Raw genomic sequence first — 243,775 nt, 5'->3', positions numbered from 1 at the left:
TTGGTCTCAGGAGCCCTTTACACTCTTGAAAAGTACTGAGGACACCAAAGAGGTTTTTTGTGTGCTACGTCTATCAAAACTTTTTATATTAAAACTGAAATTTAATGGGGCACCTGAGTGGCTCAGTGAGTAAAGCCTCCCACTCTTGGTTTCAGCTCAGGTCATGATCTGAGGGTGGTAAGGTCAAGCCCCACCTTGGGCTCCACGCTCAGCCCTGAGTCTGCCTCTGCCTGAGATTCTTTCCCTCTCCCTCTTCTTCCCCCTCTATCCCTCCCTCCACTCCTGTGCATGCCTGCTCTCTCTTTTAAATAAATAAAATCTTTTTTAAAAAGAGAAATTTAAGAAATACTTATTCATTGTTTCACTTAAAAATAATACACTCTATTGTATGGTAACATGGAAAACACTTTATGAAAAATAAGTACCTATTCCAGAAAAAGGAAAATGGCATTATTTTACATTTGTGCTATTCTCGTTAATGTCAAAGGTAATAGAAGGCAGCTGGATTTTCATATCTGCTTCTGCATTTATACTGTTGCAATATCATGTATTATGTAGCCTCTAGGAAACTCCTCTAAACTTGTGACAGGAGAATGAAAAAGGCAAATAATGTTTTAAAATTAAAATAAAAAGAGTTTGGAGCTAACGAACCCCTTGAAAAGGTCTTGGGACTCCTAGGGTCCCCAGATTACACTTTGAGAGCTAGTATTGCAGATGAATATTGTTGGCATGGAAAGATATCCATGATATATCAACATTTTAAAGTAGTGTATATACTTTTAGAATGATTAATATTAAAAATTATGTATACAGTTATTTTCCCAGTGGGGAAAACTACTCTGTCTCCCAAGGGGCCAGCACTTGAGGGGCTGGGGATTCTGGTTTGGAACCCACAGTCCCATTCTCAACCTCTCTACTTGGCTGACTCAGCTAAATTAACCAATCTGGTTTTACAGATTTGAACTGAGCCACAGTTTATCAGCCTCCCAGCCTGCTTTTGTGGGAGGGAAGATCTGGGGATGGAAGGCCCACTTGAGGAGAAACCTCCTTTCTCCATCATTCTCTTCCCTTTTATCCTTCCTCCTTGTTCTGTTACGGATCTACTGCAAAGCTGTGTAAAGAATGAGGAAAGAAAATGGATTTCTTGGGTGCCTGGGTAGCTCACTGGGTTAAGCGTCGTTAAGCATCAGACTCTTGATTTTGGCTCAGGTCATGATCTCAGCGGTCATGAAATTGAGGCCCTCATCCAGCTCTGCCCTCAGCAGGGAGTGTGCCAGAGATTCTCTTCTCCCTCTGCCCTTCTCTCTGTTCATGCACATATGTGTGCGAGCGCGCTCTCTCTCTCAATAAATAAATAAATAAATAAATAAATAAATAAATAAATAAATAAAAATCTTTAAAAATAGAAATAAATAAATAAATAAAGTCCCTTGTCATTACCTCTGCTCTGAATGGTTGTTGATCCACCAGGTAAAAGTAACAGTATTCCTCTGCATGGGAGTGGGGAGTAGGGGGGTAGGAGTGGGGGAGCCCAGGGGTACAGGAGACCCAGCAGACCACTGGGAAAGCATGCAGGAGAAGTTTGGAGAAGATGCTATTTCAGCAGAGATTTGCAAAGGGCCATCAAGGGCTATTGAGATATTTACAAAGCATTCTCAAAAGCCCCTATGGCTTCCCAAAATTCCGTATTTATACATGGCTCATTGTTGCTTAACAAATTAGGTCCAAACTGTAGCTTATTTATTTAAAATATTTATTAATTTATTTTCATTTACCTTTTGTCCCCTTCTCATCTTGGCAGTAGTACATGCTTAGCTGGGGAAAAATTTTAAATTATGGAACTTCATAATGAGTGCCCCTTGCCATTTTAGCCCCCAGTGATTGCTCCTAGTTTTGTTTACATTTCTTCTTTTTTTAGTCACATACATTAACATGTTTGCAAAAAATGAAATTATGTTAAGAATACTTCATTACAACTTGCTTTTTTCCACTTAGCATATCTAGAACATCTTTTCATGCCAGTATGTAGATCTTTTTTGATGTCATACAAATTCCTCCATCAGCCAAGCTGGTCTATTTCCACAAACAGGTGGTCTATTTTGTATTTTTCCAATCTTGTATTTCTGCACATTCTTCTTTTTGCTCAGGACAGGGTTCTTACTTTTTTTTCTAGCTACATAAATCCTACCCACTCTTGAAAGCCTGTTCAAATATCACCCTATTCAAATATCAAAAATCATTTTCCATGACTCAACATAGTGCCTGGCACATAGGTGAATGAATTGATTTAAGGAATGACTTCTCTGGCTAAAGTCTCCAATAGCCTCTGAGCTCCTAAAGCATTCATTTGCACTGACATTTCCCTATTAATGTGTATATGTATATGTATGTTTTGTTTCCTCAATTAATTTAAGAAGCTTCTTTAGGGCAGGAATCATGTCATTAAGGTCTCATTTCGTTGTGTGCAGGGATTCTCAGGCTCTTGGAAGATCCACAAAAACTAGTACAGATGTTCTCACCTGTATTAGCCAAAATGACAACAGTAACGAAGATGTAAAAACAATTAGTGAAAAAGATAAGGATTCATAGAGTCAAGAGCTTATTGGTTACTTTAAGAAACAAGGAAAAGTAGGGGCACCTGGGTGGCTCAGTCAGTTAGGCGACTGATTCTAGGTTTTGGCTCAGGTCCTGATCTCATGGGTCGTGAGATTCAGTAGGCCCGTGACAGCAGGGAGTCTGCTTGAGCTTCTCTCCCTCTGCCTTTCCCCCCACTCCTGTATGTGCCTGCATGCTCTCGCTCTCTCTCAAATAAATAAATAAATAAATCTTTAAAAAAGAAAGGAAGGAAGGGGGGAAAGAGGGAAGGAAGGAAGGGAGAGAAAGAAAGAGCGGAAGGAAAGAAGGAAGAAAGGAAGGAAGGTAGGGAGGGAGGAAGGAAGGGAGGGAGGGAGGGAGGAAGGAAGGAAGGAAGGGAGGGAGGGAGGAAGGGAGGGAGGAAGAAAGGGAGGAAGGAAGAAAGAAAGAGAAAGCAAGCAAGAAAGAACTAAAAGCAGAGATCAGTGGTGCTTGGAATAATCAGAAAGACTTCCTGGAGGCTTATGCTTGGTGTGATGGGAAGTTCAGACTTGAAGGGGCAGAGAGGGGGACTTGGGGGTGGAGGTGAAGGGAGGTGAGTGACCAGAGGAGGGCTGGCTGGGAGGAGGAGTGTCCTAGCAGCAAACCACCCAGGACAGCCTCGGTCCCTCAGTTCTCAGAGCCGCACCACCTTGTAAAGAGGAGTACTAAGTACCCAGGAACTTAATGCTGTGTGTGTTAAAATTCATTTAAGATAAAATTTACCATTCTAACCATTAAAAGTATACAATTTGGTGGCATTTAGTATAGTCACAATGTTAAGCAACCATCACCACTATCGAATTCCAGGACAGTTCTCTCACCTCCAAAGGAAACCCAGTATCCACTAAGCAATGACACAGTCCCCACCCCACCTTGGCAATCACTAGTCTAGTTTCCGTCTCTATGGGTTTGTCTCTTCTGGATATTTCAGATAAATGGAGTCAGACAGTATGTGGCCTTTTTATCTGGCTTCTTCACTTAACATAACATTTTCTTTTCTTTTTCAAAAAATATTTTATTTATTTGAGAGAGAGAGAGAGAGCACGAGCAGGGGGAGGGGCAGAGGGAGAGGGAGAAGCCAACCCCCCACTGAGCGGGGAGCCCAACATGAGGCTTGATCCCAGGACCCCAACAAACATGACCTAAGTGGAAAGCAGATGCTTGACCGAGCCACCCAGGTGCTCAGCATACTATTTTCAAGGTTCATCCATGTTGTGGCATCTATCAAAACGTCATTCCTTTTTGTGGCTGAGTAATATTTCATTGTAAGATATGCCGCATTTGGTTTATCTAGCCATCAGCTGATGGACAATTGGGTTATGTCTACTTTTGGCCATTGCGAACAGTATTGCTATGAGCATTCATGTACAAATTTTTGTTTGAACACTTTTTTTTTCTTTTAGAGAGAGAGAGTGCACGCGCACACGAGTTGTGGGGTCGAGCGGAGCAGTGGGAGAGGGAGAGAGAATCTAAGCAGGCTCCAGTGTAGAGCCCAGCACAGGGTCCCATCTCATGAGCGTGAGGTCGTGACCTGAGCTGAAATCAAGAGTCAGACGCTTAACAGACTGAGCCACCCAGGCGCCCCTGAACACTTACTTTTAATTCCTTCATGTATATAACTGGGAGTGGAATGGGCCATATGGTAACTCTATGTTCGACTCGTTGAGAAACTGCGGCACTGCTTTTTCCGCAGCAGCAGTGCCATTTTACATTCTCACCAGCAAAGTATGAGAGCGCCAATTTCTCCACATCCTTGCCAGCATTCATATTTTTCATAATTTTGATTATAGGCATCCCAGTGGGTGCAAAATGGTACCTCACTGTAGTGTCTAATTATTTTTTTTCATATGTTTATGGCTTGCTTTTTCCAGGAAGGATTGGAAGAAGCTTAGAAAAATACAAATGATACAGGAAGGGTCAAATAACCATGTAGGGAATTTGAAAGGAAGGAAAATAAGGTCAAGAGAATAATGCTGGGCACAGAGTGGCACAAAAATGACTAATTGAGATGAAGGTAACAGATTGATTCTAAGCATTTTCATAGCAAATGCAAAGAAAGAAAACACAACTCATCACAACATCCACAGTATTTGTAGGATAAAAATGAACTAGAAGTGCTGCTTTTCCTCATACTCATGCTTGACAGAAAGTTCTCCCATGGGTGCCCATGAAAAACTGCATTGAATGATTCAACAGAAATACATATTGGACAAGTCATTTGAGGATCTATTGTGTGCCAAGCACTGAAGTTTAGGCATTGGCTATTGGCTATTTTAAAACTTTATCTCCCTTTCTTTCCTTCTTATGGTTACGTTTTCTTCTACTTTTCTGTACAAACACAGACTATAATAGTTGTATTAACATACTTATTTACTAGTTCCATCATTGCTTTTATTTCTCATTCAATTTCTATTTTTTTCTGGTTAAGGGTCATAATTTCCTGCATCTTTATTGCCTGATCATTTTTTCTTAAAGATTTTATTTGTTGATTTGAGAGAGAGAGAGATGGCAGAGGAGAGAGAGCACAAGCAGGGAGGAGAGGGAGAAGCAGGCTCCTGGCGGAGCAGGGAGCCCGACGCGGGGCTTGATCCCAGGACCCCAGGATTATGACCTGAGCCGAAGCCACCCAGGCGCCCATATGCCTGATCATTTTTTACTGGATCCAAACATTGCAACTTTTCCATCGTTGGTTACCGGATTTTGTTGTATTCCATTAGTGATGGATGAGGTGCAGTCATGCAATTGAGTTACCTGGAAAAAGTTTGATTTTTTAAAATATACTTTTTTAAGATTTTACTTTTAACTAATCTCTACACCCAACCTGAGGCTCAAACTTACAACCCCGAGATCAGGAGTCATGTGCTCTACTACAAATTGAATCAGCCAGGTGCCCCTGGTTTGATCTTTTTTCTTTTCTTTTCTTTTCAAGATTCGATTTATTTATTTGACGGAGAAAGGCAGCACAAGCAGGGGGAGCAGCAGGCAGAGGGAGAGGGAGCAGCAGACTCCCCACAGAGGCGGAGTAGGGAGCCCCATGTGGGACTCGATCCCAGGACCCTGAGATCATGACCTGACCTAAAGGCAGACACTTAACTGACGGATCCACCAGGCACCCCCGGTTTGATCTTTTTGAAGCTAATTTTTAGGATTGACCAGAGGGGATTCAGGGCTTATTTGGCCTCGCAAAGTCAATGCCCTCCTGAGGACTCTATTTGATGCCCTGTGTATTAGATCTTTCCTTCTTGGCTGATGGGAACACAAACTGTGCCCAACACTCTTGTGAGGTCATAGGATTGTTCTGCTGCTTCAGCATCAGTGGAAGTGAAAATGTGAAAAAATTATTTTTAGCATGTAAAAAGAATACATTTCTGTGCCTCTGTTGAAAGAGAATTATGTTTTAATGTAATTACTCTGGTATAGAGGTGACTAATAGGGAAAAGACTTTGGACTATAATACAAATGTACTTTCGAATTAAAAAGCATTAACAAGCTGCCACGAAAAATTGTAGCCTCTTTCCCCAAAATCAATAGGGAAAAATATTGGTGCCATCATGTAGTGTTGTTCAGAACAAATGTACAGAGGGAATAGCCTGTTTCAGTAAGTATTCTTACTCATGATTAGGAGCTCCAGGATTAGGGGAGTTGACTTTATCATAACCTACTGGAAAGCCTCTATATGGTAAAAGATTGCATAGATAGTATAAAAAGCCCCTGAAAAAATACTGAAGTAACCCTAAGAATTAGAAGAATCCTATCCTTAGCATCATGTATTTTGTAATATTAGGGCATCAGATTGATTGCTAGGCAGTCTTCCTACCAGAGTTCATATGTGAACCCTGTCTGATCTTCACGACAATGAAGAATTCTCATGGTGGAGAATTCGGGAAATTTTGCTACTCAGGATCTTACTTGTTGGCTAGAACAGTCCTGTGCGGGGGCGCCTGGGTGGCACAGCGGTTAAGCGTCTGCCTTCGGCTCAGGGCGTGATCCCGGCGGTTCTGGGATCGAGTCCCACATCAGGCTCCTCCGCTGTGAGCCTGCTTCTTCCTCTCCCACTCCCCCTGCTTATGTTCCCTCTCTCGCTGGCTGTCTCTATCTCTGTCGAATAAATAAATAAAATCTTAAAAAAAAAATCCGCAAAATACCTAAGTGTCTAAGACGAGGCTGGTTAAATAAATTATGGAATGTCCATATGATGTTTAATGAAATGGTAAATTATCTTGCTATTAAGTAAAAACATGATGATGTGAGATATATATATAATTTGATATATATATCACATGGTACTTTGGTCAAAGCCTGTCACTTTATTTTATTTTTTTAAAGATTTTATTTATTTGACAGAGAGCACAACAGGGGGTGCGGCAGGCACAGGCAGAGGGAGAAGCAGGCTCCCCACTGAGCAGAGAGCCCAATGTGGGGCTCAATCTCCGAACCCTGGGATCATGACCTGACCCAAAGGCAGACACTTAACCAACTGAGCCACCCAGACGGCTCAAAAGCCTGTCACTTTAAACAACTGACAGTGTTTGTTGCCAGTAACATTTGACCTTTCAAGTGAAAATTGGAATTTTGGAAAACTTGTAGTTGTTACTTACAGCTTCACAATCCTTAAAAGACATTTCGTTTTTTTTTTTTTTTTAAAGGTTTTATTTATTTATTTGACAGAGAGAGACAGCCAGCAAGAGAGGGAACACAAGCAGGGGGAGTGGGAGAGGAAGAAGCAGGCTCCCAGCGGAGGAGCCTGATGTGGGACTCGATCCTGGAACGCCGGGATCACGCCCTGAGCCGAAGGCAGCCGCCTAACGACTGCGCTACCCAGGCGCCCCTTAAAAGACATTTCTGATGAAATCAGTGGTGCTGTTAACAAGTGTGAATTTTTGGTATTACATAATGAGGTCTGTCAACATTTGGAAGACACACATAACAGTGAACCAATGTTTTCTAAATGATCAATACATGATGTTAAAAATCATTCATTGCTAAAAGATTCAAAGTGCAAGATAGAGTAATAGATTTAATGTAACAGAGTTAGCAAAAATTGATTACGTAAGTTTCAGATTCCACAAGGTGACTAACCTTCTAGAAACGATTTGTTCAGCTGGGTGGCTCAGTCGGGTAAGCGTCTGACTTCGGCTCAGGTCATGATCTCAGGGTCCTGGAATTGAGCCCCACATTGGGCACCCTGCTCAGCAGGGAGTCTGTTTGTCCCTCTGCCCGTACCCCTGCTTGTACTCTTTCTCTCTCATAAATGAATAGAATCTTCAAAAAAAAAATTAAACTATTTGTTGTGTTTTGATGTGGAATCAAAGAATGCTGCCCACATTTGTTTGAAAATCTATTAGATATTTAAAATATTAAAATATTCTCCCCCTTTTCCTACTATTTGTGTGAGGCCGTATTTTCTTCATACAAACCAAACCAAACCAAACCAAAAGCCAAACAAATAATAGAGTGCAGACAACACATAGAGTGCAGAAGCAGATAGGAAATTTCTAAGCTTTCTTCTATTTGGCCAGATATTAAGGAGATTTGCAAAATTTAAAATTACACATTTTTCTCACTAATTTTTAATTTTGGAAGTATATTTTTCATAAAAACATACATGAAATAGGTTTATTAATACATTTAAAACTTGTTTTTTGTTTTAACTTCTTCTTTGGTAAACATCAACTGATAAAACACAGAAACAAAGGCTCTCGAAGTACTTTTAGGACTCCAGAAACTAGTCATTAAGAAAAAATGGAAAGGCAGGCCACAGACTAGGTAAAAACCCTCAGAACAAACAAATGTGTCTGACCAAAGGACTTATATGCAGAATATATAAAAAAATTCCTACAAATGAGTAACGAAGACAACCCAATAAAAATGAGCAAAACACTTGAGGACATTTCACAAAATATGTACAAATGGTCAATATGCATATGAAAAGTAATGTTCAACCTCATTAGTCATCAGGTAAATGCAAATTAAAGGCACAAGATACCACTACACATCCTCCCAAATTGCTAAAACTGAAGACTGACAACCCCAAATATTGATGCAGATTCAAAGCAGCTGGGTCTCTCATAAGTAGGGGTATAAAATAGTACAACCACTATGGAGAACTGTCAGTTTCTAATAAAGTCAAACACACGATACTCTATGACGTACTACTCCAAGGTATGTACCCAAGAGTGAAAGAATATGTCCACGAAAAAAGACTTGCAGATTCACAGTTTTATTCACAACAGCCCCCAAATTGGAAACAATCCAAATGTCTACCAACAAGAGAATGAATAAACAAGTTTGTACAATATACTACTGCTCATTAATAGCATGGAACATATTACTGATATATGCAACATGGATTAATTTCAAAACTTTATGTTGAGAGAAGGCAGACACAAGAAAATAGTATATACTGTTTGATTCCATTCATATGAAGTTCAAGAACAGGTACAAGTAACATACAGTGATGGGAATCAGTGGTTGCTTCTGGGGTAGGGAGTACTGACTGCAAAGGGACACGGGGGAGCTTCGGTGGTGGAAATAATCGCGATTCTGGCAATGGTAACAGTGTATACATTTGGTAGGAGTGGCTTTTGTTTGTTTAAACTGGATTTAAACCAGTTTTAAAAAAAATGGAGAAGGTACTGATAATGAGCTCTTGAGTGACGGGCAGACAGGTCTTGTTCTTTAATCTGTGAACATATGCCACAAAAGCTTGCTTCATTCTGTGTATTAACAGCAAAATTCCCTTCAGAAGTGGGGAAAACAGTGGCTACCTAAAAGCTTTTTATCTGGACTACTCAGATATTTTGACATGGCATATAGCTTTTTTTTTTTTTTTAAAGCATTTAAAAAGTCATCAACAGAGTTAAATAAATGTGTTTCATAAATAATCTTAAATTCTGTGTAACTAATCCGTCCAGTAAAACTGAATCCTCATGCAAGTGAAGGTGTTTATCTTTAGGTGAACGATCTTACATGCGATTTTCTCTTACGGAGATATGCACGTGTATAAACAATTTACATTATTTGCAGATACTGTGTAGCATTTAACATTTAATCACCAGAAACAAGTCATTCTAGATTTATTTTTCACTGTTTTTATGCTAATACTTATAATTCTACATGCCTTTTTCACCATGTTGATTAAGGGAATTATTTAAACTTCATTTGCCACAATTTATTCTATGAACTCGTTTTACTGACTAGAAATACTCCGGGTAACTGCTACTGTGGAGGCTTAGTAACTCCATTTTAGGGACAAGGGAGACTACAGTGTCAAGAAAGGCACCAGGAAAATGAATTACAAGATATTTAATCCATTAAACTTCACACAAGCCTTTCCAAGGATTAGTGTCTTTTGTATCAATCTTTTTGCCCTACATGTTTGAAAGGGATTTTTAGAAAACTCATGAAAACACTCTCTTTAAAATACAAGAAGATAAGACTATCTCACGAGTTTTAAAGTCAATTTCCTCTATATAAAATTTTTGGGGTTTATGTATCAGGATACCAGAAATAGAATAAAAAATATTGCTAGCTTTCTGGATAACTAAGAAAAAAAAATACATATTTAGCACTGCACTCAATTTCTAGAATAAGTGCATAATTATTAAGTCAGTTAAAATAAGCCTCATGGGGTCTTTGCTTGAGATTTCTGTGGTTATGAAGTTTGCACCATGTCTAACATGTAAAATTCATTTCTGAGACCTCATTAATGAGTAGAGTTGAGCTATTCTTCAGAGGCTGTCCCCAAAATGAGTATTTCTGTAATTTTGCTACTGCCCAAGTAAACATTGGTGTTTGGCTTAGAGTCACGTGGGAGTGGAAAGTAAAAAACATTTAGCACACATTTCACTCTTATTTTTTTTCTATAAAAATATAACTCTTTATTAAATAACATGCACAAATATCAACTAGTCATTTATTAAACAGATATGATTTAGAACAAGATTTAAAGAAATACAAATCCTTAGGTACAATTTAGTATATCTTGTTCATGATATTTGAATAGTTAAAAAAAAAATCACTGATTAAACTAACCATCCTTTATTTCTCTTTCAGAATCCTAAATCTTTTCAGGTATATACCCCATTCCAAGTTTTTTCTTAGTATTTCAGAGCTTTAGAATATCTTTAATATCAAAAGCTCTTAACTACTTAAGTATAAGTTCCGAGAATGCATTCACTTTTCTTTTAAGCTATCTGATTAGCTGTGAGTCGCTTTACAAAGGAAATCTGCAGAAGGAGAATCATGGCAGAGAGGCTCCAGCAACTTGAGGTACCACTGAAGAGGGTGAGCACGAGGGTTAGTACTTAAGAAGCTGGGACAACTAAAATATGCCAGATTCCTGCTTCCGTGCTTGTTCTCTTCTGCAGCTTGTTCTGTTTGGCCAAACAGTAATTTCCCCGCCTTTTCCAGTTGGACCCTCAGAACAAAATGCTGTATAAATTTACCCCTCTCATATTTTCTATGACTTCAATGCTTAATAATCTGTTTTTTTATTTTTAGGCAAAAGTATAAACAAAATTTGCATTGAGTTTTTCCATATTAAAAAGTATTGCTTTTATAAATTAGCTTTTAATGTTCCCAGCCTTAATAAACTTAACTTCAACAAAACCAGTGCTTCAAAATCTACCCTGCCTTTCTTGGCCCCATTTATCCAATAAAAAAGGCCCAAATCTCTCATCTAAATTCCTAAAGAACACTACATCCAACCTTTATAATGAAGTCCTTGCACTGTGTATCTTTACACGTGCTGCTTTATTGCGCATGCCAGGTACAGTAGGAGTTAAAATATAAACTGACGTAAAAATTCAAAACTCCCTAAGCTTAATATATACCTTTGCACTCAAAACCTTCAATTTTTACATTCTCTCCCGTTAGCTGGGATTTCCAACTTGCTTGCTGAGTTTAAGTCACTTTAGTCCTCATATATTCTTTTTACTTTTCTCTATCAGAATAAAAAATATCCAGTATTATTTTATAATTCAAGAAAGTACTGTGGAAAGTTCTGTAACTTTTATCTCATATGCTTATGTTCAATTTTACATATAACCTAATTTTCCTTTCAAAAATGTTTAATAAGTTTAGCAGATTTCAGACCTGAAATATTCCTGAATATTTAATCTACTTCATGTTACAGGAGAAACTGGATTTTTTCTAAGTATATTGCTAATTATTTTATTAAAAACAGCATACCAAATCTTATTTTAATTATAAAATTCTGAAAATTATGTTTTGCATCTTGATACAAGGAAAAAATACAACATATTAATCAATTTTTCATAAATATTGAAGAGATTGATCAGAATATGCCTGTTTCTTGTACTTATTTTGATTACCGAATATCTCTTTTTTGAGTACTCAGTTTGTATTTTAAAAGTGCAAAGGTTATTAAGCTTAAAACATTATATTTAAGCAATGTAAAAAAGTTTTACAATGATTTAACATGACCAATAAAATTTATTAAACATATTTACATATATTCACAGATTCTTTCATACTTGAGTATTAAAATAGACATTTACAATTTCAGAATTTTCATTCAAAGGCATTTTGGGAGGGAGAATAGGTTCTACTGCGAGATGGAAAAAGAGCTATGTGTCCAGCATAGTGAGTCACAGGAACTACCCCAGGAGACTGGCATGAAACACCCTACACTACTTGAGGCATCGCTTATGGAGAGTTAAATTATAGGAAGCATGCAATACAACTAAGTCACAACCTTTACAATTCTGGTGATGACAACAAGCTAACTCAAACACATGCATGCCTATTTAGAAGTTTTGCTACCTGAACACATTACTACTACACTCCATACAAACTACAACTTTGGTCCAATAAAACATTAGACACAACAGCTTTACAATTATTTCTTTGTACATGTTTTGACTACCAATCCCTTTGTATACATTTTGACCATTAATTACAAGATTTACATCTGCACAATATGTATAAAATAAGTTATTAAAAAGGAAGACAATATTAAAACTTTTGAAAAGAAAACTGTACAATTAATTTACAGATAAAATAAACTGAAGAAATTTTGTGCCGAGTTTTTCTTCCACGTTAGAAACTATTTGGTAGGAATTGAACCTTTAAGTTTACCAATATATTCCAATAAAACTTGAAAGATTTGAATGCTAGTGGTTATCTTGTCACTTAAGACTGCTAACAACTTCCAGGGCTGTTAGCAGATTCTCAGCTTTTAAAATGTCTACCACAGTCTGCCAACATGCTCTAATGCAATAGTTACCTCTCACCAATATAAATAATAGATTTCAGTTAGAAACTGTTTGGATCTAGGATCCAAATAATTCTATTTTCATTTTTTTATAAAATGACAGTGTTTACTACATAACCAACTTTAGTCAAACTTTACTAACAACTGTAAAGGCATAATAGCAGTATTTTTCTCAAAAGGCAGTGTTCCACAGTTTAATACTCTTGAGCCACGTGAGTTTAAGATGAAAACACCGGAAGGAATGGCCGCTATATAGGAGTCAATTCAAAGTCATCATTAACGTCAACAAGGGGAACATAAAACTCCTGGATTTCATAAATGCTGATAGATTTATAGGTGGCAGGATCAAGTTCCTGGAGTTTGAGCTGCCATTCTAATCTCTGGACGGCATTTAAAGCTGCAGCTTCATGTTGTTGCCTCATTAAAAGACAGGTCTATTGAGAAGAAGAGAAGAGTTAATTGCTTTAAAAATTAATCTCCTCCATAGTTCCCTTAGTGATTAAGTTTTTGAGTTACACACCATTTCTGCTTCACCCTGTATCTATACGCCACTATTTCTGGGTCTGCAACTTCACCACTGTCTGACCTCACAGCCTTTAATTTGAAGCTGTTCTTTCAAATAATGAGATTTCAACTATCAAAAGAATCATGAACATCAGAGAAGTGACTTTTAAAACAATTTCAAATCTCAAACCAAATAATTTTCTTTATGAACTGTTTGCAGTGCATTTTCTTTGTTATTGCTCTCCCCCATTCTTTCATCTGTCAGAACTATCACCAGACTTGGACACATAAAGATCCCCATCAGAAACTTTTACTCTGATAGTTTCATCTTTCATACTACAGTGGCCTTGAAAAATGGACTTGTGCTCTTTATTTTCCTTTACTTTCCAAATGTAGCTGGCAGGAAGACGCAGGACTAATGGCTATCCCCTTTTCTAGTCACTCCTAACAAAGCTGCACTTTCTGCTTAAGAGGGAAGCATCCATTTGCATTGAACTTCTAAACATACATACCTTTAATTTGTCAAATTTATCATCCACATCTTGTAACCAAGACATGAACTGTCTTGCATTAAAGCGATCCCTCACAGAAGTTTTACTGTCATCAGACTGAAAGAGAACATCAAAAGTAGTTGAATACCATATGATTTAATAACCCAATTTAAAACTGATATGCCATCATTATCTTTTTATACCTAGGATATTAAAGTAAAATTGATTTCATATCTCATTTTAATTTTAATGTTAATGTTTACCATATACATAGGGAGAAAAAGTGGGCGGGCTATAGGACTTTGAAGCCAACAGTTTTTCCAGGACCAATATTTTGGAGTGATCATAAAGAAATTCTGTATAAACTCTTAAGAATACCAGTTTTGGAATCAAGTCAGGCTGTACTCAAATGCCAGCTTTGTGTCTTATTATGTAATCTTGAATTATGTACTTTCTCAATTTTCTACTCTGTAAAATGGGATGAATATCTCTTTGAATCTTGTTTTGAGAATTAAGTCTCTGAAGTCCTCATCAGAATGCTTGGGCACGGAGGCAGCACTCACTCCAATCAACGTCTGCTGTAATTACTACTACTACTACTACTACTACTACTACTACTACTACTACCCCAGTGGTACCAGAGTGACATCCAGGCATCATGTAGATGCTCACGTTTTAACTGTTATCACTTCTTCCTTGGTCCTCCATAAGATGTTCTGAGTACCTAGCATTTTATTATTGAATCTTTTTAATATTACAAGTTCATTTTGAAAAGTAAGAGGTCTGATGAGAAAGTAGGCTAATGGACGATCCAAGCCCTTAGCCAGGAAGGGTAGATTTATTTTCCTTTTCCTTAATTCCTTGGAGGCTATTCTCATAGGAGCTGCTACTCAGTTGGGAGACCATCTACTCTAAAGGCAGTAAAAGGATGGGTAAGAGTTCCACAGTTTTCCTCAGGAGAAGGATTAAGTTCTTCTGTCCTTTAATTATTAATCTGATCATGGCCTAATCTTCTTCTAGTCTCTGATCTGGGGATCATTCTAAGGGTTTACTGGGAAAACTCACTTATTTTTGATGTTCTCCTTATAAACCTATCTGGGGCAATAGATTCTCATTTATCAGAAATGTCATCACGTTGTGGCCCAGTGGCTTTCCATCTCGATTTTCAGTTCTGCTATGGGCTGGTATTTATTTTTACATGTCTTTTGTCATTTCAGTGCGTTTTGGAATTCCGGAAGAGAAAATAAAAAGGTATGTTTACCCAACCACTGTAAACCAGAAATCTTCAAGAGACTTTCCCTGTGGCTTGATTTATACTGTTCTAAAATTGATTTCATTACTCTATAATTGCACAAAACTTTAAAAGGTCTCAAGTTATTACACTGTCTAGTCCAGCCTTTAGTAACATAGTTAAAACTGTTCATTTCCATTATTAAAAAACATTCATTCGTCCCTTTAAATTCTTTAAAGCTGAGAATTATGTACATTCCCTCAGTGGCCTTTCCAGTGTTTACTTCCTTAGAGTCAAATAGTTCTTTCTTAAGATCTAATTAGTAGTAGTAGTATTTTTTTGAGAGAGCGTATACGTGCAAATGGGGGGGGGGAGCAAAGGGAGAGGGAGAGAGAGAATCTTAAGCAGGCTCCATGCCCACAGTGGAGTCCAATGCAGAGCTCGATCTCATGACCCTGAGATCATGACCTGAGCTGAAATCAAGAGTCAGATGCTCAACAGACTGAGCCATCCAGGCTCCCCACCCCAATTATTATTCTTAATAGCCTTTTCAAATATCTCTGAATACTTTCATTTGGATAAAACAGTTGGTAACTTAAGAAAGTTTGAAATCTACTGATCTAGTTTAATCTTTTAATCTTTAAACAGAGGAGAAAAGTAAAGCCCAGGGAGAATTAAATAATTTTCTCTGTAATATACCCTATATCCTTTGTTTCTATTCTGACTTAAAACAGCATTTCCTAGTATTTGTGTGTGATAATCCTTCATTATCCATGCTTATTATACTCTTTATTTTAATCATTATATTCTATGACCAATACATTTCATTCTGGTTTGTGAGGCATAAGAAATTCTGACAACTGATATGTTTGGTTCTGAATTCATATAATTTCTATGTGGCAGTAAACTTTATTCAAGACATAGCTACAGTTTTTTTTTTCACAACTATATTTATTTATTCCAGCAATATCCAAGATGAAAACAAAAGCCTGGCCCTGTTTTAGCACCGCCACAATCTAGAGCTTCAATCTGCCTGTAGTGTTTTCCAGTTTCCAGTTGCTTTCCAGTTGCTTGAAGGTACAAACTCCCACTTTATTTATTTATTTTTAAAGATTTTATTTATTTATTTGACAGACAGAGACATCCAGCGAGAGAGGGAACACAAGCAGGGGGAGTGGGAGAGGAAGAAGCAGGCTCCCAGTGGAGAAGCCTGATGTGGGGCTCGATCCCATAACGCTGGGATCACGCCCTGAGCCGAAGGCAGACGCTTAACGACTGCGCCACCCAGGCGCCCCCAAACTCCCACTTTAGAAACAAATTACAAATTATGTAAAAGGGCACTATCCTAAACACATATTGGTTTTGTAAATATCAATTTTTATAATATAAGTCTAATGTTTAGAGGATTTTAGAAAAAAGATCGAGTGATCTAGAAGTACTTTATTCTGCAAGAATTATTTTTCTCCTTTGAGTTTACTGATTGCTGAATTCAAGTTTCTTCTATGGAAATAGGTGAAAAAAGCACCCACGCTGTATTCAGGAACATTTAAGTGTATCAGTGGCACTTTACCTGAGCGTCCAGCGGCACACTGTACACTTCTGCGTCCAGTAACACAGTGCACGCGCTGAATGGCAGTGTTTGGTTTGCCAATGTTCTTGCAGCTCTGTAATGAACTCGTAGAACTTCCTGTTCATTGGATACAATGAGTTTTTCCTAGTTGAACCAAGAATGGAAAAAAAAAACACCATAATTCTTCAATCACCTGATTTTTCAAAAAAAATAAAATTACTTAAAATGTACTAAAGAACCTGAAGTTCAGAGAAGTTTTTTCTTTTGTAAAAGATTTTATTTATTTATTAGAGAGAGAATAAGCATGAGTGGGGGTAGGAGCAGAGGGAGAGGGACAAGCAGACTCCCTGCCAAGCAGGGAACCCAACATGGCGCTCTAACTCAGGACCCCGATATCATAACCTGAGCCGAAGGCAGACACTTAACTGACTGAGCCACCCAGGCGCCCCTCAGATAAGTTTTTTCTTCAAAGAAAGCTTGAGAGATTTGAGAACTCATAAAAGAATAAGTAACTGTTCTCTTTCCAAAAGTGGCAGGCTTTTTAAAAAAGTTATCAAGTGTACATGGTGGCTTTTAGTATAGTCACCAAGATGTTCAACCATCACCACTAATTTCAGAACATTTTCATCACCCCAAAAAGAAACTCCGTATCTATCACCAGTCATGCCCCATATACCTTCTCCTCCCCTGGAGCTCTACTCTTTGATCCTATGGATTTACCTATCTACTCTGAACCTTTTCTTACAAATGGATCCATGGAACATGTGGTATTTTGTAACTGGCTTCTTTCATGTCACATGTTTTCAAGGTTTATCTGTGTTGCAGCAAGTATCTGTACTTCATCCCTGTTTCTGGCTGATTAATATTCCACTGTATAAATACACCATACTTAATCCGTTCAACAGCTAATGGTCTTTTGGGTTGTTCCTAGCTTTGTGCTATCATGAATAATGCTTCTATGAACATTCATGCTCAAGTTTTTGTTTGGATGCATATTTTCTGTTTCTCTTAGGTAAATAACTAGGAGTGGATGTACTGGATCATATGGTAGTTCTATGTTTCACCTGGTGAGAAACTGCCAAGCTGTTAACAGCAGTTGTATCATTTTACATTTCCACCAGCAATGTATGAGGTTCCAATTTTTTCACATCCTTGCCAACACTTGTTAAGTATAGCCTTTCTAATGGTGTGAAGTGGTGTGCCATTGTGATGGTAGCTTCTGTTTTATAATGAGTATTTTCATAGAAACACACACTGTTCTTTGATGCTGATTTTAAACCTCTGACAATCACAGTACAATCCTGTCTTAAAATGTGTTAACTGGGGTGCAATACTTCCAATTATGTAATATGCAAACTCACCCTATCATTAAGTTAATGAAATGATCTAAGCATCCTCTGCATTTAGCAGACTAGGAATTCCTAGGGTGTAGTTACAGATTCCAACCCATTGTGATACTGGTTACAGACTTGTGCCATCTGGTGGTAACTGTCTTCTTTGGCTTAAACATCAGTGGGGACAACCCTGGGACCTGTGGCTGGTTAGAACTTCAAGGACATAGGTTTTGAGTCCAGGAATCCTTCCATTATAAGATGTTCATCATTTTGTTGGTTCTGTCTGGCAGGCTAGGCTGAGAAAATATTAAAGATGTGGCCGGTCTTCTTCCCACCACATTCCTTATTCTCTCTCGACAAGAACTTTATCCTTCCCCTGAGCACGGAGGCCTCATTATGTCCAAATGTGTATTACTGTAGAGTTTTACTGTATTTATAGTTTAGTGAAAACACAAAGAAACAGAGTCCTATTTAATCTCTTAAATTTTATGTGACAAATGATACTCAAAAGAGAAGAGGTAAGTCTAACACCTAGGATTTATTAAGTACAAGTTTAAGGTGGGACTTTGTGTGATAAAATATCCAAAAAAAATGATCAGATACTAAGAAAAAATAGCTAGAAGAGAAGTTTTCTTAAAAGTTTGGCCAAAGTCATATAGAGATTAAGAGCAATAACCCAAAATCCCTTAACATATATGAGAAAGAAATATATTATTTGAAGTCAGACTCCCTCCCCTAAAATATCTAACAAAGATAAGCTGCTTAAGTCACAGCCTAAATAGTCCACTTTAGGTTACCATTCTTAATGTTATGTCTTTGCATTCTAGAGAACGGCTCCTCAAACAATGTCTTCTGAGAATGGGTTATGCATGCCCCAAATACTGCCTCCTCTTAGTTCTTGGAGAGGCAGAGAAACTGGGCCAGGAGCTCTGGCTCTAAAATGTGTTTGTTCATTCAGTGGGGCATTCAAGTATTGTCATCATTTTCAATGGGAAAAATGACCCTAGAACAGAGGTTCTTGACTTGGGGTCCTAACGTTCCCAAGAAGCCCATGGATAGACTGAGGAGAGGGTTATCTGTGAAACTGGACGTGAAAAATTCTATCTTTATTTTTACTAACCTCCAACTGGCATTTCTTTCAATTATGAATGTAGGCCATAAAGCACAGAAATATCAGAAGTATACACAACTTCGCCATCCATAGAAATCACAAATATTTTCAATTCATATTATAATTGTTGCAGATACTGCCCCCAAATGGTATCCTTGTTTGCTGTCACATTGGTCAGGCATTTTAAATTGTTTGTTGGTCAGTATATGGAAGCATGTGAGTCATTTTTACTATTTGTTGAAGTTCCAAAAATTGCACAGTTCACATGAGAATTCTTAACTGTCTGTAAGGCAGCATAGCTTTTGTTACATGGATAGATGAATAGATGAAAATATGTTATCAGGTGGCTTCAAACATGCCTGATGGTTGAAATAGCTATTGACGTGTGTTATATGACCGAACTTATTGAGAACAAAACACTCACTGACATAGGTCATGCACAATGTTGTAAGTTCTGTATCAGTGCTTCTTTTATTTATTGTTCTCTTTGCAATGCTATAAATTTATTAATTTAAAAACATAACTCTGAGAAACGGTTTTATATTTACCAGATTGTTACAGGGGTCCTATGGCACAAAAAAGTTAAAAACCTCTGCCCTAGGGAATCAATTACGTACCAATCAAAGAAATTGCATACTTTTGTTTGTATGAGTATATACACAGCTCTGTGAAGAAGGATCAGAGCTCATATCAAATTTTGGAAGTCCCTGGCCCTCCCAAAAGATTAAGAAGGTGCTACATTTTTGTCAATCCAAGTGACATGACTTTTATGATTCTATAAATAGACAGGTTTTCTCATGTCATTCCATGCCAAGATTAACAACTAGAAACTAGCGTATGAAAGCAGACATATAAGCACCAATAAGCACAACTTTTCTAAGTATTCTGCACTAAAGCAGTTGGTACCAAGCAACAATTCCAAAACTCGGAAATCCAACTGTCTAACCAGGAATTCACCACTTTAGTTCCACAAAGTCAACAAATGGATAACAAGAAATTATTAGAGATTTTTATATATCAAAAATACACTCAACATGAACTGTAACACAGGGACAGCTACCCTAAAACAGGCTTAAAAATTCCCTAACTACACAGGTACAAGGTAACAAAATCAAACCATTTCTCAAAATGGTTCTAAATGAGGAAAATCCCCTAAGAGAGTTATATATGTATGTGTGTGTGTATATATACATATACACATAAAATATAATGTAGGTCATTATAATCTATTGTTAAAATACAGTTATTTTAGCATAAATTTAAACACTTCTTACCCTTTCAATACTGTGTTGCAAACGTAGTTTCATTCTTACAACTTCCTGTTGCCGAAAAAGCTCTTTAAGTGGATCTGACAGTGAAGGTGGTGGTGTAATCTAATTTTTAAAGAAAATACATTAGTTAAAAATACTAGGTTTTACTTCCAACAATGGGCTAGTCCTAATTTTTGAAAAAGTTTTATTTATTTAAGTAACCTTTACACCCAACATGGGGCTCAAAATCACAATCTTGAGATCAAGAGTCAGATGCTCTTCTGACTGAGCCAGCTGGGCGAATGGGCTATTCTTATAAAAACAAACCTTTTAGTGAATCACTTAATGAAATCATAAATTATGATGTTCTCTGAATTAGATAATACAGTAACAATTATACAACTGCTTGTTCTCAATTTTAACAGTCTGAAACACAGCAGAGCATACCGATGACCTTAGATGCTTTAATTCAGAGGCCACACAAAATTTCAAAGAGCAGATTAGAAGGGCTAAGGACTAAGGAGGTTCCTTATTACAGAGACACATTTTAGAGCATCAGTGAGTGACAGCTCAGATACAGGGAGGGAGGGTTCACAAAAACAGATACACATTAAGCAAACAGTCCTAAAGGTTACAGCAGTCTTGAGTCTTAGTTTAATAAACATAGTCTCTTTGTAGACAGGATACAAATCAAATGCTACAGTGCTGGGTTTTACATTTACTGAATTAAGTCTTTTATAAAAAGATGGAATTATACTCTAATAGATTTGTAGTTTTCAAACTTCTTTGTTACAGGTGATAACCCATTTTGTCTTTCCATACTCCAAAAATCTTACAGTTGGTTCATCTCTAATTTGATTATTACAGTGGGCTGCTTTCTGGTAGATGCTGGAGGTTAAGGAAACAGACGCCATCTATGCATTGGTCTACAGTGAATATAGAGACATCTGTGATCCCTTAATATTCTGCCTCTACCCCTTGGACTATCTATATTCCTCCCTCGACCCTCAACTATGTTCTAACGACTGTCAGCATTTGGGGCAAAGTAAGGTATCTCAGTATGTTTTGGCACCATAGAATAACTTAGTTGACTCTTCTGATTCTTCAAAAGGTGGGACAAGCAGATTCTATGTACTTCTTGATGTGGGGCTAAAGGAATTATACACCATATATGAAAAGCTCTAGACAAAGAATCAAACCTGGATCTAATCAGGACTCCGTACTTAAACAGTTTACAGGAATTATGGGGGACTGAAAAAAATGTTAAATACCATCACAAGGATTCACTCAGTTGAATCAAAGTGGAAAATTCTATAGGACAAGTAACTTATGGTGGTAGATTATTTTTCAGGCCTCTAACTGCAGTAATACAACTGTTTGATTTCTGTGCCTTATAGATGTCTTTAAATTTAATAAGTGTAACAGGCGAAGTTTAGTGCTGTTTTAAAGTTTTCCAAAATCATAAAGGTCCCCTTTATGCAGCCCAGAGGAAGAGTATCTACTCCTGTGAGACTGGAGTATCAGAGAAAGCTTCTTGGAGAGGGTAATGCCTGAGGCTACATCTTAAAGGAAGAGCCAGAATCACAAGTTAAGAGAAATGATTTGGGGGGGAGGGGGAGAAGGGAAAGAAGAGAGGGAGATAATTCCCAGAAGAAAGGACAGTGTTACCAAGTGCACAAAATGAAGAGAGTATGGTGCCTGGAGACAACTACAAGTTGAATTCCTGGGATATCAACTTTGAGGGAAAGAATGGTAGGACATGAAGATGGAGAGATCAGCAGAGGCAAAGTAATAAAGGTTGTAGTCATTCTGTAAACCAGCTTTTTTCTTCTTTCTTCTTTTTTCTTAAACTAGCTTTATTTTATTTTAATTTTTTAAAAGATTTTATTTATTTGATGGAGAGAGGGAGAGTGAGAGAGAAGAGAGCACAAGTAGGGGGCAAGGCAGGCAGAGGGAGAGGGAGAAGCAGGCTCCCCGCTGAGCAAGGAGCCCAATGCAGGGCTCTATCCCAGGACCCTGGGATCATGACCTGAGCTGAAGGCAGACACTTAACTGACTGAACCACTCAGGCATCCCTAGACTAGATTTTTAAAAGTGTGTTCCAAAGAACATTGGGCCCATAAAGCTGACGCGCAGGAAATGGTTCCAAGAATGAGTAAGTTTGGGAAACACTGTACAAATGTACTTACTTAGGAGTCTCACAATTAACAAATTAAACTTAATGGTCTGAGAAGTTCTGCAGTGAAGAAAGAAACTTATTTATTTTTAGATTAACGGTATTTCATTTCCCAAACGTGTTTGACCATGAGCCCTACCTACCTTGCCCCACCATCATCCCTATGTGTTTAATTACACGCTGTGGAACAGATATTATGCATAACATATTGGTAAATTTTGTATACGGTGGGAAACCATTGAGAGATCTTACAGCTCACTGCTGTGTCTGCAGAAATTAGGAGGATAAGACTACAGGCAAGAAATTAAGGAAGCAAATCACTGTGACCCTGGAATGAGGAGGAGGAGGGAATGGAAGGGAAGGGGTCTAAAAATAGGGTGATTAAGAATAAAAGAGAGGGGGCAGCTGAGGAGGACTTGTGGGTCCTTTAGCATGAGGACCAAATGGCTGGTAAGAGATAATCCAGGAGGGAAGAAGGGGCAGGAGAAAAGAGAAACAGGTTTTGGGTTAAGTTCAGTGCTGATATGTTAAGTTTGTGGAGCTGATAGACATTCAAGTGGAGCTATATCCATTTAGCAAAAAAAAAAAAAAAAAAAAAAACCCAAAAAACTGAGAGAGGTTTGGGCAGAATACATAAATTTAGAAATTTTCAACATCTATCAATGTACAGAAAAATGGTAAAAACACCAAAAAGGAATAGGTGGAGACTTTCTGAGGAAACTTTCCCTTTCCTGTTTTCCCCATCTATCTTTAAGTAAATCATGTTTGGAGATTTTGTCTTTTAAGATCTGTGAGTCCCAGGAGTCTCTAGAATATAAAATCTCTTGACAGCTTCCCTTGGATGCTCTTCCTTCCTGTCATCCACTCTTAGAATCCCCCTGTAGGGACTTTGTATGCTGGTACTCATGACCACAGTAGATACCAGGACGTGACAAGTCTTTTTCTTTTATCGCCCCCAGTTCATTTGCCTTTTGGGAACTTGATCTACAGTTTTATTTTTCTTCCTTTGACTTCCTCTGGAAAAACGGCAGCATTCTGTTTAAATTATAAGAAAAATATTTGCTAGAAGAACAAATACTTAAATTGACTCTGGAGATGTTTCACTACAGTTCTAACAGGTTCTATAAACAGATCACACAAATGTGGAGACACTAATTCAATAAAATGACAATTTGCTGACAGAGGAAACAAATGGATAAAATCATACTAGAAACTACTAAAAATAATGTAGGGTAAAAGTGATTTTTGTTATTCTGGTTTTTCATTACTTTTTGAAACGAAATGTTGAACAAATGAGTTTCAGTCCCATAAGCTCAAAAACACAGCCTTTTATGAGCAAAAGGTGGGGGGGGGTTGCATATTAGCTCTAATAAATATGAACCTTAAAGTTATTTTGAGCTGGATAAAATAATGATAACCTCTTAAATCTATATAATGTTTTAAAGTTTTTAATGGGTTATGGCATATACTATTTCAACCTGCTTTAAAGCAGGGCTGGTATTATTGTTTACGGATGTGAAAATTAAGAATCAGAGAAGGAATTATTTAAGATCACACAGCCGGTTTGTAGCAAAATCCAGACAAACTTATGTATACTACCTGGAAACTACTGCTCTTTCTACTATACTGTGCTGTGTGTTTCTTTGATAATTCTCATTAAAAACAAACAAAAAACCTTCTACTATACTCAGAAAAAATTCTTGGCTCTAGTTACAGCCTTTTCTGAAAAAATATTCGATATAACTAAATTCTGATTTAATCAAAGCTATATCTCCAGAATTGCTGCAAGGGAATTACACTTGCATTATATCCCCTGTGAAGGAATAAGAAAAGGTAATTATAAACACAAGCACACATAACATATATACAAGTATGTGCGTCATACTACATATACATATATATCTCTCAATAGGCAGGTAGTGCCAAAAAGGCAACCTAATATGGTTTATCAGAACTGTTTTTAGTGCAATAGCTTGTACAAAGTTTAACTTAAATGGGTTCTTCATAGTTTTACCTATATTTTTCAAGCCTATGATATAACACACTTCAGTTAAAATTTCTTACCCTTTAAAGGGAAACAAAGGAAACAAGAAAACTATTAGCTTTATATTCTTTAAGTTATTAACAAATTATTTTGCTGAAAGGATTTGAAAAAATGACAAATTTACTTATTTACAACTCTATTTTTTAAAAATCTACTATTATAGCTTATTAGTGGTAGAGTAATATCAAAATCTGCCTTTTAAGATTTAAAGGGCACTAGCATCAGATATATTCTGTGGATGTGGGACTAACGAACCATCTTTCCTCTGACTTTTTGATCTTCTCTGAACTAGGCTTTGAAAGAAGAACATATGCAAAGGCATGATGTGAAACAGTACAGAATAGCCTGGGGAAGCACCATATACAGTAATAGGGTAGTAACTACAGCCAAGCCCAGAGACGTATGGGAGGACCTGTAGACAATGATGGGGACTTCGGTCTATAGAAAACTGGGAGTCTCTAAAGATGTTTAGCCAGGTAGTCACAGACTCAGAGCTGACTTATATATAAGGCACCTAGACAGTAAGAAGGCTAGATTGATACAAGAGATTAGAGTAGAACTTATGGCAGCTACTCAGAATGTCTGTTTTGCTAGTTTCTGATACCCAGTTAGCACAATGCTTAGCACACGGTTATGAATTATTTGATTATGCAATACCGTGAATATTTGATTATGCAATATTCACATATGTGAATGAATAGTCTATGGAGCTAATGTGGTCCATACACAGCAGTGGTAAGAGAGAGAAGGGGAAAGGAAGTGAGATGAATGAACATGACTTAGTGACTGATAATGATGGGAAGGCAGAGGGGAAGAGGTGGAGGCTGAATTTTGGGTTCCTAGCCTGGGAAATCAGATAGCAGATAATGACAGTAACTAAATCAAAAATGGCCAAAAGAGCACTTTTGAGATAGGATAAATGTGCTTGGTATTGGACCTGATAATTATATGGATATTGTAGTACACTCAGGTGATATTCAGAAGCAACCAGAAACACAGTTATGGAAATCAGTCTTGTATTCAGAGCTGAAGATAAATTTGGGACTCATTCTTCAAGAGATAGTGTCCTAGCCCTTAATCAGATTATGGGCGGACATGTGAGCAGTTAACTATGATATCATAGTGAAGGTGTGAGGAAGACACAAACAATTCTGACAAGATTTTGCACAGAGGTGACAACACAGCTGGAACAAAGGCACGGAGGATAGAAAAGGAAAGCCTAGCAAGAACAGTATCTCAGGTAGAAGTAACAGGAACAGCACTGTCTTAAGTGCCAAAAGTAGTGAACAAGAGATTTCTGCCAAAGAGTGAGCTAAGTATGAAGGAATTATTGGGTGACTTTGGAAGTTGTGAGAAAATGAAGCTGGAGGGGTAGATTGGGGTCAGATTATAAAATGAATGGTTATGGTAAGATTAGATGTGGATTTTAAGCTGTAGGTAATGGGAAGCCAGCTAATCACAGCTAAGATATTTAAGTAGGGAAACAGTTTTTTACTGTTTTTTTTTTTTTTTAAGTTTTATTATTTAAGTAATCTCTAAACTCAAAGTGGGGCTCTAACTCACAACCCTGAGATCAAGCATTGCATGCTCTTCTGACTTGAGCCAGCCAGGCGCCCCTTTATTGTTTTAAAAAAGATATATATTTCGGGGCGCCTGGGTGGCACAGAGGTTAAAGCGTCTGCCTTCGGCTCAGGGCGTGATCCCGGCGTTATGGGATCGAGCCCCACATCAGGCTCCTCTCCTAGGAGCCTGCTTCTTTCTCTCCCACTCCCCCTGCTTGTGTTCCCTCTCTTGCTGGCTGTCTCTATCTCTGTCAAATAAATAAATAAATAAAATCTTTAAAAAAAATAAAAATAAAAAAGATATATATTTCACAACAAAAGAGAATGCTTCTGCAGAAAAAGATTAGGAAAAAAAAGAAGTGACAAGTTGCTGCAATGTTCTAAGTGAGAGATAACGAGGGCCCTAAAACAGGACAGTGGTAGAAGTTACAGTTAATGGAGAGATTCTAAGGTAGAATGTTTGCAATATGGTAACTGATAGGTTACTACTCTGGTGTCATCACTAATAAAGATTTGTTTCTGAGAGAGTGAGAGATAAATCATTTCTTTTGGTCTTTGGGAGTCTGAGGCTGGAGTGGATACTTGGTGCATGGTTAGACTCCTCTTTCAGGAATGAGGCACTCAACCCCCAGCTCCTAGGAGTATTGGAGGGTGAAAGCTCTCACTGGAGTTCCTCTCTAGGAACTGGCAATGGGAACACAGGAAGGGAAGATAGTTGGTATGCCCAAGGTCGTGTTCCCTCCCTGGAGGCAGGCTCCCTGTCAGAAAGGCCACCCCACTCCAGAGCTCCCATGGTTTCAGCTGAAATGAGTGCCGCAACTGCATTTCAGTTTGACTTCTCGCTCTGCTGAATTGTGGTTCCTTCACACAGTTACAAGTATTGTTCCTGACGGCACTCACCAATGAGTTTCTTGCACACAATCTCAGGGTCCACTTCCTGGGGAACTAAACCTATGACAGGTATCTGCAGATCATTTAGGTGATGCTGCCCAGGAGGCACCTACGTCTGATTCTGGAGGTCAACAGAGATGACATGGCTAGGTAAGAATTTTAGGGGACTAAACTGGGATATGGAAGAGTGCTAAAGGAACAGCCCAAGACCACAATGACAAAAAGCTGACTGAAGAATTGGTTCCTACAGAGTCATTAAAAGAGAGAGAAAAAGGTAAGTCATTGAGGGAGGCAAGGGAACCAGAAGAGAGTATCATCACAAAATCAAGGGGGGCAAATTTTATGAACAAGATGGTCACAATGTTCAATGTGCAAAGATCAAGTAAAAGGAAAAGAGGCCAACAAATCTGGCATTACAAGCTCACTGGTGATCTGTGCTGGTGCATATGGTTTAAGGGATGAACAGACAGTGAGTGATACAGAGAAAACATCAGGTACAGAATACTTTTCAAGAGTGCGGTAGTAAAGGAAAAACAGAGGGAGATCTTGACAAACTGGCACAGTCACGGGGTAACCTTTCCTCCCCAGGATGAAGGAGACCCAAGTATGTTCAGAGTGGGTGGACAAAGGCCAACAGAGAGAGAAAATTAAAAATATACCAGCAAGAAGTGGCTCAACAGAGGAAAGTTCCAGTGAAGACTGTTCCAGAAGCACATGTAAATGAGTTACCTTTCAAAGAAATAAAAGCATACCTCTTTTGGGATGAAAGGAAAAGCAGTTAAGGAACAAGAAAATACTGTAGACCAGTGCTGACCAATAAGGTAGCCACTTGCTACACATGGCTGTTGAACACTTACTGAAAATGTTAGCCACTGTTAGTCTGAACTGAGATGTACTACCATGCACACCAGATTTCTAATACTTAGTACAAAAAAAAGAATATAACATGTCTCATTCATAAATAATTTCTCTACATTGATATAGTTTGAAATAGTATTTTCAATATACTGGGTTAATAAAATGTTAAAATTAATTTTACCTTTTACTTTTTAAATTGTGGCTACTAGAAAAATTAAAACTATGAGAGTGAGTTGCATTCTACTTCTACTAGACAGCACTGCAGATGCGTATCAAGTGATGTTACTTACTGTGGGAATGCAAATCTTGCTTAAGGGGTTTCCATCCAGGAGATACGATCCATTAAATGTCACATATTCATCGTAATACTGAGGTGCTTGAGGAATAACACTACATAACAATTTGCGCTTTTCTTCAATTTTTTTCCGTATGTGCAAGTATTCGAAATACGGATTTGCTCTCTCTGAACTGTATGGCTGAATCTCATCTAGTTTCAGGGAATCTACAATGGCTGCGAGAGACTGCTGAGTTTTCTCTTTTGCTTGTAGTAAAGAGGGACTCACTTGCACAGGCTGAGGTACACGTGCCACTTTCCTTTTCCGTGGGTGGTGAATCTGAGGATCATCTTCTTCAGTCAATCTTATTCTTCCCCTAGGAGATGAAGACTCACTGTCTTTTTCTGGTAGCAGCGTACAGCTAGCAAGAATCTGTTTGCTTTGATTTGCCACTGTACTTGCTTTGTTTCTAGTCATCCTTTGAGGGACTTGGTTTTCAGTTTTATCATCTTCAGCATTTTCTTCTAATTCTACTTTACCTACTTGACCATATTTATGCATCTCTGGTTGAGATGACTGTTGTAAATGGTTTTCCAGACTTGATAAAGTGCTTTGTTGTGATTCTTCATCTTCAATGGAAAGCAAACACTTCTCCCCTTCAGGGCAATGTTTTGGATTATCTTGTTCATTTAGATTTCCTTTTGGCATCCCTGTACTCATTTCACATAAATCAGAATCACATTTATCACTCAAATGAGTTAAAACCAAACTCTCCAGTTTGTTTTCTTTTTCATGTGAAATAACCTGAATATCAGAAGTGCTATTTTCAACCTCATGGCCACTGGAAGACTTATATATTAGTTTGCTAAATGTGTAATGTGCATTTAGCTGGGAAGAGGCATCGCTTCCACTAAAGTCTTTTTCTGATGGTAATACAGGCAAAGTATTAGCCTTTTCAAAATTTGGTGACGCTACTTGAACAGTGCTTTCAGAGTACACTGGGACAAAGGCATCTGTCTTTTGAACATCTGATAGGACAAAAGTATTCTCCATCTCTTTCGCAGATTCATTATCAGTACCTAAAACAGAACTGATAATTTGAACTGCATTTTTCTGCTGTAAAATACCCGGCTCTTGATTGGCAACATATGACATAGACGTATGTTTAGAAATAGATTCAGCATCTGAAAGTGATTGGCTGAGGAAAGAGCAAGGTTGTTGTGAAGGCAGAAAGGACGCTGGGTCCTGAGCACAAGAGTTTCCTGGCAGTTCAGTCTGGTGCAGGGATAAAAAATCAGTGTTCTGTTCTTTCAATATTTTTTCAGAATTACAAAAACCCTGAACAGAAGAATCTTGATCAGGTGTACTAGAATTTGGGCAGATCAAGTCACTGGTGCTTAATGACTCCAGTCTGTCAACAGGTACCTCCCATGATTTATTTTGGATCACACCAACCTGATTAGATGGCTCTGAATGTACAGGACTGTCCATTAAAGCGCCCATTGGAGCAGTACTCTTGATAACATTTATATCAGCTGAAATATATTTGCTGCTTACAGATCTAGTTGGAGAGGCTGCAAAACTAGAATGTATGTTAGACACATTTGAAACTTCTCTTTCAGGCACATTTGAGGACACCTCAGATTTGGGAGAAGGACAAATATCTCTTGGCACAGCTAAGCCACCTTGACTGCTTTCTTCTGATATTGTTTGGAATTGTTTTGTATGTTCACAAATGACAGATGGCATGCTACATCTTCGAACTTCTACGGTTGGTCTCCCCTCATTTATAACTAGTTTAACATCTTCCACCGAAGATGATCGGAGATGGGATGTTGGAAGTCTGCTTGTATATGGTGGTTTAATCCTCTCTGGAAGTTCAGCCAAGCTATCTAATTCCCTTTCATGAAGTGCAGGAGATTTGGCAACTGGCAAAAAAGGTGACTGGGAAAAGGACATTTGGGAATCTGAACCCTCTAACATAAAGTCAGAGTCATACTCAACTGGAGGCCTGGGGGTTGTCACTGTAGTATGGCAGGAATCTTCTGAGCTAGCAACCGAAATCATGGATACAGATCTGGAGCTGAGACCTGGCTTTTCACTTTCTGATCTAGGAGATCTGTTTAAGCTATTATCTGAAACAAAAGATGACTTCCCTAAATTTGTTACATTTTTGGCATCAACAGATTGTGATCTGCCACTTATAGCATCTTTAGACTGCTTCTCCTTGGTATAAGCATCAGTCAACTCTGAACTCTTTGACCTAATAAGTTCTTTATTTTTGGACTCAGCTAGTACGTGCTTTGTTTTTTCTTTCTCTTTTACTTTAAGTTCTAAACAATTACGATTTCTCAACCGCTCCTTTTCTTTTTGCTTAATTTTTTCCTTATGTTTTTTGTGCCACTGCTCTATTTCTAGGTCTTTAAGGCTTAGCATTCGTTCAAAACTTGTCTGCATTAAATCATCGTTCACTAACCTCTTTTCTTTAGGTCGAGTATCTTTTAATGATGGTGATGACTTAAGTTTAGGCTTATCTGCTTCAGATTTTAGTTTGAGTAAACTATTTAGTTGAATTTTATCCTTATGCTTGTCTCGTTCTTTGTATCTGTCTATATCTTTATCTTTTTTATCTTTTTCTTTTCCATCTGGGGTTTTCAAAGGTTCATCTTTTGTTTTTTCTTTAAGGGATAAAGTTTTTTCATGTTGTGCTTTACTACTGTCTACTATACTTGACTTTTTCTCTTCCTGGAAGTGTTTGGAATTAGTTATATTTATGCCTTCCTTATCTCTAGATTTTTCCTTTTTATCTACCTCCCTGTCTTTTTCTTTATTTTTGCTTTTTTCTGATTTAGTATAATCACCATTGTCTGCTTGTTTGTTTTTTTTTTCTATCAAGTGCTTTTCTTTGTTTTCTGCTAGATGCCTCTCTTTTTCAGGTTTTTCTTTGTCATGTTTTCTATCCATTTTTTCTCTACTTTTCTCTCTATCATCAGTTTTTTTCACGGTGGTGGTATTTTTTATCTTCTCGCCTTCTTTATGGCACCTCTCGGTGTGATGTGAATACAGCCTGTCTTTTTCTTTTATTCTATCAATGCAGTCACTAAGATCTAACTTGTCTTTCTCTGACTTATGCTCATGTTTGGTTTTCTTTTCTTTTTCAGAATTTTTTCTTTCAGTCTTCTCAACATCCTTTTCTTTAGTTTGAAACCGCCTCTCAGATTTTTCCTTACTTTCTTTTATATGTTTTTCTTGTTTTTCCATCTCTGTTTCCTTTTCCATTGAGTGTAACCCCATAGATTCTTCACTGGCATTTGTTCCTAAAGAACCGCATTCTGTTTCTTTATCTATGGGTATGTTCTCTCTTTCTTCTTTCAAATCTTTTATTTTTTCTTCCCTGAAAGATTTCTCACTTTCCTTTTTAATCTTCTCTCGTTCTTCTTTAAAATTCCTCTCTTTTGAAACATGCTTTTCCTTGGTTGATTTATCATCCTTTATATTTTTTTCCAATTTTGATTTTTTTTCTGTTAAGGACTCATGTTCCATATTTAAAAACAGATCTTCAGTCTCATCACTTTTAAAAAAATTCTCTTTCCAAAATTCTCTATCAAATTCTACACTCCGCTGCAGCTCTTTAGCACTGTCTCTATTTTTGTATTTTTCCTTTTCACCTTCAATTTCTTTTTTATGCTTTTCTTTTTCTCTCTCTTTATGTTTCAATTTATGCTTTTTTAACGTTTTACCCTCTTTATCCATTTTTTTCAGTGTGCAATCTGAATTTTCGAATGTTGGACTATGATCTTCATCCTTTACTTTGGCATTTGACTTTTCACCAAATTCTAAGTGGAAATCTTTCTGATGTTTACTTTTTTCCTTATGCTTACAAGATTTTACACTTGAACTTTCTGGCAAGAATTCAGATTCCGTATTATCATACCGAACAAGATCAGGCTGTAATGACATTTCAGAACTTCCTGGTGATAAACATGTTTTAGTATGTTCTTGTTTTAGTGGTGTTGACTGCTTTTCACTAAGTCCACAAGAATGTTTAGGAGATTTACCTGTGGAGATATGAAATAAATGTAACGAAGTATCATCTTTTGGGCTAAAAGATTTTCTAAAATTCCCCTCCTCTCTGGTCTTTTCTGAGCAATCTAGTGCAGTATTAACTGTCAAATTTGTTACTCTGGTATTTTCTTTCCCCTCTTTTTCTTGCTTCAACTCTTGGTTCTCTTTATTTTTGTTCTGGTTCTTTAATTTTCTTTTAACTTTGCCTTTCTGTTTGTGTTCATTTGAAACTCCATATTCCTTTTTGGTTTGTGTATCAGAATTTGATGTTTCAGGGACAGAACATGGAGCAGAAACCTTTTTATTCTGAAGAATTTCTTCATCTGAACTTTCAGAACTTGAATACAAAACTCTAGATGGTTTTTGTTTTTTACTTTTAAATGATTTTGGATAGAAAGCTTTCTCCTGTTTTGTAAATAAACTATTCTTTTCTACTTCAGCTTCATTCTCTTTTCGTAGCTCTTTCCTAAGAATATGTCTGTCATCAATCATTTTATTTATTTCTTCATCATCATCATCTTTGAACTCATATTCATCAAGAGCAGATGGAAGAGGTGCTTTACTGGGAATTATCTGTTTACTTTCACAGATGAGAGAGTCTTTCTCTGTCTCAGAGTCAATATTTTCATCAACACTGGAAGGATTTACAGACCGAGCCTCTTCAGAATCTAGAGTAAGAAGAGAAAATCTGTTGTTGGTCAAGAGACAACTGCCAGAAAAATAAGGCTGAGAGAAAAATACAGCATATAAAGTAACTATTTCAATTCAGAAAGAAAACTTCAGAATTATATGTGAATAATGCAATAAAATATGTAAGAACTCTGCTACAGTATTGCAGAAAACCTTTATAAAGAATCTGCTTCATTATACGATCCCTTGACACTTCTAAAAGCACACAGTATAATGAATTCTGAATTCATGTATCAAAGATACATGACATAAAAATGTATAATATAAAGCAGAAAATCCAGAGGACTGGATTTAGGGGAAACACTGGTTATATAAAATTTTACATACATGTACATTTTTTTTTTCCTGGAGAAAGAATATTGAAGTAAGAGTCTCTGATGCAAAAAGGATTAAGAACCACTAACTTAAAGGGATTAATTAAGTAAATATCACATATGGTCTTATATGTTTTAGAATTTTTATGAATAAAATCACGAGGGATCAAGTGATTCTCATAAAGTATAATAACTTAAATAAAGGTGAATGGTTTTGCCTATACAAGACACATGATTATCTGGTTAAAAAAAATAAAGATATGTATCCCCCAATTACATAATCAAGATTATACCAAACTGAACTTATATGTAATTTGAAAAAGCTACGATGTTCTTTAGTTTTCTTATCTATAATTTAGACTTGACACTAATACACACTTTAGTACAATGGGGGGGAATAATGGGCTCAATTTCTACACATTTTTAAGTACATCAGTTTAATTGCATTCAAGTTGTATAAATGTAGCCAAAACTTTGCCAAGTTATATTTTATTATACATCTTTTTTAAAGATTTTATTTTTAAGTAATCTCTACATCCAATGTGGTGCTCAAATCACAACCCCAAGAGTCACATGCTCCACTGACTGAGCCAGCCAGGCGCCCCTTATATCACTTATTTAAAGAAAAGATTTTTTCTTTTTCCTAGGTGGGCATCTTTTTTTTAGCTGAAATGTATGTTGTATACATTGGGCCTCAATCTGAAAAAAAAAACCTAAGCTTCTAACTAAAGGTAAAGAAAATGGAGGCCTCTGACCAAGGAGGGAACACCAAACTCAGTATAAAAATGATAAATTTGCTAAGTATTTATTAAAATTGTAAATTTAATACATTAAGCTTCCTCTAAACTGATCTAGCCCCCAAATATTCTTCTCACATAAAAATGCGAATTCCAGAAGTATTTTGGGGTATCTGTAAGCTACTGGGCACTGTATAGGAGCCCTGGAGAGATCAGAATCTTATTTTTGGAGAAGAGGTATATTCTGATGAGTGATATGGTTATACTGACACATGGTACAAAAAAAGAACATTTTTGGAATTATAACTGCTTGTATAGATGTTGCAAATGCTCCCCATTCCTAGACATCAAATTTGCAATATATATATTATCAAACTACAGAACTTTATGTTGCAAAAAGGAACATCCATTTTGGAAGCAGTGTTTATTTTGGTCCCTGATTAAGTGACTCCAAGGATACGTACTTATACAATAGGTGTTATTTTCTATTGTTAATACTTTATTTATAATTTGCTCTTGAGAACTCATCTCTGTGTAGTATTCAAGGATTTAATTCATTATGATTTATATATAATTATTCTATTTATATTGTCTCTCATGAGATGATTACTTTTACTGGAAATTAGGAATGATTTTTTCCTTTGTAAACCCCCAAAACTTCAGTTCTACACTAAGAATCAGACTTCGATAAATATTTATTCTGTTCCACCAGGTACATAATGTTAGGTGCCAGGGGGAGACAAGATGAAACGACAGTCCTGCCTCTTTAACAGTTACACAACCTGCTAATAGCTAAAAAGGCAATAGATACTAGGTTGAAAAGGGTGCACTTGGGAAGCAGTCTGCTTGGGAAAACTAGAGAAGGAAAGAAGGATTCTCAAAGAAGTGGCACTGAAGCTGAGGCATGAAAGATGTACGGGGATTTCAGGGCATGGAAGTAACTATGACATAAACAAGCAGATCCAATTACAGCAAATATATCATTTTACATATGGCTTTTTTCCATTGAACAGATCACATTTTCTTCCGAAATTAAATCTTTTTCATTACTCTTATTAAAGGCTGCATATTACATTGAGTTAATCTGTAATCATTTAAACTGATCCTTTTACTGAAGGGACATTCAGGTTGTTCCCAATTATTTGGTATTATAGATACCTAATAATGTAGAAAAAAAATTTTTGTATATGTTACTTGAAAGTAGCAATGTATCAATTTGTGTATGAAAAAAGAAACGAGAAATGCATCAAAAGAGTATCTGTGCTAAACTTTTGCTGGAGGAATTATGGGTGATTTTTATTTTCTTCTTCACACTTTTCTCTATTTTCCAAATTCCTAGCATAGCCAGATGTATTATTTTTATCATCAGAAAAAAACCTTTTTCTTTTTTTAAAGGGCGCGTGGGTGACTCAGTCAATTAAGTGTCCAACTCTCAATCTCAGCTCAGGTCTTGATCTCAGGGTGATGAGTTCAAGCCCCATGTTGGGTTCCTTGCTGGGTGTGGAGCCTACTATATATAAAAAGTTCACTAATAGGTATAAAATACCATCACTATATTTTTGATTATTGGTGTGGCTCACTTTGTCATGTGTTTGTATTTCCTCCTGTGTAATGTCACTTTATAATTTCTTCAGCCTATTTTCTCCTGTTTTTTTTTTTTTGGGGGGGGGTCTATGCATATTAATATATTACTTAAATTATACCACACATATAATCTCATGTATGTTTTGCTTATATCATAATGCTTACCTTGAATATATACATTCAAGATTAAATGCATATTCTTTAAGGGAATTACACATATATGTGCACACTGAGAAATGTAAGGTTTGTCATTTGTGTTCCTGATTCATCAACTGAAGGTAATTAAACAATGCTCTCCAATCCAGATATACTTTTTTTCCTATGGTTCTTTTTCAAAGACATTTTCATTTATTTATTTATTTATTTATTTATAAAGATTACTTATTTATTTGACAGAGAGAGCCAGTGAGAGAGGGAACACAGGCAGGGGGAGTGGGAGAGGAAGAAGCAGGCTCCCAGCGGAGGAGCCTGATGTGGGGCTTGATCCCAGAATGCCAGGATCACGCCCTGAGCCGAAGGCAGATGCCCAACGACTGAGCCACCCAGGTGCCCCACAAAGACATTTTTAAAAGGGGAAAAAATGCAAGTTTTAAAGTGAAAAAATTAGCTTGACACTAATTAATGTCTCTGATGAGAGTGTGGCATTACTCCAGTGAAGGACTGTAACCTGGCTCTGGTCACTGAGTTGAACTGTAGTTCAACTACAGTTGAAGGACTGTAACCTGGCTCTGGTCACCACGTTCCCACTGGGCTCGCTCCACTGCAGGGTGGTTCTCAGCAGCTGGTGGCAATAATCCGGTGCTGCTCGCATGAAGCTGGGGAGTTTGATCTTAGCAAAGGTACTACACCTCCATGACATCATTTCACTTGCAGACCAGGCTGAAATCTCTTTTTTTCCCTAAGCGACCCTAAACCTTCTGATTTACTTTTAATAGGAACACAGGGTTGGTCTTGCAATTATAGTGTGGTAGTAATTTTTTTAAAAAAGGGATTGTTTTGCCTTTCTTAGGAGATGATCCTTATAGTGAGAAAATCACCTAGACTCTCCAAATCCTCAAATTCTTGTAGTCAAATGGCATGGCTATCATTATACTGTTATTTTCCATTTTGTTACAATCTTTTAGTCTTCAATTATCTAGTTAATCAATTTGAATTTGTATTTAAAACATATATCAAATTATTTCACACAAAAAGTTCCCTTAAAAAATGTTAATGTCTGGGGTGCCTGGGTGGTTCAGCTAACTAAGTGTCTGACTCTTGATTTTGGCTCAGGTGATGATCTCAGGGTTGTGAGAGCCAGCCCTGCGTTGGGCTCTGTGCTGAGCATGAAGCCTGCTTAAGATTTTCTCCCTCCTTCTCTCCGCCCCTCCCCCAATCGTACATACTTGCTCTTTCTCTATTTGAGAGAGGCAACACGAAGGGGGGGAGGGGCAGTGAGAGAGGGAGAAACAGACTCCCTGATGAGCAGGGAGCAGGAGGACATGGGGCTCAATCCCAGGACCCTGGGATCATGACTTTCGCTCTCTCTCTCTCTCTCAATAAATAAATAAATAAATAAATAAATAAAAATTAATGTTTAGCATCTCAAACAATTTTACTTGGGACACTAGGAAGGAAAATGAGAAATACAAAGGTTAAGCAATCACTCAAGCATTAAACTTTTCATTAAAGCATTTTTCTTCTTCATAAAAAATTGCTAAATAATAAAAGAAAGTTTAACTGTTAAAAACACTTAAATACATTTGAAATTTGCTCTTTTACTCCTCAAGGCACTTTTAGATATTTGCAACAAACACTAGTGACACTTACAGAATAGTTCAATGTTATTTGAGGTCACTATTATTCTTAGGCTTGACTTTTTTCCCTACTGAGGCTACCATACATTTCCATCTTTTCTTGTATGGTATCCAAAAAGGGGCAGCAAACAGAGCACATGTGACCAATGCAGAGAGATAATATAACATATAAAATAAATCCCTCTTTCAAAATCTCTCCAAAACTACCAGTGTGCATTTGACAAACCAATTACATCTCACAAGCCTAATAGTTCAGTAGAGGCTGGGCTTTTAAAATGGTTTGAATTATAATAGCTTTTAGGAAACACAGAATTATTCTAATGTCACATATTCTGGGAGTGGATGATGATGATTATACAAAACTAAATACACCATGACTCTAAAACTTGAACTTAGAGTGAAGTCCAGGCCTCTACTTTTCCTCAGAGCTTCAGATGCCTAACATGGATGTTCTTGGACTCCTTTCAACCATCCTAACTCAAAATTGAGGACATTCAACTCCTTACTTTCTCTTCCGAAGCTTTTTCTTCTCGCTGCTTGAAGTCACTATTTCCCACTTCTGTAGCATACCAACCTACTTTGTCCAACTGAAAATTTCTGAGCCATTTTTAACATTCTCAATTCCTCAATTTCCAAAATTAACTGTTCAAAGTTTCAATCTCTCGACTAACTCTTAAACCCATGTTCTATTCCCACTACCACTGCTCAGGTTCTCATGATTCCTTGCCTGGATCAGTTACCACCTTAATCACAATGTGGCCAGCATTACAGAACATATTACGTCTTCTCATCTGAGGGTTCCCTACTCTAGGATAAAATAAAAACTCCAAAGACGATGGTATGAGACTTTTGAAAATTAGTCTAAAATACTATTCTTCTACTACCATTTATTCATAACATCAATTATTATTCCTATTTAAGAGACATGTAAACAAAGTCTGAGCCAGGTTAAGCAGCTTGTCCAAGGTTACCTCACCCTTAGGAAATGTAGCCCAGAATGCTTCTGTCCAACTTCACAGTATTTTCTACACTGTCTCCCACCTCTCATTTCTTCTTGCTATTCGCATTACCCATACCAGTATACTACTCACTGCCCAAGTTTACATGTGTATTTATGTGGATTCTGATCAGTTGCTCTTTAGTATTTCCCAAATACTTGACTAGAAGATATTCTAGATTAGAAGTTAGGGGTAGGAGCACTTCAAGAATTTATATATAGGAAGGGCTTGGGGTAGTCACCTGTTGTGGGGAAGGTGCCGGGTAGGGGACTTGTCTTGAGGCTATGCTTGCATTGGTATTCATGTTTATTTGGAATGGTTTGGAAGGAGCTATATTTAACTTCTCATTTATCCTTTGGGAACATCACTTCCAAAAGTTGTGCTTTTTTAAATGTTATTCTTATCACCTGGGATATGGGAGGTTAAAGATTGTCTATTTCCCAAAAAAGGCAAAGGGCAAAGGGAAGGCTGTCTGGTCCACTATATCCTCAATGCATTCCACCTATTCTAGATCAGTGCTTAAATACACACACACACACACACACACACACACACACACACACACACGATTCAGCTTCCTACAAACCTATAATAATATAGTACTTTATTTTTAACAGCACCTGCCTAAAGCTATAGTATCCAGAAAACGAAAAACTTGTATTTTATATTTGTGGGATGGAGCATGGTAGGGATGGTAGTGTGCTTACTGGGGGAAAAAAAAAAAGGCCTATTTATGGAATTTGACTCCATTGTGGGAAGGTAACCTTCAGTGAGGTAGCTGTAATTTTCTCATTTTCCACATTATTCAACAGATTTTTAAACATAAGTCCATGACTTACACTTGGGGACTTTCATTATAACATATAGTAAGTGCTTAGAAAATATAGAATATGCAAATAGGGCATTTTAGAAACACAGTAAGAAATCAAGAAATCAAGTGGGGGTACATATGGTAGAACAGGAGGACCGTAGAAAGGGATATAAACATGAAATACAAATTTATCCACTCTACAAGTCTGTATAGTATCCAGGTGGCAAATGATGTTGCCACTGATACTATCTGGGTAATTCATTGCTGATGTGCCCTTTAAACTCAGCAATTTGAAGAGATGGCAAACATTTCATCCACATGCCCTTAGTTCCATATCAGCTGTCATGGGAACACAGCTCTCTTATTTGATTTGCTTTAAGCCACCTTGAATTTTCATATAGCTTGCACTTTCACACATTATGCACTAACATGCCTATCTTTCTATATTGACCTCATGCTCTTATGTATCAGCTGGTGAACTTTTTTAGCTAGCCAGAAATTTATTTTTAAGCAATGGCACCATTTTTATATAGTGTTTATACAGTTACTTGAATACATATGTATTTTGTTTGTATTTATCAGAAAAACTGCTGATACTGATAACACAATTAAGATAGAAAATGAACTGATGTAATAAAAGTAGCAAATCTTTAGCCTCCTTCAGAAGCTCAGTGAAGACTGTTCAATTGCGAAGAACAGGATAATTAGAGAACCCATATGAAATACTAGATGTATGTACAGTGTGTTGATATTCTGAAAAGTAGTCATGAAAATAAGGTTTTAAAATTATGGGCAAAATCAGCATGTAAAAAAATACATATATTTATTTATTTGACACAGAGAGAGAGAGCACAAGCAGGGGGAGTGGCAAGCAGAGGGAGAGGAGCAGGCTCCCTGCAGAGCAGGGGGAGCTCAATGTGGGACTCGATCCCAGGACCCCTCGATCATGACCTATGCCAAAGCAGTCGCTTAACCAAGTGAGCCACCCAGCTGCCCAGCATGTAAAATATTTTAATAATTTATACAAAGAGTTTATGCCAATACTGCCAGAAATTAGTTTCAAAAGAAGCCCAACGTTCACCTCAGTCTTGACAAAAACTAAGAAAATTGATCAGAACCATTAAAATAATCCGCTCAACCTCCAGCAAAATTTCTTTGTAATAACCGCAAGCAGCTTTTCCTTCTCAATGTTAAAGCCAGTTTACCATTAAACTCATCGTAGGTAAATTAAGAAAATTTGAAATTCAGGCAAGATAATACTTGGAAAAATAATTTTCCTTAAATGAAATCATGGGAGATACAATGAGCAAAATCCAGACTTTGGGAAAATTTACCAGCAAATGATCAGGGTATTTCAACCAATAATTGCAAGAACATAGAATGCAAGGGAGATAACTATAGATTAAAAGATACTTGGGACATATAACCCAATTTGCAATATATGGACTTTATTTGGATTCCAACTTTGAAAAAGTTAAAGAAAAAACCTTTTGATTTTATGAGGCAATCAGAACTTGGAACAATAACTGGATATTTAACAGTAATAACATTAGTTAGTTTAGGTATGATGATGGTATTGTGGTTATGTTTACAGTAAAAAAAGTTCCTTCTTTATAAATAGATACCCACGGAAACATTTTCCAGTGAAATGACTTCAAAATGATGTGGTATGAAAGAATGGAGAGAGGCAAAACAAATTAGCCAAAAGGTGGTAATTAGTAAAACTGGGTCATAAATACATATGGGTTCATAATACTGTTCTTTCTACTTCTGAATATATTTGAAAAATTTGATAATAAAGGTGAAATCATTAATTTGTTTACAATTACACTGTAATCTATTTAAAAATATTCTGAAAAATGATTATGTTATACAATATACAAAATAAAAAAAACCCCTAAACATATATACTATACTTAGGTTTTTTTTTTTTTTAAGATTTTATTTATTTGAGAGAGCGAGCATGTGACCGAGAGAGAGACAGAGAGAAAGAGATATCATGAGAGGGGGATGGGAGGGTAGAGGGAGAAGCAGACTCCCCGCTGAGCAGGGAGCCTGATGTGGGACTCGATCCCAGGACCCTGGGATCATGACCTGAATCGAAGGCAGATGCTTAACCGACTGAGCCACCCAGGTGCCCAGAGGTTTTTTATTTTTTTAAATAATTTTCTTAATTTTTTTGAGTACAGAATCAGGTAACATGTAAGCACATTTTCAGGAATGCTATATATATGAAAATATAAACTTTCATTAAGGATTTTAAATTAATGAATGGTAGACTCTATGGCAAAAACAAAAACGCCAGCTATTTTATTTCATTTTCAGAACCCTTTCTGGCTAACAGAAGAGAAGGTGCAACATTCAAACATAACGAACATGTGTCTGATCATGGCACGCTTTAAGACAGTTATTGTTAAGTCAAATAAATATACACTAAATCATATTGTGGTTTTATGCTGATATCAGGATCGTCAGACTTGGAACTTTTCACACCCAGCGATAATCAGCATGGTACAATGGAAAAGTACACAGGTTCTGTCATTAGCCCTAGGTTTGAATCTTTGCTCTGCCACTTAACAGTCAGGAATCTAATATTAGGGATTAACTCACAGGGCTATTGTATTAGATTAATTTACACAATGTGCCTGGTATATCCTGGTATATATCATACATTTGATAAATATTAACTCATTGCTTAGATAAAAAGAGAAAAATGTATCATTAAATTAAAAGCACTTAAAATGTACATTAACACGCCAAATTCAATAAAGCACAAGTTAACTTAAAAAGCCAAAACCGAATCCCATAACTTTTCGTATTTGTATCGGAAAATCGAAGACAAAAAGATTCAAGCTGACTCCAGGCACTTATTTCACTTACTACAGGGTTACAACGGAGGTAGGTCGTCCTTCAGAATGAGGGCAACCACCAGTCTTTCAAGTAAAACATGGACGTATGTAGATAAAGACTTTTCCTGGGGTAAGGAGGAGGGGCACGTGGAGGCAGTGAGGGGAAAGAAGAAATAGAGTGAACCAAGAAACAATTTTCTTATATTAGTGTCTGGTGGAATTTATATATATATATATATATTTTTATTATTCATTCATTCATTCATTCATTCATTCATTCATTCGACAGAGATAGAGACAGCCAGCGAGAGAGGGAACACAAGCAGGGGGAGTGAGAGAGGAAGAAGCAGGCTCCTACCGGAGGATCCCATAGAGCCGGGATCACGCCCTGAGCTGAAGGCAGACACTTAACCGCTGTGCCACCCAGGCGCCCCTGGAATTTATATTTTTTAAGCATAAAAGTACTAGCCATAAAAAGGCAACTACTTAGGTAAAAGATTTTTTTAGTATTCCTCAGAGAAGGAAGGGGAAATGGGAACGGGAATAGAGAATGGGAGACACAATTATTTAATTGTTTCATTTGCTAATTGATATGTAATGCCATTATAGAATGATTTATAACAAGTGCTTTTTCTAGAACTTAATAAGTAGGTGAGAACTTTTTGTTGAAAATAATCCATGGGGAAAGTTTAAAATACCATATTTATGCAAATCTATAAATTACCTCATTCATTTTTGTACCCACCTTATATGTCTAGGATACCACTACATTACACTATGTAATAATGTTAATAATAAATTTGTCCATGACCTTACAGTTAGTACATGTCAGAGCTAGGTCTTCAAACCCATTTTCTCTGACTCTAAAATTGGTACTCATAACCATCATGCTGTTTTTTCTGAGTACATAAAAACTCTAAATGTAGTCAAGATGAACTATACAAACACCCAGTAAAACCATGCCATAATCCATAAGCATTCATATGAATACCTTCTACTTCTATGTTTATTTCATGATCGAGTATATCAAGAAAATAACTGCCATGAAAACCTAAGCTCTACAATACAGCATTATATTAAATGAGATTTACTGTTAATCTAACATATAAAATATTTGAATTAAGTAACAAATAATGGTGTTAAACATACCCACCTGAGGTTAAAGTTGAATTTCAAATATGAACTCGCTATCTCTCTATTCTTTGTGTGATTATGAGATATTCACATCTGAGATATACAATATCTTGATTTATATATTCCATAAAAACATGAAGTAAGAGATTAAAAACACCTCACTCATAACTATTAATACAATTTATAAAGGAAAAAAAGTCAGAAATGGGGAAGACAGGTGAAGGTAGTTAAAGGGTACAAATTTCCAGTTATGAGTAAGTTGTGAGGATATAATGCACAGCATGATGACTATAGTTAACAACACTGTATTGTATTATTTGAAAGTTGCTAAAAGTAGACTTTAAAAGTTTTCACCACACACACGAAATTGTAGCTATGTGAGGCCATGGATGCGTTCCCTAACCTTACTGTGGTGGTTCCGTAGTATACACATATATCAAATTGTTACACTGTACACTGTACACTTACACAATGTTACAGGTCTATTACATCTCAATAAAGCTGCTAGAAATAAAAAAAATAAAGGAAAAACAGCCATGCTGTGACTACCTTAACTGACTACAAACCTGTGAACTTGATTAGATTTTCCATCTTTATAATAGTAAATACAAACAACATTTTTAATTTAAAGATTACAAAGCTACAGTATGATATAAGTATGGTTCTTAATATATCATTTAAAATAACTGGACATGTCTAAACGTGCTAACCTTATTTCAGATTTTCACTATTTTTAAAACTAATGTTTATAAAGTGTACTCTGTGCCAGCTGATAACTCTACATGTACTCATGTATTACTTCATTTAACCTTTGTTTACCACACCGCCATGAGCTTTGTACTGTAATCTCTATTTTAGATGTGGAACTTAGTACATACAGGTTAACTAACTTGCCCACAATTAGAGATCCAGGGATCAAATCTAGATAGTATGGAATACTAAGATCTGAGCTTTTATTATTGAACAGCTATTTCAAAAAGAGTAGGAAAAAATGCTTTATGACTTGATTTCCATTACCAAAATATCTACAATGTTGAAAGCTGTATATATATATATGTGTGTGTGTGTGTGTGTGTGTGTGTGTGTAATGTACTCAAACAGAACTAAGTATTCTTTTAACACAAGGAATATTACTTTAAAAAAAGAAAAAGCAAACTTTACATTTGGAATGATGTTTGCTTATATGTTATTTTTATTCAGAGATGGGCTAGTGCATAAAAAGTCCTAAGCTATACTTCTTTGGTAATCTTTATTTATTATAAAGATTGTTTTCATTTATTTTCAAGTAGCATTTACTCTTCTTTAATTATAAAAGTAAAACAGTTCATGATAGAAAACCGAGAAATAGAGAGATGGGTAAAGAAAAAATCTACCCATAAAATAATCCCACCACCCAAGAGAATCATTCTTCATAACTTAAAGTAACACATTTGATTTTACTTGAATTTAACTAACTTAGAAATAATAAAGGGAACAGAATTTCGGAACTTCAGAGCTGTTCTCTTGACTCTTCTAAATTACCTGACCAATAGACTAGCTCTTGCTGCCATTTCAGAAACGATGAATGTGCTCCATGAGCAGCCCAAAGTCATGTCACATTTTAGCCTGCTTTACAATTAGGCCATGAATTGTTCATATGTTTTATTGTCCCTGGGGTTTTCACTTTTTTTCTTGTTCAGCTCAGACAATATGCCTTCAGATCAATAATACCAGACACAGTGAACTCTCAGAATCTAATTTATACAATATGTGTATTGTTATCTACTATTTTCTTGGTAACATTCCTCATAAAGCTGACATTTTGTTCAAAAAGATGCCAGTTGCTCATTGCTGTCACTCTGGAATTTTTCACCAAAATTCTGAGTTAGTCTTTGTATCTTCCTTTTTAGACTTGTATTTTGTGTCACTGAGGAGTAATAGTTATATATGTGAATAATTTTTTCAGAAAACAAATAGAAAGCATGTTCAAGGAGGTTTTTCTTTAGTCTTTACACTTGAGCGATAGTTGGGTGGGAATGGAATTCTAGGTTCAAAACAATATTTCACAGAATGTTTAACTATAGCTCTACCTGTCTTCTAAAACATTTAAGAATGAGAAATCCGATGCCAATCTCTTTCCTTTGTAGGTAACATGTTTCCCTGTGATTCTGGGAGCTTATAGGATTAAAAAAAATCTTTATCCTTGAAGTTGCGATGTATCTAGGTGTGGGTTCCCCCCCCCCCGCTTTCTTCCTTCCTTTCTATTCTTTCACATTCCCCTTTGATCCACAAACATAAATCTTTCCTTAAAGGACATTTTCTTCAATTAAAAAATTTATTTTCTTCTTAGCATTTGCTCTTTTTGTAAGACGAATACTGTATTATCCTGGGCATGAGTTTTGTTTGTTTGTTTTAAATCATTTTTCTCATATTTCCAATGTCTTTTTAAAAATGTTTTATACATTGCTCTTCTCTTTGATCTCAAGATCTTCAGCAATGCCCAGCCTGTTCTTTAGTCCTGTACAGAATATCTATTTTCAGTAATGATAAATATTTTGAATTCCAAGGACTTTCCAGGTTTACTTTTTCACAGCAGCCTTTTGTTGTTATGGTTAGTTGACGGATTGCCCTCTAAAGATCTCCAAGAACACAAAGAATTTATCCTTCTGCTTTCTGTATTATTTATATTTTCCAAGATCAATTGTTCTGTTTGTTCATCTTGGCCCTTCTTATCTTTCATTCACTTGACTTTCCTTAAATCTCTGTATTTCCTTTTGTATTGATAAAGGGAAAAACTCATTTCTTCAGCAGTTTTGTGGTGAATCTCTACAAGAGGCCTCTCCTCCTCTGAGAAAACTTTGCAATGATCTGTGGCTCTCTCTAATCCCAGTCTTCTGCTGAGACTGTTGCCTGAAAAAACTGATTCTAAGTTTCAGAAATTCTCTGGGGCATCACTGGAGGAGTACTTCACAACTGTTGCAGGCCTCTCACATAGATTTTGGGTTGTTCCTTGCTCTGTATTAAATAGTTCACTAACCACAGCTAATATATTTAAGGACTAATTATATAAGTTATTTATATTATAGAGCCAAAGAAGTAACACTAAAAAAAAATACACCTGCATTTTAGGAAACAAATCATTACAGCTTTCATATCCCTAAACTGAGAAATATACTTTAGAGACTGGGAAATAAAACATCAGGTAATTTTATATAGTCTCTTGTAAATCTCAACATCTAAGCCACAATATTCCTAAGTAGTGTTTAGGTATTTTAAAGATTTTTATTGTTAAGTGATCTCTACACCCAACGTGGGGCCTGAACTTACAACCCCGAGATGAAGAGTTGCATGCTCTGACTGAGCCAGCTGGGTGCCCCAAAGTTTAGGTATTTTAATTCTGCTTTATAGAAGAGCAGTCATACATTTATTTGGAAATAAGTATGCCATATGAGGACATAGTTTCACTGTATTTCTATAGTAATAGATGTAGGTAAGAGAATTATAGTCAAGAGTTTAGGGGCGAGCTGGGGAAGGAAGAGAATATAATCAACAGTTGAAAATACTAAGTCTAAAAGCAAAATCTACATAGGAAATAAAATCAAGTACCACAACACTCTGTATACTCCCTCACTTAATTATAATTAGTTATACATTGCCTTTCTACTAAAATGTAACATAGAAACTAATTCTATAAAGTATAAATTAATCAAGATTTTTCTCCTAAAAATAAGACTAGTATCACTACAAAAATTTTGATGTCACTAAAGGAAACTGACAAAATCACCCAGTCTCAACTAATTCCATAACATACATATATATATATATATTACACTATTATACTATGTATGTGTGTGTATATATATATATATATATATATGTATAGATATATAGATAGATAGATAGATATATGTACATTACATGGAGGTCCTTTTAACCATGACTAGATAAAACTTTTTCTGCAGACAGGATGGATGATGCAGCTAAGGCTGAACTCATTCAAATGTATGTGTATATAATAACTATTTTTAAAAGTCAAAGATCTTTAAGGGTTCTGCCCAAATGTACCCTTTACAGAGCTTTAGTCTTAAATATTCAGCAATATCTCAACTACCATAATTATGTGACAGACTCACTTTAAGTTGCTAGACACTGGTGGAGATTCAGTTTGTAATGAAAACCATCAAGATAACATACTAGTAACAAAAAAAACCTATTAGTTTGGTAGTTATGATAAATAATTTTACTTACATATTTTGGGCAAATACACATGAAATATCTTGACTACTATATGTACGTGAACTTCTAAGAGGGATATTTAGCAGAATATTATTTAACATAAAATTTAAAGACTTATGAAATATTCATTTGCAGACATCCAAAAAACACCTCAGCTGCAACCACAATCCTCCACTTATTTTTCTGATATACGATCAAGTAAAAAATATAGAACTGTGTAATTTTTATAGACACTGCTTAAAAATGAGTATCTACAGTAAATGGTAATTTAGTTAATTTTGTTTCCTTTTTCTCCACTTAACAAACTTTGACATATATATTTTTAAAATACACTCCATGTAGAATTAAAAATTCTTAAGCTTTGAACTAGGTTGCTATAATTAATCCACATAAGACATATGATAAAATCTGTATTAATTTGAAAGTACTGATTTTCAAATAAGAGAAGTGTAGAGTTTTTTTTGTTTGTTTAGGATTCAGGAAGAAACAGCTGGTGATATTTAGAAGAAAGTTTGAAAAATTAAAATTCAGAACTCTGTGTGTAAAGTGTACCATGTATGTCACAAAGCAGAGGAGAAAAAGCAGAGCATGCGAAAACACTATGCAAAACACTATGGAATTTCTTCTGGTTGGTCATTAAAGAATATCTCATTGCCTATCATGCTGTATGCTCAGCCCTCTGTACATAATGGTTATCTAAGTGTCTTTCATTTCTTCTAAGCACTGGTACTAGAGGGATATGTGAAAAATAAAGGGTGCTAACCACCCAACACTGTGCTTGCTGCCACTCAACAATTTGAGAAACAGATTTAATCAAAGAGGTTGCTAACAGTCCTAACAAATTAAATAAGACTCTTGGGTTATAAATGGATTATAATTTTCCACACTTGACCTAACCCACTTCCTAACATTTATACTGGAAGTGATTTAAAAATGCCATTTGGAAAGCAAGAAGATAAAATATTCTTTACATCTTAAACAGAAGAATCCTTAATTTTAGATAGACTAACATGCAAACTCCTTTACCCTTTAAAATGCTCTATCAAGTCTCAATTCCTAATGATCAAGTATGTTGATATATATTTTAACTCTAAAAACATCTTATGTATTTTCTTCCTGTAGATATCTTCATACCTCTAAGGTTAAAAGGTTTGCTTTAAAACTTCCTAAGGTGATGCTTCTTCCTATGGTTAAACTGTTAACATCGCATATTCCATTTAATAAAAATTTCTGGTAATTTTTACTTAAATAATTGGGTTTTTTGATCTCTTGATTTATTAACTGTTATAATTCCATATATGCATGTATCAACCAGTCATATTTTCATAGCTTCTGAAATATAAAACTGAGGAAGTGAGTTTCACAAATTATGACAATATATTTAGAACAGTTAACAATTTACTATTTTAATATTAAGAAAATAAGGCTTCAAAATACTGGTCATTTTGTGTATTTTATGACACAGAAATGTACTCAGTAAACACCAGTGGGTAACAATATATCACTGTCTTTTTAAAAGTTTCTTAATCTGTTTTACAGCAGATGCTAAAATGTAGCTCATCTATTTACTATAACGGAGCATCTCCTTGCCTAAGCTGAAATATCCAAGTGAGCAAAGTTTATAGCAGCTGCTTAATAAACAAGGCCAGATTTCTGGTGGTCAACGTAAAAGAAAAAGGTGAATAACTTTTTTGACAATGACTGGCATTTTCAATTTTGTTCACTGGCCACTTTAAGTAATAAAGTCAATGTCTGCAAATTTGCAACAGAATCTCTACTTTGGCAATTAATGAATGTCGGAAAGTACTGGGGGGGGATCACTGTGTGACACAGAGTTACCCACTTCTCCATCACCATAATTATGTTTCATGAGCATGATATGGCTCTCTGAATATGACTGAGTCCTCAGCAGGGTAGCAAGAAGCAAATATTTGTAGCCAACACCATTTTTAGACAGAATTTCTGTGCAGGAAGATAATGTGGAATAAGACTAGAAAAAGGGCAGAAGCTGGCGGGGCGGGAGGCAGAGAGGAAAGTCTAAAGAATTATGCAAATTTAAAAGTGCCACACATTTGTATACAAATAAGCTGTACTAACTAGGACATGTATTCCTGCAACAATATCATAAATGTTTGATATGGATGACATAGGACAGCTACTCAGTGTCGTCCTTGAACTGAGGCCAGTCTGCAAATTGTTTATTACTAATCTGTGAAGAAATAAGGAGCCTGCACCAAAAATGGAAATCAATTATGTCACTAGAATATTGTTTAGTTCAGCTGATATTTACTCGCAGCCTTTTTTCCTCTTTGATAAAGGAAGGAATGCATTGATTTACATTCTTGCACAAGTTCCTTATCTTGAGGACCAGTAAAAGTTTGTGGAACAGCTACCTTGACCTGAGTAGCACTGTCATAAAGCACAATGCCTAATGGAATAAAACATACTTAAAATGTTACATACTTAACACCTTTATTTCCTCCAAATTTATTAATTTCTAAAATTCAATGTCTTGGTTATATTCTCTAACTTGGCAACACTTAAAGTGTATCTGTCACATGGATGATGTGATATACCAGATGGGTAATGATGCTATCGGGCCTTATACATACAAACATCTATGGGCAGTTAAATTAATTCTCGATTAAATAGTAAAACATTCTAAATTTAGATTGGATGAAGTTTGAAAAAGTTAAGTCTAACAAGGACCTCATGTAAATTAAGCAATAAATTGGGTATTTTCATCAGTGTTTTTCAGCAACTCCAAAATCTTCGTATGATACTTACTGATGATTTTTGCATCATTTCTTGAGGGACTTTGATCAAGCAATAATTCAGGCACATTCATCATGTGGAAAATAAATATTCTGAAAAATCAATACATAGTTGATGAACACATGAAACAGTCCAAATCACTGAAAATCAAAAAAGGTTCTAGAAGATGTGTTTCACACTAATTGAACATTTAAGTTCAAATAAGATACTTTCCCTTTTCCATGGGAAAAATTTGTTGTAGCATCTCTTTCTAATGGAAAGTTTTATAATAAAACCTTCTTTTTACAGCTACTGTTTTCTGAGGAGACTAGAATTATAGAGTTTGTAGCCATAATCGGAAAATTAACATATCATGTAAAAATTTTCAAATCTTATTTTCTTACTTTCTTATGAAAGCCAATGTAATTTCAGCTATTATGGTCTTGATTTCATATAGCACAAAGATATTCAAATGACTTGCAGCTTATAACTGGTAGATGGATTTACAAATATTTTAGAAGTAGAAACTGACAGGGGTAGGTGGATGATTATGTTAATATCTCTATTTTCTTAATCAGCTGTATCTCTAGTACTTAAATAATGCCTAACACATAATGAATGCTCCAAAATAGTTGCTGAATAACTGAACTGAAGGAAAAGGAGGAAGAAGAGTTAGGATGACTAACAAGTGACATATGTATAGCTGAATGATGCTATCATCAATTGAGACAGGAAAAACAAGAAAAGGAGTGTAAATGGAAGAAAAAGAAGTTCTATTCAGTGCTGCTGACTTCTGTGGAATTCAAGCGGTAATATCCAGAGGGCAGCTAAATATACAAGTTTGAGGCTTAAGACAAAGATAGAGCGATATCTGAAAGGCCTCACCACACTGATGATAATTAAAACTGTGAGTGTGGATGAAATTTATCTGTGAGAATATGTGTCATGAGAAAAGAGTCCAGAAAGTAAAATCTTTGGAAAAACCAACACAGGGCTGTATGGGAAAGAGGAAGAAATGAAGATGAGATTCTATAAGGAAACTGAGAAGAAACAGTTCAGGAAACTAGATGAAAGCCAGGAGAGAATTACATCCCAAAAACCAACACAGGAGAATTTTAGAAAGAACGTGGTCAACACTGTCAACATGTACAGAAAGACTGAAAAGACAGCTAAGGGATCTGGCAGTTAGAAGATCATGTGTGATGTTAGCAAACAGATTCAACAGAGCATATTTAGCTAGGTATATATCCTTTCAAATTCTGCTCCACGCTTATAAGATTTTACACAAATCACGTACATATACAAGCATACACAGAGGTTTTAAAACATTATTCATTTTACAGAAAAGAGATATTAAGATTATTTATCTTGATTTTTCTAACTCAAAAATATTTTATGAAAATCTCTCCAAGTAAGAGCAGTAAGAAATGCTATTTTACATGGTTGTATAATAAATAGTCCACTGTGTGGCTAGCTACCTCAATTTATGCAACCAATCCCTTATATCACTATATATTTTTTCTTTTGCCACTCAAAACAGTGCTGTAAATAAACATGAGATACTCCCAGAAGTGTCATTGCTAGATCAAGGAGCATATGTATTTTAAAAAACGTTTTTACCATGGTAAATTTTGAACTTACACAAAAGTAGACAATGTTATACTGAACAACCATATCAGGTACCCATCACTCAGCTCCAACAGCCATCAATGCTTGGCCAATCCATACCTCTATTCATCCTATCCCTATATCATTTTGAAGCACATCCCATACACTCTACCACTTCATCCAGAAATTATTCAGGACATATCTCTAAAAGATAAGGGCTCTTGTATTTTGTTAGCTGTTGTCAGACTGTTTTTCAAAAAAATTGTGACAATTCATATACCTCCCTTTTTATCCCTTCTCCTATTAAGTAACTTTTATAAGTTGTTGGCTTATTTTTCCAGTATTCCTTCTTTTAAAATACAAGAAAATACACATATTGATGCATCTTCTAAATGCTTAAATGTCTGCTATTATCTTTCTTTTACCCTGTCATGTGGAATAATACCTTGGTCACGTACAGAATTGTTATGGTGCAGTTCTTTTCTCTCAAGATTCTACCTTCCGCTGTTACAAGTTAGAAGTCCAATGCCAATGTGATAACTTGTTACATCCAGGAAACTGACCAATATATGTCTGGGGTATGTGTTTGCATTTTCATTAAACCATCCAGAACTCACTGACCTTTATCACTGATGGACTCAGGCTATCTTCAGCTCAGGAAAATTTTCTTCTATTTGTTTAATTGTGGACTATCCTTCACCGGTTTCTTTTTTCCCTTTTAAATTCCCATAAATATTATTCACATGTTAGATCTGTTAGGTCTCCTCGATCTATTTCCTAAGTCTATTATCTTTTCTTTCAGGATTCTTCCGTTTTGTATTTTTGCTGTACTGTGAGCATATATTTTACTTGATTTTTCCAGTCTCATAATTTAAGTCCTAACAATGACCACTCTTCACTGGAGTTCTGCTTACATAATTGTGATTTTTATTAGCTGTACCTACATTTCCTTCGGTGTTCACTTTTATCATTCAAGTTATCTGTCTCCTCTAGTAGCTTTATTTATTCTGTTGGTTCAGAATGATCCTTCTCTTGAATTTGTAGGCCTCTCTGAAGGGCTGCCTTTCTTTGTTAGCAACTGGAACCCTATGTTGCAGTGGTCAAAGCAGCAGCTTTTCTCTGAGTAGTGGAAGGTAAAGTGGCCTTCACCCTTGGGACTGCCAGTTAGCAGCTGAAGTACCAGGAGGAAGGCTCTCTGGTGTTTAATTATAGGTCTTTTCAAACTTTCCTAGTCTCAGTAATGGATGAACTCAGCCTACGGGTTCAGCTACTCCCTGGATTTGTGGAGGTTGAAGAAGAGTCCTGGCATAATCCCTAAGGGCCAATAACCCCTCCCCACCAAGTCAACAAATATTTACTGAGCAGCATTTATGTACCACTTAAGGAGTTTGTATCTATTGGATGGTGAAGAGATGAAAATAGATACTAAAAGGAATGTTGCCACCTTTACAATTTTGCCTATAGTTTTAGTTTCATTCATTAACATTACCACTACACCAAATACTGCTATCAACCCTTTAACCAACATTATATTTTTCTCTCCTTATTTACAACCCCCTACCACCCATCTCCTCTTCCTATGATCAGTCCCACTTTTGGATAGGTGATAGTTAAGTAACAGCGCTGATCATTTCCTAAGTGAAATAAAGGAACTATCACTATTGCTGCTCCCTCTCAAAACTACTACCTATTATCTTACATATCATCTTAAGAATTTCTTATTATTTAAGAAACCTAATATCCTGGATCTTCTATGTGCCATTTATTGTGACTGAGTTTTGCACAAAATTCCCCCCGGAAAAGTATAAATCACCTGGTAAATACATTTAATTTTTTAGTCTTTACTCCTTTTAAACATTTTAATTTTTTCCTATGGGTTATACTTTTTCATTTTCCTGCAATCTATCTCTTGAAGAACTGGAGCTGTTTGGGTTTCCCACAGTCTAGATTTTGCTGGACGCAGCTCAGCACATCTCTCTAACCTTTGTATTTCCTGCAAGTTGCAGCTGGACCCTGAGAACTGAGAACTGGTATTCTTTCACTGGGGGCACGCAATATTTTCTTTTTTTTTAATTTAATATTAGCAACTACTGATCCTCAATGCTTAGATATATTAAGTAATTGGGGGTCGCAAAACAGTTAATTTTTTTTCCTCATTCTTTTGGCTGGATTAATCTTAAAAGAAAATACTTCTCCTCACCTATAATGAGGTCATCCAATGATAAAGTTCATATAGGAAAGGCAAAATAAATCATTTTTTTTTCTAGTTCTGCCTCATTTTTAAGATAACAAATTAGTTCTCTGACGATGAGTTAATTAAAAAATTTACAACTATAGAATCATGCATTTAAACATAAATGATGGGTTTTAAATATTTGTAATTAATACCCTTATTGAAACTCAAACTATCCCATCTCTCGCCAGTGTGAACTGCTCCAAGTTGTCTCCTAAGGTTTTTTGACAAGGCTTTGACAGTTTCCTTTGAATCTGTAATGACAAGATGTTTCAAGCTTATCATATATTTCCTGTCCCAGACACAGAATCATCCATTTTTTCCAAAGAAGTCCTGGTTTTCTTTTAGTAGAAAATTAGGAATGATTATTGCTTACTGTCTTAATGTCATTACTTTTATATCTTTTCAATGGACAAAGCAAGGAAATTTTATGTATTAATATATATTCTGAATTTCATTTGGAATTAATTTCAAACTCACAAAAAGCTAGAAAGAATAAAATACTAAATATTACATATCCTTTACCCAGATTTGCCTATTATTGTTATACTCTCTTGTTTTGTAATTTGCATTCTCTCTATGCATGTATATATACATTTTTTCCTTTGAACTGCATGAAGGAAAATTATATACATCATGGCTCTTTACCCCTATACAGTGAATATTTCCTAAGAAATAAGTATTTCCTAAGACATAAGGATAGTCTTTGTCACCACAGTTTGGTGTCAACTTCATAAATTTACATTGATGCAACACATTTAATCTACTGTCCATTTTCCTTGTTAAATGTCCTCTATAGTCACTTGCCCCCTCCAGTATAGGATACAGCCAAGGAACAGGTACTGCCTTTAATTATTATCTCTTTACATAGTCTGGAACATTTCTATTGCTTTATGACACTGACATTTCTTAATCTTTCATGGCACTGGCTTTTAAAAAGGAAAAAAACAGAACATTCTTCATGGTTATGCATTCACAGCCAGAATGCTACAAAAGTAATGTTATATCCTTCTCACACTATCCCATCTGAAGGCACATGATGTGCATCCGTCCCTCCTTTGATGATGTTAATTTTAATCACACAGTTCAGGTGGTGCTAAATTTCTCTTCCCTATTATCACTGGTTCCCTGCACCCTCCTCTCTTGTAAATGTGAAAAAGACATGTAAATATCCTGCTCTTCATCAAAAAAATCCCCTCTAGATTATCAGCCGTTAGTGATTCTTGCCTAATCATTTTTACCATAAAAGGTGTAAATGAGCAGGCAGAGGTGGGAACTGACTACAAGAGGGCTTAAGGAACTTTCTGAAGTGACGGAGATAGCAGCTTGATAAGATTGGATTATACAGGTCTACACATTTCTCAAAACTCAGAGAATGTTTTATTAAAGAAAAGAATAATTAATTTCACAAGTATAAATAACAATTTATAAATTATTAAATAATAATACATAAACATTGAACTCTAGTTAATGAAATGCATGCTGAATGTTTGCAACTTATTTTGAAAGGGATCAAAAAAATAAGATGGACTGTGCGTAGATGGATAGGTATGTGATAATGTAATAAAGGAAATATAGTAAAAAGTTAATAACTAAAAAATGTTGTTGGTGGGTACAGGGTGTTCACTGTGTAATTCTTTGAGCTTTGCTGTATGTTTGAACATTTTCATAATAAAATACTGGGATTCTAACTTCTGTACAACAAAGGAAATCATAAACAAAATGAAAAGGCAACCTAGTGAATGGTAGAAAATATCTGGAAATTATAGCTCATAAAAATACCTAAAACATACAGAGAACTCATACAACTCAAAAGCAAACAATCCAATTAAAAAATCGGCAGAGGATATAAATAGACATTTTTCCAAATAAGACATACCTATGGCAACAGTATAGAAAAAGATGCTCAACATCACTAATTATCAGGGAAATGCAAACCACAATGAGATACCCCTTACACCTGTGAGAATGGCTATTATCAAAAAGACAAATAAAAAGCGTTAGCAAAGATGTGGAAAAGATGTAGAGAAAACAGAACCCTCGTGTACCGTTGGTGGGAATGTAAATTAGTGCAACCACTATGGAAAACAGTATGGAAGTTCCTCAAAAAATTAAAAATGGAATTACCATAAGATCCAGTAATTCCACTTCTGGGTATTTATCTGAAGAACAAAAAAACACTAACTCAAAAAGATATATGCACCCCCATGTTCACTACAGCATAATTTACAATAGCCAAGATATGGAAGCAACCTAAGTATCCATCTATGGATGAATGGCAAAAGATATGCATATGAATATAATAAAATGTTACTCAGTCATAAAAAAGAATGAAATCTTGCCATTTGCAGTAACATGGATGGACCTTGAGGTCATTATGCTAAGTGAGATAAGGCAGATAGAGAAAGACAAATACCATTATGCTCTCAATTATATGTGGAATCTAAAAACAAAACAAAAAACCAAGCTCCTTGATACAGAGAACGGATTATTGGTTGCCAGAAGCAGGCGCGAGGCAAAATGGGTCAAAAGGTACAAACTTTCAGTAATAAAATAAGTTAAGTCATGGAAATGTAATATATAGCATGGTGACTACAGTTAATAATACTGTACTGCATAGTTGTAAGTTGCTAGGACAGTCGATCTTAATATTCCTTATCATAAGAAAAAAAAAAGAAAAAATCCTGTAACTATGTAGGATGATGGATGTTAACGAGCCTTATTGTAGTGATCATTTTGCAATGTATACAAAGATCAAATCAAGTGGTACACCTGAAACTAATACAATGTTATGTGTCAACTATACCTCAAAAAAAAAAAAAAAAAAAAGGTAAAGGGTAGATCTTTCGGCCTCAAAACTATTACAGGTGTTGTTTCATTGCCTTCTGGCAATGGCTGAGATTAAATGAGTATTGTTTGATTTTTATTCCCTCGTGTATAAGAAGTAGTATTACCTAATTTCTTGTAGAAGGTCTTTAAAATTTTGTGAGAATATGGCCAGTTATGATTTTTCTTTTTTTTTTTTTTTTTAAGTAGGATCCACACCCAGTGTGGAGCCCAATGTGGAGCCCGAACTCACAACCCTGAGATCAAGACCCGAGCCAAGATCAAGAATCAAATGCTCAACTGACTGAGCCATCCAGGCACCCAGCCAATTATGATTCTGAATCAATTCTTTTTCATTGATTTTTGCCTGAAAACATTAACCCTTCCAATCTGCACACAAGACTTTCCTCAATGCAGGAAATTTTGTTACATTTTTAATTGTTTATGTTTAAAAGAAAATGGAGTATGCCAAAAGTTTTCTCAAATATTCTTTTAGATCTCTCCTTTTTAAAACTGTGTTTGTAAAACTGTGCCCTATGTTGCAACAACGACCACAGTTCAACCACCTAAATCAAAGAAGTAAAAATGCAAAGATGACTCATTAATGCCAGGAAAAACAGGAAGGGTTTGGTTAGTAGCTCTCTAATTTATAAAAGAATGAAAGAAGTCAGAGTAGCACTGCTGATAGCTGTTAATGGGGAAAGGTTCTGCAGTAGACTTGAATGTGATAGCAGTTTGCAGGGCAGGGGAGGGGGGTGTCATGAAAACAGGGCAAAGACATTATGTTTTCATTTACACAGGGGACATGTACCAAATACCTAGGTTACTAAATTCATCATTCTTAATAGCTAGCTAGCATTACTCTAAGGAACTCAAACATTTTATCTATTGTAAAGCAAAATCAGAACGTTCTACTAAAGACCATGTCAAACAGTTGAATATAGATTATCTGAAACGAACCTGTGTAACTTTCATCATCATCAGATAAAGGCACCTCTCTTTTTAGCAGCAATTCCAACTCCTCTGTCTCTGCTACATCCACTGGACGCTCCCCGTGTTTATTAGCTTGAAATGGATTTCCACCATGACGAAGTAACAGTTTCACTATCTGCAATATTAAACAGGAGGAAGATTAAGTCTCTTCAGAGATATGTATCATTTCAACCATTCTCTTGAGAACACAACATCCTTCTGCCTCATCTGCTCTGCCTCCCTTCCTCAGTGTCTATTCTAAATCACGATTGCTCTCTTCAAGTTCCATTTTCATTGCCATCTACCCTCCATCCGATGATCTTATCTACTATGAAAAATTTCCTCCTTAAAATTTAAGGTGGGCTCTTTGGGCATTATATCTCATCATTTTTCTTCCTGTTCCATCATATGTTCAACAAATATTTACTGAGGACCTAATTAATAAAAGCACTATTCCAAGTTTCACAGATAAATCAATGGACAAGAATAACATGCTTCTTGGCCTCTTATAATGTGTATTCTAGAGGGAGTCTCAAAAGAGGTATCATCCTTCTCTGTAAGGCTAATATCACTACCAATGCTCTTAATCTTCTGGAGATTTTAACTATCAGGAACTGACATGGATTTATTCAGAACTAATAAATCTTAAAGTTTAAGGCCGTCTCTTTCATGGTCCCCTTACAGTGCCCTGGATCTAATTTTGTATTCATTACTTTGACATTTTTCTTAAGCCCTTGTCTCCCCTACCACGTAAAGTAAGCTCTGGGCTCCACAAAACCGGGATGTGCCTGGTTAGTCATCATTTCATTTCTTTTGTCTGTTGTTTTTATCCTCTTCCTTCTATGTCTTTAAACCTCTTTGGCTCCCTTCTAGAACCCAGTCTTTCCAGCTCATGTCTCTCTCACCTTAAAAAAAATGGCAATGGGGGCGCCTGGGTGGCACAGCGGTTAAGCGTCTGCCTTCGGCTCAGGGCGTGATCCTGGCATTATGGGATCGAGCCCCATATCAGGCTCCTCCGCTATGAGCCTGCTTCTTCCTCTCCCACTCCCCCTGCTTGTGTTCCCTCTCTCGCTGGCTGTCTCTATCTCTGTCGAATAAATAAATAAAATCTTTATAAAAAAAAGCAATAAAGAAATGAAACAGATAAAATAAGAAATCTATCTTCCCCTCCTCTAGCTAAATCTGTCTTCTTTCCTTTACAGTCAAGCTTATGAAAATATACTCACCCTTGCAGCCTTGACTTTACTGGCTCTTCATTCTTTTACCTACAATTATGCTAACATCAGTCCTGTTGGGTCTCCCAAGATCTGTAAAGATCTAAGCCAATGACTGTTTTCCCTAGGGCTCTGCCCTTGATTCACTTCTCATGCTCCAGTCTACATCATCTATTTGGCGCTCTCACCCACTCTGTTTGAATGTGATTAACAATTATGCGATCCATTTATTTATTTTCATTCTCCTGCTTGCTCTTTCTCAGCCCTCTTTCTTGAGCTCAAAGCACAAACATTCTGGATATATCCAGATGAGTATATTTGCATTTCAATGCAACACCTGAAACCAATAGGTTCCAAACACAGTTCATTAAACGTGCACCTTATCCTTTATCTATTTCCATTCTCAGTGACCAGCACCAAAATATACTCAGTCACTGAAGCCAGAAGGCTGGGAGTCATCACTGATTCTTGTTTTTTTACTCATCCTCTACATCAAATAGGTGGCCAAATATTATTAATTCTGCTTCTTCACTGTCTCTTCTTGTTTTCACCTTCTATTTCCGTTGACATTAGTGTGTTCCATCACATGTAAATTTAACCTATAATTAACACATTTCTCCCCTTATTCTAGACCACAAACTTCATGAGTGATCAAGTATTTGTTCCCAACGCCAATTGTATGGTGTTTTCTGGTTTTTAGGAAATAAATCATGTCTTTTTAAAGAAACAATATTAAACAAAATATTGTAAATTAGGAATTTCTAACATGAAAAAATACTTAAGAATAATGGAGACTCATATTGAATAATGGAACATTTTTTCTGGACTATGAAAGAATAAACTATCAATGTAGAAAATCTGAAATATAAGAATGTATAAAGAAAATAAATTACTCATGACCCCAACAGTTAATATTTTATCTCTCTCTTTGTCCACTAATTTTTATCAAATTACATATGCTTGTGATTTTAAAAGATCAACTAGCTTTTCAAGGCCACTGGTAAAGAACAACTGTCTCCAAAACATCTCTCCATATACTTAAGTAACAGATTTGAGTTTGCTGCTTCCGTATTATTCAGTTTTAGGCATTGCCTACTGTCTTAAAATGTAAGATGTGGATTCAGCTGTCTTTCACCAACTCTCATCCCCTCTCCTTCCATACACATACACTCCCCTTCCTCCTAGCTTACTAATATAGTTATGTATTTCTTGTGCATTAGGACTATAATAAAAATGTTAAATCAAGCAGTGCACTATGACTAAATTTCCATTCTTACACTTTATTTTCCCCATGGAGTTAAATGTCTTGATTTTTCATTTGCTCAGTTTTTACATAATCATCTTTAATTCATCCCCCATTCTGCTGTAAGTACAGATCTCTTTGATTCAATACACCATCACTTTTTTTGTTGTAGAGACTCCTTTCTCCAAACCTTCTAATGTGCTCTAAAGTGGACTGGATGGCCTCTAGATTTGCTTTCCAGCTGTTACTTCCCTTCAATCCTATCATCCCAGAAATACCCTTCCCTCAATTTTCTGTTGGATTCTTTAAATCCTATCTTCTCTTCTGATTTACTCCCTCATTTTGCTGAATCACCAACTCCAGAAAATTCCTAAGTAAAGATTTTTTACATGTCAGGAAATGCCTTTATTCTATCTACACTCGATTAATACTTAGTCTAGATAAAGGACAATTTTCCCTCCAATTTTGAAGGCATCACTCCATTATCTTCTAGCTTCTAGTGCTGTTAATGAAAAGTCTAATGCCACTCTGATTTTTTTTATCTTATGTAACGATTTGCTTTTTCTTTCTGAAAACTTCAGGACATTCTTTGCCCCTACTCTTCTGAAATTCCAGGATTAATGTATCTTTTTTTTTTTTTAAGATATATTTATTTGAGAGAGAGAGCGTGAGCATGTGAGCAGGGGGAAGGACAGAGGGAGAGGGGAAGCAGACTCCCTGCTGAGTGGGGAGCCCGACAAAAGCCTCAATTCCAGGACCCTGAGATTATCACCTGAGAGGAAACCAAGAGTCGGACACTCAACAGACTGAGCCCCCCAGGATAAATGTATCTTGATCTTGGTCTTTTTTATATCCATGTGCTGAGCATTCCACTGCCTTCAATTTGAAGACCCATCTGCCTTTAGTTCCAGGAAAACTTCTAGTTTTTTTGGATAATCTCCTAAGTTTTCACTGTTCTGTCTTCAAAGAACTCTTACTAAGATACTAGATTCTCCTGAAGTAATCATCTTTTTCCTCATTTCCGCTCCTTCACCTTTATCTTTTTGCTTCCCGGTTTCTGGGAGACTTCCTCAACTTTATCTTTACTCCTCAACACAAATGACCCTTGAAAAATGTGGGCGGCGTTAGGAACACTGACCCCTGTGTAGTCGAAAATCCATGCACAACTTTTGACTCCCCAAGAGCTTAATTACTAACAGCCTACTACTGACTGGAAACCATGGCAATTACATCAACAGTCAGTTAACACATATTTTGCATGTTATTATGTATCATATGCTATATTCTTACAATAAAGCTAGAGGAAAGAGAATATTATTAAGAAAATGACAAGAGAAAATACATGTACAGTACTGTACTACACTTATCAAAAAAAATCTGCACGTAAGTGGCCCCGTGCAGTTGAAACCTGTGTTGTTCAAGGGTCAACTGTCATCTAGTTTTCATTTTTGCTACCATATTATTAATTTCCAAGGAGATTGTTCCTGCATTGACTGTTCCTCGTTTAATGCATTCAGGTCTTATTTCATACCTAAAATAAACTCTTATCTCTTTGGGGAAATTGGATTTTGGGGAAGTTCCTCATGGCATTATCCTGTCCTCCAAGTTCCTACTTTTCCATTTGCTTGTTTTGTATTTGTCCTCTATATTAGAGACTTTTTTCAAATGTAGGTGGATCACTGGCTGTCCACACATAAGAGTAAGGCACTAAAAGAATTACTGAAAATTTTGTTGGCATGGTTAGGACTTGCTAGATGAAGATGGACTTCATGCCAGTGTGGTATGACAGGACCATTTCATCAGACTCCCTTCTTGGCTAGTTCAATTTCCTGTGGAGAAATCTTCCAACTCATGCCTAAAACTGTAAGCCTTACTGTAAGCATTCTGGTTGCTGAAAGGAGGCTGGGGTTTTAACATTCAGTATGTTTCCCTTAATTAACTTACACTTAATTCTTACTCTTACCTATTTTTGTGGTATGTCAGTCCAGAATATATGGTTCATACTTGCCAGGAAATCAACCCCCCATTCATCTGCCAGGGTCAGAGAGGTACAGTCATCTGGCTATGTAAGGTTAGGAAGGGGATATAATGGTCAAAAAGACTTTGATCCATTTCTCTTGTCTTCAGTTCTATCTTAACGGGCACTTCCAGAAGTACCAATAGAAGGTGGTACACTTCCAGGCACCACCAATTCCTGAGCTTTAGTCTTTCTGGGATTCTGTGTTGGAATGGTTCTGGTTTCAATTTTCTGTGATTTTCTAAATCAGGAGTTGGCAAATTTGGTCTACCGACCAAATCCAGCCTGCTGATGAAGAATAGTTTTGATATTCTTTTAAAATACTTTAGGGGCACCTGGGTGGCTCAGTTGGTTAAGCTTCTGACTCTTGATTTTGGCTCAGGTCATGATCTCAGGGTTGTTGAGATGGAGCCCTGCGTCAGGCTCTGTGCAGAGTATGGAGCTTGCTTAAGATTCTTTCTCTCCCTCTCTCTCTGCTACTTTAAAAAGGATTCATAAAGGAGAATTAGTCCAGAGGAAGAGAGAGGAAGAAAAGAGGGAGGAGAAAGGAAGGGATGTTGGAGGCAGCACAGGACCAGCAAAATCTAAAATATTTACTATCTGGCCCTTTACAGAAAAATTTTGCCAAACCCTGTTCTAGAACAGTAACCAGTCATTCTTCTAGTTTCCATCTCCCAAAATACTGGTTTTCTTATTTCTTATGTTTTCGTCCTTGTGCACCTGTCATTTAGAGTCTCCTCTTACTGTCATTTTAGGAGTTTGAGAAAGTAACTGAAATAAAAACTTTTAGTTATTATAAATAATACTGTAGTGTACATCTTTATAAGTTGAAAATTTTACATTTTTAGGCTTATTTCCTTATGCTAGAGCCCTAGGATACGAAAATAGGATGTAGGATCTTGATATTGCTGAAAACTTTCAACAACCAACAGGAAATAATTGGCAAATATTTATTACATGTCTACGATGAGTCATGGACAGCTGGTTAATTCAAACATGTTACAAACCCCAACCTAGATAATCCTTTACAGATTATCCTCATATGCAAATAATTATTTATTCTAAAAAGGATTTATAAAGTAACTTAAAGTTGCTTAAAACGAAAGAGACAAATCTGAAATAGGTAAAAATGATGAAATCAGAGACAGGTATCTAAAACAGAACTAAGGGGGTGCCTGGGTGGCGCAGTCGTTAAGCGTCTGCCTTCAGCTCAGGACGTGATCCCAGAGTTCTGGGATCGAGCCCCACATCAGGCTACTCCACTGGGAGCCTGCTTCTTCCTCTCCCACTCCCCCTGCCTGTGTTTCCTCTCTCCCTGGCTGTCTCTCTCTCTGTCAAATAAATAAATAAAATCTTAAAAAAAAAAAAAAAAACCAGAACTAGGAACAAAGCATTACAAAAATATCATATACATATATATATATGTATATACATATATATCAAGTACCATATACACTTGCAAATGGTAAGCTAAAGATTAGGTTCTTAGTAAGCTACGTTAGTCCTTTTACGCTAAATAATTTAGAAAAGAACACAAAACTGCTATCTTTCTGCCTCTCCCACCTTAGAAATGTTTTATGGATGGCTGAAGTTCTCATAAGTATTACTGAGTGGAAGAAACCCAATTCTTAAAGATTCGTAATAAATGGTACAGATATATATACATGAGAGTTTGATAGCTCTCATTTCCCTCCTCCTCCTTAGGCATAAGTAAAAGAACAAGGAGAAAACAGCTCTCAATAGCTCTGAATTGTGACTCCTACTATCCTAGGCATGCTGGTAGGAGGAAAAGCAAAGGTCTCTTCAAAGTAGCATGCCAGTCTCCCTCTGAAAAGAGACTGGAAATAGTGTTTGAGTCTCTGTAAGTATAGGAGCTCAAAGGTCAGCCTCTGGAAATATTTGCAGCTCTGTGCACATTTAGAAACTTGAATTCATAGAAACATGTCCAACAAGGCATAATTCTTTAATATTATATTTAGAAATTAGGAAATGTTTATTACTTTAAAGAGAAAAAATTCATCTTTGCTAAACCATCAATAATGCCTTTAAAAAGAAGAGCAAAAAGTACAGTATTTAAAATATCACAGCTGGGGTGCCTGGGTGGCTCTGACGGTTAAATGAGACTGACTCTTGGTTTTGGCTCAGGTCATGATCTCAAGGTCTTGAGATCAAGCCCTACACTGGGCTCTGTGCTCAGCATGGAGTCTGCCTGAGATCCTCTCCCTTTCCATCCCTCCCCCTGCTCACACATGTGTGCTCGTTCTCTCCTTAAAAAAAAAAAAAAAAAAATCATACCCAGAAAATAAGTCACTTTCTGATAAATGCAGTGGAAAAGGAAATGTACCCTATATATACTATCAGGCCTTATAAATTAAGTCTTTGGTATTCTGCTTATCTTTGCTCACTTCTGTATTCATCCATCCATCCATCCACATACCTACACATGCACCCATGGGGAATTTATTATGATGTGTTTATTAAGTCTTAAACGTGACAAGAAGTTCCACGGGTCACTAACACAAATCAATACAAAAAAGCCTGTATGCATGGTACTCACAGTGCAGTGCAGGAAACATACAAGTATATCAGTAAAAAAAAAATGTTTTAAGTGCTATCATATAGGCATATACAAATTGCCAAGGGAGCAGAAAAGACTGGTTCAATGGTAAGCAAAAACCAGCTTAGGAAAAATAACATTTATAGGTTGTGTTTTTCTTCAAAATTAGAACTTTGAGAATCATGAAAAATACCTTAGGAAAAAAAGTAAAAGAAAAATAGCATTTTCAGTTTCCAAAATATTTGGGTATATTTGAAAAACAGTAATATAATATAATCTTTTACCTTTGACATTTTTCTCTTTTTTTTAAGATTTTATTTATTTATTTGACAGAGAGAAAAACAGCTAGCAAGAGACGGAACACAAGCAGGGGGGGTGGGAGAGGAAGAAGCAGGCTCCCAGCGGAGGAGCCTGATGTGGGGCTTGATCCCAGAACTCTGGGATCACGCCCTGAGCCGAAGGCAGACGCTTAACGACTGAGCCACCCAGGCAACCCAACCTCTGACATTTCTATACCATTTTAGATTTCAAGGTGTGCTTATAAGCACAGCCTTTTTTCCTTCAAATATCCCCTTTAGATAGGTATTATTTATTACATAATTTAAAAATGAGGAAATGGAGATTCAGAGGAGAAAAGTAACTTGTTCAAAATCACATAGTTGGTAAACTGGCCAGGCCACAACTGAATTCATATCTACTTTCACTTCAAATTCCATTTTTTTCTCAGCTAGAGTAAAATTGGCTTTTTAGACATGTAGCTTGACACTGAAATTTTTATTGCATGTCAAAAAAGAAAATAAGGCAGAGGATGATTGCTGCTAAAGAGAGAAAAAAAAGAGGATTTTTCAGCAGAAAGGAATGAGATGATATCAACATCCAAACTAGGACATTACAAAGCATGTACTATCTTTCTCACTAGAGAGTGGAGACTATTAAATAACAATTCTCCCAGGTTACTGAATCATCATCTCATTTTTTGTCTTAAAAAGACAGAGATTAAGGAGCGCCTGGGTGGTGCAGTTGGTTAAGCTTGGTTTCGGCTCAGGCAGTGATCCCAGGGTCCTGATATCGAGCCCCAAGAGTCAGGCTATGCCTTCAGTGCTGAATCTGCTTGAGATTCTCTCTCTCTTCCCATTCGTGCTCTCTCTCTCACATAAACAAATGAATCTTAAAAAAAAAAAAGACATTGAGATTTGTCCCTTTTAGTCCCTTAATCTGGAGTCATATTAATTTGATAAACATGGGAGTGTCTTAGGGGCGCCTGGGTGGCACAGCGGTTAAGCGTCTGCCTTCGGCTCAGGGCGTGATCCCGGCGTTATGGGATCGAGCCCCACATCAGGCTCCTCCGCTGTGAGCCTGCTTCTTCCTCTCCCACTCCCCCTGCTTGTGTTCCCTCTCTTGCTGGCTGTCTCTATCTCTGTTGAATAAATAAATAAAATCTTAAAAAAAAACCAAACAAACATGGGAGTGTCTTGGAAGAGTGGGACTTATGTCAATGCTCCTCCATGCTCATTGAAAGGCTGAGGGCACTGAAATGTAATAGGCCACACAGTCTTAAGACACACCGGAAGCTTATTTGCTTATTGTGATGACTGAAAGAATTAATACATATAAAACATTTAGAACACTTCTTGTCCCACAGTGAAAACACAAATACTGCCATGAGAAGTTAATGTAATGTAGTTCACAAAATAATAACACAAAATAAATGATCACAGAGGGAAAGTTACTCATATTTAGTTTCATACCCCAGTCATTTTATCATGTGAATACTGAGGACTTTTCTTACTGTAAAATCTAATTTTCATTTTTGTTACCCAGTTGGTTTTTCACATTATTTGACTTTGGGAAATATTCACTGAAGGCTATTGAGTCAAAGAAGACAAACAAATGCAACTACCTGAAAATGCAAAGTTACACGAACCTCAGCTGAATAATTTCTGTGACACTTCGTTACCAAGTCTTCCTTAGTATGAAAAATTTCAGTAGTTCCAAATGTTTTTCAGATCAATAAGCAATTATATCTTCATTTTTAATGAAACGGTGCCACTTACATGCAGACTGTTAAATATTCCTCAAAGAAAATGTTATTTATGGCACAGTTTCAAGCATAAAAAATTGCTGACTTCATGGAATTCAGAGTACAAGATATTAAACATGATGGTAGTGAAGACTAAGTGTTCGTCCAGCTTAAAAAGAAATGCTGCGTATAATGCCAGACTTGCTAAAAGATACGCAAATCCTCTCCTCCTCTTTTATCATTATCGCTGGTCTATTCAATAGGAAAACAATGTGTTTTTTTTTTAAATGATTTTTTATTATATTATGTTGTCACCATACAGTACATCCCCGGTTTCTGATATAAAGTTCAATGACTCATTAGTTGCGTATAACACCCAGTGCACCATGCAATACGTGCCCTCCTTACTACCCATCACCAGCCTATCCCATTCCCCCACCCCCCTCCCCTCTGAGGCTCTCAGTTTGTTTCTCATAGTCCATAGTCTCTCATGGGAAAACAATGTTTTAAAGGGAATTTCCTGACCTTATACTGGATGAGGTTCACATGGGATTAGGTCACCATGAAAATAAAGTTTTACTTGAGCGTCAGGAGTTTGGGTTCACATAGGCCAGTGTTTGCCTCTTGCCTAGAGAAACCTGAGAGTGAATGGCTGATGGGATTTGCTGCTGATAAGCAAGGAAGGAGGGCAGTCTCGGAAAACAGATCTGCATGCCCACTAGCGGTGGGAAACGGTTTGTATTTCTCTGGGCCCCACCTGTACTGCGGATTGGAGTGAAGGGGCAGCTGCATATGGATCAACAGGGCCAGGTAACAGTGCCAGGCAGAAGCTTCCATCTGAAGTTTATCGTGGATATTGTGCACTGCTCAGATATCCGCTTCTAGACCAAGATACTTATACCTCCAGATGCTGGGAGTATTGCTCACTAACAACTGCTAGCTAAGTTCCTCACCAGGAACTGCCATGGCCAAAGGGAGCAGCAGCACTTAAGGGGTGTGCCTCCTTGCCATCAGCAGCTTGCATCCCCCCCACGTGAGGGCACAAAGACCTAGCCCTTACCTCAAATCAGAGCATCTCAGAAGTGCATCCTAATATCAAGGACTCCCTGTGAGATTGGCTGAAGCTTTGGTGCAGCTGCATTGCAGTTCAGTTTCTCCCTTTGTTCTATCCTGCTCCTGTCACATCCTTACAGGTGTTGTTCCCGAGATCACACCCCTCTTTCCTCCCATCCTCTGCAATCATCTGCAAATTTCTGTCTCAGAGTCCCAGGGCACCCAACCTATGCTACAGGTGAGAGTGGTCCTAGGTGCAGATTCTAAAAACTCTAAAACAGGATTTCTGAACTGGGTTACATGCTGGCTGCCATGAGATGGACTACTGATAGTCCTGGCATATGGTGGTCATGTAACTGTTCAAACTTCCAGGCCTCTGAGAGGGAAGTACTAATTGTAATGACTGCTTCTCTTCTCTCCTCAAAACCAGGAGAATGTACCTACTCCATCCCTGAAGAAGAGATTTTACTCAAAATAAGAGTAAGTTTCTGGGTTTACATAGCACAGTGGAGAACAGTTTAATAGTATTTTACTGTAAGTCAGGAGGATTGAATACAAGTGTCTCTAAGACAAAATGGGTTTATAGTCTCTCCTCACTACTGCTGAACAAAAACTCCTCCTATGGTTGGCTTCTAAAATGCTAGAAAACATTCTTATGTCATCCAGACAGGAAAGTAGAATATTGCTTTCTGGAGAAACTATCTGCCTCAAGAGAAGGACCTACAAGTACTGACATTTAGGAGACTTCTGACAAAACAGCCATCTTGTCCACCAGACATACTACAGAGAAGCCCACCAGCCAACAAGCTCTGTATATTACACATCTTGTCAATCTGGCTTTTTAAGCTTCATTCAAATATGAATGAACAGAAGTTAACAGAAGATCTCTAATGTGAGAAATACACCCAGTCAGAGCAATAATGTGAAGGATTTGGGGGAAATCTGTGACCATGTAGGAAGTGGAGCAAACCATTTAATTAATATCCTCAGAGAGTTAAGATGGGCACCCAGGAACTGGAAATTTCATGGAGAGACTGAGAATCCCACATGGGATTAATGGTAAAGCTATATTCCAGGACAGCATCTATGCTACAGATATAGAGAGCAACTAGTCCCAATCAGGTCAGGATACAAGATATCTCATATACAGGGATTTGAGAAATCCCACAGGTATTTCTCAAAAACAGTAAGCTGATCAATGTGCTTTACCTTATTTAGAGGCATTTTAGAGTTATGTCAGAGAGAGTAAAGAAGAACAAAAATAGATGCACGGAAAACTAACAAAAAAAGAACAAAGCAATGTGTTAACCCAAGTAATAAAAAGTCCAAAAAAGAAAATACAATTATAGATAGTACAGTATGGACTAGTATAGACTAGACAGTATAGATTCTGTGAGTCTCTGGGCAGCAATAAAATCCTTTGCAGGAGGTCAATAAATAATAACTAATAATTAAAAAGCAAAGAGCTTCATCTTAGAAATATAGAGGTAACTACTAGAAGAAACACCCACAATAGTTGCTTTTGGTGAAAGATACTGGAAAATGGGGAAGAATGGGAGGGAGCCTACGGTTGTCTTTACAAGCTGAATACTACTTTTCAACTTTCTAAACTATGTCCAAATATTCTTTGACAAAAGTAAAAACTATGTAAAGAGGAAACCTATTTATTTGAAACACGAAAATCTGCTTTAGAATCATTGCTAATAGTGCCCCAGGTTCATGTGTTCTCGCTGCAAGCGGATTACTGTAATGCAATTAAGGATTAAACACACTTAAAACATGAGTTTCATTACAACAAAAATGGGTTTAGCTTTTTTATTTTAAGATGCGCTTAGCTTTGATATCAACATGTCAAAGACTGAAAATGCAATGGATTTAAAACCTACCATGGTTCATAAAATTACATCAAAACAAATTAAACATGATGTTCAAAGAAGCCATTAATTTGTAAGCATAAATAATCATGTTTGATTATGTTTTATTACTATACACATAAGTCATCTGAATATATTAAATAAATAATGTCTGCTAAAATTCAGGAATGAAGGTTGTATAGCAAGAGATCATTAAATATTAATAAGTCTAAAAAATATATATAGGCAGGGGGACTCAGTATAATTTTTATTTTAATTAAAATCTTCTTTAACCACTATTATCTAATTATCTAACAGAAGGCCTTGCAATAAAAATTCTGCCAACCTGCTAACTGTCAAGTTATACAGATTTTATGAAAAGATAATGCTAAATCTGACTATGCTAGGAATTAGCAATTAGAAGGCAGAAAAAAGGGAAAATAAAACATAGATGAGCTGACCAGGCATCGGGTGAAATAAGAAATGAGATGGTATGACTAAAAAGTGAACTAAATGACTCTCGGATGAATTAATATTTTGCAAATGTATATTGATTTTTCTATCATACTTACATCTCTGTGCCCACTGCTAGCAGAATCATGGAGTGGAGTGTCATCATCTAATCCTTGTGTGTTAACATCTGCTCCAGCTGCTATAAGTATCTTAGCAACATCGTAATATCCAACGTTGCAAGCTTCATGCAATGGTGTCCAGCCTAAAGTTAGAATATTAATTTAACAAATGGTTAATCTGTACTAATTCAGAATATGTGCTTTTTATATACAAAGCCGTGTGAGATATACTGATTCTAATTACAGAAGGAAAAAGGAACGATGAACAAGCTACTGGAAATACATACCTAAGAACACCACCAATTCTACAGAAGGTTCATTTATGTTAATATTATTTCCACTGGGGCTAAATTATTTTACCAAATATTAAACATTTAAGCTTATCCAATCAATATAAACTTGCTGTAACTTATAATAATCATCTGAACTATGGAAAAAGAACAGAAGGAGATAAAAATATTAATAAGCTTGTTAGGGGATTTCGACAAACAAAAACCCCTACATTTAAGGGTTTTCATCTTTTCCAGACTTAATACCTATTTTAACTAAAATAAATTTACCTTTGCAATAACTTTGGTGATTAAAAAAAGTTACATGCTCATGAAAGAAAAATTAGAAAACAAAAAATACAAAGCAGAAAAGAAGCATCACCTGTAATTCCACCACCCAGATATAATAATTTGAAGACTCTAGTTTAAATCCTAACTTCTCTCCCTCTTAGATTTATAATAATTTTTTTTTTTAAGGTAGGCTCCATGCTCAGTGTGGGCCCAACATAGGGCTTGAACTCATGATCCTGAGGACCAAGACCTGAGCTGAGATCGGGAGCTGGACACTTAACTGACTGAGCCACCTAGGCACCCCTAGATTTATAATTTTAAAATGAAACTGGGAAAGTTGTTTAACCCTCTTCTACTTACTGCAGTGGAAATAATTTCCTATGTCATTACAATTTTCTACAACACAGTATAACACTGATTGATATACCGTAATTTATTTAAGGAAGATCCTATTACTGGGCATTTAGATTATTTCTAATTTTTTTTCAAGATTTTATTTATTTATTTGAGAGACAGAGAGTGCATAAGCAGGGGGAACGGTGGGGTGAGGGGGAAGGGAGAAGCAGGCTCCCCATGGAGCAGGGAGCCTGATACGGCAATCAATGACCTGATCCATAGGCAGACACTTAACCAACTGAGCCACCCAGGCGCCCCAGGTTATGTCTAATTTTTAAAATATTAAAAACCATGCTGCAACAAATATCCTTACAACTAAATCTTTATGCACAGCCATTACTAGATATTTAAGGTAAGTCTTTAGAAGTGGAATTGTTAGATCAAAGTACTTTTTGGTTTCTATAATACCAAATTTTCTTCCAGAATGGATGCTATGCATTTTAAGTTTCATTCTTTAAAGTAGACCCTGTTCATTGTCTCTTTTCCACTCACAACAAATAGAGAAATAAATTTCAGGTGTATTCTAACAGAGTTCCATGTAAAAGCAAAACAAAAACAAAGTTTGGAAATGAGAAAATGGGTATGATTTTATAATACAGGAACAAAGAAGGCCTCCTTAAAAAAACATCATAGAACCCACAAACAAAAAGATTAACTGGTATTACATAAAAAATTAAAACTTTAGTATAATAAACATTGAAGTGAAAATTCAAACAAAGCCACAATGAAAACCTTTACATATCTGATAGAGAATTAAAACCTACACTAAACAAAGGGCTTTTACACATAATAATACTGCCATAAGACAAATGGGCAAAAGACTCCATCTGGCAAGTCACAATATACACATAAGTTTTAGTATTCACTAGAAAAAATATTCACTGTCACTATTAATTAAGAAAATCCAAATAAGGTCTTTTTTTCATTTGTCAGATTGTTAATAATTAAATTGATAATATCCAGTTTTAGTGAAGATGTGAGGAAAAGGGCTCTTTAACCTACTCTTGATGGTAGTGTAAACTGATAAAAGTTTCTTTTGGAGGGCCACTTGACTGTATTTACAAAAATTTTAAATATGCATTCCCTTAAAAGTTTCCATTCTAAAATTCTGAAATCCTTCTGTAACTATACACTTTTTTTTTTCTTAAGGATTTTATTTATTCATTTGAAGAGAGACAGCAGGAGTAGAGGGAGAGGCAGAAGGAGAAGCAAATAGACTCCCTGCTGAGCCAGGAGCCCAATGACGTGGGACTCGATCCCAGGACATGGAGATCATGACCTGAGTTGAAGGCAGACGCTTAACCATCTGAGCCATCCAGGTGCCCCTATACACTTCTTTCTATACAAATGTTCACTAAGTATTGTCCATGGAATGTATACTGTGGAATAGTATTCAGCTGCTAAAATGAATAAAACAGAACTACCTATACATTGTGACAGAAATATCTGTAAGGGATTAAGTAAAAAAGGCAGGTTGTAGAACTACAGACTGATAATATAGATGGGATGATTTAATTTTTCTAAAAAGCCGATATACGAATAAATGTTCATTTTATATATATTATAAAAATGCACAGAAAGGATAACTTCCAAACTGTTAGCAACGGTTCTGTGGCAAAAAAAGAAACTGTATTGTAGTATGTGCAACTAAAGGGAATCTCTATATTGTTCCCTGCATGCTTTTACTGTTTAATTCTTTATAGTAAGAATGTACTGGTATGGTATTTGAGTTATTAAAATGAAACACCACCATGCTCTCTTAAAGTCCTCATGCTCAAGTGAATAATGTTCTTGAAAGACTTATGAATGAATTAACACTTTGAAAACATTACATAACTCTAATTCATCTAGAATAGAACCTAAATGGGATAAAGAACTTTACAGTAATATGTCAACTGAAATAGAAGTTTAATATTTAAAAATTTGAGTAGTTCTTGACTTGGAATTGCAGCAGAGAATCAAGGTTTTATATACACAGTCTGAAAGAATTTTGTAATAAAGTACACTTTTAGAACACTTTTGTTTCAGCAAGAGGAATATAGGACTACAGATTATATTGTAACAAGAATCTGTCTAGATGATAAATTTTAGTTCCTGAGCATTAGTCTTTAATTACTAATCTTACCTGCAAAATCTTTCACATTCACATTTGCCCCTAAACTTATTAATTCTTTGACTTGTTTCACATCTCCTCGAATAGCTGCCATGTGTAAAGGAGTTTCACCACGTTCATTTCTTTTATTAACTTTATCTTTTTGTCGAGATGAGGAACTGGGAGTTTTCTTCTGGGCTGGTGTTGTTTGTGATGGATGATTTGGTGTGGAATCTGTAAGAAAAAAGGAAATTAACAAAAGTTCTAAGGCTAAATATTTTGTATGTTCATTGAAAGGTTTGTAATGTGCAATTTCCTGGAATGGGGGAATATCTTCTCACCCTAACACTCCAAAACTTGGTTTAGATGATATATTAATAATTTAACCAAATACATGGAGTAGGTCTTCCTTTAGGGTTATCAAATACTGCATAAGCAAATTCAGAAAAAATGCTTTATTCTGTCAATTCATAAAATTGGCTGAAAGTGATAACAAAGCATCAAGTATGTGCCCTAAAAGTGTTTGCTCAATGAATAATTTGATAAACTACAAAAAAGCCCACATATTTTTCATGGCATGTTATTCTATTAGTCCAACACCTAGACGAAATGACATCGAAGGCTAGAGTTCACACTTCTAACTCAGACAAAGTATTAGAGTTCTATGCTGATATTAAGTGCAAATTGAGGTCATGGATGATTTTAGCATAAAAATGAAGCTTAAGATGTATAAGAAATAAGGATAGTCTGGGAAGGCCTTTAAAAAGGGGGCTGATAAAAGAGAAAAAAATTTGCTTTGCTTTGATTCTCATCCTTTGATTTTCTGTTCCAGTTTCCATACCAAAAACAAAAAAATTGAACAAGATGATGCCCAAAGTTTTCCCGCTTGTCCCAATTTCAGAACTACTGGGGGCGGGGGGAACCAACCACAAAATAGGTTTCTTAATCTGTTAGGGATTCCAGACATATGTATAGTGTTAATAATTAATTCTGAAAATTTATAGCTATTTAAAGGAAGCAACTGTTCTACGAGAAAAAAAGTCTATGGAAAGTAAATTTCCAGCACCATATAATTTTCTTGCAAACTGACATGATTAGAGTACTAAAGTACTATCATTCCTTCCTCAATAAGAAAAAAGTTTAAAATTTACATTTTGGATTTTAAAGTACATTCCATCAGTAACAGTTTCCTATCTGTACTTCTATAAGGTACAACTCCATAGGAGCTAGGACAACTGTCTACCTTATTCATTACTGTTTCTCAATTGTTTAGAAGACTTCTTGGGACATGGTGGTACTCATGCATGAATAAATGAATTTTACTATCATCTTTTTTTTTTTTTAAAGATCTTATTTATTTATTTATTTGAGAGAGAGCACGAGAAGGGGGAGGGGCAGAGGGAGAACCAGGCTCCCTGCTGAGTGTGGAGACTGACACGGGGCTTGATCCCAGGACCTGAGATCATGACCTGAGCTGAAGTCACACAATTAACCGACTGAGCCACCCAGGCACCCCATGAATATTACTATGATCTTTATAGTCAAATTATTTATTAAGAAAATTAGCTGTTCAACTTCTTAAAAATGAAACATTTTATTTCATACAACTTGCAAGGAATTAATTCATGTAAAATTTTATTAGCCATTTCAATATTCTCATATATAAAATAATAGTATTATTCTCATACATAAAATAATAGTATTATCCATGATGGCAATCAGGGTAAACATAACATAAACATGCAAAATTAACTGTGTAATGGATAAAATAATGAACCCTAAACTGCAAGTATGTTTATATTTTAGCAAACAGCTCTGTATTTCAAAAAGCTTTCCACTCTAGTTCTACATATAATAAAATTGGCTAAAAATCCTTAAATGAAAAGAATCAATTGCATTATAGTGTGATCTTATCTGTATTTTAAACACAAACAACACAGGGGGCCTGCTGGCTCAATCAGTGGATCATGTGAGTCTTGATCTTGGGGTTGTGAGCTCAAGCCCCATGTTGGGGGTAGAGTTTATACCCAGTGCACCATGCAATATGTGCCCTCCTTAATACCCATCACCGGCCTATCCCAGTCCCCCACCTCCCCTCCCCTCTGAAGCCCTCAGTTTGTTTCCCAGAGTCCACAGTCTATAAGAAAATGAGTTTTTAAAAGTAAAAGTCTTCTCCGGGTGCCTGGGTGGCTCAGTTGGTTAAGAGTCTGACTCTGGATTTCAGCTCAGGTCATGATCTCAGGGTCATGAATCAAGCCTATCGCTGGGCATGGAACCTGCTTAAGATTCTCTCTTTTTCTCTCTGCCCGCTCCCCACCCCCAACCCCGGCTCACACATGCTTACCCTCTCAGAAGAATTAAGAAACTAAAAAAATAAAAGTCTTCTATTAAATCTGACACAAGGTCAACATTTTATAGAAACATTTAAAGTTTTAACAATGTATCTTTCATTTGGTTACAGTCTTTCAGAAATTGGGGGTGGAAAGGTAGGAGAATAACGCCAAATAACACGCTCTTACTTAAAAAAGCAGGAAGCCCTAAAATGTGTTTATTAGTAAAAGATATCAGACATACCATGATTTGATGGAAATATAATATAAGAGAAACTCAAAGAATTTTACCATGTTGTCACAGTTTTTTTTAAAAAAAGAGCCAATATAAGAAAACTTCAGTAGAGAAACTATCCTTTTCAACGCATTTCAACAGGGTCTATTACATTACCCAAAATCTTATATAAAGATGCCTTGAATTCAGAGTCAAAAGGATTTTTTTTCCCTTTAGATAAACTGATTTACTTTATCAGTAAATAAGAACTGTAAAACTTAAAATTTTTTTGTATTGTTGCCAGAATGCCTTCAATACTCAATAGTAATTACCATCTCAGCCCAGCTACCTGGATTTTATCTACATTTTTATAGCTCCTTTTAATTAATTAGCAGGTTGGGTGGTTTGTTCCGTTGTTGTTTTGGTTCTGCTGAAACCCGTCCATTATTTTTGGAGGGCACAGTATAGGAATAACTCCCCCCCAAACATGTAGTACACCACCTTAATTGGAAGGTGCAATAAAATACGAGATAAATTTACATAGTATGCTGCAGACATTTTTCCTTTTCAAATAATTTTGATCTCAAACAAAAAAACATGGATTACACTATTGCTTCTGAAAGTACTCATGTGATAAGATTACCAGTTTATCAGCAGCATGCTAGCAAACTTAAGCAGCTTTACAGAGACGGTGGGAAAAGATTCTTTAGTAAGGTGAAAGCACACAGTGCTACGATGAATTTCTCAAGGTGACTGACCATTTCTAAATTACCCATTTTAGTTGACAAATATTTACTGAATGTCCACTAAATGCAAAGATCCCTGCTCTTGTATAGATCTGGCGGAAGATACACAAGATAGACAATTACCATGCAAATAAATGTAAAATTACAAACATGTTATAAGAAATTTTTATTAAATCCAAGAAAAAAATTAAAATTAAGAGTTTAAAGTAGTTAACTGTTAAGATAAGGGTAGAGAGTCTGAGTAAAACTAAGAATACACATGTACTCAAAGATGGTGTCACCTGGACTGTTGTCTCTTGCTGTCATCTGCATAAGAAGTGCCATCTGCTTCCTCTCAGAGAGTGGATAACCAAAAAGAATGCTAACTGGTGTGGACTTCTTATTTCCAGCTTCCTTTTTTGTTTTCTTCTTTTCTGGACCTTCTTTCTCTGGAATTATTAATATGTAAGAATTTGAAACAAATGTAAGCACTGAAAAGCAAAACATAAGAAAACTTTAAAAAAAACCCAGATGCTATACACCTATATGAGAAACGTGTAATATACAGACTAGCAAAATGTTCACAAAAGAGCACTAGACTTTCAATGTATAAGCAATTTTCTTCCTGAATGCTTTGAAAAAAATATATTATTAATGCTACAGTTTTCTGAAAATTAAGAACATTTGGAAATTCATTCCTAGTAAAATTTGTATTTTAATGATTTGTTCTTTTAAATTTTAACTTCTTCAATAATATTTCAAACATTCCTTAGTCTTTTATCTTTAAAACTTTTCATTCATTATAATTTTATTCTTAATTATTACTAAGCCCTTATAGCAATGTTCCTTCAAATTATTTCCCTAATTCCACTGATGATTTGTACAATCTTCTAACAAGGTAGTTTTTAAGACAAGTCTTAACACATAAAGTAATTATTGTAAAAAAGCAAAGGGTCACTTTATTCCAGACACTGGATAGCTGAACATGGAATGTTATTAATCAAAGCTAAAACTGAGCAAATTAAAGATTCCGTGTGTGTGTAGGTAGGGGTCTTTAACAGAGATTCTGCAAAGATCCAAAATGTTTAAGGATTTTTTTCAAAGAGATTTGATACATCAAAAAGCCAGCTCCTAGGTTGAGCTATTTGGGAAATCTTTTGGCAATACAGCCAGCATTCCCCATCAAGTTCCAGGAATTTCAGATGGAACTGAATTCTGTAAATCAAAGAGATACGGGTATCTATCTTGTAGGACTTCTCTGGGAGATAATTCAGGTGAGAGCTAATGCAGAGGGTATGCTTGTTAACTGTCTAGGCATCTATTTCTTGGGAAATCCTATACAAATATCTGAGATTTACTGATCTGGGCTTGAGGGTCCCTGCAAAGACGGGCTACAAAGATAAATAAATAAATTTTAAAAATAAGTGTAAAACATAGCAAAAATGGAAGAAGGGAAGGCTTGGTAGTCAATACTGTGGTTTTTTAAGGCAGATGTGGCCAGCGAATAGACTACTCTAGGAGATAATAAGCATTTATTAATCTAGCAAGTTTCAAGAAACCAGTAATAGTTTGATATTATTTAAATATTATTATTTAAGGCGTAAGAACTTAAAGTAGTAATTCTTGCAGTGCACCACTTAATTAGGATATGATGGCTGGCATCCTAATGGCCTAGAAAAATTAAGAGATCAGAATATTTAAATTTTGCTGCCCACAAATCACACTCAAAACTTCCAAAGCTTCAAAATGTCCACTGTATTGATATTTTACATAACAAATACAAAAAACTTCAAGATTTACTTAAGTCAGCCTTTACTAGTTCAATATTTTATTTTCATATTTCTCATTTCATTATCATTAATGGCCTGATTTAGTATAAATCCAGTTTCAGCACAGTGTTTCACCTTACTAAATTTGTTAATTAAAAGTCCTTAACAGGTTTTTCAGAGAAGCCCATTTTTTTCCTGAAACATTTACTTTCTTCTAATAATGTTCTGTATGCTTTGGTTTTCTCATATTTAATAAGGAACTGAATTGTTTTAATGATTTTCCATCTAAATAACAAATCCTTAAGTATAATGAATGTACTTAACTCAAATTAAAATATTTAAATATAAAAATTTTATAAAAAGTAGAATTTTTTAAAAAAGAAGTAAAATCTAATAATCAGAGGAAACAAAATGAAGAAAATATACATAGAATCTACCCTTAAAATATTTTCTAAAATTTTGGGGAAAATTTTGTATTTGCAAAATAATGGATTTTCTGCTTTTCTAATGGCATTTCCATGCAATGTTTTAAAAAGAATATGCTCTAAAGTGATACATACTCAGTTGACAGGAAGAAGTGAGATACTTATAAATTCATTTTAGCATTCTAGCTGCCAAATGATCAAAGACACAATGATTATATTTTGGAAAAGAATATAATTGTACATATTCCAAATATTCAAGCAAAAAATTCAAATTAGATACTAGCATCTAATCTGAACTCTTTTTTTCTTTAAACTGAGTTACCTTAGTCATTTGGCTGAGTTCATGCTTTACATGAGATAGGAAAAGAAGGTAGAAAACAGATGCTGGTAGCTATGTTAAAGGTAACTATATACCATTCTTTGGAATTTTGTTAGATTAGTATGTTCCAAAGTATGCTTTTTCAAGTTTAAAGCATTCAACGAAACTTGGACTATCTGGGATCTATTTTGTGAAGAACTTGTTTCCTGACCTGTCATAAATAAAAAATGATCATATAAATTTGAAAAAGTCTCATGTTTCTCAAGTATAACTAAAATACTTTGTCCAAATAATGGGTCAGAATTTTAAAATTTAAACGTAGGAGTACGGACACATGTGCTCATTTAGTACAGTCTCCTATAGACTTGAAATTCCACTGAGCCACTCAAGAGATTTTTAAAGAAAAATCCAAGTGCTTTACTTAAGACTAAACAAAAACAGAGAAATGGATTTTCAGCAATCCAACATTCTTTATTTTCAAGGTTCAGAGGAACTTTAGAAATATAGAGATGTCTCAGTCTTGTAACTGTGAAAATTAATGCTTTCTTCTCAGGACTTGTTGGAATAAACAGAAAGGTCAACACTGTCACATCTCAATTAAGTGTAAAGTATATTAAGGAGAAGAGACAAAATTTTTTTCTTGGGGAACCGGTTCATAATCCAATCAGTGTCTCAGAAACTAAAGAATATGATACTTTCCCACAAAGCAGTCATTGTGGAAGGAACAGAGCAATGGAGCTATAACTCAATTGGAATGTGTATATTTCAATTCTGAGAAAAAATGCTGCCATTGCTCTCCAGTTCTAAAGCATCTACACATATCTCTAAAAGTTAGGTGCTTGTATTTTTTTATTTCCAACCCTGATACTCACATCATAGATGGTTTCATCCCCTATAGCTCTTTCGGGTACACCCGGGCTGTGGGGAGTACTGGTTTAGAAAAGTACACCTAATTCCACAGTAAGTGTAGGCCTTTTAAATTTAATGCTGATTGTAAACATGTCCTTCACCCCCAAATTTTGATAACCAAATACTACAAACTTATCAGCTCAATAAATAGCTTTCAGGATAATTTTAATAATAATAATTTGGCTCTATACCACCCTCGCCCAAACCCTACAAATTTATAAAGTAATAAAAAATATACCCAAAACAGAAGGTTTCTTTGAAGTTTTTATATCTAAATGTCATGCTGAAAGCTGAACACTTGGCTACCCGGGGACTAAATAATATTTTACATTACAACAAGATAAAAATGTAAACCTTTTTTTTTTTTAAAAGGATAATCAAAACACTTAACTAATTAGTTTTCAAATACTAGATAGAACTGATATAAATTCTTCTGTATTCTATCTGGAGCAATTAGAAGCATAATATGTGGAGCCATAGCCAAACAGAGCTGTTTCAACAGTTAATGGTAATGGCATTTCTCCAGGAAAGCTGGTGTTTTAATCCACTGTTAAATTCAACAAGGGCAGCAAAGTCAACAGACTAAAGATATTTCAACCAAAAATTTAAAAAAAAATTAAAAAAAATACTGTATGATTCAAGTGGAAGAGTACACGGTCTATGAAGACCAGTACACTTGGTATATCTTGTGAAGAGTATAGAGCAAAAGAGATCAAGGACCTGGGTATCTTCCCACAGGGGCTGCTGCACTGCCATGGGGCTGACTTTTATATTGTTTTCTATGTGAATGGTGGCCCCCACGTTGTGTTATACAACTACTAAGTGGCGGTACACAGTAGTCCTGCTTATAATGTTCATACACAGCATGTGTTGGTTACGATGCACTAGATACCTCAAACAAAAACTGGAAAATTCAGTGTCACTCGGTGTAAGTTCACTTATTTAACCAAAGATCTCTATATACTGGTTTGAAAGAAAGTTATTTATAGTACAATAATTACTTGTAAATCTGAAAGAAACCACTGGCTGAACAGATGCCCCTGATAATCTAATTACCTGAGTATGTCCTGTAAGAAGATATAAGTCTCTCCCCCCAATTTTCACTTGTATGTCCTGGATCTGAATCTACAGAATGAGAAGAGACAGGAGAAAAGAAAAAAAGCACACGAAGGGAAATGCAGAATTCAACAAACCAACATTTTTCAAAAGATCACTAGTCAATGATCTATTATTGTTTTTCCAAAAGATTATTTTTAAAGTAAAGCCAAAAGCACATTTAAAACACAGGTTTGGCTGAAGATTTCAGTCTGGCTAAGATTTCGGTTTCTTCAACTGGAACATTAAAGTTGAGAAAGTCAACCATGCAGTTTGCAATAACAGATATTACTGATGCTGCTTATTAATAGATATCTCCTTTGAGGCTATGTATTTTTTCAATCTCTGAGTATAATAAAAGAGGCAGTACTCTATTACTGTTTTTCTGTTTAGAATTTGTCTTTAGAAAATCTGAATAAAGGACTTGAATAACCCTTTTTGTTCTATGAATGCCAAACTACTCAGAAGACAATGAACACTTTGGACAGCAGTATCATTTTAGACCACAGACCTTTCTATAAATTATATACATTTTGAGTGGTATGAGTTACTGCAATAGCCACTATGTAAGACCTCTTAGAAAGAAAGCAGCCTAAAATCAGAACAAAGTTTATCAGCTAAGAATATGGAATTCTGCCTAACAATTTATGACAAATAAAAATATTTCCAATTGACTTTTGGCAGTATGGCAAAGCAGATATATTTACTTGTAAACAATATGCTGTTTTAACACAATATTATTTTGATCTTCATATACTCAACTTATTGACATACACTTTTCTTTCTGGGATCATTATTATAGATATTATTCATGAGTTCAGTTAGGTATAAAGAAACAAGTGTTGAAAAAAAAAAAGAAATCAATTTAGGAGAACAAATAAAACATAGTACTTGAAACTTTTAAAGATAAGCCTGAAAGTTTAGTGATGAGAAGGCTCACTCAACTGAAAGGGAAATAACTGATAAAATAATAACATTTAGGCCAATTCTAAACCAAGTGGGTAAATGGATTCAATGACAAGGCTTTCAATGAACACTTATATTTCAAAACTGAACACATTAAGTTAGCAACCAGAAAAATTCCATGATGAATATCTGACATTTCATTTAAAGACAAACAAAAATGGCCCCCAAATACTGCAAAGGAAAGAAAAAGCAGTAACCAATAAGTTGTGCCAACAAATCGAATGGATTACTGAAAGAAGATCATCTTATTGTGACATATTACAGCATAACTGTTAAACTGAACTTTAAATTACATTCATATTACATTAATATAAGGAAGTGGTATAACAGTTTATTCAAATCTTCGTTTGGTAGTAAATTAATCCACCCTGACTCCATATACCCTTTGGCTTTTACTCAAGTATGTTTATATTTGATGCATTTGAATGACTATTCTATTAAGATTTAATTCAGGAGCTGAATTAAAAGCTTCCATATCTGGTCCCTTGACTCGCCCACTTTTCCCTCTGTGCTATACTGAGGCCAGTGCTCCCTATAAGGTTTTTGTAAAACACTGAGTGCTAAGCAGAGCAATTCTCTCTCCCTGATATGTTCTCTGCAGAAGGCAAGACAAATAATATTTGTATTTTAAAAGCCATCTTTTTAATATTGTGTTTTAGGCTGCAAGAGAATAAGTGAAAAAAATCAAGAATGATTAAAAAGGTTTGCACTGTATGTTTGAAAATTTTTAAAGTAAAAGTTTTAAAGATGGGGGAGGAACAAGAGAAAATCTGTAATAAATAATCTCCATGAAAATCATCAAAAGGTGATCTTCCTTATTAAGCAAAGCACTGGTTTTATCTGCTACTTCAACGTAGTTACCAGAAAAATATTCGTTTTCTTTTTTAAAAAGTTCCTCTCTCCACAATTGTTTGAGTCCTATTAAACAGGGTAAATCCTTCAATGGCATCAGGAAACTAGAACTGCTAAGGCTGGATGGCAGAGAAGATTTAGTTTAACACATGTGAACATGCTCACAACTGCCACCATGGACTCTGGGAACAGATCACACTGTGCCTCTTTGGATTTTCTCATGCTGCATTATCTATACATGCCAAAAGAAAAAAAATTAGTAAATAAATAATGCTTACGAAGAGAAAACAAGTATTTTAAAAAGTGAAGGACACTGTATCTTTCTACTTATTTAAATAACATACAAACTAAAATGATGAAGTACCACTGGTTTACCTCTATAGAACATTAGATCTATCAAACCTAAAGAAAAACATGTGCCCCAATGTTATTTGAGGTTCAAGAACATTCATACACCGCTGGTGGCTTTGTACCTCTATATAATTATTTTGGAGAAACATCATAGACACATTGAACCCCTAATCATGTAACCCCATCCTGGGAATGAATAAGAAAGAATTCAGGGTATAATAAAAATACAATCGGCAAAGATGCTTGTGATGGCATTATTCATAAAAAAAATAATCACAAATTTAGTGTGAAGGCCAACAAGAGACTCTTGTGTACCCTCAAGAGAGTTGTTTGGTACTTTCCTATCAAGGGATTGTGGCTTTCCCTTGAATGCCATTAGACTAGAAAAGAAAAGTATGATTTTTTTGATTGACAATGCAGGAATAAAGATAACTTAGGTAAGAAACAATAATAGCTATTATAGATAAAAGCAATTTTCAGTTATTAATTACCGTACTAAAAACTACATACAGCGTCAGTATTGTAAGATGCCTACTCGATATTCATCCTCTCCTTGTTAGTAGAAATACTCCAATTTTGATTAGGGTGACAATAAGCCCAGCTAAACGTAGTTAACTTTCCAGACTCCCCTGCAACTAGGATAGCATAACCAATGACATGCAGGCAGAATAGTTCCTAGGGATGTTGTTTCATCAATAAAAAAGCAAAGTCTCACTGGAAGAAAGATACTTTTGTCGTTGGTCCTTCCTCTCCTACTTTCTGTCCAGGAGAAGGCAGAAGATATTGTGTGACTATAAAGCAACATATTAAGAACAAAGCTCATGTATGGGTTAAGGGTGAGAGAGCAGAATGATGAAAACCCAGTACCTGATGGCATTACTGAACTACTTATACCAACTCCGGACTGCTTATGCCTGGTCTTATTACATTAGATTAAAAAAATCCCAATCTATTTAAGCCAGTGTTAGTTTTCTGTTTTAATTAACATATCACAAACTAATTTTACACCTTATGTCACTTAAAGATCACAATTCTCTGAAGTTGGTATTACATGCACTTTTACAGATGAGAAAATCAGAGTTATAAAGGGCTCAAATTTTTTGGCCAGAGCTAATAGGGAGCTGAGCAGGGACTCAACAATGATCTGTCAGACTCCAAAGCCTCTGATAATAAATACTATGCTCTGATTTACCTCTATTTTAACTATAATTAGCTTATTCTGCCAGGATTCTAGACAAGGAAAGATTGGTAAAAGCTAAAAGTAAGTGATAAAACAAGCTGTAGTTATAAGGAATAATTTGTCTTCCAGATAAACAGTTGCTTCCACAGGTTCAATGAGTCACTCTATATATTGGCCCCTTAACATTTCATGGGAAAAAATTTATGGGAATTCTCTGATAGGATAGGACAACATGGGATAGATACTGAAATGATATATGCATATATATTAGAGATTTGCTGAAATAAATAGTATTATGATACAGCTGTAAGGATCCACTGGCATGACCTCAAATTATGCTGTAATCTCCCCCAAATTTTTGTCTAGTCAAGCAATTACTTTTTTACAGTGTTATCTTTTTTTTTTTTTTAAGTTCTATTTATTTATTTGAGGGGGAGGGTCAGAGGGAGAGGGAAAGAATCGCAAGCAGACTCCATGCTGAGTACAGAGCCCAATGTAGGGGCTCTATCTCATGACGCTGAGATCATGACCTGAGCTGAAATCAAGAGCTGGAGGCTTAACCAAATGAGCCACCCAGGTGCCCCTACAATGTTATCTTTTAAAAAATTAATAAATATTAAATAATTAAGAATTAAGAAGTTTAAGACATACTAGGGTATCTCAAAATAAAGACTAAGAATGACTCATCCAGTTGATGGCATTATTGCTAATTTTGGTGACCACTGAACCTCCCTTGAATAGTATGAGTATCTTTTTAGAAAAAATGTGTTTTACAGAAATAATTATGTTCGTTATTTTAAAAATTCAAGCCATACAAAAAACAGAGAAAGTAAAAAATGATCCCACATCCTGGAAGTAAAATGTTAACATCTTGTGAGCATCATTCCAAACATCTCTCTAATATATATAAAAAGAAAAGAACTGGCAGGGGTGGTGGGGGAGGGGATGACTAATTTACATACAAATAGAAAAATATAATATATGTGTACTATTTAAAAATAAAAAGCTGAAAGATTTTATTTTAATCCAATGTAAGAGAAAGTAGGGCACCCAGCTGGCTACTCTTGATCTCAGGGTCATGAATTCAAGCCCCACCTTGGGCACAGAGTTTACTTAACAAAAAAAAAAAGAAAGAAATAAAGAAATTAAAGGAATTGCTTCTTCTCTAAAAGAGGTACCATATACTAAAATATAAACATACATAAATGTAAATGTATATATGAAAGAATTTTAAATAAAGATTAAAATTTTTAAGTAATTATTTTTAAAATCTATGTATTTCAGTTGTAGACAACATCAGTTATTTCCTTGCTATGAGATATAAGCTGAGTAGCATTGTTAACATTTTCTCCTTATTCCCAACTCCCCACTCTTTTATTTAACCTAAATCAGGGTTTACAACATTTACATTTTTGTTCTGGGCTCATAATACACCCACTAGGTTTAGGCTTAGTTCTACAATGAAACAGTCTCTTATATTTAAACAATCTTATCTTTCAATATGTGTGTTAATATATGCCCTGTGTACACATACATACAAATATAAATATACAAAATATGACTTTTAATGCCATCAAACAGTACATATTATTTCATAACCTATTTTTAAATGCTGTATGCTATGAACATCTTTCCATTTCATGTATTCTTCTACAATGTTATTCTTAAGAGTAAAAATTGTATTTCTTCATTGGATTTACCATAATTGAACAAATTCTCTATTACTTGACACTATTTTCCTGGGTTTATTTTTGCTATTACAAAGGAAGTAGAGATAAACACATACAAAGATAATTTTCATTGTCATCAATTACTTATATACATTAAATCCCAAAAGAAAGATTAAATCAAATGTTAACAAACTATAGTTTTGGATAAATGTGTTCATATTTACTGCCAACAAAATATCCCTATTATTTAGACCAACTAAAGTAAGTTCCTATTTCTGGCCAGTGACCACCTGGTACGATTTAGGCCAACAATTTGTCAATTGTTATATATTGTATTTCTTTGATTACTGTTGATATATTTTTAAAATATATTTTTTGGGGCGCCTGGGTGGCACAGCGGTTGAGCGTCTGCCTTCGGCTCGGGGCGTGATCCCGGCGTTATGGGATCGAGCCCCACATCAGGCTCCTCCGCTATGAGCCTGCTTCTTCCTCTCCCACTCCCCCTGCTTGTGTTCCCTCTCTCGCTGGCTGTCTCTATCTCTGTCGAAAAAATAAATAAAACCTTTAAAAAAACAAAACAAAACAAAAATATATATATATTTCTTTGCCAAGAGCAATTCTATTTTAAACTACTTGCTTGTATCTTTTCTCCATTTTCTCATTTTTTTCTCTTCATATTTCAGAGACCTTTAAATACTAAATATATTAAGAAACAAGGATTGTCACATATGTTGTAAATATTTCCCCCTTTATATCTTTGTAATTTCAACTACTCATTTAAAATATAGCATACTTTAGGGGTGCCTGGGTGGCACAGCGGTTAAGCGTCTGCCTTCGGCTCAGGGTGTGATCCTGGCGTTATGGGATCGAGCCCCACATCGGGCTCCTCCGCTATGAGCCTGCTTCTTCCTCTCCCATTCCCCCTGCTTGTGTTCCCTCTCTCGCTGGCTGTCTCTATCTCTGTCAAATAAATAAAATCTTAAAAAAATAAAATATAGTATACTTTAAGAAAGATCAACGTAAGATGTGGGGCTTGGTGCTATAATTATCTTTCATATGGAAAATACCACTTGATGGTACTTTGGATTCTACATTATTTTTTTAAATTATGAAAATAAGACAGATGGATTGTAAATAAGACATTCTGCTTTGGGCCTGAGGAAATTCTTATTAATGCTCTGGGGTGTGTGTATTGTGTGTATGCGTGTACTTGTGTGCACACATGCATGCATATACAACGAAAACTAAAGCCTAGATCTACTTTTTACTAAAATTTATAAATTTAGCCTACCAAAAATATTTAAATCCATTAAAATCTTGTTTAGCATATAACCTTTCCAAAAGATATGTAAGAGTTTGTTACAAAACAATCTTAATGAGAGAGGCCTGCAACATTCTGCTACATTTAAGTAGTGGAAAAATTGTAGCAGGGAAAAAGTATATAATCTAGTTAATAAAATATGAATTAGATTATGTTTATTCAGTGTTTAAACTCTGTGTCTTCCTAAGTAACCTTTTCTCCTTTATCTTACAATAAATAAAAGACAAATAATCTAGCTGATCTGATAACAAGGTTCTCATGGGAAGATTATTTTGAAATCTTATCTGCTTCTAAAAATATATTAACATTCTTTGAATTTATCTAAATCCCTTCTTCAACTACTAGTAGAAATATCACTGTCACTGGAAAACAAAACCTGGTTAATGCAAGTACTTTAAAAATGACAAGCAAAAGGACTTCCACAGAGAAAAATATAAGAAAAGTTAAATCTTATCTAAAGGCACATAAGCACCTTCTCAGCTAAGTGATCAACTAATTGTTTGAGAATACTGCTTACGGACAAGGAGTCATTCTTTAGAAAAAAAGACTGAATCTCTAGAAATCAGTGTAACTTAAAATGAACAAAACACAAAATATCTCAACCACTGCAAAAAAGAACAATTTTCAAGGATTAAAAAATGTCATGTTTAAGAACAATTTCTAATTCAAGCTAAGAGAGACAGCAAAATACACAAAACAAGGCCTACCTACTAAAAGTGTCGGATAAAAGTTAAGTACTTTCTAAAGCTATGTTAGCACAGGGCGTTTCAAAAGTCTTTAGAGTATTTTCAGATTTTGGAGTCAAGATCATTTCCATATTGATGATTAAGATGGCTAGAAAAGTATAAATAGAATATAAACTCTCTATATAAACTCAGATTAGGACACTAACTTTCTATGAGTGAAGCTGAAACATTCTTAGAAACAGTTATTAGTATTTCATGCAAAGGATAAAACAATTATGATAAATACATAACAAACACTGAAGTTTATATTAGTTTCAAGAAATTACTAACTCAGGGCTACAACACCATCTAGTGATTTAGTAGATAGTGGTAATGAGATTCTAATCTATTGTGAACAACTGGGATTGACAGATGTCAAAGATCATTCCTGACATATGAGAGTTTCGAGGAAAAAAAGTACCATGAATTGGGCTTAGGTGGTAAATTTCAGTAATTTTTTTTTTTTTTCAGGGTAGGGGAGGGCATATATTGGATTCATTTCTGAATCTAAAATGCCTATAATGTTTTCTCTGGTGGGTTCAATACTGTGTCTACAAAAACTCAACAACTGTTACTCAACTCCAACATATCTTATGCTCCCTATCACAGTAAATTTTCATCACTAAAATGCTCCCCAAGAAATTAAGTTCTGAAAGTGGTAAGAGATTTGTAAAAAAACACTGAGAGTAAAGAAAGAAGGAAATTGTTGTTTTCTGATTAGAGATCATGTTTGGGTGAGAAATATAGGAATTTCTGCCCCAAAATGATAAATCTGAAATACTGAAATACAAATATTTCTCTATAAAATGGGGTGCAAGAGGAATGATATGAAGAAAATCATAGTAAAAGAATGAATTAGATTTTACCAGAGAACAACAAATTATTCTACCTGTGTCTGAATCTCGTTCTTCATTTCTTGATGGGCTAATGGTAAAAGGAAGTTTACGTTTCATGGATGATTTCTCTTTCATCTCCTTGCCCACATCACTTCGGTCAATTTTTGGAGTTTTACTATATGATGCAATCTTGTCTTTACTCTATTAAAAATCAAATATGAATAAAGTTGTAACAATATTAGCTAAACAATACAGTATCCAAAAAAACTTATGAAGAAAATTTTCAAATATATACAAGAGTAGAGAGGTATTATAAACCACTGTCTTCAATGTATTCAAGACCCAGTTTCAACAAATTTAACATTTTTTTAACTTGTCTCATATTTCCCTACTTTTACTTAATGAATTTTAAAATAATAAAACAAAATATCTTGAATATAATAAAACTGTATCTAAGTATAATATAGATGTTATCATCAACGAACAAATACACAAATCTGAAAAAGTGATTCTGGATATAATTAAACATACTGTGCTTTGTTAATATCCTGTGCCCACCCATTCAGGTGAGTATCTACCCTTACGAACTATAACCATCATCAAGTTCACATTTGCTCTCCAAATATCTGAATTGGTACTGCATATTAAACTGGGCTATAACAGCTCCTTTGTGAAAAACCTGCTAGATACTAAGAATTAAGCCATATCACCTTAGCAAGAGAGCTTAAAAGAATCGTGATATGAGGGAGTCTAGGTGGCTTAGTCAGTTAAGTGTCTGCCTTCGGCTCAGGTCATGATCCCAGGGGGCTGGGATCAAGTCCCATATCGGGCTCCCTGCATGGCAAGGAATCTGCTTCTCCCTCTATCCCTACCCCCTGCTTATTCTCTCTCTCTCTCTTTCAAATACATATTAAAAAAAGAATAGTGATACGATAATAAATGGCAGATATAATAATTTATAGAGACTCTCAGAAGCAAATTAGAAGTAGACTCAGATTGCAGCTCTCAAACCAAGACAGAAAATGAAGAGGGGGAAGAAGAGGCATAAAAAATTAAATAGTGCATTTTTTTAAAGCAGACTTTCTCAATTAAAATCAAACCCCCACAAGGGTTATTAAAAAGTTTAAAAAAATACTGTATTCATTTTTATACTACCAAAAATTTAAGAGCCCTAGAAAAATAGACTATTCTCTTGGAAAACACACACTACTAAAAACTGGCTCATGAAAGACATACAAAACCTGTATAGACCAATGATCATAGAAGACCATAAATCCATAGCTAAAGATTTTAAGTTTAAAAAAGGTACCTAGCCCAGAAGATTTTACAAGAGATTAAAAAAAATTCAAGGGACAGATATTTCACAAGTCATGTAAATAATACTACAGCATGAAGGTATGATAAGAAGTAACAATCCGGGGTGCCTGGGTAGCGCAGTGGTTAAGCATCTGCCTTCGGCTCAGGGCGTGATCCCAGCGTTCTGGGTTCGAGCCCCACATCAGGCTCCTCCACTAAGAGCCTGCTTCTTCCTCTCCCACTCCCCCTGCTGTGTTCCCTCTCTCGCTGGCTGTCTCTGTCAAATAAATGAATAAAATCTTAAAAAAATAATAAAAATAAGAAGTAACAATCCATCTTATAAGTCTAAAATAAAACTGATACCAAAAGGGAATACAAGACAGAAATCAAAAACTAAATTGCTTATGAAATAAACACAAAAATAAACTATCCTAAATTAAATGTCAAATCAGATTTAGTGTCTTAGAACTTAGAAAGATAATATCATAATCAAGCAGGGTTCACCCAAAGAATACAAGAATAGTTCATTATTAGAGAATCTCTTAAGACAATTCACTGTATCAGAATATTAAAGAAAAACTATACGATGATCTTAACAGGTGACAAAAATAACATTTTGACAGAGTCTACATTCATTTTTGATAAATCTATTAGCAAAATCAGGAAGAGAATGTGACTTCCTTGTATCTTAACTGGTAAAGATTACTGAAGAATAACAGCCTCATATTATTTATTTCTCAGTTACAAAGGTAAATCTTCTTGAGCTGTTTTTCCACTTCTGCCAATGATACCAAGCTTCACAGGCATGTATTTTCTTTATAAGGTTGTTTTAAAATGTAGGTTTTATTATTACTCAGGTATGGTGAAGCCAACAGATAAGGCTACCACTGCCACTGAAAAGACAGTTTGTTACTCACAGTTCTCAAGAAGAGGGGGCATGCCACATTACACAGGGCCACAAAGGGTAGTACTAAGGTGGGTTGGGAGGCAGAAGGAGAAAAGGGAAACGTGGGGAAAAGCTTTTACGTGGTTTCCTCAGGAAAGAAAAGGCAAGGCAGAGTAAGCAGGCTCAGGACTGGCTATTTTGAGTAACATCAGCAGTTTCTGGGCTATGGGCGCTTTTTCTCTTATTGGCTGGTACCCGGCTGTGATTTACTAGGGCAGGGGGACAGTGGCCCAGAGTGGGAAAGTTGGATACAGCTGGTGGCTGGGTTTGGACCCTGGATTGGTTAGTTTGCATATGAAATGTTGGCCATAGCGAGTTGTTTACTATCTTTGGGAATTAGCTAGCCCTGGAAGTGGCAGTCTCCCTGGTGTCAGCAGGCTCCAGATGTCAAAGCATCAGAAATAAAAAGGCATGATTAATACAAAGGTTAACCAACAAAATTCTAGAGACTTGCCTTAGAAATAGGAGTCTCTGTTATTAATAAAGGGAATCCAAGAAAAATGTGAACATGTCCTTCTTCCCTTGCACCTGTGTAAGTAAAGATACTGTTCTGTACTATAAAACAAGTTAAAAGAAACCAATTTAATAACATGTTAAGTGGAAAATGTTCACAAGAACATAAAGATCGCACTCTCCTCTGCGATATGGTGATTAGTGTGAATATTTGTAACTGCTACCAACCAGCTCTGTTCTCTGTAAAATAAAACTATCCTCGGAAGTATTACTTGAACAAAGGGTTTTTGTGAGATTCTTACACACTTCAAAAATTATTTTCAGATCTGGGGAAAGAAACTTTCAAAATAAACAGTTATGTCTGATTGTCTTGAAATTTCTGTATTACCAAATGGTATAAATACTCTATCAATTCAGGAGCCAATTGCTGGCACATTCTTCCATATCCATGACATAGAAAAGTCTAGGACTCTTAGATTATTTTAAAATATTTTAATTCTTTTTCATTTATATTAATGCTATTCTTTCAGTAACCTACAACAGCTACCATACACAGTAATGAAATCAATGTAAACATCTGGGGCCTACTATACGTTAATAAAAGAACAATGACAACAAAAATCAATGGCAAGTGAGAATGACCTTCTATCACTGTTACTGTTAGACAATATACGGGTAGCCTTTACCAACTCGGTAAGATGGAAAAAAGAAGAGATAAAAATTTACCAAGATATAAAAAAATAGAAAATAGAAAACTCTTGAAGGACACAACCCAAAATATGAAGAGCTATCTGTAGGTAATAGCATTACTGGTGTGTTGGGAGAGAATTCTAAATGGCTCTCCTGGATATCTGCACATCTTACAGAGGCACTATCTCCCTTTGTTCTGCACTATCTTTTCAAGAATATCTATATGGAGAACAGCCTTGGAAGGTAGTATCTTCCCCTGGAGCAAAGGGCAGATCTGTTTACTGTTCTGTATAATAAACAATTTCTCCCTTTAGTGGGAGTAAGTCAGGTAGACTTACTGCCCATTATAAAAGATTTGGGGTTCCTCTCTAGTACTGCATCCACCTTTATATGTAGTTGTCACCTGGCTCTCTTTGCATCCCATTGTGAGAAACAGAGCTCAGATTACAGACACAAATGCTGATAGATGGCTACTGCTATTGTTATGAGAAATTAACTTTCCTTTATATCCCACTCAGGAGTCTTGCATCTCCTGCCAGCATCCATGAAACTGATCAGCTTGCAAGTAGGATAGGGCATAATACAATCTCAGAAATGATGGTTTTTTACAAGGCAATTTCTATTTTCACTATTCTTCTTTTTCTAATTTTTCTATAACCAACATGTATTATATTACTTGAATAGTAAAATAAAAATTTCTCTATTATCACTTTGATGTAAAATAATGAAGGTCTGAATTATGTTGATGAAAAGGATAAGACAGCTACTTAGGAGATTAAATAATATCCACTCTCACACTTCATGAATTTAACCTAGGTTTTAGATTTTCATAGAAGGTTTTATCAAAGATGTTTTTTTCTACAAACCATAAATACTAACTTATAGCTGAAAACAGTACAAAATAATTTCTAAACTAAAATCAATGGAAAAAAATCCCACAGATTGCACTGAAAGGATAAAATATTTGAAGAATTGTGAGTAGATGTTTTTGATGAACTCCTATCGTAATATTTAATGAGGTAATGCAAGTACTTTATATTAAATGTATATTGCTACAGAGTGTGATTATTATTTAAAATTATGCTCTACTTAAATGCATTTATAAGAAATTAAATTTTGGTTCAGGTTATTTTATTAAGTTAGGATCTCATAACAGCAATAGTCTGTGTCATATTAAACTAAATAAGGTCTCTATCAGAACAACTGTATATTCATTTCTAAAACTGTAAGGAAGAAAAAGCTCAGAAGCAGCTTGAGGCTGGCTTCCAGGTCAATCACTCACTAAGTTAAATATCTACTTAAAACTCAAGAAAACCACTTCTAACAACAGTTTTCCATGTCAAGCTGCTCAGAAATCCTAAAGCATGGCCATGAGCACCATGCATATTGCTTCAGAAGAGCTTCTGACCCTTACCCAAACTAACAAATATGTGATCTTGAAAAAGCAGAGTGAGTGAACAGAGAATGAGAAGAGTTAAATATATCACTTTGTGTAAACCAAAAATTAACAAATGAAAAACCTAATAGTCTGTATTATCCTTCCCATTTATCGTATAAATCTAATGATTAATAAACATTCTTAACTTACCAAAGCCATGTTTTTAACAGAAGTATGTTAGTGAAAAGTGTTTGCTTTTTGCTAGTTGTTTCTACACTTTTATGAAGGCAATGCTTAGCCATTACTGTATATTTAGTGGCAGCTTTCAAAAGATATATACAAAGTACCTAGGAAGAATAAAAGCTTTATCAGCCATATAAATTCAACCCTGAAAATGGTATCAAGCAGCCCAGATATAATTTCACAAATGCAACCTTTCCTATATTCAAATATTTAGAAATAAAAGTTTTCATTGTCTCCTCAAATCTAGCACTGCATTCTGTCCCTACAACTCTACTGATGTAATACTTTTACCAAGCAAAATCATTTTAAGGTATCTCAACTGACAAAATCCAATGGTCTCACCCTTCCTGTTAACTTCTGTGGCATTTGGCATACAGACTCCCTTAGCTACTCTACTCTGTTTAGCCTCTCCTGGTTCTCTCTGACCGCATTTCCTGTCTCCCAGGGACTCTTAAAGTATTCGAATTCCTAAGTATACTCTCCTTCATTCTCACTCCACTCTCTTTGGGTGACATCTCCATAATGATAAAGTTATTTTTCCACTAATCCTCATATATTTATTTCCAATGAGCTGTTTTGAGCTCTGGATTTATATCTAACTGCTTATTAATACTTCCAGTTGGATGTTCCAATGGCCAACTCAACAAGTAAAAACCAAACATTCTTCTCAAAACAACCCATTCCATTTCTTGGATTCCTTCTCAGGGAATAGTAGTTCAATCAACCTCAGGGTGGACCCAGATTACTTTTTCTATGTACTCAAGTTTAATTCATTCAACATCTTTTAGATCTGCCAACTTCTTTCTATCTTCATAGCCACTGCCCACACTACCTTTTGCTTGGATTTTTAAAATAACACTCTAACTGCTCTCTACCATGGCCCTTCCCTTTTGACTCAATGGCTACAGGATAAATTTCAAGTTCCTTGGCAAGACACATAAGGCCATAATGAACCGACCCCTGTCTAATGCTCATCTTCTACCCTCCATCCTCCACAATGTTCATCCTAACTTTACATGTACTACTCTAATGTTAAGATTCATGTCTCTTTTACATCTTGGACTGTCCTCTGCTTCCACTTTCCTGCTGGCCACATACTCATTCATCCTTGAGAATTCAGATTAAGTATCTTTTCTACTGTGAAACTATCCCTGAACCGTGTACAGTCGACTGCTTCTCTCCTTTTTGTTCCATTATTGTACATTCAATACTTCCATTAATGTGCTTCTTACAATGGTAGAGCAATTCTCAAAGTATGGTACCTGAGACCATTTCAGAGGATCTGCAAGGTCAGAAATATGCTCACAATAACCCTAAGGTAATACTGTATCTTGCTCATTCTCTCAAGAATACATACTGAGTTTTCTAGAGACTACATGACAAGTGATATCCAAATACCCTGCACGCAGAAGCAGATGAGAATTTGGTAGTCTTCTGTTAAATCAGACATTAAAGATACGTGCAAAACCAAAGACACTCTTCTAATATTTTTTGTTTTGGAATATATAGTTCTTTTCCATAAAAATATATTATGTGTGTATTAAACCAGTTAATATACATTTAATTTTTTCTCAGTTCTAATTTCTGATATTGTAAATATCAACAGATATACCCACATTTAAAAAAGCTTTTGAGATATTTTTCTCCCCAAAGATTATATTTACTTATTTGAGAGAGCGAGAGAGCACATGCGTGCACATACACAAGCAGGGGGAGAGGCAGAGGGAGAAATAGAAGCAGACTCCCCGCTGGGCTGGGAGCCTGATGTGGGACTCAATCCCAGGACCTGGAGATCATGACCAAAGGCAGACGCTTAACCATCTGAGCCACCCAGGCGTCCCTTTTTTGGGATCTTTGATTATGTTGAAGGGGTCCTGAGAGCAAAACATTTCAGACAAACAGGAGGACTAATTGGTTAAGAGTCTTCATAAAGATTTAGATCATGCTTAACCACCTGTTGCTTTATTCTTAGTATCATAAAAGAGTACATAACACACTAGGAATCCCATATAAGGTTTGTTAGATAAACTAATAATGGAATCGTTCTGCTTAAGATTTGTCACATTTGGTACATTAAAATACATTTGGGGAAACTTGTCTATGGTGGAGTGAAGATATTGGCAACTTATCTCCCCAAGAAACAACTCTAAATCTAGACAATTGTCAAAAACAGCCACTTCAAGGCTCCAGAAATTGAAAAAAAACAAACAACAAACTGAGCAGCTTTTTTTTTTTTTTTTCAAGAAAAACTGCTTAACTATGGTAAGAACAGTGAGTATCTTTGGCATTCTTGCCTGGGGAATGCTTTCATTCCCTGGCTGATGCTTAGTTTGCATCTGGGGTGGGGTTGGCAATGAAAACTAGCATCTTTACTGCCAGAGAGTGTCAACTTGAATTGGTATAGAAGGCCAAAAGCCCACACCCAGCTGCACTGTTTACAAAAATAGCAAACAGAGTAGGAAACAACTGGAGGGGGCAAAACACATAGTCCTATTAGCCTAAGGTTGTGTTCCTGCTGCAGAAGAGAAGCAGCTGGTGAATAAGCCAGAAATATACCAGGGAGACTGCAGAAATGAGAGAGCCATAGGGTGTACCCGGTAAGACTTGCTTGCACATATCCTTGGCTGAGAGGGAAAGCTATGTCAATGTATGGGGAAGATCTGAGAAGGGCTAAGCTCTCCATATATCCTTCACTGACTGGGGGATTATGTGTGAGAGAGGAAATCTGGGAGGGTCCAAGCTCTCTACATATCCTTAGTTGACTGCACACAAGCAAAAGGAAGACCTGGGTGAGCCCAACAGAAAGTAAATGCCAGGGAAGATCTCAAAAATGCCTGAATGGGGGCACCTGGGTGGCTCAGGTCATGATCCCAGAGTCCTGGGATCAAGCCCTGCATTGGGCTCATTGCTCAGGAGGGAGCCTATTTCTCCCTCTCCCTTTCCCTCTGCCTGCTTCTGCTCTGTCAAATAAATAAATAAAATCTTAAAAAAACAAAACAAAACAAAAATGCCTGAATGTTGAATGCACTCCCCAACACACAGGCAAGTCTGTCAGTAGAAGGTGGAAGTCTTACTGGCTCCTGGTATTTGAGTACAACCTCTGATCAATCCATTGCTGCTGACTAATCTACACAGACACAGGGGTAACCCTGTGGAAGCAAGACTAAAAAAGAAAAAAAAAAATGGATACCAGTGGTTGAGAAAAATACTGAAGATAAATTCCTAACATTCTATTATAAATAAATTAAAAAACTTAGCAACAGTTCAAACTTTCAGGTGGGAAATAATGAGAACCCAGAACTGCAGAACTGCTACAGTACATATGACCCTAAATTGTCCAGTTTTCAATAAAAATTAAGACATACAAGAAAAAAGCAAGGAAAAAAGTATTCAATAGAAATTTCTCTGCGTAAGCCGAAATACTAGATTTGACAATTATAAACTAAAAAATTTAAGTATGACAATAATGCCTTATCAAATAGAAAATACTAATAAAGAAAAATTACAAAAAGAGCCAAATGGAAATACTGGATTTGAAAAGCAAGAGTAACTGAACATGCATGAGAAATGTTCAACAGCAGATGTGAGAGGGGAAAAAAAAAATAAACTAAATATTCCAAATTTCATGAAACCTTTAATCTACAGATCTAAGAAGCTCAAGAAACGCCAAATAGAATAAACAACAGGGAAATCCTAAGCACATGACAGTCAGAGAGAGAGAAGCAATAAAAAAAATTCATCTTGACAAGGGTACAAAACAGCTGACTTCTTATCAGAAACAGTTAAAGCAAGAAAGTAGAGTGACATTCAATCAAATTTTTTCTTTAAAAAAATCAGCTAAGAAATCTATACCCAACAAAACTGCCCTTTGAAAACAGTCACCAAAGACCACAATTCTATGTATAACTCGATTTGTATGAAACATCCAGAACAAGCAATTCTATAGAGACAGAAAGTAGATTAGTGACTGCTGAGGGCAGTGGGGGTTGGGGACAGAACGAGGAGTGAATGCTGATGGATACACAGGGTTTCTTTTTTGGGTGAAAATGCTCTAAAATCAATAGTGGAGATAACTGCACAACTCTGTAAATATACTAAAGACTACTGAATTGTACACTTTAAATAAGTGAATCATATGGTATGTGAATTATATCTCAATAAAGCTGTTTTTAAAATACAGCAAAACCAAGATATTCCTAGATCAATGAAGACTGAGAAATCTAATCATGGCTGAAGATCTGTCTTCCAGTAAATCCTGAAAAATTTTTTTTTTTTAAGATTTTATTTGTTTGACAGAGACAGTTAGAGAAGGAACACAAACAAGGGGAGAGGGAGAGGGAGAAGCAGGCTTCCTGCTGAGCAGGGAGCCCGATGCGGGGCTTGATCCCAGGACCCTGGGATCATGACCTGAGCTGAAGGCAGACACTTAACCAACTGAGCCACCCAGGCGCCCCTGAAATTCTTAAAGACTGTGAGGAAATAACAACCAGACAGTAACTTCAGTGTATAGGAAGAAGAAATTAAGAGTAGCAAAACTGGTAAATTTGTAGGTAAAAACTGTATGAATATGTATTTCTCCTTTCTTCTTTTATTTCTTTAAAAGACTGTATAAAACTAACAGTTTATTTTGGGGCTAATAACAAATGTTGATGAATCTATAGATAGATACACACAAAAAAAGGGAGGAAATGGAGCTATACAGGAACAAAGTTGCTATATTTTACTGGAATTAAGTCAATATTAATTTACAATAATTAGATGCATGTTATAATCCAGAGATCGATCTCTTAAGATTACAATTCAAGAAATCAGAAATTTAAGTTTAAGAAATCAGAAATTTAAATAGTACACTGAAAAATATTTAGAATAAAAAAAAGGCAGCACAGATGGGAGAAAAACAAAAATACATGAAACATATAAGAACACAGAGCAAAATGGCAGATATAAATCCAACCCTATGAATAATTATATTAAATGTAAATGGATTAATCATTTTAATCACAAGGCAGAGATTGCCAGTGCAATCAGGCGAGAAAAAAACAGAAGTATCTATATTGGAAATAAGTAAAAGTATATATGGAGAGGACATGATCCCATGTGTAGAAAATCCTAAGGAATCCACAAACTTTTAGAACCAATAAATGAGTTTAGTAAGGTCACAGAATACAAAATCACTATATAAAAATCAACTGTATTTCTAAAAACTAGCAATGAAAAATCCAAAATGAAATTAACTACAACAGCATCCAAAAGAATAAACCACTAATAATTCAGCAAAAGAAGTGCAAGATTTGTACACTAAAAACTATAAAGTGTTGCTCAGGGAAACTGAAGATCTAAATAAACAGAGATATTCAGTGATGATGGACTGGAAGACATACTGTTAAGATTTCAATACTACCCAAACTGATCTATTCAATAAAATCCCTATAGGTTTTTTGTAGAAACTGACAATTTGTCTGGAAACGTAAAGGACCCTGAATAGCCAAAACAGTTTTTGAAAACAACAAAAGTCTGAAAACTTAAAATTCCTGATTTTGAAAGCAGATTTGGGGTTGCCTAAGGGTTGGGTGGGAATAGGGACTGAATACAAAAGGGCATGAGGATCATTTAGCAATGATGGAAATGGTGTAAACTGGATTGTGATGATGGCTGCACAACTTAATAAGTTTACTATAAATCACTGAATAAATGAGTGAATTTTAAGAGTATATAAATTATATACCTCAATAAAGCGATTGTAAAAAAAAAAAAGATTTGTACACGAATGCTCATTACAGCTCTATTTGTATTTGCCAAAAACCAGAAACATTTCTGATGTCCTTCAATAAGAAAATGACTTAGGGGGAAGAAAAGACTTAAAAGGAAAACAGAAAAACAAAAAGGAAAATTCAAAGATAATGTGTAAAATTAACTAGATAAAGGAGAGTGAAACCAGTTAGGAGACAATTGTAGAAATCTAAATGAAGGTTTTGAGGGCTAAATTAAATAGGAATGAAGAAGGATAGATGTAAAAAGAATCACGGGTCACTGGCAATGACTAATAAACAACAAAAACTGTTAACATTTATTTAGCACGTATTATGTAACAAGCATTGCATTAGGCACGATATTTACGCCATTTCACTGTCACAACAATTCTCTAAAGTACTCTTGTCCTCCATTACAGAGAGAGACACTGAGGCTGGAATTATCCAAGGTTAAAGACATGGAAAATGCAACCACTACCGTGTATGTGTGTTTTGCCTGGGAGTCAGGAGGTGGAGAAAATAATGCCAAATGATTGTGAGGTCTTGGATTTTTTTTCCCACCCCCTCTCAATGATTATTTAAGTAAATATGCCATATTAGTAATTGTGTTATCTCAGGGAATGAAAAACAATCTTATTCCTAGGAATCCAATTTAATTCTAAAGGATTTAGATAAATGGTTTGGATTTATCTGGCATCCAACTGCTTTTTATTTTATGGGTAATTACTAAAAATATTAAATGGGGAGTTTTTCTCAATTCCAAAAGAGTCAACACATCTTTAGTATAATCATATACCTTTCTTCCATATGGTTTTTCTACCATATTGCTGTCACTGTCAGAATTTTCACTCTGAACTGGTTTTGTGAACCCAGATTTGGGCATCTTATAGCTGTTCAGCTAGCTTCTTCTTTTATCAGTCTTCTCATCCTGGATCTGTAAAGAATGGATATATAAGGGTTACTTGTATACATATGCAATGAAACCTATTTACAGGTATATATCACAATTAATGCAATTTGTTATTCTCTATGTCTCTGTAAGTCCTAGCCTAAATTAAGTTTTCACTTAAGAATTCGAGCTTCTAATTAAAGTCCACTCAGCTTGTCACTGAAAAGAAGAAAAGAGAACTACTTTTATATTTCTTCCCACCTTCTCTAGAGTCGTATCTAATATCCAGTTTTCCAAGGAACCACAAGGAGTAGAAGTGAAAGCAATAACAAAGGGTTTGTCATTTCAGCCTGTCTTTAGAGGTAGAAGGGCCTAGCAGATTCTCTGGTAGTTCTGCATTGGTCTGGAATTTACTTCTGAAGACCCAAACAAGAATCTGATAGGTCTGATTGCAATTTTACAATATCTGATTCCATTTTAAATTAATTTAAATTTATAAAACCATTCCTACTTAAAATTCCTGGAGTGTTTATTCTCCTTCACTCAACTCCCAGACATTCCCAGGCAGTTAGTCACTTTATCAACCTATTCATTTGCTTAATGTTTATCATACTGTAATTATCATGTCATATATCATTTTCTTTCTGATTTGTTCAGCCTTCTGTTTCCTGCTCTGCAATAAGTCAAGAAACATCTTACAAGTTTAGGCTTACATACAAGATTACATTTAAAATCCAAAAAAATTCCAAGGGAGTTTTACATATAAAAAGGGAAGCCATGAGACTAGCTAGACCAGTGTTGCTGTCTGATGACCTACTAGCTACATGGGGCTGTTGAAAGCTAAATTAACTAAAATTAAAGTAACTACTGTACAGTACAAATATATATTTCTATTATAACAGAGAGCTCTACTGTATAGCACTGGGCTAGACTGAAGTTGCTGGCCAACAGGAGCATGACTTGGACCACAACATTAAGCAGAATGACTGACAAGGCTAATTTTTAATTATTTCATACAATAAATTTCTAATAGATGGATATTACAAGTCTAAGTAAGCTACATTCTAGCATCTATGTGAATCATTAAAACCCAGACACCCTGAACAGAGGATTAATAAAATCTTCTATGTTCTTCAAATTGTTCTATTGGTACTTTAAACTGTTTGATTTCAATAGGTGAAACAAATCCTAAAATCCCTTAAATGAACTGACTTACTCACAGATTATCAAAACTAGATTCAATTAATCTGAACAGAGCCGAATTAAAATACATTCCACAGAAGAAAACTGCCAGAGTTCAAATAGTTCAAATCTTTCATTTATAGAGGAAATAAACCTGAATAAAGAAACTCTGATACTCCACACATGAGGCAGTTTACCCTGGGATCATTCAACTGTTTCAACTATTACCATATAAATAGAATATTTTTAAAAAAGCACTGCCCTCAAAACTAGCCTTGTGTAAAGCTTACAGAGTTATAGTTATGAGTCATATATAAAAAGAAAAATTCTGACTCAAAAGCAAAATGGATCTGCATAATATCAACAGGCATTAGTCTAGGTGAGACTATAAATATAAAGCACTATCTCCTTTGTAGATCAAGCAAAGCAAGTTACTAGTGAATGTAGGACTGTCATAAATATTTTTAAAGAAAATTATACATAGCAATAATATTCTATTAATAGACTATATGTGAGAAAAAGCTTACATTATCTTTCAATAACTTTATTTGGAAAATTTCAGAATAATAAAAATCAAAATTAGATTCTAAAAATATTACTTCCATCAATAAATACTAAGCATTTAAAATATAGTTAGGTTCTGAGCCCATGCTATATAATGTAACTGCTAGAGCCAACCAATATACAAACTATACACGGGATAATCAAAATCACATTAGGTAAACTAAAACAGAATATCTTAAAATGTACAAATAACCAAACAGAAGGCGGGAAAAGAAAAATTGAGGAATGAAAACAGAAGGAACAAACAAAACAATGATAGACCTAATCCAAAATACCAATACTGATATGAAATGCAAATGGACTAACCACACCAATTAGAAGAGATTGTCAGATTGTACACCTGAAACTACTGTAACACTGTATGTTAACTAAACTGGAATTAAATAGACAGTGGAACCAACAGAAAACTGAAAGGAAAAAAAAAAAAGGAGACTATCAGAAGGAAGGGGGAAAATGACCATACTATAAGCTAGTAACGAGAAATTTACTTCAAATGTATAATATAGGTAGGTTAAAAGTGAAAGAAAGGAAAAAAGATACGCCATGCAAGCACTCATCAGGAAAGCTAGAGTAAACCACAATATCAGACAAAACAGATCTCAGAGCAAAGGGGAACTTTACATATTACACACTGATAAAAGGATTAGTTCACTAAATGTGTATGCACTAACAATAGAGCTTCAAAATACAGGAAGCAAAAACTGACAAAACTGACAGGACAAATAGACAAATTCATTATTACAGGTGAAAGCTTCAACTACTCTCAATAAGACAGAAAATCAACAAGGATATAAAAGAACTGAAAAATGCCATCAATTCAAGTCAACTGGGTCTAACTCACATTTTGTACAAAAATCTGCCCAACAACAGGAAAATATTCATTCTTTTCAAGGGCACACAGAATATTCACCAAGATAGGCCATGTCATGGGTCAAAAACAAACACTAATAAATTTATAATAACTGGGGCGCCTGGGTGGCTCTGTTGGTTAACCACCTGACTCTTGATCTCAGCTCAGGTCTTGATCTTAGGATTCTGAGTTCAAGCCCTATGTTGGGCTCCACGATGGGTGTGGAACCTACTTAAAAACAAACTACAGATCAATATAATAGCTCATGATCATATACCAAAAAACCTTCAATAAAATATTAGGAAATTAAATTCAGCTATATATAAAAAGGACAATCCATCATGACAAGTGGGATTTATCCCAGTAATTGAAGGTCAGCTTAATGTGTGAAAATCAATCTATGCAATTCACTGTATTAACAGACTAAAAGCGAAAAAACAAATGACAGTCTGAACAGATACAGAAAAAGCAATTGATAAAAGTTAATACTCATTAATGGCAAACAACTCCCAGTAATAGAACAGAACTTGAATGCTTTCTTTGTCTCCTAAGATAAACAATGAGGCAAGAATGTACACTCTCATCACACTTCATCATCTCTCCCCCCCGGCTTTACTGAGGTATAACTGACAAACACTGTATATATCTAAGGTATACAATGTGGTAATTTGATATATATATTCCCTGTGAAATGATTACCACAATCAAGCTAAATAAAACATCCATCATGTCACATAATTAACATTTTATCTGTGTGTAGTAATAGCACTTAAGTCTATACTCGCCGAAAATTTCAAGTATATAATGCATTATTAACTATAGTCACCATGCTGTACATCTCCCCATTTCCCCCAATCCCCAGCAACCACCGCTCTACTCTTTGCTTCTGTGAGTCCATTTTTAGATGCCACACATAAGTGAGATCATACAGTATTTATTTTTCTGTCTCTGGCTTATTTCGCTTAACATAATGTCCTCCAAGTTCATCCATGTTGGCACAAATGGGAGGACTTCCCTTTTTTCAATGGCAGAATAATATTCCATTGTAAATACAAAGACCATATTTTCTTTATCCATTCATCCACCAACAGACTGATTCTATACTTGGCTATTGTGACTAATGCTGCAACACACGAGTAGAAATATTACTGTGAGGTATTGTTTTCATTTCCTTTAGATATATACCTAAAAGTGGGATTGCTGGGGCGCCTGGGTGGCACAGCGGTTAAGCGTCTGCCTTCGGCTCAGGGCGTGATCCCGGCGTTATGGGATCGAGCCCCACATCAGGCTCCTCCACTATGAGCCTGCTTCTTCCTCTCCCACTCCCCCTGCTGTGTTCCCTCTCTCACTGGCTGTCTCTATCTCTGTTAAATAAATAAATAAATAAATCTGTAAAAACAACAACAACAACAACAACAACAAAAAAAAAACAATGTTTAAAAAAAAAAAGTGGGATTGCTGGATCAGATAGCGGTTATATTTTTAATTTTTTGAGGAACCTCCATGTTCTTTTTCCATAGTGGCTGCACCAACTTACATTCCAACAAGAGTGTATAAGAGATCCTTCTCACCATACAGTCACCAACTCTTGCTATCTCTTGCCTTTTTGGTAACAGCCATCCTAATAGGTGTAAGGTGAGATCTCATCATGGTTTTGATTTGCATTTCCCTGATTATTAGTGATGTTGAGTTGAGCACCTTTTCATATACTTGGCCATTTGTGTGTCTTCTGGAGAAATGTTCAGGCCCTTTGCCCATTTTTAAATTGAGTTTGTTTGCTGTTGAGTTCTATATATTTTGGACATTAATCCCTTACCAGATATATGGCAGAGAGAGATGTACTTTCTCTCATTCCAAAGGCTGCCTTTCCATTGTTTCCTTTGCTGTGCAAAAGGTTTTTAGTCTAATGTAGTCCTACTTAATAAAAAATTCCTGGAGTGCTTGTTAAAATACACATTTAGTAAGTCTGAAACAGAACCAAGAATTTGTACTTTTAATAAGTATCCCAGTGGTTCTTATCATTAGGAAAATGTGAAAACAAATTAAATTATTGAGTATTTTTACTGATATTATAAAAGATCTCATTAGAAAAGGATTCATTTCATTAATTTTAGACAGGGGTTTTCTCTACTATATTAATACATATATATACACATCATGCATACATGTGAGTGGTGTGGGATATCATCTTAATTTAAAAAATAACTACATTAAGCAGACTGAAATTCTCATTAAAATTTTTCAACTGTCATTTCCTTTCTTCACAGGATAACTCTTTGTGAGAATACTTTAACTCACAAGATTGATCCTAAAGAGTATTCAAATACCGGTATCATACTTATTTTATTCTACTGATTGTTACTTATGCCATAAGTGCTCCATAGCTTTCTTCCTTAGACTGATCTGTTTCCATTTTTCTGGGAAGTATATGCAGCAACTATTAGTTTCTTTTCATTGCCTCTTAATTATCACCTTTAATACTGGCTTCTCTGGAAGTTTATTCTTCCCTCCACTCTAGACAGAAAATTTGTTGCTTACTCAATTACTGTCCTCTGTAGATTTTTAAGTTTAAAACAGTCTTAACAGAAGCTGACAAACCACAGGTTGTATATCTTTCTTTCAGATTATAAGTAAAAAAATGATTGAAGTTTTACACAATTCTTTACATTTAAATAGAACTTTTTTTGAAAAAGGTTTTATTTATTTGACCGAGAGAGAGAGACAACTAGCGAGAGAGGGAACACCAGCAGGGGGAGTGGAAGAGGAAGAAGCAGGCTCCCAGTGGAGGAGCCTGACGTGGGGCTCGATTCCAGAATGCCGGGATCACGCCCTGAGCCAAAGGCAGACGCTTAACGACTGAGCCACCCAGGCGCCCCTTAAATAGAACTTTCAACAGTTTTTTTCCAAACTGATTTTTCAAAGTCTCCTTGCTTGGGATCTCTAGAAACTGCTTTAGATGTGGGGTGGGGGTGAGGGATGGGAAGGAGAATCACATAACTGGAAGAAAACTACTGTATCTTAAATCTCTTGACCTATGTAAGGTGGTATCCATCTACCTTATCCAATCCTTTTTTTTCCAGTAGAAAAAATATATACTATAAGCACACTTTCTTGGATTACATATGCATTTGCTTTAGCAAAAGGAGTCTGATGGACTCATTTTTGGGACATTATATAATGCATGCATACCTAAAAAGTCCAATTATCAGAAATTTGCCAAAAACTATTGATAAAAATGCTTATCACTATCCACAATGTGAAGTTTAACCAAGCAAGTTAAACTAATTTAGCCAGTAGCAATGTCACTAAACTAATGCTGTTATAATTTAATAACAAGAAGAGCAGATTTGAACAACACAGCTAACTTGACAAGAATAATGATAGAGATAAGCATCCTTCTTGAAGACTGAAGTAACTGCAATGTCAAGTCTTTTTTTTTTTTTTTTTAAGATTTTATTTATTTATTTGACAGAGACAGCCAGTGAGAGGGGGACACAAGCAGGGGGAGTGGGAGAGGAAGAAGCAGGCTCATAGCGGAGGAGCCTGATGTGGGGCTCGATCCCATAACGCCAGGATCACGCCCTGAGCCGAAGGCAGACGCCCAACAGCTGTGCCACCCAGGCGCCCCTGCAATGTCAAGTCTTGCTTGAAAGTCAGACTTCTAAGTATAATAACAAAACGGATTCTTTAGGAAACATTAATAAGTTGATCTTTTTTGTTTATGACTTACTCTTTATCCTAAGGCTAACAATTTGGAGAAAACTTTATCTTCCTAGCAGAGAGTACAAATAATCAAGAAGGAAATAAGCCTTGGGAGAAGTCTGTAGGGAAAAGCTACCCAACATGACAAAACAAGTGAGGGTTAAAGGAAAAAATCCAAGAAGAGAGAAAAGACTGGTAGACTTTTGGCAAGATAGGGAGGAAAGAAAAAAAAAAACCTCTAGTTAGTAGTATGGCTAGAAGAGAACTTTGAAGAACAGAAGTAGATAATGGAATTTGTGAAGTTATATGCTATGGACATACAAGATTACATAAAGTAAGAGTGAAAATCTACACAAGTGTTCCTCTAAAGAAACTAAAGGAAATTCTGTATTTTGAGATCACTTTATAGTTTTATAGTATTCAGTGAGCACTGGACCCTCAGAACCGATGCCTTAAACATTATTTTTTTTGTTAGCTCTAGTACTCTATCTTCCAGTTGTAAGTCTAGTCACTCTGTTTTCCAACTATAACTTTGACTTCAAAATTCTTCATAGGGGTATCACACAATGCCAGAATTTGTCTTTAGCTTCTATCTACAAAATGAGAAGATACCAAACTCAAAGTTTGTCAGCAAGTCTTTCCCAATTATCAGATATGCTTAGCTTTACTACTACAGCTCCATACCTACTTGGCAATTAGTACTTATTCTGTAAGAGTACATTTTTACCAAGGTATTGGTGGCAGGAAGAGGGGAAGCTTTCCTCTAAGTAGGCTAAGACAGGCAGAAGTTTAAAACAAACAAACAAACAAGTCAGGGGAAAAAAAACACCCAAGAGAAAATAAGCAGAATAAAGTACTGAAACCAAAACTTAGTAATGGATTAATACAGACTACATGGATTAAAAGTTAACTGAAATCACAGACGCAACAAGCTGACATTTTATAAAATGGTTTCTTTCCTCACTTGAACCCTGCCTAAACCGACTTTTAAATTAAAGACAATCAAACTGCATTGGCATTTGTTTTTAGCTTTAATGAGATCCTCTTTGATTCACATTATTACTTCCAGAACATTTCAATTTACTCAAAATATGCTGTTCTTTTAGGCTTATGCCACCCGGTAATTCAAACTTGCCTGACTACCAGAAGCAAAGCAGAATGGTTTATTGTTGTTGTTGTTGTTGTTGTTGTTTTAAAGATACAGATGTCTAGCTTTATCTTTAGAACTACTGAATCAGAATATCTGGGAAGGCAGATAAACACCACTTTTTAAAAAGCTGCCTTTAGTGGCTGCCGGGGGCTGGGAGAAGAGGGAAACAGGTTTCTTTTGGGGTAACTAAAAATGTTCTAGAATTAGGTAATGGTGATGGTTGCACAACATTGTGAATATACCTAAAACCACTGAATTGTACACTTTAAAATGGTTAAAGTAGTGAATTATATGTGAATTTTATTTCAATTAAAAAAGATCCCTGGTGGTATAGCTTAACAATTCTGAAACTACTAGACAGTTGAACCCTGAGCAACATGGGTTTGAACTGCACAGGTCCATTTATATGTGGAATTTTTCAATGATTATACATTAGAAAAATTTTTGAGATTCGCAACAATCTGAAAACACAGAAGATCTATACAGCCCCAAAACAGTGAAAATAGAGCTAGGTATCCCATGTATGCATAAAATATGTAGAAACTAGTATCTTTTACCATTTACTACCACAAAATATACTGAAATCTGTAATAAAAAACTGTAATTTATCAAAATGTACACATGCAGAGACGGTACATGGTACCATTTGCAGTCAAGAGAAATGAAAACAAATGTAAAGATACAGTATTAAATAACTGCATAAAATTAACTGTAGCACACACATCTTGTACTACTGTAATAATTTCACAGCCACATCCTATTGCTACTGGTGGGTTCAGTATTGCCAAGTATCCACTTAAAATGTTGTGTCATGCTAATCATCTCTACATAAATTGCGCACTGCAGTAAGAAGTGATCTCTTGTGGTTCTCCCTATTAGTAAGGAGTTAAAAGTAGTTTTTAAGTAAGGACTTTTTAAGGAGTTAAAAGTTATATGTGGATTTTTGACTGTGTGGGGAGTCAGAACCCCTAACCTCTGCATGTTGTTCAAGGGTCAAGTGATCTTGTATTCTGGAAGTGAACACTTAAGTAAATGGATAATGATGGTAGGAGCTATGGTTCTCACTGCTTGAGTGGGAGATTGCAGAAAGGCAAGTTAGGAGAAGGCTAAAATGTGGTAATGAATTGTTTGAGAGAGTATGAACTCATATTTAGCTTAATGCACACACAGATGGTTTCATACAAAAGTATTTATAGATATGCATAGGTAGAATTTACACACACAGATTTCCCTCTTATGTCAGCTAGCAAGCCCAGGAGCAACAACAAACACCCCAGTAGCAAGAACACCTAACACCAAGATCTTGGTTACTAGTGCCTTTCTCCAAAGGAACCAGGGCTTAGAAAAATGGCTGATCCTAGGATTGAGACAGGAAATATACAAGGTGAGTCTGGAGACTCGTACTATAAAGTAAGGAAGTCCTCAACAATGTACATAACTATATAAACTCAACAATGGGAAGGTGTCACCTGAAAAAGGTCCCAACTGCTAAAGTTGGAACACTTTGAGCAAAAGAATACATAAGTAAAGCGGTACTGGGTTATAACCCAAGATATAAATAATCTATGTCCATCCTGATATAAATAATCTATGTCCATCCTGATATAAATGATGGAACAAATTTAAAAAATGGGAGAGAACAGACAAATTTTCCATGCAGAATTCCAGGTAGTTTATATAGATACTCTGCTCTCAAGGACGTGAAGCATTATTTCCCACTCTAAGTGTGGGTAGCACGGAGTGACTTCCTTCCAAAGAATACAGTTCGGAAAGAGGGAAAACGAAGAAACTTGAAAAACCTGACAAATAACTATCTCAGCAAAGTGAATAAAGTTAGCATCAACAGTGATAAGTAATGTTGATAGTGTGTACCCTTGATGTGATGAAAACGGCACTTTACCTAGCTGGTCTTCCTCCCTAACACACATAACCCTAGTCTAATTACAAGAAAAATAGAAGACAAATTCCAATAGTGGGGCACCCTACAAAAATACCTGACCCATACTCCTTAAAATGGTCAATACCATCAAAAACAAGGTAAATCTGAGAAACCATCACAGCCAAGAAGAGCACAGGAGACATGATGACTAAATGTAATGTGGCATCCTGGATGGGATTACTAGAATAGGAATATGACATTAGGTAAAAAAAAATTATAGAAATCTGAATAAAGTATGGACTTCAGTTAATAATAATGTATCAATTATGACAACTGTACCATGCTAATGTAAGATAGTAATAACAGAGAAAATTGGTGTGAGGTATATAGAAACTCTATGTTGTCTTTGTAATTTGTCTGTGAATCTAAAACTATTTTAAAGTAAAATGTTTACTTATAAAAAAGTTCCCCAGGTAATTTTAATGATTTGGGAACCATTAAATAACTTTTTCCTCTACCCTTCTTACTGCAAACATCTACATACCTCCCAGTTACTTTACCTCATACTGACTTTTATCTCTTAACAGCCTTTACTTCTACCTCAAATCCCTCTCCCATCATGGTTTTCTTCAAAGTTCATGTCTACATCCCATCTCACACTCTGATCCCTTAGGTTCTTGGAGTTCTCACTATCAAAAACCTTTTCACCCCACGTTAGCCACTACTCCATTTTTTCCTCTTCAGAATTTTGTTAGCATCCTTTGCCATTTTTCTACTGTGGTATTTATCATTTTTCTATTGTAAAGGCAGAAAAACGATGCTGTCATTTTTGTTGCGTGCACACACACAGAGGCATATCTCACAGATACTGTGGGTTTCATTCCAGATTACTGCAATAAAGTGAAAACTGCAATGAAATGAGTCAAATGAATTTTTTGGTTTTCCAGTACACATGAAAGTTAATGTTTTATACTATTCTGTAGTCTATTAAGTTAAAAAAATGGATATACCTTAATTAAAAAAATACTTTCTTGCTAAAAATGCTAACCATCATCTGAGTTTCGAGGTGTAATCACTGATCACAGATCACTATGACAAATAATGAAAAAGTTTGAGGTATTGCAAAAATTACCAGAATGTGATACAAAGATACAAAGTGAGCAAATGCTGTTGGAAAAATGGCAGACAGACCTGCTGGACACACGGTTGCCGTAACATCCAATTTGTAAAAAAACAAGCAGTGTCTGCAAAGCGCAATAAAGCAAAACACAATAGAACAAAGTATGCCTGTGTATACATGTAATTACATGTAATTTAAATTTAAATTATAATAATTTAAATTGTGGTTAAATTATAGTAATTACAACTATGCATATATAATTACATATAACTTAAATTTAAAATATATATAAAATTTAAATTGTGGTGAAATATACCTAATATAGAATTTACCACTTTATTTTTTATAGAGGTATAATTGACATGTAACATTAGTTTAAGCGTAAAACATAAAAATTCAATATTTGCATATATTGTGAAATGATCACAATAAGTCTAGTCAACATTTGTCACCATACAGTTGCAAATTATTTTTCTCGTAATGAGAACTTTAAAGATTTACTCTTAGCAACTTTCAAGTTTGCAATACAGTATTATCCATGCTGTATATTATACTGTCACCATGCTGTACATTACATCTTTATGACTTTTTATTTACTTTTTTTTTAATCTTTTGACCTCCTTTATCATTTATCCCTCCCCCCTCTAGCAACCACTGTTCTCTGTATCCATGAACTTGTTTTCTTGATCAATTGTTATTGCTGGTTTTTTTTTTCAGATCCCAAATTTAAGAGAGATCATACAGTGTTTGTCTTTTTGTCTGACTTATTTTACTTAGCACAGCTGTCCTCATGGGGCACCCATGTTGTCGCAAATAGCAAGATTTCTTTCTTTATTGCTGAATGATATTCCTCTGTGTGTGTGTGTGTGTGCGCGCGCGCGCGTGCGCCGCGCACACGTGTGTGTTGTAGGGGCCAAAGTAAGGCCACCCAAAATCTACCACAATGGCATATTGATTATTTTGAATTGCAGCTACTTGGGAAACAGTCAGTGCAAAGACACTTACTCTTTTGCCCCCCAAAGCAGGAAATATATCTCCCATATAAAAGGCACCTTCCCTGCACTAAATGAAAAGGCATCCTTATCATCAGAGATAGAGACTTCAAAAACAAAAAAGCTGTAGAAATCAATCTACTACCTCAGCCCAAATTTCACTTAGAATTCCTATTAAGTTCCCGAACATGTTTTCTTCATCCTCTCAATTCATCACAAATATATTCTTTGTCTAAAAAGCATAAAAACTGCCTACACCTTGCTCATTTCGTGGATCTCAATTCATTATTGGGCCTCTATGAGCACATAATAACACTTTGGGTTTTTTCTCCTGTTAATCTGTCTCACGTAAATTTAATTCTTTGTCCAGCTATAAATCCTTAAAAGTGTAAAGAAAGAATTTTTGCTTCTCTATTGTATATACCATAACTTCTTTATCCATTCATCCATCAGTGAACAAACAGGCTCTTTCTATATATTGGCTATTGTAATAATGCTGCAGTAAACATGGGGATCCATACGTATTTCCAAGTATTTTTGTTTTCTTTGCACAGATATCCAAAAGTGGGATTCTTAGATAATATGATAGTTCTATCTTTAATTTCTTGAGGAACCTTCATACTATTTTCCATAGTGGCTATACCAATTTATATTCCACCAACAGTGCATGAGGAGGGTTTTCTGTTCTCCATACCTGCATCAATACTTACTTCCTGTGTTTCTGGTAATAGCCATTCTAACAGGTGTGAGCAGATATCTTATTGTGGTGTTCATTTACATTTCCCTAATGATTAATGATGTTGAGCATCCTTTCATGTACCTGTTGGCAACCTGCAGGTCTTCTTTAGAAAAGTGTCTATTCAGATCTGCTTCTCATTTTTAAAATGGATTGTTTCCTTTTTTGCTAGAGCTGTAGGAGTTCTTTATATTTTCTAAATATTAGTCCCTATCAAATATATGATTTACGAATATTTTCTCCTATTCTGTAGGTTGCCTTTTCATTTTGTTGATGACTTCTGTTGCTGTGCAGAAGCTTTTTTTTTTTTTTTTAAAGATTTTATTTATTTATTCGACAGGATAGAGACAGCCAGCGAGAGAGGGAACACAAGCAGGGGGAGTGGGAGAGGAAGAAGCAGGCTCATAGCGGAGGAGCCTGATGTGGGGCTCGATCCCCTAACGCCGGGATCACGCCCTGAGCTGAAGGCAGACGCTTAACCACTGTGCCACCCAGGCGCCCCTGTGCAGAAGCTTTTTAATTTGATGTAGTCTCACTTGTTTATCTTTGCTTTTACTTTTGGTGTCAGATTCAAAATATCATTGCCAAGACCTATGTCAAGGTGCTCAACACCTGTTTCCTTCTAGGAATTTTATGGTTTCATGACTTACACTCTTTAACTTTGAGTGGATTTTTGTTTAGGGTACAAGATAGTAGTCCAGTTTTCCCAAGACCGTTTATTGGAGAGACTGCCCTTTCCCCATGTATATTCTTACCTCCTCTGTTGTACATTAACTGACCATGTATGTATAAGTTTATCTCTGAGTTCTCTACTCTGCTCCAGTGACCTCTGTGCCTCTTTTTATGCCAGTAACATACTGTTTTAATTACTACAGCTTTGTAATATAGCTTGAAATCAAGAAGCATGATGCCTTCAGCTTTGTTCTTTCTGAAGACTACTACTTTGGCTATCTGAGGTCTTTTGTGGTTCCATAGAAATTTGTTTGTTCTATTTCTGTGAAAAACGCCACTGGAATTTTGATAGGGATTGCACTGAATCTAGAGATTGCTTTGGCTAGTATGGACATTTTAACAATATTGATTCCTCCAATCCATCAGCACGGAATCTCTCTCCATTTGTGTCATCTTCAACTGCTTTCATTAACGTCTTCTGGTTTTCAATACACAGGGCCTCGCCTCTTCAGTTAAATTTATTCTTAGGTAATTTTTTCTTTTTGATGCAACTGTAAATGGGACTGTTTTCCTCATTTCTCTTTTTCACAGTTCATTATTAGTATACAGAAATGCAACAGATTTTGTATATGGATTTTATGTCCCAAAACTTTACTGAATTCGTTTACCAGATCTAATAGTTTTTTGGTAGAGTTTTCAATATATATAATCACGTCATCTGCAATGACAATTTTACTTCCTCCTTTCCAATTTAGATGTCTTTTATTTCTTTTTCTTGCCTAACTGCTGTGGCTAGGACTACCCGTACTGTGTTGAATAAAAATAGCAAGAATGGACATCCTTTGTCTTGTTCCTGATTGCAAATGAAGTGCTTTCAACCTTCCACTGTTGACTCTAACATTAGCTCTGAGCTTTGACCTTTATTAAGTCGAGGCACATATGACCTTTATTATGCTGAGGCATATAACATCTATACCTGGCTTTGTTGAATGTATTTTTTCTTCATAAATGGATGCTGAATTTTGTCAATTGCTTTTTCTGCGTGTATTGAGATATGATTTTTTTTTAAAGATTTTATTTATTTTTATTTGACAGAGATAGAGACAGCCAGCGAGAGAGGGAACACAAGCAGGGGGAGTGGGAGAGGAAGAAGCAGGCTCACAGCGGAGGAGCCCGATGTGGGGCTCGATCCCATAATGCTGGGATCATGCCCTGAGCTGAAGGCAGACGCTTAACCACTGTGCCACCCAGGCGCCGCGAGATCATATGATTTTTACCCTTTATTTTTCAATATGCTATATCACATTGACTGATCTGAGGATGTTGAACCATCCCCATATACCTGGAATAACTCCTATCTGATCATCATGTATGATCCTTTTGGCGTACTGCTGAATTTGGTTTGCTAATATTTGTTGAGAATTTTTGTATGTATATTCACATCATGGATAGCGGTGGCAATTTTTCTTCTCTTGTGATATCTTGTCTGGTTTTGGTATCAGGATAACGCTGGCCCCATAAAATTATTTTGGAAGAATTCCCCCCTGTTCTATTTTGTGGAAGAGTTTGAGAAGAACTGGCATTAATTTATTTGAATGCTTGGTAAAATTCACCACTGAAGCCATCTGTTTACAAGCCAACTTACCTTTCACCTATTTGCCTAAACCCCACTTACCACCTCTGGCAACCAGCAGTATGTTCTCTGTATCTATGAGCTTTGTGTTTTTGTTTTGTTTTAGATTTCACATGTGAGATCATATGATATTTGTCTTTCTCTGTCTGACTTATTTCACTGAGTGTAATGCCCTCAAGGTCCACCCATGTTGCTGCAAATGGCAAGACTTCATTCATTCTTTAATAATTAATTATTATTAATTCTAATAATATTTCATTGTACACATATACCACATCTTTATTCATTCATTTACCAATGGACACTTAGATTGTTTCTATTGCAAATAATGCTACAATGAACACGGAAGTGCATAAATCTTTTCGAGTTAGTGTTTTCATTTTCTTTGGAAAGATATCCAGAACTGGAACTGCTGAATTTTTTGAGGAATCTCCATGCTGTTTTCCATAATGATTGCACCAGTTTACATTCCCACCAACACTGCCCAAGGATTCCCTTTTCTCCACATCCTCACATTCACTTGTTATTTCTTGTAAGTGTATGATTCTGTGGCATTAAGTACATTCATGCTGTTGTGCAAGTGTCACCACATTCATCTCCAGAACTTTTTCATACCCCAACTGAAGCTCTATAGCTATTAAACAATAACTCCCCATTTCCACTTCTCCCAGCCACTGGTAACCACCATTTTACTTTCTGTCTCTATAAATTTAACTGTCTAGATACCATGTATATGTGAAATTTTATAATATTTGTCTTTTTATAACTGGTTTATTTCATTGAGCATGTCTTCAAAGTTCACCCATGTTGTAATGTGTCAGAATTTCCTTCCTTTCAAAGGCTAAATTAATACTCTCTCCATTGCATGTATATACCACAATTAGTTTATCCATTGATGGACACTGAGGTTGTTTCTACCTCTTGACCACTATGAATAATGCTATGAACACAGGTGTCCAATAGACTGTACAACATACTATCAAAAATACATTTTTATGCTTGTATTTTCCTCATGAGCCCTTCCTTTTCTTTTAGGCTTAAACTGTCTCTACTTCGAAATCAGAAAATATACTCATTCCTACTTCCTTTAACTTCTTTTGACATTTAACTCTACCCATCTATCTGTAATGCCAATGTTTAAGATCATTCTTATTCCTTTATATCCCCATATCTGTCTTCTAGTCTGGGTTTCTAGTCTGTTTCAGTACTTGGTCTTTCCATTCTTGTACCAGTACTCTACAGTTTTGTTCTTTTGCATTTGAGTATTTTATTTTTTATACTTTTCTGTATAGCTTTATAATAAATTTTAGTCCATCATTTTTTTCCATAATTGTCTTTCCAATTCTCACCAAATAAATTTTAGAATAATTTTGACAAGTTAAAAATGTTGACACCTGGGTCAAAGAAATAAACATAAAAATTAAGCCACAAAAATACGAGAAGGGTGCTTGGGTGGTGCAGTTAAGCCTCTGATTCCTGGTTTTGACTCAGATTGTGATCTTAGGGTCATGAGATGAGACCTGCATGGCGTTCCAGACTCAGTAGGGAGTCTGCTTGAGATTATCTCTCCCTCTCCTTCTGCCCCTCCCACTTGGGCTTGTGCTCGCTCTTCCTCTAATAAATAAATAAATCTTTAAAAAAATACTAGGAAAAATTCTTTAAGATAGGTAAGTTTTTCTAAAATGTGATATAAAAGCCGAAAGTCATTTTGTTAGAAATCCTAAATAAAAACTGTAAACTAGAAATGCAAATATCACAAACAGAAATCAGACAACAAATGAAAACATCTGCAATACAAATGGAAAGGACTAATAATCAAAGAGTTTTAAACAAATCACTAGAAAACAGACAACTTACCAAAAAAAAACAAAAAACCAGAAGATACGAAGAGGCAGTTTAAGGAACAAGAAAACACAGAGAAGTATTCAAATCCATTTCATAATTTTAAAACTATAAAACAATGAGTCACCTTTTCACTTAAAAGACTTAATAAAGATTAAGGCTGTGTTGGCAAGGGTTCAGGGAAACCTGAAGACTCTTAACATTGCTAATGGTGATGAAACTGGGATGACCTCTTTGGAAAGGAATTTGGTTGAGTCATTAAAATATAAATGCAGTCTTCTGTCTTAATAATTCAACTTTTAGTAATTTATCCTATATGTGTGCTACACAGATATGCAAAGATTATAAAGAAAGACATCCGGGGTATCTGGGTGGCTCAATCAGTTAAGCGTCCAACTCTTGATGTCAGGTCATGATCTTGGGGTTGTGAGATGGAGCCCAACAGCGGGCTCGGAGTCTGCTTCTCCCTCTCCCTCTGTTCCTCCCCTGCCACTCGAGTGCTCTCTCTCAAATAAATAAACAAAATCTTAAAAAAAAAAAAAAAAAAAAGACATCCACTAAAATGTTACTTGTATGCCCTAAATACTGGGAGAAAAAAATCTAAATATCCACTTATAAAAACCTGATTAAACAAAGTATAGTACATCTTTTATGCTGAAAATTGTGCAAATAATACAATGAGCCTTTAAAAAAAAAAAAAACCTATTTTTTTTCTTGACATTTCCTCTTCTGTAGAACCTGTAAATGTTGGGAGTGCCTCAGGACTGTATCCTAGACCCTTTTCTATTCTCACTCCCTAGATGACCTAATCCAGATTCATGGCTTTAAGTACCACTGAAATGCCAATGACATCTAACTCTGTACCTTTAAACCTTATCTAAAACTCTCTATTTATATATCCAACTGTCTATTTGCCATCTTCACATCAATGTCTAATAGGCATATGAAACCAAAAAGGACAATAGAGAATTCTTGATTTTCCCTGTCAAATTTTCTCCTCCACACCCCCATCCAACTTCTCCACTTCAAGAAATGGCACCACCATCCATCCATCACTTTAAGCCAAAAAATCCAGAAATGTTGACTCCATCTCTACTACATAACGCAAATTAAATCTATGTCCTTTCATCTTGATTGCTACCCATCCCGAGCTCCTATTATCATTTGAACAGGCTACTGCAAAAACTTCACAAATGTTTTCCATTGCTTCTACTCTTACCTCACTTCTTCCTTCCTCTTCCTCTCTCTCTCTCTCTCACCCCTATACACACCTTCTACAGGCGGCAGAGGGATCTTTTAAAACTACAAATTGGATGATACCACTGCCCTGCTTAATTTTTTTATTGACTTCCCACTGAACTTAGAATAAAATCTAAACTCAAACTATGTATACTATATGAAGAATTATGGAGCAATTTTTAAAGCATTCAAAATCCTCAAAGAGATAAGAGAAGATTGATAATATGCAGCAAGATTAAACAGAACCAAGAAGAAATACAGAGTAGAAAAGTATAATGGCTAAAATAAAGAACTTTATAAATCTGATAAATAATAAAATGGATAAGCCAAAGAATAAATTAATGAGCCAGAAGATCAGGTAGAGGATCGTTGCAGAAGGCATTAAAAGGGGATTAAAAAAACAAAAAAAGGGAAAATATTAAAAGTAAGAGATATAAAGAAGTTAGAAACAACAGAATCCATATAATAAAATTCTAAGAAAAAAATGGAGAAAACAAAATATTGGAAAAAATCAATAATTTTTCAGAATTGATGAAAAGAAGAAAGACCTCAGATTAAAGTTTCTAGAATACATCCCGGCACACAGTAGATTCTGAATAAGTATTGGCTGAATCAATGAATGAAATAAGCCAGGAAAGTAATTACACCCAGACACATTATAAATTGGAAAAGACAAAAATTTCAAAATCTTCTAGAGAAGAAGTACAGGTCACTCTGAAAGGAAAAGAAATCAAATGGATATCAGAACTTCCAAAACACAACACCAGTGGCAAAAGGATAATGCAATGATATTTTCAAAATACTAAAGGAAAAGAATTTCAAACCAAAAATCTGTAATTAAACTAATCTATTATTTAAAAGCGAGGGTTACCTAAAGATATTTTCAGGCATAAAAAGCCTTAGAATGTTTATGTACAAACACCCTGTTGAAACTGCTTTTATATAGGCACTCAAATAAGAATTGAAATAAATCTGTGAGGGCACTAGACATGATACATGCTAGTAAGAGTGAGTAAATAACCTAATAAAGTACATTTTATATAAAAGGTAAGAAAAAGGATGGATGGATGCTTGAAAACCCCTAACAATCCAGAACTAAAATTCAACAGAACATCAACATGGCTACTGGGAAACTGAGGGTGGAGGGTGGGGTGGAGCAGACGAGTGGACAGTGAGAAAGCAATTAAAGTACTTGTCTTGTTTGGAGGGAAGATATATATTTTATGTATATTACATATATACGTATATATACACACACACAAACACGCGCACACGTGTATATATTAAGAATAAAAAACTAGAAGGGGGGCGCCTGGGTGGCACAGCGGTTAAGCGTCTGCCTTCAGCTCAGGGCGTGATCCCGGCGTTATGGGATCGAGCCTCACATCAGGCTCCTCCGCTATGAGCCTGCTTCTTCCTCTCCCACTCCCCATGCTTGTGTTCCCTCTCTAGCTGGCTGTCTCTATCCTGTCGAATAAATAAATAAAATCTTTAAAAAATAAAAATAAAAAACTAGAAAATTAACTAGAAGTTTAGTAAACAGGATGTAAATAATTTCTAATGCATTATTATAATAAATGAAAATGGATTAAACTCATTAATCAAAAGATAAGAATCTCTGTGGCTGGATAAAAATAAGATTCAGCAACATACTTTGTAAAAGAAACTACAAAAGGATACTAAAAAGGTTGAAAATAAAAGAGAAAGAAGATGTACCAGGAAAAATAAACCCAGGCAGGTAGTTAGACTATGTTAGTTTGTTTGTTTACCCCATCATGAATAATTCAGACCTTTCCTGGTCTGGCCTCAACTCTCAGCCATTCCTGGGCCTGTGGATTCCACCACCGCATTAAAGCTCACAGGCTAAGGAGTATCTGTTTCCTTCATAGGAAAGGGCTTCATTTTCTGTTTTCTATTGTGATGATGAGTCCTTTTTCCATTTCAGGCACATGCAGATTCCTCTTTCTAGCTTTCAAACTCAGCTGTGTATTTTTTACATGTTTTATTTTTATCTAGTATTTCCACATATTTGAAAAAGAAGGCAACTTCCCCAGTCTACCATTTTGTCTAGAAGTCTCCAAAACGTCCACTTTAAATACAACTGAAAAACAAAGTTAAAGTTACTTAAATTCTTCATCTATATTACAAAGTGATAAAGCTCAACTAATAAAGACATGGAAAGTAATAAAATGATATCTTATCATAGTCCTTGGAACATATAAAATATTCAAACACTGCCCTCTAAATTCACTACTAATTTTACATTCTACAAAAAGAAAGTAAAGATAGAACCATAAGCATGGAATGAGAATTCCATTTTTCCTGTTTCAGCTTTCACTAGGTTGCAGCTGCTCTGGGGGTAAAAATGCTTCCTCCAAAATTGTTTAAAAAAAAAAAAGGCAACTAGTAAAGGATCAAATTATAGCAACAGAATTAATGATCCTTAAGAGTCATTCAGTCAGGGAAGTGACCATCACTTTCTTTATGATTTTATCTTGGAACCTGAAATCCAAGACTGTATTCTGAGACCTACCACTGACTTTTTGGTTGACCTTTATCACATCTCAATATTTCTATCTCTTCTTAAAAGTAATGTTAGGCTAGATGACAGTGCAGATCTCCTATCCTTCCAAAATTGTGATTCCAGAATAAGAGGCTTAGAATAATTTCACTCCAAATTCTATTTTTCTATGAATGCAAAAATGATAGCTTAAATTAAAAAATTATGACATCCTTATTTCCCCCCAAGCAAAAAAGTATAAACCATTACACACAAATACTAAGTATTCCCTACTTAAAGACCATACAGCTTAATTCCCTCACATTTTAAAAGTGGTTCTAAGGGACGCCTGGGTGGCTCAGTCCATTGAGCATCTGCCTTCAGCTCAAGTCATGATCCCAGGAGTCCCGCATCGGGCTCCTTGCTCAGCAGGGAGCCTGCTTTTCCCTCTGCGTGCCACTCTCCCTGCTTGTGTGCTCTCTCACTCACTCTCTCAACTTGACCAGAAACAAAAACAAAAATAATGGAAAAGGCCTCACAATAAATGGCGTGTTTCTGAGATATTAACCGGACTGTCCCCCCACTTAACTACTTAAACCATTCAAGGGAGAATTCAGTCTACGAAAGGGGATTGTGCATTCTTTATCACACCACTGGTTGACTTTCACTACAATATTTTCTGGCAACTATTCCATAACATTTTCCCACAAGAATACGATGGTTGTATTCCAGACCAAGAAATTGTATTCCAAACCAACAGCATGCAAAAGATGAAGACAAACATCCACATCCTTTAAAATAAACTGTCCTCAACAATGTACTTAAAAGTCCTTAAGGAAAGTCTATGGTCTATTTTATACAGTTTTATATTAATTTTTATAATGATCATGTATTACTTGTATAGTCTAAAAAATTGAAATTAAAAAAATAATAAAATAGGTCAACTTCCACTTGGTTTGCTCTGGAGACCTGTAATGTTCTACGGGAAAGTATAATGAGATGGCAGGTGAGAGACTGCCTCAGACATAGGTAGAAGAAAGTAAAAGGTACTTTTATGTGTTTTATGTTTTCTAACCCAGCCACCAGAATAGGAAAGGAAGGAAAAGATTCAGGACAGAAGCTCAACCCAGTAAATACAGTCTGCTTTTGGGTTGGTGCTGCTAAATACTGTATCTTTCAGGAATCTAACCATGGCAGGTAATTCAGAAGACTATTCAAAGTAAATACAAGATAAATGGTCAATTTGGTTTAGCTATATGTGTATTATTACTTTCAAAATTCCACAAAAGTAAACCTATGGTACGAAACAGAGTAATATTTAGATACTCCAATTGCCTGAAATATAAACAACCAGTATCTACTAATCCCAGCCAAGCCTAAGGCAAAACATATTAGGAGAAATTTAGCAAAATAAGTACTAGAAGACCTGAGTTCTTATGTAACTCTAAGTAACTCTTTGGGTCTCAGTTTTCTCATTTTAAAATTAGGTCCATTCCAGCTCTAAAATTCTACCATTCTTTATCTCCCCCCACTCTTTCCTCAATATAGACAGAGGGTGAAAGTATGTCCAATAAGCATTGGTCTAGAAGAACTGATTCTCCTTATAACTTCAAAAAATGAATATGTGATGCTGAACTATTTAACTATGGGTATTTCCTTTAGATATCATGCCCCACTTTGCTCAGGTAAATTTTTTAAAAAGATTTGACAGAGAGAGAGCATGAGCAGAGGGAGGGGCAGAGGGAAAAGGAGAAGCAGACGCCCTGCTGAGCAGGGAGCCCGATGTGGGGGTTGATCCCAGGACCCTGGGATAATGACCTGGGCGGAAGGCAGACGCTTAACTGACTGAGCCACCCAGGCGCCCCACTCATACAATTTTCTATCACTTAACATTTACTAAAGCATCTATATGCTAAGCAATGGAATTAAAGATAAACAAGACACGATTCCAGCCTAAAGGAAATTTACTGTTTTTAAGGGGCAAAAGACAAGTTAATTAGTGTATGGAACAATAAATGTTACAGAAATAAGGCAGCACTACCACAAAGAGATCACCCAACTCAGGTGCATATATATGGGGGTGTGGTTGGGGGATCTCAAGAAGAGATAACACTAGGATAGTCCACTACATCCAACACTAAGGATGACCAACAGGCAGGTAGATATGGACAGGGCTGTAGAGGGAGAAGGATAAGCATGTGCACAGATATGGACACATACTCCCACACAAGAAAGCAGGCCACACTGAAAGGATAGCAAAACTTGAAGCACAACGGGTAGAAAATGTATCTAAAGAAAGTAGGAAGGGATCACATCATGAAGCACCTTGTGATTGTGTTGTTTGATCTGAATGATTACAAAAACCACTTTAAGACTTTTAAAAAGGCAATGACATAATTCAAGTAGTGTTCAGAAAGGTGTTGCTGGTGAAACTTTGGAAGACAGATAAAGAGAAACAAGATGAGAGACAAGTAGACCACTTTAAGTATAATGATCAGATTGTGAGGTAGGAAGAATAGTAAACAAGAGCAAGGAGGTTAGAATGACACCCAAGTTTCTGGCTCTAGCAACAGGAAGTTGCTGAAAGTAATTTAAAATACAACAATTTAAGGGGCATCTGGGTGGCTCAGTCAGTTGGGCATCTTACTCTTGATTTGGACTCATGTCATGATCTTAGGGTCATGGGATCGAGCCCTGCATCTGGAAGCAGGGCAGTGTGCAACATGCTCAGTGAGAAGTCTGCCTGAGATTCTTTCCCTCTCCCTTTGCCCCTCCCCCAACACATATGTGCACGCTATCTCTCAAATAAATCTTAAAGAAAATAATTTAAAAGAAGCAATTAACATTTGTCTATTGTATTTATCTCCTAACCGTAGCAACTAAATAATACCTCAAATTTTTAAAAAGCAAAATTCTCATTCCTTTATTACACAATATTTACAAAAGAGATTAGTGGTAAAAAGATGTTTTTTGACACTGTCAAACACAGGACCATAAAGGACCACATTCTAACAATATATCTAAACTCTTAAAGTAATACAGGAAGTTGTGTTACAATGATCTCTCTGCCCTGGATATCTAATAAATCTACATATACATTTATTTCCACAACTGTTAAGGTGTATTATATAAAATACTTATCTGCAATTGAGAGAGGTGGCATAAATGACTTCTAAAGTGTGAAGATTCAATAAATAAGTTGCTGACTTACTGACTCTAGCCCTATAGGGTTCTAAATTGTGCAACTTCCATAGACCAGTAGAGGGCTGCAACAGCTCAGAGAAAATGGTTAGGCATAGCTTTCCTTGCATTGCTGGCACTGGGAGCTGAAAAAATTACCAATGGCTAAAGCAGAAATCTAATAGAATCTATGTATTCACTTCACTGTCAACAGATTCTAAAAGGGGTCAGGAATAATTCTCCAAATCCTGATAACTAGAAACACTCATTATTAAGCATTTTGTCACCAAATCCTTTCTCTTCTGTCAAAATGGTAAAGTGTTTGGAAGCCAAGTAAAATCTCACCAACGTACAGTAATTACGAGGAAAAAAAGTCAATCAAAATGAGTTAGCAAATCATCACTTCCTTTCAGACCCACTACTCCACACTGCTCCTATCAGACTAATCTTCCTAAAAACAATTACGTTGTTAGGTTATTCTTACGTCTACTTTATCAACTCTGTTCTGCACATAGTACAGTGTTGAAATCTAACTTTCCCTTGCCTAGATTTTAAGGTGGGTTTTTACCTCAGGTACACAACCTCATATTCAACTCCCCTTCTCAGACCACTCCTACTATTACGTACAATATGCAATAAAGTTAAAATGGAAAGAGGTCACTGAAGTGAACTTTGAAGAAACAAAATTACATAGGTCTAGAGAAAGGGAAATGCCACTGTTGGGAAGTTTGTACAAAGAAAAGGAGATAGGAATTCCCCTGTGGCAGCGAGGAAATGGCTCCAGGAAAAGTATATAGGGGGCTTCCACTGAATTTGTAATGTTTAATTCTTAAGCTGGTGATAGGTACCCAGGAAGTTCATTATGCTGTTTCCTGTACCTCTGATAGTATTTGAAATATTTCAAAATAAAAAGGTTTTGGTATTTTAACTTTGTCCCCTCTCCTGCCCCTCAAGAGACAAGCAACTGATCTTTGCAACATAAATCTGGTGCCATTCTAAATACTCCTCACAGTTTAATCCCAAGTAATGCCCTAACTCACTTTTACTGCTATCTCTTAAAATGACAGGGCACATATTTTACCTTCCAATGGAAGGATTTTTAATTGCTCAGATAATTTGGTGTACTTTTAACATTGGTACATAAAAATATAAGAGATTTAGGATAAAGGTCATGGCATTAAAAAAAAAAAAGAATACTTTACAAGAATCACTGCTTCTATAATTATAAACCTGTGATCCTGAAACTCATCTTATCTATGCCCAAACTCTTTATGCAGTTGAGAAACTTCTGAAATTAGTACCCTATGAGAGAGCAATGCTGGTGGAAGTATTAAATTATTTCTAATCTGCATACCACACTATTCCTACCCTGACCCAACTATAGCATGGATTGTAACACTGCTTCAAACTAGAGCCAAAATTTATAGCTTTCATATGACTTCACACCAGGGTTAAATTCTTTGGGCTTTATTTCAATACTTACCTCCTACCTCACTTTTTCTGCATCCTGCATATGGTCCAACATAACCAACTTACTATACTATCACAAGAATTCAGGATAAGTGCAGCTTTCAGGGCATTTAAAAGAAAACATGCTCTAAACTGGCTTATATGTAATATATATGTAATATATGTATCAATTACTGGTAGCTTTTTTAGGCCACAACAATTATAAACCGGTCCCTTACCAAAGTATTCTGAAGAGACTAATAAGGAGAAGTACGGTAATGGGGGAAACTGAACAGAGTAAATTCAATGCATTAAAATAACTGTAAGAAACTAAGAAGAAAAGGGTAGTATTGTGAAAACTCCAATCCCCACGGGAAAGAATACATGCATGTTTTGTTTTACTTTTAAAAGAAAACATTTCTGGATACATAACCACACAAATGTTATAAAGTGGAAAAAAAGGCAAATCTCACTGATAGTACCAATATTAAAACAGCTTTATCTATCAAAAGGAAATGAAATATACTATAAAAATAATGCCTAAAAACACAAGTTTAGGACTATTTAAGAATATAATAATTCCAGATTAAAACTGAACTTAAATTTTCAAGTCAGTAATTCTTAGTCTTAGTAATGTTTACAGAACCTCTCCCTAATTATGGATCCTTGCTTTAAGTAACTATCTCTTCCTGCTAGATTTTAAGCTCCATACAAGCAGAGAATGCTGTCTTCTTCAGGTATGTGCTTAGCGCAATGGGACTTAAAACCTAACAACCTTATCAATGATCTTCTTGTCTCTCATTGAATTCCATACAATTTCTATAATTGTTTTCTAAGGAAATCATTTCCCATCTTGAAAATTCATTTTTATTAATAAGTCCCTCATCCTAGTAATTTCATGTGCTACCTATCTTTTTTCCTTAGTCTTCTTATGCCAATCAAACCATTCTCCTGTCACTGGCATTGGGGTGATTCTCGGTCACTCAATAAATATACAGTGACTCTTTACAGTGTGATGAAATTCGGGTGTACAACACCAAACAAGACAGACACGATCTACGTCCTTGCAGGGCTTACCTCGTTCCTTTCTACACCAACCAGGAAAAAAATCAGATGTTTAAGAATAATACTGTCCTGGGGTGCCTGGGTGACTCCGTCAATTACAGGTCCAACTCTTGATTTCAGCTCAGATCAGGATCTCAGGGTCATAGGATCAAGTCCCGCATCCAGCTCTACGCTCAGTGTGGAGTCTGCTTGTCCGTCTCTCCCTGCTCCTCACCCGCTCATGCTCTCCACCCTCCTCAAATAAATAAAATCTTAAAAAAAAAAAAAAAAAAGGAACACTGTCCTATTTCACGTTTTGTTCATTGAGTGTAAACCCTTAAAAAAGACAGAGACCATAACACTGTCTTTGCATATATTTTCCCAAACACCTGGCCTCAACAATGATAAGTGCAATGCTGTTCATAAAAACATTTATTTAAAATTTGTAAACTATGAAATGTTTAAAATCTTCTTCATTATATCCGTAATATTTGTTCAACTTGAAGATTCAAAAGTAAAAAGATAAAAATTCTAGTTACTTTCAAATTCAATACCCAGAGATAAATTATCACACCGTCAGACTGGATCATTCAGCCCTTTCACCCTTTGTAAAAATCCATAATCCTAACACAAAATAATTACTTTTCCCTAAAAGGGTAAAAATGTATCTGTTATTTTATCCTTTTCTCTCGTAATAATACCACCAACTTCTCTGAAGGTGTACTTTTGTGAGGAAACAATACAGTCACAAATTTTAATCAAATCTCATCTCTAAAATCGGAATAAGATATGGAGTGCCTGGCTGTCTCAGTAGGTAGAGCATGTGACTCTTGATCTCTGGGTCTTGAGTTTAAACCCCACACTGAGCACAGAGATTACTTAAAAATAAAAAAAAAAAATGTGGGAATAAGATAAACTTCAGAAGGTCACTGTAAGGAGTTAATGAAAAGTTATGTGGAGAGCCTATTACCAATCACAGAACACTTGTAATTACACCTGTACCAGTCTTTGGCACTTCATAATGTACATGACTTAAATGTGAGACTCCAGTTTTCCCCTATGCTCAAAGGATTCTCACTGTTTTCTGCTACTTCTTCCCTAACATCTGAGTTCACAAAAATTATAGGCAGGAGAAACTCTTGGACTCAGGGTATGAAGGAATAATAAAAGAGCCCAAAGAGTTATCATCTCAATAAGGTAACAGTTTGGAGAGAGCCAGTTTCTTCTGGGGTTTGCCAAAAAGCTGTAAAATGTAAGTTCTGATTTAAATGATAAATTAGAAAAAATAATTAACACGTATAGAAGATTAACAATCTCTAATACACAAAGAATATCCAGAGGGGGAGGTTAACCCTTTTATTACACAGTTTTTTTATTTTAATAATAAGCATATATTATTTTTGTAATTTGAAAACACAATAAAAGTGTTTTTGAAATTCTATAAATTCTTGATTGCCACTCCTAGAAGTTTCCAATAAGACACAACGAAGAAGAGGGAAAAATGGCCAAAGGATATGTCAATGTCAATTCACAAAAGAGAAAATGCAAATGATCATTTCCTGATATATTAGCTAATGATCCAAATTCTTGTAGCTAAAATCAATATTCATACCATAATTAAAGTAAGAGCCTTGAAACGTAAGTGCTAATACTTTAATAACACAAATTTAAGTTGTCAACCAACAACAGATAGGTATAGATTTTTTTCAACTGGCTGCAAAAGCAAAGGAACACTAGCGTCTGAACTAGGAGGAGGAGCCAGGAAGGAGGAAAAAGGACAAAGGAAAGGAAGAATGAGTAAGCCAATTTGCTGTCAAACATTACTGTTTACTTTCAATGATAGGAGGACAAACAGAAATTCAGTAAGGAGATATTTTTTATTCTGTTCAATGCAACTTAAAGAGAACATTCATCTTTATTCTTGAGATGTTTTAATGAACACGGGAAGACAGGGATAATTTCTGAAGGCTGAATAACCACCAGTAGAAGATCCACCTCAACATAAATCTATAAATGAATTAAGCTGATCCCAAGAAAAATTTCTCTTAAAGTAACAAACTTACATTTATACAGCACTTATAAATTGCAAGTTAGTTCATGAGTACTAGTATCTAAAGTTGGAGATATTCCGGTGACACCTTTTTGAAGTATTTTCATAACTAGATATATAAGATACCTACTCCCATCATTGATTAAAATAACATATATGAAAGTATCTAACAGTATAAAAGCTCAAAGAAATTAAATTTGATCACCAAGTAACTTTCAAATACTCAAAATTAAACTCGGATAAAAAGAACTTACTTTAACTCAGAGGTTGCGAGACTTTAGTACCGAACAACAGAATGTAACAAGTCTTTCTTCTGCCTTATAATATTTTTTTGCAAATTAAGGTAAGAAACATTCCGTAAAATTTTAATTTTCTCCTGTCTTCAACGTCATTATGAATCACCACTAATTAGTAAAGTGGTATAAAGAATGTTTTTAGTATTAACTTCCACCCTGCTTGTTTAAGTTTCAGAAGAGGTATAACAAAATAGAAAGAAAGCTGTGTACAACGTGCCTTTGATAGAAAAAAACAGAATGAGTATGTGTGTTTTTTCTCTCTTCCTTTAGATTTGCTAATGCTTCTCTTCCTCAAGTGAATTACAAGAGCCAGAACTTTGCCAGAGAATTTTAACCTGGATGGTTCAACACCATCAGGTTAGCTGATATGTTGCTGATCTCAGACTAGTTGTGAAATTCAAGGGATCTGATGTAAAAAGTACTTTATGAACTAGGGTGTCTCGGTGGCTCAGTCAGTTAAGTATCTTGATTTTGGCTCTTGATTTCAGCTTAGGTCATGATCTCAGGGTCCTGGGATCCAGCCCCACATTGGGTTCCCCACTCAGCAGGAAGTCTTGCTTGAGGATTTTCTTTCCCCTTCCCCCTCTTTGTGCTTGTGCATGCTCTCTTAAATAAATAAATAAATTCTTCATGAGTTATATAGCACCATAATTCTTACATACTATTATCTTGTATACTGAGTCAATACAGCTATTTCTAGGAAGAGAGAACCACACAAGCATGGTTTTTGTTCTCTCTTAGAATTCAGGAGGCAGACAAAACTCCTATGTAGGAGGAAGAACAATCTAAGAAGCTACAAGATTCTCTCACACCTCTTTCAAGTAACAAAGAAGTTTAAAAATACGATTTTTGGGGGTGTCTGGTTGGTTCCACTGGTAGAGCATGTGACTCAATCTTGGCCTAAGTTCAAGGCCCACATTGGGTATAGACATTAAAAATAAAAAAAAATCTTTAAAAAAGTAGAGAAAATATGATATTTATCACTAATATTTGTGATACTTCCCCCAATTATGGCCCTAATACAAACCGAAAGCCAGAAAAGTAAACTACTATATATTTTTAAACAATTTTAGTGGAATATTAAGGGATTGGCCAAAGAAGAGACAATACTTAAGATGCCAAAGAAAAAGAAATTATTTCCACCTTATTACTTGCAGCTTCATGTTCACCTCTTCTACTTATCTCAATCTGGAAGCATTTCTGTGTTTAAACTTAATTTTCTAACAATTTCAGAATTTGAATTTCTTAGAATTTTGGAGGGTCTCATTAATTGGAAAATCTAGTCTTGGATGCTATTTTTCTAAACTGCACATATTTACTATAAAAGTAAATTACTAATAAAAGTCCTAAATGAGTTTGGTTAGTGATCTTTTCTTCTCCAGTCACAGACATTTCTTTAGAAAAATGGCACCAACGTGAAGGAAGAGTTTGTTAAAAATCACCTCTTGTAATGTTAACAACCGTAGTCCTTCTGTAGCTGGTGAGATTAATTTGCTTTTGACAACTAATATAAAAAAACCCAATAGTTTTCTCAACATCTCAGAAAAGACTTGCTGCCTACTTTTCTTTTTGTTTTTTTGACCAACACAGTAGAAGTCAGAATAGCTGGCCCCTAGACATTTTCACAAAATCTGAAATTTAAGAAACATTATCTTAAAACTTCAAAATCAGCTAACACTCTTAATTAGAGGCAGAGCACAGACAAATGGTTAAGAACGGGAACAATACAGTCTGTCACTTTTTTTTAGGTCTGTGAATATCTACACATCACATAACAGTTCAAAGCCTCATTTTCCTCAGCCATATGTTAGAATAATAATAGTCTCTGTTTAACAGGGTTATTTTGAAAATTATCTTAAATATTTTACTTAAAACTTTGAACACAGATACATTCATATTCTAAGTGCTCAATAAATGTTTATCATAACTTTTAGCTTCAAAATTACAGGTATTCTATGTAAAACTACAATAAACAATATTCACATATTTGTTTCCAGTATCATCAATTTAAAGCACTAGAAGAAAAGGTCTTTAAACATAACAGCGAAAGCCAACCAACAAAAACTGTCTGAACATTTCTATATATTTAGATGTACAAGATAACCTAACACAAACCATTCAAAGCTGAGTTTATAAAGGAAATTATCTCCTGTTATTGCCATATGTGGAAACTAGTAACAGACAAATTAACATTGCAACTAAGATACTTTCACTATTACTTTTTAAAAGCCACTGTTAAAGAAACAGATTATGCATGCATGAGTGTAAATGAGAATGTTTTCAAATGCTATATGGAGAAACTTCATATTCTCCAGAGGAAGTCAGGCTCTAACAACTGCAATATTTAAAATGTTCATAAGAGGCTTTACTAAGATTAGAACTAAGTAGGGATCAGAAAACGTATCTACAGGGAGTTAAAATCTGTAAAACCGCAGGTGTTGGAAACAATAAAGCTAAGGCTAAGCAAAAACCTAGGGATCTAGACAAGCTGTAACACGGTCAACTTGTATTTATTTTTTAAATATTGCCACTTTTGATATGTATAAAAGTTTACAGTATACCTCATGCTTTCCATATGTAATCACATTTGTTCCATCCAACAACCCTATAAATTATTTAGGAAAATTACTTTTTGTAGATTAAGAAGATGTTAATGTGATTTGTCAAGAACCAGAGTTCTTACTTCTAGGAAGTAATAAATCAAGATTTTTTTTTTAATCAAGAATTTAAACTGAGGCCTTCTCATTTATATTTCCATATTTTTTCCACTACTCCATAAAGCTACTTCTTAAAGAAAGACACATTAGCATTTTCACAGAAAGGAATCTCTAGGCCCAAACCAGACTTTTTAAATAGGCTGTACTGACTTAGGTAAGTCATTTCACCTTACCAGGACTTTATTTTCTCTTGAGGAAAACAGACTAGAAAATTTGAGGTCCCTTCCAGTTCTAAGGACAAATCACCAAGACTGAATCTTTTACACAGCACAGGCATTTTAGAAATAATGTTAATGTTAATTTTAGCAACAAGCTTGAAGTCACAAAGTAATGTGAACAACTCTTAAGCAAACTATTCCAATTATCAATTTTTTCATGCCGTTCTGATAGATACTTTTTCAGTATCATCAAGTTTATATACAGAAAGCAGTCTAAACCTCTTATGGACTATGATGGAAATAATCCATAGATCATTCCCTTTTCAGACTGTAATAATGCTCTTAAAACATGCGAATAAAATTAAACTACCTGTCAATTAATACCAACAAGTTGAATATTTTTCCTATTATTCTTCTTACTCCATAGAATAAAGACCTCTTTTCCAACAAAGCGTTTTCAAATATCCCACTGACTACCATTTTCTACAATCTACCTTAGAAGACTATCACATTTTCCAACAACTTCTTTGGAACAAAAAGGAATATATAAGCACCTGATAAAAGCATCTTTGTTTTAAATTCATTCCACTGAGTAGGCACTTGTCTCCAAACAAAATTCAAGCTTTTTTTCTTTTCTTCCTGATATTCAAGAACTAAAACCAGAGACTGAACAAAATATTTCACCTACTAAGTTCTTCTCTCATCGGAATATTTTAGTTCTCTCTATTCTTCCTCAAATACTCCTCATGGAATACTCACCCCTAGATTTTCACTTTCTCAGCTCTGCTTGCTCATAAAACCATAGTAACAACAACTATGGAAATCATAGAGATGAAGAACATTAAAGGCATCTGGTGTTTTTTGTTTTTTTACTTTTTTCCTTCCATGAATACCACTTAGCACTTAATTTAGTTCATTTTAACACCTTGCCTGCCCCTAAAATAGAACACATACCCTGAATAGTTAAGCTTGACTTTAGTCAAACCGACTGCAGACCTTCCTTTAAAAGAAATTTAATTAGTTCTTCGTGTCAACTATAAAAGATCTTTACATAGTAAAACCTTTCTCATCCTGCCTATAATCTCCTGGGGAAACATTTTTAGTCTTTAAATATTTTTTTTGCGTTTAGCCCAAATTAAAGACTTTTCCCAACAATATTAGTTAATATAATGACTTGATCTTATACAGTCAACACTATCTCATTTTGTTTTTAAGCCACTTGGCACCAATAGAGCATATGTTCTGCCAGTTCTGAGCTAATCTCCAGGAAAGCCTTTGTATAATGACTGAAGAAACTGAAACAGATCAGTGCCCGAGACTTTTAACAACCTACTTGAGCATATGTTTTTAATAAACAGTTGATTTATTTTAAAATAGCTATTTTACCAATTCGCCTTCCTTCATAATTTACGTAAACCGTTTTAAAATAAAGGAGTACACGACTAAGAACACAGGTTCATTTCAACTTCAGGATTACAGATAATTCCAAGGCTTTACACATCACTGAATCTGTAACCCATTTCACCCGCGTTCGCAGTTTAGCCGCGGGTGTCCGGTGGAAATTACAATGTCAACGACTACACTGCTTAAAATGTTTCTTACGTTTCAACTGGTGCAATAGTGTTAACTTCCCATCCCAAACTGTTTCGTACTGCTATTATTAAAACAGCTGTCAGCGAGGCTTCGGTAACCTCTTTGTACAACCGTTTATTCAACGCTTTGGGATCCTCGAGGATGCGTCACACCATATTACCCCTCAAAATGAGATCTAAGAGCCTGACGTGCTCCAAGTCTACCAACACCATTCGAATGAGCACTTGCAGAACCATGAAGAGAACCGATTGCCCAATGCGGCAAAGACAGATTACACTGGCATTTAAGACAGAGCTGCAGCGTGCCGCTGTCCTTTCCCCTGAGATTATTAAAGCGACAATTTCCCTTCTCCCTTTCATCCTCCTCTCCCCCGGACCCCGGTACCTCCGATGCTCCCTCCGGGAGGGGCCGCAGCGGTCTCCAGAGCCGCGCCCGCACCCCGGCTCCCGGCGGGCGGGCGGGCGCGCGCGGCGTGCTGGGCGCGCCCCCACCCCCGCCCCGCCCCGCCGGGTCCGGCCGCGGCACGCCGGCGGCGCCCTCTCGGGCCGCGCACACTCGCACGCACACGCTCCTCCCGGCCCCGCCATGTTCCGGGAGGCGGCGGCAGCCCAGCCCCGGGAGCGGCGGCAGGGGGTGCCCTGCCGAGTCCTCCCGCACCGCCCCCGCCCGGCTGGCAGCTCCTGGCCGCGCCGCGGCTCCTCGGGACTCCTGGAGGGGCGGCGGCGGGCGGGGCGGACCCGCGCCGGGGCCACTAACGGCCTGTCACTGTCAGGCCAGCGGCGCCGCGGGCCGCGCCTGGCCAGGCCGGGCGGCACGAGACAGGGTGGGCAGGGCGCGTCCCCTACCTTGCTCTGGAGAGGGGGGACGGGAGCAGCGCAGAACTGAGGGGTCTCCTCCCAAGCGCCGGGGACGGGGCTCGAAACCGCGCCCCTCCTTCCTCCTCGCCAGTCGCCACGCCCCCCTCACCCTCACGGACCCAAGGCACGATCGGCGTAGGAGGGTTTACCCCCTGAACGAGTGCCTCGGTGTTGCCGTCGCTATCGTTGTCTTCGTCGCCGCTGCAACCGCCACGAACGCCGCGGAGGCCGGGCTTGAAAACATCTCCGGTCTCCGTCCGTCTCTCACCACAGCCTCCTCGCTCCCAGGACAGCGCCGCCCGGCGATTGGCTGCAACGCAGGCACGTGACTCCGCGGGCACGGGACGGGCGGCCTGACCGCCCCGCCCCCAGCGCCCGCCCGCCCCTTCCGCCGGCCCCTCCCCGCTACCCCGCCGCTCTTTCAGTTCTACGGAGAAGCTTCCCGAGCCACGGGGTGGAGGAGTCGGAAGGTACCAAGTGAGAGGCGGCGGGGGTGCAGGCCGGAACTCCTCTCTAGTTGCTCGGCCCTCTTGCCACCCCACCCAGGTGTCGCCATCTCCCTCCACCGTCACCGGGCCGAAAACAGAGGGGGAACCTAGGGATGCGCAAGAAAGCAGCGCAGGCTCCGCTGACGCTGCGGGGCCGGAAGGCTCTGCATTCTCTTTTTGTGGCGACCGTGGCAGTGGATGTGACTGGAAACTTCTGGAAATGGCGGCGGCGGCGGCGAAGACGCTGAACATAGGGTATTCACATGTTATTTTTACAGGGCGGGTGGGCTAATTTGTGAGGTCGAACCCGGGAAAATACGTCTAAAGACAGAGGCAGGGTATCTGCCCCCAAATTCGCAGCTGCGAACGGCTGGCCCAGCGTGTACGGAGACGCGGGGTGCGCTGGGGGCCCCCATGTCCGCGCGGTAGTGCGCTTGCGCGCCGGCGGGACACCACCTGGACTGGAGCCCAGGGGACCCGGACGCGTGCCGGGAGCTCGGCCTCACCCACCGCGCCTGCCCTCACCTGGGCCAGGTGGGGCCCCAGTACCAGTTCGAAAGTACATTAACGTGCACCTGTCGCAGGGACATCGCGAACCCCACAATACGCTCTCTCCCATTCACACCTTCGAGTGACCTTTTTTAGAGAAACCAGTTTCTCCACATCCAGATAGTATTTCATAGGGAACTGCTCAAGTACTGAAGAGTGCGTGAGGAAAACTTACGGTCTGGGCCTACCAGCAGCGGGTACTCTTATTTCTGAACGCTTTTTATTTACATCGAGGTTAGTATGCGACAGTTTGTACATTCCTTTATTTAACCACCCAAGTGGTTACATAATCTGTTGGAAACCATTTTATTCTGACTTAACTTCTGAACGCTTATTTACATCGAGGTTCATCTGCCACAGTTTGTACAAGCCTTCAGCCACCAAAGGGGTTACATAATTGGACGGAAAACCACCTCCTTCATCATTAATATTGGTCTCCATAAACGACAGCACCTATTTATGGAGTTACTTAATGGAGTTAGGAATTTCTTTATTTCAGTACAGATGATGTGACACTTCAGACTTCACACAAAGTTAAATCCCAACAAATTATATAAAGCATAAACTTGCATTGAAAATCACTAATTTTTCCCTTCCTAGTTTCCGGATTTCTCTCATCTATAAAACATTAGGTTCAATATGAATAGTAAGCACCTTAGGCTGGAGGTGAAATACTGTTACATTTTTTTTTTTTACGGTTTTATTTGAGAGTGATCAGAGAGCGAGAGAGAGCACGAGTGGGGGGAGGGGCAGTGGGAGAGGGAGAAGCAGGCTCCCCGCCGACCAGGGAGCTCCATGCAGGACCTGAGCCACCCAGGTGCCTCTGTTACATTTAACTTGGATATTTATAGCATGAAATACAAAGAAACCCACTAAAAATTTAACCAACTCGGACATCTCTTCAGGTCATTGAGTTCTCATTTAACTCATTAGTATTTATGGCAATGGCAATTGCTATTTCTATAGCACTGCCTCACTTCAAAATTGAAAGGTAGGTAATCTTGAATTTGCTGAAGTAAATTAGCCATAATTTATGGCAACAACTATATGTACAACCTTATTACTTAAAATCCCTGAATATATGAAAGAGTCCTCAGGCAGCTGTGCTCCAGGGCACTGTACTGACTACAGTCAACGGGACAGTTGCAAAAAAATTTCTTAATGAAATTCATATTAAGATTATATGGGCAAATTATAAATCAACCACAATTTATTTTTCAAAAGGTCCACATGATACTTAGGAAGGCAAGAGGAGCTGTTTTTCCTTTTCAGTGTGAAACTAGAAATATAAAGAAATTATTATAGCTATTACAGATGTCTCAAAAAGAAGCCCGAAGAAAACAAGTTTATATCCACAAGCTAGTTGGTTAGTAAGCTGCCAGCACTTTTAATTGTATAGCCCTGTCTTTTGTTGGCTTCAGCAAGTAGGTAAATACCAGTTTTCATGATAGTACTAAAAGGTCAAGGACCCCAAGCATTAAACCTCAGTGTTAGCCAAAGTTAAGCAGACTCTTAAAACCTGTATACAGTTGACTCTTGAACATGGGTTTGAACTGCATGGGTCTACTCATACATGAACTTTTTTTTGATAAGTGTGGTATTGCAAGTGTACATTTTCTGTAACTTTATTGTAAGAATACAGTATATAATACATGTAACATAGAAAATATGTTAATCAACTGTTTATGTTATCAGTTAACAGTAGGCTATTAATAGTTAAGTTTTGAGGGGAGTTAAAAGTTACAGGAAGATTTTCAATTAGGAGAGAGGTGGGTTGGTGCCCCTAACTGCGCCCCCCCCCCCCATGCTAGGCACTGTTTGAGTCAACTGTATTTGATATCTGAATTAGAAACTATTCTGCAAAATTTACCTTCTTACTAGCTTACTAGTTCTTCACACATTTATAATCAACTACCTTTATGTTTTGCTACGTAAGTCCAGTTAAATCATTCAAAAAATCCTCCCATATTTCAGGAAGGTGAATATAATAAATGAAAAATACAATCTCAGATCATAGCTTGTTATGTGACTTAGTCTATACATATGTAATGCCTCTGCAGCAAATATGCTTATAACTATTTTTATGTGTTGTAGCAGTGGCCCCATTCAATTACAGCAACAAACTGACAGCAATCAGTAGTTTCCTCTAGCAACTTTAAGTAGTTACTACAAAAAAACTGGTATTAGAGTCTTTGTCAGTAGAGAGAAAGATAAATTGTTTAATTTATTTTTGTTATTAAACAGCAATAAGATTTCCTCCTCAAAAACCCCCTTTTTAAAAAAAAGAGCACAGAGTTAGGAATTGAGAAGAGGAAATGAGGGAGCAAGTGCTGGTAAACCTACAAATGATGCCTACCTCTCTCTACAGGTTTGATAAATAGGCCAGGATATAGTTGTCATCTCCGAAAACAGCAAGGAAATTTTAATCATTGTGTTCATATACATTTTGAAACCATCTTGGATTACTGTAATAAAATTTTACCTGCCAGGTGTTTAAAAGCCAATCAGAAAACTATCATTAAAACCAGTATTATGTTAAAATTGGTAGGGTTTTTAAGAAAAATAGGCAAAAAAATTAAGACTCAAAATCCTAATATATACCACTGCAATACAAGTGATAATCTAAGAACTATAGAATATGTTTGATAATGGTGTAACAGTATAATGAAAATTTTCTATTTCTAAAATATTACATAAAAATTGATAATCAGTGCATATCCTTAATACATGTCTTTGTTTTTTCACCCAGTATCTGAAGCTTCCCCACTTCTAATTTTTCTTCTAGTTAAAAAAATTATGTCAAAGTAAGGCATTTTTATAAATCAGCAGGTCAGGAGGGCTCTAGGATAGAAGAGAGGCATTTTCATTGTGTTACCTTTTTATGCCACTTAAGAAATTACTGTTATTGTTTACCTTCTCAGGTAAAAAAACAAAAACTAATTTTTAAAGATATTCTTAAAAAGAATCATGTTTTTAAGCATCATAATTACTACTAGTGACTGGTTAGTCTGCCAGAAGAACAAGGCCAAACAATGACTTTGAGAAATCTGCAACAATTGGATTTAGATTTATCCCTGCATTAAAGCTATTAATTTTTTTTCAACTTGCAAAACGAATGCACCATAGCTAGTTCCTTGAATGTATATAATACATAGGTTTTATCCTTTGTTCTAAGTTGAAATATGCATTCAACTGAAGAGTGTATTTTGCATATCGACTGCTGTTTCCACCTCAGATTGTACTTGAGTCTCCACCCAGTTTCTATATACTTGCAGTATACAATAATAAAAATGACAAACAATACTTCTAGAGACAACTACTTTATCCTCCTTACATCTCTGCTTGAGGTGTCACTTACCAGATGGAAATACAGTAACAATTATGTGCTGTAAATCTAAAAATGTTTAAAGGGAGTACTACCGTAAACGAGTCTATAGAAAGATCATGTTAACTTAAGACTTGGCTTTAAAGATGGAAAAGCAAAGTATATGTGAAATTTGACACCGTTATCTAATGCTATTGGTAAAAGTGATCTGGCAGTTGAAAATGGATGATATTGGAGTGACTATTAACTACCCTATGAAATAACGTCTTCATAGTTAGTCAGAGATAGCAAAAGACTAAAAATGGTACTCCAAAGTTTCAACGTAACACAGATACTTCTAGAGACAAGCTGCTAGGTATACACCATGAGATGAACAAATAATATAAAAAGTTTATGTAGATAGGAGATTTATTTTTATTTCTCCAATGACAATATTTACAATTGAATATAAATTAAAGTCCTGCTTGCACACCAAAGCCAGGTCCTTTGGGTGGTTCAGTCAAAGAGGTAAGACCTCCAGCTGGCTCACAAGAGAAGCGTCCACTCCTGAAAAGAGCAAGTAACATTAAACTATTAATGGTTATCATTTATAAATCTTCACTTAAAAAAATCATTGGTACTTTACAACAGCCCAGTTAAGTAACTGTTTTTCATCCAAGAGTTGCATGGATTATTTAATTCAAATATTTCAACTGCTGCAAGATTTTCAAAAGTTAAATATGAAAACAGACAGGTTTGAGACTCACCATAGATATGAAAAATATAAAAGTAACACTATTAGTTCCCATTTACTGAGCAGTGTATGTATATTATTAGCTCATTTAATCTTTACAACAATGCCATGAGACAAGTAATACTGGCCTTATTTTACAGATACAGAAACAAAGGCTTAGGGGATTCACCATCTGCCAAGGATCAGAGCTAAGAACTATAAGAAAATAACCCAGACCCAGAGAACATTTTTAAAAATCATGCTTTAGGGGGCGCCTGGGTGGCTCAGTTGGTTAGGCATCTGACTCTTGATTTCGGCTCAGGTCAGGATCTCAGGATTGTGGGATGGAGCCCTCCATTGGGCTCCACACTCAGCTGGAAGTCTGCTTGAGATTCTCTCCCTCTCTAAAATAAATAAATAAATCTTTTGAAAAAATCATGTTTTAATAAACTAGTGCATTTATTATTTTTATATCTGAATTTTATTTAGATTGAGATCCACTATTCACCATGAACAGAAGAGAATACAAACTTGTACATTATATCTGGAAATAAATGAAATGGGAATTTGAAGATTTAGGAGGGGTGTTCCTTAGAGACACTGAAAACAAAGTATATTGGTATTCATATTTTTAAAAGCAATATTAGTAGTATTAACTTTTCAAGAACAGGTTCCAGACCAGAGTGGCTACCACAGCCACAAGGAAAACAGGAACAGGTCCTTAGGTAGGAATCTATGAAGAGAGGCAAGAACAGAGGTAGAAGAACCTGTCTTTTGTTCTCCCACACACATACCTTCTCAGGAAATCACTCACCTCTGCCCCTGTCTAACCTCTGTTGTTAGATCCCGGCTTAGCACCTACTCTTATTTCACGGCTTTGTTAATATACCTGTTCCTGCCACAGATTTCAGCTGAAGAATTGTTCAGTTTACATCTTTTTACTCCTTCTTGCTCTGTTCTTCAAATTCTGTCATCAATCTTACACGTTTCTTTCTAGAGCCCCAGGAAATCATCTTTTGTTCAGGGGACAGGACAAGGATACCACATAATCATTTTAAGGCCTTTCAAGCTATTACATTACACAATACAAGTAACTCAGTGTACAAAGTCAGAAGTTAAGTAATATATTTGCATTATAGGTTCACTATGAAAACCACATCAAAAAACAGTTACCGTGAACTATCTGAATCTAAAATTAATGTAGGGTAAGTGGCAAAATGATACCTAACTTTAACAAAAAACAGTATTTGGCTCTGTAATTTTTTTTATGTTAACTAATAACACAGGTATACCTCCTGCTCTTTGACTGCTAATGATGTAATGAAATTATTTTTGGAGGACCTTTCTTCCCTTTACTAGATTCCCTCTATGGTTTAAACTCAGCTACCTCCTTCACCAACACAAAGGACTGATTTAGGGAGATTATAAAAACTGAGGTTTTGAGAACAATAATTGGGAGAGTTAATCATACACACTGCCTGAACTCTTCAAGGAACTGTGGATTTTTGTATAAGAAAGTAATTTCAAGAGTAATCTGGTCCATTTTCCTAAAGTTTGTTCCATAGCAATTACAGTCCCATGACCTACTTTAGGAGGGGGAAAAGTTTCAGTGGCCTCTTACGTCTGCCTGCAAACTTTCTCCTTCCCTCACCCTTCACAAAATGCACATTAAAATGCTATAAAGGCTGTAAAGTCCACAGATGGTGTTTCATCTATTAATCATTTAACTTCCCCTCATTTTATCTGTAAATATGCATCAGACACCAGAGGCAGTGATCCAGCCCTTCCATTCACAATTTACACTAGGGTTTTCACTTCATAAAAAACAAAAAATGATTCGTCTCAAGTGTTATGCTTAAAATGCCATCTATTTATTTTTATTTTTATTTTTTTAAAGATTTTATTTATATATTCGACAGAGATAGAGACAGCCAGCGAGAGAGGGAACACAGCAGGGGGAGTGGGAGAGGAAGAAGCAGGCTCATAGCGGAGGAGCCTGATGTGGGGCTCGATCCCATAATGCTGGGATCACGCCCTGAGCCGAAGGCAGGCGCTTAACTGCTGTGCCACCCAGGCGCCCCTAAAATGCCATCTATTAATTACCTTGTTCTATTACAATTGAAAAAGTAAATCTGATTTTTTTAGCCATTCCAACACTATTTGTACATTCATCATTTTAACTCATTCACATAGAAAATTTGGCCTTTCTGTACATTGTTTATGGCGTAGAAGTACTTTTTAAAGAAAAGCTATTTTATGAAAGTTTAGTGCTTATCTTTTTAATACTGCTGATTTATACCCACCCCTGCCCTTTTAGTATATACTATATACTTTTAGTATAAAAAAACGAAAGTGACTTTACAGTTTAGAGTTATCCATCAGCAACCACCTATTTTCTTTACATCTCACATTATCTGTATCCCATAGAATTCTGCAAAAAGATATCTTTATAAAACTAAACATGAAGAATTCAAATTGAATTTAAAATTAGTTTTAGTTAACCATACTAAAAAACAACTTCTACCTCTTAATTAGTAATTTCAAAGCAGGTTAAGTTATTTTCAGTACTTAAAAAAAATGAAAATAATCTCAGCAAATATTTAATGTCAAAATAAGCACGGCCTTACCATCAGTTTAATATTTCCTTTCTACCCATCACTTAACAAAAACATAAAAAAGCAGTTTTTCTTTTTTTTTTTTTTTTAAAGATTTTTATTTATTTATTTGACAGAGAGACAGGGAGAGAGGGAACACAAGTAGGGGGAGTGGGGGAGGGAGAAGCAGGCTTCCAGCCTAGCAGGGAGCCTGAGCAGGAAGCCCGATGCAGGGCTCGCTCCCAGCACCCTGGGATCATGACCTGAGCCGAAGGCAGATGCTTAACAACTGAGCCACGCAGGCACCCTAAAAAAGCAGTTCAGAGACATGAATCTTTTACTGATTTTGGCCAGGATAGACCTGGTAATGGTACTCAGAAATTAGGTACTGCTGAAGACTCACAATGAGCACCTCTTTTACATATGTGAGCAAAGTGCTTGATTATAAAAATACTAATAAAAAAAAGAATTAGCTTTGGTTAAAGTATAACTATAATTATATTTTGGAGTATAACTATATTTTGGTTACTACTATCATTGCAGTCTCTTTCATTATACTATATAGCCAAAAAACTTGAGGAAGGAGAGGAAAAGTTTTTGTCTTCCAATGCTGGGAAGACATTCTAGAACTACCATGTCCAAATACAGTCTCCACACACCACTGGAAGATGCTCTGCAATTACTGAAAAGTAAGTAGATTTTTTTTTTAAAGATTTTATTTATTCATTTGACAGAGATAGAGACAGCCAGCGAGAGAGGGAACACAAGCAGGGGGAGTGGGAGAGGAAGAAGCAGGCTCCCAGCGTAGGAGCCCGATGTGGGGCTCGATCCCAGAATGCTGGGATCATGCCCTGAGCAGAAGGCAGATGCTTAACGACTGAGCCACCCAGGTGCCCTGAAAAGTAAGTAGATTTATCTCTTTTTACTTACTGTTTTTTAAAGATTTATTTATTTTAGAAGGAAAGCATGCAGGTGGGGGAGGGTAGAGGGAGAGAGAATCCTCAAGCAGACTCCCCACTGAGCACAGAGCCTGACTTGGGGCTCCATCCCAGGACCCCAAGATCATGACCTGAGCTGAAACCAAGTGTAGGCCCCTCAACTGAGCCACCCAGGTGCCCCACCTCTGTTTTTTAAATAAGAGGGATACATAGGAAATAAAAATAGGTTCAAAAACCAATAATTCTAAAGTTTTTGGCTCAAATCTAGAACACTCAAAAACATCTCCGTGAAGAACTATTTAAAATTACTGATAAGCAACACCTCTATTATTAGATATTAAAAATGCTTAACTGTGATACTCAGTTAACTGTTTACTAATGTTAAAATACAATGATATTATAGTATCCCAAGTTAAGAACACCAACAAACTAATTTCACCCCCACTAATCTCATCCAGCCTTATGGCTTTAAATACCATCTATATTAACTGATGAATCCCCAATTCACATTTCCAGTCCTAATGTATTTCCTAAATTCCAGGTGCAAATATACCTTTCAGCATTCTACCATGGGTGTCTAGCAGACATCTCAACTTTAACCTGTCCCAAGGTGACTTTTCTTCCCCAAACTTGCTCTACTCCAAATCTCCTTTTTAGTTAAAGGAACCATTGAGGTGCTCAGACCAAAAAGCTAGAAATCACTCTTAATTCCTCTGCCCCACAACAGGCACTAAATTTTAAACTGTTCTCCACACAGTAACTAGCACAATAATTTTAACAAGATTACACATCATTTCCTGCTGAAAACACTCCTATAACAGCTTTTATTTTATTTACCATTCAACTCAAATTACGTATCTGAGCCCCTATCTACCTCTTGAAAGAGTACACAGAACTACTATTTATTACAAAGAGCAGGAAAACATATTTAAAACAGGAATAAAGAGCACATCATAGTTCTTTTAATACATTAAAATACTATATGGCCATTAAAACCTACAAATATATTGAAAGAAGAATCATATGGCATAGGCAGAAAAAAACCTACAGGGCTTACAACTACATAAAACTACCAACACTTTCTAGTATTAGAAAAAAATTCCGAGCAATATAAGCACTTAGATATGGAATAGGGGTTCGTTTAGCAGCAAAAGTTCAGGTTCATAATTAAAGAAAAGTAATTAGTATAACACAACTGCAGGATGAGAGCAACCTGGATGAACAATGTTGAAGTTAAAAAAGATCTAGGCATTCTGACTATAAGTGCAATTACTGGTGAAATGTACCTGAAGTGAGAGTTGATGTAATTAGGCTGCATTATTACAAGGAAAAGGTCTAGAACAAAGAAGATAGTCCCACAGTGCTCTGCACTGCTCAGTACATATCTCAAATACTGTGATTAATCTAAGTATCACGTTAAGAGAGTCATTAGACAACCAGAAAAGCTACAGAAGAGGGAAACCAGAACTATGTCATATAAGAAAAAAAATGAAACAATGGTAGACATTAATTCTGAGAAAAAGATCTGGGGAAGAGAAGACACCTATTTTAAGTAATCGAAGAGCTATCATTTAGAACAGGTGTAAAAGTTATCTTGTGTTGGTTCAAAGGGCAGAATTGGACATGTAGGTGGAAATTGGAGGGAGACAAACTTCGGGTCAATCTTCTGAGACGGGTATGAACTTTTAAACAATGGAACAGATTTCTATTTGTAGTAAATTTACCTTCTCTACAAATATTCAAGTAAATACCAGATGATTATCTGATAGGATTTTAGAGGAAAAAAAAATAGTTGCTTTAGATGACAGGGTGGTTTCAATACTATCCAAAGCTCCTGACAACTCCTAAGAACTTAGGGGATAAGAGAGGGAGGGAGGTCAGTGGGGTTGAGAGAGAGGGAGAGAGAATCTTAACTCCACACTGGGATGGAGGACTCAATCTCACAACCCTGAACTGAAATCAACACTTAATTTACTGAGCCACCCAGACACCCCTTAAGGGATAAATTTTTTTTTTTTTAAGATTTTATTTGACACAGAGAGAGAGAGCACAAGCAGGGGGAGCTGCAGGCAGAGGGAGAGGGAGAAGCAGGCTCCACGCTGAGCAGGGAGCCCAATGCAGGGCTCAGTCCCAGGACCCTGGGATCATGACCTGAGCTAAAGGTAGATGCTTAACGGACTAAGCCACCCAGGCACCCCCAAGGATAAAAATTTTTTAATTAAGTTTACATTAGGTTAAGCCATTAAAATTTATTGTATGGAAACAGAAGCATACCGTGGCCCAGGTTTTGGAATTTTGCCAGCTTTGAGCTCATCAATAATTTCTTCGATATCCTTAGGTGTCAGATCCTCCTAGAATAAAAAATTAAAAGTCACATTAAAATTACTTCCTACTATTGAAATCTGTGTAAATCCCTAATATCAGTTAGTTTATTGTTTGTCTTTCTCAGCTCCCAAGTTAGTCACCAAGGTAGCAGTAACTGATTAATTCCTATAGTGTAGTATATACTGTTAAATGCAGTATGCAAGAAGAGCTGCGGCTAAAGGGAATACAGAGTAGTACTTTAAAGTGAAAGAGTTGTGCACTTGAGTCCTGGCTCCAACATTTAATAGCTAGTAATCGCAAAATAAGTTATTCAGCCTCCTTAAGTTTGTTTCTTCACTTGTAAACCTACTTCAAGAATGTTTTTGAAGATTCAATGAGAAACTATATAAAACAGAACAGTGCCATGGCACATGCTCAACAAATGCTATGTCCTTGAAGAAACAGTGAGATGCAAACAGAATTAGCACCAGCAGTCGTAATAACGTAAAAGTAGATGCCTAACATCTATCTCTAACCTGAAGATGTAATATTCTCACGATATCTTCTTTCTTTCCCAGGTAAAATTCACCCTGTTCCCAAATTCACTTAATTTTTGAACAGAAAGATAAAAGAAATTATTTTTGGAATGAATCTTAATGACCCTGACCCTCCAGTCCCCATTTCAATGAGAGCAGCTCTATACACTATGTACCTGTATAAAATTTTTACCTCAAGAAAGGGTTCTGATATTTAAAATAATAAATACAACTGAAACACACAGATACACATGCCCATGTGCCTAGGTGCACCCTAGGTTTAATCAAGAGAGTCAAAACAGAATGGGTAAGATTAAATTAAAAGAAAAATACCTAAACCATACTCCTATTCCCTCTCTAAAACTGTTAAGTACTTAAGAAAATGTTTTATAGGACTCTGATACTATGCTAGAGAAATTGTGATTCAGCACTGCATCTCCAGTGCCTCACCACAAAAAAGTTCTGTAGTATTTGTTCAATGATGAAACATTTATAAAAATAAAACACTGCTTTCAAACTGCCTAGGGTTCAACAAATGTTCAGAACTTCACAGCTAAAAGAAATCTTTAAGTCTTCTAATGATTTTATCTCTTTATTATGAAAATTTAGACTATACATTAATACCCATATTCCTACCACCTGTATTCAATTTTTAATTTGCCATATTTGCATTATATGCACATAAGCTCCCCACTTTTGGTTATACCATTTTGAAGTAAGTTGCAGACATCATGAGACTCCTGATACTTCAGCACACATCAAAGAATAAGAACATTTTCTTAAATAACATAATGCCACCACACCTTATTAACTAAAAATAATTCCTTAATCAAATGTCAAGTCCATATTCAAAATCTACCCAACTATCCTCAAAATGTATTTCATAGCTCGTTTTTTCCTAAGCAGGATCTAATCAAAGTTTACATGACTATTTCATTTTATCCACCAGCCAACTGAGACCCATAAATGTTAACTGCCCTGCAGTGCCTGGCTGGTTCGTAGAGCAGGCGGCTCTCGATCTCAGGGTCCTGAGTTCAAGCCCCATGTTGGGTATGGATTAAAAAACAAAAACAAAAACTGCCCTGCCAAAGACCATACCACTACTAATCTTTATCTCCGTAGGCTATTATATTCAAACTTTTACAGTGCTTCACACAAAGTCTTGACTGTCTAACTCCTGATTAAATCAAGATACTGTTTATTATAAGTAAACTGCAGAAATGTGGGAGAAGGTAAAACTGTTGCCATATTTTTAAAGGACTTTTTTTTAAAGTATGGGGAATAGAAAAGATAAGAAATTTGAATCTCTGATCATTAAAATGAAGAAAATCACGATAGGGAATGAGACCACCCTAGAAATCTAAACAGCCAAAGAAACCAAATTTCATCTTCATTAAAAAAAAAAGTAAATTTCCATTTCAGGCATTATGGCAAATTAGCTATCCTGACTGAACACCCCCCTACTATAAAAAAACTAAAAATGTTGGATAAAATTTAAAGAACAAAAAATTTTAAATTTCATCAACATGCTGACAAGAAAGAAACACTCAGAGGCCAAAAACTCAATGAAAACCCAGGAAGACAAGCAGGACACCAAGCAAACCTGGTTTCAGAGTTTCATAGCCCAAAGGGTCAAGGGACAAAGCCGCAGGCTACAAGAGACATCCCAAACACACAAAGTTATGACCCTAAAAGGCTATTCCCTCAGGGGTAAACTAGAAATTAAACTGTCCCTCAAAAAGAATTGCTACTCTAGAACCTTACACATTGGAGCAATAGGGGAGGGTATAAGGGGAGAAGCTTTCTTTTGGAACAGTAGTATTTACAGGAGCAAGAGAGAAGCAAAGCAAATACCTTCTTGAAGAATCCACACTCAGTGCAGGACTCAGTTTCCACTAATACATTTCTCAGAAGTATAAATTAACAATATTACATATGAAAACCACTATATATAATTAAGGTGGCAAGAAATTTTTTAAAAAGATAACTAGAAAATTCCACACACTTGGGAGACTAATACTTCTAAAAAACACAGGCCAAAGGAGAAATCAAAACGCGTACTTCAGGGGCGCCTGGGTGGTTCAGTGGGTTAGATGTCTGCCTTTTGCTCAGGTCATGATCCCAGGGTGTTAGGATCGAACCCCACAATAGGCTCCCTGCGCAGCAGGGAGCCTGCTTCTCCCTCTCCCTTTGTGGCCCCCCCCATGCATGCTCACTCTATCTCGCTCTTATTCTCTTAAATAAATAAGTTCTTTTAAAAAATGCATATTTAAAAATATTTAAAATTAAATGATAAAAATATTACTTATCAAAACTTGTGAGATCCAGCTAAGGCAGTACTTAGAGGAATGATACCATCTCTAAAATTTTTAAAATAAGCAATGTAATATATTAATATGGCTGGATACATATACTCACACAGTTTAAAAACATGTACAGGAACAATACACACTAAATCTATGATAGTGGTTATCTCTTAAAATGAAAAGGACTAGGACTCTGCAGGGCATGAGGTGGTGTACCTGCATCTGTAACTTATTTTTACAAATAATGATAATGATAAAAATAATACCTAATAACAGTAAGTATGGCAAAATATGTTAAATCTTGGTGGTTATTTTCTGTATTTCTACGTTAATTATTTTTCATAATTAAAAATAAGCTTTTAGGGGCGCCTGAGTGGCACAGCGGTTAAGCGTCTGCCTTCGGCTCAGGGCGTGATCCCGGCGTTATGGGATCGAGCCCCACGTCAGGCTCCTCTGCTATGAGCCTGCTTCTTCCTCTCCCACTCCCCCTGCTTGTGTTCCCTCTCTCGCCAGCTGTCTCTATCTCTGTCAAATAAATACATAAAATCTTAAAAAAAAAAAAAAGCTTTTAAAATATGTCATTATCTCCTAGAGTTAAATGCAAAAATGTTTAAAGATAATTTTTAAAAACCTTCTGGTGGACAACAATGTGGAAGCTAAAGTTGACTAAACTTTTAAAGCATTTTTTTTTTTAAGATTTTATTTATTTATTTGACAGAGAGAGACAGCCAGCGAGAGAGGGAACACAAGCAGGGGGAGTGGGAGAGGAAGAAGCAGGCTCCTAAGCAGAGAAGCCTGATGTGGGGCTCGATCCCAGAATGCTGGGATCACGCCCTGAGCTGAAGGCAGATGCTTAACGACTGTGCCACCCAGGCGCCCCATAAACTTGACATCTTTTTATGCAAAGTTTTTCAATTCTTTCTTTTTTAATAAACTTTGGAAAACAGAAAAAAAAAAACCTTTCTGGATATTTATGCCAGGAGTTTCTTCTCAATGAGTAATTCAGAAACCAATATCTACAGGACAGGAAACCAAATATTTAAAATATTTAAATATGAGATCATATAACTTTATATTAAATGGAATACTCACATAGTAGTTGTCATTTATTTGAACCATTGGTGCATTTACACAGGCCCCTAAACATTCCACCTCTATAAGAGTGAAAAGTTTATCGGGTGTAGTCTCCCCAACCTTTATTCCTAAAAACATAAATAATCACTGTTAAGGTTATATTTTAATAGCAAGGTGGCATAAGAAAACAACAAATTACAGAGGTATATAAAAAGTATTTAAGAAAATTAACTTTCTTCAACAAAAAAACTCTGTATAATTATACCAAGGATTTCTTAAGTGGACTTATTCCTTTAAAAACAATAAGATTTCAGGGGACTCATCTCTAGTGTTTGCTGTTCTACAGCAGTGAATCGGAATATAGTATTTTCATTTTGACTGTGATAGTTAACCTACTAAAATCAGTCACACTGTCAGATTGGCAAAGACTCAGAAAACTGCTGATATCAAAGATCATTAAGACTACAAGGAAAACAGGTACTCTCCTATCTTCAGGGGAGACATTTTGGCAAAATATAGTAAAATCTGACTCAATTCTATTCTTGTAAACAACCTCAGTATACAATAGAACAATCATGCAAAGATATGTATGTGTGAAAGTAACTGCAGAGTAATGTATAATAGAAAAACACGGCAGACATACATATGCTATAGCCAAAATAAAGTGCAAAAAGTTTTTAATAATGAAAATAAGCAAAACAACATAAAATCTAAAACTAATTATACCCATATCAGAATTTGTGAGGGTGAAATTTTGAGCAGACTTCAGCTTTCTGTTTTATATACAAACATGCAAATACTTTATATTCTGTAGCAACAAGATTAAAGTATACCTCCTTTTACTTCATTTGATATGTAGAGTTAAAAATGCAGCAATGGCAGTTTTGTATGGAAAAATGCCCTTATAATTTTATAAATGCCACTGTAATAACATCTTATTTCAAATTTCCCTTTCTGAAGCATCCTAGTCTCCTATCTTACTTGTTCCAAGACTCATTTGAAGAATACAAGGACAGTACAATCACTTTTTTATGTACCACATGCTATCATTACACAATGAGTGAAACTTAATTTCTAAACAATGAAAACTTTAAAACCCCTAGAAGCTTTTCAAATATGCTTAATGATTATGGGGGGAAAAAGGTGAAAATTCAGCTCTGAGGCTGAGAACTAAGGAAAATACAAAATAAGAACAAATAAAGGTGGGCAACCACAGTAAGACAAAAATTTACTGATGAAGTACAGATCAGATCCAATAAGATGGCAAACACTGGAAAACTCAGAAACGGATCAAATCTAAAAAGACAATCCTATTTTTCATAAAAGTTACAAATACAATGTGTCCCATACCAAGCTTTTTCTGAATGGCCTCCAGTATGCTGTCAGAGTTTCGAAGCATGCAAGGTGTAGTAGTGCAGACCTGAATGTGATACTTTCCAACTGGCTTTCGATTATACATTGTATAAAAAGTTGCTACTTCATATACTCTCATTGGAGGTACTTGTAAAACTTCTGCAACCTGAAATATTAGGAAATTTTAAAATAATTATGATCTTTATTAGTTGAGATTTAGGTACCTTGTAAAGAGCATAATTTCAATTTGGTAAAAATGTAAAACGTCTTCAGAAGCAGAACATATACTTGTATTTGATATTTGGGAAGTGTAAGTCCCTCAGCTGTTACAGACTCTACACTTAAATCACACAGACCCCAGAAGCTAACGGTTATAGCATCTCTTCCACTTTATCCCATGTCCCGTCTCTGTGAAACGATCATCTTTTTCTCTAAATCTTTTAAGTCTTTCACTGTTAAGAATTTCTACTTTGATCATTTCAACTCTCATATTTTATAATTTAAAATTTCTAAATGGCAAAAATTTGGTGACCAAGCCCCAATAAATTAAATACTTGAATTTTTTCAACCCTTCACAATTTTTCAAAAAGCCTTGATGTTACTGGTGATATACACTGCATGCAAATGGTATGGCAACACAAAAAAGGGGCGAGAATCAAAGCTCACCTATTAGCCTGTATTGATTTACGTATCTACACACTTTATATACACACAAACCACACACACAACACATACATAACTCTCCAGAACAATCCAAAACACTACTTATATTTTAAATCACAACACTCTACAAAAATCTTATGGACTAGTACTTCCCAACCCTTCACATCAAGATATTTATAGTAAATATTTCTTTTGACACAGTGGGGTTCAGGACCAATGGAATCATTATCTGAGCACGACTCTCTTGATCAGGGCAAGTCTATTAAAGAAAACAATATTGTTTTAGCTGTTTGCTAGGGATAGTCCACATATAGTCTATCATGACTATCATCCTGGCTGCAACTTTCCAGGTGACCTAACATCATTAATCTATCAGGTTGTAAGATTTGTGTCTGGCATTCTTAAAAATTAGGCATGCTTCCATGTTTTGACATGAAAGATGAGTTTGTTAAATGGCATTTCAGATGACAAATATGTTGAACTTCCTCCTATTAGAGATTCTAAAGGATATGTATTCTCAAAAGACATCTAATCATGGCTCACTTGTGAAAGATAAGTAGCTGTGCTAAATTTAATTTGGTGATACTAAAGCAGGCCCGTACCTCTGAATCTGGGAGCTCTCTCAAAACACACATGCTGGAGCCAGAAAATACACATGCTGGAGCTCTACCACTGATGCCTAACTTGAAAAATCTCCCCTGGGGATGCTGCTGTATATCTCCTTACACCTCAGTGATGGTTAAGAAACTAATGTGTGAGATTCTGGATATTGTTTTGGTTGTAAGGTTGGGTTTTCCTGGGGGCCGGGGGGCAAAGAAACAGTAACCCTAAAAGTCTCAAGTATAAAAACGGAATCTTGATTCTATTCTCTGTACATTATTTCCTGCTTCTCACAAATACACATTCAATTCTAAATATAACAGGACAATATTTGTGAAACATTTTCACATTGGTTCTCATTTATTTCATTCTGTTAAGCTTGCCATTCAGCAAGACTTCCAACACATTTGCCATTATTAAAGACATGAATTTTGGGGACGCCTGGCTTGCTCACTCAATAGAGTGTGCAACTCTTGATCTCAGGGTTGTAAGTTCAAGCCACATGTTGGGTGTAGAGATTACTTAAAAAATAAAATCTTTAAAAATATCAATTTCTTTTTTTTTTCTTTAAGATTTTATTTATTTATTTGACAGACAGCAGCGAGAGAGGGAACACAGGCAGGGGGAGTAGGAGAGGAAGAAGCAGGCTCCCAGCAGAGGAGCCTGATGTGGGGCTCGATCCCAGGACTCCAGGATCACGTCCTGAGCCAAAGGCAGACGCCCAATAACTGAGCCACCCAGGCACCCCTAAAAATATCAATTTCTGCAGAAAAGAGAAAAGCATTTATGAATAGAAACATACCTAAATCGTTATTTAGAAAGCTGGCTATTATAATACAAAAAACAATGTTAAGTATTTTAGAAAACACCCAAAGAGCTATGTGATTTATTGGGGGGAAAAAACTCACCCGACTATACTTAAGTACAACCAAACTTGCTCTGTAACATTTTTCAGTCAAAAAATAAATAAATATTAATAAAATAATAATGGTTCATAACCAATGTTAGAGTACGATACAAAGCAAATTAAGAGATATGAACATAATCTAAAATCTGCCTATGGCATTCCATTAGATCAACTGAAGACATTCCTATTCTTTAAGATAGATGATAATGATCTAGCCTAATAGACCAAGTAAAATTTAGAAAGTGAAAAAGAGAAATGAAGTACAGCAGAATCTCTGCAATAGTCAAGTAGAAAATGCACTGAATGGGAAATGGTTCAGTTTCAACTCTGTCACTTAGGAATCATAACATAATAATTTGAAGAGATCTACTCTAGTTCAAAATCTTCACTGCAGATGAGGAAGTAAGTCCACAGAAAAAACCAGATCTCTTAGCTCAAAGTCAAATGTATTTTCCATTGTTATCACACTGGCTTATTATTTGTATGATTCTCATAAGAATCATATTGACTTTGTATGGCACTTCATAAACTATGCCCTGCAACATAACATAATACCACAAAAATATAGTTATATTAATATAACAAGAATAAATGTGAAATGTGGATTACTGTTGAAACCACAATTAGAAAAAATGAGTCTTAAAAATATGTATGAATAGACTAACCTCCTTTAAATGGGTCGCCCATACCATTTCTGTATGTTGCTGATTATCAAGTGTAGGGTGCCATCAAATACTATGTATTATATAAATTTTATTAAAGCCTGTAGCCAAAGATGCAAAATAATAAAAAGATTCATATTAGCTGTGAGCAGATCCTTTTCTCCATCATTTTAGTGTTTAAACACACTAATTTTCAGAATACCTTGACAGCAAATTATACATATGTGGAATCTTTTGTCTTTATTATGGCCATTTCTCTCAAAAAGGGGAAAAAAAAAGATAAAACTACTTTTACTATAATGCCTTTACTATTTCCTGCAAGGACAAAAAGCTCTACCTTTTCAGTTCTCCACATTATTAAGAGAACCAACAAAAACACAAATTTGAGGAAACAAATGATTAAAGGATTCAAATTCCAAGACTTTGACATTAATAACCGTCAGAGGAATTTCTACATAAGGAAAAAATTCATACACAGTCTCTCCTCTTTTCAAACTAAGGCAAAAATGAATCTGGTACCTTGTTCATAGCAGAGATGGGCAGCCATCCATTCTGTCTTTGGGCTAAATCCAGGACTGGAAGCACAGCTGCTGCTTTATGTCCTTCTGGATAGTTTTTTACAATTGCCTCTATCCTCTGTATCAAAGAAAAAGCACATGTTTTGATACATCTGGAAGATATTAAATATTTTGTAAATTAATTATACTGTTAATTTAGTCATACCTTATAGTTTTCTGGTGTGAAATCAAATGGAGTATCTGGGTTATTCTCAGGAGTATCTCTGTGCTACATAAAGGGAAAAAATGTTTTCCACAATTATCAGAATTCCCTCAAAAGTGTGAAAAGCTTTGTATATTACTATACTACTTTGTATATTACTATACTACTATACTACTGATCACTTAATCTCTTCACTTTAATTCCAACATTATATAATCTATCCTTGCATCAAAAAGAATGGCTAACTATTAAATACACATTTAATGAATATGATTAACAAAGTAATGTTACCAGAATTCAAAATTTCAGAAAAGTTTTAGAAATCACTCTTTAATGATTAAGAGAGCTAGCTTTAGGACCAAACCCAAAAAAAGTATTATCCAACTTGATAAGAGAACAGGATCTTCTAATGTAATTACCAAAAAAAAAGCCAACTGCTGGAAGACTTATAAAATTAAGACAAAATTTTGAGTATGCACATAACATGCATTGTTCCAAAAGAGTGTGTATCAGATTATCAAAAGGGCCCACTACTTTAGGAAGGTACAAAAGTACCACCTCTTCCCCACATAACAAAAACTAGCCAATGGCAAGATGCTTTATTTCTTCTCCCCAAAAAGAACAGGCCCTCTTCAAAAACTAACCAGAAATGGCATGTCAACAGGAAATCAAATGAGTCACACTGAGATTAACACTTACATCAATTAATGTTTAGTATGCACGGTGAACACAGAACTGAATCCCTCAATATTTAACTCTCAAAGTTCTGCTTTTTCAAGGATATAAAAGGAAAAGAAAATGGAAACTTTGTACAATGATCTCAAATATGCGGCAAATTTAATACTTTTAGACAAACATGAAAAAATATAAAGCAGGAATCTACTCTATAGTATGGCTAACTCATTTATTAAGATTCAGCCTAGAAATAACTCAGTTAACAAAATTGTACCAGTAACTCTAAATCATCCTACAGGTCCACTAAATTGCCTTTAAACAACACAAGATTAATCCCTGAAAACTGTGCCTTATCACAGAAGGGAGATACATTATCTTATCTCTGAATTGTACAACTAAGCTGGGGTTTTCATGGACCTCTACCTGTAGTTAAACCCTGGAAACCAAAAATATAAAGGAACTACGAATGTATTCTCACTGTATTACTAAAATCCATGAGTTTTAAACTAGTACCATTTTGGGATTCCCCAAGTTGCAGCCACACAATCTTTAGTCAGCCAATAGGACTAATTTTTAAGAACCCAAAGTGAGACTAGAAATCAGTTTAGGGTTCACAGTAATTTAACCAAAAAATATTCTTTTTTTTTTTTTTTTAAGATTTTATTTATTTATTCGACAGAGATAGAGACAGCTAGCGAGAGAGGGAACACAAGCAGGGGGAGTGGGAGAGGAAGAAGCAGGCTCATAGCGGAGGAGCCTGATGTGGGGCTCGATCCCGTAACGCCGGGATCACGCCCTGAGCTGAAGGCAGACGCTTAACCACTGTGCCACCCAGGCGCCCCCCAAAAAATATTCTAAATTCAGAGCTACCCTGGTGTCAATTTAAACTCAGAAGGTTCAACTGGAATCACACATCTTTTGAAATTTAATGAATTCAATTAGCTATATTTAAATCACCACAATGGATGGCATATACCAAAGACACTGGTGTTTAAGATATCTTGGATTGTTACAATAGTTCTACCCAAATTTCCAAGTCTTTCCATTCTGAAGAAATTAGAGTAATTACTTACCACAAATAAGGCTCCTCCAGCTCCATTTTGCACAGCTGTCTTATGTAAATTCCTTATATGTCTCCCCTAAAATTTTAAGAAAATTTAGTAAACTATAAGCTTTAAGAAATTTTTCATGAGTAAATACCTTAAGATCCGTAACTTAAAACAACAGACTCAACTTATATAAGTAAAAGATCTTAGGAGATATGGCTCACTGTGCTATACCCCTCCCATCTCTATTTCAAGAGAGGTATAAGAAAATGGAAATCCAAGGTAAGGTTATTAACTTGCCTAAGAAAACACATGAGTCCATGGAAGAACCAGGTCCACAACCCGTATCTCCTAAGTTGTGTACCCTTTCTACTACACTCTTGCATTAGGAGAGTTGGTATTCCATTAATTTACAGCCTTTTACTTTTTTCTCAATCAAGCTGGATGCCAGCTTTCATAAACATGTTTTCATTCTGTACAAATGAATCATATACTCTGCACAAATGAGTCAAGTATAGCCACCTTTCAATTCTTATTGAATAGTTTAGAAACTCCAGCCATAGGGGCGCCTGGGTGGCACAGCGGTTAAGCGCCTGCCTTCGGCTCAGGGCGTGGTCCCAGCGTTATGGGATCGAGCCCCACGTAAGGCTCCTCTGCTGTGAGCCTGCTTCTTCCTCTCCCACTCTCCCTGCTTGTGTTCCCTCTCTTGTTGGCTGTCTCTATCTCTGTCTAATAAATAAATAAATAAATCTTAAAAAAAAAAAAAAAGAAACTCCAGCCATAAAGTTTCAGAAAGCTGCTTATGATGCTATGCAGTGACCATAGTCAGTTGTTTTAGAAGGAATCCATTTCATTACTTTCTGCTGCATTTTATTTCTTTGCCCTGTTGCTCCCAACACCCTAACCACCCTCTCTGCCACCACCAAAAGCAATTCAACCACTATTCAGAAATCCTTTGATTTCTGAGTTCTACTAATCACACAATGATAGAACACTGGATTAAACCAAGCATGGAACTAGCAAAAGTTGGAAATACAAAGAAAGCAAATGTAACAGAGAAGTAAACGCAGTGATACAATCATGTATTTAACTTTTCCCTAGATCCAAATATTTCAGTTGAAGAAATAAGTTTATGTAAATGCTTGTTAATTAACAAGATCCAAGTACAGAATGTGGTACATACAGAATGGCTAAAATTAACAAGTCAGGAAACGACAGATGTTGGCGAGGATGCGGAGAAAGAGGAACCCTCTTACACTGCTGGTGGGAATGCGAGCTGATGCAGCCACTCTGGAAAACAGACAGTACGGAGGTTCCTCAAAAAGTTGAAAATAGAGCTACCTTATGACCCAGCAATTGCACTACTAGGTATTTACCCCAAAGATACAAATGCAGTGATCCAAAGAGGCACCTCTACCCCAATGGTTATAGCAACCAATGTCCATAATAGCCAAACTATGGAAAGAGCCCAGATGTCTGTCCATCAACAGATGAACGGATAAAGACGCTGTGGTATATATACAATGGAATACTACTCAGTCATCAAACAAAAATGAAATCTTGCGATTTGCAATGACGAGGATGGAACTAGAAGGTACATGCTAAGCGAAAGAAGTCAATCAGAGAAAGACAATTATATCACATGATCTCACTCATATGTGGAATTTAAGAAACAAAACAGAGGATCATAAGGGAAGGGAGGGAAAAACAAAACAAGATGAAATCAGAGAGAGAGAAACCATAAGAGACTCTTAATCATAGGAAACAAACTGAGGGCTGCTGGAGGGGAGGGGAGAGGGGATAGGGTAACTGGATGATGGATATTAAGGAGGGCACTTGATATAATGAGCAATGGATATTATTTAAGACTGATGAATAACTGAACTCCATCTCTGGAATTAATAATACAATATATGTTAATTGAATTTAAATTTTAAAAATTTTTTAAAAAAGAATGTGGGACGTAGGTATAAAATACAGGGTAAATATCAGTTTCAGGATAATGCGGGCAGGGAGGGGAGAATTTGATCAGTACATAGGGGGCTTCAACTCTGGTTGTTTTTTTTTCTTAGGCAGCAAAAAGAATGCAGTGCTTATTCTTTTTGCTTTTCTGCATCTTAAAACACATAAAAATTTAAAAGAAAAAAATAATACACATCAAGGAGATTGTTTAAGTTCTTATACTTTTATTCAAATTCTCCCAAACTGCTTCAGGGTCAATCTATAAATTAAATACAAGATTATACTTATACCCCTGATCTGCCTGTCCAGAACCTAGACTGAGATAAACATAAACCTAAGGCCACAGTTCCCAAATAATACTGCTAAAAAAAACCCACACCACCAGCATAAAGCTTCGAAAAATCAACTGAAACTAAAATTTCTATCTTCTTTCTTAGAAGACAGTCCCTGCCATCACTTTAGCCGAGAGTTTTAAACCAAAGAATAATTTTTACTGAGTAACATTAGTGAATTACTTAACTAAATTCTGAGAAGAAACAAAAAATTTCATAATAAAGAATTAATTTAAGAGAACAGAAAGCATCCAGTCTCCTTTTTTCCTAACTTCTGAAAGCTAACATTTTGTTTACTTTACTGGCTCTTTACCCACCCCTCAGGGCAGGTTGTCCTCAGGGCTCAGCTCTGTCCTGGGTTCTTTTCTCCACAGATTTTTAGAGCTTATTCATTCTCATATGTTTAACTCCATGCTGATGACTCCTGAACCTTATACACATTTGATGACAAAAAATCAACAGCCTGAAGAGATCATAAACACATATAAATCAAATAGAAAAATGAATAAATATGAACAAAAATGTCTCAGTATAACTGCTAATGAAATAGTAATTTTTTTTAAAGGTTTTATTTATTTATTAGACAGAGAGACAGCCAGTGAGAGAGGGAACACAAGCAGGGGGAGTGGGAGAGGAAGAAGCAGGCTCCCAGTGGAGGAGCCTGATGCGGGGCTCGATCCCATAACGCTGGGATCACGCCCTGAGCCAAAGGCAGACGCTTAACGACTGAGCCACCCAGGCGCCCCCCTAACTAGTAATTTAAAACATGCATGTTTAAGCTGTGATCATCAAGACAGCATGGTACTGGCACAAAAACAGACACCTAGATCAATGGAACAGAATAGAGAGCCCAGAAATGGACCCTCAATTCTATGGTCAACTAATCTTTAACAAACCAGGAAAGACTATCCAATGGAAAAAAGAACAGTCTCTTCAATAAATGGTGCTGGGAAAATTGGACAGCCACATACAGAAGAATGAAACTGGACCATTCTCTTACACCATACACAAAGATAAACTCAAAATGGGTGAAAGACCTAAATGTGAGACAGGAATCCATCAAAATCCTAGAGGAGAACACAAGTAGTAACCTCTTCAACCTCGGCCGCAGCAACTTCTTGCAAGACATGTCTCTGAAGGCAAGGGAAACAAAAGCAAAAATTAACTATTGGGACTTCATCAAGATAAAAAGCTTCTGCATGGCAAAGGATAGTCAACAAAACTAAAAGGCAACCTACCAAATGGGAGAAGATATTTGCAAATGACATAACAGCTAAAGGGCTGGTATCCAAGATCTATAAAGAACTTATCAAACTCAACACCCAAAAAACAAATAATCCAGTCAAGAAATGGGCAGAAGACACGAACAGACACTTCTCCAAAGAAGACATACAAATGGCCAACAGACACAAAAAAATGCTCCACATCACTTGCCATCAGGAAAATACAAATCAAAACCACAACAAGATAGCACCTTACACCAGTTAGAATGGCTAAAATTAACATGACAGGGAGCAACAAATTTTGGCAAGAATGTTAAGAAAGGGGAACCCTCTTACAGTGTTGGTGGGAATGCAAGCTGGTACAGCCACTCTGGAAAACAGTATGAAGGTTCCTCAAGAAGTTAAAAATAGAGCTACCCTACAACCCAGCAATTACACTACTAGGTATTTACCCCAAGGATACACATGTAGTGAAAAGAAGGGGCACATGCACCCCAATGCTCATAGCAGCATTGTTAACAATAGACAAACTATCCTTTAACAGATGAATGGATAAAGATGATAGAGTTTATATATATACAATGAAATATTACTCAGCCATCAGAAAGGATGAATACCTACCATTTACACTGACATAGATGGAATTATGCTAAGTGAAATAAGTCAATCAGAGAAAGACAATTACCATATGGTTTCACTCATGTGGAATATAAGGAATAGTAGAGAGGACAATGAGGGAAGGGAGGGAAAACTGAATGGGAAGAAATCAGAGAGGGAGATACACCATGAGAGACTCCTGACTCTGGGAAACAAACTGAGGGTTGCGGAAAGGAAGGTGGGTGGGGGGATGGGGTAACTGACTGATGGGCATTAAGGAGGGCAAGTGATGTGATGAGTACTGGGTGTTATATGCAACTAATGAATCACTGAACATTACATCAAAAACTAATGATGTATTACATCAAAAACTAATGAGGGCAAGTGATGTGATGAGTACTGGGTGTTATATGCAACTAATGAATCACTGAACATTACATCAAAAACTAATGATGTATTATATGTTGGCTAATTGAATTTAAATTTAAAAAATAAAACATGTATCTTTAAATGAGATAACATTTCCAGCTATCAAATTAGCACTGATTTTTTTTTTTTTTAATAACAGTTCTGTTCAGTGTATGGAAGTAGGTATGCTTATACATTAGGTAAAAATTGATACAGCCTTTTAGGAGAGCAAATTGACATAGTGTATGGACAGACTAAATAAAGTTTCCACCTTTATCTTATTAAATCTAGAATTTTATCCTAAAAACAGTGTAAAAAGGAAGATAAAGGTTTATACAGAAATATATTTTCTGTATTGTTATAGCAAAACACAAGCAACCAAAAAGCCCAACACAGAAAGGTTTTAAATAAATATTAGTAATTCCAACAAAAATCATATTATGTAGCTGCCCCAAACTGTATTTTCTAAAAATAATGACACCAAAAGATGTATTTATGCCACAATCGTAACTGGAAAATATCAGGGTTAAATAAAACAAACAAAAAGCATAAAGTACCATCCCAATTATATTCAATATAGACACTAATGAAAAGACTGGAAGGCCATAACAATTTGAAGTGCTTATGTCTGTTGTTATGATGTTAACAAGATTATAAGGGATTCTTATTTTCATACTGTTTTTTGTGTTTTTCTCTATTTTCCATGCTTCCTTTGCAGCATGGATTAACTGACAAAAAATCTTATTTAAAACAAAACATTCATCAGGGCCACCTGGGTGGCTAAGTCAGTTAAGCACACAACTCTTAATTTCAGCTCAGGTCATGACTCAGGGTCCTGGGATAGAGTCCCCGGAAGCAGCTCTGCACTCAGCAGGGAGTCTGCTCCAGGATTCTGTTCCTCTGCCCTTCCCAGCACGCACACATACAATCTCTTTCTCAAATTAGTAAGTCTTAAAAAACAATAAAACAAAACATTCATCAAGTACAAAATGAAACTTACCACCTCTACTATTAATCCTATTTATCCTTCCAACTTCCCTATATATTATCAAATTAAACACCACTAATTTCTAAGTTAAAATAGCTTCAGTTTTGGGTCAATATTTGATCCCTTCCTCATTATTCCAGTATCTGTCACACGACTTAACTTAAAATGAAAAATACGGGGCGGGGTGGGGGGAGAAAGAAACAGATAATCTTGAAAGTTGGTCTCTGGGGCTAGGTGGCTATATACTGGAAAATCTATTTTGAGGCACTCTCTGGCTGACCTGTAGTTTACACACACAGACACTTCTACCCAAAATTATGTGTTTTAAAGTCCAAATCCTTGAAAACAGACTACTGATTGAAAACAGTCAGGAAAAAACAGCTAAGTCATAGAAAAAAATGCTGGAGTTTCAGATTTAAAAGAATTTTTTTTACTAGCATGTAACTTTACATAAGTCACTTAATTTTTTTAAGCCTCGATTTCTGCACCTATAAAACAGGGATGTTTACTTACTGGAGTGCTTTGAGGTTCAAATAAAGTTTCTCTGAAACTACTATATAACCTATTAAAGCATTATCACATTTGCTTAGCTGATATGAGAATAAAACATTTAATAACTGAAAAATGGAAGATTTAAACTTCATTTTAAGAACTAAACAGATTTTTAAATTGCGCTTTGTTAGCTGACTCTAACAAAGAGTCACTGTCACATTGTCACAAAGAACAGATTGGTGATAGCTTCCTGAATTTCTACATAATTATTTTTATTATTTATATCCACATAAGATCATCAATTTTTCTGGTGAAAGTATATTACAGATGGTTGAAAATACTATCTCCTCTCTCATCACTGAAATTAACCTATAAATCTTTTTTTATTTAAAATGGGGGAGGAAGAAGTAATCATGCTGGTAGACAATTTTCCATGGGTGTGGGTTTCTGCACATCTCTGAACCTGAGCAGAGGCACCAGCCACTGACAGCTTTCGTTCCAGACTGTCTTTTCAAGGATTTTTGTAGAGGGTATCTCCCTCTCAGGCAAACACTGGGCAAGTTCTCTTGCAGCTGGGGTTGGGTTCCTCGGTTATGATGCACAGCATTCACCCAGGCTGCTCCATGTCACTCCCATGGGATGTGAGGATGAAGGAGAACCAATCTGAACAGGAAACATATGCTACCCTACATGGCCTGAGTAATGAAGTCCTCTGTCTCTGACCCAGGAGTCTCAGTCGGCATCCATTAGACCGAAGCAGGTTAACTTGTTGGCTGGCAGGTAGGGTAAAATCCCAGAGCCTTCACAGTTTTTGACAAGAAGATAAAAATCTACAAATATACCAGTCTGCATGTCCCACTAATTTTTCAAAATATAGAAAATGTTATAAAACGGAGAATGAATACAGAGGTACTACAAAAGTAACTACCAGTAACAGTGGCTGTCTCTGAAGAAGGGGATCAAGGATGTGGAGTGGGAAGGAAATTTACTCTTTAATATACGCAATACATTTAATAGACTCACCATAACATATATCACTGTACCCCTATTCTTTAATGTATATTTTATACTTACTATAATATGTATATCCTTGCATACTGTTTGAATTTTTTGCCATGTATATGTATTACATTTCAATTTTTTTTAAGATTTTATTTATTTGACAGAGAGAGCAGAAGCGGGGGAGCGGGAGAGGGAGAAGCAAGCTCCCTGCTCAGAAGCCCAATGTGGAGCTTGATTCCAGGACTCTGGGATCATGACCTGAGCCAAGGCAGACGCTTAACTGACTGAGCCACCCAGGCACCCCAACATTTCAATTTCTAAAAATGAATTGTCTTTAGTCCTTTTCCTCTCTATCACTACTCCACTTCAGACATCATTCCAGGTCTGTGCATTACTCTAATAGCTTTCTAACTAACTCTTCCCTAGTCCAACTCATCCCGCCTACTGTCACCAAACTACTTGTCAAAATACTCTTTCTAACAGTAGAAAGGGACCAATACGAAATAGATCAATTTCATCATTTCTAAAAGTCACATTTTCCACAGTCTAACATCTTGGGAATTGGGATCTATCACTGGTACTTAATATTCCATAAATATACTCTTTGCAGAAAGACAATACAGCTGAGTTGTTAAAAGCCCAGCTCTAGAGCCACTTTCCTCATCTATAAAATTGTCCTTATAACAGTACATACTTCATAGGACTGTTGTAAAGATTAAAAGAAATAATCTACATAAAGTGCTTAATATGCTGCCTGGCATGTAGTAAGTACTATATTAGTGTTACCTATCATTATCTATTATTGTAGAAGTACTATCTGTCAGTCACTAAGCTTTTTACACATTATTTAATTCTCGCAACTTTCATGAAAGATGGGTATTATTTCCAGATTTAAATGAGTCATGAAAACTTCTCAAGATCACGTAACTAATTATTGGTAGAACTCACATTCGATCTTAGGGCTACTGCTTACAAGGTTATGATCTTATTATTAACCACTTGAATGGAACTATTTGATGATATCAGAGCTCTAGAAGTATAGAGTAGATCTAGGAAATCAGGGAGTTTAATGAAGAAAACCCTGGAATGCATCCATACATAGGAAGACAGATTAGAAATGAAAAGACCTGCCTCCTCCATTGGTTCACCATGTTCCCATTTACAGAGAGAAGTATGTACCTATGCCCTCTATTTAAAACAAGCTATTTACTGGGTTTTTTAAAAAACTTTTTTCAAAAAAAAAAAAAAACACAGTAAATGCCACGCTTTTGTTCCTACAGAAAACCCAAATATATATACATTAGCATAGCATTTGAGCAACTTTCAGTGTCTGAAGCTGGAACTTCTTCAAAATAGTAGGAAAAAGGCTCAGATAATTTGTTTATAAAAAAATGAACAAGCAAGATAGGGTAAACTGATAAATATTAGCCCTCATTGTTTCTCAACTGGCATAAACTGTTACTCATTCACATCAAGTTAGCACATGGCCATTTTCAAAGCTGCCCTGTTTTTTGACACCTTTAAGAGCTTCACCTTAATTACATTCATTGTAACATCCACATCAGACACTTCCAATAAAGGAATAAGTAAGATATGAAAAGTCTGCATTAACATCTTTACACTACTTAATAAGCCATTTGAATTTAGTTTCTGGAATAAAGAGGCATTCCAGACCAATTATTGGTGTTGGAATTGGAAATAAACAACTTAGCAGGGCTGGACTGATTTGAAGAGTAAGCAGAGTTTTCTCCCCTTAATGTCTAGTCTTTTCACCAGATTAAAGTCTGTTTCTCACTAGACTCTAAAGTATCTATACTTCAATGAATTCCATTTGAATTCAGTGAACTCCAATGAAAATTCAATTAACTTTTTTTAAATAGACAAGAATAATTTGACATACAGCACAGAATTAATAGTGGACTTCAATTCTAGCTTATTCTTTTTTCAGAGTGTTTCAGAAGGAACAGATTTATAACAGGCAAATAATGGCAGTGTTTTCTGTGAATTCACTTGAATGACTCTGTGTTAAGTACTTCAGGATACCTTTTTTTCACTGACTCCTCAAAAATCTATAGTTATTATTATTTCCATTTTACTTTTAAAGAAATTTAGGCTCAGAAACAGTAACCCAACCCTATATCACACAATTAGTGATAGAGATGAGGTCTGAGTCCAGGCCTTTTGGATCTAAGTCGTCTCCTCTATTAACCCTTCTCTTTTTAATCATCATTTGCATTACCAATACTACTAGCTCAAAATGACAAAAATTTAAATTTTATATTCTTCCACCCACTCCCCAAGAACAGAATCTTTCGTGGGCCCTACATTTGTTTTTTTAGTTTCTTCTAAAACGTTTGCTCAAACATTAACAGTATTCATAAAGGATAAGGAAGCTGCAAAACAGAACTGACACAATCAGTAACCTAATTAGTCAGAAAGACAGGACTAAGGTCGAGCAACTGAAAATCGGTGTTTTCCTTTATTAGCAACCAATTCAGGCAAGGAGTATACCTTTCACACTACCCCCAAACATTCATAGATTAAATCCGTAATATATGTGTGCACCTGCAGGGGGGTCACGGCTCACATGGGAAACATCAGGTAAAGGGAAAGTGATACTGGCTTCCTCTGTACTTTCTTGCCACTGTTCACCAATTACCTACTCGCCTATTACTTACAGCCTCCCCCACTGCCAGCTCAAGCAAAAGCCATTTCTTTCAGCTGTCTAGAGCAAAGACATGCAGAGAACACAAAGAGCTCCCCCAAGAGTCTGTGTATGATACACTCGGAGTAGGTATTTCTACATTTTAAATAAAAGTTTTCAGTGCATTTTAGTTTAATAAAGTAGATGATGGCTGGGATAATAGTAACTGTGATACCTACTTCAGGGATAGTGATAATAAATACAAGTGCTTACTCTGAATCAGATACTGTGCTACAAACTTAATAAATATCCTCATTTACTTCTTCCAGCCACCCTACCATATAGGTACTATTATCATCCCGTTTTAGAGATGTGGAAACTAAGGCTAAAAGAACAAAGGAAAAAAATTTCCCTAGATTGCAGTGCTAAATAAATGAAAAGCCAAACATAGGTTTGCCTGACTTGAACCTTAACTTTGCCTTAATCACTAAAATTGAGTTTTGTCATATTTTCAAATATACATGGGAGGGCTCTTACAAATGTCTTCCAAATAAAGTTCCACCAATAATTTAACTAAAAATGCTAATTCTGATTAAAGAAATCTAAATGATTTTTCTAGCACTATAAGAGAATTAACGAGCAAAATTTGGCCAAATTATGTAATAAAAAAGTTATGCAAAAAGCCCAGGTTTTATAGGAGCATTACAGATTAAGAAGACCATATCAATGGCAACAATACTGTCTATCCTGACCACAAATCAAACAAAGCGCTCTTTAAAAATGTAAAATCCAATGTGGATACAAACAACACTCGAGTGTTCTAAGGCTAGGAATACTTCATAGAAATGAAACATCCAAACATCATTTCAGTCACTAGACCTAGGTTCAGCCTCATCTTCACCAATTACAGTACTGTAACCTTGGGCAAGTTACCTCTCTGTACCTAGGTTTGCTCACCTATAAAATCAAAGCAGTACCTATCTGAAACTGTTAAAAATTAAATGAGGTAAAGTATTTAGCATAGTATCATTATAAGTACTCATGTACTGGCCACTATCATTATTATTATTATTATTATTATTATTATTGGAACTTTAAACAATAACGCTCCAGTCCCCCATTATCTTTTCTTCTTGTGCCCCTAACATGAAGGCAATAGGCCTCAATAATCCAAAAACAGATGAGACCCTAAATAATTACAAGTTGATTTTAAGAGGGAATATTCATTTTCAAGTTTAAGGGATTTTAAGAGCTTTTAACTTAAAGAATTAACTGGTAAAACTTAAGCACAATTTTTGTTTAACTTGAAAACCAAATAAACATGAACAAATGCTGTATAAATGTAAACTATTTTCTAGTCCTAAGGACTAGTACTCAAATAAACATGTATTATTTAAAATTTAATAAATCTATGACCAGAGGAGCTCAGTATGTGTACTTTTAAAGCATCACTGCTGATCCTTTTGATCAAGTTTGCGAATTACTACTTAAGGGTAGATGGTATCTATATCCTAGCATGCAGTTGATGGATTTTATGAATGGTCTTCAAAATGTAATGACCAAGAATAAGAAATGCTAGACGATCTTTTCCAACCCAGATCTTTGGAAGTACTGAAGAATATTAAGGAGTATTTAGTCAGCGATAATGAGGAACTCCATACTTCAAAATATCAAGGATACGTACAACATTATTGCTATAAATGTAGCCGTCCGAACAGAACATGACATTATCTGTGTTTTTCAAACTGTGTGATTTTTTCATGGTACTATCATGATATTCCCTAAGGAACAAAATTGTATCCATCATGACCAAAGTTAACCACCTCCTCTTATCCCCTCTGCTCTCTTCCTAAGTACAGTGAAATCACTTCCCTAGTCTGCTCACACTGACAAACCCTTCTATTATTATAGCACCTATTAAATTAAAATCTTCACCATACATACCAATTTCCCTCAGTAAGCTTGAACAACTTAGAAAAGCAGTTAAAAGAAAAAACAAACAAATGCAGCTTGCAAACAAACCCAGTTCAGGCTCCTACTACTGTGTAATTATGGGCTTATTTGTCTGGGAATCTTCAGCTGTCTCACCTACAAAATGGGATAACACCCAGGAAAGTATCCCATATATAAGGCACTTTCCCTCTCTAATAACAAGGCAAAGAAAAAGGTGTTTAAACATGTAAAGCTTTCGTGCTTGTTGAATGAAAAAAAATTTCCTACAACTATTTTTCCTGACTTGACTCAAAAAGTGGCGGGTAAGTCTAGGTTTCTCAATGGAAAACTGTACTGACACGGTCAATGAACCTATAATTTATTACCCGAAATACCGGGCTGATAATAAACGGTGTTCAAAAAGAAGGGAAGTTAAGCTATTTATATCTTTGAAATGGAGACTGAGCTCATATGTCCAGTGTAAAGATCTGAATTTGTAATGTGTGATAGTGACCTGCTGAACCTCACTGAATAAATTAAAAATTTGCTCATTTCTCTTTCGCCTTAAGTATTCAAGGCCATGGCAGGTAGAGTAATGATGCCCCCAAAATACCCACTTCCTAATCCTGGGAAACTGTGAATATATTAATATGCATAGCAAATAGAACTATGGTTGCAGTGGTTACAGATGAAATTAAGATTGCTAATCAGCTGACCTTAAAATAGGGAGATTCCTATTCTGGATTATCAGGGTAGGTTCAAGGCAACCATAGGGCCCTTTAAATGTGGAAGAGGGAGCAAAAGAAAAGATTATGTCACAAATGATGGAAGCAGACTCAGCGATGTGAGAGCTTAACCTGCCCTTGCTGGCTATGAAGATGGAAGAAAGGGGCCATGAGCCAATAAGTAAGGGCAGCTTTTTCTAGGAGCTGGAAAAGCCAAGAAAACAGATTGTCCCCTACAGTATTCCAGTAGCTCTGCCAACACTTTGATTTTAGCCCAGTGAGACCCATGTCAAACTTTTAACCTACAGAATTGTAAAACAATAAATCTATTATGTCACCAAGTTTGTGGTAATTTGTTAGAGCAACAATAGAAAACTAAAATAAATGCTTTAAAAAAACCAAAAACAAAAAACAAAACTCCTTTACAGTCCTTGAGCCAAAATGTAGATACCCTGGGACACTGCAAAATCAGGCTTAAGAACCTCTAACGGAATGGGAAAACAGTTCATTCTACAAAACTTAATATTTAGAAAGAAAAATGCCACCACAGGAGGTTCCACTTGTAGAGTAGCTGAGTAGATATTATCAGGCCAAACCACTAACAACTATAAACTCTGGACAAACTATTTTTTAAAAAACTAAAACCCCAAAACACTTCTGAAGGCACTGTGGAACAACCAAATGCAGGCAGACACAGAAGGGGAGTCTATACTTAGATGAAGCCAATGAAGGTTTTTTGCTTTACACTTCACTTCTTTTAGCCTGAAGGTAGACCCCTGTTAATCCTGCTCTGAGCAGCTAAAACCCCAAGAGAAAACCTGTAGCTTTAATGGCTTGAAGAACCACAGGACAGTTTGGGACAATCACAGGACAGTTTGGGACAACCACAGGCATGGGAAAGTGGGAAATCCAAGAAAAGGAAGAGCCAGAGAAGCCCCAAACTCTGTGGCTGACCCCAAACCATGCATACACACGGGGCCAACTCCAGCCCAGCTAATAGAACTGAACCTATATTTGAGTTACTGCCCACAAGGGAGTTGGGTTATAGTTCAAGTTCAATTGAGTTAACAGCCTGTCACAACAACAAAAAAACACTAACGGAGGAATTAACAAAATCTGGAGTTTCTATGACATACCGTTCACAATGCCCAGGATCCAATCCAAAATTACTCAACATAAAAAAACAACAACAAAACAACCCATTTTCAAGAAAAAAGACAATCAATGGAGATTACCACGCAACAATTTCAAAACTGCTAAACCCATCCTTGAGGACATAAATAGATATATATCTATCTATACATATATCTTCAATGAACGAAAAAAATCAAATAGAAACTATAAAATAGAACCAAAATTCTAAAGCTGAAAATACAGTGTCTGAAAATGCCACAACTCCCCACTTTTATTGAACTAAGCATTGGCTTGGGAATGAGGCAGTGATGAGCTGCAAAGTGACGTCGACGTTACAGAAAGCCATGGAAAATTACTGAAGAAGAGAATAAGCCTATTCTGAGTATCTACTGCTCCATAATTCACTTTAGGCAATTCTTGATAATCACTAAATAAGGTATTACCGTACTTTACAGAAAAGAAAAATGAGACTCCAAGAGATTAAGAAATACGGTTCAGGGGCGCCTGGGTGGCACAGCGGTTAAGCGTCTGCCTTCGGCTCAGGGCGTGATCCCGGCGTTATGGGATCGAGCCCCACATCAGGCTCCTCTGCTATGAGCCTGCTTCTTCCTCTCCCACTCCCCCTGCTTGTGTTCCCTCTCTCACTGGCTGTCTCTATCTCTGTCGAATAAATAAATAAAATCTTAAAAAAAAAAAAAAGAAATACGGTTCAATGTCACACTATTATAGGCACTTCTATTTTAATTTTTTTTTAATTTATTTATTTGACAGAGAGGGACAGACAGAGAGAGAGCACAAACAGGGGGAGCGGCAGAGGGAGAGGGAGAAGCAGGCTCTCCCCTGAGCAGGGAGCCCAATGGAGGGCTCAATCCCAGGACCCTGGGATGATGACCTCAGCCGAAGGCAGACACTTAACTGGCTGAGCCACCCAGGCGCCCCTTGTAGGAACTTCTAGACAGTACTAAGTTATGGGTATTTTTAAAGCAATGATAAACTGAAGTCTGTAGCTAAAGAAATTGGCAGTTAGCTAGTACAATAGAAATTATAACAAAATAAGCAATTTCTTTGAAAATGCAAATTGTTTCCTTAATGGTTTCTCTTTAAGGAAAGGAACTTTATTAGTGGGACCTCATACACTTTTCCTGATATTTCCTACGTCATTCTGATATTCTATTTGAAAATGGTTAGAAGGGCCTGGTTACATAGGTTATAGAACATCCTCACAATGGAATGCCACACAGCATTAAAAATGACAGTACAGAAATGTTTACAGGTAAGGAAAGCAGATCAAAATGTTTTGTGAGAAAAAACAGGCTACCAAACAATGTGAACAATACCATCCAATTTTACCAAAAAAAAAATTCTGTAAGGCCTGTTAATTGCAGACACAAAAATGTTAACATTTTGGTAATTTCCAGGCTGATGAGACTATGGGTAATTTTTATCTTTTGAGCTTATTCTGTTTGCTGTTTCCAATATTATGTTTTTTCTACAATGTATTACTCGTGTAATAAAATTAAACTTCTAAATCGAACCATCACGCTGTACACCTTAAACGTCAGAGATTTGTCAATTACTCAATAAAACTAGAAAAAAAAGAAAAAAAACCTTAGACTTATTCATGAACTCTACAAGTATTTATTGGGTACACACTAATCAGGTAATATTTGTACAAAGGAAAAAAAGCTGCAGAAACTAACATAAGACTTGATTGAAATTTTCTCCCACTACCTGAGGATATTCTTTTCCATTGTTTAAACTGCTTTTCGATGTATACCTCTAATAACCCTTTGCCGCAAAAACTGAAGAAGTTAAAACCTATCTGTACTCTCATTTCTGTCCTTTCTACTAGTAGACAAGGCCTGATCCTCACCACCTCTCACCTGGGGTTCTGCAAGAAGTCTCTCATCTATTTAGTCTCTCCGCCTCTGGCTCTGATCAAAGGTATTCCCTCATTCCCATCCAGCCATCTATACAATACAAAGAAACCTGAACTTGTCCCTCTGCTCCTTTAAAATCCTTCACTGGCTCAGCACTGCCTCTAAGATAAAGCCAAATTCTTTGGCATGGCATGCAAGGAGTTCCAACATCTGGGCACCTCTCTTATTTCACCTCTGGATTCACCTTACTTCCAACGGTGGAGTCCAGCAACACTGCTTGAGGCTTCTTATATGCACCAAGCTTTTCCTTGCCAACTATCAATAGCCTTTTCTTACGCTGTCCTTTCCACCTGTTATATTCTCCCTAATATATGTGACATTATCACCAATTTGTTAGTATTGCCTCCACGAAAAATCTTATACCACTTTCAAACCAAACTGACCTTACTCATATCTCTTAACAATGTACTCTTACGCTGTATGATATTTACCTCAAAGTTTCTCTTACATGAGACTATCAACTCCACAAGAACAGGGATTGTCTAAATCCGTTTATCCATAATATGGGGAAATAACAGTACCAACCTCATAAATGAGATTTAGATATAAATATTTAACAATGTGCTTAGCACATAGAAATTAGTCACCAAATGTTACCTATTATTATTATCCACATTGTTATCTGCAGCCCAGCGGTGCAGTAGGACCTCAAAATTTTACTGAAAGACTAAACTCTGCAAATTGGAATATTCCTTCCGTTTTATGACCAAGAAAACTAGGTGAGAGAAATCACAGCCCAATGTCACAAAGCAAGAAAAGGCAGTGAAATCACCATCCAAACTCAGGTCTTAACTCTAAAGCCCTGAACTACTCTATACTACTATGCACTATCTCCCTGTCTTCTGCTAAGAACTGACTTAACCGTTCTATTTTACTGCTAGGAAAAAAAAAAAAAGGCTTCTTTCCAGTAAATGCTGTTATAATCGTCATTCCTGGAGTCACCATTTCTAAGTTAACTTGAATGAGTGTTTCGACCGGAGACTGAATTTCCTTGCCTAAAATAAGGACATGTACTTGGATCTCAGAACCCCATTCAATCTCTTAAAATCTTTCTGGGTGCAGTCTTTGTGGTAGTTTCTTTCACAAAGTTAGTATGATACGATTATTTACTGAACTTTTCCGACATGCAAAATACGATCTTCACTAAATCAAAACACCTCTTCGCCCAAGGAAACGCTCTTTAAGCTTTCAACACGCAAGCCAGAGCCTACAATTTCAGAGTCCTCTCCAGTGCGCTGCAACCTGACAGCCACAAGGTCACCAGGCTTGGTAGGCAAGGTGCCTCCTTTGTGGGCGGGGGTCTTAGAAACCTATCTGGCCGACGCAGGCCAGGCCTATGTTCTGCGCTAGGGCGAAAGAGCAACAAACAGACCACCTGACGGCCCCTCCTTCTTCCTCTCCTTGACCACATTAGGCGTAAACTTCCTAGTCCTGTGGGGGAGGCCACGCACCCGCCGCAGCTACTTCTGCGACCCTCCCTCGGCGCTTCTCGCTGGCGGTGGAGCTGTGGCGGCCTCCCTGGGAGAGGGCGAAGGCCGCAGTGTCCTTGCCGCCGCCTGCAGGCCGTCCAGAGCCCAGCGCTCTCGTGTGCCCACGACAAAAGGAGACACCGAGAAAGAGAAAAGGGCAGCGGCAGTGCCCGGGCTCATTCCGAACCTCCTTACCCACTGGGCGGTGAGACCAGCCGCCTTGGCCCGGAGCGCCGCGGAGAAGAACATGGCGGACCAAACCGTTGGCCTTTCCCTGCGGCACCAGGCGAGAATCCCGAGCGAGCCTGGGACGCACGACGTGCGCGCTCCCGAGCCCAGGCCTAGGGAGTCCAGGGCGGCGCGCAGCTCCCTAGGACGAGGCGGCGGGGACGCACGGAGGCTTGCGGTGACTGCTGGGGCCCAGTGGGCGGAGACTTTCCCAGGGAGGGGCGGGGCGAAGGCCAGCCAGGTCCATAAAAGGCTGGGTCCCACAGGCTGTGGCTGGGGTCTCAACCTTGAAAGGGAGAGTCCATGAGCTGTGCCTTGGGCTTCTAGGGAATGTAACGCCGATCTGGATTTATGGGGTGAGCTTCCCTCCTGGAGAGCCTTTTGGGGATTTAACCACCTACTTTTTTTTTTTATCGTGGTTACTTAAAAAAAAAAAAATCCGTTGTAACCCTTTGTAAATCATATTTTACAAGTTATAGAATTGAAGATGCAGAAGACTGCCACTGAGTGAGGTATACGCTAAATGCCTTGTTTGCCATTCTTTTGCTTTGGAGATGTGTGCTGACGTATTTAGGGGTGAAATAATGTAGCTGGAATTTGCTTCAGAATAATGGAGATATAAATGAAACAAGATTGGCTATGAGTAATGACTGTTGAAGATGCAGTAGTTCTCATGACTATTCTCAGTACTTTTGTACATGATAGAAATTTTCCATAATAAAAGAAAAGCCACTTCCTTCTCGATGTTTGTTTGGTCATCTCTGGAAATTCCAACAAGTATTTACTCAGTAACAGCCATAATATGCACCGTGCTGTTTCCTGCTGTGTAGAGTTTACCAAGCACTTTACTGCCTCTTGATTTTTCCCTTTACTGCCTCCTTTTCTTGTGCGTCATGTCTTGTATCACCCCTTCCTTTTGCCCATTTTCTTAACTAAACTTATGAATGATTTCTGGAAATTTCACACAGTTTAGGGATTTAAAAATTTTATTCTTCATTAATTTTAAAACTCTAAAGTATTCCGTTGCAACCACTTACGAATCATATTTTACAAATTATGAAATTCAAGTCACAAGAAGTCTCCCAACCAGTGAACTACAAATAGACACCAAAAGCTTCCATTCCCATTTCTTTGCTTATCTTTTCTATTAGTCTGCTTCTCCTAAATTGGTTTCAGTATTTACATTTAAAAGGGAAAAATATTCTGGGCCTCCATGCTGATTTAAATTATTGTGTTATAGGGGCTTCTGGCTGGCTCAGTCAGAGAAGCATGTGACTCTTGATCTCAGGGTCATGAGTTTGAGCCTCACGTTGGGTGTAGAGATTACTAAAAAAAATATTTAAAAAATCAGAAATTTGTTTTGTAAAGTAAATAATTATTGTATTATAAATTTACCTAAATATATATACACCCATCACTATTATACACATAACACTATGTTTTATACAACTAAAACCAAAATACATTACAAATTAAATATATAACAAACTTACAAATGGATGATACCAATACGGCATGGATTCTTTGAATCTGGTACACATGCTTTCACCTGCTTCTATTAGGGCCTTCTCTGATCTCTTGGTCTAGATTAGTTCTCATGATACCTTCCTTAAATATGCCTGCCTCCATTTTCATTACCATATTTACCACCAGGTTATTATTCTCCATAGCTGTAGAAACCTGCCCTTCTCAACTTGTTTATTCAACAACTTGTACTATACCTGGCCTATGGAAGACATTCAATACTTGCTAACTGAATGAAAATCTTGCACATGGTGCAAATATGTGGACTCTCTGAAAGAGTTGTATGTCCCTGGTTAGATTATGCTTATATACGTGTGTATCAGTGAGAGTGCATTTCTGTATAAGTAACTGGAAACCAAACAGAAGGAAATCAAAACAGTATTGAGTTCATTATATCACAAGAAAAGAGTTCCAAAGGTAGAGCAGTTCCAAGAGTAGATAATTCAGTTAGTTACTCAAGAATTTGAGTAACTTGAGAGCCTTCCATCTTTCTACTCCATCATACTCAGCTGTAACTCCTGTTATGGTCACAAGATGGCCGCGGCAATTCCAGGTATTATATGCAGATTACAGCATTCCCCGGGAAGGAAAAAAACTCATACCTTTCAGGGGTCTCAGATGTATGTCCAGCAGACTTCTTTATCTCAGTGGCATACTTGTCATGGTGGCTAAGAGAACAGGCTCTAGAATGAGACTGCTGGTTCAGATCCTACATCCACTGCTTTGTAGCTGTGTGACTTTAGGCAAGTTAGTCTCTCCAGGCTTCTGTCTAGTAATAGTAGCTTCCTCATTGGTTTACTATGGGAATAAAATGAGTTAATGCCTGTAAAGTTCTTCTAAAAGCACTGAGCATAGGGGCACCTGGGTGGCTTAGTCAGGTAAGCATCTGCCTTCCTCACAGGTCATGATCCCAGGGTCCTGGGATTTAGCCTGCGCTGGACTCCCTGCTCAGCAGGGTGCCTGCTTCTCCCTTTCCTTCTGCCCCTGCTTGTACTTGTGAGCTCTCTCTCTCTCTCTCTCAAACGAATAAATAAAATCTTCAAAAAAAAAAGAAAAAAGTACTGAGCATAGAGTAAGTGCTTGGTAAATGTTAGCTTGGGAGTCTTCTGTAGTAGGATAATATCTTGTGGATTCACAGTCCATAGACAAGGTGTGTATCTCATTGGTTTTTAACAGTCTAAGCAAGGACTTAGCAGATGTCCCTAATTTCTGTTACCTAGGAGCAAAACCAAAGAGTGCAAAGAGTAATGTTCAAACAGTAAAGATCAGGGCTAAAGGAGGGGAATGACCAAATGTGGGAACTTGGGTTCTGCCATTTCTATGATTTCTTCTCCATTTAAACCATCACAAACAGGCACTAGTGAGGACATGGTATAATGAAAGCCATGAGCTTTCTAATCAGAGGGACTTGGATTGCAATTCTGACCTCATCTCTTACTAGATTCTGTGAAGCTTTGATCCTCAATTTCTGCAAGTATAATTAGAACATTAAATCATCCTCCTAGATCACATCATACTTATTAAAGCAACCTCAGGCACATCATAGTGTACTCTGCCTCTCGTGTGCCTACTCTAACAATACAGACTGACCTCATCAGGTTTTCTAATGAATAATATGAAATGCAGGTGCAGTCTTGCTTTGAGGGAAGAGGAATGGAGTCAAACTCAGAGGAAGGGGAAAATAAGGGATAAGGTTATTGCTGGATGAGTAAGAGAGAGTTTTAGAGAGAGAAGGGAATAAATGTCCTTCAAGTAGGAAATTTGAGGACTGCGAAGAAGGGTGATAGGGTCACAGTGGTACACTGTGATGTTAGCCTGTTTCATGCTGTTTCACTCTGAGGTGAGGGTAAAGAAAAGGTAATGAATAACTTCTTCATGATCTTTCCAAGATCTTCTCAAGGTAGTCTTGGATATGTGGGACCAAAAGAGAAAATGAAAATTGAAACAGCCAGTAATTTAAGTAAACAGACTTCAAGAACAGACTGTCTAAAAAAATAATAAGCAGAATGTCACCTGAGCCATTATCAGATGCAGGTTGCTTGTTACTTCCCTAACGTGGGAGTGAATCTTTGTAGCCTCTAAGACTCAAGTGAAATTTCCTCTAAGAATTTGGTCAATGAGGGGTGCCTGGGTGGCTCAGTTGGTTAAGCATCGGACTCTTGGTTTTGGCTGGGATCATGATCTTGAGGTCCTGGGATGGAGACCATTGTTAGGCTCCACACTCAGTGGGAGGGCTGCTTGAGATTCTCTCTCTCCCTTTACCCCTGCTTGCGTGTGTGTGTGTGCTCTCTCACTCTCTCTGTCTCTAAAATAAATACGTCTTTAAAAAAAAAAGAATTTGATCGATGTTTCCATATCAAGTTGTCAGTGTAATGAAACAATAAATATAATTTGTGCTCAATTGATAGGTAAAATTTTAAGATTGCTAACTGCTGGTATTGGTAATGTGTGGAGCAACAGTCTCTCTTCCAGTGATAGTAACACAAATAAGATCAGCCTCTCCAGAGGGTAATTTGGCAATATAGAGTTTCTTTATATGCAAACCCTTTTATCCAGCAAGTTTACCTCTGCGAATTTATCCTAAGGAAATAACTGGAAAAGCCTACAAAATTGTACAAACAGATATGTTCATCATAGTGTTATTCATAATACTGAAATCCTGGAAGCCATAGAAATGATTATCATCAACAGAGAGTTGATTAAACAAATCACAACACAACTGTACAATGGGATGTTGCTCTGCAGGTTTGAAAACATTAACAAAGATCAGCATTTATTTTAAAGGAAAGATGCCCATGATATTTAAGTTGAATTTTCAGAATTTTATAAAACACCACGTACAACATGACCACACTTTTTGTATGTGCAGAGAAAAAAAATATGGAAAGTCACACATCAAAATGTTAATAAGAGTTCTCTCTGCATGATTGCATATAAGATAATTTTCATTTTTTTACACTTTTTGTATTGTCTAAATTTATTTCAATTAACATTTTATTTTCATCACAAGAAAAGAAAGCTGTGTTCATTTTGAGAAACTGTAATAAAGGAAATATAAAAGTGAAAAAGTTGGTAACTCTCTTTTATACTCACTTCCTTTTAGTGGATGAAAACCTCTTCAGAGTACTTCCTTTTTCTGCTATTAATTCAAGTTTTAATTTAGGGCATCAGTGAGTGTGGGCTAGGAAGGGGAAAGTGAGCCAGTTCTTAGGCTCTTTGGACAGTTTTAATTTTAGGCAGAAGAAACAGCTCAGGGCTGTCTCCCACAAGGCTGCTCCTTAAAATTCCTGCGCAAATCTGAATTCATGTCTTCCTTGACTAGTTGCCAAAAGATTTATATAAAATTTCTTTAAATAGTCATTTCTCCTTGACTAAGAAGTATTCTATTGCAGCTAAGTAGTTTGGTTGCTCCATGCCCTTGTGTGAAATGGTATAAGCAGCCTAAGCGGTGTAATGAAAGAATAATCAGAGTAGGGTGAAATTGGCCAGAAAAGTCTTTTCATTCATTCGTGGGCTGTACAAATTCATTATCAGCCCCGATTATAGACTAGGCAGTAGGGCACTGAAGATACAAAGATAGAAGACCATTGCCCTTCTTGGGAAGACCTAACACACTGCAAGAAAATGATTATAATACAGAGTATGTGTGCAAGATGAAATGGGAGTTTAGAAGAAGGAGTGCCAAAGTCTTCTTGGGGGAATTCATATCAGGCTAAGACTGGAAGGCTACGTAGGAATTGCCATAAATAGGGTTTCTTGGGGATAAGTTTTCTACCTGAAAGAAATGAAAGAGATGTATTGTTAGAAAGCAGCTGAAAGTTTAAGATGGCAAATAACTTACCTTCTAAACTGATGCTTCCTGCTAATAAAAAAGCTTAGAGGAGATATTTCCCTCCTTCTTCTGTGGCCACTTCCTACCAAGTGATTTCAGTGCATAGCAACAAAGGCACTTGATGTTGGTGCTGCGGCCTTCATTGTCCTTTCTAGAGTGAGATGTCCTTTCTAGAAGGCTGCTACGCTACTGTGTGTTAACAGCTGTGTGTTAATGTCAAGATGGCATGTGATAGAATTAGATAGAATTAGAGGGGGCTGCGGTAACAGAGTGGTGGAAGGACAAGAATTACTGTATGGAGGGACACCTGGGTGGCTTAGTTGGTTAAGCCTCTGACTTCTGCTCAGGTCATGGTCCTGGAATTGAGTCCTGTGCTGGGCTCCTTGCTCAGCCTGCTTTTCCCTCTGCCTGCCACTTCCCCTGCTTGTGCTTTCTCTCTCTCTCCCTCTCTTGCTCTAACAAATAAATAAATAAAATCTTTAAAAATTAAAAAAAAAGTTACTGAGATTGCCAAAAATCTTAACAACTGCCTTCTTTAAAAATAAGTGATTAAATGTAATGTTCTGTGTAATAATGCTGCAGTATATTTCTGTAAAACTCAGCAGAAGGATTCATTTTGTCCATCTGAATAGTAGAGAAGTAATGCTCTAGCTCATGTGTGTCTTGTGTTTATATAGTCAAAGGTCAAAAGCTAAGAACAGATGAACCCTTTCCTTTTGCATCATTTTTCAACTTTTCAAAGGGCTTAAAATAAACTGTCATTTTCCATTATTTACTTAAGGGATTTGTTTTGCAGAATTTGTAGCTCTTGGGAACCCCCCTGTCATTCTTACGAAGCACACAATCTGATTCTTACTCATCTATCAACATCCCGGGAATGTTGGTATTAATATGTGTGGTTTACGTCACCCAAAACCGAGTAAGAAGGCTGAATTGGCAAGCAATGTTTGTAACTTTCCATAAATAAATTATGCGTATGGGATCAGGACATCACTCTTCCTTGAAGAGAGGAAATGATAGCGATAGAGATATAGAGATGGGGGCAGTGAAGGAGAGAGAGAGGGAGAGAGAAAGGGACGAGAGAGTGTATATCAGTTCTGAGACTAAGGATTAATTTCTCTGAATAAAAGCACTTTCTTTTCTAACCAGTATTTCATCTGATACATTCTTAAAACCCACTGCAATCCTAGTCTTCTAGGGGTTACAAAAATTTATAGCTGACCTTGTGTAGAAAAGGGTTTGCACTAATTTTGACATGGATTCACTCTTCTGCTGAACTCCAGTTTGAAATCTGTGAGACACTACTCCCCAGAGTACATCCAGCATCCAAATCCTTGCTAGTCAACCTCTAAATAAAACTAGATTGTAAATTCTATCTTTCTGATGCCTATGCTATGAAGACTCAATCTGATTGTATTAGTAAGTGCAGACTTTACTGGACATGGTTACTATTTTTCCACTTTATAAGTTTTCTCAGATTAGTGTTTTGAAAGGTATTATAAAATAAAGATAGCAGAGCCATCATTGGGAATACCTTGCTGACGTTCATCTAATCAAATATTTGTTTAGTGTTTCTGCCGTAATAAACTTCCCCATGGCCCCATGACTGCTTTCTAAATTGGCATATCATTTTGTTAAATGTGTAGCCCGGGGGAAAAAAGTCCTAAGAGAGACAGACGTTGTTATTCACTACATCATTCCTCAATCCATTCAGTGTTTGCCAAGTTCCTTTCATGTGTCAGGGAAAGGGCAGTAAGTGTTGAAGATATTGAGATAAAGGACACAGTCTCACCCACCCCAAGGAGCTCACAGTCTCACTATTAGTACATGATCGAGTTCTTAAGTGGATTTATCCACTAAAGAGAATGTACAACACCAAACCCTCCTATTATACGATCTCCTCCCTCTGAAATCTAATGTTCTTTTTCGGTGATGCAGTTTGCAACTTGTTGTGTTGTTTTAGGAACAATAAACATCCAAAATAATAAACGTTATTGAGCACCTACCAGGTGGTAAGGCAGGCAGACCCATAAGATGCTCCCCAGTGATCCCTGCTTCCTTGTTTTCTTGATCTTATGTAATCTCCTTCTCTTAAGTATGGCTGGACTGAATGACTTGCTTTTCACCAATAGAATGTGGCAAAGGTGATGGGCTGTCACTTCTATAATTAGGTTAGAAAAGACTATGACTTCTGTTCCTATTGCTTTCTTGGCTTGCACGCTTTGGTGAAGCAAGCTGCCATATTGGAAAGTCCCACCTGGCAAGGAGCTGAAGGTGGCCTCCAGCCAAGCACAGTCTAGGAACCAGGGCCCTCAGTTTATCAGTCCGTGAGGAACTTAATCCTGCCAACAATCATGTCAGCTTGGAAGCCCCTGAGAAGGAGGACCCAGGTAAACTCTGGCCATACTCCTGACTGGCAAAACCTGTAAGATAAGAAATCTGTCTTGTTTTAAGCTATTAAATTTGGGGATAATTTGTTACGCAGCAAGAGATAACTAATAAGGAAATTATCCTTGTTCTTGAGCTGACAGCATAGCTATAGTCAGACAAAACACTAACTATAACACAATGTTAAAAGTAGTGTCATCTTCAGTAACTCGGTGGATGTGGTTTCAACCAAGGACAGAATTCTGTGATTCTTTGCATTTCAATTCTGTTTTTATAGGTTTTACAGCTGGAAAGGGTTTTGAGCAACTTGGTCCCTTTAGTTCTTACCCCGTATTCCACCTGAAAAGAAGAATAGTGGTACACATTGGAATTGACCAACGGGACTACACGGTCCTTGAGGGTAGGCAGAGTTTTTATACTTAGTGCTTTTTCACATGCCCTTTCATATGAGGTGAAGGCTCACTAGATATGAATGATGAACCATATTCTCAGTTAGTAAAAGAGCAAAAAACACATGAAAGACCTCGGAATTTCCTGAAAGACCTGAGAATTCTGGTGCATGTACTGGAAATAGGGTGGGTTGGGGGGTGGCCAAAGCAGTCCTATACAAGGCTCTGATGCACAGCTCATAAGCCAAACATAAGAAACCTTGGAAGACTTCCATGGGTAATAGTCACTGTGACACTGCATACCTCCCCCAGAGGCTTTCCAGCATCACTAAAACAAGAGCCCTGAATGTTATTTGTATTGATGACGGCAGATGCTGCCTGTGCTCTGCCTCTAACCCTAGGGACTGGCCATCACAGTGTATGCCAAAGCAACCTACTGCCAGCACCCACAATTTTCCATTTGAGGGTTTCATCCAGAAGTGCAAGTGCAGCCCTCAGCTACTGACATTTGAATGGGAGGAAAAAATCCCTGAACTTCCTTGCCCTCCTTTGGTGGAATGACCCTGAGGTGTGTTCTCTGCTGTTATCCATAGTTCCCCAGTGGTACCAACAACCCCCCCCCCCGCCAAGTATTGACAGAGCTAACCCACTCAATAATATTTTCTTGGGTCACCCCAAAATAAACTACTTGCTCACTGGGGTGGGGTGAACACCGGGGCCTGGGTTGGTTGAGAGATAATTTTTTTCATGATACAGACTTCCTAATAATTTTTAGAATATTGACCAAAAAAATAGTCGCTAATAGCAATCAATCAATCCAGAGCTTGGTTTCCTTCAGCAAAGCTGGGAGATGGTTTAAGTCAACTCTTCAAGCCCCACCTCTGCCGCAAGCAAGGTCCAGAAAGGTCTTAGAGGTGGTTATGCTCTTGCTTTGGCCTCCTGACTTCCTCAGCCCTCCCAGCCGTTGAATGGCAAAGGCCCCAAATAGGGTCATTTCCATTGCTGTGCTTGGCTCCAGTTATAATCACCCAAACCAAGCCCAGAAGGTCCCAGTAGCACCAGGGAAGTACAAAGGTTTATTTTTTATTTATTTATTTATTTATTTTTTATTTTTATTTTTTTTATAATGAGTTTTTATTATATTATGTTAGTTACCATACAGTACATCCCCGGTTTTCGATGTAAGGCTCGATGATTCATTAGTTGTGTATAACACCCAGTGCACCATGCATTATGTGCCCTCCCTACTACCCATCACTGGCCTATCCCATTCCAAAGGTTTATTTTTAAATAAATTACTTTTCTTCTGGTTTAATCAAAAGCTTTAGTAAAGTTTGGTTTTAAACCACATGCAGATATACAAATCTCTGAAGGATTTGGCAATGGTTTATTTGTTTTTCTATATCTAGTTTTTTAATGTACACACAGATTAACACTGATTCTAAGAGCCCCCCCTCAAAGTCCAGCACAAAGGATACGGTTGAATACAGCAACTACACTGAGGAAGAGTCTGAAACCGGACTTAACGGTTACTTAACTGAGTCACAGTTGGAAGTTCCGGTCATTACATGTGGAAGCACAAGCATTTTAATGTATGGACTCTACTGTGGAGTTTGCATTTGCCACTTGGCTTTCTAGTTCCTGCTTCTCCAAGAATAAATGGTTAAACACAGTCTTTAGTAGACACCTCTGCTTTGTGAACACAGTCAGATGGCAAGTGTTCATCCAAAGGTGCTGAGAGCTTGTCAGGTCTTCTGACAGAGATCCCCATCCCGTGGCTGGCAGATGTGAGAGCAGCAGAGACAGAAGAAAAACCTTTGGAAATTTTGCTGAGAAAATGCCCCCTTTTCTCCATAACATATGTGTTCCATCCTCAGGCCAAGAGAGGCTGTGTGCTGTCTATGTTTAAAGGCAGTCTTTTGGTGGCACCTGGGTGGTTCAGTTGGTTAAGTGACTGACTCTGAATTTTGGCTCAGGTCATGATCCCAGGGTCATGAGATCGAGCCCCGCGTTGGGCTCCATGCTCAGCCAGGAGTCTGCTTGGGATTCTCTCTCTCTCTCTGCCCCCCCATCCCCACTCATGTGTGTTGCGCGCTCTCTCTCTTTCAAATAAATAAAGATAAATCTTTAAAAAAAAAATAAAGGCAATCTTTTGGAGGGGAGGGGAGTTTTCAGACTAACTTGACCAACTCCATGTCCGATCTGAGTTTTCTTCAAAATGCCTTCGATTTCTTCTTTCAACGTAATCTTCTTCAGGCTGAGAGCTGTTTTCGCCCCCCCACCAATGGTATGGATGTGTATTTCAGAAACTATTCAAATAATTATTTAACATATGAAGAAATACATTGTGGTATCTGTGAGATGACTCTTCACAGTGGGCACTCTTCAAGGGGCACCATCGAGATTCATGCTGGGCATTCAATAGTGTTCTATCCATGTCATGATTGTAAATAAAAATTGAGGTTGACCACTGCTCAGCACCCTAAATACTAAAGTGTGGCTCCTCACAGGGGCCCTGTAGGTTCTCTTCCTGTAGCCTGGACACTGTAACTCTGCTCGTCTGGTCAGGGTCAAGCGGAAATGGGAGTCTAAGTCATTACTTTTATGTCTTGCAATATGCTTTATAAATATTTTAATAAAACTAATATAATATTCAGATAAAACTCCTTAATTACCTTTTTTCACTTTCCTTCCCAAATACTCCCAGAGGATACCCCTGGGAGTATCTCCAGGGCATGACTCTAGTTATGTATATATGCGTCCATCATCAATATATACAGTGTTTTATTTTAAAATAGTTTGTATCATATTATTTATTTCTGCAACTTGGTTTATTCCCTCTTAAAGGTATGTTTTTGTGATCTAGTTACAACATTAATACATAGAGACCTAGTTCATTTCTTTAAATTGCTATTTCAATGTTCTTGGGAATACAAACTTTATTTTTCATTTCCCCTCTGGTGGGTTTCAGATCGTCCCCAGCTTCTCATAGCTGTCTCTTAGGCACATATTTGCAAGTTTCTCTACAGGAGAACCTTTTAGGTCACAAGAAATGTAAATTTTTAGCTTTATTGGATATTGGGGGGTTTTATTTGTTGTTTTTTTTTTAATTTTTATTTTTTTCTTTATTTTTTTATTTTTATTTTTATTTTTTTTTAAAGATTTTATTTATTTATGTGACAGAGAGACAGCCAGCGAGAGAGGGAACACAGCAGGGGAGTGGGAGAGGAAGAAGCAGGCTCCCAGCGGAGGAGCCGATGTGGGACTCAATCCCGGAACGCCGGGATCACGCCCTGAGCTGAAGGCAGACGCTTAATGCCTGTGCTACCCAGGAGCCCCTTTATTTTTTATTTTTTAACTAAACTCTGTACTCAACTTGGGACTTGAACTCATGACCCTGAGAGTTGCACCTCAAGAGTCACACACTCCACTGACCGAGCCCGTCAGGCTCCCCTTTACTGGATATTGTGAATTTGATGTCAGAATAGTTGTATTTGGGGGCACCTGGGTGGTTCAGTTGGTTGAGCATCAGACTCTTGGTTTTGGCTCAGCTCATGGTCTCAGGCTCATGGGATCAAGCCCGAGCTGAGTTCTGCACTCACTATGGAGTGTGCTTGTCCCTCTCCTTTCCCTGCCCCCACTCACACTCTCTCTCCCTTTCTCTCTCTCAAATAAATAAATAAATAAATAAAATCTTAAAAAAAATAGCTGTATTTATTTTCACTCCCACTAGTAGATTTTGCAGGTTCCTATTTTTCATCTTTCCAATGTCTCCTATTGTACGACTAAACATTTTGCAGACAATCAGGTGGATACAAAGATGGATCTAATTTAATTTGTATTTCTCTCAGTATAGTGAGGAGGAGCATATTTTTGTGAATTTTGTTTTCCTTTTCTGTTTCTTGTGCATATTTCTTGCCCGTTTTCAAAAATTGGGGGTTTTGTTTTATTGCTTATTAACATAATTTCTTGTATATCTTAGATACTTTGTAATACATGTTATAAATGTCTTCTAGTCTATGGCTTTTTTTTCTTTTTTAAAAAATAGTTTGTTTTTTAAAGATTTTATTTATTTATTTATTTGTCAGAGAGAGAGAGCAAGCACAAGCAGGGTGAGAGGCAGGCAGAGGAAGAAGCAGGCTCCCTGCTGAGCAAGGAGCCCAATGCAGGACTTGATCCCAGGACACTGGGATCATGACCTGAGCTGAAGGCAGACACATAACTGACTGAGCCACTCAGGCGTCTGTTCTTCTTCTTTTTTTAATTAGAGAGAGAGCTCATGTGCATGTGCATGGCGGGGTAGGGGGGGCAGAGTAAGAGGGAGAGAATTCCAAGTAGGCTTCACAACCAGCACAAAGCCCAATGTGGCTGATCTCATGATCCTGAGATCACGACCTGAGCCAAAATCAAGAGTCAATTGCTTAACTGACTGAGCCACCCAGGCGCCCCATATGGCTTGTTTTTTAACCAGATTTTTAAGCTAAACTGTAATTTTGGCATCATTTAAAATTACAAGCAAATTTATAAATCTTTTTCTGTATGATTCATGCTCTTTCTGTCTTGTTTTAAGAAATTCTGCTTAACTCAAGTTCATGAAGACAATCTATATATTTCATTCTAATAGTATAAAAGTTGTGCTTCACATATTTTGGTCTTTGATCTTTATTCTTTCTGTAACTTATCCATGCATAGGATGTTAGGTAATAAAAATATAATTTTACTTATTTATACCTACAAGCAAATTTTTCCAACCATAATTTTTACAATGGAAATAGCTTTCTGATTATATAAACAACTCATGATCACTGTTAAAATTCAAGTAATTATTTAACATATGAAGAAATACATTAAAAGTCACCTGACATCCTGTTGCCCTAAGATAGTCACCATTGATATTTTCAACATCATTAGCCGACTGTCTGTCTTCTCCCCACTTGTTTATGGTACCACCTCTGTCATATAGGGAGAGGACTTTACTAGCAATCAGGCAAACTTAGAGCTTTAACACTAGATCTGGATATAATTTATAGAATTTGAAGTATCAACTTAAGGAGTTTCAAGTTCGAGTACATCATGTGATTGCCTGATTTCATCAAGCAGTATAAATAAGTAGAAAGAGTAAGTAGGAGCATCATGTGAGAAGTAAGGATTTCCCAGGAACGGCCAGTTCTTCTGTGGTTTGAGGAAGCACGAGAACAAAGACTACAGATTCACGAAACAATTTCTCTTACTATCATGCCCAGCATGGTGGGTTGATCTTGCTGAAATATTTTCAAATTAAGACCATCTGTGTTTCTTCTAATAAATAGTTTATCTTAAATTTTGTCACAGAAGTATACAAGGAAAAACAGAGCCAATTCCTAGAAAAGCATTGTCGAACTTGGATAGAATGTGAAAGAAAACCTGCATCAATCAGTCCATTTGGGAGGCTCTGTGGTGTGAAAGGTGAAATGAAGTGGAGTCACTTGTGTCCAGGGGTTTTTCAAACAGAGCCAGGAGGCCGTAAATGTGGTGGGCCTCACACACTTCCTCACCAGTGGAACTGTGAACTTTTGCACTGGCCAAACCGAAAATTTTCCAAGGACTCAGCGCAAGCACTTGCAACTGGCTACAGTAACAGACTTTCGCTTAGTGGTAGCCCTAGCAACCAATTATATTCAGGGAAGATTAGTTTTCTATGACCAACACCAATCAAAATTCTTTGTAAACAACTTATGCAAACATTCTCTTTCCTCTTTTAAAACCCTTGACTTTTGTTCCCTGGGAGGACACTATTTGGGTCACTGCCCAAATCTGTGTTCCCCAAATTGCAATTCTGGGACCCCAAAGAAATGCTTTGTTTGGTTTTAGCTCCACCTCTTTTTTTAGTTGACGATGAAAAGTTACTTATCATATTTCACTACCACCAAGAAATAGGTGATCGTATCTTTCCTCTGCATACACAAATATCATCCTTCACTATCTTAGTATTTCCTATTCTTCATGAAATTCGTATGTAGATTCCTCCATGCACACATTAAAAGTACATTTGATTTTTGAATTAAAAAAATAATCAAAACCACGTATAGGCCATGTTAAACTGCATGCAGGATGACAGTCCTTCTGTTTTTGACCTTGGGTCTACTTTGATGTCTGATGAACACTGGCGAAGTTATTCAGCTTTTATGTAGATATCCTCCAGTATATATGGCACGGTTTTTGAAAACGTATTCAGACATTACTCATCCCTGTTCCAAAATGGTTTAAAATGTTTTCAGTGACAGTTTTCAGCGTAGAGTTCAGTTATAAATTGCCATACCATATGAAGAGATTTGGAAGAGCTACATAAAGATGAAGTCCCTCTCCCCAAATATGACCACGTAGATATATCTGCTCTTCCTTTACCCCTTCTGAGTTCTCCTGTCTCCCCTTTTGCCACAGTCTAAAACCAAATTGGCAGAACAGAAAACAACCCAAGGCATAGCCCGTGTGTCAGCGGGACTGGCTTCCCGGTACTTGTGACTTTGAGTTTGTGCAGGCCTGGGTGAATCAGAATTTCTCTTCAAGCACATGTGATTTATCCAGACACCCACCAGCTCCAAGGTCTTCCTGACCACGTGCTTCCTTAAGACTCAGGGGGACTTGCTGCTCAATCAAAGTTAACCCAGGCTGCTCTACTGCTCTGACACTTCGGATTTCAAAAGCTGTTTTCCTTGAGGACACTCCTAAGAAGAAAAGAGGAAATCGCCTGTGTGTGCGCTTCTGAGACAACTTCAAGGGGTTTTTAGCGAGCAAAAAAAAAATTTCCAGTGTGTGGTTTTTTTGTCTCATCTGAAAGACACTGCGGTTTTCAACTAGCTTGGTGCTGTTACTACAGTCATTTTACCTGACCTCTTTTTTTTTTCAACAGGCATAAGACAAGGCTGAGCTCATACTTTCATGAAAGCTGCTCTGCCATCTAAGCAGAACGAACACTGTTAGAAAAGCATGCAAATTGTAATTAAAAAAAAATCCATAAGCCAGCAGTTTCTTTTGACCACAGTGGTTTTTTTCCTCCTGCTCATTCTGCTGAAGCAGCAGCGCTGGGTGCACTGCAAGGCTCCGGCGTTCTGCTCTAATTTGCTGTTCTTCTGATGAGAACTGTGCGTTTGAGGATGTTTTGTTTCATGTGCGCTGAGTGTTGCACACCCAGCTGGATTTTAAGTTTCCGCGGACACGGACCCCTCCTTTCTTTGCTCGTCTCTTCTCTTCTATATGATCGAATAGGGCACTCCGTTGTAGGTGCTCGATTGTCAGATGTGGAGTGAATGTGTGATTGAACAAACGAGTAACCGAACAGATATTTCCGGTCTCTCATTTTCTGAACAAAACAGTGCAAACTGGATGGGATCCATTTCAGTCCTAGAGGAGGATCTGTGGCAAGGAAGAAATAAGATGAGAATCCAAGAGCAGGAGGCAGGAGCTGAAGAGTTCACCAGCTCCATGGTGAAAGTGGTGCAGACCTCTGTGGGTGGAAGTCATAGGCTATAATCAGGTGTTTGTGTGTATGTACATGTGATATGAATTATATATTTAGTTACATGCGTTCAAGTAATGATCTACATATTTCCATGTGTTGTATGTTCTGTACATGCGTATGACTTACATGTAAACACACATGTATTATGTATGTGTGTGTATACAGTTGACCCTTGAACAGCACCAGTTTGAACTGCATGAGTCCATTTGTACACACTTATACACTTTATTTTTCTATAAAGACAGTACAGTGCCACAAATGCATTTTCTTTTGCGTATGGTTTTTCTTATAACACTTCCTTTTCTCTTACTTTATTGTATGAATACAGTACGTTGTGCATAAAACATACAAAATCTGTGTTAACCAACTGTTTATGTTATAGGTAAGGCTTCCAGTCAGCAGTAGGTTACTCGTAGTTAAGTTCTGGGGGAGTCAAAAGTTATGTAGATTTTTTAACCCCTGGTCGTTCAAGGGTCAGCTGAGTGTACATTAAAGAACTTGCACCAGAGCTCCTCTTAGAGAACTACCTTGTTTAGAAAAATATCATGATTTTCCACTTAAGGGTGGAAAGTAAGGCCCTGGGGCTATGGATGGAAGAATACATGGAAATAAAGTCACAGCTAAACCAATCCGAATCTAACCATCAAGAGGAATTTGGTAGTTGAGAGAGTAGAACAGAGAGATGAAAGAAAGAGAGATGGGGTTCCACAAGGCTTTGCTTTGGAAAGTCGTCATGGGGAAAATTAAAGAAAAGAGGCTGAATTCCATGTCTGGGTTGGCCCAGAACAGGAAGAAAGATGGCAGAAGTGGAAGTGGCCCCCAAGAGAGATATGAATTCTGGAGGAGCAGGACTTTGGAACTAGAAGTAAACACAAGCCTGTAAAATCTCAGTAACTAATGGGTAAATCTGGGTAGATCATTAGACTTCACATAGCGCTTGGGAACAAGGCTCAAGCAAATTTCAATTCAATCTTAAAAACTATTGTCACCTCAACTTATGTCTCTGGATTCCTTCGAACCAGCAATTGAGAAATCCTCTACTCATTCTAACAAATCAGTCTCGTGTATGACCTTCCTGAAGCCCAGAGTGATAAATAAAATAAACAATTGAAGTCACCCCACGGTCTCTTTCAGGGGTTGTTAACAATGGATATGTTACATATCCATTACATAACAAAGTTAGCAACTCCAGGCCTGATTCTGGTGCCAAATCTAAGCAGGAGCAGCCCTGTGCCCAGAGTGTCCCTGATCTGGCCTGTTCTCACTCTAGCAATGAGGTGAGCTCAGGGCTCCGATGGGGCAAACTGTGAATATATGGCGGCTTAGTCATAATGCTTACAACCTGGCATTGGAGTCTTTACACCTGTTCTCGCAGGGCTCCATTAGTTCTTATATTAAAATACCAAGGTAATTTTCACACTCGTACGATATAGGTGGCTATTGTTCCTGTTTTACAAATAGGAGGGCTATGACACGAGCTTGCTCAGCACCAGCAGAGCAGGCTTCTGAGTGAGGAATTATGATTTCCTGGGTTGGGCTTGGTTCACTGGACACCATTGTCCTTCTCTACAAAGGGTTTATTGTGAAATGTTTACAAAAGCACTTTTAGGAAGAGGTCAGTGTCTATTCCTATCTTGGTGAAAATGTGGCTGGATGTATATGAGTGGTGGCAGAGTCCCCTGGCAGAAGGGAGAAGGGAATTTAATGGTTGCTGTGTTCTTACTATGAGTCCAGCACCAGGACTCCTTACCCACGTTATCTGCACTTTCTGAAAGAGGAAGCAGCAGGGACAAATGTTCTGAGATGATGTAATGTTCTCTAACTTAATAGCATGGCTACACAGGTTATGCACTTGTCAAAAAGCCTCCACTAGGACACTTAAGATTTAAAGTTTCAGGGGCTCCTGGGGGGCTCAGTGGGTTAAACGTCTGCCTTTGACTCAGGTCACGATCTCAGGGTCCTGGAATCGAGCCCAGCGTCAGGCTCTCTGCTCAGCAAGTTGTCTCCTTGTCCCTCTGCCCCTCCCCCCACTCATTCTCTCTCTCTTTCTCTCTCTCAAATAAATAAAATCTTTAAAAAGAATATTTGAAGTTTTATTTTTTTAAAACTTCAAAGGAAATTGAACCATAAACAGATATTGAACTACTAGTGATATAGAGGCTGAAGTGTTTGGTTGTGAAATGTTCTGATGCCTAAAACTTACTTTGAAATACATCCAAAAAATAAGATGGGTTGGTGGGTGGATGGAGGGATGATTTGATGGACAGATGTGTGATAAAGCAGGTATAGCAAAATGGTAATTGTAGAATCCAGCTGAGAGTAGAATCTAGCTGATAGATAGCGTTCACTATATAATTCTTTCAATTTTTCTGTATGCTTGAAATTTTTCATAATTAAATGTTAGGGGGGAAAAAAGGTGGTACAGACAGTTCATACCAATCGGGCTGCTACAGAAAGCCCAGAAATCTGAGTGCTCAGAAATAAAATATTCTGGTCAGGCTAGTTTTAGAGCTATGTGGGTAAAAGGCCCTCCTTGAAAGTAAAGGAGGATAGCAGCTACTTTTAGTTGAAATTACATTTCTAAAAGGCACTTCTCTCGTCTGTGAACTACTGTTGATTGCATTTCTAAGACGTAGGTCACGGTCCTCGCCTTGATGGCCTCTCCACAACATTTGGCAACATTGGCCACTTCCTCCTCACAAAGCTCTCCTGGTTTGTCTTCCGCTTCCCTGCTGGCCCCTTCTCAAGCTTCTTTAACTACTTTTTAACATACACGTTTCTTTGGTCTGAGTTCTGGGTCTTTCTTTCTTTTACTTGAGCTCTTTCTCCCAAGAGGGTCTCATTGGGTTTGGGTACCTTCTCGGGGATGACAGCTCCCAAAGCCATAACTCTGGCCTAGTCTTCTCTTTTTCAACAAGGGACTATTAAAGCCACGTGCCTCCTTGACATCTCTACTTGAAGTCCCCCACAAGCTTGTCCCTAACAAGTGCACATCCCTTCCACACTATTTGATCCCCTGCTGGGGTGTTTCTCTTTTCCTTCACCTCCCTCCCCCACCCCTGCAGAGGTCTGTCATCTGCCCCTGAACCACCATAGGAACCTCACAGCCGGTCCAAGACCATCACTACATTTTCATTGAATCAAAGCCACCAAAAGATGTCATCTTTTAAAAACATAATTCTGGGGGCGCCTGGGTGACCCAGTCAGTCAAGCGTCCAACTCTTGATCTCAGCTCAGGTCATGATCTCAGGGTTGTGGGATCAAGCCCCACGTCAAGCTCTGAGCTCAGGTTGGAGTCTGCTTAAGACTCTCTCTCCCTCTCCCTCTGCCCTTCCCCCCACTCTCTCTCTCTCAAATAAAGAAATCCTTAAAAAAATAAAATAAAAACATAAACACATAAATCTGATTATGTCTCCTCTCTACTTAAAGCTCATTAGTGGCTTGCCACTGTTGTTAGGATAAAATACACAATTCCTCAAATGGCAGCAAGGTTCCAATCCTGGAGCCTCTGCCTGCCTCTCTGGCCTATCTCCCATTACCTTCCCTTGGCTCACTGGACCTGGGCCGCATGAGCTTTGGGTCCTCCAAAACGCAGAGCATTTTCCTATGTCAGGGCCTTAATACAGGGCAGTCCCTCTTCTTGGAATGCTTCCTACAATCTTTCCTGATAAATCCCTACTCATTGTTTAGGTCTCAGCTGAAAAAAACGCTCCTCAAGAGACACTTCCAGACACATCCCTCATCCCATGTAAATTATGCCTTATTCTGTTATTTTCTGTCCTGAAGCTTTCACTTTTTGTCTCACAGTAGAATTAGTGATTTGATCATATGTGTGTCTGTGTGCTCATTTGCTAATGTCTCTCTCCTTTGCTAGACTTCAAACTCCGTGTGGGCAGGGATTCCATGTTCCCGGCCCGACCGTGAGCCCTGGGCACTCGGGAGGTGATCAACACACACTTACTAGTTCCGTGAACACACCGTTGTGCCTCAGGGAGTTGCAGTTTGAAAGGCAGGGTATAATGTCACAAATCAACGTGGCATCAGGATTCAGCACCATTAGGACCTGTGCAGTCTACCCCTCAGGTGTCACCAAGAACCCATTTGACACTGGGTGTGAGGAAGACTGGTTCTCGCAGCTTCTTCTGAATCACTTCAGTCCTGCCTCCTGGCTTGCTTCCCACATGCAGGTAAAGGAAAAGCCAGAAAGAGCAATGCTTTAAATGCTTGCTGAAATGACTTCCTCTTCCTCATGTGGGGAGCATTGGCAGGCATAGCCTTCAAGCCCACAAAAATGATAGACAAGTAGTTTGCAACTCAGAATCACATGGCCGGTCCTTCCTGGCTCTGTTATGTATTAGACGTAGGACCTTACATGCAGAATTTTGTCTTAGAGCCTTGATAATAGGCTCCATCTTTGTCCTACAAGGAGCACAAAATGGGCTAACATAAATGAAAGTGCTTCTCCTGCTCTAAACCAATGGACCGCCGCATGCAGCTTGAAGGACAGTAAAATATTAGATGTGCTGATTTTGCTGTTTTTAACAAATGACCGCTCTACCACCAGTTTCTTACTAATTGTCTTACATTCAAAATAATGAACAGCTTGATATTCTTTCCACTTTAACAAGGATACTTAATAGTAGACAGGAACATGGTAGACATGACCTAAATTCAGAAATATCGTTTCCTAAATCAGCAATCCATGGTCGGGATTAACCTAGACAGCACTTAAATTGTATGAGCCTTCAACTGATCGACTGGTGATAGCTATCTGGGTGATGCCATACTAAAATCTCTGTTTTTCCTCATAGTTACATATTTTAATAACAAAAAACCTTTACTTTCCCATTTGTGAAAGTAATACCTATTCATAAAAATTCAAATGATGTACAAATATAATAAGTAGCAAAAGAAAATCATTCATAAATATCTTCTCTTACACCAAAAGATGTAAAAATAAGTAAGACCACAAGCTAAATGTAAACAAATCTTATAAACAGGCATCATGTGATGAGAATTTTAAAAATTTCTCTTACACGGGATTATTTCAAAAGACTGCTTCTACCTTGCAAAAGCACACATTTTTGTTTATGATACATTTTCAACTTACCGGCTATTAGTTCTTTCAGGGAAAATGGCTTGCCGACGTGCATTTGAGAAGACCATCCTCATCAGTTGGACAATAAGAACGAAAATGTCCATTATCTATTTCCAGTGACTTTACCATTTGTAGAACAACTAAGAGATATAGAAATTGTTTACAAGGCAAATGATGCGAGGACCTATGGTGTTTCTTAACTGTTACGTGGAAGAGGCAAGAAATGCAAGCTTCATGGCATATGCCATCGCAGATTATTAATAAATACAGACATTCTGCTGGCTTCGAGTTTATACAGCAGCAGTTCATCTGTACTGCCAGAAGGAAACAGCCAAGGATATTACAAATTTTAAATGCTAGCTTGTCATCAAGAATGAGGCTAACCTCCTGGGATGTTCCAGGAAAAGGCAGAAACATGCCAGAAGCGTTGAGTAAACTTTCAGGCTAAATTCGTGTGAATTACTGGGTAACCGTGGGTTTCTAAATTCTTTTGCAGCCTAGATCAATCTGCACGTCAGCGTAAACAACGCTGAGAAAGGAACTACGCCTGTTCTGTATCGCCATCTAGCGGGTAGTGACATCCATGCTCTTGAGTGTATTTGCTTCGGAAGGAGACTTGCCCTAGTTAGCAAGACAGCTGATGAATATTATTGGAGACACAGAAGATGAACTAACCTTTGATTTTTGGTTTCCTTTAGCCTTTAAAATGTCTGTTTAGTGAAACAAATCTGGTATTTCACCATCTTTGGTCAACCCGTAGGAAAAATAATCAGCATTTGTAAGCACTATCTCTTCCTCTTTTTAAGAATTAAAAATGCTTGAGTGTTAATATCTCCACTAAACTGTTACCAATAATTAATTTTTAAAAATCTTTCTTTTACCCTCCTCCCCCGCCTCTTCCTACCAACTTCACAAGTCTTCTGTGTAATATAAAGCGAAAAATAATTCAAGTTCTCTTGATGGTATTACAAATGGGTAGCAACACATGAGTGGATCCTGACATCAATATACTGGGCCATGACCAGCATCAAAAAAAGAAAAGATCTATTTGTCATTTTTTGAGGAGACTCTGTACTGTTTTCCACTGTAGGACTCCATCTATCTGCATATCTGAAATAGTTAAACTCAGAGAAGCAGGAGTCGTATGGTATTTGCAGGGGCTGTGACGGGAAGGAGAAATGGGGAGGTGTTCAGGAAGTGTAACGTTTCGGTTACACAAGACGAATACATTCTGGACATCAGCTGAGCAACATCGTGTCTAGAGTTAACAACACTGTACTGTGCACTTAATTTGTTTAGACGGTAGATCGCATACGAAATGTTTTTACCACGATTAAAAAAAAAGAATCATTAAGAAAGACTATGAACAAAAGAAAAAAATAAGAGGGAAAAGAAAGACTAGACTAGAATCTAAAATGTCAGAATGCTTCTCACATGTATAAGTGAGTATTATTCTGTGAAACTCTGTCACACACGTGTGTTTGCGTGTACTAGGGCGTGATGTAAAGGGCTTTTCATTCTGTGGGTCAAGTTCAAAGGAGTTGGAAAGCCTCTGCTCTATGGTTCTCAAAAAAAAAAAAAAAGAAACTAAAGCTAAAATCGATGTCGTGTTGCAAGTGAATTAGGTTTCCTTGTATGCAAACGTGCTTCTCTATTCCTGAACAGAGGAGGCTGAGGTTCCTGGAGGCAGCACATGGCATAACTTAGGGGCACATCAATTGCTGACTTGGTTTATGTTTTCTCTTCCACAGAAAGGTAAGGTAGGACTGATCTGGAAGCTTCATCGTGCTGAGCACAGCCTTTGAAGCAGGATAAAGCTGGTTTCGAATTCTGATACAGAAAATTCTAGCTGCATGTTAGCCTTTGTGAGTGTCAGCATCCTAGCCTGAAAATGAATCTAATGATTCTGACCACATGAAGCTGTTGTGAGAAACTAATGGTAATGTGGACAATGAGTCACCAAGTCACTGACAACATTTTAAATAGCTCTTGTCTTCCTTCATTGCCCTAAATTTCTATATCTTAGAATTGCAAATATTCCCAAGTCGATTTAAAACCTACACTCGAACTGGAGCCCCACTAAGGATTTTTTCTTCTACTACAGAGCAGGCCGGTGAAAGCTTAACGTTATACTCTTATCCTGCTTCTGACTATGTTTAATTTATTGTAAATCTCAGTGGAAGTGTATTCCTTGCTTCTGTAGTGCCTTCTATAATTTACAGAGAACGTGGCTCTCGCATGGTTTTTCCTTCTCAAAGTGGGATGCCCTCCTGGGGGCCTTACTACCCAACCGTAACAACAGTGTTTTGTGTGAGCAGAGCAGGTCCTGGGAGAAGAGAGAGGACCCAGCTACATTCCCTTTACTGAGATATCATCAACATATAACATTATTTTAATTTCAGGAGTACAACATACTAATTCAATATTTGTATATTTAGCAACACAATCACCACAACAATTCTAGTTAACAACCATCGCCACACATAACATTTTTTTTTCTTGTGATGAGAACTTTTAAGATGTATTCTCTTAGCAACTGTCACATGTACAATACGGTGTTGTTAACCAGAGCCATCATGCCGTACATTACATCCCCAGGACCTATTTATTTTATACCTGGGAGTTTGGACCTTTTGACCCCCCTCACCCATTTTGCCTACCCCCACCTCCTGCCTCTGTCAACCACCAATCCGTTCTCTGTGTCTATGGGGTCAGCTCTATTTTGTGCCCCTTCCCTTCAGCTTGGTCTCCCTCAGTCCCATTCTGCTTCTTCCCCCTTCCTTCTGAAACCTGCAGCAGCCTTATCCTAGAGGAAACCGAATGGACAAACTATGCTCAAAATAGCACCGATCATGCCCCCTCAAGAGGGGGTCCTGGTGAGTAAAGGAGAAAGTGAATATACAAGCTGTAAGAACAATGGCGGTCATACCAACATCACGTGTTGCTTTTACATTGTGAATCCATTCACGGTAATGTTGCCGAAGCCATAACGTGATAAAGGTCCTTGGGTCTTTGTGACCTTGGGCAAGTTGTCCAACCTGTCAAGCCTCAGTTTCCTCATCTTTAAATTGTAAAAATAGTGCTTCCCCCCACGCCCCATTCACAGGACTCTTTTAGAACAGGTAGTGCAGAGATATCTTGAAATAGGTCTTAGCCATAGTAAATGATTGCTCTGGACTGAATGTTTATGTTCCCCAAAATTCATACATTGAAGCCTAATCTATACTGTGATGGCCTTTGGAGGCAGAGCTTTGGGGAGGTGATTAAGTCATAATGGTGGAGCACTCATGAATAGGGTTAGTGCCCTTATAAGCAGAGACGTGAGATTACTTTCTCTCCCCAGCAAGTGAGGACACCAGGAGAAGGTGGCCATCAGCAAACCAGGAAGAGAGGCCTCACCAGACACAGATCTGCAGCACCTTGATCTGAGACTTCAAGCCTCCAGAATTGTGAGGACCAGTGGTTGTTGTTCAAGCCCCTGGTCTATGCCACTTTCATTACGGAGCTAGAACTAAGACAATGATCAGTAAATATCAGTGGTTGTCATTGTCATATCTCCCCAGATTTCATGCCCTTGAAGGATACAGAAAGGTAGTCCTTCAAGTTAAAGAGTTAAAGTTAAAATTTTATAATACCTATGAGCTGTGGGAAAATGGAGAAAAAGCAAGAAATTTGGAACAGAGGAGCCTTCTAGAGATTCTGAGATCATACTATGGGGCATCCACCGGGGCGCGATACTGCTCTGTATTGGGACTGGTGATTTTCCAATTTACTTAAAATTTCGCTCCAGAGAGACTGATGTAATAACTGACTCCATGAATGGTCCATTATTGTGTTTTAAGTTAACAGTTTTTTCAAAACACAGAGGCTGCTTATTACTTCATGTCTTTATCATATGATCTGCTCGCCTGTGGGTAATCGAGTTTGACCCTCATTTGTGTCCTGCCTTCAGAGTCATAGAAAGCAGGGAGCTTAGGTGCAAAAAGGGCCTGGGTGATGAGGATGGGGGGAGGAGGCAGGGAGGGGAAGAAAAGGGCAGGCAGTGGCCGAGCATGAAGTGCTAGAGGAACCACTCTCCTCTTACCATTTTTAGACGGAATCTTGGCCAACTTGTACTGTGTGCGCTCTTTATAGTGAAGGAGATGATTTTAGGTGGTACACAGGTAAGCATTTTAAAGTTTCCTACATGCCGATGGGCAGGTCCCGAAAGATCATCAGAACGAATATTGAGCAAGCAAAGGTGTTTACTAGACTTACAGCAAAAGAAGAGAGCACCGCTCTGGCCGTTTTAGTTGTGAGTCAGGAGATAGAGCTCAAGGAAGAATATTTATAGGGTTTTGAGGTCTGAGCTCAAGTGGTCAAAGATGGGTCTGTGGAGGCAGAGAATGGACCAGGGCAGGCCTTGGGATGGGAGGACACAGCAAGGGGAGTATCTACAGAAGTAAACTGCTATCTAATGTTTTCTCAGGTGGGCACACCGTTTTCCTGAATACAGTCATTTGCAGAAATTTCCTGAAGCAAACAGTAAAGTTATTTATTGGTGTATGATCTTATTTTCCTGGGCAAGGATTTCCTGGAACAAATGGTTGTTTTATGTTGACACAGATGGACTCAGTTCTCATAATTATGTGTTTAGTTAATGTGTATTTGATAATATATAATTGGCACACAAATCATTAGTCTTGAAAGTGATATTATTTAGGACAACACAGAAGTAAATTAAGTTTAAAGATAAAAGCTGAGTTGATCAAAGAAAGACAATTAATAGTGTAGGTGATAATCAGCCATGACAAAAATTGTAAGTACAGTATATGAAAGACTGAGGGGTGAAAAACACTGTTCAATACTGGGAGAATGTCCTGCTGGAGTCTAGACTGGAGAACAGTCCTCTTATGGGAAAGGTGTGTAACCTACAGTTGAATCGTCAGAGAAAGCCAGGGGAGGAGCCAGGGGATTGGCAGAGTCTGTTGGTTGCCCGGCCTGGGAGGGCACTCCCCCCCCCCCAGTCCCAGGGTTTAGTGTCTTCTCTGTTGTGCAAATGAACTGAGAACTAGAAAAGTCCCTCTGTCTGGAAACTCTGACTTACTGGTGGGCCTACTTGGGGCTTGAGCTTTCAAACAGGAAGTAGCAGCTGCTGTTGGAAGATCCGACGTCAGGCAGATGGATTCCCCAACAGTGGCACCTGCCCTTGTGGTCACCCAGATGCCAACTGCATAGTGTAGCAAAGAGGCGCTGAGACTCAGTGAAGGACAAACCAACCAGAATGCCTCGGTGATGGATGTTTCGGACCAACTGAAAAGGATAGAAGCAAGAGGTAAGGGCAGCTTCCGGTTTTCTAGAAACCAGAGTCTTAACTTCTGTGGTAGGGCTGGTGTAGGGGAAGGAGGACAAATCCCAGGCAATTCAGGCCAAAGTTAGCATAAATTTAAGGAGAGGAATCTGGGACCAGAGAGAGAAGGGCCTTTCTTGGGTAGAAAGCCCAGAGACCAGGGAAGAATCCTGTACGATCTGCAGTCCTCAGTTGGCTGCTGAGACAAAATAAAGCATGGTCCTGGGTCAGGGGGATGATGGGGGTGGGAGGGGAACAGGCAGAAGGAGGCAGTTCCTTTATGTTGCTGAGAATCTCACCCCTGTGTTCATCAGTGATGTGACTTGAATCATCTTGGGACCTAACTCTAAGGAGTTCCCCAGAAATTTCTACTCAAACCAAAGTGGATGGGGCTCACCCTACAGCAAAACCAAGGGGACTGGGAAAAGAGCCATTCTGAAAGTAACCCTATTACCTTTTCTCAAAGACAAGGGCCAGTTACCACCAGTATTCTGCAAATCAAAAATTCCTAATAAATTTTTGTGATGGCTGCAATTTTGCTCACTGCTTTGTTACCTCCTGTCAGCTTCCCTGACCAGTGTTACACGGTGGTTGGAGTTTGGTTTCAGTAACACCAGACTCCCCCAGGCAACTCACCTGCAGCAGATGACCTAAAAAATTAACAACCATTCAAAAGATGAAACAAAGCAAAAAGCAGATCATGGCCTTACCAGCACCAAAAAAAAAAAAAAAAAAAAAAGCAAAACAAAAACCATCCAAACAATAAAGTGGAAGACTCACCAAGATGTGGACATTTGAATGTTTACTATTATTCCTCAAGAAACAAACAACTAGAAAAGGACAATGTCAGCAGATTTTTCCAGCAAGCCGAGATCCTGGGAATGCCTGCACGGAAGATGAGAGCAGCCATTAGGCTTCTATTTTTTGCCTGGATTTTACTGTTTGGGTAATATGAGTTGAAAGAAGGAATATCAATTAACACATAGGGAAAATCCCAACCAAAGAAATCTAAAACATATAGTAAAAGTCTTTGTTGGGGCGCCTGGGTGGCACAGCGGTTAAGCGTCTGCCTTTGGCTCAGGGCGTGATCCCAGCGTTCCGGGATCGAGTCCCACATCGGGCTCCTCTGCTGGGGGCCTGCTTCTTCCTCTCCCACTCCCCCTGCTTGTGTTCCCTCTCTCACTGGCTGTCTCTATCCCTGTCAAATAAATACAAAATCTTAAAAAAGTCTTTGTTTGTTTGTTTGTTTTTCCCCTTTTCTGTTCATTTTGGATGCTGGTCCTAAACTTCCAAGTGTGATTTAAAAGGAAATTTTATGCCCTTCTTACTTATTTCTAGGATGAAGAAGGATACCATTTTTGTTTTCTTATGTGACTTTCTTTGAAAATGTGCAGTATCAAGTTCCTCAAAAAATTAAAAAAAATTTTTTAAGATTTTATTTATTTATTTGAGAGAGAGCCTGAGCAGGCGGGAGGGACAGAGGGAGAGGGAGAAGCAGACTCCCCGCTGAGCAGGGAGCCCAACATGGTACTCGATCCCAGGACCCTGAGATCATGACCTGAGCCGAAGGCAGACGCTTCGCCGACTGACCACCCCAGTGCCACAAGAGGACACTTTTAAAGATGCTTGAACAAAAAGAAAATTTTTACCCTCGAAAGGAAAAAAAATTGTTCCACCCCTTGATACCCAAGTCACCGCACACAAGAAGTTTACCCACTCTGAGCCTGCTGTTTTCGCATTTGTGCCTATGTCCTGGTGGTGTTACAAGACCAAGGGACAGGGTATATGCAGAATGCTTGGGACAGTGTCAGGACTTATTACATATTTGCTGTTAGCTGTTGTTCTTTATGAACTTGAAGCGGGGTTTTGTTTGGAGATTCCTGCTTGTCGTGGGCCCGTTGGAAGAGGAAGGTGGGCTGAAGAGGAGGTGGGGCCAGGGTGAGAGCACAGAGGCACAGCTCCGCCGTCTTTGGGAAAATTAACTGTAAGTTGCTCATGTCATCTATATTCCTGGTTAAAAAAAAAAAGAAAGAAAGAAAAAAAGAAACCACAATAATAACAAAAAACCCAACAAAAACAACAAACCTCTAGGAACTGAAGGCAAATGGAGGAAGGAGGAGGAGGAAGATACTGAGGGAAACTAGTGAGAGATGCTGATTTTGCAACTCTGGGCCTATAGGGGAAGCTTCCATCGATGGCTTATTTGAACCAATGCTGTTCAAAGGAAGAAAACTCCACAGATAAAAACAGAAAAATAGGAAGAATGCAGGGACATGGGAAAGCCACACAGCCATGGGATGGAGGGGGATGCGCAAATGAAGGGATAGTCCATGAAAAGGGATAGGTTTTAAAAAGTATGTAGATATACACAGTTACAATTTTGTGAAACATTATACCCACCTTGACAATACTTAGAAGAGAATTGGCATAATTTGAATATATTGTTTGGTAAAGTTCTAAAGAGACTTAAATTCAGTATAAAAAGTATACAAAACACTACAAAATAATTTTAAATTACTTTAAAATTGTTTTAATTGATTTAGCGTTGTTTTAGTTGATTCCTGGGCTCTCATTTTTGATAAGTAAATGCTCCCTCATTTTGCTGTTACCTTTCAAGGCAGCGACTGACACATTTACATATAATCACAATTAAAACAAAAACACAAGAACTCCTTGGGTTGTGGGACGCCTGGGTGGCTCAGTCGGTTAAGTGTCTGACTCTTGATTTTGGCTCAGGTCATGATCTCCGGGTCATGAGATCAAACCCCGAGTCAGGCTCCATGCTCAGCAGGGAGCCTGCTTGAGATTCTCTCCCTCTCCCTCTACCACTTTCCAGCACTCTCTCTCTGTCTTTAAATAAATAACTAAATCTTAAAGAAAAAAAAAAAAAGGACTCCGTGGGTGGGATACGATGCTGGGTATGCCACCCTACTGGGACATGTGCCACAGGGTAAAAGAATTTTCATCTGGCTCTCCCCGGTCTAGTCCTCCTTTATGACCCTGTAATGCCCTACACTTCTCCAGATGTGACCTGAAACCCACTGTATTTTAAGCACCTGCTGATTTGTTTTTCTCCCCCTTGGACTTGAAAAGGCAGATGATAAATACTTGGTCTCTTAGAGCAAAGACCTGCAGGAGGAGCGGGGGCAAGCCCTTTGAATCTTTGCAGAGGGAATAACAGAGCAAGTGCCCTGGCCGGGAAGGGCTGGGCATGTTTCAGGAGCAGGCGTGGGGTGGGGGGATGCAGAGTGCTAGGAGTGAGGTGGTTAGAGCTGGGGAGGATCTCGGTTAGAGAGGTTAAATGGGGCTTGCAGATTGGGTAGGACCTGGCAGGTCTGTAAGAACTTGGCCTTTTATTCTGAATGAGTTGGGAGTCCATGGGGGGTTTTGAGCGAAAGAGCGATATGATCTGGCTTTTCAAGTTGAAAGGATCCTTCTGGTTGCTAGACTGAGAATCATCATGAGAAAGCAAAGACTAAAGTAGCAAGGACAGTGAGCAGGCTATTGTAGCAATCCAGGCAAGAGACCCTGGCAGCTTCACTGGGGAGGGAGTGCCTATGTCAGGTTCTGGATTCACTCAGCAGGCTGTGAATTCGGAGAGTGAGAGGAGGCGAGCACGACCCCAAGGCCAGTGGTCTGTGTGGCTAGAGGATGGAGTTGTGTTCTAGGGGGCAGAAGGGGAGCAGGTGCACTGTGTGGATGCCCAGGAGTTTAGTTATGGACATATTAAATTTGAGTTCCTTATTAGACACAACTTTTTTTTTTTTTATGTTGAATTCTCCATCCAAATTGGAGAGTGGTGGTGGGTTTTTTTTTTTTTTCACAATTACAGTCTATCAGGAACTGAAAGTTTTCATAACAGTCTGGCAGGAACTGAAACCATGGTGGAAGGGAGGGGAGGGTTTGAGTGTTTTTGTTTAAATATAAGGAGACAGGGGCGCCTGGCTGGCTCAGTTGGAAGAGCATAGTGACTCTTGATCTTGAGGTCGTGCGTGTGAGCCCCATATGTGGCATAGAGTTTACTTAAAATTTAAAAAAAAATAAGGAGACAGATTGACAACCACAATCCCATTTTTCTTCAGCAATGAATACAACATTTGATGCAGTCTTCAACAGCTGGCCCAGGGCTATTAGTGCTCAGTGTTGTGAATTTTTGGGTTAAGGTAATTCCGAAGGAAAGTTTGGAATTCTAAAATATATATGGGGCTCTGTCTGGAGAGGCAGTCTGCCCTGGGCCCTGAACATCCCCAAGTCATCCTGCTGAGTACATCTGACTGGTAGATTGCTGCTTCTCCTAATACAGGGCAGTTTCTCTAGTGAGTCACTGTAAGTAGGTCACGGCAGAGGGGGAATGGTTTGTCTGTTCTGGCTCAAGGGCTGGGGCCTTGATCCTGTGTTCCTCTCCTTCAAGGCAACCCACTGCATGTTCAGGCGTCATGTGGGACCATGGTGTAATCCCTGTGTTACATCCAGGCAAGGGAACTAAAGCAAAGGTGCTAGTGTTGCTTGCTCTGTTGTTAGTAATGAAGTCCTTTGTTTCTGACCCAGGAGTCTTGTGTCTTCTGCCAGCATCCAGGAAACAGGAACTTGCTAGTGTAGAAGTTGGGTAAAATTTCGGAGCCTTCGCATTCCTTGATGGGCCTCATCTCCCTCAAAGGAGTTGTCTGAAGTCCAGCTGGGATGCAGAGGTAGCTTGAGTGAAACACGGAGACGACCAGGGCAAGTGGCCCAGACCCAGCAGGGAAGGACTCTATTTCCTCCTGTGGACTGTGCTTCTGGATTAAGTACTTGATGGGGCAGAAATGAAGAACACTGATTACATGGGGTAGAAGGGCTTAAGCTAATTTTCAATTTGTTTACACTCCTTTACTCACCATATAGTAAATGGGAGTCCTTTCTATAATTTCTTAGGATGTGTAAAGGACGTGGACAGGTAGAAAGGTCATTTTTAGGGTAAAAGCCAGATCCTGGCTGCTGAAAATAAAGGAAATCATGGTCCACTTTTGCTTAGGGATGGACAGGTAGTCAGGCCACAAAAAATGCAGCACCTTTATTTTTACAACAAGAATCCATTTACATTTATTTTTAAGAAACTCAAGACTGGCTAAGCCCCTGGGATGTTGAACCTTCCCCATTCACATTCATTGCCCTGGAGACCTCCTCCCTCCTTTTGGAACTGAACCAGCCAGCAGATACCCATAGCAAGTGCGGTGCTGGGGTGGGGGAGCAGGTACAAAGACCTAGAAGAATCATTGACCGTCTAAAGAAATAGCAGAGGGGGGCATCATTTCAGCAAGTGTCAGCTTTTCAGAAATGTACGGTGCTAATTTAGTAATGTACCGACTTTATACAGTATGGCAAATCTAATCTTTATACTATGTGCTGTGTAATCCCTCTTCCTTCTATCGAAGCTCATCTTTTGGAAGTTGACATCAATGATGAAAAAGGGAGGGAAATTATGATGGCCTGGAAGCAGACCATCTGGAACCATCAACACAAAGAGCACACAGATGAATCGATATTGTAGGAATAGGTTTGAGTGAGGTACAGTGAAATTTCATATTTTTACCAGTGGTTTTCTCAGTGGTTCATCCAGTGTTCCCCTCTAGCTACCCCAGCCCTTCTGGCTGGCCAAAACCTGTTCTTAGAGGATTGAACGAGAGGATTAGAAAGGCGCATTGTGACAAAGGATACATAAATAAGTTCATGCGGATCTCCTTAGGCAGCTCGTGTTTCTGACCTAAGAAAGTAAGAAATACTTGAATCCATTGCTTGCCTTTGCCCTTCTGAACTATGCTGCCATGCCAAATAGACGAGAAAGTGGGAAGATGATGGAATTCAGAGGTGCCAGAACCCGCTTTGATAAGTAGGAAGCTCTGACTCCTATACACATATGGTAATTTCGTTTTACATAGTATGCTGGCTGAATGCAAAAAATACCCCTTATCTACCTCATCTCAACTTGCAAAATTTCTTGTTTACTTCTTTCACTCGGTATTCCAGGTCTTTGTATAAAAGGACAGACATAATGTCCCAAACTGAAATCCAGATCACTGATGTCCAAATTAGATTCTAGTCATTTCCATCCCTTTTGCCATCATGTCATACAATAAAAAAATACATTAATTGGAAACAGTCTCAGAATTAGTTCTCCTGCAATAGAGTTGGTGAATTAATGGAAGTTTCCGCATCATTTCAAAAATGAAGAACACAAATACAAATGCTTACTGTGTCTGCGGCAGGGATTTTGTGGGTAATCACTATCTGCCCGAATCCAAAGATAGAGGGATAATTACTTGCTTCCCTGGGGAATGGTCTGTTGAGAAAAACACTTTCAGTTTTGTTGTGGAGAAATAGCATTAAGGTAAGAAAGGAAAAAAAATAGCACTTTTCAAGTGTTCTGGGAAGGATGGACTGATGGTTTGAGGAAAGAAGCATTTCTACTGGGGAGTTTTGAGTAAAGGGGTGTTCTTTCAGATTCTGAGCCTTTTCTGTGGGTTCTAGACCTCTTCCAGGTTCCGGGCTTGGGTAAGCCAACCGGGCTCTTTTTCAGAAAACGTGAAATCATGGACAGCGGAGCATTAGCTTTCCGCCAGGAGGGCTCTACACCTGTTGTCCGATACCAGTCACATGTGACTGCTGAGTGCTCTCAGTGGGGCCAGCTTGAGTTGGACTGTGTTGTAAATGTGAAAGACACACCAGATCCCGAAGACTGAACGATCTCGTTAACTTTTACAGTGCTGACATGTCAAAGTGATAATATTTTGGATATATTGGATTGAATAAAATAGAATATTAAAATTGACTTCACCTGTCTCTTTTTTCTTTTAAAAATGTGACCACTATAAAATTTGAAGTTAGATGTGTTTCTTTTGGAAAGCACTGCTTTAGAAATTAGAACAATAGAGTAACTGCATGTCAGAAAGGGAGAAGGAACATAGAAAGAAAAAGACAAGTGTGTTGCCTTTTCTTCCTCCTCTAGGTCTTGAGGAATTTAGTGAAGGAAAATGGTTTTTTTTTTTCCTCTCAGAATTTTAGAGCTAAGGCCATTAGAAATGATCTAATCCGGTATTTCTCAAACTAGAGAACCTAGGGTTCTTTGAATGTAATCTATAGCTGCAGAGGTGTCTGCAGACCCCCCCCCTTGAGAAGCACTGATAGAATCCAAGAAACCTACTTTATAGATTTAGGAAACCAAGGCTCAAGGCATCTGGCTAGTTAGTGAAGACATAATACCGGAAGCCAGGTCCCCCCTAGCCAGTCTACTCTCTGGTATCCTATGGAAATGTTTTGTTTTTTAACAAGAAGAAGTAAATTCTACTCTTTTATCTCCAAAAATATGTCAGGAGACATGGAAAAGTGATACATGTCTCTACAGCAAAGGAGAGTATATCAGGATAGACTTGAGGATATCTAAAAAAGTTCAAATTCAGATCACTTCCTTTCACTCAACTGCTATGATATTTCCATATTTCCCTTTTTGTCCCCAGTATTCCTAAAATTCTCATTTGGCATCTTTCTCTCTGGATCCACACATGGTCTGCGGTGATTATATTTCCTTTACAGAATCCCCTCTTCTTCAAATCCAGAAGTTTCCTCTTCAAAATATATACCCCTTACCTGCTCCAAGGAGGTGTTGGACTGCTGTCAGTAAAACACATGTCATGAATCAACAGTGTTTTATGGCTTCTCTGCTGCTAAGGCAGCTGGGATGTTGGCCCCAGACAGTACCCTCCGATGAACTTCTCAGAACTTCCTTTCATAGTACCACAGTGTTGCCCTACAACATAGGCCATCCCTGGAATGTACCTGTGACCTGTCCTGACGTCCTCTACCTTTTCTCTTGCTTGGTGTAGATGACGCTGGAGTGGTATCTATCTGGCGGCCTCTGCCATGGCATTCCCTCATCGAAGAAAGTGTAGCCTTTCATTCAAGTTCTTGGCACCTGGGGCAGTTGTGAAATTGGCCTCAATGATTACAAGAAAAAGTTCTCCACTTCTCCTCTTCATCCACTCTGAATGCTTTAGAATGATCAAGTACAATTAGAACTGTCGGTAGTCTCTAAGAATCTAGACAACCCATCAGCACGTTCTCTCTGCATCTACTATCAAAAGAAAATTTAGGTTTTGGAAACTTTGTGATTACTTTCCAGAGGAAAGGTGTTATGAGGAAATCATCCAAAGAATTGACTCATGCCGGGTAAGTAAGTGTTTCTGTTCACTTGGTGATGACTAACAGCATTCTTCTGGCTGTTAAGTGTAACGATTTCAATTATTATATTGTGTAACCAAAAGATGGCAGTGCTCACTCTTCCTGTTTTCTGTGTAAGGACAAAATGGAAAGGTCATCGTGTTCTTACTTCCATTTTTCCTTTACGCACCACAAAGTGAAAATAGTGAGTAAAAGTTACATAAGCAAATAAGTGAAATGTATTCTGAGCCTCTTTAGTATAACACTAATAACTTGCTAAGGACAATTCCATGGCAACAAGAATACAAGCATTTCCTTTTATTTACTTGATTTACTTTTCTGACATTGGATAGTTGCTTCTATTTATGAATATTTAAAGCAATATCTCCGGCAAACCTCCAAAATACCTTCCAAAAGACAGAGAAGAGGTAGATTTCCCTGGTAGTTGGTAGTTCATGTCTATATATGCCAAGGGAATATTAACTAAGATAAGGTTCAGTAATAGTAATAGTGCATTTCTTGGTGGTTGTATTTCCCCAAATTATTGCCTTATTAACCCCATCCCATCTTTTCTTAGGCATCAATTTATCCTTCAAATTCCAGTGATTTTTTTCTTTCATAACTTTACTTTCTTGTAAGTTATGTCCCTTAACAATTAGACCAGAGATTTGGTCATTTAGAGTATTACACCTAGACTAGGTGTGTTTAAATAGGAAACCATACAGTCTGGAATAGCCAATAAATAATTTAACTCTTACTGGCGCTGAATTCCTCCAAAAATAACGATTTCAACTCATCTTATTCATTGATGAATTAGGTAGCTACATGCAGAGCCAATCTGTGGACATCTGTGCTGACAGATTGTGTGTTGTAGCCAGACCTGAACTCACAGACCTTGCTAGGTACTGTGATTGGGAACAAGTTACTCAACTTTGGGCAAGTTTCATCGTACGGGAAAATGGTGATGAAATGCCCAATTTGCTGGCTCATTGTGAGAATAAGGTAAAACAATCAATATATGTGGAAGTAGCTACACTGTGCCTGGCAAACTGTACTCAGTCAACCTAAGCCTTCTTCCTTCCTATTAAGAAAACATACACTTATATCCATCACTATTGTTAGTTGGCCGGTAAAAAAAAAATAAAGAATAGAACTATACTTGTACAAATGTTCTATTCTTTTGGGAAGAAATACTTAATTGATTTCCACATTCCATAGGAATTATTGTTTAAATCATTCATTTAGTAATTCCTTTGGTTGTAACTAACATTTACTGAGTGCAGGGCCTTCCTAAGTGTCTATGTGGATTGATGCCTTTAATCTTCATGGTCCCTGTGACAAGATACTATCATCCCCATTTCATGCAGAAATGGACAAACAGAGCTGTTAAGTAACTTGTCCAAGGCCACACAGCTAACAAGATGGAAACCCTAGCATTCAATCCCAGGAAGTGTGTCTCTAGAATCTAGGTTCATAATCATTGTGCTATTCCACACCTCTATTTACCCTGGTTAAAAAGAAGAGGGTCAGTACCTTGAAAGGGAGTCTTCTTCTTTTTCTCCTCCTCCTCCACTTCTTCTTCTGTTCTTTAAATAAAAAAAAATTCATTGTGGCAAGAACACTTAAGGTGAGATCTTCGCTCTTAACAAATTTTTAATTGTATGATACAGTACTGTTACTCTAAATACAATGTTGTATAGCAGATCTCTAGACCTTACTCATTTCGCTCAACCAAAACTCTGTGCCCGTTGATTAACAACTCCCCACTTTTCATTTCCTCCAGCCCTTGGAAACCACCATTTTACTCTTTGAATGATTCTATGAATTTGACAATTTTAGGTTTCTCATGTAAGTGGAATCATGCAGCATTTGTCTTTCTGTGACTGGCTTATTTCACTTAGCATAATGTCCTCAAGGTTCATTGTGTTGTCACACACTACAGAATTTCTTTATTTTTTAAGGCTGAATAATGTTCCATCATATGACTATACTACATTTTCTTTGTTAATTCATCTGTGGATGGATATTTAAATTGTTTATACATCTTGACTATTGTGAAGAGTGCCTCAATAAACACGAGAGTCCTAATGTCTTTTCAAGCTCCTGATTTCAATTCTTTTAAATAATTGTCCGGAAATAGGATGGCTAGATCAGATGGTATTTCTACATTAACTTTTTGAGGAACCTCCCTATTGTTTTCCGTAGCAGCTGCACCATTTTGCATTGCCACCAACAGCGTACAAGGCTCTCAGTTTCTTCACATCCTCACCAAAACTTATTGTCTTTCTTTGTCTTTTGGTAGTACCGCCCTGACAGGTGTAAGGTGGGGGAAGGGATATTATCGTACCCTATAATCCCAGCCCAAAGGCAATGTGGCTGGCTGCTGAGTCAAAGGGTCCCCAGCACTAAAATAAATACTGTCAGCAAGGAGTACATAGAACTTTGGGTGGGCCCCAAACGAGAGTTGTTCCCTGGAGCTGAGTAGGCAGCCTTGAAAATAAAAAGAAATGTGCCTTGCTTACTGGCCAGGGCGGCTCTCTCCTCTTGTACCCTCTGATCCCTTCATCTTCCTCTCCCTGGCTTTCAGCTGCTTTAAGGAAAAAAATGATTACAGGCAGGCCTAAGTTCTCCCTGTCCCCAAGGAAAACAGACGTCACATACAGCCATCCAAGTATTCTGGGGAACTTGGGTGGTGGAGTGGAGAGTGCCTCAAACTTCTATGGCTGTGTTGAATATAGGCACCCAAGTGACCATCATATCTTTAGGGAGAAGGGCACTCGGATTTGACTGATGGGATCTGGGGAGGGATCTCACCAGGAAAAGGAGGTTAACATGAGCTTGTGGGTGAGGACTTTGGGGCAAGTCAGCACACTGTTGTTGCACGTACATTTGAATGTATAGGAGGACCTGATGTGTTATAGACTGGCACTTCCCTAGCCCATAAGTGCCATAGGGGAGCCTCCAGACCTGGATGAGCCATTGGGGAAGAAGTGCTGATGAGGCAAAATTCCCGCCGTTTGGCACCAGTGAGAGAGTCAGGATTTAGTACAAGTGCCTCTACCCTTTGATGTTCACTAAAGAGACGATATCCTGTTGTGACAAGTTAGCGGTCTCAGTCTCAGTGACCCAGACTTCCGTGTTATCACACCTCTCTCTGCAGGAGTGTCTGATAAACCCCAAAGACATTCTGCTTCCCCCAAAAAGTTTTTTTTTTGGGCTATGTGAGTAGATGTGTGGTGATCAGTCCTTCCAGCGATCAAGGAAAAGTTGCTATCCATCGGGCCTCCAGGCACCAAAAAGGAGGCCAGTGTGTTGGAGACAGTACATGTTGGTACTCTGGTGGTCTATTCGGTCCTCTGGCTGTGGGAGGCAGAGTTCTAAGATGGCCCACAACCTTCTCCTGGTTTTACTCCCACCGTTATGTTATGTTACGTGGCAAAGATTTTGCAGATGTAATAAAGGTTAATAGTCACTTGCTTTTAACCTAGCAAGATGATCTGGGTGCACCTCACCTTGTGTGAGCCCTTTAAAACTCCGAGTTTTCATCAGTTGGTAGCTAGAAGAGGAAGTCAGAAAGAAAAGAAGCAGGAGAAGGATTCGGCGCCATTTGCTGGCCTTGAAAACAAAAAGGGGCCATGTACGAGGGTTGGAGATTGGCTCCAGGACAGAGAGTGAACCCCCTGGTCAACAGCCAGCAAGCAAATGAGGACTTCCGTCCTACAACTGAACAAACTCCAGATAAGTGCCTAGAATGACTGTCATCTTGAATTCAGCCATGTGAGACCCTAAGCAAAGGACTTAGCCAAGCTCACCCAACCTGCTGATCTATGGAACAGTGAGTTAATAAATGGGTGTTGTTTTAAGCCACTGGGTTGGTGATAATTTTTTCCATGGCAACGGAAAATGAACCCGAAAATTAGCATCCTTCAAGGGAGCCCAGACCAACTTGCTGCATTAGAAGCTGTCCAGCAACATTTTTTTTTTTAGATTTCATTATATAAAATTAATTTTTAAAATAAAAACACTGGCACTTAGTTTTAAGTTAACTAATTTAGGAAACCATTTTCTTTTGTAGAATACACACTGGCATTAAAACAGAGTACAGAAGTGTAATGGGAATCTATAGAAATTAGTTCTGATTGCTGTATTCACACACATTTTGTGCCTACACATGTGAAATAAAATTAAATTTCTCGAACATTTTATATGCAGCAGTTTTTTAAAACTGCACTGTTTTTCACTGTTATGGTCTTCATAAAGGATTTGGCTTAAAGCTTAAGAAAAACCCAGGTACTAGGATAACTTTGTTGTATTTTTTAACAGTATTTGTATACAAAACAATTTGAGTCAGCATGCCAACAACTTCCCTTTTTTTTCACATATGTGTATTTAGGGAAAATTCTACCTATTTTTGCAAAAATAAAATCCCAACACAAATACTGCAAGAAGCAATGTTAAAAAGACCAATGTGAGTGGCGCATAAAAATCACATCTTTATTTATTATTAATTGAAATTCCCCATCATGTAGTAGGCACAGGGAGATCCAGGCCTTGGGGTTCACTCTCTAGAAGAATACCTTTAAGCAATTTTTTGCAACTTTAGCATTAAGCTCTGAAGTGTTTGACAAAAGTCTGGAATTATTTCTGCAGCAACTTTCAGGGAGCGCAGGTGTCCTTGCTGAAGAGACTGAACACTCGGACACCGCTGGAGACAGAAGATTTTCCGTGTTCCTGCGTACTCTCATAAGCCGGAATTACCGGCAGCCGCCAGGTAGAGTTTGTTTTCTAGGTGCTAGGAAACCGGGGGCCCCGGAGGCCCTACAATCCCAGTGACCTCCTGTGAGGTGCAAGTCTCCGCGTTAGCCAATTCAAATTGCTGGCAAAAAGAGGCAGAGGGAGGTGGACCTTCAAGGGCCATAACAGCTCCACTGCTCCCTGCAGGGTCAGCTGAGACCTCTCTTGGGAATGAATTGCAGTTGAACTTCTCCCTCTGCCCCATTCTGCCTCCCCTTTCCTCTTACAGGTGGTGTTCCCCAACAAAGCCCTGCATCAAAATCTCTGGCCCAGAGTGTTTTGCAATGGAAGGTAGGAGGGAGGAGAGGTGGGGCAGGGGATATTAGACCTTGGTCATCAAGTGTATGTAACTGTAGGGGCTAAGCCCCTAGCCACTATTCTTCACTACTTCCACTCTCCAAGAACTGGCTTTAGTTTCAATAATTGCGAACAATGCCTTTAAATTTAGAATGGGAATGGGTCATGCCTGGGTGGTTCAGTTGGTGAAGCATCTGCCTTAGGCTCAGGTCGTGATCCCAGGGTCCTGGGATCAAGTCTTCTGTTGGGCTCCCTGCTCCACTGGGAGTCTGCTTCTCCTTCTGCCCCTCCTCCCACTTGTTCTCTTAACCTCTCTCTCTCTCTCAAATAAGTAAAATTTAAAAAAAAAATGGGAATGGGTCTCAACCCAGGATAGTATTTTAAGGTACAAAAGGGCTTTGTCCAAGTCCAATGCCAGTTTTTGGTTTATCACATGATCAAACACTACCTTCTACAAGGCAGGGCGGGGAGGCGGAGAACTGAGCTAAGTTGGATTTTGTTGAGTAAGAGAGTTGATTGTGGGATGGAAAGGAACAGGGAGAGGGTCCTTACTGAGGTTCCAAGAAATTGAAATCAATGTTCTGGAAACATTTTGGAAAAACTTAAGTGGGGGAGGTGAAAGAGAACAGAGTAGCAATGTGGTTGCTATCCTTCACGTTGGCAGCTGGTCTGGGGAGACACTTCCTTTGCAAAACCATCTAGTGATCTGGTTGCTATGGTAGCAATAGTAATACTCCACTGCAGACTCCACATAAAAAATACTTCTCTGACTTTCATTCTTTCTTTTTTTAAAAATATTTTGAAATATGCTTTTGAAGTAAAATATTCAGGGCTGGTGGCCTTCCTTTGGTATGTAGTAAGGCAAAGCTCTTTCCTTCTTGTATCCTTTCTATATATATAAAGCCCATACTTTAATACTTGTAATTTGTGTAGAATTCTATGTATGTATGTATATATGTATTTTAAAGTTTATTTATTTAAGTCATCTCTACACCCAATGTGGGGCTTGAACTCACAACTGAGATCACGAGCTGCGTATTCTTCCAACTGAGCCAGCCAGGCATCCTTTCATAGAATTTTAAAAAGAGAGTTTCATGTAGTTGTGGCCACACAGTGAGGTGAATATGACTATGTCACAAATATTGAACAGATCCTTAGCTGTCTAGATAAATGGTAAAATTGGATTTCTTTTTTACTTCAATCCAAAGAAAGTAATTTTTTTAAAGGTTTTATTTATTTTTGAGAGAGAGTGAATGAAAGAGAGAGAGCACGAGCTGGGAGGAAGGGGCAGTGGGAGAGGGAGAAGCAGATTCTTCGCTGAGCAGGGAGCCTGATGTGGGGCTCGATCCTAGGACTCTGGGATCATGACCTGAGCTGAAGGTAGTTGTTTAACCAACTGAGCCACCCAGGTGGCCCGAAAGTAATTTGTTTATTAAAGTGTTACATGTCTTATTTCTCCTTTTATCATCAGCCAATTTTAAGTAAGTGAATTTTTGTTAAGTACTTTGCTTAAATAAATCACTTCAAGTCAGAAAGTGGAAGAAATTGAAATGATTATAAATTAGGACAATTTGAAATCTGGTTCTTGTTTCGATAGGCAGGTTCATGAGTAAGGATGTTTTGAAAAGTTTTCTTGTAGGGAGTAATAATAGTTATAATTACCATTTATTGAGCGCTTACTCAGTTCCAGGTACTTTGCTAAGCACTTTCATGCATAATTTTATTTAATTCTCAAGTTAACTTTATGAGATAGGTGTTAGGTCCTCATTTTACCGACGCAAATTTGGCATATATAATATCTTTGTGGGGGTGATGCGAAATGTTTATGTAATACAATATCTATCTACTTTGTATCCACTCTGGGTTTGGGTTCAGCTTCTCTGATGAGGAGGTAACCCACAGAGGTGTGACATTTTAAGCAACAGGTCTTTGAGGAGGAAGAATGTGTTTAGGAATCAGATTCATGTTTTTTTTTTTTTTTAAACATAGCTGTGCCAGATGCTTATTTCTCTGAAATGGAGCTTGAAGCAAATGTAGTTCAGCATTTTTCAGGACCCACAATGCATGAGGCATTGGTGGTACAACCAAATCTTGAGACGGGTGCTTTAAGTGACTTGCTCTGGATCGTCAAAGGCCTGTTTCTTCCCCCCCCTTCTCCTCCTCCTCCTCCTCCTCCTCCTCCTCCTCCTCCTCCTCCTTCTTCTTCTTCTTCTTCTTCACAGCTTTATTGAACTAAAAATTCACATACCATACAAATCATCCATTTAAAATGTATAATCAAATGATTTTTAGCATATTCAGAGATGTGGTAGCCATCACCACAGCCAATTTTGAACACTTTAGCACCTCAAAAAGAAATCTCATACCTTTTAGCTATCACCCTTCTACCGACCCATCTACCCCCAGCTGTAAGCTACCATAAATCTACTTTGTGTCTCCATAGATTTGCCTGACCTGGACATTTCACGTAAATGGAATTACATAGTAAGTGGTCTTTTCTGACTGGCTTCCTTGACTTAGCATGATGTCTTCAAGTTTCGTCCATGTCGTAGCATGTGTTAGAATCATTTTCCTTTTTATGGCCAAATAATATGCATATTCAACCTTTGTTCCATTCATACTTCCCGTGGTTGGACATTTGGGGTGTTTGCACCTTTTGGAGATAATGAATAATGCTCTTCTAAACACTCATGTACAAGTTCTTGTTCTCATTTTCCTCATTTTTCATTTTTTATTTTTAAAAAAGAAGAAAAACAAAACAAGGTGGCTTATAAGTGTTTTTTCCTTGTGGATTTAATAGTTCTTGATTTAAAAAAAAGTTCACCAGTCCTATTTTCAGAGACAAGTAGGTCTGAATTGTTTTCTTCTTTAATCTTGTAGCTGGGAGAACTCAGAGGGGCTGGGGAGAGATTGTTAGGATCTGCTCATTAGTCCTGATCTTTAGAATAATTCTTTTTTTTTTTAAGATTTTATTTATTTATTTGAGAAAGAGAGAGAGAGAGCTAGAGAACACAAGCGGGGTGAAGGGCAGAGGGAGAAGCAGACTCCCAGCTGAACAGGGAGCCTGATGTGGGACTCAATCCCAGGACCCTGGGATCATGACCAGAGCTGAAGGCACATGCTTAACGGACTGAGCCACCAAGGTGCCCCAAATCTTTAGAATAATTCTTAAATTGAATAGAATATTTGAACACAAAGCCTCTAGGCAGTGAAACAATTAAATATCCAAACTGTGGGAGTCTAAAAGCTAATCTAGTTGGTAATACAGGGAAGGAAAAATATCTTTCCTCTTCCCTGCTTAAGTTCTCAGCTGGGTCTCTGTAACAAAAGACAGATTAACAAGAGAAAAGCTTACAGGTTTATTTAATATAAGTTTATGAGACCTAGAAATCTTCATAAGGAAATGAAGACCTCAAAGAAATGGTTAGACTTGAGCATTTTTATGCTGGTTTGATGAAGAGAAGGACATCATGGGAAAATATGATAGGGTAAAGAATCTGAGCTAAGGGTAGTAAACTGGGGGAAACTTAGCAAGGCATTCCTTCAGATTTCCCCGAGTCTCTCTGTCTTGGGAGGTAAGAATGCTCCTCTCCTCTGGGAATAGGGAAGACACTTTCTTTTCTTTTCTTTTTTTAATAAAGATTTTATTTATTTATTTGTCAGAGAGAGCGAGTGCAAGCAAGCACAAACAAGCACAAGCAGGGGGAGCAGCAGGCAGAGGGAGAAGCAGGCTCTCCGCTGAGCAAGGAGCCCAATGCTGGACCAGATCCCAATGACCTGAGCCAAAGGCAGACACTTAACCGACTGAGCCACCGAGGTGCCCCAGGGAAGGCACTTTCCACATGAGGGTCTATGACGTGCTTCAGGGGAAGGTCAGAAAGTCTTTCCTATACCTGCAATTTCTCAAATCCTTTCAGCTTGGGATATTAAATATGCCAAGATACCATTTTGGGGGGTGGTGTGTTCTCAACCCTGAAAATGATTAAGAGGAAAAAAATACCTGTTGGAAAATTATTTATGACCATGCACTATCCAATTTTATTACTATCACCAGTAGCTGTCCTATCAGATTTAGCTCCTGAATAGAATTAATTATACATGTTTTATTCTGAGTGTTTTCCTGTTCAAAATTTGGTACTGAGATTTTTCCTATGTAATTTGGAACAAAAAGCCAAGAACACTTGGATGTATATAAATTTTGCTTCTGAGTGCTTTGAAGTGTATCCCAACCTGTTTTCTGTCTGTAATATTTTGTTATTAACCTTTCTAATTTGGTATAAACAACAACACAACAATGCAAAAATTATATTGATGCTGAGATTTACTAGGTAAAACCTGCAAAAATGGCACCTGAGTACTGTTGCCATGGGGACAGGATGTAGGAGAGGAATGAATGTAGCTTGCAATACTAGAAAGACAGTAAGTGAATGCTCTTCAGAAAACTTGTGATCAAAATATCTTTTTTTACTTTTTTATTTTTTAAAGATTTTATTTATTTATTTATTTGACAGAGAGGCATAAGCAGGGGGAGCAGCAGGCAGAGGGAGAGGGAGAAGTAGGCTCCCCGCCTAGCAGACAGCCCGACATGGGGCTTGATCCCAGGGCTTTGGGATCATGACCTGAGCTGAAGGTAGATGCTTAATGGACTGAGCCACCCAGGAGCCCCAAAATATCTTTTTTTTTTTTTTAAGATTTCTTTATTTTTTTAGAGAGAGAGTGCAAGCAGCGGGAGGGGAGAAGGAGGGAGAGAATTTGGTTCTTATTATTGATTTATATTCTATTGCGTGGATGTACACAGTATGTTTATTTAGCTGTCGGTGAGCATTTGAGTTGTATTCTGTTTAGGGCTATTATGGGTAAAGCTGCTCTGAATGTTACAGCTCTTTGGACATAGGGTTTCATTTCTCTTGGAGAAAATGCTTAGAAGTGGAATAGCTGGGTCACATGGTAATGGTACGTTTGCCTTTATAAAAAAAACAACCAAGCTGTTTCACAAAGGTTATACTATTTTATATATTCACCAGTGATGTATGAGAGTTTTAGTTGCCTCATAACCTCCTCAACACTTGGTATTTTCAAGCTTCTAATTAAGACATACCTAGGGGTGCTCCCGTGGTTTCAATCTGCATTCCCTGAGGACCAATGACATTGAACACCACTTCCTGTGCTCACTTGACATCTGTGTATCTTCTTTGGTGAAGCGTTCATTTAAATCCCTTACCCACTTTATTTATTTATTTTTTAAAGATTTTATTTATTTATTCGAGATAGAGACAGCCAGCCAGATAGGGAACACACTCAGGGGAAGTGGGAGAGGAAGAAGCAGGGTTCCAGCGGAGGAGCCTGACGTGGGGCTTGATCCCAGAACGCCGGGATCACGCCCTGAGCCGAAGGCAGACGCTTAACGACTGTGCTACCCAGGTGCCCCTAAATCCTTTACCCACTTTACACTGGATTATTTGTCTTATTATTGAGTTGTAAAAATTATTTACATATTCTGAGTACAAGTCCTTTGTCAGATCCTGTAACTATTTCCTCCCAGTCTGTGGTTTGTCTTTGCATTTTTTTATTTGTGTTTTTTGAAGAGCAGAAAATTTTAATTTTGATGAAGTCTAATTTATCACCTTTTTTTTTCATGTCCTATGATTTTGGTGTCTTAAGAAATCTCTGCCTGCCCAAGATATTTTTTTTTTCTAGAAGTTTTATAGGTTTGAATTTAAGATTTAGGTCTATCATCCATTTTGAGTTCATTTTAATGTATGGTATGAGGTAAGGGTCAAGGCTAATTTTTATCTAAATGGATATCCAGCAACATTTGTTGAAAAATTTATCCTTTCCCCTTTGGATTACTCTGATATCTTTTTAAAAAATGATAGACTGTGTATATGTGCATCAATTTCTGGACTGTATATTCTCTTTCATTGATCTCTATGTCTGTCAATTGATCCCTATTTCTATCCAATGATAATAATACCACACTGTCTTAATTACTATAATTTCAAGTCTTGAAAGCAGGTAAGTCCTTTACCTTTGTATTATATTTAAAAAATATTCTGGTTATTATAGGTATTATGGATTTTCCTATAAATTCTAGAGTCAGCTTGTCAATATCTTAAAAATAACTACTGGGATTTTGATTGGAATTATGTTGAATACATAGACCAATTTGGGAGAGAATTGGCATCCTAATAATACTGAATAATCTGTTTCACGGACATGGCAATGTGTTTTAGACTATATTCTATGTACTGGAAGTTTCTACATTGGTATTTGGTCTGGAAAGTGAACTTCAATCTTAAAAGTAAAACGTGGGATTTTTTTTAATTAAAAAAAATTTTAAATGATACTTACTTTTGGGATAAAGAAGAAATGTTCTCATTTGTGAAATGATAGATTTGAACCACACAATCTCTAATGCCTCTTTGAATATTTTAAAGTTATTAAACAGATTTTATTGCTTTTACAGATAAAGATCAGGACTGTTGGAGACTTCTTATCAAAAGAGTTAAGTTAAAGACAATTAAGTCCTTCTATTGCAGTTTTAAGAATCTGTGAGAAATGTTACTTTGGCCCGTAGGCCTCTAAAGGACAAAATGATGGGCCATTCTATAAGATAAAGAAGCTAAAATGGAGTACAGTTTTATATATTAACTCAAAATGAAGCATGTGAGCAAGACCTAAAACCAAAATTTTTGGGGGGGTACAAAATTAAATTTTTATATAGGTTTTCAGGGACACTAGTTTTTAAAGCAGTAATATATTTATCAAGTTATTTGCTAATCCTCCAAAACATCACAAAAATGATAAATTGAATGCATTTTCTTTTGTCACTTCCTAACATCAAAAAGGGATAATTATACTGTCTGTAATTACAATTTGATGACAACTGTATCTGCTCATTTACTTTGGGCAGTCAGTCATAATAAAATTCTGCGAAGTTATTAAAGAGAAATAATGAAAAATTCCTGGAACTCTGACTAATAAGGTAAATAAAACACTATAAAAGGATATACTAAACATTTTAAAGTACTTATTTTTTACTATTTTTACCATGCATATCTCCACTGCCCACATGCCTTCTTTAGGGTTCTCAGCTGATTTATTTAGTTTTAAAAATCACTGCAGTAAATAAATGCTTTGGTCCAAAAAATTTGAAATTCAAGATTATAAACTAAGTCCACTGATTGCCTACTTAAGATGAAGCACTCTTAAAAAAATCATTAAAACATTTATAATTAAATGTGAGATACCGCTTAGTAAAAATACTCAGAATTCTCTTATTCCAATGTCTTTAATCAGGGAGCAAGAAATTTTCTGTAAAGAGTTAGATAGTAAGTATTTTAGGCTTTGCAGAACAACAGGAAAAACTGAGGATATTATATAATACTTACATAACAAGACAGGGAACATATTTCCATAATGCGGAAAAATCTGCAGCAAAGCTAATCTCTAAAGCCATTCACTGCTTGATAATAGTGGTTGAAAGTGGTTCTTCTGATTCAGAAAAATTTCAGTCTATATCCTAAACTCGAAAATTGCAATAAAATCTTGCCACCTCTAAGTCATCAAACGGCTGTATAGGAGTACAAATCAGGATACTAATCTATTTCTGAAAAAATTTTATGCAACTGATGATAGGTTCATGTTCATTATACAACGACACTACAGCCTCTGCTTAAAAAATACAGGATACATCGACATCGTCAAAATCAACATCACAGTAGTCCCAACTCGCAGGAAAGCACCAGTCAGAAAAATCAGAAAACTTTAAATGGGATATCTCATCACAGATGAATTTCTTCACACAAATAAAAACGGAAATGAGATTTTAAGTTTCTGAATGACTCATTTGTTAAGCAAGCAAGGAAAGCCATTGACTGATGGTGAGTTAATGAAACCATGTTTGATTGTAGCAGCCAAAATGAGTACAGAGAAAATAAACCTGTTTAGGATTATAATCGTTTTGGTGTGAACACTTGCTTAAGGAATAGAGGATATTGGGAAAAACATCAATTTTTTAAAAAAGGGAAATGATTCCAAGTGGTTTTCCTTGACAACAGATGGGATTGAAAATGTTCAGTTTTGGTTGTTTGTTTGAGGAATTAATGGCAAATGTAAAGTGACTAAAGAGGGTGCCTGGCTGGCTCAGTCAGTAGAGCACACAACTTTTTTTTTTTTTTTTTAAGATTTGTGTATTTATTTGAAAGAAAGAGAGAGTGCCAGCAGGGGGAGGGACAGAGGGAGAGAGAGAGAGAATCCTCCACCATCTCCTGGATAAGCAAGAAACCCCAGGTGGGACTCCATCCCAGGACCCTGAGATCATCACCTGAGCCAAAATCAGGAGTCTGATGCTTAATTGACTGAACCACCCAAGCACCCTGAGCAACTTTTGATCTTGGGGTTGTGAGTCCCAGCCCCACACTGGGCATAGAGCCTACTTTAAAAAAGTTAAATTAATAAAAAAAACAGTAAAGTGACTGAAGAATTAGGTCTTGAATAGTTTGCATGAAACATCTATAGGTAATAACGTTTTTAAAGTTGAGGGGCGCCTGGGTGGCTCCGTCGGTTAAGCATCTGCCTTTGGCTCCAGTCATGATCCCAGGGTGCTGGGATCAAGCCCGCATCAGGCTTCCTGCTCAGTGGGGTGTCTGCTTCTCCCTCTCGCTCTGCCCTCTGCCCACTGCTCCCCTTGCTTGTGCTCTCTATCAAATAAATAAAATCTTTTAAAAAAATTAAATTGAGAAATTTCCAGCTCGGTACAACCTAAAGATGTGCTGAAACCAATGGCAGCAAACATTCGTGTACAGCAAAGATGCTTGGTTGTACAACAGGTTTGCTTCTTCCCTACAATCTGGATGCCTTTTATTTCTCTTTCTTGACTCATCACACTATTATTTCTAATATAATGTTGAGTAGAAGTAGTAAAAGCAGGTATCCCTATCTTGTTCCTAATCTTAGGAGGGAAAACTTTTCCAGTTTTTCACCATTATTTCCTCACATTTTCAAGACAGAACAGCTTAAGCTTCAAAACACAGTCATAGCTGCCTCTGCATTCCAAAGACAATTTTCCTAATAAAATTTTAAAAAATTATTTTAAAGATTTTATTTGTTTATTTGACAGAGAGAGAGAGAACACAAGCAGGGGGAACTGGAGAGGCAGAAGCAGGCTCCCCACTGAGCAGGGAGCCCAATGTGGGCTCTATCCCAGGACCCTGGGATCATGACCTGAGCCGAAGTAAGTACATACTGTAGTATGGAAGATAAGTGACACACCCAGATGCCCCAAAGTAAAAAAAAAAAAAAAATTAAAGATTTATTGACTTATTTGAGAGAGAGAGAAAGAGAGAGAGAATGGAGGAAGGGCAGAGGGAAAGAACCTCAAGCAGACTCTTTGCTGAGTGCAGAGCCCCATGGAGGGCTCCATCTCACAACCCTGAGATCATGACCTGAGCCGAAACTAAAGTCAGGGGCTTAACTGACTGAGCCATCCTGGCACTGCCCCACCCCCCTGCCAATAAAATAAATGTTTAGAAATTTGTTCACTAAAGTAAAACTTGTATCCCAGCATAGGGACCTTTTCTTGAGACTGAGTACAAAATGTAAAAGGAAAACCAGAGACACAAAGGCAGAATTCTGGAATCAATGTCTCTGTTAGGTTGCAGAGATCAGAAGAATGGACCTGTGTGAAGTGCTTTGTCCTCTGCCTAATGATGGTGGGCTTGTGTCTCCCAGAACTTTCCCCAGCAAATGCACATGTATTAGATGGTTAAGGAGGGTTATGAGATAGATTAAAAAGTCCATATTTTTTACTATCTAAAAAGGTATTTATTGTCTCTACAGGAACTACTTAAGCTGGTTTGTTGGACATTTGTGAACAACTCATAGTGATTTCTGAGATGAACTAATGAGTATTCTACAAACTCAGGATTCTTCCAATAAAATTAGGCCTTCTCAAAAGGAAACTAGCTGTGGTTTGCAAAAGTCATAATAAAAATACTCTGAATCATGGTATAACTTGCTTAAACCATGACATTTACAAAGAGGACTAAAGTAGGTCCATTGTGTTTAAAACCATTGTCAATTTTACCAGAACTTGAAATATAAAAGCATTTACATCTCTTTTACAATAAAACCATTTATTAGTTAGTATGGCAAATATTTTTCATAATTGAAAAAATATTATTGTAAACTTATTTATCTCATTAAGCAAAAAAGTCCTGCAATCATTTAACGTAAACTCTTTGGAAAACTCCAAAATGGAAATTTAATAAAGAACATGCAAACTCTTAGGATCAGCTTCATGTTCCTTGAAGAAAAAAAAAGAGAATGGAAAGAAAATTGTGTATCTAATGGAAGGGCTGTGAGAACTCGAGTCTGAACTTTGCCAATAGGGCCAATGAGCTGAGCAATTATTTTCACTTGAAAGTTCATGAACTTAAAAGTCTTGTTCTGCAGTGATAGTGTAGCTGGAAATTCAAGCTGTCCACCCAAGTTACCCAGGGCCTTATTCCTTTATTGAAAAGTAGAAAGCATAAGGCCAATGGGAAGTTTCCACTACTGACTTTTCTTCATAATGAATTCATGAAGACGAATGTTCTTTCCCAGAATTCCAATGACTAAAATTGATGTGAGTAAACAGGTGAGCTAGAATGATGTCATCATACCTTTGGAGATAAAGTTTTTCAAGAGTCACAAGGACCTCTGTGTTTTCCCACTTTGTGTCTTATCAACTGTCTTTTTTACTTTTTTTTTTTTTTTTTAGAGAGGGAGAGAGGGGTGGGAAGGGCAGGAGAAGAGAGAGACTCTTAAGCAGACTCCATGCCCAGCACAGAGCCTGACACAAGACTTGATCTCACAACCCTGAGATCATGACTTGAATCAAAATCAAGAATTGGTTGCTTAACTGACTGAGCCACCCCGGCGGCCCTCACTGTCTTTTCTACTTTTAATACTTGCTCTACTTCATAACCCCAGGTCTCTGAGGTGCCTAGTTTGAGGGGTAAGTTAGAAGAGGTAAAATTCTTTGTATCTGTCTATCCTGGCCAGACACCTTTCCTATAGCAAGGTTTTCACAATTCAATTTTCATCCCTTTATGAAACGATGAAGTAGAGAACAAGGATGGAATTAAAGTTACCACACTTAGTAATGTGACAGAAGCTGCCATCTTTCTGGTAGGTAAGACTGTACCAGGTCATTTCTGCCACTAGCGTTGCCAAAGGTCACCTTCATAGCACATCAACTTGGATGTATAACAAATGTGCGTTATCTGCACAAATTGCAGGAGCAACAACCTGGAATTTGGGGGGCAAGAGTAGTGTTAATCTAACATTGTCTCCCTAACAGAAGAGTATCAGGTGGTAGCAGTCCCATGGATTCACGGTTAGGGGTGAACATTTGAAATGTATGAAACAGATGGTAGTCATCATGTTTTCTTCCTGTCTACATTTTACATTCCCAGTGATGGGTGAATAATCCCAAACGTGACTAACTTCTGTCTCATACTGGTCTTGAACTTCTTTCTCAAACTACATCTACATTTAAGTGTTTCAATTTCTTGGAATATTGGTAAACCTAAAACTCCAGCAAATACTGGCCAACAGCAGTATCTAGAGTGGTGTGCATTTTCTCCTCACAAATCTTGTTATATTATAGGTCATCACTGAAAAATCAATTTTGTCATCATAAATTGGAGGCCAATATTTTGGCTCCTGGTTTCTTCATTCGTTTTCTGTATTATGATTACATAAATATTCTTGATACTCTCTATCACACCTTCTTTTTGATGAAGACTCGTCTCCCTAAGAGTTTATGCTCTAACTAGACAGATAAGTCAAAGATATCTGTATTTGTGTCAAGTTGTCAGGTCTCCAATTTCACCATTGAAACTCACTTTCAGGCTCAAACAAAGTGGTTTCCAATTCAGCGAAAATTGTCTACTACTGAAATAGGGGTTAGGAGCATGAGAATAATGTCGAGGCCACCTGTGGACTCACACTGGGTAATCGAATCTCTGTCCAGACCCTTCTAGTGATGTGCTGTCAGGGGGAGTACAGCATGACACTTCCATCTTCTTCTGTTTCCATCCACTCCTCAGGTCCAGCCTCATCTTCAGCCTCAGTCTGTACATTAGAATCAACTACCAAAGGGCCAAGTGGTTCCCATCACTCCTGATTGCTACTCCTGGCCTGACTTGCCTCTTTCAGTTCTAATATCCTATGATCCATTATGAAGGCCAATGGGAAGTTTCCACTACTGTCTTTCACAGTGCCCTAAGGGGTCCATACCTACTCTTGCTTTGTGTCCTGTTTCACAGGTTGACACTCTCTTTTGCTACCCTGAAGATAGGGCCAAAGATAATAGTAGGTCCACTTCTCCAAAATCTCCACTTTTCCAAAGAATTTCAATGTACTTAGAGCACTTAGGACTTAACACAGCTGAATGATTGGTAGACATGTGTTTTAAAATCTAGTGTCCATAAGAGGGTATTATAGAGATTTTCATTTATGCAAGACAAATGAGTCCTTCAATTATATCTAATATACCTGTCACTGCTATGTGACCCACATGAGAAATAATTTCATTAATATTTTTAATCACTTCATTGAAAATTAATATGTTACCAAGAAACAGAAAGTATTGATTTTTATAAAATGGGAAATGGCCATGATCTAGCATAGTTTCCCTTTAGCAGAGTTCTAAGTACTCAAGGAACAGTCGTTGGTCTTGAAGTATTAGAAACAAAACAAAACAAAACAAAACAAAACAAAACAAACTTTAGAAGTTCCCAGAATTTCCCAAGTTTGTGCTTGTATGCTGACTTCATAAAAACAGCAATCTGGTACTGGGTTGGTGGTCATCATTTCTTTATTTAGAGTTTTAACCCAGACAGCCAAAGCTGGAAATGTAGTAAGCATTCCCCATGGTAGGCTCCATCCGAAGCAATGATATGGAAATATACTTAAAACATGATCCTTACGAAGAGATTAGAAATGTTCAAGGAGAAGAAATTTGGGCAGTCAAATACTACATGTCTGGACCATGATTAGTAAATTTGAGAGCTGGGGTATTATTGGTGCTATTTGTATCAATTTAGGGTAGTGGTGGGACTATGAGGTAGAATCTTGAGAAAGAAGAGCAAAGCTGGAAGCATTGCACTTCCTGACTTCAAACTATGTTACAAAACTATAGTAATCAAAACAGCATGGAGCTGGCATAAAAACAGACACATAGATGGGGGTGCCTGGCTGGCTCAGTCAGTGGAGCATGCAACTGGATCTCAGACCCCTCTTTGGGTATGGAGATTAATTAAAAATTTAAGAAAAGGGGTGCCTGGGTGGCTCAGTCAGTTACTCATCCAATTCTTGATCTCAACTCAGGTCTTGATCTCAAGATTGTGAGTTCAAGTCCCGTGTTGGGCTCCACCTTGGGTGTGGAGCCTACTACAAACAAACAAACAAACAAACAAACAAACAAACACACCAACAAACAAAGAAACAAACAAAATACCAGACACACAGATCAATGAAACAGAATAGAGAGCCCAGGAATAAACCCATGCCCATATGATCAATTGATTTATAACAAGGGAAGCAAGAATACACAGGGGGAAAAAGATGGTCTCTTCAATAAGTGGTGTTGGGATTACTGTATGGGCACAGCAAAATAATAAAGTGCCCTCATAAGCCAGTACACACTCTCCATGAAGGATGCCTTTGAAATGTGGGTACTAAACATGTCCAAGAACCTGCTTGTTACATGATCAGAGATGTCTCTACAGGCTCCAGGGAGATTTGCTACCCAATTCTGCCAGGAAACTGCTTTCACACACTTTCTGCAATGGAAGCTACTCTACAATGAATTGAGGTTCCTTACAGTAATTGGAAGTGTTCAGACATAAGATGAACAACCCACTGTTTTGGATGTTATAGAAAAAAATGCCTATGAGTGGAAGGGGATTAGAAGCCGTAACCACCGAGGACTTTTTAAATTCAAACACTCTATGACTTAAGGAAACTCTAGTTTTTCTGAGCTGAAGCATAAAGCCCACATCATCATCTCTCATCACAATGTATGCTAATGCTTCTGTGAACAGTCCATGGAGCAAGATGATAGAATGTCTGTACATGATTTTACTGGCTAATCTACCATATGAAATCTAGTTACCATGAGCAGTCAGATGGAGAAAAATGATTATGACGAAGAGAAAACCCCAGGGAAAGGATTTTTCTGCTTGAATAAATAAAGTTAAATCCCTTTCATTGGGAAAAGCATATCAAATTCAAAAAGGAAGGAGCCTCAACGAGGAAATGGAGACTAGCCCCTAGCATAATGTTTTTTCAAAATTTTTTAAAACCACAATCAGAAATACAATTTACATCATGATTCACTATGCACACATACCCCTAACTATAATAAAAGTTTTACAAAACAACACTTACCCTTATTAAGGGCAATGTACCCTGACATTTTCTATTGTATTCCAGTTTTTAATAATTCTTTTATTGAAGCATAGCAAATACGCAAAACTGTACATGATGGTAAATGAAGGGCTTGATGAATTTTCACAGTGGACACATCTAAGTAACCTATGTTTTATTCTATTCTATTTCAACTTATTGTAATTATTTCTTATTAGAGTAAATAAAATATGCATAATAGACGATTTATCATTTTAACAATTTTTAAGCATACAGTTCTGTGGCATTAAGGACATTCACATTGTTCTGTACCCATCACCACCATTCATCTCTAGACATTTTTCATTATCCCAGAAACTCTGCCCATTAAACAATATTCTCCCATTCCCCAACTCCTTCCAGCCTCTGACAAGTACTTTTCGTATCTACTGATACAAGTACCCTTTGTATCTGTGAATTTGACTACTCGAGGTACTTCACATAAATGGAATCATACAGCCTTTTTTCTTTTGTGATTGGCTTATTTCACTTGGCAGAATGTCCTCAAGACTCATCCCTGCTGTGGCATGTGTCAGAATAGTCTTCCTTTTCAAGGCGGAATAATATCCCCTTGTCCGTCTATACCGCATTTTGCTTAGCTCTTCATCGGCTGATGGACATTGGGGTTGCTTACAGATTTTGGTTATTGTGAATAATGCTATTATAAACATGGGTATAAATATATGATTTTAAAAATGCTGGTTGCAACACATCAAATTGATTTTCCTGACATTGAAAAATACTGGTGTGCTAATTCATAAATTGAAATCAAATGTACTATTTCCTTGGAGCCAGATTAAGCTAACCAGGGCACTTTCAGAATCTTCATTTTCCTTTCTTGAACTGAGAAAGGCCTTAGTATGTGCCAGAAAGGATGACGTAGGTGTGGAGTTTTTCCCTTAACAATAGAAATTGTCCAACAGTGAAATGTAATGCCTCGTGGAGAGGAATCCCTTACCGCAGCCACTGCTCCGACACACACTAAACACTTATCTCTGGAAGTGAGACAGTTTGGTGGGCTAGCCAGCTTTTTTGGCGTGCTCAGGGTTGGTGTGTATCCAAATAGTTACAACACCTACAGCTAAACACAAGACTAGCTGAATGGGGGGGGGGAGGGCACGCGGGTGGTGCAGTCAGTTGAGCGTCTGACTCTTGGTTTTGGCTCAGGTCTGATCTCGGGGTCTTGAGACCAAGCCCCACCTCAGGCTCTGAGCTCCATGGGGAGTCTGCTTGATTTTCTCTCTCCCTCTTCCCCTGCCTCTCACCCTGCTCTCTCTCTCTCAAATAAATAAATAAATCTTAAAAAAAAAAAAGAGACTAGCTGAATAGGACTTGCTCAGAAAACTGAGAGTCCACAGACTGCTCTAGAAGTTGGTTATTGGTTTCTGTGGCTAACATATTGTACATCATTTCAAAATCAGTCTTGTTCAGAAAAACTACTTTCCTGAGGCATCAGTTGTCTACTGTTGCATAATAAATCATCTAAAAAATGAGTAGCTTTATATAACAGCGGGTCTTCAGGCTGGTAATTGGGCTGGTTTAGCTTGGCATTCCTGCTCTCTCCTGAGGTCACGTGTGTGTCTGCAATCATTCATTGGTGCCATTGGGGCTCATCTCACATGTGCTGGCAGTTGGCTGTGCCTCTTTCCACTGGTCTCTCAGCTTCATGGAGGCTAGCCCAGATTTCTTCACGTAGAGGACTCGTGGTTCCGAGAAGAAGAGAGAGAGAGAAGTTGCTGCGAGCTTAGGCTCGGAAATCCTACCATATCACTTTCTCCACATTCTGTTAGCCAGAGCAAGTCACAAGCCCGCTTAGATTCCAGGGGTGGGGAAATAAACTCTACCTCTTGATGACAGGAGTAGTAAAGTTACGTTGCCAACGGGTGTGTGCACAGAAATGGGAGAGATTACTATAACCCTCTTTGTCAACAATCTGCCACACCCTACTCTTGTGAAAAAGTAGTTTGACCCCATATTCCCATTTCTGATAATGTGTCCTACAGATCTACCTGCATACATATAAAATGATATACGTACTCGATTATTAACAGTAGCACTCTTTGTGATTAGAAACAACCCAACTATCCGTTAATAGGAGACGAATCCACCAACATGACAGGACACTGTGCATCTGTAAGAGAAAGTAGGACACCCTTATGTTAGACATAAAGAACTCTAGGATACATTGCTAACAAAATCGAAGTGCTTAAGAATGTTTATTGTGTCCCAAAAGTCCCGGTGCAGTTTTAAACCTTAATAATGTCAGAAGTATAAATGCTATAAACTTAGAAAGATATGACTCGAAAACTTAATTGGATACATTTCTTTTTTTTTTAAGATTTTATTAATTTTTTTATTTGAGAGAGAGAGGGAGAGAGCACAAGCAGGGGGAGGGGCAGAGGAAGAAGCAGATTCTCTGCTGAGTAGGGAGCCCGATGCGGGCTCTATCCCAGGACCCCAGGATCATGACCTGAGCCGAAGGCAGTATATACAGTATGGAAGATAGCCACCCAGGTGCCCCAAAATAAAATATTTTTAAAGGTTATTTATTTATTTGAAAGAGAGAGAGAGAATGGGGGCAAGGACAAAGGGAAAGAACCTCAATCAGACTCTTTGCTGAGTGCAGAGCCCCATGGAGGGCTCCATCTCACAACCCTGAGGTCATGACCTGAGCCGAAACCAAAGTCGGGGGCTTAACCAACTGAGCCACCTAGGCGCCCCTTAATTGTATACATTTCTTACTCACTTATTTAGTCCTGTGAATTTGGAATAAGAAATTTTAACATTAATGCTTTTGTTTCAGTGTTTGTTATCTTCAATCAGAGATACTGAAAGAAAATTTAAAAAATACATATTATATAAAGTTCACATAACTAAACAAGAGTAAAAGAGATTCAAATAATAAAACTTGCAAATAATGTTGTTTGCAAGTTTATAGTATTTGTACTTCTGAAATTACTAAAGCCAAAACCGCACCAACACTTTGGAATACCCAATCAAGGTGTGCTATTTTTTTTTAAGAAAAGGGTGATGATAAGTTGTGTCCATTTCCTGTTGTTTCTGTAGCAGATTACCACAAACTTAGTGCTGGGAAACAACACATTTATTTTCTGCTAGTTCCGGCGGTCAGAGGTCTACAACGGATCAGCAGTGGACGCCTGGGTGGCTCAGTCAGTGAAGCGTCTGCCTTCAGCTCAGGTCATGATCCCAGGGTCCTGGGATCGAGTCCCACATCGGGCTCCCTGCTCAGAGGGGAGTCTGCTTCTCCTTCTGCCTGCCTGCTCCCCCTGCTTGTGCTCTCTCTCTCTCTGACAAATAAATAAAATCTTTAAACAAAAAATAAAATAAAATGGATTGGCAGGGCTGTGCTCCTTCTGGAGGCTCCAGGGGAGACTCGGTGTCCTCGCCCTTCCCAGCTTCTCGGGGCTGCCTGAATTCCTTGGCCCGTGGCTCCATCCTCCACCTTCATAACCAGCAGCATAGTACTTTCCAGTCTCTCTGTTGTCTTTTCTCATTTCTGGCCCTCCCACCTTCCTCCTGTAAGGATGACATTGGGCCCACCCGCATAATTCCACATCTTAAGATCCTCCACTTAATCACATCTGCAAAACTCCTTTTGCCACCAAAAAAAAAAAAAAAAAAAAAAAATTGCAGAGTCATAGGTTCCAGAGGATCCAGGACATCTTCGGGGGCCGCGAATCTATCATACCAATATTTTTGTTTGCATTTGCATAAAGAAACCGGGATGGATAGATAAGAAAGTAATAAAAATGGTTACTTATGGGGACAGTGAGGAGTATGGACAGGGTGGGAATTTTTTTTTAAAGATTTTATTTATTTATTTGAGAGAGAGAGAGGGAGAGCAGGGCGAGGGGTAGAGGGAGAGGGAGAGACAGAGTCTGGAGCAGACTCCCCACTGAACACAGCACCAGATGCCGGGCTCCAGATGCGGGCTTGCTCCCCCGCCCCTGAGATCATGATCTGAGCTGAAATCAAGAGTCCATGCAAGAGTGCAAGCGCCCCAGGGTGGAATAATTCTTAATGTGTATTATTTTATACGAATTTGGTATCTGAATACATGAATGTATTATCTACTCAAAATAAAATGATTAATTACAGTTTAAAAAGTAGGGCTTGCTGATTTTCAGGTATGCCCTGCTAGGTACCTAGACTTTTGCAAATTCTGGACTTTACGGAGATAGCCACATAATTCTTCTAAAGTGGATGAACTGACTCTACAAAATCAGAATGCTGTGAGTTCACTTACATTCCTATACCGCAAGCCGTGAAATCTGTCTTTTGTTAATTTTTTCTAGTGAAACGGCAAGAAGCAATGTGATGAAAGGGATAGCTCTGGTCCAGCCTGGGGCCTCATTCTCCGTGGGCACGGTTGTTTCTTGTCTCACGGATTTTATCACCAGTGGCAGCCAGTTCTCGGTATTTGCTGGTGCGCTCCCCTCCGCCAGACGGTCTGCATTTAAAGCCTTCCCTCTCACTGTGAAACCAAGTGCGCTGACGCAGCTTTCAGGGACTGTGGGCCTCACGGAGACGGGAAGGAGCGGGGACGGATGGCTCCTCCTGTCCCTGGGGCTGCAGCTTGGTGTTGGCGCGTGAGCCAGCCCTGACTCACCAACCAAGAAGAGAAAACTTCCGCCCAGGACCACCTGCCAAGGCAACGTGCTCCAGAGGGACGCTGGAGCGTGTCCTGCTCAGGGGCTCACATTTCCGTTCCGAGCGAACCCGAGAGAGAAGGCAGGTGGGGAAAATCCCCGGAGCGCCAGTTTCAATGTGCGGCGCGGTGCTGGCGGCACGTGATCCGGAAGGTTCTTCTCCCTTCCTGGCTGGTCCTTTCCCGGAGACGGAGTCGTGCTGGGCGCCGCAGGGCCGGCCCCTCCCCCTCCTCTGGGCAGAAGCGCCTCGCCGCTTTTATCTCTGGTCGCCTCGGAGGGAAACTGCACTTTAAGGAGGAAGATTGCTTATTGTTCAAAAGGGGCAGTCTAACAGGAGACTGCCCTGTTTTCCGCAGATAACAAGCAGGGCATGTCCTCTGCTGGGTAACAAATCAGCCCAGGGGCAGCCTTACAGGGTTTGGGCAGGGGACCTGCTGCCTCCGGCTGAGTCACGGCCAGCTCAGCGTGACGGGGGCTGGCTGCTTCCCGGCTGTGCCCGTCATCATCTGGGCGGGGACGCTGCCTCATGTCCACGGGTTGCTCCAGTCACTTCCTTCCTCTCTGGGCTTTAGGTGACCCCAGGAGACGGGGGTGGAGGGGACCAGACGTCCCTGCGTGCAGGTGAGGAGCCCTGGCCTGGGAGCAGGACCCCTTGGGCTCCGAGGCCGGACTGCCTGGAGCACAGGGTCTGCCTCAATTCTGCCCTTTCGTGTGCTGCTGCGTGTTCACCCTCACCACCACACGCTGCTCCCTTAGACCTGGCCAGCCCTCTTCCCGACAGAGCCGCTGGTCTCAAGGTCAAATGGGGTAAGAAGGTGTGGATGGATGATAACAATAAAAGTAATCATAGTATTAAGTGATTTACACCTGGATTATAACTCTTATCAATCATAACCTTCTGTTACTTTCCTAAGGAGAAGCTTTCCTTCATAAGGTTAATATACTGGGCCTTTCTTGGGAGCAGGTGGGGAAGGGGATAATTCAAATGAGAAATTTGTATAATACAGGTTTGGAGAGAGAAGGGAAAGGAAAGTTCAGAGAAGATTTCTAACTGAGTGGGAGAGAGGCTGACAGGGTTTTCAGGGGCTGGAGGTGTTGCAGGGAAATTTGAGCAGCTGGAATGGGAAGTGGGACTTTGGGGGGAAAATGATATTGAAATGGGAGTTTGGGGAAAGTTTCCATGTGGAATACGGTGCAAATTCCCTTCTCTTTGAGTATCTTTAAAAATACTTCTGTGAAGATCCAAATGGCTTTTCAATGTGTTGGAATCTGATGCGTGTTTCTGGTATATTTTTAAGTGCAGACTGGTCCAGGGAGGCTACACGACCGGGAGCGCCAGCCTCCACCCAGGTTCCTGAGACAACAGAGCCACCACACTGTATGGGTGGCAGGTGGGGAATCCCAGGGCTTGGGGGTGCAGGGAAAGGACAGGGGTGGGGGCAGGGAAGGGGGGAAAACAAATAAAGGTGGTGTAATTCAGAGTTGGCCCAGCCTCACAAGGAAGAGAGCAGCGGCACACAGGACATTCTGTGGAGGCTGTGTGGACTCTTTGCTCTGGGGACCACCATTAGAGTGGAAATAAGAGTGAGCAATTTATCCGTCAGCAACTCCTATCTCCTCTCATTGCCAAAGCGCACTCCATGGGGCATTCAGTCCCTCTGTTTGTGTGTGTGGTACCCAGCCCCTCTGGGCAGCCACCAGGACGGTTAGAGCCTCTGGAATTCTGTTTGGCTCACACTGGGGTACTGGGGCTGGGGCCCTGGCCCACGGTGGATGTTCCAGTGGCCTCGGCTGGCCACGAGAGGCAAGGCAGGAGGCAGGGCCGGGTGGCGGTGATGCAACTGCTGCTGCTCCTGGAGCAAGGAGCTGGGGTGCAGGGTTCGGACAAGCAAATCTGGGGACGCACGCCAGCTGGGAGTGGCGCAGTGCCTTTATGCTGATGGGAAAAGGTACATCTTCCAAGCAACTGTATTGCTATTTGTTGGGAAAATTGGGATGTTTCATTTAATTTTGTTGGTAAAAGATCTGTACTTCCATCTGCCAGAAGATTGTCATGATAAATAAATCCATGAAAGGTGCTTGCGCAGTATACAACGCGTGTGATTGTCCATGGTCTCGACCTGGCCTCATGGGCCCAGGTCAAGAGCAGTCTGGCACAGGAAAGCCTTTATAAACCGCTTTCACACATTACATGGGAATGTTGATTTGTTGACACTCAATACAAGTTTGCCGATTGATTCTGGAAGGAGAAAGGGGGGAATAAATGCTAAATGAATGAGTGAGTGAGTGAATGAATGGAATAGTCCAGTCACAGAGACGCTTTCTCTTTCCCACTATGCACCCCCATCATTTCCCTCACTTCGCTCCAACAAGCTCCACTTTATATATTGAAATTAAGTGTAATGTCTCAATTTTAAAAAAGATTCCCCTGCTTAGAAATGTAACTTAAGCACCATTTTCTTTCTAGCACATAGCAGGAACTCGGTAAACATCAGTTACTTACTAGACGGCTCAGGGCCGTGTGAGCAAACCAGCACCACGCTGGGTCAGCTTTGAGTACTTTGTCGAAGACACACACGTAGGAGGCCAGATTTCCCCCCAATGGGTGCACCGTGGGTCTACAGTTCATAGACTCTGAGGAACTGTGCTCCTGGTGCCTTCTCCTTTTTAATCATGCTGTGGATTTCCTTCTTCCTTTTATAAACATCCTCTGGCTCGAAGCTAAGGACAAAAATACTAGGATGAATCTCATTGGTGTACTTTTGAAGGTACATTATTAAAATAATAAACAAGGACAAAACCTGAGGATGAGGCTGTTTTGAAGTCAACCAGGTGAGCGTTAGCTCTCAGGCTGGGAGTGTCTGTTCAATTCTTGGACAATCATGGACATAACTTTTCTGGGTCCGGAGGAAAAAAGATGCCAAGTTGTCAATATAAACAGACTCATAATGGGTCCGTGATTGTAGATAGATGAGGTGACTCAGTAATTTTCCATGCTGGAGACCTGTTCCACTAAGTCTACATGAAACACAGGAAGAAAGACATTACTGAGTTGGAAAAACTGGGACATGAAACCATCTCTATTTGTAGGTTTTCAAAATTTATTTCTATCCTTATCTTGTTCGGAAAAGGCTTTAAGGTGGCTTACAGAGATACAAAGACTACAGCAAGAAGACGTAACCCTGAAAGAGGAAAGCAAAAATAAAAATAAAAACGAGGATAAAGTAGGAAACGGAGCCTGAGGTTAATACAAAAATGTACTCTGACGGGCCATAAATTTGACTCTTCGCTCTTCTTTTTCTGCCAGGAGAGAGAAACCTGATAAGTTGATAAGCCTGGGTCCAGCGTGAGAGGGACAGATGCTCAGGGGAAAAAGAAGGAGTTCTGATGCGGGGGAATGGGGCAGTAGGGGAGAGCTGGTGGAGGGAGCCGCAGCAGGACAGGAAGGGGCAGGAGATGGCAAAATGTAGGCTCCCGTGCCCATGGAAATTTCCAGAAAGAAGCCACCAGTAGGCATGATTAGGCCAATCCTAAGTGGCCTGTTATGGTTGTGGAATGACTTACTGCATCTGAGAACTCAGAGGAAAAGACATCAGAACAGTCTTGTCTGACCTTGATATCACCTGCTGTTTTAATTTTGCTGTGCAATTTATAGAATTCTTCACACACGTCCTCTATTACTTAACTTTTGACATGAATCGGCCAACTTGACAAAATATTCTCAAGCCTGTTCTGTTTGGGCTGAGCAGCCTTATTGTAGGCTCTGCTATATTTCAATAAGCTTTATGAATGTTTGAAGGGTGGGGAACGCAGTGTACTATATTGGAAAAGCTGTTGTTTTGGAGTCAGAAGAACCTGGATATAAAATCCAGCTCTTCAACCGAATATATAGGTATGAGTGACCTTAACTAGAAAATGGAGATGAAGTGTTGTGGGTGACCCTTGTCCAGGATAGGTTTCATAAGTGCTGGTTATGATTACTGCAAATAGCTTGTAATATCCCCAATACTTAAGGACCCAGGGTTGGGTAGCATTAGGCTATTTCCTCCTGTAGAAACAGGCGAGAGAATATGAGTGGCTGGCTGGCAGGGCGTTATTCACTCATAGTGATGTAGTCTACTTGAATGCCTCTTAAACTTTCTGACCGTGACCCAGAATATAAAATACATTTACCTTGCTACCTTATGTACACATACTGACCTGTTACTGAAGAAAAAAAAATCCTGAACCAGCGCTGGGATATTTTCTTTTCCTTTCTCTTCTAGTTAATGAAAAATGCCTGGTCATGAGTCACTAAATTGATTTCCTGACCTATTAGTGGGCCTCACCATATAGCTTGAAAAACACTGGTCTAAATAAATGGCCTCGTTCTATAAATATGGGTAGTGCCTCAGACCAAGAAACAATGGATTATTTCATTTTTAAAAGCAAATTCCCAAGCTCCCATTCTCTAGAGATTGTTGAAAATTTAGTCTTGGTCATGATTGTGGTTCTTTCACCTGACCCTCTCAGGGTCCTGCAAAGTTGTCCAGTCTCATGCAGGCCAGTGTTGGGGAGGGCCTTCTATTCTTGGGTCTGAGTTCTTACAGCCCTTAAAGCCTGGGGGAGGCCAGGACTTCCGTGACGAGCCAGCCCAGAATAGGCGTGATGAGGCTGGGACCCGAGGACTCCAGGCACAACCCCTTCTGGGGTACCAACTGGCCCATGCCCCTGAGGTTCTGCACCCATATAGGGTTCTGAAACGCAGGAGGTCCCTCTCCTTCTGGGCTCACTCTTCACTCCCTTCCAAAACTACGAGAATGTTTGAAGCTATGCTCACTTCTGTTCTCTTCAGTATCCAGGCAATGTCAGAGCTTCTCCTGCTTATCTCTGTCCTACAGCGCTGGTCCTGCAGTCCAGGTCTCCTGGAATCAAATTCTCCTGGGCCTTCAATAGGATAGGACTTCAATAGATAGGACTTCCAGGGCGGAGTGTGGTGCTAAAAAACCCCCTCTGATCTCGGTATTTAAGATTATAGATTCTACTCTGGAATTCGCCTCTGTAATGGGGTCCTGCAGGTATTGTACAGAACCCAGCACAGAGTTGATACTCACAAGGATCTGTGAAATGAATGAATGAATGACTTGGGACAAGTCATTTGACCTCTCTGGGCTTCAGTTTCTTCACACTTCTGCCTTCAGCTCAAGGTGAAGGTTGGCACAGACGGTTCATGGAGCCCATTGTTCAGCTGGGATGTGCCAGGGAAAGCAGAGTCAGAACACTTGGCTGCTCTCCACACCCAGAGTGGGAAAAAAGGGATGATTGAATGTAGTCACATGTGGCCTTACTGAAGAGAACATGCATTTTTTTCCTCCATCCATTTGGTGGAATTTACTCTTTAGTTCAGATCTCATGTGCTTTTTTTAAAAAAATGCAGCTTCCTAAGGCATTCACTGAAGGAGTAAGTAGATTTAATGATTTCTTTCCAACTCTATATTTCTCTTTTTAAAGGAATTGAGAATTAAAGAAGTTTTATTAAGCCTGTTCCTCTGCTCCCCAGCTCTCTCTCCTCCACTGTCTACCAGTGCCAGACAGCCCACCCTGGAGGGGTGCACACCAGTGCAATGGCAGCGCCACATGTCCCAGAATCCACACAACCTTGGGAACGTGTGGACCAATTTACAGAAAATGTACTTGTGTGAGAACTGGAAGCTTACTAGTTGGCCACCAGTTTGCCCTAGACCTAAGCTACAGATACCTCTGAATGTAGACAGGTTTGGATGATGAAGATGGTGACAATGCCAAGCGTTCATTTCCCATGCCTTCTGTACTCTATGCAAGGAAGTTTATTTAATCTATTTTAAGAAATTTAATTTTATTTATTTGAAGATTTTATTTGAGAAAGAGCTCATGAGAGAGAAAGCACCAGCAGAGGGAGTGGCAGAGGGAGAAGCAGACCACCCACTGAGCAGGGAGCCTGACCCGGGGCTTGATCCCAGGACCCTGGGATCATGACCTGAGCTGAACACAGATGCTTAACCAACTGAGCCACCCAGGCTCCCTGCAGGGAAGTTTAGAAAGTGAGTATTTTCTGCCCTAATTTTTCTCTTTTCTTTATATGAACTCTATGATTTTAATCATTTATGACCCTATCTAAATTAACACACCTGGACAATTCTATTAACATTGTGTTCCTTTATGTTTTTATAATGATACCTTGTATATATCTCTATTGATGTAATGATCATTTGTGTGAAAATTCTGTTTACATAACTATCTTCCTAAGTAGATTGAGATCTTTTTTTTTATTTTAATGTTTTTTTATTATATTATGTTAGTCACCACACAGTACATCCCCGGTTTCCGATGTAAAGTTCGATGATTCATTAGTTGCGTATAACACCCAGCGCACCATGCAGATTGAGATCTTCCTTAGCATAGGAATTGTGCCTTTTTCATGTTTGCATCAACATTGTATTTAACAAGGGGCCACCACACAGTATATGACCCATCAATGTTTGTAAGATGAATTGAAGGTAAACTGCCCAGGGGCGGTTAGTCTGTCACAGAGCGCACCTGCTGACAACCCCAGCCCTGTGACCACAGCAGACATCCCTAGTTGATCTCTATCACAATGATCTTTCCCATCAAGATGGGATATAACCACTAGAATTTGTCTCAACAGAGCACTCTAAGCAGTGGCTATGAATAGATCAAGGTTGGCACACAGGAGGAAATCTGTCACCTAATGTTACCCTTCCTGTAAGCTGCATTAGCTGACGCAAGACAAGGCCTGGGTCAGGGCCAGCGTTCATCAGCGTTATGACCCACTGATTGCTTATGGCTAGCATCTGTTCTTACTAATTAGTGCCCATGCCATGCCTCAGGTTAAGTATTGTGAGTATAACCCTGGGATCAGACAATCATTGTCACACACATTCTCATCCCCCAACCTGTTTCACTCTTCCCTTCGATGATTCAGATTTCTCTGATTCCCCCAGGTCTGGTAGAGGAGACACCATCTAGCCTCCCCGGTGCCAAGAAGTACTGTTCCTGCTTCTTCTGTAGCTTGCTACCCAAGGCAGTTTTCCACAAGTGGGGGTCATTCTCATTCCCTCAACACCTGAGATGAGAGATACTGCCTGCCCGATGTGTTTAAGTAATGAAGCTCCCAAGTGCCACTTAATCCACAGTGGTTTTGAAAGTGGAGATTTTGCCACCTTAGCTCCCCATGACCCTCCTGCTCTGTACTTGACCCGGCTGTTGCTGGTTCCCACAGCACTCACCAGGGAGCCTTGGGCAGACATTGATTTGGGCCAGGGGACTCAGAAGCGTCTCTGCTGCTGATAGTGCCCTTTGGTCTTGCCCCTAATCGCCCCCTAGCCTCCCTTGCTGAGGTTAATCTCTACTTCCTGGGGCTAATGCAGCTGTCTCCTTTGCTGTGACACAGAGAATTTGCTCCACAATATCGTTGCTGTGTAATCGGATTGCAACCATGCCACCTTTGCATTTACTTTGTGATCCAGAAAAATATTCCTGCAACTACAGATCCTCTTTTTGGGGAGATAAGACGTGGTATTGGACACTTCTTGTGTGTCAATACAAGGTCTGTTGCTTTAGCGGACCTTCATTCCAGCCACTGTGACCAGTTCTCCTGGCTCTAATTAGTTTCATGGGGGTGCAGCCTGCAAGCATCTTGCTTCAGGCACAGGCTGTAGTCTCTTGCTTCCTGTCCTGGGACTTTCCTGTTGACCCCATGGTGTAGAACTCAGAAATGTTCAGTGAGCAACCTGAAAGCATGAGGGTTTAATGCCCAAAGGACAAACCTTTAACCAACATGAGATGGGAGCAAAAAATGCTTCCCTTTTCTTACAAAAGGTCCTGAGATAGTATAAAATCTTCCAGACTCTAATCATGTTTATATATGACTGTTCAATCTGTCTTATATATAAAGACAGTCTCTCCTCCCTCCCTCTCTCTCTGTTTGGTCTTTGCTGTGTTTGTTGTCCAACACCTAGTGCAGAAACAAATGACTATACATGTGCTCAAAAACAAATAAAACAAACAAAAAACCCTCACTCAATACACAAAAAAGAATTCAAAATGTATCATAGATCTGAATGTAAAAACTAAAGCTATAAAACTTCTAGAAAGAAATATAGGAGAAATTATGTAGAGTCTTCTTAGAAAAGAGAGATTTATTACATACAATACAAAAAGTATGATATATTAAAGAAAAAATTGGTACACAAAAATTCATCAAAATAAAAAAACTTTTGTTCTTCAAAGACACCTTAAAAATGAAAAAAAAAAACCCACAAAGCATAGACTGGGAGTTCATTTTTGCAAACTATATATCTGACAAAGGACTCGTATGCAGAATACATAAACTCTTATATCGGTAGTAATATAAGAAACCCAATTTTTCAAAAGGACAAAATATTTGAATAGTCAGCAGAAATGATATATGAATGATTAATAAGTACATAAAAAGATAACATCATCATGGAAATGCAACTAAAATCAAAATAAGATACTACTATACACCCACTATACTGGCTCTACTCAATAAAACAGACACTAAGAAGCATTAAGGAGGATATGGAGAAACTGAAACACTATTACCTTTCTGGTTGAATGTACAGTAATAGCAGCCACTCTGTAAATCATTTTTGAAGTTGATTAAATAAAGATACACTTATCATGTGATCTTGCAATTCCACTCCTGGGGAAGTGAAAAACTCCAAGAATCATGAAAACCTAATGTCCACACAAAGACTTGTATTCCTTCACTTGTGACTATTCATAGTAGCTTTATTCATAATGGCCTCAAAGTGGAAACAACCCAAAAGTCCATTAGCTGGGGAATGGATAAACAGAATGTGGAATATATCCCTACAATGGAATAGTACTTGGGATTAAACAAACAAACAAAACTACTAATACATGGAACAAGAATAAAGCTTGAAAACATTCCACGCAAGGGCCGCCTGTGTGGCTCAGTCGGTTAATTGGTCTGACTATTGGTTTTGGCTCAGGTCATGATCTCATGGGTTGTGAGATCAATGCCTGCACCGGGCTCTGGGCTCAGCAGGGAGTCTGCTTGAAGATTCTGTCCCTCTGCTTCTCCCCCTACTCATGTGCGCGTGTGCACACGCTCTCTCTCAAATAAGTAAATACATCTTCAAACAAAACAAAGCAAAACATTCTAAGCAAAAGAACCCAGACATAAGAGACTACCTATTTGTTTCCATTTATATGAAATTTCTTAAAAAAAAGAAAAAAGAAAAAAGAAAAAAGAAACTCTTGCATAGAGAGAAAGCAGATCAGTGGTTCTCTGAAACAGGTAGAGGGATGTGGAGGGGGCAGGGGGATTGCTTTTATAGTTTGTGCTGCTGTGTCTTATTTGAGAAATAAGACAAACCTTTGCCAAACCAAGGCCACTAAGATTTCTCCTATGTTTTCTCCTGGAAGTTTTGTATTTTTAGTTCTTTCATTTGGGTCCCTGATCCATTTAATTTATGCCTATGGTGTAAGATATAGATTGAAGTTCATTTTTTTACTGAGTCCATATCCAGCTGTTTCAGCACCATTTGTTGAAAAGACTAGTTTTTGTTCTACTGAATTGCCTTTGTACTTTTGTCCAAAATCAATCTACCAAATATATGTGGATTTTTTTTTCTGGACTCTGTTCTGTTCCATTGATCCATTTGTCTTGATTATACTGTCTTGATTATTACTGATTTATAATAAGCTTTGAGAACAAGTACAATAAATCAGGTACTATAAGTCTTCCAACCTTTTTTTAAAAGTTGTTTGGCTGTTTTGGATCCTTTTCATGTTCATATAAATTTTGCAATAAACTTATCAATCTCTACCCCAAAAATTCTTATAAAAATTTTGTTATGATTTTGCTAAACTATAGATCAATTTGAGGGTAAGTGCTCCTGTAATTTCATAATCAAATTATTTAAAACCAACAATTAAAAAAAATCTCATAAGCAGCCAGAGGAAAAGGATACATTACAGAGTAACAAAGATAAGAATGACAGCAGACTCACTTCTCATTAGTAAGGATGCAAGCCACAAAGACTTGAGCCACATCCAGCTGGATTTTGTAAATGGAGTCAGAATCTAATAGACAATGTGATCTATTTACATTTACTGATGTGTACTGTGTACCGATATATCGGATTTTTTTCTATTACCTTATTCTGCATTTTCCATTTACTGCGCTCTCTCCCCCTCCCCGACCTCCACCTCGTTTGCCAGTCTTATTGCTACCATCATTTTTTACAGTCAATGCTGATGAAGATAATCAATGTATTTACCATATGCTTCTTGCATACCACTCAAATCCATTCTTCCTATAGTACATTTTAACCAGTTGTGTCAGCAAGTCTGTAAGTAGTAAACTTGCTTGTCTGAAAGCATCTTTATTTTGTTCTCAGTCTTGAGTGATGGTGTCACCGGGATAGAATTCTGGAGAGACAGTGTTTTCCCCTCTTAGAACTTTGAAATATCGCCACGTTGTCATTTGACTTCTGTTGTTAAGTCTTCTTCAGTATGATTGCCACTTTTTGACACATAATCTGGTGTCTCTTAAGACTTTTTTTTTTTTGTTTTTGATATTTGCTATTTCATTACAATATGTTTAGCTGGGATTATGCTTTTATTTTTTCTGCTTAGGTCCTGATGTTGCAGGCTTGCAGGGGTCTTGTCTCACCGAGTGGAAGAATGAATCTCACGGACACAAAAGGGTGAAGTGAAGTGAAAGTTTATTGAGTGAAGGAGAGAACAGAAAGGAAAGAAAAAGCTCTCCAGAGTGAGAGGGGCCCTGAATGGGTTGGCACTGAGGGCTTTTAGTGGCGGGCTTTCAATGAGAATGGACTGGGGCGCTCGTGGCCTGGAGATTCTTGTGTCGTCTTGGTTTGTACCCTTATCTCTTGTTCTGCTCTGTCTCAGTGTCTCCACCTGCCAGGAGTTGTTTGCAAGCCCAGTCACGGGAGTCAGGGGTCACCTATCTCTCCTGCCTATACTTAACCCCTTCCCTCTCACAGGACAGGACCTGTGGCCAGAAGCAGCTATACTGGGATTGTAAGGAGTGACTGATCATATACTTTTTATTATTGGGGTGAGGGATAGCACAAGTCTCCAAGGAATCTGGAAGCAAGACTTTCAGGACCTTGAGGGACCAGCTGCTGCCGAGATAAGGTTCCTTTTAAACATTAAGGCACTGAGGCAGCCACGAGCTCCTTGAGGAGGGCCACGCCCTGCATGCTTCAGGTATCCATCAGTGGGCTGCAAGCTGTAAAGAGATTTTAATTTAAGCTACATTTCTTTTGCCTTTATTTTCCACATCACTGATATGTTCCTTTAAACCAAAGACAGATTCTTTTTTTAATTCAGGGAATTTTCAGCTTTTAACTTTTCAAATACCACCACCTCCTCTATTTTTTTCTGCTGATTTTTTTGGGTAATTTTTACCAGACATATTCTGTCCTTTATGTATCTTAGCCTCTGTTTTCTTTTCTTTTTAAGATTTTATTTATTTATTTGTCAGAGAGAGAGAGAGAGAGCTGAGAGCACACAGGCAGGGGGAGCAGCAGACGGAGGGAGAAGCAGGCTCCCGGCTGAGCAAGGGGCCTGATGTGGGACTCGATCCCAGGACCTTGGGATCATGACCTGAGTTGAAAGTGCATGCTTAACTGACTGAGCCACCCAGGCGTCCCGCCTCTCTTTCCTATTTTCATTGTATGCCACAAGTAGTTTTTTTTTTTTACGATTTATATTTCAATTCACTAATTTTCTGGTTGCCTGGGTCTAATATGCTATTTTCCCACCTACTACACTTTAAAATAAAAAAAAGCAATCTCTACACCCAATCTGGGGCTCTAACTCATGACTGGAAGATTGAGAGTGGGATGCACTACTGACTGAGCCGCCAGGCACCCCCATACTGCACTATTAATTTTAATAATTACGCCCCCCCTTTTTTAAGTAGGCTCCCTGCCCAGTATGGAGCCCAACATGGGGCCCAAACTCATGACCCTGACATCAAGACCTGAGCTGAGATCAAGAGTCTAATGCTCGACTGGCTGAACCACCGAGGGGCCCCTCGGTGATTATACCTTCCATTTCTACGGTGTATACGTAGTTTCCTTTCAAAAACATGTTCTTCCCATATTACCTTGTACTTGACTTAGATTTTGTTGACTATTGTCAGCTATTTAGATTTGTCAACTATTGTCAACTATTTAGATTTCAACTCTAAATATTTTAAACAAACTTATTTAATAATCTCTTTCAGCTTTACCTTTAGTTTCGGGGAATGCAAATTCTCCTGTTTGATGCTCCTGTGACTCCCTCCCTTTGTGGGGTCTATACATTTTTCTTGTGAATCTATCTTCAGTGAGTGTATCTGGACTGCCGTGTAACTAGGAGTGTTTTAGTCAGCCTGGGTGGCTTCCACGTAGAAATTTATTTTCTCTGGGGCTCCTGGAGGCTCAGTCCTTAAGCATCTGCCTCTGGCTGAGATCACGATCTCAGGATCCTGGGGTTGAGCCCTGCATCGGACTCCCTGCTCAGCAGGGAACCTGCTTCTCCCTCTCCTGCTGCCCCTGCTTGTGTTCCCTCTCTCTCTCTCAAATAGATGGATAAAATCTTTAAAAAAAAGAAAAGAAATTTATTTTCTCACAGTCTGGAGGCTAGAAGTCCAAGATCAAGGTGCTGCCAGGAGGTTTGGTTTCTCC

The 243,775-nt window shown here is 37.7% G+C and overlaps 2 protein-coding genes and 1 pseudogene across 7 annotated transcripts; all 3 read right to left on the bottom strand.

Annotated features, from left to right (window-relative positions):
* Window positions 1-12,052: 12,052 nt before the first annotated feature.
* On the bottom strand, window positions 12,053-134,361 carry ANKRD12 (ankyrin repeat domain 12). 6 transcript variants are annotated; one of them, XM_087869972.1, is made up of 14 exons: window positions 134,039-134,361; window positions 126,413-126,651; window positions 100,553-100,690; window positions 89,054-89,201; window positions 81,061-81,129; window positions 76,885-77,031; window positions 73,347-73,547; window positions 70,266-70,408; window positions 57,725-57,872; window positions 28,166-32,883; window positions 20,369-20,467; window positions 16,650-16,793; window positions 13,870-13,965; window positions 12,053-13,287 (listed from the first exon to the last, which is right to left on the bottom strand). In XM_087869972.1, exons 3-14 carry the CDS (start codon window positions 100,637-100,639, stop codon window positions 13,102-13,104), a joined length of 6,186 nt encoding a protein of 2,061 aa, XP_087726098.1. In that variant the 5' UTR covers window positions 100,640-100,690; window positions 126,413-126,651; window positions 134,039-134,361; the 3' UTR covers window positions 12,053-13,101. The 6 variants fall into 6 exon arrangements, with proteins under 6 accessions (XP_087726098.1, XP_045649821.2, XP_087726099.1 ...); XM_045793865.2 differs by lacking the exon at window positions 126,413-126,651; XM_087869973.1 differs by lacking the exons at window positions 126,413-126,651; window positions 134,039-134,361 and adding an exon at window positions 133,578-133,645.
* Window positions 134,362-138,802: 4,441 nt separating this feature from the next.
* NDUFV2 (NADH:ubiquinone oxidoreductase core subunit V2) lies at window positions 138,803-172,703 on the bottom strand. The gene is made up of 8 exons (XM_045793870.2): window positions 172,546-172,703; window positions 155,530-155,595; window positions 153,785-153,847; window positions 153,581-153,697; window positions 150,227-150,395; window positions 148,895-149,004; window positions 144,931-145,007; window positions 138,803-138,958 (listed from the first exon to the last, which is right to left on the bottom strand). Exons 1-8 carry the CDS (start codon window positions 172,597-172,599, stop codon window positions 138,865-138,867), a joined length of 750 nt encoding a protein of 249 aa, XP_045649826.1. The 5' UTR covers window positions 172,600-172,703; the 3' UTR covers window positions 138,803-138,864.
* A 49,675-nt stretch (window positions 172,704-222,378) lies between these two features.
* On the bottom strand, window positions 222,379-224,001 carry LOC148108519 (RNA 2',3'-cyclic phosphatase ANGEL2 pseudogene; annotated as a pseudogene).
* Between the last annotated feature and the right edge of the window lie 19,774 nt (window positions 224,002-243,775).

The sequence above is a fragment of the Ursus americanus genome, chromosome 19 (genome assembly GCF_024610735.1).
Source record: "Ursus americanus isolate L20-20 chromosome 19, mUrsAme1.1.p, whole genome shotgun sequence".
NCBI classification, from domain to species: domain Eukaryota; kingdom Metazoa; phylum Chordata; class Mammalia; order Carnivora; family Ursidae; genus Ursus; species Ursus americanus.
This window is presented reverse-complemented; position numbering and strand designations above follow the sequence as displayed.

What these genes read in the sequence shown, in the direction of transcription:
- ANKRD12 (XM_087869972.1), bottom strand. Translation starts at nt 100,639, where the DNA reads ATGCCCAAATCTGGGTTCACAAAACCAGTTCAGAGTGAAAATTCTGAC. An exon ending in AAAAACCATATGGAAGAAAG is followed by an intron (nt 89,202 to 100,552) that starts GTATATGATTAT and finishes GATTTTTAATAG; the next exon opens with AGTAAAGACAAGATTGCATC. An exon ending in AGCAAGAGACAACAGTCCAG is followed by an intron (nt 73,548 to 76,884) that starts GTGACACCATCT and finishes TTTTTCTTACAG; the next exon opens with ATTCCACACCAAATCATCCA.
- NDUFV2 (XM_045793870.2), bottom strand. Translation starts at nt 172,599, where the DNA reads ATGTTCTTCTCCGCGGCGCTCCGGGCCAAGGCGGCTGGTCTCACCGCC. An exon ending in CCATCTCTGCTATGAACAAG is followed by an intron (nt 150,396 to 153,580) that starts GTACCAGATTCA and finishes CTAATATTTCAG; the next exon opens with GTTGCAGAAGTTTTACAAGT. An exon ending in AAATAAATGACAACTACTAT is followed by an intron (nt 145,008 to 148,894) that starts GTGAGTATTCCA and finishes TTTTTATTCTAG; the next exon opens with GAGGATCTGACACCTAAGGA.